Below are 288,358 nucleotides of genomic sequence, written 5' to 3'. Positions count from 1 at the left end.
GTTGAGGGAATGGAAAGGGGCCAGTCCGACGAAAAAAAATCAGGGCTGCAACGGGTAGGGGTTTGGTCGGGTAGCGGGCTCGGGTATTTTTGTCAAGTCGACGGAATAGCGCGAGCTCCAGTGTGGGGAGCAAACCCTTTCGTAATAATTATCGCCAAAGTCGCAACCATTATTTCTAGGGCTCAAACGGTTAGTCCGATTAACTGGTTGCAGACCGGTTACGAAGAATTAACGGATAACCGATAAAGATAACGGTTACGCAGTAACTTTTCAGTCAATTTTTCATGTATCAGGTCGTTGCAAAGTATGCACTTTCGCAGCCTGTCGCACGCGTACGCAATTTCTGGGCTGTCAACTCGGTCATATCTGGTCTCTTCGTGTGAGAGTATGTATGAATGAGCATGCAAGAGAATGTACATGTGTGCGTTGTACTGAATAGGGTACATTTTTTGAATGAGTATAGTCAAATAAACGGTTAAAAAAGAGTCCGCAGGATTGCCATGGCTTATAGGTTATAACCGTTAAACCGACCGTTAGCTTAGCAGTTAACCGTTCGGGGTAAAACCGTGACCGTTTGAGCCCTAATTATTTCGTACTACTATTATAGGTATTCAATAGAAACAGATGCAAAATCCTTTAGATGAGCATGTCACAACAAAGCGTTCTGACATGCGCATCCTCAAAAATAGTCATGATCGGCTCCTCATCAAATGTCAAAATAAGCAATGATGAATGGCTGAAAGACGAAATTCACGAGCTAGGTAACGTGTCACAGAGCTCAGAAATGTATAAATTCAGGGGTATAGTACCAATCAATCTGCCAGAGCTGCGGTAGAAAGATGTGGGATAGGCCAAAAATTGACCAAAAGAGTCTATCCAATTCCAGCATACCTGCCTGCACATCATCACATCAAGAGCCATTTGGCTCGTAGGTGACCTCTTTTTGGCCTCCTTGATGATTACTGATCCTCTTCTTCAATCTTCTTCACTTCCTCTTTGACTTTTCCGTCACTTCCCTCAAGTTCCCAGCTCTTCCTGGTTGTATGTCAATGGTGTTGTGAGGTGCAGCGCAGAAACGCGATGCTATCTGGTTTCAATGTTCAGCCGGATTCTACATTTATTCTCCAAGAGCGTGTTCAATCATGAGCATTATAGGTGAAGCCAAGTCGGAAACCCAGCCTTCCCTGGTGGCCCACTCTCCAAGGATAGGGCAATAAACGTACTATCAGATGTATGATGCATATGCAGGGCGCAGTCATGTTGACTCCATCATACGTGACGATGATGCCACGCGGTTCAGTGCAGCACGGCCACGTCCGTACATTGCCTCGGGCTCAGGCCCGGCGTAGCGTTTCATATGTCTGCTACTGAAATGATCTTGGAAAACATGATCACAGGTTTAAGAGAATCACGTAGCCACCACAGGTCTTCGTATAAATAGGCCGTTGGACATTGACAACTGTGCAAAGCTTCAATAGCGGCCCGGGTGATGAATTCTGCCCATACTAATACAGGCCTGTTGATTTCCCATTTGCAAATGAATTTCTCAGACGTGAATGGACGTCTTCTCACCACACATAGTGAAATACCAAGGCAAATATCACGCTTGGCCTGGTCGCTGATTACGATGGGATGTGGACTGGTACAGCTGACAGCATGCTGATTCGATCACAAATTGCAGAAATTACTCATTATTTTACAAACGAAATCCAGTCATCTATATCTCCCACTCAATGTCTGACGCCGAAAAAAGAGAGAGAGAGACTGAGAGTACGTAGAACTAGTGTTGACATCACTTTAGTACTTACTCAAGTCACATCAAAATCCTTATCAGCGGGCTCCAGGCTGTGGAACGCCTCCAGTGGGTCTGAATGTTCGACAACGTCAACCATTACTTCTTCAAAGAATCGTCATCTACTGTTTACTGCAGTCGCCAAGTACTCGTACCAGTGCGAGTACTGATTACGATGATGCCGTTCACAAGGGAGTAGTAAAATACCTACTCCGCGCCCAGCTCACAATCGATCGATTTGGTTTCTTTTTTTTGTTGCGCGATCGATCGATTTTGCGCGATCGATCGATCGTTGCGCGATCTGTCGATCGGCAGATCGCGCAGCAAAATCGATCGATGTGGCAGATCCATAGATGGCGCACAACATTGCGACCATTTGAACCGTATTGGGAAAACCCAGGTTCGGACCCTCGTTACTCTACGGGTTGGTAGGATTTTTATAATTTCCGTTTTTTGTGTTGTAGAAGTCGTCGTGTTGCCGCCGTAGTATTGTTCACGTTGCTGCCGCTGCAGGGATCACGTCTGGAAAGATTTGTGATGTTATTTTCTTGTCTTCCTCTGTAATTAAATTATTTGTAATTTAGGCCAAGTAAAAAAAAAAGCTAGATGATCGTCCCCGTCCGCCCCAGTTTTTGTCAGCGCCCCAAGAAATATTTTATTTTTTAAATCGTGAGTTTTTGCCGAAATCGTTGGTTTTTTACCGATCGCGGATGCAGGAAACATGTGCACGCGTTTTCCGTGACGAACTTACTTTGTCAAAAGTAAATTGTTGGTAGTTGCTTCGCGATGTCGAAGTTCTTGACTGTGTTCCAGCTTGACGCAGATCTGTAGAGTGAGTTGTTGTCCTCTGTTTCGAATCATCTGGTGCTGTCGAAAAGAAAAAAAAAAGAAAAAAAGAGAAAAAAAACCTTGATGTTGTTGTGTACACTGTGTGCATGAGAGGGTAAAAAGTAAAAAAATAAAAATAAAATCCTCCCGCCCTCCCCGATTTTTCCAAAAAAAAGGACGATCATCTAGGGCATGTTCGATTGTACGAATCCATCAGCCCCGGATCCGGATTCGCCAAATTTGTGCATGTTCGATTGTACGAATCCGGATCCCGGGAGCACGGATTCGGATCCAGTCAACCCACCTCCCAGAGACGGATTCGACGGATTCGACGGATTCATTTCGATAGTACGACTGGTATCTACTCAGAACTCGCAATATGCGTACACTAGGTCAAGAGTTTACCACAACGCGTACAGATACTACGGGATGAGCTGTAACAACACGGTTGCTAAGGCCTTGAAACGGATTATCGGTTGTGCGCATTCGATTGTATCCGTCCGATCGAAGTGATCTGGTCAGCGGGGATCGGGATCCAGTTTCTACAATCGAATGCAGCCCTTTTTTACTCGGCCTTATATTTCTTTTTTTTCTTTCTTTTGTTCTTTTGTTCTTTTTCTTTTTTCTTGTCTTTTTTCAACTTCTGCCCATGGCCGGCGTCCTTCTCTCAGCTCGTCAGCTGTAACAGTCATAGTCATCACCATGACGACTGTTGTGAGAAGGTGCTCGCTGCCGACGAGGTTGGTGATGTCCCGACGAGGCCATGGGTAGGCCTTCACCACGTCGGAACACCCCGTCTGCACGTTGGTGTTGTGGTCTGGGTGTTGATGGACGTTGATGTTGTTGTAATAGTTGTTGTCGTTGTAATTGTCGTTGATTGTTGTTGTTGTTGTTGTTGTTGTTGTTGTTGTTGTTGTTGTTGTTGTTGTTGTTGTTGTTGTTGTTGTTCTCCTTAGTGTTGTTCTCGTTGTTGCTGTTGGTCTTGGTAATACTAATAGTCTTGTTCACGGACCTCATGAATTCCACAAATAAAACAGAGTTATATTTCTTGAATCAGCTTCAGGGTTACTTTTCCTTCAATTATGAATGATTTGTGGAATGTTGCAATTGGTAACATGGAAACATAAGTTCAGTGCAGCTTCCAGTATGTTGTTCAGGTGAGGTACACCGGTTTTTGGCTTCTCCTTCGATACACCAATAACCGCCGTCCTGTCTGTGTGTTTTATAGCTCCGTCCACCTGACAGAAGACTCAGCCCACGCCACGAAGAACGCGATACAACACTAACCCCTTCATCAATAATTAATTAGTAAACAATTTCTCGTTCAACAAAGGATTAATACCGGAGAGCCCAAACCCCCTGGGGGGACGCACAATTAATTAACTACGAGTGAACCCAAGACGTCCAGCGCAACAGCCGAGGTAAGCAATGCTGACTTCCGACATTTGATCCCAAAATGAGAGAAGGACGCCATGGGCAGAAGTTGAAAAAAGACAAGAAAAAAGAAAAAGAACAAAAGAACAAAAGAAAAAAGAAATATAAATTACAAATAATTTAATTACAGAGGAAGACAAGAAAATAACATCACAAATCTTTCCAGACGTGATCCCCTCACGTTGCTGCCGCTGCGCAGCGGCAGCAACGTGAACAATACTACGGCGGCAACACGACGACTTCTACAACACAAAAAACGGAAATTATAAAAATCCTACCAACCCGTATACCGGTAGGTCTACGCGGTCGACGGTCAGTGCATGGGCGCACTCGCACGAGTCGTCAAATACCGACTCCCGGATCCATGGATGAAACAAAAGGGATGCGCTTTTCCTGTCGCGGATATTCGGATCGATTTGAAACAAAAAACTTAGGGTGCGTTCTTAAATCCTCTCGGAAAAGTTGGAGACTCTCCGAAAAGTTCGAGAGCTGTTCTTATATCCTCTCCGACTTTTAGGAGGCTCTCCAAAGCTCTCCAAGCTCTCCAAGCTTCAGAGGTGGTTGAAACTTGGAGATTCCCGCGGTTTGGGATCAGCGCATGCGAACTAGGCTAAAACCCACGTGTTGATCATGAGTGTACGCATTTCCCTTTTCGCATACGCACAGCGCATACTATTTTCGTGGCACTCAAGATCGCGGCCCCTTTGGCGCTTCATTTTGCTTGATATCTGCAAAATATCTCCGAATTCTTCGAGACCCGTTCTTGAAGAATCCCAGTTTCTTCGACTTCTCTTTTCTTCTTCTTCTAGAAGCTAGAGAATTTAAGAACGCACCCTAACTTTCAACAACAACAAAACAGAAAAAAATGTGAGATCGAGATTTCCATTCCACATGCAATATTTTTTTCATTATGACATCAGTTCATTGTGCATAATCGCGATCGATCGATATCGCATGTTCACAAACACAATCATTCTATTGTTGCCTTTTGCATTGTGATTATTTTATAGTTGGGTAAATGGCATGCTTCTGAGACCACTAGCTCTCTTGTCTCGCAGTCAGGTGGCGAATAATAGCAGAAGATACTTCTTTCAGTCTGCGCAACGCCGTTGCCTCCCTGCTCACGAGCGGGTCATGGATTCCAGCCTGACTTCTGCCCAGATCCGCAAGATCTTCGTTGACTTTTTTCTGGAGAAATGTGACCACATTTATGTTCACTCGAGCTCCACCATCCCGCACGATGACCCTACACTATTGTTTGCCAACGCCGGCATGAACCAGGTGAGCTGATCTATCCTAGCCTGTGCGGCTCACTTTATTCTTTTATTTCATGTTTTCTGCATGTGGGCCAGCTTTGATGTCTTTCCATTCCGCTTGGTCAAGCCTCAAGGGGGGTATTTATTATTATTATTATTATTATTATTATTATTTTTGAACGGATTGGGAGAACTTCAAATACAAAGGATCAGTTGGGGAAGTGAACTGCCTGAAAAGAGAAAAAATCGCCAGACCCACCAGGACTCGAACCTGGGACCCTGCTTGTCATGAGCATTGCTCTAACCACTGAGCTATGGGACCAGGCCGAACCTAGAAGGCGCTGACAAGTCTTTCACTCCAAAGGCAGCTCACAACACGTGCCACACATACTGATGGCACTTGGGTCTTTCTCCCTCCCCCAGGGGACCAACCACGGTCAGTTTCTGGACCCTACCAGAAGTGAAAGAAAAGTGATTAATTTTTGAACGGATTGGGAGAACTTCAAATACAAAGGTTCGGGTTCGGCCTGGTCCCATAGCTCAGTGGTTAGAGCAATGCTCATGACCAGCAGGGTCCCAGGTTCGAGTCCTGGTGGGTCTGGCGATTTTTTCTCTTTTCAGGCAGTTCACTTCCCCAACTGATCATTTGTATTATTATTTTTATTATTATTTATTCATATTTTAATAGGGCAGTCCCCACAGACTCAAGGTCTTCTTACGGGTTACCCTAAGAATGAAAGTAATGCATGGCGAAATAGGGATGGCGATGCAGCAGTGCGGATATCAGATGGAGCACTATTCCATCTGTCTGCAGCCAAATAAGAGAGAGAAAACAGACCATAGCGTGAATAAACTCGGGGTAAAACAAGACCATTGGAGGAGGGAAGGCGGGTCCGACATTGCAAGGTGTTAGCTGCTGAAGAGCGAAGTACAAAGAGGTCTCGAAGAAGGGCACTGGTCTGGCCTAGGACGCAACGGAAAACCAACTGAGTACAATTTTAAACTGAAGCGGAGTGATTGTCATTAGTTGGATTAACATCACGTTATTGATATACCGGTACGAATAGTGAATATTACGAAATAGTGGTTGCGACTTCGGCGATGATTTGTTTGAAAAGGGTTTGCTCTCCACATTGGAGCTCGCGCTATTCCGCCAACTTGACTTGACACTTGAATACCCCCGTTTGTACATTCACACAATACTGTAAATATACAAAATTTTGGCGCTGCAAAATTTCGGCACTTCACGATTTTTGACATTTCGGCGGCGATTTATTTTCGGCGTGGGGAAGAGGGCATGGTATAGTGCGACAGATGCTGTGAAAAATTTCATCGGCATTTTAATTTAGGCGTTTTGGGTCGGTGCCGAATATAGCCGAAATTAAATAGCTGCCGAAAATTTGTATATTTACAGTACCCGATGTGCACAGTATCAAATACCTTGTACACGTCTAGGCTGGTGTCGGACTATGGACCATTTAGACTTTTATAAAAGTATCCGAATAATACTTCTTACGGTATTCACTTATCCAGACAGGGGCTGGTCCAAGGTGTTGGAATAAGCGACTCACAGCTGCACTGACTGAATGTGACAGTACATTGTACTACTCTATCCTTTCTCTGGCTTTTATCAGCTGCTGACCTGTGTCCTGTGACTATCCATATCAGGTTGGGATAAACATGCTATTCTAATATGCATAGTTTGTGTGTACCTACACGTATGTGTGCATGTGCGTGCGTGCGTGTGTGTGTGTGTGTGTGTGTGTGTGTGTGTGTGTGTGTGTGTGGACCTGTGTGCTGTTTATGTTGCTGCGCTGTTGCTGTCACAGTTTAAGCCACTTTTCCAGGGCACAGTAGACCCCAAGAGTGATATGGCCAAGTACCGTCGTGTTGTCAACAGTCAAAAGTGCATCCGTGCAGGTGGAAAGCACAATGATTTGGACGACGTTGGAAAGGACACTTACCATCACACTTTCTTTGAAATGCTTGGTAACTGGTCTTTCGGTGACTTCTTCAAGGTTTGTTCTTGCTGGCAGCCATCATGCATGGTACCTAGTCTCCACTGGAGTCAGTGGTCGTCGTGCTGCATCTATATGCTCTCTAAACCACTTTCAAATGCTAAAAGTTATGCTGCTGCAGTGCTTCCCTTCTACATTACAAATACGTTATGTGCGGTAAACGACAGGGAATTAGGAACAAGAAGCTGCTGGGACTCAGCTGCGCGTTTACTCCTGTATTGAACTGCGGAGTGTATGTGAAGGCGAGGAGCTTGATTCTGCGGAGAAGTGTATTCTATTGCTCTCTTGGTCTTGGGCTCATTTTAGCTGCAGGCATTTGTGCAAGTGGCTGCTTGGTTCTCGCCTACATTTTGCTATTATAGTTGTACGAGTATACGTCTTACATTGTTGACCATGTCATTGTTACTATGCCTTCTGCAGAAAGAGGCCATCGAATGGGCCTGGTCCCTACTTGTAGATGTGTACAAACTTCCTAAGGAACGAATGTATGTGACCTACTTTGAAGGTGGCAATGGTGTTCCTGTCGATGATGAAGTGCGTCAGATCTGGCTGGATCTAGGGTGAGGCAATTGGAATGAAGGCGTATCTTTTCAGACTTTTCTAGTGCTGTTTATGATAAGTTTCTGCACCGGTGTAGTGAAAATTTCTAAGCTGGTTTTTGTTTCCAAACACATTCGTACGAGCAGTGGCAACAGAAATAAGCACATACTTCGAGTACAAGCGGGTGTAGAGGTAGTGCGGGTGTAGAGGTAGTGCGGGTGTAGAGGTAGTGCGGGTGTAGAGGTAGTGCGGGTGTAGAGGTAGTGCGGGTGTAGAGGTAGTGCGGGTGTAGAGGTAGTGCGGGTGTAGAGGTAGTGCGGGTGTAGAGGTAGTGCGGGTGTAGAGGTAGTGCGGGTGTAGAGGTAGTGCGGGTGTGCAAAGTTTACTTTACGTACATGTATATAGTACTGTGCTGATTGTGGAGATAATAATAATAGTACAGCACGCATATAGCTCATATGAAAAATCAAATGAGGGTCATGCATCTGTCGACAACGTCGAGCCAGTGCGTTCTGTCTGAGGCAAGTTGCTCCGCTTCCAAAAGAGACATATTGAGAAGTAAAAGGTCATTCCTAATGTTGTCTACCCATCTGGTCACTGGGCGACCTCTGGGCTTCTTTATATCTGTTATATTCATTGCCATGTGAAGGGCTTTGTAGGACACAGCGTCCTTCCCTTCACGAATGACATGTCCAAACCATAATAAGCGCCGGCGTCTACAGACTGCACTTATTGGGCATTGAGCAGTTTTAGCATAAAGAGCATTATTCGAAATTTTATTGGGAAAGATGATTCCAAGTATGTATCTGAGTTTACGGTGGTGCCATACATCAATTTTGCTTTCTAAGGCTTTTGTTAGAGTCCATAGCGCGCAGTTATATAGGAAAACTGGCAAAATGAGACAGTTGAACATGCTTAAGCGGGACTGCTGGGTATGGCGTTTCCATGATACACTGGAAAATGCCCGGTTCGCTGCTATGATACGTGCATCAATGTCCTCCGCTGACCCCAGACGAGAACCCAACAGTTTGACCGACCTCCAGGAGGCATCTGACTTTGTAGCTGTTACAAATTGTGTTTTGCTGATGTTTAGTTTTAAGCTTTTTTTTAGCGAAGATGGGTTCGCATTTCTCTACGGTTGCTTCAGCTGCTGTCCGGCTGTGGTCATGCACTGTTGTATCATCTGCATACAGGGTGAACTTAGTAGGTAGATTGACTTGTTCTGGGCAGGCTTCTCTGATCCTCTGCATTGCACCTTCTGCGTAGACAATATACATAAGGGGTGACAGGGGGTCCCCCTGCACCACTCCAACATTAGTTGGAAATGACTGACTGAGCTGCTTTCCCAGCTTCACGCAAGCAGAGGTTTCGGAGACTAGTTGCTGAATAGTGCTAACATGTGCACCTGCCGAAGCCAGACGATTGTGGAGATGTTATACTATAATTATAGTCTGTAGATTGACTGGCAAGAGCAATACTGTTACAGTGGAGTGAGTGGCTTGTGGTGTCTATCAAGACTTACAGTGGACTGAGTGGCTTGTGGTATCCTGTGGAAGCTAACAATTCCCAGGTACTTATTAGCTTGTCATCTTTTCCTCACTGCGTGCTCAGAAAAAGCTTGTACATGTATTGTGATTGGCCAGGGCCCGAGAGTCTACAAGACCTTTTCCAACACTGTCCGTATGTTTAGCGTTATGAACATGACTGTGTTATAAATAATGGTAGGTGATGTAAGTAAACAAGCCTATCGCTGGCAATATGCTCTTTCTTTGCATAGGCTTCCTGAAGACCGCGTGTTGCCGTTTGGAATGAAGGACAACTTCTGGGAGATGGGTGATACTGGCCCATGTGGTCCATGTACCGAGATTCACTTTGACCGAATTGGTGGTCGCAATGCCGCCCACCTTGTCAACATGGATGATCCCGAGGTTTTAGAAATCTGGAACTTGGTCTTTACACAATTCAACAGGTATAGTCTACTTTCAGCGTCATGGCGTTCTTCACTGTGTTGTGGTAGATTGGGCAACCAGTGAATTGTTCTCTTAGTCGCGTATTGTGCTGCTGCCTGAGTACTGACTGTGGAGATGCTGTGCACATGCGCTGACTGTCTACAGTGTTAGAAAGAGAGTGCTGATTGTGGAGATGCTACACTGCTCTTTGCAGTAGTACGCTGACAACCAACTGTGCATTTCTATTTGTGTTGCAGAGAGGATGATGGCTCGCTGCGGCCGCTGCCAAAGAAGAACTGTGACACTGGTATGGGTCTGGAGCGTATCGCATCCGTTATCCAGGGCAAGATGTCCAACTATGATACAGATCTCTTCATGCCCATCTTCGATGCCGTTCAAAAGGTGAATAGGTTGCTAAGTCAGCTTGAAACTACACTTGGAGATATTGTGTTCTTCTTAGTGTAGGTGTGGGTGTGTGCGTGTGTGAAAATAATCTCGTATCAGAATGACTCAACTGTGCTTGTACAGTGCCAGTGGATTTTACGAGATTCATAGAACTTCAAATGGAGTTCGCCGAGGCTCCTCCAATTATAAGTTTTGGCTGATGCAGTCTACTTGTGATACAGTACACCGTGTTGTCCTGCTGTCCTCCTACCCTGCTGTCCTCCTACCCTGCTGTCCTCCTACCCTGCTGTCCTCCTACCCTGCTGTCCTCCTACCCTGCTGTCCTCCTACCCTGCTGTCCTCCTACCCTGCTGTCCTCCTACCCTGCTGTCCTCCTACCCTGCTGTCCTCCTACCCCGCTGTCCTCCTACCCCGCTGTCCTCCTACCCCGCTGTCCTCCTACCGCGCTGTCCTCCTACCCCGCTGTCCTCCTACCCCGCTGTCCTCCTACCCCGCTGTCCTCCTACCCTGCTGTCCTCCTACCCTGCTGTCCTCCTACCCTGCTGCCCTGGTTGAGTCACATGTCTGCACATCTCATCCAGCAAACAACGGAGTTGTGTTTAACATAAAAATATTGACAGAGTTCAGGAATATTTTCTAGGAGACAAAAATGCAACTGATATACAATGTAAAGGTGATATAAGCAGCAGTATGGGGAGTTACAAGAATAAACACACAAACAATGTAGAAGACTGTAAAGACTCCAATGCACCATCATAATTATATAAAAGGGAAATAGTGGTTAAAACTTTGTGTTAAAAAAACACACCCGTACGAAATGTACATCTCAATCCGAGCCAAATCGTTGGCGTGTCATCACCTATGCGCAAGACATTAACTGTGTACTCTTGGTTGTGTGGATATCACTAGCCATACATCGATTAGGTGCCATTGCGCCAACAGATAATGATGGTGAGATAAGGAGTTCTCTTTGCCAGAACTCTGCAGCTTAGAGAGCATTGTGTGGGCAGGCGTCTATTAACTACCATTTCAGCATGTGTGTTTTGACACCTTTTCTCCACTATATGGAAGTGTTATTCACAAACATTATAGGCAAATAGCATGAACAAGTCTTCTAATCATGCACCATCGTTGTGTAAGCATGAAGAGGTCAATATAGGTGTGAAGTGTACTGTGATAACAATAGACTACAAATGTGCAGTGCTGACAATGTGCTGCTGTCCTGCCTCTCAGTCCAACCATGATTGTGCTCTGTTTCTGCTTACATCGGTTTGGGTTCTTTAGTTCTGTACATTTGTTTTCTCTTGTGATCACAATGCACTTGGCACCTACACATGTATGCTGACCTCCTCACACTTACCCCACTTGCATGATTGATTATAGGCCTTGCACATGCTATTTGTCTGTGATTCTTGTGATCAATACCTTGTATTATACTTGTAGTTTGTGTGTTTATTCTCGCTATTCCCCATACTGCCGCTTATATCACCTTTACATTGTATATCAGTTGTTGTACTGGTTAGTTTCTTTTCTGCCTGCATTCACCTGAAGAGAAGGCATTGAAAGTACTTGTGGACAGTTTCAGAAATATTGCTTGCGAGGTGCCTGGATTTAGTTTTGTTCTTCAGTCTGATTTCAGGAGTGTACTATTTATCATACTTGTTGATGCATGTGTGTGTGTGTGTGTGTGTGTGTGTAACACGTTTGTAGATAACGGGCACACGCCCTTACTCTGGCTTGGTCGGTGAGGCTGACACAGATGGTATTGACATGGCATACCGTGTGCTCGCTGATCATGTGCGTACCCTTGTCATTGCACTAAGTGATGGTGGTCGACCGGATTCTGTTGACAGAGGGTAAGGCATTAGACATTTACCCACGGTTAAATGTATGTCATGTTCAAAAATATTCAGAATGTTTTCCTCTTCTTCTTACCTTTGTGCGAAGAGATTTCAGACGAAGCCGAAAAGTGATGTTTGGTAGGTATTAGTAGTTTCAGACTGATTCGAGTGGTAGGTATTAGTAGTTTCAGACTGATTCGAGGAGTTCTTGGTGTTGTACAAATTGTGCTTGAACCTGTTAGTTCATTGTGTATTTGCACTTTTAAGTTCATTGCCGTGTCTGTTGCGCTTGTGTGTATGTGTGCATGTGGTGTGTCTGCTTTGTGCTCGTGTATGTGTGTGTATGTGGTTTGTCTGCTTTGCATCTGAACATCATCTTTAGGTATGTTCTGCGGCGTATTCTGCGGCGTGGTGTTCGTTACGCCGCAGACAAGTTGAATGCGCCACCTGGCACGTTTGCTAGCCTTGTCCCAATTGTTTGTGAATCACTGGTAAGCTGCTAGCATTGCACCATGTAGAAGACACATGCACACATCTACGTGCTCTTCTTGTTAGTAAGCGTGTGCTTGCTGCTACAGTGTGTGTGTGTGTGTGTGTGTGTGTGTGTGTGTGTGTGTGCGTGCACGTGTGTGTGTGTGTGTGTGCGTGTGTGTGGGATGATGAGCGGGTGCTTGCCGGGCATGTGTCTTATGAGTTGTTTGCTTTCTTCACTCGTACCAGTACATGTACTACAGTCGCGCTCAAAGAAATCCGACTCTTGAGCCGAAAACAGCATCAAGGCTCATGCGGCCCTCGCGCTCCTTGAATGGGTTTTTGGACCGTGCATGATGTAATTGAAATGGAAGCGCGGCGCTGCTTTTGACTAACCGATCAGATTTCTCTAGCCACGACTGTGCCTTGTTTGTTTCTCTGGCTACGACTGTACCTTGTCTATTTTCAAAGATATTTGCCATGGTGATGGAGAACAGCCACCGTTTACTATTATTTCTGTGGCCAGACTGTTGTACTTGTAGAATGATGAAGCTGCAGTACTGTTGTTGGCAGCAGGCTTGATAACCGGTCCTGGGTAGCTGATTTCCTGCTTTCCTCCTCCTCCTACTCCTAGGCTTACCTCTCTGTTTCAAACAAGTTTTAAACTTTGCTTGCAACTTTGAACAGTAATTTTGTGTGTGTTAAAGCAAGACGTGTATTGGTATGGGATCAAGAGTGCACCCACCCCACCAGCTGACACAAGTCACACAACTCCAGTGTCGTGATTTGATCTAGATTTTGGCAGAATTCAAATTCGTAGACTGTGTCATCTTCATGGTGTCATTTGGCACTTTTGGTGCATCATGTACACCCCAAGGTTTCACGCACCTACTGTCTTTTGCCTACTGAGTTCTCTACGAAGTCCCAACGCGCTGACTTACTTCACGGTGTTTTTGAACTTGTTTCCCTTCCAAGAATGCATTGAGCTGTACACTCTAGGAGTAATGTACTCATGATAGAATGCTACTTCGGCTTTCACCATTGCTTGCTTTCCACACGAAGATATTTAGTACCTGTACATTAGACCTGTAGTGTATCGTGTATACCGCCTTACTGTACATTAGACCTGTAGCGTATTGTGTATGCCGCTTAACTGTACATTTCACCTGTAGCGTATGGTCAAGAGTACATGAAAACCAGAGTGTGCAGCTTGGGGCCTTTTCTGCTATGGGTGTCTGTCACGGCGGAATTCCGTGATTACATCATATTTGGCGCAGATCTGAGGGGGGAAATGGCGTAGTGCGTACAACTGAGCTGCAGTTGTGCAGAAAGAGACCTGCTTGAATCCTGCTTGTACGCACTACATCACAAAAATGATGTAATCACGGAATTTCGCCGTGACAGCAACCCATCCGAGCTGCACACTCTGGTTTTCATGTACTCTTGGTATGGTGTATGCCGCCTAACTGTACATTTGACCTGTAGCGTATCGTGTATGCCGCCTAACTGTACATTAGACCTGTAGAGTATCGTGTATGCCGCTTAACTGTACATTTGACCTGTAGCGTATTGTGTATGCCGCCTAACTGTACATTAGACCTGTAGCGTATTGTGTATGCCGCCTAACTGTACATTAGACCTGTAGCGTATGGTGTATGCCGCCTAACTACTCGATGGACAGTGCTGACTGGTATCTCTTTTTCTTCCTCATTGTTTTCTGTATGCAGGGTGAGTTCTTCCCTGAAGTGATGCGTGATCCGCAAACGGTAAGGACTGTGCCTTTGTGCCTTTGATGTCTCTATTGCATGTGTGTCGATGTGTGCCTAACAGTGATGTGTGCTTGGGTGTGTAATGAAAAGTGTAGAAATATTGTAGGCCTTGGACGGCTATCGTTCTGCTCTACCACTGAGGTTTGTGGCGAGGGCTTTTGAGCTGTCCTATAGCAATGGCGTGGCTTAGCACTGTCATGTGTATTTTCCCTACTCGGGCGCTGCTGTAGCATGCTGTGTGTGTGATGCATAACACAGCACACTGCTGTTGTGCCTTTGGATGATGGGATGACTACTTGATTGGTGCTAGGTGCACAACTACCGGCAGTTTCACCCAAACAAGCTGTGCCTCATCGGCTTTGTTCCTGCTGCATGTCAATGCAGCTGTGTGCAATAGACTGTCGTGGCATCTCTAGTGCTTGCCTTGGTTTTGCCTGTCGGTACAATCATATACCGGTTTACTGCTTCCCTATCCGTTGTCTATGCTCAGCCAACTGTTTAATGATTCGTGTCTATGCTCAGTGCGTGTCTTGTCTAGTTCTCTTCACAATGTTAGTTAAAGCTTGCTATCATTTTCAGTGTGGAGTATATAGTTACTTGAAGCGCTGTGTGTGTGTGTGTGTGTGTGTGTCTCTCTCTCTCTATCTGTCTCTCTCTCTCTCTCTCTCTCTCTCTCTCTCTCTCTCTCTCTCTCTCTCTCTCTCTCTCTCTCTCTCTCTCTCTCTCTCTCTCTCTCTCTCTCTCTCTCTCTCTCTCTCTCTCTCTCTCTCTCTCTCTCTCTCTCTCTCTCTCTCTCTCTCTCTCTCTCTCTCTCTCTCTCTCTCTCTCTCTCTCTCTCTCTCTCTCTCTCTCTCTCTGTATCTCTCTGTATCTCTCCTGCTGCTGCTGTTTGGTCCTATGCACTTTTTTCTACCAGATTATGGATATCATTAATGAAGAGGAGACCCAATTCTTGAAGACATTGTCTCATGGCCGTAGAATGTTCAACCGTTCAGTGGCCAGCGTGGATGGTGGAGTGATTCCAGGTGAGTACTAGTCACTATGTGTACACTCATGCTGCAGCTACAGCATACCTTTATCGTCAAGAATTCATGATGTTACCCCAGAGTATGCAACACAACAACATACATGTATCATCAAGAACACATACCATCCTAGAGTGTGCAACTCCGTATTACCCTCACCGCGACTCAATTTCAGAATAATGTCATTTTGCGATGTCATGCACCTGACTACATAACTTGCCTGCATCACGCTTTGTACTCATGCACCAAAATCTGCACCCTCTCGTACCAGGACACCCGGTTTTGCTTGATCCGTTTGAGTACAGACGTGAACTCCGAATAGAGAGGTTCCGGGGTACGATTTTTCGTGCCAAAATCCGCTTTCGAGCAGTGAAGTGTTCCGGAGTACGGAAACAAGTGTTTGCCGGCATTGCTTAGGTTACGATCGCAAGCACGTCATATTCCCGCGCTATGCCTTTTTATTTTGAAAATTTGTACCGAAATCGAAACTTCCCACGGAAAATCGATGTTTCTCGTACCAAATTTGTACGCGAACAAATTTTCTGCACTCGATGACGCGACATCTCCATACGAAGCATGGTACGTATGAAAGCCAGTTCACACGGATTCTCCGTGCCGAAAAATCGTATGAAGCACACCTCGGAAAATCCGTAGCGCCCATATGGATTTTAACATGGAAAATTGTACCCCGGAACCTGTCTAATGTTGGTGCATGAACTTCAGTTCCGTACGAATTTGGCTTCAAACCACAGGGAAAGGCTGATGTTTGATTTTTTCCGCATTGCGCTGATATGGCTGGGTGATGTAATGAATGCAGAACATCGTGTAAGGGGTCGTCCGCAATTATCGAAAGTTTTTTCCAATTCGTAGTAGCTTCAAATTTTTCCTCACCCACCCACCCACCCCCTCAGTCCGTAATAAAATATTATTGATGGACACACAACCCAACACATATGCAACGTCGCCTGTCTGGACATAGTCAATAACAGTCGTCAGCGCCAGCGCTAGACGGAAGGACTTCAAAGGAGTGCATGGAAGACGGTACTCTGGACGAAGGAGACAGTGAAACTCAAAAATAGAAAGTGTCATGATCCCCGGCCCAGGAGCAGCCAAGGAAGCGCGCGCGGGGGCGCAGAAACTGCCAGAACTACAAAAATATTTGTAGTAGACAGTTCGCGCGCAGCCGCGCGTGGAAAACAGGGGCTACACGTAGACGTACACGTGGCACGCGCACGGTCATTTCGGAAGTTTTTCAATCCGTAACTGGCCTTGACCCACCCACCCACTTTCGAAGCTACTACGGATTGGAAAAAACTTTCGATAATTGCGGACGACCCCTAAAACAGTTGACCCGGGTCAATGACAGCCTACTAAGCATGTCTTGAGCATCCACCAGTGCGTAGTGCTTCAAGTATCATGAGCATCCACCAGTGCATAGTGCTTCAAGTATCGTGACATGATACTTGAAGCACTATGCACTGGTATATTGTCCTACTGACATAATAAGTTTGAATTTCCTTGTGGCAAAGTCCAGTGCAGAGAGTGATGTGCACTTGCGCACTCTGTACCGGAGGGGTGCACCCTTGGTGACAGTGACGAGCTATGACTGTGTGCATGCGCACATCCGTGTATACGGGTGCATATTTTGTGTTTGGGGCATGCGTGTGTGTGTGTGTGTGTGTGTGTGTGTGTGTGTGTGTGTGTGTGTGTGGTGTGCATGCTTGCGTGCGTGGGTGTGCATGCGCGCGTGCTTGTGTGTGTGTGTGTGTGTATGCGCACTCTGCACGGTGTATGGGAGTAATTAGGAGCAGCACAGGCATAACACAAGACACATACTAATTTGGATATTGTTGTTGTGCTGATGTTGCAGGTAACGTTGCTTTCCGTCTGTACGATACGTATGGCTTCCCCATTGACTTGACTCGCCTCATGGCCCAAGAAAGAGGTCTTGCCATCGACGAAGAAGGCTTTCAAAAGGCCAAGAAGGATAACCAGGTATGTGGGATGGTACATATACAGTCAGACCTTTGGAGCCCATACATTCAAATATCGACGGTATAGAGTCGATGGACTAAAACGTTCATAACTCACTCGAAACTTGACGGATTTCCACGATCGAATATCTGGGAAGAAGCCGAAGAGCTCAGCTTTCCAATGCATCCATCACCGAAGAGCTACGATGTTGCTTTGAGAGATATCGCGCTCGACATTTCAGTCACGGCAAAAGTCGTACTTTTTTCTCAGTGACTGGCCTTGAGCGAGGGATTTCCCCTTGGATGACATGCTGCATGCTGATTCATCCAGGCACGCTTCCTGCACGTGGCCAGCATCAAGGCCGATTCATACTTCATGTCGCGTACGGGAAAGCCATCGCGCGACCGTCGCGCGATGACTTTCCCGTACGCGAAATAGCTGAGCTCAGATCATCTTTTTCGCGACGCGACGCGTTTCCCGTACGCAAAACGAAGTATGAATCGGCCTTAAAACTAAACAACTCAGCGCAAAAAATGAGCGTTCCACGATGAATGAGAGTGAAATGGCTGGCATCGAGGAAATCTGCTCGTATATCCAGCTCTGTGGACTGTTCAAGGCGCCGTGACGTTGGATATGTGACTGCTGTGGTGTTGAATTTGAACTCTAGTTACTCTGCTCGCGGAGAGCTTTCCAGGAAGCCCAAGATTATGGAAATCCAATAACGAGCACCACTCTTGGGAGTTGTGTACTCTTGGTCTTGCCAACAAAAGTAGCTGATGTGTAGTCACTAGTACCTTGTGTGCAGTCACATTTGAGTACTGCAGTGTAGCTAAATTCCTCAAGTACTATGTGGTCTGCCAAAGCAATTATCATTTAGACCTGTCTCTAACTAATAACGTTACTCCTTTCTCATTCTTCGAAGTATTTGGACAATATTATTTGCTCATGTTGTATTTGGTTAAAGCATGATTCCCAATATCCCACTTGGCGATGCGCGCCATGTGACAGCTGCAAAGAGCTGCAGCCGCGAGACAGGATTCATGATCTCTTTTGGTTTCTGCTCTGCATCTAAATGCAGTGCCTAGTCACAGCCTAGTGAACTGTACTCCATTCATGTACGTCGTCACTTGTCCACTTCGCAAAAGTTGAACTTTTCGACGGTGGCCTTGCTACTGCTTGCGACAGTACACGGTAGGCATTCCCTTGTCGCACGCCGCATGTCGCATTGCAGAAGGTGATATTGCATGGTTTAGTCGAACCGTGCAGTCCTATGCAGTCCCATGGTTTCTTGTAGGGTACAAGTACCTAGACCAGGTGAGAGTGTCGGCACGGAAAGTATGTTTTTAGTCACGTACCTACTGTACATCCCTTTGCCCTGTCTTGAATATGTTCCCAGTCATCTTGGATCTTGTTACTATGGGTAATGGGCTGTCTGTGTGTGGTTGTGCATCTCCAGGAACTGTCCCGTGCCAATCAGAAGGGAGCAGCTGAAGCAGTAGTGTTGGATGTTCATGCTGTTGCAGAGCTTGCACAGTCTGGTATTCAAGCTACAGATGACTCTCTCAAGTATAACTACCGTGGTGATGACAACGGAAACTACAGTATGTACATGTTTGTATGCGGCTGCATGTGTGTGTGTGGGGGTGGGTGGGTGGGTTAGTGCATGTGTGTGCGTGCATGCGTTTGTGTGTATGTGCGTGTGCATGCGTGCGCGCGCGTGTGGTGTGTGTGTGTGGGGGGGGGGGGGGGGTCTTTGCGGACATGTGTGTTGCGCATCAGCATGTTGCAGTGTATTTGACATGCTATTTGTTTTGTGTTGTGTATGGAACACTATGGATGTAGGTATGTAGCCACTAACCAGTAGCTCTCTGATTTGTCTCGACTCGCAGCTTTCGAGGGATGCATCGCTGAAATCAAGGCATTGCGTTGCAACAAGAGCTTTGTTGAGGAGATCACGCCTGGTCAAGAAGCAAGCATTATCCTTGATCAGACCTGCTTCTATGCTGAGCAGGGAGGTCAACAGTTTGATGCTGGATTCAGCACTAAAACAGATGATGAGGTAAGACATTGTGCTGAGAAAATGAGAGATTTGTTCAGACTTTCAGTACTGACACTCAACTGACTCGTGACTACCATCCAAAGCACACACAAAGTCCATTGAACCTTCCACATAGCAAGAAAGTGCCCCTCCCTGCTCATTACATACCTCGTCAGTTGAGCTTGAGTAGGCTAATGGAGTATGTCTTGCAGGAGCACTACAGTATATGTCTCTCAGCAGCCCAAGCAAACTAGGGATACCGACTTATGACAGTGATGCTACATTTCCAGCGTGACCAACACCTTGTGAACTCTAGACAGCACAGCAGCGTGAGTCAGTGTCATCCATGGAGGTCCTGAACATGCATGCTTGAGGACGGTTGGCCATACATTCACAACACCAGTGCTGTCTTGTTACCACTCGATTGTCTGACGGACTGTGTGCATACGCTTTTACTGTATATATATAACTGTTATCCCATGCATGATATTATGTTTTGTGTGTGCGTGTGTGTGTACATGTGTCACGTCTGTGGTGTCTGTCTGCTGACACTTGTTCGCAGGACTGTGAGTTTGTGGTGGCAAACACGCAGGTAGTCAATGGCTATGTGTCACACATTGGCAAGATGGAGGGCACTCTGAAAGTTGGAGACAAAGTTCGACTGGCCATTGATGAGGTGAGTAGGCTTGCCTTGTACAACGTGCCCATTGGGAGTACATTAGTCCGTAGGCGAGGATGTCTTGTTCAACATACCCATGCGGAGTGCATTAGTCCTTACCATCTATTTCAAAAATATAGACGCATGGTGTTTTTGAAATATTTCAAATTTGGTTGGAGCTTTTTGATAATTTTTCTCGGAATATTGCTCGGGTCCTTCCCCCAATTACAGTCTGTATCGGCTATAGAGTGACCGGTTATAAGAATATATCGGCTACAGTGATATTGGTACGAAATATCAAAAGCAAAACATATTTTATCCAGTACAAATATCACTATCACCAATATTATCGGATCTAATGATATATCGGATAGTATGATGGCAACAAAGAATCAAAACATGCGTAACACACTATTATTATTATTATCGGCTATAGTGATAACTTTAAAATACATGTGGCAATAATATCAAAGGCCCTATTTTTTTTACTTTCTTCACGTTGCTTATTTTTATAGTGACACATGTACATGTACATAACAGAATTTTTTATGGAAATGCGGGCACTGGCAACTATGCAGCATGCTCATTTGTCAAAACGCCATGCTGGAAGTATTTCCTTGCCTTTCATGTGTCGATCGAAAAAAACCGATCGTATCGCATAATTATAGTGATGCATCAGTTATAGTGATAAAATCACGGAAATCAAAAGGGTACGCTATAGCCGATACAGACTGTACTGTCATAGATTTAATAAGCGATCGGATAGCAAACGGCCAATTTCGAAATTGTTATGCACAAAGTGATCACAGATTTTATGTGGTATAGATGCTGGCCTAACGGTTTTTTGAAATCACGCGTCTATATTTTGAACGCACTGTAGGTGTGGATGTCTTGTACAACATGCCCATGGGGTTGCATTATTTTAATCTAGACTAAGTAGACCCAGGTGCTCCAAGTCCGGACACAGTGTGTGTGTTTGCCGAGCTGAAACTCACACTAGCAATGATCACTTGCCGGAATCCTGCTCGTGGATGGAAGGTATCTTGTCCAAGTTTGTTTTGAGGCCAGGCTCGATTGAACCAGGCCATCTTTCGATCCGATCTGTTTCTCTGGAGTTCGCTGATTTTTCATATCAAATTTTGGTGTCGCAGAGGGTGCTCTAATACCGTACAGCTCAGAGGTGACTCGAAATACACATATTTTTGCTAATTGCTAACTTGGTATCCCTCGGTTACGACGAAAGTACCGAAGCGATATGTTTGGCATGTGCCTCCACCAGTATTTCTTGCAAAAGCGTAGTTTGTTGCCGAAATGCAAGCTGTTTTAGTCAGCTCTGAGAAGAAGCAGCTGCACTGTGAAAACCGCAGGAAAACAGTGGTGGAGATGCCAGGAGTGTCAACCTTTCTGCAAGGATTGGTGGTTCTCTGTAAATTCTTCTCCTCTGGCCATTCTCAGCTCTAAGCTGGCTCTTGATGATTGAGTGAAGGTCTGTTTGACGCTGTGTCCGTTCGAAATCGGTCTTGGCAAAGTTGATCTTTGCATGAAATGTAACCCAATTTGTATTTCGTATGGACACTCGAAACCCACTCGCGTGGTATGGGACTTATATACCACAGTGAAATATTTGAGTCGAATGCAATAACAGAATATGAAATTATGGGTGTACGGACTTAAGATACCATGTCCGGACTTCGAGCACCTGGGCCTACTCACCACATTCTTCCTTCCTTTTATTCAGTTACACAGGAATATCAGATAATCGATTTTTCGGATGGTTGACGCTCAGGTAGTCAGTATCCTCCTGTACTATACATGTAGTTGATTTCCTACGACACTACATTTCTGTGTATATGATGCGTGTGTGCCTCCTTCACTGCTATCATCTATTCTGCTTCTAGAAACGCCGCCGTCGCCTCATGAACAATCATACTGCAACTCACTTGTTGAACTATGGTCTGCGACAAGTTCTCGGTGATGCCGACCAGAAGGGTAGCTCGGTCGCTCCGGACCGCTTGCGCTTTGACTTCACCGCCAAGGTATGTGCCTTGTCTGTTTTGCCTGTGTGTGCAATGCGTGTGTGTGTGTGTGTGTGTGTGTGTGGTGTAGACCAGGCTAAACATTAGTGGCAGTCGATTCATTAGCCTTGCAAGCTGTTGAATGGTGTAATCCCAGCATAAGTGATTATGTCTGACATGGGACATGGCTTGTTCACTATCATTATGTCTAACATTGCTTGTTCACTATCATCACTTCAGCAATGGGCATGTGTAAGCCATGTAAGCATGTGTCTGTGTGTGTGTGTGTCTGTCTGTCTGTCTGTCTGTCTGTCTGTCTGCGTATGTTGCGTGTGTGTGCGTGTGTGTGTGTGTGTGTCTGCGTATGTTTGTTTGTGTGTGTGTGTGTGTGTCTGTGTGTGTGTGTCTGTCTGCGTATGTTGCGTGTGTGTGTGTCTGTCTGTCTGTCTGCGTATGTTGCGTGTGTGTGTGTGTCTGCGTATGTTTGTGTGTGTGTGTGTGGCTGTCTGTCTGTCTGTCTGCATATGCTTGTGTGTGTGTGTGTGTCTGTCTGTCTGCTGTGTATGTTTTGTGTCTGTCTGCCCATATCAATATTGCCAAGTTGAAAGCAGAATGCTGTGATGATATTTCTAATGTTATCGCCTGCTGTTCCTAGGCAATAGCACTTCTCACACCGTTAACACTTCTCCTCTTTTGATTGGTGTGTATCGTGGGTGTGAATGATTGTTTTCTGCTGAGTAGAAGGCAATGACACCTGATCAGCTGAAACAGTGTGAGAAAATTGTGCAGGAGATGATAGCAACTAAGAAGGGTGTCTTTGCCAAAGAATCCCCTCTGGATCAAGCCAAGGAAATCCAAGGACTGCGCGCCGTATTCGGTGAAGTAAGTTGGGGATGAAATTATCCGGTATCGCATTGCAGTTTGCTATGCAAAATCGATCTACTGCTACTCAAAAATCACCGCGACTAGCAGAAAACTGCGATACATACCTCCATGCCTAGCTTGCGCCGTCAAGTAACATGCATACAGTGCAGTGTAGGTGGCACATGACTATATTCTCAATTTGCGTGTACATATTATATGATGCAAGTAACCACACGTAGGGTGGAAGCTAGCGGGAAATATACACAGACATCTTCTTTGTGCTAATCAAAAATCAAGGATTGCTACACGATTTTGTATAGCAAAAACTGCTATGCAAAAAATAACAGTAAATTCATCCCTGTAAGTCCTTGTGATGTCGTTCACTACGTACAGTCAGACCTCGCTTATCCGGTCCTCGTTTATCCGGATCCCTCGCCATCCGGAAGAAAATCGCTGGTTACCGATGTGCAGCATATGTTATGCATACAACATAACCGGACCTCGCGATCCGCATACCGGTGCATGATTTTGTGTACAAACTGGTTGAAATGTGTACAAAAAAGCTTCGTCGTATCCGGTTGCATGTGCCTTGCAGAAGCTAGAATCAGGGAGTTGTACAGGCAAATGAGGTCCTTGACCTGCTGGGTGCATGTGGACAGCACTCAGTTGCATGCACTTGTCATTTTTCTCGCTTGTTTTGCATACTGTGCACGCTAGTTGCACTGCATAGGACCCGTCTACATGTATGTACGATGCCACTGCTTTTGACATGCCACATGCATATTATATATCCAGTATGTGTGTTCAGTTATCCGGTTCCCTCGCCTATCCGGATATTTTTGTGGAAAACAGATGTGTGCGGTTAAGCGAGGTCTGACTGTATAATGGTATGTTAACCCTTTAAGAGTCAATGTCTGTAGCAACCAATATCACCCCACATGGCCAAATTTCCGATTTCGCTCAAAGTTAGCTCCTTTTATCCCTAGGTGGACCTCATTCACCCACTATGACAGGTTGGTCCAGAAACCCCTCCGTTCTTTAGGTGTTGACCAAAATCAAAAAATCTATAGAAATACGAACTGAAACACCTTCAAACAAGGTACAAGAACAAGGGTTCACTGCTGCTCACAACAACGCAGCGCAGCCAAACCAATTATGTTCGCACACCGATCCAAGTTACCTAGTAATGCTTAGCCATCCAAATTTCGATTGACGATTTGCTGAGTCCCTGTGTCCCTGTAAGGCTGTTCACTATGTACAATGGTATGTTAACCCTTTAGGAGTCGACCACACTTCGAAGTCATCATGAGCGACTCCATTCTCTTCCTCTCGCAGAGACCTTTGTAGGAAGCCCACAATTATGAAGATTAACATTGGTCCTGTGCTGATATGGCATTGCTCCTGTGTTGATATGGCCGTGTGTTGATGACATATCAATGAGAATGGATGTGTCTGCTGTTGTTACTGGTGTGTGTGTGTGTGTGTGTGTGTGTGTGTGTGTGTGTGTGTGTGTGTGTGTGTGTGTGTGTGTGTGTCCCATATGGTGCAGTGGTATGTGCAGCGATTTCCAATCGATAGATTGCGGGTTCGATTCCCGACAATTATGGTCACACACGTCTTTCTTCTCTTCTCAGACTCTTCTCCTGACTTTCCTTTCATTCTCCTGGGTGGTTACCAACAGCCAGTGCATGCCAGAGTATGTGGTGTGATGTGTGTGCGGGAAAAAAATTGAAAAGACCAAAAATAGGGATTCACTGGCCAGAGAAAGTCACTTCAAAAATAGCTGTATGGTGTAGACCAGGCTGAATAGTGACGGTCAATTCTTCAGCCTTGCAAGCTGTTGAATGGTGCAATCCCAGCACAAGTTGCTATGGCTTCTGCCGTAGCATTGCTATCATCGCCTCCGGCGATTGGCGTCAAAGGTCAAGGTGTGTGTGTCCCATATGGTGCAGTGGTATGTGCAGCGATTTCCAATCAATAGGTTGCGAGTTCGATTCCCGACGATTATGGTCACACACGTCTTTCTTCTCTTTCTCAGACTCCTCCTGACTTTTCTTTCATTCTCCTAGGTGGTTACCAACAGCCAGTGCATGCCGGAGTATGTGGTGTGATGTGTGTGCCGGAAAAAAATGAAAAGACCAAAAAATAGGGATTCACTGGCCAGAAAAAGCCACTTCACAGCTGTGTGGTGTAGACCAGGCTGAATAGTGGTGGCCAATTCTTCAGCCTTGCAAGCTGTTGAATGGTGCAATCCCAGCACAAGTTGCTATGGCTTCTGCTGTAGCATCGCAATCATCGCCTCCGGCGATGGGCGTCCAATAGTCCCCAATGGTGTGTGTGTGTGTGTGTGTGTGTGTGTGTGTGTGTGTTTGTGTAGGTGTACCCAAACCCAGTACGAGTTGTATCTGTAGGAATTGAGGTGGAACAGCTACTCAGTGACCCCTCCAGTCCTGCTGGCTCAGTCACATCCATTGAGTTCTGCGGTGGAACGTGAGTATAGAGCACAATGCACTTGTCCTGCTAATATAGGAAAGCATGGGAGTAGCCAGAGCCAGTAGTAGTTGTTTGTCTAAACAGCTGCTAACTGCATGCTGCTGGATCGGGGGGGGGGGCAAGATACATGTCAGGTTGTTTCTGGTGTTGACCCCGTCATTTCTGCAATGTAATCCATGAGGATTAGTTTTCTTCCTATTTTGCTGTCATGGTCAACGGGTCTGTCCACGTTGCTAACTCCAGATGGTCAGGTTCACGTTGACTTACTCCAGATGGTCTAGATTCAATTTTCTGTTGCTGGAGGTTACTATAGATTATGATCCACCACCTCCAGACTCTAGCATTATGATCAACCACCTCCAGACTCTAGCATTGAAGTTTGGGTTTAATTGTATGGCTACTGGGTTTGTTTGGCATCCTACTGTTGTGGACATGGAAATCCAGTCGATCGGGGCCGGCGCCCTCAGCGCGTACAGAACGCTGCGTGCAGGGCACATGTTGATCTGATGCGACTAGTGTGCTGCAGCGCATAAAATGCATGTGTGTACCGCTTATCCACGGCTGCATGACCAGCGCCCTGGGGCCGCTAGAGGTGCGACCGGAATTCCATGTCCACAACAGTATCATTAGCAGCCAACCTACATTTGGTCCATAGCCGGTCCTCTTTATCCTTGTTGTGAACACGTCCTGTGATTGGTATAGGCATCCAGTGTGCTAGTCTCCAAGACACACGACCAATGCATTGCTCCCCCCGCGTTGTTTGTTTCTTCTAGCCATCTACATGGAATTGGGCACATGGATGCGTTTGCCATTGTTACCGAGGAGGCCATTGCCAAGGGTATCCGCCGTATTGTGGCAGTAACCAGCAAGGAGGCCCATGGTGTAAGTACCGCTGTGCTTCATACACACACTGTTTCACACTGTTTTGTGCTTGCGTACCATGTGCATACAATTTAGTGCATAGAGGAACATTGGGGTCCACGTGGGTTGCCTAAGAAAACCCCCATGTGGAATTTGAGATGTGAGTGGATTGTGCTGCAAGGAAACTTTCCTTTGCCCTACGCATCACTATCCACTCAGATCTCAAAGGGGAGGGGGGTTGCTCTTGAAAATTGGTTCCGCAGGAGAGGCATAAAGTCCGCTGCTGGGAAACCACACCAACGAAGCGGAACCTTTGTGCATATGTGACCGGGGGGGGGGGCATGTGGATAAATCTGAAATGTAGCCTATTTAGTTGCTGAAATCGAATGGTTTTGGACCGAGAAGGCTGAGATAAAGCGTTCGTGATGTGTTCATAATTGATGCCGTGAAAGTATACAGATTCGGCAAAACGAAACGCATGAATGAAATGTTTTGAACGTTAAGTCCTGTGGGCACTGAGTCTTTAATATGTTGAGTACTTGAGTAGAAAGAGCAATTGACCATGGACCTGAACCTAGAAGGATCACATGTCCACCAGCAGCATGCATGTCGAACTGCATTGCCGGGATCATCATTTGTAGACCGGATTCTAAACTTGACACATAGTAACAGAACTATTACTTCAATCTCCCAGCCACTTGCCCTCCCTATTCTTCAAATTCTCAGATATATAACGTTATACAAGGAGGACGAAGGAAGCATCTCGGCTTCCTCAGATCAAGACTATTATAGACTCCACCTCGAAGACTCCAAGTAGTGTTTATCGTTAGACCATACTTCCCCTTTAATCAGACTGTATACCAAAGGGTTGTGCATTGGTGCCCTTTAGCTTCGGCCAATCCATGTGCAGAAGTTTAGCTTGTGAAGAGTGGTGCAACCTACAATATACCACTGTGTACCTTTGTATCGGTGTGTGTGTGTGCGTGTGTGCGTGTGTGTGTGTGCGTGCGTGCGTGCGTGCGTGCGTGTGTGTGTGTGCGTGTGTGCGTGTGTGCGTGTGTGTGTGTTGCTTTGTGTGCCTTAGGCAATCAGCCGAGGACAAATGCTGGAAAAGAAGGTGGAGGACTTGTGCGGTGAGATTGCCGGCAAGAAGAACGATCCTGACTTCAACTATCTTGCTTACAGCAAGAAAATCAATGAGTTGAAGGATGTAAGTGGCAGGGTGGTGTGACTGTGGGCCCAGAATGTTGTTAGTACTATTACAGTATGAACAGGATGCATGTGAATTTGTTTGCCAATGTGCCGATGGATGTACCGTAAAGTACCATGAGAGCGCCCCACCAGCTCCTCCCTTCTTTGTGGTTGTGTGTTTGTAGGTGGGCCCTGTACGTAGTTAGTGTTGTGTGTTTGTAGGTGGGCCCTGTACGTAGTTAGTCCTGCCACGTGTACATGTACTACCTTGTACACACATTACATATACAGTACAGTCCATCCGTAGTCAGTTTAACTTTGGAGCGGATACGGGCTTCACACATGAACATGCTAAGTGTGGCCTTAGTACACGAATGTCCTCACATACAAACTGCATGGCACTCTGCCATACGATTTTCCTGTCCCTGTTTGTGAAAATGAAGGTGGGGCAATCGGGAGACAGGACTAACTCTCTCTCTCGGCTGCACATTACGGCATTTGCTATCATACACTTTATGCTGGACTCAACCACGTAGCTGCCCATGGTAACTCCGGACCCGAAAGTGTACGACCCAGAGAGACAGAGACAGAGCGAGAGAGAGAGAGACACAGAGAGAGTGAGAGTGAGGGAGTGAGAGTGAGGCTGTGTTTACACGAGAATTTTCAACCTGGGTTAAAAGTCTGTTCGATGGAAAAATATAGGTGGGTGTTTACATGAAGACAGTTGACCTGGGTCAATTACTGATTTGTCGCCAAAAGTCCTAGAGTCTCGTATGGTCACTTGAATCCTTTCGCTCTTCTTTCATTCTCTTGGATGGCTACCAACAGCCAGTGCATGCCGGAGTATGTGGTGGTGGTGGTGGTGGTGGTGGTGGTGGTGGTGGTGGTGGTGGTGGTGTGTGTGTGTGTGTGTGTGTGTGTGTGTGTGTGTGTATAACTGTGTGTGTAATTGTGTGTGTAACTGTGTGTGTAACTGTGTGTGTAATTGTGTGTGTAACTGTGTGTGTGTATGTGTCTGTAATTGTGTGTGTAACTGTGTGTGTGTGTGTGTGTGTGTGTGTGTGTGTGTGTGTGTGTGTGTGTGTGTGTGTGTAATTGTGTATGTAACTGTGTATGTAACTGTGTGTGTAACTGTGTGTGTGTAATTGTGTGACTGTATGTGTATGTGACTGTGTGTATAACTGTAACTGTGTGTATAACTGTGTGTATAACTGTAACTGTAACTGTGTGACTGTGTGTATAACTGTGTGTATTGCCCTGCATGCAGTTCCTCGATACACATTGCGTTGTGTGCTAATGTGTGTGAATGTGCTGTGTTGTGTAGGCACTCTCCGAGCAGGTCATACAGACATGGTTGAAGGATGAGCTAAGGTCAAAGCTGCAAGTTTCGAAGAAAATCACTGTGGACGCGGAGCGCGCAGTTGCCAAGAAGAATGCTGCCATGGTAAGACTCACAAGCAAATGCTGTAGGACCTGTCCAGATCGTAGTTGCCAATATGTGCTTGCTGGACGGACTAGCCCTAGAGTAGGGTTGACCGAATTGTCCAAGTAGCTGTGTACAGTACAAGAGTCACGGTATTGTGCTCCCGTCATCGTGAAATGAACGTTGTGGGACTGCAGTCGTCTGCCTTTGGCGCTGAGGACCTGGAGAGAGTTGAGTGTTACTTCTACTCAGCAATGAAGCTATCATCAGCTCTCTTTGTTCATGTAATGTTAGATCTCTTTCTTTCTTTTTCCTCTGCTGTGATGACACTGGCTGCTTTTGTCTTGCTGTTCCATGTATGATGTCAGGTTATTGAAGCGATAAAGGAGAAACTCCCGGAGGCCAATGGCAAGCTACTGGTTGTCTTGGTACCATTCACCGGCGACGTAAGTCATTCACTTTCAATGTTTTTGCTATTCTCTATTCACGTGAACAGTGTCTGTGAGGATGATAGGGCATAGCCCGGCATACCTCTGGGTAAAACACGTGAAAATTCGTCTTTTCTTCTTTGTTGGTTTTTTTGTGTGCAAAAGTGTGAGTGATCAGTAGTAATTTACCCGGTACTATGTAGTAAAGTATCCTTGTGACATTGGAAGCAAGCATGGCTTAGCAAGACAGGAGTGGTTCGAGCTAGCCCCTTGTGGATGTGTAGTTGTAGTACTTAGTAGTACTTAGGAGAATTAGGAGAAATCACAGTTGCCTAACCTGGGTATATATATACATGTATGGTCAAAAGTCGATAAATTCCCATAGTGTTCTAATGTGCATCACTTTCTGCATGCCGCTTCTCCAAGAGAAGTTCAAACTGCGCACGTCAGTCGTGCATGAACACAGTGTAGACAGGTGGTGAGTAACTTACACACCCGGGAAGGGTGTGTGTGTGTGTGTGTGTGTGTGTGTGTGTGTGTGTGTGTGTGTGTGTGTGTGTGTGTGTGTGTGTGTACTTCTGCTGTTGTTGCTCAAGTGTTGGCGTTGTCTATTTTCACTTGTTGTTGTTGTTGTTACTTTATTTTACTTCACCAGAATTACAGGCAGTAGAATGCCTTCTCACTAGACCAGGTCTAGTTCTCACAAATGATGAAGAATGTGAATGAACATGATAAAAAAATAGAAAAAGATGAGAAACTTCAATAAGTGAACGCATATGCCTTCTCACCATATCGCATGTGTTCAAACATTCACTATGAACCGCAAGGTCTATCATGTGTGTATGTGTGTGTGTGTGTGTGTGTGTGTGTGTGTGTGTGTGTGTGTGTGTGTGTGTGTGTGTGCATGCGTGTGCATGCGTGCATGTGCATGCGTGCGTGCGTGTTGGTATGTGTGGGTGGCATGTGTGTGTGTGTGTGTGTGTGTGTGTGTGTGTGTGTGTGTGTGTGTGTGTGTGTGTGTGTGTGTGTGTGTGTGTGTGTGTGTGTGTGTGTGTGTGTGTGTGTGTGTGTGTGTGTGTGTTGGCACTGTTACACATGTGCAGGCTGTCAGCGAGGGTGTCAAGTACGCTAGGAAGGATGCTGCTGCTCCCAACACCATGGTGATTGGTGTGAGCGACGGCAATGTCACCTGTAGCTGTTTTGTCAACAAGGTAGGAGTTTGAACATAATAATATTATGCTCAATCAGTGGTGCTGGGTGGTCACTAGAGAACAAACGATTTCTCTTTAGCTAACGAACGAGTGTGTGTGGTAACTATCGAGTGTGTGTGGTAACTATGGAGGAGCTATTGAGTACTCTAACTGTACCTATAAGTAAGAACAAGAGTACTGCTTGAGTACTGCTTGAGTACTGCTTGAGTACTGCTTGAGTACTGCTTGAGTACTGCTTGAGTACTGCTTGACTTGGCACTTGCGCTTGCGCTTTGCACCTAATACTCGTGCATTTACCAGGTATAGTTATATGTACCACTAACGATCTCTTATCGAACACAATCAGTAACGATCGCCCTAGCTCACGAACGAGTTTGTAACGAAGTGCTAACTCTAATGGGTTAACGAGGAGAAATCTTTCGTTAAAATAGAAATCGTTATACAGAAATCGATACAATACTGTTGCTATTGAGCGTTGAGAATGAGTGAGAATCGTTACCTTTGCCTTTGGTATACGTAAACCAGTCAATTCTAGGAAATCGTTATATATGCGCCCCGTTAGAATAATGGCTTTTACAGTAGATCAAAACGAACGCCCCCTAATAAGCAAAAATGAGTATTGGATCCGCCGTAGCCTGACGGAACAAAAAATATTTTTGACATTTCTGACCCCAACTTTTGATAGGAAGACCTTATGCGCCATCCGTAAATACCGATATTTATTTAGAAACGGAAACTAGTCATTTCTCTTCAAACCCCCTCCCTGAGAAACGAACATATACAGGGATGAATTTATCCTGTATCGCATCGCAGTTTGCGATGCAAAATCGATCAACTGCTACTCAAAGGTCACCGTGACTCGCAGAAAACTGCGATATAGACAGACTATCCATGCCTAGCCTGTGCTGTCAAGTAGCATGCATACAGTGCAGTATATGTTGTGCAGGCACTCTCAATCTGCGTGTACATGTATGATTCAGTCGGTTTTTTTGCAAATGGGCTTTCAGGCATCACTCTCAAGAAGGACAATGTGGTAAACACCCAACCTTCAAAGAAAAATGCTAATCAAAATCAAAGACTGCTACACAATTGTGATTTTGTATAGCAGAAACTGCTATGCAAAAATATGACAATAAAATTGAATAAATTCATCCCTGATATACAAGCGGTACCAAGAGTTCATAACCCCCAAGAGTGTGCAACGGGCATAGACCCAGCGCTCGGCGAAATTCCTACATTACGTCATGCGCAGCTTGTCATCCGAGGTAAATTTGGGTTCTTTGCGATTTCTGGAAACTATACCCTGAACCGCTCCTAACTCAAGGCTGTAGTCTCGACTTTTCGAAGCTTTTGTTTTGAAGACATTTCGGACGTACAAGTCGTACTTTCTCAAAAACAAACTCTTTCTCCAAGAATCCATGGACATCGCGACAGGAAGAAGTGAGGACGCTGTTAAAAATATTGCATTGCCGTCGAGGACAATCATTCTGATAGCTGTGCAACTCAGCCGAAAAAAGCTCCTTCGACGTATTCTCTCAAGTTCCTCAACCATTTGAAATCATCTTCGAGGAAAGCACCGGAAATATGCCGATGGCCTGGGGAAGAAATTGTTCTTGAAGAGACTGACTGCACTGTACTGGTGAAAGAAGAAGGCGATGAAGAGTCACCATTGCATCGAAAAAATAAAATAGGTTTGTCTTTAGGATCGTGTGCTTTGTTTTACTTTTGCTTCTTGAGGCTCAGACTCAGACTAGAATCGCAGTTTAGGCAGTTTACCCTGGGGAAGCATCCTGGTTTGACTGTAGATTTTAGAAGAATTCATCGGCGTGACTCATCGCACTGCACCAGAAATGACGCAATGAAGGAATTCCGCCGAGCGGGCTTCCATACAGGGACTGATCAGGAGTTGCACACTCTTGGGGGTTATGAACTCTTGGCGGTACATACAAGTAGTATCGATATTTTTTTCTTTTTTTCTGGACGTGCCCACACATAAAAACTGTGCGTCGATATTTTTCGAGAAACCAACAGGCGCTCAACCCCCTCCCCCCTAAACGACTAGTTTTCGTTTCTAAATAAATATCTATATTTACGGATGGCCCCTAATAGCCAAGAAATATTGTGGGAAACTGAAGGGTTTCAAAGTTTTGAAACCCCTTCAGTTTTCCATAATATGATGTGCAGCACTTTCAGGGTTCACACGACCGTACAAAGCGTCAATAACGGTCATTTGGATTTGACCAGTCAGCGCACGGCAAAACGGGCTGTTTATTGCAATTGTGGGGTGTTTTCTGAGTGGAACTTGGCTGTATTTGTTGGTTTTAGACATTAGGCCATTGTGGATTCGTGTTCAGAAGGTGTGTCTTTGGAGGGTTACTGTCTCGAATTTTTCGATTTGGCCTTCGTTTGGCTGAGATCGGATGGTGAAATCACTCAAACGCGCGAAGGCGTGCGAACAAGTCAAGTGAATGAAGAGAAAATTAGAAATCGGGGACGGTAAACCGATAGAGAATTCCAAGACCTTGAAAATGAGCTATCGATGGTGAAAATCGGCCAAGGAGAACCGCTGTTTTACTTTTTTGAAGAAATCAAGGTCGGCCGTGCGTCGCCGCGCGCACCAACAAAAACTGGCAGCCGTGCGCATATCTGAAAGTGCAACAAGAAAGGACGGAGGAGACAGCAAGCATTCCAAGTGAAGAGTTTACCTTCGTATTGACTCAAGCTAAGGACTCATGCCAGTCAGGGATCATACCAGTCACCTCTCATCATGGTCATGACTAAGGGATTCATTTGTGGCCAGGAAACTCCCCACTCGCAGCGTGAAAGCTTCGAGGCCAAACAGAAAAGAATGTGCCGAGTCGCGATCAGGAAACGCTGAGTTCTACTGACAACATTGGTAGCTAGGCGCGGCAAATTCTTGTAGATGCCAGGACTCCAGTTCACCAGTACCTCACGGACATATCTTGGTCGACACCCACCAGCGGGTTCAGAAAAATGACCAAGATGGCTTGGAGAAAGGACGTCTTCTCCGCGTGTCTTTCCCGACGTCAAACAACAAGATTCGCTTCGGCACTGGCCCTTCGCTGTACAGAGTAGACCAGAGAGTCGTAAAATACCGGTATTTTACGACTAGACTGTACATCGCTGTACATCGATCAGCATGAACTCGGGTGCGTAGCCGCTATGACTGCACAAACTCTGGCCTTGGCGGCATCGCCATGTTTTCAAAATGGAGGTCGACGCTTTTTGAATTTTGTATGGTCGTGGTGAGCCCTGACTTTGTGAGTAGGATTGCTGATTGTTGTGTGATCTGCTGGTTGTAACATGGTGTATTGTGTGTTGTGTTGTGTGTACAGGCTGGTATATCTCAGGGTTTGAAAGCCAGTGAGTGGGTCAATGAACTGCAAGGCACTGTCGGTGGCAAGTGCGGTGGCAGCCCGCAGACTGCCATGATCAATGGTGCTAGTACTAGCGATGCCAATGCTGTCGTGGAGTTGGCCCAACGCTTTGCCGAGCAGAAGCTTACAGCGTAGTATATTGTCACAGCGTGTACTTCTGAATTCTGCCAGCTTCATCATGCACTGGAAGCACTTGCCTGCATGCCTGCCTGCCTGCATGCCTCAGACAAACCATAGCAAGAACAAAACCCGTTCTTCTTCTTTCTCTAATTATTTTTTATTCGTTGCGCAATAATAAATATCCGGGTACCTACAGATCTTGATTGCATAGTGCTGAGGTTCATTTGTACAGTTGTAGCTCGGCGCTATTGCACTATTGTACCATTCTATTATGGTGCAGTGGTACTGCCGTCACCGTCACCGTTGCCACCAGGCTAGCTGCTCTCTAGCTTACTAGCTAATTGTATTCATACAGTCACATGACGTCATACAACAGTAGTGTGCAGGCCCACAACAACTGTCTAACCACTCCCCCTCTAATGCTGCTGCCAATGCTGCCAATGCTGCTGCTGACAAGCCAATGCTGTATTTTTGCTTGTCCTCGTTCTAAACATTATATCTTTGGTTTCACCTCTTTTTGCACACAAGTATTAGCTGCTGGCAATGGCACCTGCCATAGAATACAGTTATGAATCTCCGTGTACTGTGTGTGTCACATTGTGTGTGTGTGTGTGTGTGTGTGTGTGTGTGTGTGTGTGTGTGTGTGTGTGTGTGTGTGTCTGTGTCTGTGTCTGTGTGTGTGTCTGTGTGTGTGTCTGTGTGTGTGTCTGTGTGTGTGTCTGTGTGTGTGTGTGTGTGTGTCTGTGTGTGTGTGTCTGTCTGTGTGTCTGTCTGTCTGTGTGTCTGTCTGTCTGTGTGAATTCATCAGCCTTGCAAGCTGTTGAATGGTATAATCCCAGCACAAGTTGCTATGTCTAACATAGCTGTTCGCTATCATCGCTTCCGCGATGGGCATGTCTGAGGTGTGGGTGTGTGTCCCATATGGTGCAGTGGTATGTGCAGCGATTTCCAATCGATAGGTTGCGGGTTCGATTCCCGACGATTATGGTCACACACGTCTTTCTTCTCTTTCTCAGACTCTTCCTGACTTTTCTTTCATTCTCCTAGGTGGTTACCAACAGCCAGTGCATGCCGGAGTATGTGGTGTGATGTGTGTGCGGGAACAAAATGAAAAGACCAAAAATAGAGATTCACTGGCCAGAAAAAGTCACTTCAAATACAGTGAAATCTCGTTAGGTGTTTGTGTGTAACTGTCTTGACCGTCGTTTGTCCTATTCCGATGTGCTCCCTGTTTTATGTAGACCAGGTGTGCATCGGGGTCGATTCGAATGTCTTCGCCAGTTGTGTGGATTAGGTTATCTGGCGCTACAACGTAGTCTTGATTTACCGTTGTTATGTTTCATTCAGACCTTGTCCGCAATCATTTGTATAAGAGAAAATCTGCGGGTGCACGTCCAGTGCATTTGCAGATTTGCGTGCTTCTTTTGCGACGCGCTCACATTACAGTCAGACCTCCCTTATCCGGTCCTCTTTTACCCGGATCCCTCGCCATCCGGAAGAAAATAGCTGGTTGCAGATTTACAGCATACGTGATGCATCCAATGTAACCGGTGTCCGGTTATCCGGTTCCCTCGCCTATCCGGATATTTTTTTGTGAAGCGAGGTCTGACTGTACATCAGTGGTGTAAGCGAGGTCTGACTGTACATCAGTGGTGTGGTGACCATGTACCTCATAGTCATAGTCATAGTCGCCATTTTTACCCGAGTGTTTTCACTATTGTAGTACACATGCCAGTCACCTTCGAATGGTTCTTTACAATCTGTATCACAATTTGTGGGTTCAGCAATAAAGGATGCGACCAACAGCCAGTGCAGCAGTGCTTGACGGATGGGAGTACATGTATGTGGCGGTGTGGTGTGTTGTGTGTGTTAACTTAAAAAGGGAAAGAATGAAAACATGAAAAGAAAAATACACAAGAGAGAGATTGGAAGCTTTGTTACAACTCTGAGTTTCACGTATTACTACGATCATCAGGCAACTGATGGATCCAAAACGGGCAGCCAGAACATAAGGGGAGCAAGGTGGGAAATTCTGAGGGGTATCATAGGCGACGCGTATCATAGCGCAAGAGTCAAGTGCAGGCGTGAAGTTGCCAAGTCTTCAGACTTGGGGCTATGCAGCAGCAGTTCCGGCTCGAATGATATAGAATAGAGCTGGGGACTTTTAGATGCCAAATCCACATATGCCCACACCATTACACACACATACACCCACACTCTCTCCCTTTTCTCACATACACATACACTCACACGCGCATACACGCCCACACACACATTCTCTAAAAATCTCTCTCCCACACACACACATTCATTCTCTAAATCTCTCTCTCACCCACCCACACATATTCCTTCTCTAAATCTCTCTCACATACACACACGCGCACACACACACGCACACATGCATTCTCTAAATCACACACACACACACACACACACACACACACACACACACACACACACACACACACACACACACAATCATACGCACACCACACACACACACACACACACACACACACACACACACACACACACACACACACACACACACACACACACACACACACACACACACACAAACACACACACACACACACACACACACACACACAAGGCAGCGGGACTACCAGCTCGATTCACGCGACCTTGCGGACAAAGTTACGGAGGTAAAACTTGTTTTCATGACGGCACTTGGACACAAGCTCTGACCTCTTGTTGAGGGAGCGGGTCTTGTCGGCCCAGGCAATCTCTAGCTTCTCGGCCAGACACAGGTTGCAGCACTTCGAGATGTTAGAGTACGGTGCGGCTCTCCTCACAACGGACCACCTGATACTGTACGGTTTGTTTTCATCCTTCAGTCTCCAGATGTGTCTGGACAGTCTCGTTGCGGTCTCATGCTTCTGGTGGCGAATGGTATGTTGATGACCATTGAATCGTGTCTTGAATGTCCCTTCCGTTAATCCAGTGTACTCCTTCATGTCGCTGCCGGTTACATGTGCCCTGTACACAATGCTCGATGTTAGACAGTTGCCTTCCAAGGGGCAATCATTTTTGACACGGCAGTTACAGGTTCTCACATCCTTGGTCTTGTTCTGGTGGTCGCTGCGGGGGACTACGTGACTATTGTTGTGTTGCTTGATGATGGTAGCGACATTTGGCATGCAACTATAACTGAACTTTAGCGTGTTCCGGTTAAATATCTTGTATAATTTGCAACCTTTGTGGAAGTGCTTGCTGACGAGTTGCAGGAATCGCTGACCAATGTTCGTGGACACATTCTTACTGAACGGTGCGTTAAACCAGGTAATATTCCGGTGTCGACTCCTTTGTTTCTTCTTTTTCCCACTCTTCCGGTCCTCCAAGAGCTGGACAGTCTTATTGTACCCGCTGTCTCTGAGCGCATTGTTGTACATTTGAGATGCGTCCTGGAATGTCTCTTGATCCGTTGATATGTCCGTTAGTCGTCGGCTGATGGAAGAGGGCAAGTTCTGGATGATGATTGGTGGGTGGTTGGATTGGTGATGGACGTACAGTGGCCGGTCGCTGGGCTTCCGGTATGGACGGTATTTGCCGGTGTTTAGGTCCAGCGTGATGTCTAGGAAGTCGACGGATTTCAGGTTTGCCTGGATGGTGATTTTTAGTCCTAGGCTGTTGAAAATTTTGGTCATGTCCTTCCTGATCCTGTCAACTTACGGTCCCGATACGTTCCGGAACACTGCTAGCCCATCGTCACGGTACAGTCCAATGTCACTGCCGTTGTACACCTCGGATAGTTTGGCAAGGGCTAGCGTACCGACCAACTCACAGACTTCAGCACCGTCATAGCATCCCATTGTCACGTGGAATACTCCGCTTCCTTTCTTCATCCACTCTTTCCCGAGGCCGAATAGGAGAGATTTCCGTGCGTGGAGGATTGTTTCCTGGTCCTCCGAGGACACCGACGTGAAGTCTCTGGCAAACTGCAATGACGTTAATAATTGGGTAAAGGTATAGTTTAGGGTCCCAAATTATTTTAGTGGGTCAGCATGCTCTACAGAGTCCCAGGCATGCACATTACACATAGCCATAGGCCTTGGCCACAACTGACATCGAATACGATGTGGATGGACAACCACTGGTGTATGCAAAATCACCTTACGATGCGAACGAAGACGGCGCAAAGGACCATGAAAATCGCCAGTGAGTTTGAAGCTCGGTGATGCCGTGCGTGTCTTGATCACCTCCATGGGCAAGGGATGGTGGTGGGTAGAAGTCGATGGCGAGTCTGGCTACGTTCCATCATCATTCCTTGGTACTGAGGATGACCTGCGCGGCGCGGAGGAAGCCTCCTGGCAGAACGACGAATATTTGGACTTCTACCCACCACCATCCCTTGCCCATGGAGGTGTTCAAGACACGCACGGCATCACCGAGCTTCAAACTCAGGCGATTTTCATGGTCCTTTGCGCCGTCTTCGTTCGCATCGTAAGGTGATTTTGCATACACCAGTGGTTGTCCATCCACATCGTATTCGATGTCAGTTGTGGCCAAGGCCTATGGCTATGTGTAATGTGCATGCCTGGGACTCTGTAGAGCATGCTGACCCACTAAAATAATTTGGGACCCTAAACTATACCTTTACCAATAATTGCTCCTCCGAGATCGACGGGTAAAACTCCACGACATCAAAACATACAAAAACGCAGTTTTGCTTTTCCTCCAGCCCCTCGAACCAGTCGATCACGGCGGATGTGCTCTAACAGGCGTTTGTTGGCTGTTGGCGTCGGATATCCTGGACTATCCTTGCCAGTATACTATCGCCTTAGATACCTTTCCAACCTCGCTCTTCGCCGGATTGATGAGGCGGCATGGGAGGTTGTCGTTAAAGCTGTCATTGTGGTCTTTTAGAGTCACGTACGCGTCCTTTTTTTGCCATACAATCCATTCTCTCGTCCAATCCACGCGCATTGGCTATATTCCTAGCCTCCACATTTATGTCATCGTATGTCTCTTCCGGTGCTTGCTTGTAGTTCTTGGTTACATTGTCATGCATCATGCATTTTCTCGTAGCGGTCCTTGTTGACGGCATACATGTTCCTTGTCTTGTCCGCCGCCACGAAGATGTCGCTTGACTCTCGGATGTGAGCGATGTATTTAAAAGTCCCCAGCTCTATTCTATAATCATTCGCGCCGGAACTGCTGCTGCATAGCCCCAAGTCTGAAGACTTGGCAACTTCACGCCTGCACCTGACTCTTGCGCTATGATCATAATATATGAGCCTATGATACGCGTCGCCTATGAATATAATTATTATGATACCCCTCAGAATTTCCCACCTTGCTCCCCCTATGTTCTGGCTGCCCGTTTTGGATCCATCAGTTGCCTGATGATCGTAGTAATACGTGAAACTCAGAGTTGTAACAAAGCTTCCAATCTCTCTCTTGTGTACAAGGCTATGCCCTACATGGGTATTGAGCACTCTTCGGACAGTGAAGCAAACCACTTGACTATGAAAAGAAAAATTGGGATTCCGCTGGCCAGAAAAGCCAGTACTGTGCACATAATAATATGCGCCCTCATCATGTCACATAGCCACAGCATGCTAGCAGCAAAGTACCGGTAAAATAAAGGTTGTGCGTAGATCCAAGAGTACATAACCATGATAACCCCGGGGGTCCGGGGTTATGACATTGCACTCTTAATCTTGATCTTGGTAGATCTAAATAGTTACTTTATTATTAATAATAAAGTAACTTTTTTACTTCACAAGTACGTGGGGGAAACACTGACAAACTAGTATTACTAGTTGTCACGTAGGTCACCATGGCTGGTTAAAATCGCCCGCATCACATGCTTATTGGCACTATGTCATCGTGATTGTGGAATAATAATAATAATAATAAATAAAAGGTCTACACATGTGCAGTAGTCACTATAAATATTATTGTAACGTTGCTGCAGCGTGTAGTACGGCTATCGTTACTTGGGCATATCATTGTCGCCGACGGTTTCAGACAAGGAACAGTTTCAAGTTTGTCAGGATCTAGAAACTATAAAACTAGAATGGCCGCTTTTCAGACTGTGGTGCTAATGCATGGTCAAGTAATAATATGGGTTCTCGCAGCGAGTATAGTCATAGACCCCGTGATGGCTTCTGGGAACGTGGAGCTGACAGTCGGTGGCGTTAGTGCTGAGGTGGCCTTGGAATACCGCTCGTTCACCGCCGATTGGTGCAGACACAATAATCCCAAGGATGGTGATCGCTGGAAGTACGCAGGTATGATGACGCTGGATCTGCAGAATGTAAAGCTAAGGAATTTAGCAAAGGCTTTAACACCGGCTATGTGGCGAGTGGGTGGTAGTCCCGAGGACTCAGTTGTCTACGTGATCGGCAACCCGCCGGAATGTAACACCTCGCAAGCCATCCGGAAGTCCTACAGTTATCCAGGACCGCTATGTTTGACCATGGAGAGGTGGAAAGAAATTCTGGATTTCGTCGACTATACGTCTGTTCGTCTTGTGTTTGGCTTGAACGGGTTGTATCAACGCCATAGCCATGATCAGAATTTCAACTCGACCAATGCGCGGGAATTTCTCCGCTACACGTCTGAGAACTTTCCCAGCTCTGTGTACGCGTTTGAGCTATCCAACGAGGATAACCATGGGCAGGCTGATCCAGACAAACTGGCCGAAGACTTTGGCACTGTCCGCAAATTCATCAATGAATTCTGGCCAGTTGAGAGTGAGCGGCCACTGTTGTTTGGTCCGGATGTTGGAAGATCACGGCATCATCCGAAGTGGCTTCCGAGTTTCCTGACGATAGCTGATCCATACTTGAATGGAACGACCTGTCATTCGTATTGTAATGCATACACTGAAGATCTATGCCAGCATGCTGTTGTAAAGCAGAGTGCGCTGGAGAAGTGTGATGTGAACATTACCTACATTGCCGCGGTGGTGGACACAGTCAGTCCACACCTGCCTGTCCTGGCAGGAGAAGTCGGTCCTCACAGTCATGGCGGTGTCAATGCCTGCACAAACACATTTCCTAATGCATTCTGGTACCTGCAGATGCTGGGATCGCTCTCTCAGAAAGGTGTTGTGGCATTTGCGCGATCCACACTGATTGGTGGTTGGTATGAAATGATACACAAGACTTCTTTCGAGCCGAATCCGGACTATTTTCTAGCATTATTCTGGGGAAGGCTAATGGGCCGGGTTCACCTGAAAACAAACATTGATGGCAATCCATCGTCGGCTGTTCAAGGATTTGCCAGCTGTCAATCATTGACCAGCGCAAGCGGCAATAGCGGCGCTAGCGGTGGCACTGTTGCCGGTGTAACGGTTGCTTTATACAACAATGGGAATTCTATGACGGCTGAAACAGTGATGCTACGTGGCTTGGAATTTGGTGGGTCCGGGTCAGTGCATTGCATTGAAACTCATGTACGTGCATCTGGACCAGATCAGTTTAGTTGGCATGCGGAGATGCTGCAGTCATCAGGCAACTGGACTAAGCTGGCTGTAGGAGCTGATGGTACACCGCTGGAGTATGCTGGCGTGACAATGGAAAAGTCAGCAAGTTTGCTGACAGTCGACATGCGACCAATGTCATACGCGTTTGTTCACTTTCCCACCGCCATATGTCCTTCGCGGCAGACCCGCTGGAACCGGTCCGGTTGATCAGGTTAACACCGCACCACCTTGATCAGGTTAACACCGCACCACCTTGATCAGGTTAACACCGCACCACCTTGATCAGGTTAACACCGCACCACCTTGATCAGGTTAACACCGCACCACCTTGATCAGGTTAACACCGCACCACCTTGTAGCTAGCAACGCATGTTTACTGCTGAGGAGGGCCTGCGTCACCGCCATATCAGTCTACACAAACTGTATGATGGGGACTATGGTACGACCGGACCGTACGACCGGACCAATTGAAAACTGCAGTTGCGGCGGCAGTCCTCAGTCCTGGATGCTCAAACCCCACTGTACTGCTGTATGCTTCTGGTGCTTATTTCGAGCAATCAACTTGAACCAATGATGTGGGATACATCTTAGTATACAAGTACTTGACACTTGGCACTGCAGCCATCATACAAGAGGAGACTACCCCATTGCCAAGCCAGCACACTGGCCCATGTCGCCACACAACCTTTGATCTTAACCTGCACAGTGTACCGCATGCCCGCTACTGCTGCTACTGCTGCTGCACTGCACCGTGAAGAGAACTGCCGCGTCGTCCAGTATCGGAAGACCAGTCAGTCAATTCTTACTGTGGCTGCACACAGCGGCCCAAACCAATATTTGAATGCTGGCATTCAGTGAATGGCTGCCTAATGCATTGCATTCAACAAGTCACCGTGATGCTCAGTTATCAGGTTACATATCTGACAAACTCAAGTTGAACCGGGTACAACACGGGGTACCTGGCTTAACGGGCGGGTTAATACCACAGGGTGCCCTTTGCCAGCAATTGACGTTTTACAAGAACATTGCCACTGCTTGTGCGTGTGATCGTAACGGCAGCGCCTCTTATACTGGCTTTCTGAACAGAGCATTTCTAACAGGAATCGACCTGACCGTGACAAAGGCTATGTGCTACATGAAAGGTGTGCATGGGAGGTAAGCATGGGAGGTAAGCATGGGAGGTAAGCATGCCGAGCATCTACAACATGTAAATGGTCTAGTTGTGATGCGTGACCTCCACACATTCACATGCTGTCACGGGGTCATACAACTACTAGTTCCTTGACCTAATTGATAAGAAGAAGAACCATGCTTGCATACAAGTATTAGTTACTCAAGAATTGAGCTCTACGCATATGTGAGTGAAAATGTTTCATTCATGTCTGTTTTTGGCTAAGACAAATACTTCAGGAACAGTGATGTTGGTTCTCTTCAGATCTTGTTTCATAATGATGTCGGTCCATCTGGTTGGTGGACGTCCGTGTGGCTTTTTAATATCTTCAGTGTTGAAGGCCATTTCCATGGCTTGGCACGACGATGCCTCTGGTCCCTCTCTGATGATATGTCCGAACCAAAGTAGTCGTCGCTGACGGCAGATGTCACTTATCCGTTCAACGGTTGATTGGCCTGGCGATAGAGTGCTCTGTTAGCGATGATACTATTCATAGATGGATAGAATTATTCAGTATGAATTGCAATTTCTTACGCCCCCCCCCCCCCCCCCTTGCCCCTTGTTCATACCAGGGAGTCGTATAGACCCTACGACTCCCGGTCTATACGACTCCCTGGTTCATACGTATAATTACTCCAACAGGACCAACACACATGACGTTCCAAGAAATTAATGTGTTACTTCCTGTGTGCTGTGTGCTGTGTCCTGTGTGCTGTGGGAGGTACTACTGTACTCTGTACTGTAGTACTACTTAGCAGTAGATCTTACTAGTACTACATGTTCCATGTACACAATGACCATGTACATCCAGTGTAGGTGTGAACCGCGGTCAGGACTCAAGGTGGACCATGAAAGCAAGCGGACACGTACTGACGTAGATCTACGTAGACTGTGACCATGGTGACTCTACACTCAGCTAGCTGTTAGTCTGTTACCATGGTCATTTGAAGGTCACACTTTTACTAGCAGGTAGGTGTGACTCTGTGAGCTCTAACACTGGTAACGGTAGATATCTACGCTTGACAACTCCACTCCACAGTGCACTTACTTGGAAGTACACACAGTTCCGATTTTTTCTTTGCTCCGCTCGGATCCAGGCCAGATCTCCGGCACTGACCCCCGGCCGCCCTGTCACTTAGGAAAGCTTTCCTTCCACTTGTCTTTCTGCTTGCTACTCTTGCAGCCGCTGTTGTTTGTGCTTCTGCCGTTCTGGCTTCTGTACCTGGGGCTAGCGAAACTTCAGAGGTTTTCTTGTCTCTGAGCATGACCACTTTCTGTGAGAATGACCAATTTCTGCTCTTTTTCTCCTTCTTGTCTCAAGGCACATGTACCACACGGTAGACGTCCGTAGCCAGTTGCTACCGGCCCGAAGCTGCTCGAAACGTTGTCAGCAATGCGTCCAGTGCGGGTAGGGTCGTAGCTGTCGCATTTGTTCCACCCCTGACCCTGTTATGTACATTGTACTTTGCACTGCGCCAAAACCCGAGCCAAGGACGCGTCGGAACACCTGTCGCTATGCTACTGTGTCAGCGGATTCGTCCATCGGACGGTGGCCAAGGCAGTCTGAGTCCATGAATGCAGAAGTTAGGCGTTACCATGAAGACTAGTTGATGACTGTCACACTCGTGGAAGTCGTCCCCTCCGCCAGAAGCCACTAACCTTACCTATCGGCCAGCGGAAAGTTGCAAGCGAATGAGCAGAATAGCAGACATCGTTCCTAAAAGAATTCTAACCTCTGATGTCCTCCATCCACCATCTTAGCTTCTACTCGCATTGAACACTGTTCGATATCTGTGTGAAGAGTACTGGACAGGATATTAGTAGCAGACAAGACCGACATTGGCGACAAGACGCAAGACACTGGACGGTAGCTATGCACGATATGTGAACCTCTGCTGCTGCTGCTCCGACTCGATAGCATTTTTAGCAATGATTGTGTCTGAACCATGCCATGGTCAGTGAGTGAGGTAAGCAGCTTGTACTGTCTGTAGTCTGTAACAGTCACGGTTACAGTAACACTGTTTTAGTCATACTGTCCCATACACTGTCTCATACACTGTCCCATACACTGTCTCATACACTGTCTCATACACTGTCTCATACACTGTCCCATGCACTGTCCCATGCACTGTCTCGATAGTCAGCCATGGCAGTAAGCAAAAACAATGCAAAAATGACAAATTACAAGAGGCAATAACCTACACAGTACAGGGCGAGGCAAAGAGAAACAAATCTGAATGAAGAATTAGCAGTTATTAGAACACAAGCTTCATGTTGAACTTGAAATCATTTAGTGTACAAGACGATTTCAGTACTGATAGATACAAGGCCAGCCAGAGAGAATAGGCAGCAAAAAACGGAGATCTGGTATAAGCTGATGTTCGGGCTTTAGGCAAAGTGCAGGAATTGCGTGTAGGACAAGTGGGAAGAAACCAGTTATATTTACGCAAGTGTGGCGTGGCTTTGTCGAGACGAATAGAATGAACATAACAATACACAGTTTTCGGTCCGCTTGACTAGAGATGGGGAAGGTGTTAAACATAATCATACAACTCAGCAGAAGGAAAGTATGATGGTTTGCGGGAAAGGACTTTCAGTATCCTCTTATTGTGGACTTCCAGGACTTAGTAGGGATGACCAGGCGGTTGAGCAATAGAGAAAAATGGCGCATGAGCACGTGTCCGCTTATTCAACCATGTTCGATTGGGAATAAGGGCCAAATGCTGCATCGCAGCCTTCTCGGACCAACATCAGTCGACTTGGCGTCCAAAAGACTACAACAGATGTGCCAATTGCGATCATCCGTGCTTTTAAAAGAACGAAATGGCGCTTTTACTTTTAGTGACATTTTGCATACAAATCCCCATCTAGTAGGGCGCTGTCACCCAGTTTCGGTGGAAGTGGCAAGTTCGATTAGGGATAGAGGAGGAAGGGAGCATCTCAGCTTCCTCGGACCAAGACCATTCAACTCGGCACCCCGAAGATTACAACTGGTGAAAAATTGATTTGGAGATAATTTCCTGTCCCCGGGGAAAATTGCAATTCCGCGGCCGCGTTTTTTTCCGCGTTTTTTGCGATTTTTTTAAAGACCGCGTTTCCCGCGATTTTCCCGCGTTTTTTGAACTTTTTTGTTGCACTACACGTACACACAGTGCACTGTTCGGTCAGCAACGTCTCATCGTGGCGGCTTTTTACTCAAATATGACGAGTGCTTACACCAGAGACTTGTAACTGATTGATTTCACTACATACTCACTGAAAATTGCCGCACATCAATATTATTCACCGCATATTTACCGCAAATTATGCCGCGTTTTTCCCGCGTTTTTTGCGATTTTTTCCGCAATTTTCCCCGGGGACTGAATTTCCCCTTTAATTCAGGTAGCTCATGGCGAAATACTTTTTCCGAAAATTCACCTCTTTGACACCTTTTTTTTTTAGCAATGCTAGGGGTGTGCAGAATGAGAATCAATCTATTAGGGTATGTATTTGGGCACTTTGGAGGGATTATGGCCCCTCGAAATAGCCGAAACAAGGCGTTCTCTTCAGAGAAAGAGACAGGTTTGCATTGAGGAAAATATAATGCTTCCAACCTTCATCTGTTGCTTCATGTCATCATGTTAGTAATTCACATAGCATCACGGAACATGTCAGGGTAGATTTATCAGCAAAATACACTGGTTGAAAGTACAGGCTTCTATGTGGGGAGACGAAACTGGTATTCTGAACCCCGATTCAACACTGGCGCCAAAATGCATTGAAATTTAATTTTTTGCAAAATTGGCCCGAAAATGATTTTTTCTTGCTAGTTGCATCGCACTCTATATTCTGGAAATTTCTGTGGCAATTCTGCAAGGAAAACGAGCGTAAAAAGTACTAAAACAGATCGAATTTCCGCAACCCCACCGAAGTTTGTTGTCCCTATAAATTCTGAACCAAAATTACGCAAAATCCTGGTCAAAAAAATGAAAGCTCCAAAATACACTGCAAGTTGATTTTGAAAGTCACGAGCAGGTTGGTTTGGCTGTGAAAATACATCTAAAAGTCTCCAGAAAAAGCAGTTTCTCTCTTTTCTGGAATATTCCGCGGGATTTTCTGAATTCTGCGGACACTACTGAATTTTGCGGAGATTCTACAAGCCGCGGAATTGGAGGTCAAAAACCACTTTGTCCGATTTTGTTCAAACTTTCAGGGTTGAAGCATCATGAGGGCAAGCTGTTAATCCCAACATATGGGTAGTGTGGAATGAATACTTCCCTATATTTGTGGCCTGTGAAAGCCACACCCATGAGTTTGCATTTATGTCGCGAAATGCGAGAAAACCCTACTTTTACAAACAGCTGTTTGCTTTTCATTTGTTTCTGAGGCAGGCTATGAGGCAGGCTTGTACTAAACTATGACACATACATCATTCTAAGTGCATTTCAATTCTTTTTCTGGAATTCAGGACCACTATAATCACACACTGTTGAGGAATCAATTACGAGAGACGATCATTTCTCCGCATATTTCTGTGAATAGTGGGTAAACGAGTCCAATGACCTAACATTATTTTGACATAATTATTATTGTAAATATTATGATACCGTGTGATGCACATGTACTTCGGAGTAAGGATTTGCAGTATTAGCGCAGAATTTACTGTTTTCAGCCGCAGAATTCTGCATGGAATTTCTGAGTATCCTGCCGTGGAATTCACGGGGAACAGTTTAACAGGAATTATCGATCGATTACCGAGTAATTGGTATAATCGTTTCAGCCCCATTTAGTACACAAAGGCTCTCACACCGTGCAGACTTTGTGCACGTTGGCATATATTTCCCTTTCCCTGGCTGTAAAATCAAGGTGGGCGCTCTTGCGGTACTTTATGGTATTGATCATTTCGCAGAACGAAAAACAGGTTTCCCAATCCTCCAAGCCAACACTTCCTTTTTTGGAAAAGGTTCATGATCACGCTAGGTCCCTGGCCTGAGGGAAAAAGACGGTTTTGATCAGGGAGTAGTACAATACCGGTATTTTACTACTCCCTGGTTTTGATACCCAGTAAGCTTGAACCTGCACCCAGGTTTTGCAGAACGATTACGGAGTGAGTGAATCTACATGACTGTATAATCTGATACTTGTACAAATAGTGGAAGTAGAAGCCATTGTTGCTTGCACATGTTCAAAGGTGGTGGAGGACAAAGAAAGAGAAGAAAATGTGATACAGAAAAGAGCAAACAATTACGAAAAAGAAAAAAGAAAGAAAAAAAGACTAGTTTTCTGTGGACAAGATCCTAACAAATATGCCATAATTATGCGGGCATTAACAGGTCATTATGGGCAAATAAATTGACCTTTGATAAATACCCGTACCCACACTCATCATAGTGACCACACCATCAACAGTATCAAATTAAAATAAATTTGCTTTGACTGAATAAAATACCACTGCACTTTCCTCAAAAAAGGAGTACATGTATTCGACTAGCAAAGGGTTTCCCAGCACGATTTCCCACCCACCCTTCTTTATTGACACAATGTCATGCACCCTCCGTGGACTCCAATCCTTTGGGTCATCCCTTTCAATGAATCCGATCAACAAAAATAATAAGGATAGACATCTGTGATATTCAACCACACGTGATCATTGCGAGCACACAAGCTGGCACCAGACAAAGAGATACTAAAAAAGAGATAGATAAACAAGTGTAGTAAAATAGCATTTGCTTTGGAGTTGCTAAATGAATTGAAAGTGTCAACGTAAATTTTCGGCCAGCGTAGTACAGTTAAAAACATCAAGCACTCTACACGGAGGGGAAGTTGAAACATCGTCATCTGCACAGCAGAAGAACCCAATTTAGAATAATGAAGTTACCTTGTGGAAATCTGGTGGCCCGACAGCATTTGGCTACTTACAATAGTTGCAGTGGTTGATGTATGACGACAATGTGTATTATGAACAGAACTATTATTAAGTGGTTGAATGGCAATAGAAATAAAGCCAGCTTCAAGATCTGCTGGTTAAACTAAACGCCTATCATCGCACATTGCGAATGTTTAGAACGAGAATAGCACTAGTAATAAAATATAATGCAGTCATTGCAAAGATGAAGATATAACCTAGCCCAACATCACAGCCATGGCGATAACCTCCAATGCTCACATCTTGCAAACCATGTAATATCAGGCCTCCGATCGGTGTTGCAATCAACTGAGGCAGAACTAACGCCTGCGGTGCAGAGAAAGCAACACAACATACAAGAATATTCTACATAAACCAAATTCTTAGACTATCTGGCAAAGCCAAAAATTGGCTAGCCCTGATTTTAAGACACGCTTCACGGGCGAGAAGGTCTAACATGATTGGAAAATGGCCTAGGTATTTCATTTAAGGACTAAGTATCGTATTTTCTGGAGTATAAGCTGCATCCACATTTTTGCCACAAAAATAGAAAATACAGATATCTACTCTATTTATCATTGTTAATTCGACACAGACTTTCTTAACCCTTTGCGGACCGATGCCGCACATGTGCGTCAAAACGTCATACCCTGATTTCCTGATGCCGCATATGTGCGTCAAGTAAAAGCGCATACTTGTACAGTGCATATACATCACTGTTCAAATTGTCGTAACTCCATTGTTCTTTATCCGATCGCCGCGAATGATGGCTCATTGGAAAGGTGAGAGAATGAGCTTTCCAGTGGTATGTCGTTTGATATAGCGCGGTGCGGAATCACTGAGTATCGAAGAACGAAACGCGGATACGCTTGAAATTGTTTTGAAAATTTGTACGCAGAGCGCTTCAAAGTGCGTCGGAGTGCCTCAAACGGGGACTTTCCCAGTGACTCCTCGCTGTACAGCGCATGCAAAGTAGAGACCAAATGCATCGCTTGAGCTTCATGAATCTGCAGGACTTTGAATCATCGTTCTACGTTGAGTAAAAATTGAGAAACGATAAAAGTTGTGGAGGTGGGTACAGAATCTCGCTCAGGCGCAACAGGGCAGCTCTCAACAGGCTTGAAGGCGATTCTGTTGCTCCTGCTGGGTGTCTAATGGCGATATTCAGAGAGAGGACATCTGTAGCTTTCCAATGAGACCAAAAATAAATAATTACGAAACTGGTGAGTGAAATTAGATAATTTTCAAAAGCATATTGGGACTATTGCGTATGGCAGGGCGGCCGGTGGCAGGAATCAGGGGATCTAGCACCAGGGCGCAAAAGCCTAAGGTTAAAGTGAATTGCTGGTGTTGAGTGCAGCTTATACTCTGCAAAATACGTTATGCCACACATTGCCTTTGGCTTCGCTAGTGATTGGAGACCAGGTACTTGACTTACCTGGTGCCACACAGCCAGGTCTTTAGCCTTGTCGGCTTCACTAGGTAACACATCCATCACCATGGCAAAATCTACTGAAATGAACGAACCCAATCCAATACCTGCATGGACAACACCATCACAAGACCAGCAAGCAAGTAAAGAGTTGCACTACCATCTGCTATGCCCCCAACCCAACTAAACCACACAAACCACTATACTTTGCTCTCTTGGTTTTTGGTCCTTTGAGGTGTTGATGTGGTTGTTGTGTACAACACGAAGTGACAAACTTGAGACCCCCGCGCCACAAAAAACTAAGGCGCGCCACAAAGTTTCGTTTGGCTGTTCAATGAAAGGACGTATGGAAGCAGGGATAAAAACTATCGTGGCTGCCGGCAAAACTCCTAGTATGTAAGAAACGGGGGTGTGACTTTGGTAATTCCAAGGAGAATGTACGCACAGCCATTCCACAACGAAGACGAAACTACAAGCTCAAAAACACTCCGATTTTCAAACAAACGACGCAGGAAAGAAGACGTGGACGCAGTGTTCCCGTCTGGTCTTCAAAACATCTAATTTTACTTCGATAGTGGCTGGTTCAGGGCAAATTCTGGCCCAATTCGACAGCGTCGCACCGCTCATATTCGCCCAAAACACGAGGAAATGTACGGTAGATCCAAATGCGTATGCATTTTGCGTATGGGGACGACTGGCCAGAGTTCATGCACTGCAAACACCCGTGCAAGGCTCAAGCTTTCCAAAAAGCGCAAGATTGCCAATTTCGCCCAAGGGAAACTAAGCTTATCAACAAAATGGGTCGCGGCGTCTCGCGGGGACTGAAAATTTGTCCACTTTGTCAGTCGGATAAGGGTTATGTGAATCAGTGGAACATACATACCCAATAAAGTATAATCTTATGCAAGTCACATACATGTCACATACAACTTACCGAAGATAATGGCCATGGTGACAGCCAGCCAGAAGGTGTTCGTTATGGTCAACACTGATGCACTAAGTGCCATCACAACGGCTACATACACATGCCACCATACACACACAGATATGCAGACAGACACATACACAGACATAGAGATACACAGACGCACCGACACACACATACACACCGACACACACACACAGCGACATCACGACGGCTACAACGCAATGCCTTATTTAGGATACAACTTCTGTGATGTACATGTACTGCAATAGCAGAAATTTTCGGTGGTGTTTTATTTGCGGTAACTTCGGTGTCGACAATTTTTACCTAAAAAAACGCACCGAAATTTTCGGTACTACATGTACACTTACCTGGAAAACGGGTTTACTGAAAATGCCAATTTCGGAGAAAACGGAAAAAATACTCCACCGAAAATTTCTGTTTTTCCAGTAACCTGCGACGTGACCTGGCTGGAGGGTTACATGGATGCAGTATCGTAAAGTATCGCGCGACAAGATGGTGGGGCGCTCTTGCGGTACTTTACGGTATACGTGATTTCCAGTCTTGGACCACTCTGGTAGGCTACAGTGGTCGTGGCCAAATCTCCTGCTCATTGCTCCTGCATGCCACAGAATACAACTTAGAATACAACTTCAGGGAATCCCTTCAGTGGATCTTGAGGTCCAGCTTGAATTGCTTTTACGGGACGTCACCTGGCTGCCTTCGTATAACCAAGGAAAGATATCGCCGGGAGCCATGTGAAGCGATCTGGAATATGCACGAGGGGATTTTGACTAGTATAAGCAAAAGTTGTCTTCTCCCACTGAACACCATGTCTTCCTACTCACCAGCTACAATCACAATAATCTTGCGCCGTTTCAGGTAGTCGGAGAGGATTCCTCCAAGCACAGAGCTACATGAAACAACAACAGCAACAGCAGCAGCAGCAGCAGCAACAGCAGCAGCAACAGCAGCAGCAGCAGCAAGATAATACAAGTACTGTAAAACGGGTAACGTTTGCGACAATACATGACAATACATATTTGCGTTTTACAAATCAATACATGACAATACATATTTGCGTTTCACAAATTGAGACTGGTTTGCGCTGTTTAATGTTTGCAATTGAATACAATGTGGAATACATACAGTCATATTGAATACATACTTCTTTGAACTTTACATGGCGCGAGTTTGCGTTGTTCAAAGTTTGCGATCCGGGGCCTCTCGCAAACATTTTTACGTGGCAATAGTTACCCGTTTTACAGTACTAGTAACAAAGAACAGCAGTAGCAACACAGTTACTCTGTTGGATGGGCACATTACACAAATAGAAATCGGAGCAGGGCAAGTGTCACTATGCCCACCTCCAGTCGACATGGTCCACACAATTCTGACCTTTTAGGTTCCTTAGAACCTTCCATATTATATGATCGTTCTAGCTCAATTTTTTCCCCTGTCATAGTCCTGTTTATCATGTTCAGCATAAGCTAAGTTGTGAATCATGCTTGCATGGTTGACTCCAACGCGTACATGCAAGTAATAATAATAATAATAATAATAATAATAATAATATGACGACTACACCATAGCTCAGTGGTTAGAGCATCGCTGGCTACAAGCGAGGGTCCCTGGTTCAAGTCCTGGTGGTGACAGTCAATTTTTTCTTCAGACTTTTCCCGTTTGTCTCTTTCCCTCAAAACCAGTTAATATTTTATGACTTGGGGCTCCCCGCGTGCTAGTTTGTACGTGAAGTGTGTGGGTACAGTGAGGGCTGCGTCCCACCCGCCTGTGTGGATTCACAGGAAGTGTGAGTTACGAAGTCTGAAGAAAACGTTGAATGGTCTCTGCTTGGATGACGACTACACCATAGCTCAGTGGTTAGAGCATCGCTGGCTACAAGCGAGGGTCCCTGGTTCGAGTCCTGGTGGTGACAGTCAATTTTTTCTTCAGACTTTTCCCGTTAGTCTCTTTCCCTCAAAACCAGATAATAATAATAATAATAATAATTTGAAACTCGGATGTTGAGCCATAAATAAATGTGGAAGAGAAAAAAACATATGGATACGAGTTAAGAGTAACTCTCCAAGTTGGAAGGCTGTCGGTTAGCGCTACGGAGATGTGTTGAAGCTAGGTGTCAGGACGTCGAATGTTTCAGTACTCTGTCAGTTTTGTGCCTAGTTATTGCACTTCTTTTTTTTTTTAGTTATTGCACTTTCTGACTGTATATAGTACCATGTCACAGTGATGGAGAGTTACTCTTAACTCGTATCCATATGTTTTTTTTTCTCTTCCACAATAATAATAATAATAATAATTTGTAAAGGTTTGGGAGAACTTCAAATTCAAAGGATCAGTCGGGGAAGTGAACTGCCTGAAAAGAGAAAAACGCCAGATCCACCAGGACTCGAACCTGGGACCCTGCTTGTCATGAGCAATGCTCTAACCACTGAGCTATGGGACCAGGCTGAACCTAGAAGGCGCTGACAAGTTTTTCACTCCAAAGGCAGCTCACAACACGCGCCACACATACTGATGGCACTTGGGTCTTTTTCCCTCCCCCAGGGGACCAACCACGGTCAGTTTCTGGAAACTACCAGAGGTGAAAGAAAGTGATTAAATTTGTAAAGGTTTGGGAGAACTTCAAATTCAAAGGATCAGTCGGGGAAGTGAACTGCCTGGGGGAGGGAAAAAGACCCAAGTGCCATCAGTATGTGTGGCGCGTGTTGTGAGCTGCCTTTGGAGTGAAAAACTTGTCAGCGCCTTCTAGGTTTAGCCTGGTCCCATAGCTCAGTGGTTAGAGCATTGCTCATGACAAGCAGGGTCCCAGGTTCGAGTCCTGGTGGGTCTGGCGTTTTTTTCTCTTTTCAGGCAGTTCACTTCCCCGACTGATCCTTTGAATAATAATAATAATAATAATAATAATAGAACCTTCCAAGTTCGAAGGCTGTTGGCGTGCGCATTTGAGACGCAATGGAGCTAAAGGTCAGGTGGTTGAATGTCAGTACAACAACAGTCATTATTGTGCTGCTAACTGTGGCACCCTATGACTCATCAATATCACGCAGTTATAATTGCCAGTGAATTTTGTGCAAAAATTACTCGGTTTCCCAAAGCTACAGTGCATGTCTTCATAATTTAAATTATTTAATACCTAAAAATCTGCATTTAATAGTGAAAGAGTAGCTCTGAAACATGTCAGTGTTGAAGTCGACTAAACCTCAGAACACGAACCATACCCCTGGCAAATGCATCCTCACCGGAAACTGATTCAAACTTCAAAAAGGCGGAGGGGGGAGGGATTCAGTACTACTTTCCCCTAACGAGTAATCCATAGCGTAACTAATCATCGTTTCAGCCCTACTTACAAGTGACAGCAGTAGCACACAGCACACATTCTTACCAGATAGCAGCAACAAGTAGCAGCGGTAGCAGAGCAATAGACACTGCTTGCAGGGCCGTGATGCAGCCAGGCAGGTGCACAATATCATCAAACCAATACTCGAGAAATCTAAACAAGACAGGGGAAAAGAAAGTGCCCGACAAAGATAACACCAACAATGACATTGGCAGCGGTGGACACCACCAGCACAATATAACTATAAACACCAGCAGCACCAGCTGCACCATCACCAGCAGCACTGCCATCACCACCACCAGCACCACCAGCAGTACCAGCAGTACCACCAGCAGTACCAGCACCAGCAGCACTGCCATCACCACCAGCAGCACCAGCAGCAGTACCAGCAGCGCCATCACCACCAGCAGCACCAGCAGTACCAGCAGCGCCATCACCAGCACCAGCAGTACCAGCAGCGCCATCACCACCACCAGGAGCAGCACTGGCAGTACCAGCAGCACCACCAGAACCAGCAGTACCAGCAGCACCACCACCGGCACCAGCAGCACCACCACCAGTACCGGCAGCAGCATCGCCACTCACACAGACTGGTACATCACTGCAAACAGCAAACAATCCAATAGGACTACACAGATGCAAAACACACACCATACCCACCCACAAATCAGTAGGCCAAGCAAGAATAAGAAAACTGCTGCGCCAGCCATGTGCCGCATCATCTCCAATATTGGCCCAGTCCCCAATGGTGACCCAGGGCAAGGTTTGTTTGAAATAATAGTATTTAAAATACCTTTACTAAGAGCACAGTCCCTACCAGTAACATGCCACAATTGCAGTATGCAACAGTACACTGGCTGCATGAAAAATGGCAGTGCAGGATGCCAAGTGCATGTATAGGAGGAAGCATGTCGACCTACTAACGTTACACTGTACTTCCGTCTTGGAGCCTAAACATCAGTTTCGACCGTGTCCCTTTGAGTTTAGATTTAAAAAATTCTCAATACGTTTCGTTTTATGCCATAAGGTACTGGAATAAGCTTGCTATCAAAATATGCAAGTAGACTCTCAGCAGCAGCAGCAGTAGCAGTAGCAGTAGCATCAAACCAGACTCTTACCCCATAGTAGTGGCTATGCCCATCTGCATCAAGAATCGTGTCACAAATACCCAGCGGAAGTCATGCTCTGCAAGTAGAAAAAGCAGAGCAGCAGAACGGGGAAAAAGCACAAGGCAGCAACCAAAGTGAGTAATCACAGAAAAAGGTAACACTCAAAGAGAAGTGAAACCCACCAGCTACAGGCAGAGACCTGCTATTACGCTGATGTTGCAATGTTCAAGGCACTCACACTGTACAGATGAGAGAGCCAGTACAACTAGCACTGTCAGTAAGTTGTAACACAAGCAGCAGCAGCAGGATCAATGAGTCGTGTTAAATGAAATCTAGTATCAATAATTGGTTGTCGCTGGCCTCCAAACACGCTATGCCTTGCGGCCTGTTCACCGAGGAAAAGAGGGTCACTTATTCATGACTCATGAGGCAGCATTTCATTAGTGGCTGTGTTCGATTATGCACTTGAATCGATTCATGAATCCATTCGCATGCATTCAAGTCGTTCGATTTTCACGTCATGAGCCCTGGAATCGATTCGGAATCCATTCACCCTATTCACATGGGGTGATGTGAATAGCGCGAACCGATTCGTGAATCGATTCGGGGGCATAATCGAACGCACTCAGTGGGTGGCGCTTGGAAGTCTTCAAACCTGGATAGTGTGGATTTGCCAGCAGGCAGTTCTAGCAATTCCCTGGATAGAGCGGATTTACCAGCAGGTAGTTCTAACAAGTCCCTGGATAGCGTGGATGTGCCAGCAGGCAGTTCTAACAAGTCGATGAATTCTACCTGCACACTAGACGCTCAATTCTCCGAAAAATGCTTTACTTCACATAAATTAGCCAGGTATGTTTACCATACAACTGCCCAGATTGTCACACTTACCAAACAATGGCTTTATGTAGCCGAGAAATATGTCCTTGATATCTAAATCATGCACAGATACAGAGATGCATGCGCACGCACACACACGCGGAAGACAAATGTGAGAAAGGTACACGCTAGCACCAGCATAAGTTGCTTCTATAGCAGTTAGTCATGTATATGTCAGAAGAGAGTGGCGTGCATCAGCAATTTAGATGGGTTTTCCAATATGCATGTAGATAACTTCCGATGTGTCCGGCATCAATGGCTACATACCATACACGCTCTGGTTGTAACTGAAATTACTTGAAGTATTCAACAGGCACACACACACACACACACACACACACACACAAACACATACACACACACACACACAAACACATACACACAAACACACGCACACAGATACACACACACACAAACACACGCACACAGATACACACACACACGGATACACACACACACATACACACAGACACAGACAGACACACACACATACATACACACACATACACACACGCACACACGGGTACATACACACACACACACACACACACGCACACACACACACACATCAGGGATGAATTTATCCTGTATCGCATCGCAGTTTGCGATGCAAAATCGATCTACTGCTACCCAACAGTCACCGTGACTCGCAGAAAATTGCGATACATACAGACTATCCATGCCTGGCTTGCGCTATCAAGTAACATCATACTGTGCAGTGTATGTGGTGCCGGTACTCTGAATCTGCGTGCATATGTATGCTTCAATCGTTTTTTTGCAAATGAACTTTCAGGCATCACTCTCAAGAAGGCCAATATGGTAAACACCCAACCTTCAGAGGAAAATGCTAATCAAAACCAAAGACTGCTACACAATTGTGATTTCGTATAGCAGAAACTGCTATGCAAAAATATGACAGTAAACTCATCCCTGCACATTAACTACAACACACAGCAGCTTGCAGTACGGGGAGTGCTGGCCAGCGGAGGGAGAGGCTACGGAGATTCAGGGTCGGCCGGGTAGACACTGCCGGAGCAGAATCCACGAGAGACTTGTCAACTGCCGGAGCAGGATCTTGGCGGAGCCAAGAGAGTCTGAGACTTGTCGACTGCCGGACAGGATCTTGGCGGAGCCAAAAGAGTCTAGAAACGTCCGAGGGACGACGACCGAGGGCCCTGAGTAGCCGGAAATGAGCGTGGCGAACACCCCATTATTCACTTTGTCAAAGTAAATGAGTGATGAGAAATGGGAGGTGGGAGGGTGAAACACAACGAGCAGACAAGAATGATCCACACACAGTACGGATCGAAATTTATAGCGAGGCGAGCTCTAGGAAGTCACGTCGAGCAAACGTGGAGCAAACGTCGCATGACGCCTACGTTGAGCGCCACATATAAATGCCATGGTGAATGCCACGTCGCATGTCACCCACACGTTGAATGTCACGTTCAATAACACGTAGAGTGTAACGTCACCTAGAGTACCATGAGTGCATGCACAATGTTGTTTGGCCGACACGGTCACATTGACGTGCAGTGCACACGACCGTAGTCAGTAGCAAAGCATGAGCATACAGCAACAGCACTAGCACTATCAAACATAGCAGCGTAGCTTGAGCGGTAGCACGGAAGCTGCGTGCACCCATTAATCTGCTTGATCACCATAATGCTACACACACACACACACACACACACACACACACACACACACACACACACACACACACACACACACACACACACACACACACACACACACACACACACACACACACACACACACACACACACACACACACACACACACACACACACACACACACACACACACACACACACACACACACACACACACACACACACACACACACACACACACACACACACACACACACACACACACACACACACACACACACACACACACACACACACACACACACACACACACACACACACACACACACACACACACACACACACACACACACACACACACACACACACACACACACACACACACACACACACACACACACACACACACACACACACACACACACACACACACACACACACACACACACACACACACACACACAACAGGGTGGTGGTGGTGGCACAGGGCAGAGCAATCATGATAAACATACCAAACACCGGAGTGCCTTTCCTCTTGCATGGCACATCCAGTTCGTCCACACTGAACACCGTTGTCATCACAGCCGTAAAGAAGACAAACGCCACCACACCGTATGTGCCAGCAACATGAAGTTTCTGCACAAGCACACAATCAAGCAGCAGCAGCACAGTAAGTTAGCCACTGCAGACAGAGACAGCACTTATGCACCAAGTCATCATGCACATCCACACCAGCATACATACTAGCAGAGTGGTGTCAAGCAGCGCAAGCCTATTTCCCTCTCTTACACATCGACCAGCACCGACCAGCACACACACAATCCATCACAGATTGGTGTAGTCGCTTCCATAGTGTAATCTCCACTGTATCATGATTCCAGCAAGTAGAAACAACGTACAGTTCTTGACGTGTGCTGCTGCTCAGATCAAACTCTAGCCACTACCCATGTACCCAGCACACGTTGACCATATCACTGCAGCAAACCCCTTTACGATAAGTACATGTAGCTATAGTTGAATTTGTACTACGGACAAAAATATTCTGGTTTTAAAGAAGGAAAGAAGAGGATGGATATACTAGTAGGTGGAAACAATGCTACTAGGATGACAGTGGGGGGGAGGTAGCAGCTTTATGCAGGCAGTCAAACAAAGCAACACAAAAGACATATGTTATGTGTTTGTACTGGGCTTTCTTAGCACTTGAAAAATCCCGACAAGATCATCCTGTATTCCATCAGGAGTACATGAAACCCAGAGTGTGCAGTAGAGTACACGAAACCCAGAGTGTGCACTGTGCAGCTTTTAACTTTTCTGCATGCGTGCCCGTCACGGCGAAATTCCGGGACTACATCATATTTGGCGCAGATCTGAGGCGGGAAGTGGCGTAGTGCGTACAACTGAGCTGCAGTTGTGCAGAAAGAGACCTGCTTGAATCCTGTCCGTATGCATTACATCACTAAAATGATGTAATCCTGGAATTTCACCGTGACAGCAACCGACCAGAGCTACCCACTCTGGGTTTCATGTACTCTTGACTCCACGCACACTCCATGCACACTCCATGCACACTCCATGCACACTCCATGCACACTCCATGCACACTCCATGCACAATTGCGTAACCCCTTACAACATTACTGTGAACAAGAGTATAAGAAGCGATATAAGAATGTGTGTTACCTCGGCAACCACACCCAGAGCTGCACCACCAAGATTGCCAATTAACATCATCAATCCCATGACACCAGAGCTGAAACCTGCACACTCAAAGCACACAGTATGCAATACACACACACACACACACACACACACACACACACACACACACACACACACACACACACACACACACACACACACACACACACACACACACATGGACACAGACACACACATGGACACAGACACACACATGGACACAGACACACACAGACACACACAGACACACAGACACACACACACACACACACACACACACACACACACACACACACACACACACACACACAACAAAGCACTATCAACTGGCACGTAACATAAATCCAGATACATGTACTGGGTAAACAGGTGCATCGACAGCAGTACAAGACAAACTGCTAAACTGCCTCACTTGAAGAACAAGCTGACAATTCTTATAGCGCGTTTGAAAAAACATAGACTTGTCTCCATGAACGTTCTGTACAGATTTCTAATGCACTCCCAAACCTGGATTAGAATGTACACACTGACCAAACTTCAATAGAACACTCACAGTGCAGCACAGGTATGTGCTCTTGACAATACAGTCACTGCCTAAACCCATGAATCTCTTGGTTTATCATCTCAAAGCCTCCAGTCTTTCAGGATCATAATTCATAAGCCATAGACCATGCAGTCAAACTGTAACAACACATTCGGAAACTTACTGACGGAACGCTAACATTGACCAGACAACCACAGGTACAATAACTACAATTGTAGCTCATCGCACAGCATAGCACAGCACAGCACAGCACACACACACACACACAGAGCACGAGAGCAGTGTGTCCTCACCTCGCACAGAGTAGTGGGTGACGTCAGCAATCAATCCATTGTACGTGGTGGCCACCATAGTGTAACCAAACAACAAGACTAAGTAGGACAAGATGAACGTACCTGTACGGTGCCAGGTGCATCACAGTCAGCAAACACAGCAACAGTGTGTCAAATAATCGTACACGACTGAATTCATCATTATGCCACAGTCATACGGGCATATGGGGGGCCTGTGCAGTCATATGGGCTATCTGTCACATTGACAACGATTTTAATCGTTGTCAATGTTAAAACATGCAATGCCCTTCTTGCCCTGACAGGTAAAAACTATTACTTGTAGTTATAGCAATCATGGACTGTGGTAGAAACAATTACAGTCGAGAGATGGTGTGACAGTACGCCAGTAGAATTGTGCAGCAGCTCTGGGTGAAATAACAAATTAAAGTTTCGCGGACTACCCAGTCAGATTGAGTTGTCCACATCTGTAGGAATATCAAGCACAAAGTGGTCAAAGACCGACAATTCCATTCGCTGCATCCATGATTCCCTCGTTGCAGGATTAGAACCTGGCACCCTCTGTTTCTCAGCCACGGCCTATAACTTGTATACATGCATATACCGTACTGTCTTGTGAAAGCCTGTCTAATAGAGAGGTTGCGCATAACAACGTTTTGTGGCGTTCAACGGATCAGGCAACAATGAAAAAGGCTACGGAAACTGGTTGATAGGGAGCTTGCGCAAAAGTGGGAACGTCAATTTGATGGGAGTACGGGAAATACTGAACTAGGTATCGACATCTAGGCATGCACGCGCTCAGTATACGGCAGCACACAGGTGTGACCGTGTCGTACATTACTATGTGGCTGTACAGCGATTGCAACAGAAGTCATTTTCGTTGTTGAGCTCTTTTGATGTTGAAAGTTGACGAACGTCCGTACGTCTTCGGCTGCTCCAGACCGTAACGGTAAAATCTTACAAATGTCCTTGTACGTAGCCTCTCTGCTATAGAAGCCTATTTCGAACACAAGCCAGATTTTCAAGATGAACTGCCGGCACTGGTTTTAGTGTTGACATACATGTACATCACTTAGGTTTAGACGTACCTGGTGCGAATACAAGCCTGATAGGAAAAGAAGCCTTGACGTGGGCTTCTTCGGGAAAAAGCAAGGCTTTCTATGGGATATTACAGAATGATGTGAGATGAACTGGCAGCAGGACAGCAGTGGCACCACTCCACAATGCAGGACAGCAGTGGCACCACTCCACAATGCAGGATAGCAGTGGCACTACTCCACAATGCAGGACAGCAGTGGCACTACTCCACAATGCAGGACAGCAGTGGCACCACTCCACAATGCAGGATAGCAGTGGCACCACTCCACAATGCAGGACAGCAGTGGCACCACTCCACAATGCAGGACAGCAGTGGCACTACTCCACAATGCAGGACAGCAGTGGCACCACTCCACAATGCAGGACAGCAGTGGCACCACTCCACAATGTTTCAGTACATGCCAGGTCTTGCCGCAATGTATGGGGTATAAATACTCAGGCAAGACCAGAAATGTATTGAAGCATCCAATAGCACAAGTTGATGGCAGTAAATATCAAGAAGACAGGTTACACGACGACGTACCTAGTCTACTCGTGTAATCATGAGTCGGCCCCACATCCAGAGTCTTGTTCATGTAACAATTTGGCTTCAGATTGTTCTGTTCTTCGCAGGTCAAGTTTTTTACGCCACGGGCTTTACTGTGAATGCAAAAAGACATCAAAGAAAACACACACACACACGCACATGCAGCACGCACGCACACACATGGCAATTGCTGTTAACAGAGATATGAAGATGCACATCCCATGTACCAGGCGGCAGAGTGTGCGCGTGCGTACGTGCGTGTGTGTGTTCTGTGAAGCACGTCTCAGCGTGGTACAAGTGGTGCTCAGCAGAACGGAACAATCGTAAGAAAGCGAATGTCGCCAAGACAGTAAATGCGATGTGTCGACCTGTCCAACTTGGACTGGGAGATCTCCCTACTGGCAGCCCAACTTGGACTGGGACATCTCCCTACTGGCAGCCCAACTTGGACTGGGACATCTCCCTACTGGCAGCCCAACTTGGACTGGGACATCTCCCTACTGGCAGCCCAACTTGGACTGGGACATCTCCCTACTGGCAGCCCAACTTGGACTGGGACATCTCCCTACCACAGATGAATAGAAGTTGGCAGGTCTGCGGGCATCTCTTGAATGAACAATGAGTACATCAATCAAAAGAGAATCACTTCATTTCCGATGTTTTATCATAGTCTGGGATTTTTTGCTCGTGGTGCACATGCTATTGTACGTGTTGGTGTACGTGTTGGTGTACGTGTTGGTGTACGTGTTGGTGTGTAAGAGCAGGATTATACAGGTACTAAGGTTCACTTACTTGGTTTGAGCAAATCCAGGTGCACTCAACGTTACTCCAATGAGGCATACACTATACAAATGACCACACACATACATTGCATACACACACGCGCACACGCGCACACACACACACACATACACACACACACACATACACACACACACATACACACACACACACACACACACCGGAACAAGAACAGCAGCAACAACAGCAGCACCACGAACAAAGTCAGTGACAGAATTCTGCATAAAGGAAAATTGTGTTGCATGATAAAAAGCTCTTGCAGACAAGCAGTACAACACAGATATGCACACTGGCCCACACACATACACCATACTAGGGCGATTACAATACTGTTTGTGTGTGTGTGTGTGTGTGTGCGCGCGCGGGATATTCCGAAAGAGGGCTCTAATCCCACAAGCATGGTAAGCACGAACAGACAGCTGCATACTCACCAAGTGATGACTGCACCAGCAACCATGAACGGTTTCCGTCGACCATACTTCGATTGAAGACGATCACTGCAAACATTAACATAAGGTAAGTACAATGGTCATCTTCAGGAAATCAAACAATGGTCATCTTCAGGAAATCAAACAATGGTCATCTTCAGGAAATCAAACAATGGTCATCTTCAGGAAATCAAACAATGGTCATCTTCAGGAAATCAAACAATGGTCATCTTCAGGAAATCAAACTCCGGCCCACAAATACCTACTGAGACACGTCTAGTCTGATGATGAGCCACACCCGGAATAGAGTGAAATGAGAAGAGACCGTGTGGGAGATTGAGATAGTATTAAAAACGAGTACAGTATAATATTAACATACAGACGTAACAAGACCACCCATAGAACAAGACCACCCATAGAACAATACAAAAGTGCACACTTTCAAAGTTAGGAACAAAGCACCAGAAAAGTGCTTCTGCATATGGAATCTGATCAAACCTAAGAAGATGAGCTCTCACCTAAAGTAGCCAATCAAGGGTGCTGTAAGCAGAGTCACCACTGCAAAACAAAAGAAGAAGAAAATGGAGGCACATTGCACTCTGCAGTGTCAATGGGACAATTTTAATTTAAAACTCGGAAGACATGGTGTTCTCCATTGCACATCGCACACTGTACAGTGTGCAGTGTACAGTGTACACTCAGTGACTGTACACTGCACAGTGTACAGTGAAGAGGGGACGGCTCGATACCGGGACGCTTTGACAGCCAAATTTGTATAGACCCAAACCGATCATCAGCGTTGATTTTTCACTCGAAATATGTTTGTGGAAGGAAACTGGCATGTTGAAGTTTGCTCTGGGGCCAGAGTCAATCGAACTGAGCCACTCCTTTGTGTTGACCCATTGCCTCCAAGTTGCCCAATTTTTCGCTTCAAAAAAGTTCAAATCAGAGGTGGCTCCAAACCGGACACGTTTCAGAGTGCACGTCAAATTCACTCTGGGTCTGAAATTAGGTAATTGCTATCGCTCCACGACGGCCAGTACAGAGTAACAATAACCCTTGTGTGTGCTTCCATTAGTTTTGATTGGTATGCGGTGCCTTATTGGCGAGAGGCGTGTTTACCTGCGACAAGAAGTTGATTTTTCGAAAGTCGTAAAACTCAAGTCGCAGTGCGAAGCAACACGTCAAAAACTCACCTGCTTGATATGGCGCTTCTGGTCATCGCAGAGCCATGAAATTTTGGCTCGGAGGATAACACATCGTAGTCTCACTGTGACATATGTTTTCTAATCGAAATACCAAGAGAGAAAGTGAATATTGAGTCCGTTCCGGTTTGCAACCTGTGTCCTATTTGAAACCGTCCCCTCTACACTGTACACTGCACAGTGCACATCGCACACTGCACACTGTACACTGTACACTGAACACTGCACACTGCACATCGCACATCGCACACTGCACATCGCCAAGAGTACATAACCCCAAGAGTGTGCAACTGCCTGCACAACCTCTATGCTGTGCTGCGACGGCAGAACTTCACATCACGTGACATGGTTCAAAAGGTTATGCTGGCAAACAGTGCAAAGTGACCACAAGAGAGTTGTACCCAAAGCTGGGCTGCGTACAACCCAGTATCTATCATGCACTAGAGTGCACGGGTTCATCACGTGATGTGAAGTTCTGCCGTCGCAGACCCCATAGCTGGAGTTGCACACTCTTGGGGTTATGTACTCTTGACATCGCACACTGCACACTGCACAGTGTACACTACATGTTGCATAATGATGTACACCAGGACGTTGCAGCGTACAGGGAGACCACATAGGCGACTGTAAAAGTTACACTACACAATGTGCGTTTTGCTTCCGGGCTGCCCGTTCCAGTCGGGGGGGCTGCCCGTTCCAGTCAGCTTTGGAGCAGGGTGACTTATGCACGTTGTCCAAGGAGGTTGAATATGCTTTCTTTGCAGCAAAAAGTTCGCTATAATAATATTATTGTCACTGTGCTAGTGCTGCAATTGCCTGGTATTTCTTGCCAGTATGATGCCAGCAGAGACAACACAACAAAGTGCACACAGCAGAGTGCACACTGCATATCACAACAGAGCAGTGTCAAAGCTGAAACTCTATATCCAAAAGAAGGAAACACAAGCAAACTGCAAATTTGAATAAAACAACTTACGTGAGCCTGCTGCTGCTACAATGGACAGGGTTTTGGCTTTACGTTTACTGCCGACAAGATACTGTACTTGTGAGGGAACAACTGTCATAACAGCAGCAGCAGCAGCAGCAGCAGCAGCAGCAGCAAGTACACGCCCACACACAAACATGCCCATGCCCACGCACACACACGCGCACACACACACACGCACACACACACACACACACACACACACACACACACACACACACACACTCACAGATACACACACACACACACTCACAGATACACACACACACACACACACACACACACACACACACACACACACAGCAAGCATGCAGGAAACAATCAGTTTCAGTGGGATCATGAGATAGTGCATTACACCAGTCAACATTTAGGATTATCCCGTCAATACAAGCAATAGCATATCACTAGTACAGGATATACATGTTCACTAGTACAGGATATACATGTACTGGTGAATACAGAAAGTACATGATCACTGGAACAGAGAAAACACAACACTGTGATCACTGCAAGCCAGAACACTGGCACTCACCTGCTACAGCTAGCACTAGAAATGACATCATCATTCCGGACCATGCAACGTTCAACAAGACAAGTCTGGCAAGAGAGACAAGAAGAAACAAGCAAGCAGGAAAACCAGTGGTACTTGTAGTGCATAGTGTGTAACATATGGACATCCTGTACCTGCACACATACACCATCCTGCACACATACAACACCATCATGCACACATACAACACCATCATGCAGAGCTTGAATTACTACTACCAAGAGCACATAACCTCAAGTGTGTGCAACTCCTCATCTCCGAGGTACGGGTGCCCTGTGCAGCGCGCTGCATGCCTGCATTACCTAGTGAAATGACAATGCAGGTGCTTGGATTTGACTTTTCCTGCAGTTTAGCCTCAAGGATGTCACGTGCAATATGGTAAGTTCAAAGGCAATGCCTGTGCGCGACACATCACATACAAAAGCATCCGAATTCTCCGAGGAAAGCGGTTTCGGAAGCAGGAAACCGTAGCAGATCAATAATAGGGAGGTTTCGCTCTACGTAATTACGTATGAAAATCCGTATGTCGTACACGCCAGGGAGCGAGGGCAACTTTCATACGTAAATCTCTCTACGGATTTCTGTAGGAAAGCTCTTTCCTATGTTGGGTCATCCGTAGGACTTTTTGAAATATTTTTTGGCATTTTCCGCATTTGTCCATGACGACGTTCAAGCCGCGCGAAACACAAGGTACACACACACCGTACACCACGTGCAAAATAAAACGGAAAACGCGGTTTCAGTTCATGGTGCATGCGGTAGGCGCATGCAGCCAACGCGTCTCCAAAGCAACAAGGCATGTTTAGCAGTCGTGGAGAAATCGCGTAGAGCGAAACCCAACAGCTCTGATTTTTACGTATGAAAATTTCGTGCAGTTCCTGCGTTATTTTCATACGTAATTCCGTAGAGCGAAACCTCCCTATTGATGCAATAGCCCGCAGTTCGTGGCTACGTAATGCAGGCCGCACGCCGCACTAGACCCCTTATGTAGAGTTGCATACTCTTAGGGTTACGTACTCTTGCTAGTACATAAAGCAGTGAAGCCACACACACACACACGCACACACACACGCACGCACACACACACACGCACGCAGAACAAACATTACTTCATTGTACACATACCTTCCTTTGGATAAGATAGGAACTTCACATATACGAGCAGGCTCGTCGTCATCCGTTTTCCTATAAAACAATATCCAAGTACCAACACATTGAACAGAAGCACAGAGAGATAACCAATACACACTAACTTACTACTTCACTCTCATTTCAAAAAGAACTTCTACAGCAGAGTTTCAACCTTGGAGATAGATCCTACTAGCAAGAGAACATACTGAAGAGAGTGCATTGCCTACCATAAGCTGCAATGAGCTCGCCAACGGCCGAGTGATTGTATACTAGCTGCATTGTCATTGTTTTGGCAGAAGCATGATCAAGGGCATAAGCCTTTCCAGTTTCCACTCTTTGTCATGTAGGAACGGTAGTAGTTGATCCCGTGCAGGACACATAGATCTACTACTTTCATCTCGCTTCAGTTATTCTGCTTTGATAGCCACCTCAGCCCTAGCTACGGCATACAAGTTCTTTGCATGTCCGATCTCTGGCTACGCATGATAGCATCAGTTAAGCCAAATGGCCACGATAGACTGTCATAAAATATTCCGGTACAGACTCGCCCAGTGACACTCTTGGCCATGTACGCTGTACACTCGCTGCTACATGTACCAAGAATTCATAAACCAGAGTGTACAACTCAATCAGTGGCGGGGAAAAAGCGTAATTCATCATCGAGGTACTAGTATGGCGAATGGATGTCACAGATCACATGCAGTGCAATAGCATCATCACAGATCTTATGCCGTGCAATAGCATCATCACAGACCGTATGGCGTGCAATAGCACCATCACAGATCGCACCTTCCATGACATCAAGAAATGACGTAAATGACAAATTCCGTTGACCAGAGCCCATATGCAGAGCTGCGCACTCTAGCTTTCTGCCTACTACTGAGAGTAAGGAACGTTTCAGCGTTGACAACAGACGATGGGTTTCTGTCACGACTCCACTCCAGCATTACACAACTTCACATGATGTACCCGGCTCTAGGCATGTATTCAATATGAGAGGTCCACCTCATGCAATGCCGCTTTCTGTGCAGTCAACTGGATTACAGCATTGGATTTCTTGACTGGCTGGCTGGATATACTACAGAGTAGTAGCAGGGTTCTAGCCAAAGGGGGTAGGGGGAACTGGATTACAGCATCGGATTTCTTGACTGGCTGGCTGGATATACTACAGAGTAGTAGCAGGGTTCTAGCCAAAGGGGGGGGGGGGGGGGGGGGGGGAGGGCGCAGCCCCCCCCCCCCCTCTTATTTTCCGATTTTTGTGTTTTCCATGCAATTCAACGAAAATGCAGTCGAAAGTCACTATTAGATGGTTCATAAAGGCACATTTGTCTGGGGCAAAGTCGGGGATTCACCCCATACGTTGCATTTAGTGTGGCAAGACAATATTGGAAAGTGGAAAAATGGGGTATGTGGTAACTGTTTCCCATGCCCCCCCCCCCCCCTACTATTTAGACCTGGCTAGAACCGTGAGTAGCATGTGAAAATAAAAGCATGAGAAGAAAGAGTGCTGGGTGGTGTAGAATACTTACGATGGCGAGAAAGCCGGCTCTCCTTCAGATCCACTGTCCGTTCCAACAGCTGCATAGCGCATTTCTATAGCTGGATACAAGATAACACCACCATAACCAAGCCCATTCATGCATACTCAAGAAAACTTGTTGAGTATTGAGACACAGTACCGGTATGTGTTAGACACAGCACTACATGTAGACCTGATGAGTGCACTCTGCAAGAAGACATATTCACTTGACTTCTACTGTTTTTACAACAACGGCCAGGCAACGCAGGGTGGTAAAAGTACCCTCTATAGAGACATCGCATGGAAGAGGTAATTCATTTCCCCGTACCTGTAGTGAAATGCACACAGCTGCAAATCTGAACAGTGCAGTAGCCAGTACTGGCAGTAGTGCAGTAGCCAGCAGTGCAGTAGCCAGTAGTGCAGTAGTGCAGCAGCCAGTAGTGCAGTAGCCAGCAATGCAGTAGCCAGTAGTGCAGTGGCCAGCAGTGCAGTAGCCTACAGTAATGCAGTAGCCAGTAGTGCAGTAGCCTATAGTAGTGCATCATGTTCAAAGGCATGTCTATCATACGAATGTACAGTAATGTACAGTAGTACAGTAGTTCATACAGATGAGAGGAAATAAGCACTTACAATCTACTTTGCTGTAGCCTGCGGCTTGCCTGCACACATAGAACACAAAGCAAACAGCTGAGCAATTCAAACATAATCTTCAGCATTGGGTTCCTCCCAGTTCACAAAGTGCCTATCTGAGGACAAGAACTCAGAAAATGACACATTACCAATGTGATCTAATAGTTTTGAAAATCACATTATACAACATTGCAATCATATTCGGCGTGAACCCATTCCATAAAATAAACCCAATTCTCAAAACATCGCACATACATGGTTGGACTACTTTGAGACGGTCACTAAGGCACATGTAGAAAGGAAGTATGGGCTAAAATCAAATTTCAGAATCTGAGATCATCTGCATGCCGAGTTGAATAGACTTAGGGGCCTATTATATGTGCAACTCCAGTCCGGGCTGGAGCGAGCGGGCCAGCCCGCCAAGAGTGTTTACATGTGCACGGCCGGGCTGGTTGCCAGCCCACAGTGAGTTTATATGCGCTGAGCACACACCAGCCCGTTGTGAGTATGCAACGAACACACCACGACTGTAGTGTGCTGCCCCGGGCTGAAACGCAGGGCTGCAAGCCATACTCATGTTATAAACCTAAAAACTTTTTTCTCGCACAATGTATTCTTCTGCTGATTTCTTTTCGCGCTATGGCACATGCTTGGTGTGTTGTGTCACCTCATTTCTTTTCCTGTTTTTCACATTTTCAGTTGTCCATATCAAAGTATTTTGCAAGTAGTTCCCCTTGGCCTTCCATCGTAAAATACAATCATGCATGTCGACAAATAAACAGTGCCCACGGCACGTCCTTGTTGCTGTGCAAAAAGTAGGGGTGAAACAATTATACCGAATACTCGGAATACTCGCTCGGTTTTTTCAATAATAATCGTACTCGTAATAAATCAGAGTACTCGTTCATACATGGTACATGCAGTTACCACAGAAATCTGCAGTTTCAGAGCAGCAGTCGGCAGATATTGATGTGCAGACTATGTGGTGAACATTTGTTCATGAGTAGAGAGAGCCCAAATGACCCACCAACCAATATACCCGAGAAATATGACTGCCACTCGGTTCAATCAGGGTTGTATCATGCGATTTTAAGGCCCTTGGTGTGCAATTTTTAGGAGATGAAGAATACTCGAATACTCGAATATTTGATCGGAGAAGATCAGATTACTCGAACTCGGGATCTCAGTGCTAACTTTCACCCCTAGCAAAAAGCACCATAGATTTTCAAGACAATGTCGGGAATCCTCTTTATAACTTCCCTCAAAAGGTGAAGTACCTATTTTGTAGTATGAACGCAGTGTCGACAACATAATAATACAACTCTGGCCCGGGCTAGTCTGTTTATTTGTGCTTTTTCTGGCCCGCTTAGCCGGGATCCCGGGTGCCTCGAGGCGGGATCCCGCCTCGCTGGGCCAGCCCGCTTGACATGTAAATGCACAACATGTTTTGTGTGGATTTGTGTACAACCCCGAGATCCCGTTGCAGGCGGGCTGGCCCGCCTGTTGACCAGCCCGGGCTGGAGCTGCACATATAATCACCCCCCTAGTCTAAGAAGCATAAGACTAATCGATCCTCTGATATTCCTTCTAATAAAGTCTGAATGAAAGAATCAAGGAATGAATTCTCGCCGCATTGCAGTGCTGCATTATCACTATTCGCCAGATTTGCTAGACGATAGAACGCCTAGCAAAGCTAGGGTTCAGCACCCTTTCGCAAAATACACACACGCGTACGCGAGCGTGTGTTCGATGTGTGAGCGTACGGGGGGGGGGGGGGGGGGGGGGGGGGGGTAACCAAGTTGTTCGCTTTATAATAGACCACTGGGTGACTGAGTACGCGGCCACGTGATCACATGTGAGTGGCCGAGAGGTGTAGGTCACTTGTCATAAGCTGCTCATGTTGCCCACTCCGCTCTGTGCATTTGCTACACGTACTTGCACAGAGGGTATGCACTGTAGGTCGGCATCACGTGTAATGTGTTTGTACTTTGTAGTGACATGATTCATGGCCTTAGTATCTTGTACATTCACTATACCATCATACAACATACATGTCCTGTACATTCCCTATACCATCATACAACATACATATCCTGTACATTCACTATACCATCATACAACATACATATCCTGTACATTCACTATACCATCATACAACATACATATCCTGTACATTCCCTATACATGTACCACCATACAACATACATATACTGGAGAGACACAGCGGCAGCTCTATGACCAAGCATGGTACAAGTAACATTTTCAGAATGGAGCTTCCGGAGAGTGCTGAATCCAATGGCCATGGTGTGAGTCAGAGAGTGAGTGCTCACTGATGGGACAAAAGCATTCCGCAATCAAATGGCCTCCGGCATCGGTCGTTTTACAGCGGGTGGGGCACTTCTTATGTCATCCTTGGAATACGGCATGTTCTATTACGGCTTCATCGTAACCTCCCCGGGCCAATTGCAATTGACTCAGTGCCCAGAGACTAGTAGTCACTACAGGTTACGCAGTTTTGTTTTGCCTTGTTTCGTTTCCGACCATACTTCCCCCATAACAAACTTCACAAACTGTGTGCAGACTGACCAAACACAAAGCCTGCGTGACAAAGCCCAAAGTCTGTTTCAGTTCAAAACTCGGTACAACAGTAACGTCTTACACTCATCAGCTGCGGGAGCTGAAGCAGTACTATATTGTCAGGGGTGTCGGACACGCTACGGTCACTATGACATTGACTGCACCAAATCTCGTTGTTGGTACCCTTTGTTTAATAATAATGAACCAAGATCATCTTTAGCTACAAATATTGATTCTTCGGAGGAGGGCCCCGGAATGACACGTACAATAAAGGCTGGCCGTATCATCCTGGAGTACTTTGCGGCGACCCTGATTGTGCATTTGAAGCGAACTGAGCGAGTTGCTCAAGAGAGCGCCCGCTACACCTGGGCGTAGAGCCTGGTATAATCTTCTCCATATTCAGAACCAAAATATACATGTATACAGTAGTGTCATGCAGCCAGTTGTTTGAGAAGGCACTCAAACTAAGAGCTGCAAAGGGACATGTTCACCACTCAAAGTCGTGGCTAGAAACCACGATGAAGGTCCAAGACAGGCCTCTCTCTATAAAATTAGATTAGCACAAACTGAAAATGCCTAGTTCATGCTCACATACATTGGAAAGGTGCTACAACACAGAAGACAGTGTTTATGTGCTCCAAACGAACTTATCGACAGGACACAAAGCAATCACAACACTTCCGAAATAATGATAGGTTTCTGCCCCCGACGAAGAATGAAAAGAACAAGACCAATGGACCCAACCAAACCCATTATAAAGGACAATACTAGTAACAAAATGTATAGCAAGCTAAGCTAGTATTATTATTGAATACTTACGGGCTTGATCTAAGAAGAGAAGCCATCCTCCGTGTTCAAAATTCAAAGTCAAAGAGCTGATTGCAAAAATGGTAAGATGGAGATCAACAACCGGCTACATCTCCTCGGACATTTGGAATAAGTATTGGCACAATGTTATCCTCCAGCTTCTATTTTCAAGAAAGAGGAGCTACAAAAGAGTCCTCTGGCCCGAAGTTACTACCCGGGGTACCCGAGTCTGAAATAATTGTGAAAGCTCGTTTCGATCGCGTTTCTCTCTCGTTCTTCTGCACAGACTGAAAACCACTTGAATAAACTCTGAACTGGTGAGTTCGATTTTCTCACATGATTGTACATTAATGCATTGCATTGACCAGGTGACGTCACGTACTAGCTAGCTAGCTGAGATCATGTATCACGTGATGTACATGTGTGTACGTGAAAACATCAACATATTAGATAATTATTATAATTATTATGATTACGTCATGCTAATGCAGAAACCAATGGCAACCTTCTTGCGCTTTTGTTTTTCTTGTGCTCGCTCCAGTCCAGATTCTGATTGGTAATACTAATAGTTCGGTTGATCATTGATCCTCCAGTCAAGAAATGATAATAATTATTGTCTCTGTCAACAGTTTGTACTCGCAATCACTAATATTAGAATTGTAGCGCAATCAGGAGAGATTGACCTCTTTAGATGATATTTTTACACGAATAATGGACATCATACCTGGGAAAGTTATCGTCCTGCTAGGTCTGGCTGGCCTAGCGCATACGGCATTCTCCGTCGTTCAACGTAATGTCTACTTGTTCCTTTTGACTGAATATCTATTTAGGGGGTTGTACATTTATTGAGACAAGCGTTATGTATGCAACCTCTTCCTTGCCATTGAATGTACAGATCGCACGTATTTGAAGATTACAGAGCAAGGTTTCACTGGCATACCTGCTGATGTAAGACTGTGTCATGTACCTGGAATTTCTTTTCTAGATTTAAAAAACGTCCTCTTACCTTGCTTAATAACCTGTCAAAATAATTGCGTGTACATGTAATATCTTATCAGAGCAACAGTTAACTAGTTACTAGTACCTGCTGCAATGTTTGCTTTTACATGAATTTTGCGGAATACAAACGGTTTTGTCAACTCGTCCGTCGTCAGCATGTCTGCCTCTGCATACGGCGGATCAACAATATTAGTTGTGTCTTGCAGCAAGTCAACTTGTCCCTTTCGGATGCAGCTTCCAAGGCAGTTAACAAAGAGACTCGTCTAGTCCTGATAGACGAATGCATGAACCTCAAAGATTCTCTATGGCTGCATATGACTTTTTGAACTGTTCATGAACTCCGACGCTGTTATGTACACATGTATAACTTCTCAATCTCCCAAACAGTCTCTTCACTGCCAATAACTGACTTACATTTTACCAAATGTGCTAGCCTGGCCTATTCATCATCAGGGTGAAAAACTAAAAGAACTGACCGAGCAAAAGCTACTTATGGAAGTATGGTGACAAGCAAACAGACACTGTCACAGTGAATATTCAGGTGTGAATATGGGAGTTTGAGGTGTGGGAAATAAATAATTGGTATAGGCAATGTATTTATCATCAGTAGGGTGTGTGTATGGGGGGGGGGGGGGGGGGGTGGGGGTGCCATGGCCTCGTTAGTCTTATTGTGTAGACTGTACATGTGCAAGTCTGTCTCCATGACTGTACATGCCTGATCTATATAGTAGACTACATGTGCAAGTCTGTCTCCATGACTGTACATGCCTGATCTATATATCGCCTACACTTACTACTCCTCAGCTCCCATGTTCACACTTGGATGTTGTCTTCACAGCGTTTGTTTTCCTGATGATTGGCCAGGCCAGAAAGCTTGGTGAAGTGCAAGTCAGTTATTCGAGAGCGCTTGGGAGATTGAGAAGTTACACTTACGATTGACTACAAATGCGCTCTACGTATGTTTAAAAAGAATACTGGCCAGTGAAATGTGACCTCGTGAGTAAAACAGCACCAGACTCTACCCAGCCCTGACGCCACTGCGTGCCAGTACTAGTAGTAATTGGAATGGACATGTCATGTGATTTTGGCAGGCCACTGCTTGTCTCACGAATAAATCCTACAGTATAACTAACTGCGCAGTGTGGCCTGTTCAGAACAAGAGCCGACCAGAACTAACTGAAAGAAACTATTTTCAGTCGCTGTGGTACTGTGCAAGGAAGGAAAACAAAGGTGCACAGTTGAGCCTTGAAAGAAGGAAATCTGTGGCTGCAGACTTCGGGCTTTTCTAACCATGATTGTTTCCACGTGCACATGTGCTACTACTTCAAGTAGCAATCTCCCCAGGCAGACAGGTACATCCGCTTTTTCCGGTATTTTGTTCTTCAGAGGACATCTCTATTATGGAATTGTCCAAGGGTGTGTCAAGCTTGCTCTGGTAGGATAGAACGCTGCTTGACCTTGTACATTATGACATTTTGAATCTTCACATCGGCCGTTTGACTGATTTTCCGCTTTCTACATGTATGTTGTCTGTGTTGTTGATTTTGCTTCCAGATTACTCTTCAGTGTATCTTGTCTCTTCTGCTGTGCCTGTATGGTGTGGTGAAGTCAACGGGCAAGTTCAGTGAGATCCATGCCACAGCTCAACTAGCCACCAGGTTAGCTACCTGCTTGCCCAGTGCTGCTCCTCACGCTACTTGTAGTCTACCCTATAGCAGTCAAGTAGTCTGTCGCTTGCTTTGGAATCCAAAGCAACTACATTTGTAATCAAAACGATAGTTTGGGCTAACAGCCTAAAAGCCTGCCAATTGTTGTTCAGTTTATTCCTGTTTGGTGCTGCTTGTCGTGTGGCACCAGGGTAGTGTGGCTTGGGCAAAACTAAATACCGAGTACATGTACGTATGTGTACAGGGCCTGCTCTAGACATTCAACACAGCCCGGTCAGAGTGTACCTGGCGCATGCAGGCCAGCCGGGTCAGATCATTCGGCAGAAAAACAACCCAAAAGCCTGCTCAAAACTTGCAACTGTGTCAAAAGCTATAGCCAAAGTTACGCTTTTGACTGCCTGCCCTCCTGACTTCCTGCTCGCCGCTGGCCAGATCGCGCTCGAACCAGTTGGCCCCAGTTGACCCAAGCTGAGTTTCTGTCGCTTGTAGACTGTAGTGTGTACGGTTGCGCTAGATTTGCAACACATGGGGTCCGTGAGTCGTAAAATACCGGTATTTTAGGAATCCATTGTCAGTTTGAGACATTTTTCAGCCGGGCGCGTGACCCGTCTGACCCGGCTCTCCAGCAGGCCCTGGTGTACCGCTATAGCAGTATAGGGTGATAACGTTGTGTCATGACAGGATAGTACTAGACTCGCTGATCTTCTACACCACTGTTGTTAGGGCTGTGTTCCCCACCGAGTAATACTAATAGAGAGGTTTAGCGCAACGAAAAAAAAATTCATTGATTTTTCGTTGTTCTCTCGAGCTGGGTACGAGTAACGAAACTTGCAACAAAAAGTGGTACGAAGTTTCCGTAAAAATGCCCAAACAACGAAGATTACTTTTCGTTGATTTGTGGATTTGAGTTGTGTTTTTTTTCCTACTCGGTACTCTGATTCAATCACCATTGTGTGTTTTCAACTCCTCCGGAGTTCGCCACGGCTTCTCCAACTCCAACTGTAATTTTGTCTGCATTGTAGTTGAGAAGAAGTTTTGGCTCCTTGCTTTCATTTCCCTTTCGTTTCGGCAAGTGCATTCCAGTGTGTGTCCGTGTATGTCTCCCTGTTGATCTTGGACTAAACCTGAACGCCATTCATGCTACCCACTCCGTCTGGTCGCTCCACATCGACCAATCCTAAGAAGATCTTGTTTGATTCGCAGAGAGAGAGAGAGAGAGAGAGAGAGAGAGAGAGAGAGAGAGAGAGAGAGAGAGAGAGAGAGAGAGAGAGAGAGAGAGAGAGAGAGAGAGAGAGAGAGAGGGGGGATCTTGTCTTTGCGTCAAGTAAGGAGCGTGGGGAAATCTATTGTTCATGCGGCATCTAACGTTGCATGTATTCCGAGGACGTCGTGCAGCTGCTTTCCTTCCAGCGCTCGAGATTTGAGAGGGAAGGTGTCGCAGATCATCTAGACCTATGTGTCGGAGATCAACGCCAAGCGAAGGAAGCCCGCCAGCGATGAGGAAGGTACAGAGATACATGTAGATGCTTCGCTGACAGAGCTCTCCTGTTTCAAGTGTTTGAGGAACGAAAAGCAGGAGCCCGTTACGACGAAAAGCCAACATGTGACTGAAGGGAACAGGAAAGCTGGTGCTTTGAGAGAAGACACCTAAAAACCCTGTAGCAGAAGAGAGCCCTTTCCTATAAAATGCTAACGCCAGATGCAGAACCTGAACCGAAGAAGAAGCTTCTTGATTTTTGGAAACTTCGGCCTAGCGGCTCACGATCGCCATATTTTCCGTGGAAACAACGAACAGCTCAGTGACTCTGCAGATCTGCTTGCTGAACACAAAACAAACGAAATTTCATTGGCAATTTTTCGTCACGATCATAACGAGAAAAAAAAACTAACGAAATTTCGTTGTGCTAAGGGGTCGTCGCAAAAGTTTTTTGTCGTCCCTGAAACGAACATGATTCATTTGGGGGGGGGGAGGGGGTGCGAGCCAAAAACGCAAGTCGACCGACACTGTACATATGTCATGTACATGCATGCGATTTTCGTCGTCCAGCATAGCAAGCTGTGTTCGTTTCAGAGGGAGGGGAGGGGGTCCAAGTACGAAATGAACGATGTTCGTTTCAGGGACGACAGAAAACTTTTGCGACGACCCCTAAACCTCTCTATTGTCTAATTGTAAAAAGTCCTATGGGCAGTGCTGTGAACCCTAGTCCTATGGGCAGTGCTGTGGGCAGTGCTGTATGGGCAGTCCTATGGGCAGTGCTGTGAACCCTAGAACAGCTAGAAATTCCCACTCCATTCTCTCTTATATAATATATTATCGCCTTCTTAGTATTTGACCCCACTAATTTCCCTGATACCTAAGCGGTCAAATATATCGCGTATTTGACTGCTTAGTCAAATACACAATATATTTGACTCCTTAGGTGCCGTCCGGGGTTACCGATTGTTTTTACAAAACGAAAAGTTTTTGTATTTTTCAGCCCCCACCCACCCACCCACCCACCTTTTCTGCAGGTAAAACGAATTCCAATAAAATAATTTATTGATGTCAATTTTCGACATCCAGAAGTAACTGGGCATTCTCAATCAGCATTCAATAATTATTTTCAAAACGAAACTCCATCAAACCCACCCACCCACAAACGAAAACATTTCGTTTTGAAAATATTATTGGTAACCTTGGACGGCCCCTTAGAATTTCTTGGACTTTGAAATTTTCTCTCCAACTTGGAAAAAGAAATTTTTGAAGAAAGCAGTAATACACAAGATGGGAGGATATGTCATATATGGAGAGAAACTATTGCGTGGAGAACACGATAAATAGATTATAGACCTCCTAACCGGTCTATAATCTATACATATTACTGTAAAACATGTAATTTTAGGTGCATTAAAATTTCGGTGGCAGGAACCTGCCAGGTTTCAGGTGTAATATAGAATTAGTTGACCATACAGTGCATACTCTAGTGCCTTTTAGGTTTAATTTAAATTTAGGTGCCTGGTTTCTCTACCGAAATCACCGAAATTAAAGTTACACCGAAAATTACTTCCTCCGCGTCATTAAAATTGTCGCTTCGCACATCGCAATATTTGTGACTTGGCTCGTCTTAGTCAGACTGTCGGAATTGCTGTTTTCTGTGTTCGAACACTGGTGTGACCCTTCCTGCGCAATGTCTACTTGTCACTGAAGCCGTTGTGGTCTCGGACCTTGTCGGAGCTCTCTTCTGCACCAAGCAAATTCTTCCCGCTCCGCACTATTCCGCCCCAGAGCGCATTTCGTTTTCTGGAGTTCGTGTCGTCCCACATCGTTCGCGTGGGCATTTGCCAAGACTGCAAGCTCGGGTATAAGAATCCTGGTATCTCTCCTGAATACGAACTGCTGAAGTTGACGATGGGAAGAACAAAGTGGTCTCAAATACCTAAAAATCGCTAATCTTGGCGCATTTTGCTGCGAAGGTAGCAGGTCTGAAAACACCGACAAAATCAGCGAAGCGCTTACAAGGAAAGAAGGTGCGGAACTGCTTACCCTATCTCGCTGGAAGGTCGTTACAGTGTACTTGAAAAATGCTAGCTTGCCTTCATCGCCTGCCACCTGGAGGCATGGATCGCTTGAAAACGAAGTTTCTTGACCTGAATTTGAACGCGCGTCTTGTTCAGCGTATTGTTGAGTGCTGAAGGGTCTGCCTGAAACTCTGATGAAGACGTCGTCGACCTTAGCTGCAAGTGCAGCGAAGCGGGGGGAGGGGGGGGGGGCACAAACTATTGCTTGGTCCGTCGACAATGCTCTGCCTCAATTTCTAGCTGATTTCTTTGTCCTTCGAGTGGACAAAATAATTTCGAAAAATCGCTCCGGGAAGCGACAATTTTAACGACACGGAGGAAGTATATGTTTTACAGTATATTACAGCAAGGTGTGGCACAGATGTAAAGTCTCAGAATAACATTAACGCGCCACTGCTGCTTTTGTTCTTCCGTCTTCCTTCGTCTTCTCTCGTTTGCCTCCTTTCAATATAGATCTTTCGACAGCATCTCCAATCGGCCATCTTTCCATATCTTCCAGCACCGTGGCCAAGCACTCCACAGCAGTCATGATGTGGATGTCGTCTCTCTAGACTCGCGGACAGCCAGCTAGTAGATATGCTGTGTTCTTAGGATGTTTGCGATGGCTACTCTTTTTCATACATGAAAACGCTTAGTACAGGACAGGACCTGTACTTAAAGTGATAAGTAAGCTCTAGGGTATATGTGTGTCACAGAACAGATGCTCCAGCAGGTCATTCACGCGTACAGTCACGAAATACAAGCAGATTTTATTCTACAATCCACCCTTTGTAGGTACAATGTTGTGTTGTGTAGTGTGGTCATGGTCACGGTTAGACTACCAGCAAACCTTCACCCTCATCTCTAGTACATCCTACATTGACTCGGCTTGTGTTCTGTACAGGCATCGTGCAGTAGGTGCAGGGCAGAAGCATTCTTGTAATCTTGAAATTTATTACATTTTCTGATTCAAGGACAAATCACAAAAGCACTGCTTCCTGCCTGTTTGTGTATTTATCAATTCCAGAAAATTGTCTTAAGTGTTTTTCAAACAACTATTGGCTTTCAAGTTGTCATGTTTTCTGTTGACCTTGAAGCACAGCAGCCCCTCTCCGGCTATTGTTTTGCTTATTCTTCAGCCTGGTGATGGCATCGGCTTTTCTATTCTGTTGGCTTGGCTGGCCTTTAAGTGTGAACTTCGTCCAAGGATCGATTACTATACAGGTCGAGAATGTGTGCTCCTGCTGCAACCAATGCTCCAACCATCATGGCAATGGTGTGCTTTCCTACACTATCCAATCTACAGTTTGAACTTTCAACTCATTTGTGATTTTATGGTCACGATCGAAGTCCAGCTAGTCCATATGCTGCATGCCTGCATTCACCAATCAACTCTCACATCACCATCAATATCAAACCCCGTGTTCTAGTTGACCTGTGACGCCAGTACTGTACTCACACGTTTGCGTTGTTTTCCCGCCACGTACAGAGCAGAGCAGGCCCTCGCTTCTAGAAATCATCTGGAGTCGTTTGGTCCAAGGCAAGGTGAAGACTTCTAGCAGTAGTGGCCTTTCTCCACCCCCATGGGCCATGCATGTGTTCTAAGTTGTAACTACTTCGTACAATAATAGGGCCTTTCTCCACCCCCATGCACGTGTTCTAACTAGGGCCTTTCCCCACTCCCATGCATGTGTTCTAACTAGGGACTTTCCCCACCCCATGCATAGGGCCGTTCTCCACCCCCATGCATGTGTTCTAACTAGGGACTTGCCCCACCCCCATGCATGTATAGTCCATTTCAAAACTATAGACGCGTACCTTGTAGGCAAAAACCGTTATGCCAGCATCTATACCACATAAAATCTGTGATCACTTTGTGCATAAATTTTTCCAAACTGGGCGTCTGTTATCCAGTCGTTTAGAAACTATATGAGAGTAATTATGGAGCGGACCTGAGCAATATTCCGAAAACTATTCTCAAAAAGTTCCAGCCAAATTTGAAAAAAACCCTACGCGTCTATAGTTTTGAAATGGACTGTAGGGTGATGTCACGGTGCTGACTACTGTTGTGGACATTGAAATCGGCTGAGAAGTCAAGCGGCCACAGGCACAGGGCGCTGTCCTTGCAGCCGCTGTGAGCACTGCTGGTCCATGTTTACAGTGTGTATGTGAACTACAGTGCAGTTTCAATTGCTATTTTGCATGCACCCCCCCCCCCCCCACCCTATGTGAACTACAGTGCAGTTTCAATTGCTATTTTGCATGCACCCCCCCCCCCCCCACCCTATGTGAACTACAGTGCAGTTTCAATTGCTATTTTGCATGCCCCCCCCCCCCCCCCCCCCCCGGAGCGCTTAGACTGTAATTGTGCCCTCCAAGGTCAAAGCCACTCTTCAAAGTTACTTAGACCGTGGAGAATTCTGTACACAAGTAGACAATGCACTGAGCACTGTGTGCAGCTACTTTGTATCGCCGAATTGTAGATCTAGCAGCAGGATTGGTAATGGCGCGTAATGTACAAGCAGCCTTTCATGTTTTGAAACTTCAAGAATTGTATTGCATAACAGGGTAACTGGTACATGCATACTTGAATCATTAAACTACTCCCTTCCATACACTGCAGTGTTGCTTATTTCATTCAACTTTTAAAAAAGTGTCCAGCTTTTGTAAGATTCTATCACAGCGTATAGCTACCAAAGCGTCACGGCGGCTGCTGAATAGTTGTCCATTGGAGACAGCCAGTTAACACACATGCACACGCACACACACACACACACACACACACACACACACACACACACACACACACACACACACACACATCACCACATGTGTAATAACCTTGGGCCTTGGTCATCCTGATCACCGGACTGGCCTATAGCTGTCGTCCATCGCCTGCAGACCCCATTACAGCTTTTCATACTCTGTCGAGGAACCACCTCCGACACCTTTTACTTTCTGAACTCCGAACATAGCTCCATCCTGTACATGGCCATTCATGCAACAACACACAACAGCAAGAGGAAACAATATCACTTTTAATCTGCTTCAATACTACATGTGTGGCCTTGTAATCAGGACATTACAAGTATAGTGATAACGCTATGGGGTGAAAACCAGTGGCTATTAAAAAATAGTAACGTTTTCACTTTCGCGTTGCCACCGGCTATACAATTGTGTCGGGGAACACAACCAGCTTAGGAAGTTTCGCTTGTGCGAGGCCACCATCATGCCAGAGTAGCAGCGGCGAGGGTGAGGTGGTAAGTCTGACAACCCAGTCGCAATCTACTCGTAAATCTCTCCCTGTGTCTGTGAACTGCTGTGCATAGAGTCAGGAGAGTGCCCACGCCCACTCCCATTCTAAATCATAAAAATCGACCTATGGTACACTGTACACGTACCTCTTGAGTCTTGTGAACTCTACCTTACCTTGATCAAGCCTGGGAGGCCAATCCAGAACGTGTAGTTTGGGATTATTTCTTTGCCGGTCTTGTCAAACTTGAAATGTTGAATCATGATCCCGGCCACTATGTACACTACAAGGATAGATATGCCACTGCATTTGATAGTGTAGCACACAACATGTGCACAGACATACATGTACACACACGCACACACTCACACGCGCGCGCACACACAAACACACACACGCATACACAAGGTTTAACTTGCATCTAATCCCGTATTGGACTATCCCACCCAGGTACAGCATGACCTTCTCACTCTCACTTGTACTGTTCTATTCCTTCTCTTTAGCCCTTATTCCCTGTGCTGATCCTCCCCATCTATTCACTCCCATGTACAACAATCACATGTACCGTAACATCCTGCCAGAGTGCCCCTACCTCCGCCACCCTTCCATCGGGTCCAGGTGGGGAGGGGGCGGATGGGCGAGTCCTAATTGCCGCATCCGGTACTACATGGAAAAGTGTTCACCCTATGAAAACAGTGCGTGCGTCTCGTACATCGACCAAAGGTCAAGAGCAGGGAGTCGTGCAGATCCATCAAAACCCTGGGTTTGTGCGACCCCTGGTCAAGAGGGTGTGAGCTGCGTACATTTCCAACCGGGTCGAGCACGCGTCTGCAGTGCGGTACGGCATCACACTTCACAGAGTCATACGAGGATGCTCACTTCCTTGACAAGCAGTCAGGGAGGGGCGCATGGGAGAGACGGAGCACTCTGGCGGGATTTTACGGTACTCGTAATTGGGCATGAACCTGTTTGGATATGCGAATTTGAACAACAACAACATCTTATTGGTCCGAGTCGCCATCGTGAGAATAAAAAACAACAACAACAACAACAACAACATATGGTGAGAACCAGGGAGTCGTAAAATACCATTTTTTACGACTCCCTGGTGAGAACACACCCGGTACCCATACACAGTTCCTGAAACGTATGCCACCACAGGCACCAGTACATCGGTACACCGGTACACCAGTTTTATTTTATTTTTATTTTTATTTTTTTACTGGGAACACAGCCCTACTGGTATACCGGTACACCAGTATGGTGTTGTGAATAAAACCGTTCTCAAGTAAGTACACGGGTGCACCAGTACACGTGTACAAGTGTTGCAATGCTGCAATGCTGCAACAATGCTGCAACGCTGCAATGCTGCAATGCTGCAATGCTGCAATGCTGTAGAATGAGACAAATCGGATTTGCTTTTATGTAGAATAGCGGCAGCAACTTTGGTGACACACCAAAGAAAGGGCGGCTGCTCCCAACATGGAGACTCGTACGTTTCTGCTGACTGACCTGACACTTGGTGTACCTTTTTAACTAACGAACGGGCAATTTTCTTAACGGGCGGATTAACAGGTACGCTTTAGCAGCTGTGTTTTAATTTTTGCGCAATTTTCATAAAAACCATGATAGTAAGTTATCTGTTCTCAGGTTGCATTTTGATATCACATTGTGATTCGCCAATTGATTTGAGTCTGATAGTTGCGGAGGTACATGTAGATCTACTAGGTGCGAAAATGCAACAGCAATGCAGACATGCAGCTTGGAGTTGTAAATAATTGACTCTAGCCTGGAATGCACGATCCCAGCAGTGTTGTTCCGTACTGACTTGATCACCGAAATCCAAACGGGTACATTTTACTAACGGTACCTGAGATTAACGGGCGGGTACCCGGGTACCCGGAACACCCCTTTGATCCCTAGTATTTCGTGACAAAAAAAACTGACAAAAAAACTGACAAAAAAACTGGGACTGGGTGCGGCTTATAACAATGTTACTTATACTGCGGAAAATACGCTAAGCCAAATTTCCCGGCTGCCAACCCCATAACAGTTCCTCAAAGACGACATTCCCGGTTGCCAACCCCATAACAGCTCCTTAAAGACGACATCCCCGGCTGCCCCATAACAGTTCTTCAAAGACGACATTCCCGGTTGCCAACCCCATAACAGTTCTTCAAAGATGACATAACTTACAGTATTTGCTGAAGTATAGTGCACACTTTAGATGTGCTATTTCAGACCCCAAATCACAGGTGTGCACTATGCTCTGAATATGAGAATTAGGGCTCAAACGGTTAGTCCGATTAACCGATTGCAGACCGGTTACGAAGAATTAACGGTTAACCGATAAAGATAACAGTTACGCAGTAACTTTTCAGTCAATTTTTCAAGTATCAGGTCGTTGCAAAGTGTGCACTTTCGCAGGCTGTCGCACACGTACGCAATTTCTGGGCTGTCAACTCGGTCATATCTGGTCTCTTGGCCAATTGGTGTGAGAGTATGTATGAATGAGCATGCAAGAGAATGTACATGTGTGCGTCGTACTGAATAGGGTACATTTTTTTGAATGAGTGTACTTGTAGTCAAATATACGGTTAAAAAAGAGTCCGCAGGATTGCCGTGGCTTATAGGTTATAACTAGGGCTCAAACGGTCACGGTTTTACCCCTAACGGTTAACTGCTAAGCTAACGGTCGGTTTAACGGTTATAACCTATAAGCCACGGCAATCCTGCGGACTCTTTTTTAACTGTATATTTGACTATACTCATTCAAAAAACGTACCCTTTTCAGTACACCGCACACATGTACATTCTCTTGCATGCTCATTCATACATACTCTCACACCAAGAGACCAGATATGACCAAGTTGACAGCCCAGAAATTGCGTACGCGTGCGACAGCCTGCGAAAATGCATACTTTGCAACGACCTGATACTTGAAAAATTGACTGAAAAGTTACTGCGTAACCGTTACCTTCATCGGTTAACCGTTAATTCTTCCTAACCGGTCTGCAACCGGTTAATCGGACTAACCGTTTGAGCCCTAGTTATAACCGTTAAACCGACCGTTAGCTTAGCAGTTAACCGTTAGGGGTAAAACCGTGACCGTTTGAGCCCTAATGAGAATGCATGGACTTCGAAAAGAAGTGCAATGCATCAAACTGTTGCGAAGTTTGCCACCTCTGACCCGGTGCAAGCCATATGCATGCATTTGTAGTGTCCAAATGCATGACGGGTTGGGTATGAGGCCCCATAGGTAGCACATGCATTATACAAATGTTTCGTCAATGATCGCACTATAACACTGTCTTTATAATTGGCAATTTTCTCAAACCTAGGCTGTGCATTACAATACAATCTGGATATACCCTGAATTGCCAAAATGCTGGTCAAATAAGACGTGGAGCATTATATTCAGGTGCTAGGTGCGTGTTATACTCCGCCAAATACGGTACCTTCCAGCTTGGAAGGGTTACACTTCATTATTTTACTGTTTCTGCCAGCAACGGTGCATGACTTACAAGATAACCATGTACCATCCAGGCGTGAGGCCGACACTGCTACCATTATTTCCTCCTCCACCTCCACCATCAGCCGACTTGGGACAAGCACCGGGTCCTGTCATTTCAAAGACCTGAAACAACAACAACAATAACACCAACAACAAGCAGCAGCATGAGCAGCATCAGCATCAATAAATGACAACACCGACAACGTTGGGTGGTTAGTGAGACACACTGCGTGTGCTGAGAAGAGTGCTGGTGTGTGTGTGTGTGTGTGTGTGTGTGTGTGTGTGTGTGTGTGTGTGTGTGTGTGTGTGTGTGTGTGTGTGTGTGTGTGTGTGTGTGTGTGTGTGTGTGTGTGTGTGTGTGTGTGTGTGAGTGATACAATTTGGCATATGTGGCGGCTTGGTCTGTCCATAGGTCAAAACGGCTGTTAGTGGCCATGCACCGTATCAGTATAAAACTACTTTGTAACCAATGCTGATGGTGTTATGCTGTGGCTCTATTATCATGCTCGGGGGGGGGGGGGGGGGGGGGGGCAGCTAGTTCGGTTGATGGGTGTACTTAGGCTAGATTGTGCCTGAAGTACAAGACTAGTACAAGTGTGTGCGTGTGTGTGTGCGTGCGTGCGTGCGTGTGGTGTGTTTGTGTGTGTGCCAGCTAGTTCGGTTGGTGGGTACATTAGTATGCCTGATTGTGTTGGGTCTGTTGCCAACGGGCTCGGCTACTTGAAGGTGTAATGTTGTACCTGCCACCTTTGTTGGTTCCAGGGTTCATAAACTTTCTGTTTGAAGTATACATACCTGTTAACCATGGACTACTTCTGGCTAGATTAACTCTTGTGTAATCAATGGTGCTAGTGAAGCTTATATCAGATCCACTCTGATTTAGCCACCCACACTAGTAGCTAGTATTACCTTCACTGGGGGCAGGGGTAACTGCAGTTGGATCCCAGGACGGATACCCTGATGCCATCAATCCTTTTTCTGCACCTTGTCCTCACCCACTTACTGAGGTGTGGTGAGCCCATAAGTGGGATCATTTTCAAGTCCACCCAGAGTTTTGGGGATTTCAGGGGGTGTCGGCCGTTGGGCGGTTCAATAGCCAATTGAGTCATCTTTCCAAGATTCCTTTTGAGTCTCCCTCCCCTCTCCCGGGGAGACCCACGTGACCAGTTTTGGCAGTGAGCAACAAGTACAAGTGTGTGTGTGTATGTGAGTGTGTGTGTGTGTGCGCGTGCGCGTGTGTGTGTGTGTGATGCAGTTTGGCACAGTGGCTTGGTCTGTCTAAAGGTCGTGACGGCTGTTAGTGGTCGTACACATAATTATCATACTACAGGCCCGTAGCAGCCCATTCTGGAAGGTCTGGCAACATCCAACTATACATAGACTATGAATGAATTCTCAAAACGATATAACAGTGAACATGGCAACATCAGGAGTGAAGGTCACTTCAAGTATCTTAAGTCGGTGATGATCGGCATCACAGTGCGAGTTACCGTACCAGTAAAGGCTTTGCTTACGTATGTATGTTGGATCTCCTGGTCTCCTGCTGCAGAAAATATCGTCTCTCCCATGCCTTCGTTGCAATTGAGGTAGACTTTCAGGATCCTAGGAGACAACAGTACATGCCACATACCCGTGAGACTTCTCACCGTCATACCGGCACCGTCACAATGTGACATACGTACACTACTGTACAGTACATGCACATGTGCTAGGTCTCGGGTCGTTGAATGTCACAGTAACATGTCAGTTGTGTGCCCTGTTATCGCACTTTCTGACTGCTTATTATCTTGTTACAATCCTGATGCTGTAGACAGCAAGCTGTTTCGGCCATAAAGGCCTCATCAGTACAGCTACGAGCTAAATAGGCCGAGTTACCAGCCATGGTGCAAAGGAGGCACCACAGACATTAAGGTAGCTCGTCGCTCTAGCGCCAGAGTGCTCAAACTACAAAAAGTAGCGGGCATTGCGCGATGCAGCAGCACTAGAGCAGCCTACTGAGAGTGCTCAACAAGGCGAAAGCCGAGGAGCGTGATACGTGAGGATACGTGATTTGTTACAATCCTGGATAGTTGCTTTATAACTCGTTTCCATGTGATTTCTTCTATGTAATTCAATTTAATACCCCGCCAATATTGTCAAAGCCAGGCTGGAGAGGTCAGCTATGCCAAACCATAGCACTCACTTGAAAGATCGCACCCTGTTGATACCGATACAATATAGTCAGAATTGCAGAACTTTTCAACTCACTCAGGCAAACCAATAAAGACTCACAGAAGTGCAACAATTCTATTCTGCTTGCTTGTCTCACTCAAGGACAAGTACAATCGACTGAAAGTCAGCTGAAAGTCAGCTGAAAGTCAGCTGAAAGTCAGCTGAAAGTCAGCTGAAAGTCAGCCGAAAGTCAGTTCATTTTCGTAAGTATACGTGTACAACACTCGTTCATTTGCTGGTTTTCGGTATCCATTAGGGGCCATCCGGCCGATCATTTTCACGGAACAAAAAGGTCAAGTTATGACTCCTCCCCCCCCCTCCCTTGAACGAAATACCTATTATATTATAATAATTACTGGACATCTCAGGATCTACATTGTAGAATGGAATAATATTTCGGCTTTCTATATATTAGAAACTCTCCTCAGTCGACCCACCCATAAACAAAAGGTTCTTGGAAAACGGCCAGAGAGCATAAAGCCCACTTGTCACACATATTGCTAATTTCACAATTCACCTCATGACCTGGATTCAGCCCCGGGCACCCTACCAGTTCTCTGGTGCCCACTAACTACAGTCCGTATTGCCTATAAGGTTGGCGACTATAGTAATATACCGGATATAGTGATCAATTTCTCAAATTCATTTTCATTTGCCATAACTAAGTATACACAGTTATCGAGTATAGTAATAATTGTCTATAGTAATATATCGCCTATAGTGATCAAATTCATATTTCAAAAGACCTTTATTACATTATTTTTGCATCGGTTATAGTGATTGATGTAAAATCAAGCGATGTCAGAGGAGAACAGGGTGTTACTTCTTCGTGAAGAACTTGTCCAGTGAGTGTTGTTTGATGAGTTTTGCTCGTACAAGTTGCCAAAATATGCCTCCATCATGAGGAAAGGCGGATTTTGTGTGTCAGGAGCTACAGCCACTGCAGCTACATGACATTGTACATGTATGTAGTGCGTATGTGCACGGCGCGCTGAGTCGTTTGGCACCCCACTCGCATACATTGTATGCAGTATCGGTCATAGTAATATAATATTATCGCTTATAGTGATAAAATGCTCCAAATCAAACAGCAACGCTATAGCTATATATATGCGATACTGACTGTACATGTACTGAGTGAAATAGCACACTGCTGAAAGTGTGTAGCAGACATTCTCACATTCTGACATTGTGATCTTGTAGGGACTGGACCCTTCACTCCGCTACACTGGACCGCCGGAAGCAGTTTTCGATTAGTCCGGTAGTGTCGTGGCCGTCATTTGTCCGGTAGTGTCATGGCCGTTCATACTTTCAACTCTGCATGATATGACGGGTGCACATGACCGAGGGTGCACATGACCGAGGGTGCACATGACCGAGGGTGCACAGGACCTCGCTGGCTCCACAGTAGGAAACATGTGTTGGTCGCAGACAAGTTGGTCTGGTAATTACCTGACCAACCGAACCGGTTCCGGCAGGCCTGTCGTCTAACAAGTATCCACTGCACTGGAAAAGCAGGCCGGCTTCTTTTTTCAAATAGACGATATACGATATCGGAGGAGCAATCCTGCTTGCTCTCATCATCGGTCAGAGCAATCCTGCTTGCTCTCATCATCGGTCCATAGACCATAGCACTGATGTACCTACTCGGCACACTGCACAGGCATGCACTCATAGTGGAAAGCACCGCCGCCAGTACATGTACTACACAGAGGGTGACAAGCATACAGTCTGCACCAGACCCTCATTGCCTGCAACATCACCCTTATGAGCTATGAGCTATAAGCCATGGCTAGTCACGGCCAGTGCCACTCACCGGAATGCAATCGAGTCTGTGTTTTGTGATTGGATGAAAACACGGTTTCCCTCACTGATGAAGCGATTGGATTGCAGGGTGCCAAGTCCGCTGAATATATTATTCCATAGCTGGCAGGCCTGTGAACAGCAGCGTGAATCAGTGTCATACCAGGAGTACATACAGCAGCCATACTAGCAGTACACTTAGCAGCCACACTAGCAGTACGCTTAGCACCTATTCCAATTAAATAATTTTATTAGGCCCCCATTACCTGCACTCTCTGGCCTGAATGTGATAAACAGGCTGAAAGCGCTACTGCTGCTGCTGCTGCTTACCCTGCTCATTGCCTACATTGTACTTCACTGCCGACATGGAGAATATGAGCTGTGCAGCCATGCAGGTCCCCTACACAAAGATACAATGTGTGCAATGCGGATCATAGTAGTCTGTGATCCGCATTGCACACCCAAGAAAGACCCCCCCCCCCCCACACACACACCTCTCTCTCTCTCTCTCTCTCTCTCTCTCTCTCTCTCTCTCTCTCTCTCTCTCTCTCTCTCTCTCTCTCTCCCACCCACCCACCCACCAATACACTAACATGCATACAAGCCGGCAACATGTATGCATACGATCACCGATGCTTACAATGACATCCTCGCATCCACCGGATGATGGTATGGTAGCACTTGCGCAAGGATTGAACCAGTAAAGATTCTGGTCATTGCCGCGTACCTCGGTGTATCTACACGGCAGAACACACAAGAATGACATACATTGCACATGCATTGTGTCAAGCACTGCAAACCACTCCGAGGACAGGGCATGCTGCAATACACATGTTTATCACTGATGAGCCGCAAACTGCATCTGTACAAGGCTGCTGCGACATCCCACCAGAAAAGGACTCTACTGCTCAGTGCAGTAGACATAGTACAACAAACTAATTTCAGTACAATCAAAACAGAGCAGCCGCAGGCAATACACAGGCTGCCGAGTGCAGCCACAGTGATGAATGCGGCTTTGCTGTGTTCATGTCCGGCAAGGCCTTTGCTGTGTTCATGTCCGGCACGGCCTTTACTGTGTTCATGTCCGGCAAGGCCTTTGCTGTGTTCATGTCCGGCAAGGCCTTTGCTGTGTTCATGTCCGGCAAGGCCTTTCAGTGCTGTGTTCATGTCCGGCAAGGCCTTTGCTGTGTTCATGTCCGGCAAGGCCTTTGCTGTGTTCATGTCCGGCAAGGCCTTTGCTGTGTTCATGTCCGGCAAGGCCTTTGCTGTGTTCATGTCCGGCATGTCCGGCAAGGCCTTTGCTGTGTTCATGTCCGGCAAGGCCTTTGCTGTGTTCATGTCCGGCAAGGCCTTTGCTTGCCCAGCGCATCATAAGAGGTTACGGATGGGAGCAAACCCATTACTAATATAATTGGTCAGGGTGACAGTAATACGTGCTTGCAAGCACATCCACCTAGACTACATGTTACAGCGACATGTCTGAATCGTGATACGTTTTAAAAGCACTTTTAAGTTTTAAGTCACCCACTCGCCATAAATCACACGCTTTTAAAAGTTTTACAATCTGGACTGTCCGACAGCATGTACTAGTAAGGAATAGGTATACACTATTTGTATTCTGTAAGTCATGCAAATCCGGCGTTTCTCCTCAACATCGGGTGCCTGAGTGACCTATCGATAGTAGCCTGTACTGCCAGTACTGGTTACGACCATGACACAGATAGGTGAAGCCGCTTTTGTGTGACTTGTCCAGTGGTCACAAGCAGGCATAGTGTACATGCATGTGGTGATCACAATCACGGATCACTCGTACCAACTGTTAGTATCCGCATGACTGCTGCGGTGGTCAGCACTATACTACTACCTAGTAACAGTACTGCCTAGTAGCAGTACTGCCTAGTAATAGGTAGTTAGTACTGATACAGATAGGTAACGTTAGTGCTGATATGACAACCGCAGCAGTCATGTGACCGGGATACTAACAGTTATAATTATAATACAGTTCTGAGCAGGGAAATTCAACCTCATGAATAAAACAGCACCACAGTTGATTATGTGTGTTGCTTGCAGGGGGGGGGGGGGGGGGGGCATAGCGCCCAGTACTATTATATTCAAGAGGTCGAATTTCTCCGGCCAGGACCGACGTCTGGTTACTACGTGTACAGTCAGTGCTGTTCAATGAAATCCAGTCCCAGTGTCGTGTGCGAAGCAGTTCAAGCAATGGTGTAGGCCAGGTGCTGTGCAGTCAAGCAATGGTGTAGGCCAGGTCACGCTGTGCAGTCAAGCAATGGTGTAGGCCAGGTCACGCTGTGCAGTCCTCACCCTGCAAACACTAGGTTGTGTAAGGCTGCACATGTTCGCCATGCCAGATTCAGTCATTGATATAATTATACTTTTTTCTAGAATACGAAAGGCATGCTAAGCCATTACATTTCAGCTGGCTGGGCTGGGAACAATTCTGACTGGCATTTTCATTTTGATAACTCCGGGTGTGGGGGGGGGGGGGGGGCAGCTGCCATGAGATTTACCGAAATGTTCCGTCTCCATTGCTCAGGTCACCGAGGTCGTATGTCATTTTCTTGCCGGTAGCAACATCCGTGTAGACACAGGAGCACTTAGTGGGAGTGGACTCGCACTGGCCTGGAAACTGTGCATGGCCCTCTTGCACTAGGTAACAGAGTGCCACGCTGAGACTGAACCATGCCAGGAGTGACGGACGAAGAGCAGCTCCATCCATTTTTCACCGTGGACTGGTTACCAGCCTGTGGCGGTTCAACGTCCAGCAACACCGCAGAACTCTCCCCTCACTGCCTCAGTCGCAGATAACCCACCACAGACAAGCCTTGCGCAAGTCATACACAAACTCTCCCCAAAGAGCGGCAGTGGTATGGACTATGGTGGTGGGCACCCGGTGCTCGAGAGATGCCCGGTTACAACAGACAGCCACGGTGTAGATCTCAGCACGGAGTCCAGAAGAAACACTCCACTCCACTCCACTCGTACCTCAGTTTACAACTGATGCATCGATGATTACTGAAGTAGTTAGTTAGTCTTGACTTTAGAGTTTAGACTTTAGTCTAGTAGTAGTATTACTAGTTACTACGGTACCGGTATTAGTATTCTCTGTCTATAATAGTTTAGAGACGAAAGTAATACTGGACACTACTCTACTACAAGTAGTCACGTACTACGTAGCCGTCTAGAGACTAGAGTCAGTGAGTTAGTCACAACTAACTAAAAGTATTAGTTAACTTTGTAAAAGAAGTAGCTACTGTACTTCGCCTAGTACTAGTACTACATGTAGCAGTGGTCGCTGTCCAGTCCAGTCTTCTTGTTGCCTTGGACGAGGACTGAATCACGCGACAGAATGCACGATAATGATGATGACCGGATTCAGCCTTTCAGGACGTCATCAGACCAGGTTCACGACCGTCAGGCTCTGAAGGACCTGATCATTGCATGCCCTTGCCTTTGTTGCCAGGCTTTGGGAGTTTGGGCCGCATGCCTTTTACCCAATGCTGTACAGCCTGTAGACCATGCCCATACTCATAGTCATACTAGACAGCAAGCTGTTTCGGCCATAAAGGCCTCATCAGTACAGCTAGTAGTAGTAGTACTAGTACTGTACGGCCGAGCCACCACTGTACCGCTACCAGCCATGGTGCAAAGGAAGGCGGCACCTTCAAGTCCAGGGAGTCGTAAAATGTTACATGTACCTGGTTACGACTCCCTGGCCCTGACTGTCTGTCCTTGTCATCAGTGCATTGGCATCCGAAAATGATTTTTTTACCTACAAAAATACTTGTACTACTAGTACTACGAGTACTAGTGTAGTATACTGTTACAGTATGTACTATGACATTGTACAAATGAATGTATGTCGCGCGCCGTGCATGATCTTCACGTAGCGGGCGTGCTGCAGCAGCAGCTGCAGCTGCTACATACATGTATTATGTGCGGCGCTTGCGTTACCTGGTTACCAGGGCTACGGACCTACTCCTACAGACTCTATCTAGACTGTGCTCGGTAACGCGCGCATCTGTCGCAAACGTCTTCTGACTTTGTTTTGCCTAGCGATCGATCGCGCGAGGACGTGCAGGCGAGAACTGTTTGTGAGAAAGCCAGGGCCATCCCCGGCGGCGCATGTCGTGCAACTAATTACTTCTGTCTTGTTTGATCTAGAAAACGATCGTCAGTGGCTTGGCCCAGAGTTGAAGAGTAAATTTGGAAACACGTGTGTGTCGTCGGAGAATGTCTGTGGTCGTTTGTGTCTAGTCTAAAAATATCACCGTTTGATCTGAGTTGCTCACACCCCGTGTGGCGTCCGTGCTGAGAAAGCCATGCCAAAGTTAGAAGAGATACCGGTAGCGGTGGAGAGGGATCCGTCCAGACGTCGCCACTACACTCCACTGGAGGTTGCTGAGCATAACCAGGAGAGTGATATGTGGGTCACATATCTTGGCAGGGTGTATGATCTAACAGCGCTATGCGAGGAATATAAAGGTACTTGTACGGGTACATATTACCACAACCAGTACTCAGTGTAGTCATGTCCGTCTGTGGCGTGCCGTCACTATCACCATCAAGGGAACAGCCCAGTTGAAGATTTCTGAGTACAAACGTGCATCACTGTACACAGCCCTCAGCCCTCAGCAGGCTACATTACGACATGACATTGAGTCATTGTACTTCGGCACAGAATGCTGGATGGAAGCACGGCCCTTGAGTCTATACTCCATCTATTAATAATACAGTGGTCCCTCTATAATCCGGCACCATTTGTGCCACGAAAATCTGCTGGATTAGGGAGGGTGCTGGATTAACAAATCTGATTTACTGCTGCAATGTGCATGAAGAGGACATTTTGGCTACTGAAAATTGTGCTGGTTTATCGAGGGTGCTGAATTATAAAGTGCCGGATTAGAGAGGGACGACTGTAGTATTACCGTAAAGTACCGTTGATCCGCCCCCTCTCTAATTCCCGCCCCCTGTCGATTTTCTCCTTGTGAAGCGACTTCGGCGTATACAACGAAATACGATGTTGAACCGACGCATGCACTGCTGTACACAATACTTGCCAATCCAGGATCAAAATGTTCACAATCCAGCACATCGAGTCTGATCCTCTACGTTGTTGTACATCCATCGTACTGCACTTGACAGCCTTGATCTAATTCCTGGGAAGCGACATGGCGTGGGGGAGGATCAACGGTACTTTACGGTATGTGCAGGGAGCCGTAACCATGGTAGCATGGAGAAAGCAGTGGTGTATGTCTGGCTATTACCAGAGCACCCATTTCAGTCACCCCACTGGCCTGAGGCTGAGGGAGGCTGAGGCTGTGCCGGGCAGTCACAGTATCACTATCATTGTATGCACTGCATAGCCTCCTGGCTGGTCTGGACCGCGTCACAATTGCTTGTGTTCAACAGGTCAACAGGCTTGGATCATTACCAGGGTTGTATATAGACCATACATACAGGGATCACGTTCGGAGTTATAGTAGCGTTGGGGTACTGTGGTCTTGTGTGAATTCCCTGGATGCTACAACTCCCTGTCTTGTGTGAATTCCCTGGATGCTACAACTCCCTGTCTTGTGTGAATTCCCTGGATGCTACAACTCCCTGTCTTGTGTGAATTCCCTGGATGCTACAACTCCCTGTCTTGTGTGAATTCCCTGGATGCTACAACTCCCAGTCTTGTGTGAATTCCCTGGATGCTACAACTCCCAGTCTTGTGTGAATTCCCTGGATGCTACAACTCCCAGTCTTGTGTGAATTCCCTGGATGCTACAACTCCCAGTCTTGTGTGAATTCCCTGGATGCTACAACTCCCAGTGATGTTCACATGGATGGTGGATGTAGGCAGTCATCACATGAGGTCAGGGGGGGGGGGGGGGGAAGGGAATAACAAAATATAGGAGACAATCTCAGTTTCGCCCTCTACTCTCCTCAGACTGTTTGAGAAAGAAAGGGAAAACTGGTGTGAAACAATTGTGCGCATGGTATGGAACTACTGAAGTATTAATATTATGAGCTGCGTAATAATATTATGAGCTGCGTAATAATATTATGAGCTGCGTAATGTTACCAAGTGTTGTATGAGTGTACAGTAGACCCTAGAATGATGCGTATCGCCATGCACAATAGACTAATGAATTTACTACAGCGCCGCAAGACTATCACTGCACGACTATCATAAGTGGGTTGCTGCAGGACAGAGTCGTCTAGTATTATAAGGTTGCTGCTAATCAGTGTCCCTCTGAGCTCAGCTGCACACCCGGGTGTTCTGTGATTTGTGTGCAGCTACTTAGTATAGCGTGTGTGTGTGTGTGTGTGTGTGTGTGTGTGTGTGTGTGTGTGTGTGTGTGTGTGTGTGTGTGTGTGTGTGTGTGTGTGTAAGCTACTGGCTGTAAAGTGTGCAGCTAGCACTGCCGCTTATCCATGATGTGGCCAGTATACACTGAGTACACCGAGCTGTACAAAGAAACAAACAGTAACAGGGAAGACTCAGTGGTAACAGGGAAGACTCAGCGGTAACAGGGAAGACTCAGCGGTAACAGGGAAGACTCAGTGGTAACAGGGAAGACTCACTAAGTAACAGGGAAGACTCAGTGGTAACAGGGAAGACTCAGTGGTAACAGGGAAGACTCGGTGGTAACAGGGAAGACTCAGTGGTAACAGGGAAGACTCACTAAGTAACAGGGAAGACTCAGTGGTAACAGGGAAGACTCAGTGGTAACAGGGAAGACTCGGTGGTAACAGGGAAGACTCAGTGGTAACAGGGAAGACTCAGTGGTAACAGGGAAGACTCAGTGGTAACAGGGAAGACTCAGCGGTAACAGGGAAGACTCAGCGGTAACAGGGAAGACTCAGCGGTAACAGGGAAGACTCAGTGGTAACAGGGAAGACTCGGTGGTAACAGGGAAGACTCAGTGGTAACAGGGAAGACTCAGCGGTAACAGGGAAGACTCGGTGGTAACAGGGAAGACTCGGTGGTAACAGGGAAGACTCGGTGGTAACAGGGAAGACTCAGTGGTAACAGGGAAGACTCGGTGGTAAAAGGGAAGACTCGGTGGTAACAGGGAAGACTCGGTGGTAACAGGGAAGACTCGGTGGTAACAGGGAAGACTCGGTGGTAACAGGGAAGACTCGGTGGTAACAGGGAAGACTCGGTGGTAACAGGGAAGACTCGGTGGTAACAGGGAAGACTCGGTGGTAACAGGGAAGACTCAGTGGTAACAGGGAAGACTCAGTGGTAACAGGGAAGACTCAGCGGTAACAGGGAAGACTCAGCGGTAACAGGGAAGACTCAGCGGTAACAGGGAAGACTCAGCGGTAACAGGGAAGACTCAGCGGTAACAGGGAAGACTCGGCGGTAACAGGGAAGACTCGGCGGTAACAGGGAAGACTCGGCGGTAACAGGGAAGACTCGGCGGTAACAGGGAAGACTCAGTGGTAACAGGGAAGACTCACTAAGTAACAGGGAAGACTCAGTGGTAACAGGGAAGACTCAGTGGTAACAGGGAAGACTCGGTGGTAACAGGGAAGACTCAGTGGTAACAGGGAAGACTCACTAAGTAACAGGGAAGACTCAGTGGTAACAGGGAAGACTCAGTGGTAACAGGGAAGACTCGGTGGTAACAGGGAAGACTCAGTGGTAACAGGGAAGACTCAGTGGTAACAGGGAAGACTCAGTGGTAACAGGGAAGACTCAGCGGTAACAGGGAAGACTCGGTGGTAACAGGGAAGACTCGGTGGTAACAGGGAAGACTCGGTGGTAACAGGGAAGACTCAGTGGTAACAGGGAAGACTCGGTGGTAACAGGGAAGACTCGGTGGTAACAGGGAAGACTCGGTGGTAACAGGGAAGACTCGGTGGTAACAGGGAAGACTCGGTGGTAACAGGGAAGACTCGGTGGTAACAGGGAAGACTCGGTGGTAACAGGGAAGACTCGGTGGTAACAGGGAAGACTCAGTGGTAACAGGGAAGACTCAGTGGTAACAGGGAAGACTCAGCGGTAACAGGGAAGACTCAGCGGTAACAGGGAAGACTCAGCGGTAACAGGGAAGACTCGGCGGTAACAGGGAAGACTCGGCGGTAACAGGGAAGACTCGGCGGTAACAGGGAAGACTCGGCGGTAACAGGGAAGACTCGGCGGTAACAGGGAAGACTCGGTGGTAACAGGGAAGACTCGGTGGTAACAGGGAAGACTCGGTGGTAACAGGGAAGACTCGGTGGTAACAGGGAAGACTCGGTGGTAACAGGGAAGACTCAGCGGTAACAGGGAAGACTCAGCGGTAACAGGGAAGACTCAGCGGTAACAGGGAAGACTCAGCGGTAACCGGGAAGACTCAGCGGTAACAGGGAAGACTCAGCGGTAACAGGGAAGACTCGGTGGTAACAGGGAAGACTCGGTGGTAACAGGGAAGACTCGGTGGTAACAGGGAAGACTCAGTGGTAACAGGGAAGACTCAGTGGTAACAGGGAAGACTCAGTGGTAACAGGGAAGACTCAGTGGTAACAGGGAAGCCGATGATCCTTTCAAGAAAACTTGGTATGTTTTCAAACCGAAAATCTGCGGGTGTACTTCAAGTATTAGACTGATAATGCTCAGCAACGTTTGACTGATAATGCTCAGCAACGTTTGACTGATAATGCTCAACAACGTTTGACTGATAATGCTCAACAACGTTTGACTGATAATGCTCGGCAACGTTTGACTGATAATGCTCAGCAACGTTTGACTGATAATGCTCCATGGAACTTGAGCGGCCGGCTTTGCGTCTTCCGATTTGAACTGCAGGTAGCGACCTGATCAAGCCCATTGTGCAAGCTGCAGGTACGGACATTACCCACTGGTTTGACAAGAGCACATTGGATGTAAGTGAGTCACCATGATGTCACAGTGTGACTACTACTGTGGCATGCCGCGGTCACAGAGCAATACAATAGTGCCGCCCCGATGTCAGTACACATGTACATAGTTCCCAGTCACTGCAGTACACATGACACACACCCATCCTTTTGGAAACATGTATACTCCTATACTCCTAGTGACTGTGATCTGTTATCAGTGAGGGAGAGCTATACTGGGAAGTGGCTACAATGTAACATCTTTCTGGCGTATTTGACTTATAAAAGCTATACTGTTCTTGTCATGTTTGTTTACCATTAGTGGTCTGAGAACCACTGTGACCGTCTCTGGTGAGCAGCATGTGAGCCTGCGCGGCACAGCACCGTGCGAGTGGACATCGATCAACAATCTTTACCTCCTCTTCATTGCAGCATGACCACTTGTTGGTTGTCCGACTGATTAGTCATTGTGTACATGTGTACGTACGTGTGTTGTCAGATACGGAGGCGGATTGATGAGGAAACGGGCTGCTCAATGTACCACACGCCGATGGGACGCTTTGTCCATGTGCCTCCACGGTTTCCATCATCGAGCTGGAAGACGAACTTTGGCACACCGTGGTGGAAGAACCACAAATACTGTATCGGCATTTTGTCATCGCGAGTTCGACATATCAGGCTGGTGAATACCCTAACCTCTCAAGAACACTGCATTAAGGTATGAATAATGATTGCACATGGACTATTATCATCTCACAGGGGAGGGGAGGGGAGGGGTGGGGGACACACACAGGGGAGGGGAGGGGAGGGGTGGGGGACACACACAGGGAAGGGGAGGGGTGGGGGACACACACAGGGGAGGGGAGGGGTGGGGACACACACAGGGGAGGGGAGGGAGTGGGGTAGAGGTGTATGTTAGGAGTACCGTAAAATCCCGCCACTCGGAGCGCCCCTACCTCCGCGACCCTTCGAGTAGGTCCAGGTGGAGAGAGCGGATGGGCGAGTCCTACTTGCCACATTCAGTACTACATGAAAAAGTACCCCTACGAAAACTATGCGTGCGTCTCGTACACAGACCAAAGGTCAAGAGCAGGGAGTCTTACAGACCCATCAAAACGCAAGGTTTGTGCGATCCCTGGTCAAGGGGGTGGGAACTGTTGCGTACATTTCCAACCAGGCTGAGCACGCGTCTGCAGTACAGTACGGCATCACACTTCACAGACTGGTCATACGAGGATACACTGTACACTGTAGTTTCTCTTTGCGGTTGCAAGTGCCGAATTGGGCCAGCGCCATACATGCCAGGCTTTTTCTGTAGGGTTCATATTTGGTTATAGCATGCTTGCAATGGTGTTGTTGCTGTCTTTCCTTGAAAGACCGGTTGGTGAAGGACAGCCTGAATTATTTATTAACTTGAATTGTGTCTCCCTCATAGTCCTGAGCAGAGTCAAGCTACATCAACCATAGCTCTTGCTGTGTGTTGAACACTGAAGTACAGTGCTGGCAACTGAAATCCGACCCCTTAGCGGTGCAGCCGCATGTAGCGGTCTCTGTTTCGTACTTTTACCATCCCGTGTCGGGTCTTTGTGCGATGTGAGCGCACCGCTCAGGGGTCGGATTTCAGTTGACGGCACTGTACATTTTGGCCAGGGTACACAGCACAGTGAAAACTCAGCTACAAAAGATTACACTGGACCTACCCCATGAAGCCATGTCCAATTTTACTACAGGCTGTGCATCTTCTTCCCTTCCAACACAGGTTTGCGAAGAGGAGACAATCAATGAGATTCTGCTTCGCTATCTGGTCATCAACCAGCATGCAAACAGCTACACATGGAAGTTTGAGGGCAGGAATTTGGACATGGAGCAGACTTTGCAAGAGAATGGTATACCAAATCAAAATGCGGAGTTCTTTCGGCTAGGAATGGACGAAGAACACTGGAGACCGGCAATTCTACTCTATTTCAATGATGATCTATCGGAAATGTAACCAAACAAGGACTATTGGACCGTGCCCTGACTACTAGCTAAAACAGTTGCTCCGCTCCTCTCTATGGATGCACAACACGCAGTCTGAATACTATCAGAATTTCCCAGTCTGGACTAAGCCATCATGATGTTTTGGTCATGTCATCATGTCATTATCGGCTAGCTCACCGCCAAGCAGCCTGACTGCCTCCTGACTCAGCACAAACGGCATATCAGGCGCTGATATCCGAGCCGTGATGATGCGCAATGTACAAAGTGCAACTGACTACGGTGGCATAGGTGGACAGTCAAGACTGGTCGGTGGCTATAGGTCTGTTGCCACATGGAATGCAGCGGCAGAAGCGGTGGTGGTGACAGCAACTGTTGAAGGATTGTGACATCATGCCGGCGAGACGTCATGCCAGTTCCCCGCCATCCATACATGCTGCACGTTTTGAGCATTTCAAAATTCTTTTATTGACCTGGCGGTTTCCCAGCATCCACTACACGAAAGAACTAACGCTGGTGCTATCTCAGATTATGGTCTAGTTGCACTTTTTTAAAACATAAATAGAAATCACTCAGAAACCTTGCATAGTACATGTAGTGGAGAGCAGGAATTAGCAAATACAGCAAATACAGCAAATACAGCAAATACAGCAAATACAGCAAATACAGCAAATACAGCCTACCGGAGATACCTGCAGTGGTGATGTATTGAGAAATGAAGTCAGCCAGCATGTGACCGTGTGTTTCATGAGTAATCTACTAATCGCAGCTTTTTATACGCCGCCACTGGCATATGGTTTCATTTCTAAAAAGCTTAGTCCCTCTTCCACGTCTTGCGTAGATTAGCACAATGTCATGTAACACCGGCGTTCTGTCTGGCTTGTCTATCATTCAGAAGTCTAATCTCGGCTACGTAATTATACCATTGGCCCATGTCTCTTGTACTGCCACAAACACACAAATGATGAAGTGTGGGTGTGAGTATGTGTGTGTGAGTGTGTGTGTGTGTGTGTGTGTGTGTGTGTGTGTGTGTGTGTGTGTGTGTGTGTGTGTGTGTGTGTGTGTGTGTGTGTGTGTGCCAGCTAGTTCGGTTGGTGGGTACACTTATGCTTGATTGTGTTGGGTCTGTTGCCAACGGGCTCGGCTGCTTGAAGGTGTAATGTTGTACCTGCCCCCTTTGTTGGTTCCAGGGTTCATATACTTTCTACTTGAAGTGTACATACCTGTTAGCCATGGACTGCTTCTGGCTAGATTAACTCTTGTGTAATCAATGGTGCTAGTGAAGCTTATCAGATCCACTCTGATTCAGCCACCCACACTAGTAGCAAGTATTACCTTCACTGGGGGCAGGGGTAACTGCAGTTGGATCCCTGGACGGATACCCTGATGCCGTCAATCCTTTTTTCTGCACCTTGTCCTCACCCACTTACTGAGGTGTGGTGAGCCCATAAGTGGGATCATTTTCAAGTCCACCCAGAGTTTTGGGGATTTCAGGGGGTGTCGGCCGTTGGGCGGTTCAATAGCCAATTGAGTCATCTTTCCAAGATTCCTTTTGAGTCTCTCTCCCCTCTCCCGGGGAGACCCACGTGACCAGTTTTGGCAGTGAGCAACAAGTGCGTGTGGGTGTGTGGGTGTACGTGTGTGTGTGTGTGTGTATGTGTGTGTGTGTGTGTGTATGTGTGTGTGTGTGTGTGTGTATGTGTGTGTGTGTATATGTGTGTGTGTGTGTATGTGTGTGTGTGTGTGTATGTGTATATGTGTGTGTATGTGTATATGTGTGTGTGTGTGTGTGTGTATGTGTGTGTGTGTGTATATGTGTGTGTGTGTGTGTGTGTGTGCGTGTGCGTGTGCGTGTGTGTGTGTGTGTGTGCGTGTGCGTGTGCGTGTGCGTGTGCGTGTGTGTGTGTGTGTGTATGTGTGTGTGTGTGTGTGTGTGTGTGTGTGTGTGTGTGTGTGTGTGTGTGTGTGTGTGTGTGTGTGTGCAGGGCCATTGATGGACACCTACTAGTATTCAATTCCGCAGCAGCGGATTGGCATTGCACCTTTAATTAACTGTTACTTTAGCAATCCACCCACCCGAGATGAAAGATTCCGCCTACTTGCGTGAGTCCATCGCACTGGTCGCAGCTCAGTTCTAAGATAGGAATTCAACACTCGAGTACATTATCAAGAGTGTGCGGCTCCTATCTTGAACTGCGATGGACTCGTCCAGGGTGGAATTTTTTCTGCGTCACTCTTTGGGAGAAGTATGATCAAGTACATACATCTTTCTGCGCTTGTTATGAGGATTTTAAAAGTGTCACATCATCAGGTGCAGGATGCGTGGAACTACTGTCTATTATTCTGCTTGCCGTCGCTGCAATGTACAAGTTCTTTGCACTTTCGATCTCTGGCAACGCATGATGGCATCGGTGAGCCCGCAAATGGCTGCGAAAGACGGATGTCTTTAAAAAAAATTGATTGCTGGAAGCTAAAAGTTCTTTGAGTTGCACACTCTTGGTTACCATGGTTACTCCCGGGTCTTTACTGTACTAGTAGCTAGGCGGTGCTGGCTATAGGCTAGCGCACCGCTTTCAAGCGCTGTCTGCAATTTTATCAATATATCCAATGCATTGCTACAAGAGATAATACGTACATAAATGTCATTGAATGCATACGTGACCGGTGCGCGACCACATCCGGCATATGTTCATGTGTATAGATGTGAATGGCCACTTTACCTGCTGCACAAGTAGTACTGTGGACCTGTTGACAGTCATGCCTTTCAGACACACCGGCCGTACGTAATAACCATAGATGCCGGTGGCTTACACTTCATGATTGTGTAGCCACTCTGGACCGGCTGCACGGACATGAACAGGAAGGGAGGAAGTGCTTGCCGCCTAGTGCATGTACTAGCACTATAGCCGTTGTTATTGTATTGTGTAATGTACATGATTGTATGTTTTGATTGTGCTACACCATCTGCACAATATCCGATATATCACTGCAATAGATTATTGCCACTTTATTGGTAAAGAAAGTGTCGCAACATCTTTCTTCGTAATAGATCATTGGTTATAACTTATATAATATATTTTGATTTGATAGCCGATGTCCGGTATATCTGTACATACATGTACATGACATTGTAGGGTAAACCAGAGTGTGCAGCTCTGCTGCATAAAACCGACCCCACCGCGATTTTGTTTGCAGCAATGTGCAACAGAAGTGGGTGATATGGTAAAATGACCACGTGAACCGGCCTGGTCGATGCAGCAAAGGTGAGTCAAATTTCGCTGTGGGATCAATCAAAGAATAATATTACTACTTGTGCCCCACCGCTTTCCAAGTTCCATTTATATGTCTCCGTTAAACTTAAAAAAGTCAATCCTTTATTAAAACGGGTAGTCGACTTACAAGCAAGGTATAACCGCTATTGCACAATATTGATCATCATAGATATTGAACCGGTAAATCGAAGCCCCAAGCGAAACATGTCTAATGCTGCGTTCGTGTTGTCTATTTGGGTGGACTGAGTAGAGAAGAGCAGATGTTGGAAAAAGAAAAGACGTTAGATGGTAACGTTAGTTTACGAATGCAGATCTATCCATTTCGATCTGAGAACGTCGATTTTACAGTATGATGTGCCGTTTTGAATATTTGGGGTAATGCTAGCATTCAATGATGGCTGGCATTATACTGAGTCCCTTTTGTCCAGGTGGCATAATGCTGGCATTATAACACCATTTCGCATGCAAAATTGGCATTACAAGCGTAATTGCCGGTCGACAACGGTGTCATGCATGAAGCTGGCTAGGTCCAGTTCCGAAAATCGTGCATCTGAACCCGTCCGGCTTCGTCCGGAGACTTGACGTTACAAATCAACCTTCTTAGTGGATTGTTTCAGACATGCTCATTGCTGTTTAAGTTTTTCTTCTTCTACGCTTTGGCCTTGATCCAAGACGGCCTTCTTAAATCGACTTTTCCAACTTTCAAACTGGCATTATGGAGTAGTGTGAGCATTATAAGTGGCATGATATCCTCATATTATGAGCATTGCCTTTAGCATTATCGCAGCAACTTGATAACTAGCATTACCCGCCCATGCCTAGCTCTCATGGTCACACCAAGGGTACATAACCCCTGGCCCTCAGGGGGGTTCTTTATTGTGTACCCTTGGTCACACACACATACAGAAATACCGTCACTACCTCTACCAACCTACATACTTCTACCAACGTTCAAGAGTTACTCAGTATTACTTCGAAGTATAATCGGGCTTATATACTCTTGCTTCTACCAGTAGTTCTACTGCCCTCAAACCTGGTAGAGGAAAGTAGGATCTACCGTTTGGGGTAGCCGAAAAAATGTTGGTTTGCGTTGCGCAAACCGTAGTTAACCAGCACGCTACGGGCCGCCCCCCCCCCCCCCCAGGGGAATATTCCCGCTAGCTGACTTTAGGTGACCTTACGCACTCCGCCGTGCCGCCGCAGTCGACTTGCGCAAGCACGCACTCTTGCGGAGTTCCGCATTCGAGTCGCACTCGCGCACGACAGCCCGTACGAGCCACCCTTCGCCTGGCGGATGCATCCGTAGACGGCTCATCTACTGCCGGCTGGTGTAATTTTTGGCCAGTTGTCTGTTTTGCTGTGAGAGCTCGCCACGCAATTTTGTTTCCCACCCTCCCACACCTACCGGACGGAGGGGAGGCACGGGCTCGGCCGATGGGCACGAAATCCGCATGGTGCACATCCAGCGGCTGCCGCAGACAATACAATTAATATACTTGTGGGTACTACCAAGAGTACATAACCCCCCAGAGTGTGCAACTCCCACATACCCTGTTGTCCCGACAGAATTTCAAGTTGACGTCATTATTTATGACGCAATGCTCCTTGCAGCAGTGATTTACAACATGTGTACGGGTGTCAACGCATCACACGTTTTTCTTTGCAATAATTTGTACAGGATCGATCGGCTTCGGTCAACCACAGGTTCCGGATTCGTCTGATAACCCGTGTACAGTGCGCATTGCATCATCAAAATGACGTCAACTTGAAATTCTGTCGGGACAGCACCCATAGTGGAGTTGCACACTCTGGGGGGTTATGTACTCTTGGTACTACCGAGTACTTAGGGGTCATGCAGTTGCCATAGCAATGTACTGGTACACCCAGCCCTTTATGATTGTAAAATGTTACATGACCCCATGGGTCGTCTTTCAAAGGCTCTTTCATAGCCGATAGATGGCGTTATTTGTTCCTTTCATACTATGTTTCAGATGGGCGGGCTTAGACAGCCCAGTCCGATCATTTCACTGTTATAAACTAACTTATATGTCAATATGTGCCATGTCAGATCAAACCGTTACTTTACTTCTGAAGAATGCTGCAGGACATGACGTCAAAATCAGTGAACTTTATTTTTGTCAAGTCAGTAAAAAAGTCAAGAAAAGGAACGAACAGGAACAAAAAATTTGAAATGAACACCCGATATTGACAATGTCAGGGTGATTTCATTTTCAGTTCAAAGTAACTTAGTTTAGTAATGGCTAATGCTACCTATCCGTTCTTATGAAGTGAATATTAGCTGCAAAGACAAGTAGATTTCTTACCTTGGAGGCTGCTGCGAATTCTTGACTGGCTACATGATGCTGCGGACCGTGGTAAGTAGGTGGCCCACGCTGACAAAGATGATATCGTTCGTTTCTCATCCAAGCAGCCTCCTTTTCTTCTGCTTCGACAGGTGCAACGTTGTGCGTCTGTAGTGCCACCCAATAGAACTTATGTAAGTTGGCGTACTCTAGTAAGGAGCCCAAGTGTCTGATGTCCACTGGAAATCGACATCACCACCGAAATCCATGACTTCATGGAATGATGAGTGATGTCAAAGTGCTGTAATTTGAATTTTCTTGACGCAGACGTATTCCTTGAGAAAAAGTGAAATGCTCAAAGTGGCGAAGGTGGATCATTTGATCTGTTCTTGTAGCTGAGCTCTGACGCATTTTTTATTTGGGCTTGACAGTCATAAGCCCAAGGTCATAGCCCTGGGCTGAGTGTGCCAGGCACCAAGAGCACCATCGAATTCTATGTTTTGTAGCTGCAGGCACTAGCAAAGAAGACATATCAATATCCACTGAACACTGTCAATAGTATCAAACCAAGATAACCTCGGTTGACAGCGCGCATGGCCATGGGAACGCAACTTTGTGAAACAACAGCAGACTTTTTTGCCAGTCTGAGTAGCCGTAGCCAAACTCACTGTGGTTATGTATGTGTGCGTGTGTATGTGTACGTGTGCGTGTGTATCTGTGTGTGTGTACGTGTGCGTGTGTATCTGTGTGTGTGTACGTGTGTGTGCGTGTGTATGTGTGTGTTGTTGGTACCTGTTCACAGGCACTATGTTCTGCAGCAGCACCAGTCAGTAGTCTGCCAGCACGGGCCCCAGCAAGCCAACCATTGGTGGTTAGCAACACTGTCAATATTCAGCATCGCTTCATGACAATCAATCAGAAGCTGAAATTCAAAGACCCTCTCAAACAGCCGAAGATGCGTGACGAGGATAAGAAAAAGCCGCAGTATAAGGGTGTGGTGATCAAGCCACTCATCATCAACCCAAAGAAGCCGAACTCTGGAAACCGAAAAGCAGTGCGTGTACGTCTGCCAGCTATCAACAAGGAGGTGATTGCGTACATTCCGGGCATTGGTCACTCCCTGGCTGAACATCAAATTGTTCTAGTACAGCATGGGAAAGTCCCAGACTGTCCTGGTATCCGGTTTATCTGTATCCGTGGCAAGCATGACCTAAAACATGTTGAGAAGAAGAAGTAATGATGAACCACACAACACAACCACTACTGCTACTGCTACTGATGCTGTTGTTGCAGAGAATAAAACTGTGCTTATCTCTGCTGATAATTCCCAATCATTTGCCATTGCGCTAGTCATAGAATTCAATATTTTACAAGCATTTTAAAAATATTCGTCAGTTTGACGCAAAATATCCAGTAAAAAAATGTGTAACTCCCGTGACGTTGTTTAGGGCTATGTGCCAATGTAAGCCGTTTTGTGCATAGCATGGGTTTGTAAATGATGTTCTAGTTTTATGCTGAGTGGGGAGGGGTGACAACTACATAACTATCATAAATGCCAATCATTAAAAAATGATCTCAACGCAGGGAAGCTTGCCGTAGCTAGCAACAGCACTCGCGTATCATAAATAAAAAATCATTTTAAAAGAATTGAGAATTAAAGAACAGAGCCTAGAAATAGTGAAACCTAAGAAATGTGAGAATGAGTCCAGCATGGGGACATGTTATTAACACGAGTAGTACAGCCGGTGGTGATAGGTGACTGTCACCGCTCTAGTTAGCACTGAGCTGTAGAAGCGTAGTTTCGGTACATCTTATTCATCTGCTCCAAGAAGATGAAGGTCAAGACTGTGTGGGGACCGAGCCTCGCATAATACGGCGTGAAACCCTTCCACAAGCTTAAGACGCCTTCACTTCGGATTGTCTTGCTCAGCACATCCTAGTGAGAGGAAAGACAAAGCATCATAAGCACAGCCATACATAAAGTTACACAGTTCATTATTACAAGTGCAGTACATCTACTTCAAAGTACCGGATTTTACCGGTTGTAAGTCGACCCCGGTTATAGGTCGACCCCCGTATCCGGAGGTCTCAATTCTGCGTTTTAAAGTTTTCACCCAAAGAAGCACTACTAACCACTCCCTGCTACTAACACAACAACAAATCATGTAAACATTCCTTATTGGAGGGTATAACATCCCAATCCTTGAAAAAGGCCAATAACTGGCAAAAATGGTGCACTTGTCTGTCCCTCCAGAAACTTGCGGAGACATTTCGGAAATATCGCGGGAAAAGTTGCGAGGTAAAATGCCACAAATTGCGGGGAATATTGCGGATTTTTCAAATATTGCGGGATTATTGTGGTAAAATTGCGGAAATTGCGGCCGATTTTGGTACTTGTACTCTAGTTGTGTACGATGTACGAGTCAGCATAAATCATGCATGACAAAACAGAACTAAACGTGTGCTGCGCTGACTGTGTTCAACTCCCTGACAGGAGCTTGCAAGATAGCTTTCCTCCATTCTCGGACAACACCGGACGCGAGCCATTTTGCGACTTGTCAGCCGCTGATTTGCCCAGAAACTTCTCCATTCTGGTGTCGATCTCACAAGTAAACTACTGACAAGCTTGAAGAACTAAACAACATCGAAGAAAGACTCAAATATCGCGGTTGCTTTTCGAAATATCGTGGTGCTTTTCAAGTATCAAGGACAGTTTTCTACAATAACGCGGATGATTTTTCAAATATCGCGGATATCACGGACTTTTGTTCAAACCGCGGAAAACAATGCGGCCGCGGAATCGCAAGTTCCTGGAGGGACAGACTTGTGCATGCAGTGCAGGTCATTTTTTGCATGATACTGATAGTTCCCGGTTATAAGTCGACCCCCACCCTTTCTCCTATTTTTAGTCGTAAAAGGTCGTATTACAACCGGAAGATTACGGTACATGTAATAATTGATTGAGAAACGAGTTCGAGTTTGCAGAGTGAATGGGAAGAGAGCGGTCTGCTCTGAAAACCTTGTTTTTCCTATGTAATTCACAGTTCATGATAAACACATCCACAGTTGCGCTCAGTGAAATCCGACCCAAAATGCACATTTGGCGCTCTCTACTTGCACGGCCTTTGACGGCCTGGAAGTGGCACGAATGCCGCTGGACGTACAAAGGTACAAATACAATGATGCAAAGGGAACTGATCCAGGGTGCCAGCTTTGCACTTCTGGTCAGATTTTCACCGAGCGCAACTGTACACGTATTATGGAAAGTGCAAGCATGCCTCCAAATTCACTTCGCATACATGTACATTTGCACAGACCACAACAAAGTCTTCAACTAGTAGTATGATGTACTAAAGTGAAAAGAGCAAGCTTGGCAACTCCTGAATGCTGAATACTATTAAAAAAAGTTTCGGCCGGTCTCAGATGAAGACAATTTGCTAGTTTCAAGCTTGATCATCTGCGGCTTTCCTAAAAGACGCGAAACCGGGATATCCCCAAATCTCACCCATCTCGCTCAGCTCACGCAACCGTCGCAGCTGGCTGATTGCAGAAGTGCTCAACTTTCGTGATACGGCATGTGATGCAATTTGGACCTTCTTTGCAGCAAATAATCAGGCATGGTGGTGGCCTGGCACAAGCGAAACCTCCCAAGCTGGATGTGTTTCTCAACACAATTGTAAGCCGGTGGCAACGCAAATGGGCGAACTTTATTATACTTTTTGCAGCACCGTTGCACGGTTCAAGAGTTGCTTGTAGATTTGTTGTACAAGTTGTATCTGGCTACGTAAATACCATGGTGACCTATGCCCTCGCATTGACCTTTGAGGCACATCAGCAAGGCGTCGTCGCATTGCTGGCTTCTTCCGCGAATGGTATTTCTCGAGTTTGCATCGCAAAATGCTTCTGTGAATCGCTTTACATACAGTCATAGCCTAACGCTGCAGTATTAGGATCTATGATCAATTTGGCGCGCACTTTACTAGTACTGTGGCCGGCCGATGGGCATGAGTTATGAAGCAAGTCATTTTTTTACATCAAACACGGAAATTTGTTGGTTTACTGTGCCACAAAGTACAGACACAGTGCATGCACGTGTGTGTGTGTGTGTGTGTGTGTGTGGTGCGTGCGTGTGCGTGGAGGGGGGGGTGGGGGGGGGGGGGTGTGAGGGGATCTACAGTACTTTACAGTACATGCAGTAATAGAGGCACTCCTCAAAATACTTGGCTTGAATTATTAGACGAGGATGGAGTATTTGTTTAAAAGTACATGTAGTGAAATGAACGTAATCATGCAGCAGCAGAATCTAGACCATTGGAACACATATCACTGGGTACAGAGACCTGCTTTCCTAGCACTCCACACGACACAACTAAGTCAAAGATTTCTTCAACTTTCTTCCATTGCACTCACAATTCCACCGCTGTATTCTGGTTTGCCGTCGATGACCTTCATATTCTGAATTCTAAAAGAACAAAAGCACACAGCAGGGTGAAGCATACCATCAATACTTATTAGACATGGCACAGAAGAGGTGTAACGTTGTGTGTGTGTGTGTGTGTGTGTGTATGTACATGTCCAAAGCGCCCTACTGTGGCTGAACGCCAACAATTCAAGTTTCACTGCCAAGTTTGCCACAAACGACGGTTCCGGAGGCGGCAAGATCTGGAACGCCACTTGGAGCATTGCCTTCCTCCCCCCCCCCCCCCCTAACCTCTCTGACAGTACCTCCCATCTGGGAGCGGCGTGGCCAATCCTGGCAGCTGTCAATAGTAGTAGTAGTAGTAGTAGTAGTGTGTACATGTGTGTGTGTGTGCCCCCCCCCCCCCCTTGTGCCTGTGGCGAAGCCCCTCATCTGTGGCACTTGTGCGCGCGGTTTTCGTCGGCCGCAGGATATTGCGAGGCACAAGTGTAACGCTGTTCGCGCGGCCCGCGCGCGCTGAGTATGGCGTTCCCCGCCCGGTGGACAACACGTCTACTGGTCTGCCCCGTATGGGGCCACATAGCCAGTCATGGCAGTGGAAGAAGGGGAGGGGGAGGGTGTGTGTGTGTGTGTATGTGTGTATGTATGTGTGTGTGGTGTGTGGTGTGTGGTGTGTGTGTGTGTGTGTGTGCGCGCGTGTGTGTCCGCGTGTGTGTGAGAGAGAGCGAGAGAGAGAGAGAGAGAGAGAGCGAGAGAGAGAGAGAGAGAGAGCGAGAGAGAGAGAGAGAGAGAGAGAGAGAGAGAGAGAGAGAGAGCGAGAGAGGTTTACGGTCAGTGGTGGAGATGCTGAGGTTGGCTGAGGCATGTCGGATGCATGGAGATTGCCGAAGTTCATCTTGTTTGGTGAGCTGTAGAAGACTCGCCCTCGCCACGGACAACGCAAGCGCTGGTGTGACAACGTGTCTACATGATCTCCGAGAACAGCACATCACTGACTGGTACAGCCTGGCCGAGGACCGCCATGACTGGAGACTGGCCTCTAACACATTACAGCTGCTGCCTAAGCCTATGTCTCGGGACTGCATTTGCCACGGTGCCTGAGAGTTCTCGCAGCACCTTACTCGCCATTCCATGTTCTGTTCTCCGTGATTGGAACACTGGCACTGGCAAGCACACCCTAGGTCATCATGTGTGTTATTCAAACTGATAGAAACGTCTTTGCAATACTAATATCAGGTACATATTTCTGTATTGCAAAGACGTTTCTATCAGCTCGAAAAAGACACAACTAAATTTTTAAAGGGGAAGTTCACCCTACAATGAAAACTTCACAACCTGTAGCGAAAAATGCACTGATTCCAATGGTGAAGGTCCCAGGTTGATCGGAGCAGCCGTTCCCGAGTTATACCAGCTTGAAATTTGCACTAAATTTGGTGACGTCATGCTAACTTGCCCAGACAAGACCGGATTTATGACGTCAGAGAGATAGACTTTGTATGGGAGTAGATGGGGAAATTTCAGTATTTTGGCTCTCCATTGTCCCAAAGAAGTCGGATCTTTTTCAAACTTCGGTATGGGACATATAGCACCCTACCAGTATCCCGACTGGAAAATTCTAGTATGAAGTTCAATGTTGCAGAGAAACAAGAAAGAAATTGGTTTTGCACCTTGCATTGCACCTTCACCATTGGAATCAGTGCATTTTACGCTACAAGTTGTGAACTTCCCCCTTAAACTGAAATGTTTTTTCTCACTTTAACGCGCCTGTGCGATGCGAGTTTATTTGCCAGAGTCTTTGAGTTTAACCAGGTCTAGTGGAGGTCAGTTTTATGCTTCCTGTATGCTGTTTGCACACTTCATCTGTGATTGTGTCCGATTGTGAAGTTTGGTACACATATTGCTTTGCCTATAAGAGCAAGTATTACCTTCACTGGGGGCAGGGGTACCTTGCAGTTGGATCCCGGGACGGATACCCTGATACCGTCAATCCTTTTCTGCACCTTGTCCTCACCCACTTACTGAGGTGTGGTGAGCCCATAAGTGGGATCATTTCAAGTCCACCCTAGTTTGGGGATTTCAGGGGGTGTCGGTCGTTGGGTGGTTCAATAGCCAATTGAGTCATCTTTCCAAGATTCCTTTCGAGTCTCTCTTCCCCTCTCCCGGGGAGACCCACGTGACCAGTTTTGGCAGTGAGCAAGTACAAGTGTGTGTGTGTGTGTGTTCCAACCTGTTGGAAGGCTACCTTCTTGCCAAAGCATTTGGAAGTTTGGACTAGTTTCGGCTCCACAATCCAGTGTGTCATTACTATAATAGCTTTCATGGCCGAGGTTGTTGGTATGTCTGTTGGCCCTGGGTTCCCAGTACTCAGTAGCCAAGGCTGGTTGGTAAAGTAACTCCAATTTCACTTCAAGGTACCAGTGCATCTAGTGTCTGCTTCTACCAAAGCAGCGTGCTGTCTATACTGGTTACCCCAGCAAGTGTAGGGTGTGCATAGGTAACTGTCTTGGCCGTTTTATGCCGATGTACTCCGTGTGGTGTAGACCAGGTGTGCATTGGTGGTCGATTCACATGGCTTCGCCAGTTGTGTGGATTAAACAGTTATCTGGTGCAAGTCTTGATATGTCTCATTCAGATCTTGTTCGCTATCGTTGCTATAAGAGAAAATCTGTGGGTGCACATCCAGTGCATTTGCAGATTTGCGTGCTTCTCTTGCGACGGGCGTATACATGGTACATGGTGTGTGTGTGTGTGTGTATGGTGTGTGCGTGTGTGTATGTGTGTGAGTTTGAATTCCACACTTTCTCAAAAAGTAACAACTTACTGCAGACATTGAATTCCTATAAATCTTATAATAGAACTCACCTCGTTTTAGCGATATCTACAGGCATTGATGCACAAGTTGTCACAAATCCACTGATCATACTAGCACCGAAATGACAAAATATATTATCTTGGAAGTAGCCTTGAGTTGGAAGCGAGAAACACACACAGACACACACACACCACACACACACACACACACACACACGTGCACGCGCACACACACGCGCACACACCAAGTACCGAATGATGATGGTGACGATGATGGGATTCTTCCAAATAGGAACAGGTTACAGGCAATGGGTAAGGAATAAGAGCAAACCAGGCTGGAGTTGTTGATCCTACATTCTTGGGGTGTGCGCACGAGATCACTGAACCAACATAGCAGCTACTGAGTACTGTAGAGTGTAGGTCTAGGAAGACCTGCATGTAGAGTATGAGTATAGATTTAGGAATAGCTACATGCAGTGGCTGTGATGCCAAACTCACCTGTTCCAAGCAGGAACTGTTTGGACTGCGAGTAAGAAGCAAGCTGCGCAGCGTTGACGACCATAGCCCGTGCCATGGTGGGACCGCAGCCCTATCAGCCAGTCAGTCAGTCAGTCAGTCAGCCAGTCAGTCAGCCAGTCAGCCAGCCGGGCAGCCAGTCAGTCAGTCATCCAGCCGGGCAGCCAGGAACAACACAAGAACAACATGTACATGTACACAAGCTATGTCAAGCAATGTACATGGACGCTTAGCACTCTCCTGGAACATCAGTTGCATACACTCGCTATGATTGTTGCTATGGAATGATGATGGAAAATGGCAACCGAATTGCGTTCCAGGAACAAGTTTGCCAAATTGTGTATGCTATGAAGGAGATGGCTTCATAAGACAAAAAAAACACATCGGTGTCTGAAAAGTTGAACCGGAAATGTCCTGATCAACTGTACTGCTGGTTTCTTCGGACATGCTTAGTCAACACCACGTATCACTGGCAGAGTCAAGGAAATTGAATGCAGCCGCACTCAGCATAGATGAATGATGTCCCAATTTATCCAAATAGCTCCATGAATCATCTCACGTAGAACTTCAAGAAATCAAAGCATGATATTACAGAAGTTTCTCGTTGCATCCAATTTGTACAAAAACATGACAATGAACAAATCACATAACGTTATATGTACAATCAGCAGATAGAGTCACGATTAATGAAAAGCAGCCACAAATACATTGTTTACTCCTCACCCTCCACAGAGTGAATAGACCTTCCTCTCTGGTGATGCGTGCTAACGCATTAAACACACTGGTATAGCCCCTTCTCTGCTCCGGTGGCAGCCTGAATCAGCAGTCAGCAATCAGACAGCAATCAGATAGCCGCACAGACAGCCGCACACACACACACACACACACACACACACGCACACACACACACACACACAGAAGGAACATGCAACATGCACACATACATGCAGCGCAGCCTGTCTAAGCCGACTGCAGTGCTCACATACCGGTAATTCCAGACAGTAAAACCTGTAAGTACAGGTAATGACCAACAAGACACGCGACCAACCTGCCACTACCGACAACTACGCCAGACATGGACGCTCTCACATTCACTGTACAAGCCACCATACAAAAGACGGGAGGGGTGTGTTAGCCGCACTTTAAAACGCATAAAATTCAAAAGGCTTAGGGTGCGTTCTTAAATTCTCTAGCTTCTAGGAGAAGAAGTCGAAGAAACTGGGATTCTTCAAGAACGGGTCTTGAAGAATTCGGAGATATTTTGCAAATGTCAAGCAAAATGAAGCGCCAAAGGGGCCGCGATCTTGAGTGCCACGAATATAGTATGCGCTGTGCGTATGCGAAAAGGGAAATCCGTACACTCATGATCAACACGTGGCTTTTAGCCTAGTTCGCATGCGCTGATCCCAAACCGCGGGAATCTCCAAGTTTCAACCACCTCTGAAGCTTGGAGAGCTTTGGAGAGCCTCCTAAAATTCGGAGAGGATATAAGAACAGCTCTCGAACTTTTCGGAGAGTCTCCAACCTTCCTGACAGGATTTAAGAACGCACCCTTAGTCTCCGAATGCTGGATGCGAATCGACCTGCGCGCCATGCGTGTAATGCATGTACGGTGTCATTCGACTACTTTTCATGTAGCACAATCCATCATTCCAACAGCACGAAGCTTGTACATGTTGTCAGTTTAGAATGAAGGACGAACTAGGAAACTTTTGCTAGAACTTCAGTCGCGCTTCTCAACTGTAAAAAAATGTTAAAAACCATTTGCAACGTCTCGTATGTACTGGCATATACTCTGAATGTCAACAAAAATACGAATCTTGGGCCCGAAAGGGGGGGGGGGGGGGTGCTTAGACCCCGATGCAGCTATTACCCCAGAAAATACGGTACACTGCTATCACCACGCACACACACACGTGCACGCACACACACCCTAGTAACAATTGCTGCTCACCTGCCGTCAGAGGTCATGCGAATCAACGAGATCTCCGCTGGTGTACCAACGAAGGCACCAGTTGCGCCTGCAACCATTCCTGAAAATATGGCATGCAAACAATGTGCATGGTCAGAATAGAGATCACCAGTATTGGCAGTAAGAACATGCAGCAGAATGATGCCACAGAGCACAAACACAACCCATCAAATCGTTGCTAAACTACATATCCACGAAAATCACAATGCCAAACATTACAATGAGTACACACACAAACATTACAATGAGTACACACTAGGGGTGAAACGATTAGTTCGAATATTCGAGTATTCGTTTGAAAATCTCAAACGAGCGAGTATTCGAAATTTTGCACTCGATCGTTTTTTTTTTTTTTTTTTTTTTTTTAGTACTGGCCTTTTATTTTTCAAAAACTTCTGTTGTACTGCTCATCGACTGGTATGCATGCCTTATTCGTGCCTTTTAGTCAGTATTTTATGACTTGGACGATGCGATCACCACGGCAAGTAACGTTATTTTGTTTTGAGATAATGAAAGTACTGGTGAAAATCATTACTTTACACTCTGTACAAGACGTTGGCGACTTTTGTTCTATGTTCACAGATAATTTCTTCCGAATTGCTCGAGAACTCACAAATCTAGCGCTTTTGAATTTCGATAAAATACTCGAAATAATCGGATACTCGATCGAATATAATGAATGAGTGATCGATTGGTCAAAATAGATACTCGTTTCACCCCTAGTACACACACAAATGAGTAAATGTAGTGTACGTACTAGTATACCACTACAAGTACTGGTGCTCACAACACAGCTACATTCTGCTCAAACTTCTTCACAAGGTACAATGTACACACATGTACATGTAAAGCCAGAAAGAAATGGTCGAAGGCAACCTGTGTGTGTGTGTGTGTGTGTGTGTGTGTGTGTGTGTGTGTGTGTGTGTGTGTGTGTGTGTGTGTGTGTGTGTAAGTGGGTGAGGACAAGGTGCAGAAAAAGGATTGACGGCATCAGGGTATCCGTCCCGGGATCCAACTGCAGGTACCCCTGCCCCCAGTGAAGGTAATACTTGGTACTAGTGTGGGTGGCTAAATCAGAGTGGATCTGATAAAAGCTTCACTAGCACCATTGATTACACAAGAGTTGAGCCCATAAGTGGGATCATTTCAAGTCCACCCTAGTTTGGGGATTTCAGGGGGTGTCGGCCGTTGGGTGGTTCAATGGCCAATTGAGTCATCTTTCCAAGATTCCTTTTGAGTCTCTCTCCCCTCTCCCGGGGAGACCCACGTGACCAATTTTGGCAGTGAGCAAGTACAAGTACAAGTGTGTGTGTGTGTGCGTGTGTGTGCGTGTGTGTGCACGCGTGCGAGAGAGAGAGAGAGAGAGAGAGAGAGAGCGTGCACGTGCGTGTGTATGTGTGTACGTGTGTATGTGTTTGTGTGTGTGTATGTGTGCCAGCTAGTCCGGTTGGTGGGTACACATACGCCAGATAGTGTTGGGTCTGTTGCCAACAGGCTCGGCTGATTGAAGGTGTATTGTTGTATCTGCCACCTTCGTTGGTTTCAGGGTTCATATACTTTCTATCCGAAGTTAACATACCTATTGACAATGGACTGCTTCTGCTAGTGAAGCTTATATCAGATCCACTCTGATTTAGCCACCCACACTAGTAGCAAGTATTACCTTCACTGGGGGCAGGGCTAACCGCAGTTGGATCCCGGGATGGATACCCTGATGCCGTCAATCCTTTTTCTGCACCTTGCCCCTCGCCCACTAAAACCTAGTTCACAGTCGACGGGGCGCGACGTAAGGATCGACGGGAAGCGACGGGACAGTCTGACGGCGTCCAATGTGAACACCTGGAACGGGAACGCAACCGTACTGCCGTACGGATCGGGAAGCGACGGGAAGAGTTGGATCGATCCAACTTTTCATACCGTAGACGGGCGTAAACGGGGACGCAAGCGTACAAAACAGCTGCATTTTGAGTGTGAACAGGAGACGGCGTCGTGCGCCGACTACTCCCGATTCGCACTTGGAAATGTTTAGCATTTCGAACACTGCGCTTCCCATGATAATTCGCAGAATGGCTAACACGACTCGAGTTGCATTTTAGCAAGATAAGGTCTGATGTCACTTATGGTATTTAGGGATAGTTCAGGAGCGTGACAGAAAAACTGTTTTATCATTTCCTAAGTTAGAGCTATTATTAGAATGGCACACCTTTCGAAGCTACTTTTTTGGCGTTTATGAAAAACTGGTATTGTGAACTTGATTCCGCTTCATTCAAGGAAATAAGTGAAAATAGTCCCGAAAAACAAGAAATACCAAAAGTCACCCTGTCACGGGCCGTGCCTTATGACTGGCGCCGTTCGCTGTTCAACAACTGCAGCATGTCGTGTCGTATGAATCGTACAAGATTTTACAGCCCACCCCAGCCTTCCCGACAAGCCCTTACGTCCCGTACCGTCAGCGTTCTGTCGATTGTGAACTAGGCTTAACTGAGGTGTGGTGAGCCCGTAAGTGGGCTCATTTGCAAGTCCACCCTAGTTTGGGGATTTCAGGGGGTGTCGGCCGTTGGCCGGTTCAATAGCCAATTGAGTCCTCTTTCCAAGATTCCTTTTGAGTTCCTCTCTCCCCTCTCCCGGGGAGACCCACGTGACCAGTTTTGGCAGTGAGCAATTACAGTACAGTACAGTACAGTACAGTACAGTGTGTGTGTGTGTGTGTGTGTGTGTGGTGTGCAGAAAGTGTACATGGCATGCTGGCAGGGGGAATCAACAAGGCTGAAATCATGTGATCCATGGATGCAGGAAATCACAGGTGTTGGAACTTGGAAGCGACATGGTAGTTGCGTATAGGTATTATGTGATAGATGTGCAACCGCTCCATATCAGTACACATACCTATAGAGGCTTTTGTTGCAAAATTGGGTGGTGACCCATCTTGACTGTAGAACAGATACACACCATGCACATACCATGTACATACACATACACATACATGTACACAGCACACACACGCACAAGCACATGCACACACAGTTCACAGCATACACAGTTACATAAAAGCAAGGGGGATCCTGTATTGACCGGACAATTTTTCATGCACCAAAGTGCTGTGGAACGAATGAGCATCCCTGGATCAATCGGAATCCGGTCATATCAGGACAGTTTCCTCTGCACCAAGGGCGTCCGGTTAGGGCAGGCTTTGCTGTATATCACTATTATGTACAGTCATTTGCCGGTTTGGGCAGCCAGAATTCGTTAAAAACGTGCACTTTGAAAAGTGCGGGCAGGACAAGCCAATACATGCCAAAACAGCGCAGCAATGAAGGCATGCATCAGAGCCGGTATTGCCTACGCTCTTAGCTTTACAACGCTCTGATCCGCGATGGGTAGCGGTTGGCTGTTCTCATGACAACTCCCTTGTGACATGCAGTGCAGCATACGCTACATACGCCTACACTGTGCGGATGCATGCACTATCGCCATAGGTTCGATGAGTGCAGTTTACCGTAAACATTCCGAATAAAGGAGCTGGCTGAGCCAGTATCCTTGGCTGCAAAAATGAAAATAGGGTGACATTTGTACACTGCGTCGCGTCACATGACTTTCCGAAGTAGACTGAAAAGGGCTACGCTCCGCCCCTGACGTCTCTAATCTCAACTATACTGTATGATGGATACACAGTGACACTCAGCGCCATATCTCACAGCACAGTCTCACTAGTGCTTTCAAAGAAACAACAAGCAAAGGCACATGGATCACTGGGCAGGGACAACAAAGGCAAGCCACACCAGCCCACTCGCCCACTCACCCTGAGGTCAGATCGAATAGGGTGGAGTATATACCTAGACGTGTCGTTGTGTAAGTGGCCTGTCTGAAGAGACCGGCACTCAACCTGTCACAGCCAACAAACAAACAAACAACAACAACAACAACAGCCACAGCAAAATCATGTGCTATGACAATTTTCCCTTCATGGGACCGCCAAAGCAGTACGTCTTATGCAGGCCGCACTCAATCTGAGGACAGAACTGTTTCGTCCTTTGTGGACTCCTCAGCTCAGCACAAAGAAAATGAACCTGATAGCAATGAAACATCCAAAGCCAGATTTAAACCAGGTCCGAATGTACCTTGCCAGAGTGCTCAAACTGACAAGTAAGTGAGCTGTGCATAGTGCAATCAGCAAAGGCATTACCATGATGTATGTTTTACCCCAAGTCCTCGGAATAGTACACTTTTGTATGTGCTCTAGCCTCTTATGGAGGAGAAATCAGTGCCATAAGATGCGTACATAATCCAGGCAAGAACGTAGCAATGCCTGTTCATACTGGCAAATTAAAATAAAATATACCAAACAACCAACATAATAGCCAGGTGTACTGTTGTGGACATTGAATCCGTTGAGATGTCAAGCGGCCACGGGGCGCTGGCTTTGCAGCCGTGAGCACTGCTGGTCCATTTCTGCAATGTGAACTACAGTGTGTGTACACGCTAAGGCAGTAAGCGCGCTGGCCCCGGCCATTCCACCGGATTTCAATGTCCACAACAGTTCATCTTATCCGAATCCGTACTAAACGATTTTCACTGTACAGTAAACCTCCCCAGATCCGGGTGTCCCTAATCCAGGCATGTCTGTCTACTGGGCACCTTTCTGACCCACCTACAGTCACAAAATTGGCTTTTTGATGAAAAACGGCCCCAAAAACTATTGATCGGCAAAAAAATCACTTGCTTGCATGCAGTAAGTATGCAAGTTGTGAGTTGCAGGCAGTGCTCGGTCCCAGCCTGCCCAGATCGGTGGGAGTTTCACTGTAGTCGTGGTAGTGGTCAACAAAGGGCTGCTTGACAGGCATTGGGCGCTTTCGATTACACGTTTACACAATTCTGGAACTGTTTTTTAAAATTCTGGAATGACCAGAATGAGCGGATTCCGGCCTTGTAAACGAACGACTGGAATTCACAACGCATTTTATTCATGTCATGTCACAAACAAAATTGATGAATCGTAAAAAAGAGATCACGTACACCCTCGCGCGCACGTGGACCCAGCATCGCGCACACGCCGGCCAGGGAGGCTCTTCGCGCGCTTGAGTCATGACCAGACCGGTAACACACCGACCGTGCAATTCTGGCGCCAGAATTAGAGAAATTCCGCCCTCTCTTCAGAATTGATGTATTTGACGGAATTGAATAAAATCAATTCTAACTACGGAATTTGTCACTTTTGTGTAATCGAACTGTGCATCAACAATAACTAATTCTAGAATGGACCGAAATGCGTGTAATCGAAGCGCCCAATTGAAAGATTAAGCTTGCTCAGTGCTGGACACTGGCAGGCAACAACACACAGATTCTGATGTGAAGCTGATTGGACTTCAGAACAGAGTACTAACATACACATATACATGTACATGGAGACAAAGCAATCCTTTCCATGTGCAGAGTAAGCACGGTGTTTCAATGGAGAAGACCATGGGCCAGACGTAGAGTGAGAAGCCGCATTGGGAAATAACGTGTAGAGTGAATAGTGATCCGTTAGGCCTATCCAGCCAACCAATTGCAGGGTTTGGGAGAAAGGAAGCGGGCTTTACACCCAGTAAGCCATGCGAAACCACCCAGAAACTGGCCATGGCAAATGTCCCATCACAGACACTTTGTCCCATGACAACGTGTAGCACACCTACAGGGAAAGAAAGTCAGACTGCAAGTCGGACTGTAAGTCAGACTGCAAGTCAGACTGCAAGTCAGACTGCAAGTCAGACTGTAAGTCAGAGTGCTGGACAAACTGCTGGACAGCAGGAAAAGATTGACTGCTGCTGCTACATACCCTGTGTACATTCCACGTAGGCCTTCCTTCTGGAAGATCTTTAAGACAGCATGAAAACTAGTCTTGTGCTCACGGACCTTTCCACCTTCACCTGCAATTAGCACCACACACACACACACACACACACACACACACACACACACACACACACACACACACACGCGCGCGCACACACACGCGCACACATACATACACACACAGAGCTAAAAACACTGTAGCATACTCTATGTAGTACCGTAAAATTCCGTAAATAAGCCCACTCTAAATAACGCCCATGTCCGATAATAAGCCCAGTTTTAGGCGGTGTACACTTCAAGTTCGTTTTAGCGCCCATGCCCGAAATAAGCCCAGGGCGTAAAGTGGACTCAAAATGACCAGCGCGTGAGCGTGCGTTCGCGTACAAACTGTAGAACAGTTGTAGATCGAGTGCGTGCCATCCAACTGCACGCAGCACAGTGCAGAACTCAACACTGTTAAGGCGCGCGAGGACAGGGATGTTCCGTTGGAATGTAGCAAACTGCCAAAAAATGTAGCAAAACATGTCGCGCTTACCTGTACGTAGTGGCTCGTAGTGGTGCGTGAGGAGGAAGCGCTTCCCTCCGTTTTGACTCCTGGCGGCTTTTTGTTTTCACATTTCAGTAGTGGTCTTGAGTGCCAGGTAGAAGTTTCAGCAATGGCGAATTCTCAGAGGAAGTCTCATACCAGAGAATTCAAAATCGAAGTTATAGAGTGGCTGAAGAAAAACGGGAACAATGTCTCAGCTACGGCACGAAAATTCAGTGTCGCTAACAAAAGAGTCCGCGAGTGGAGGGCAAACGAGAAACAGATCCGAGAAATGGGCAGAGAAGCTAGAGCTTCTGGTCGTGGCCGGACTGCCTTCTTTCCGCTGATGGAAGAGCATCTTCATAAAGACTTTTTAGCATTGCGACGTGAAGGGAAGAAAGTTCGCCGTTGGTGGTTCGAGAACCGTGGCAAGCAGCTGATAAAGGAACACTACCCAACTGCCGACAACTTCCAGTTCTCCGATCACTGGTTCCGACGTTTTCGGCTCCGCTACAAGATCAGTCTGAGAGTCGAGACTCATGTGTCCCAGAAGTGCCCATCGTCGCTCCAGTCTGTAATTTGTAAATTTCACTCAGAGCTCCATGATGTTCGGCAGGGTGGCAAATTCGCTTTGGGCGACATCGCCAATATGGATCAGACACCTCTGCCCTTCGTGCTGAACGATGGAAAGACCTACGACGAAACCGGTAGTAGTGAGATCTGGTGTGCTAGTGCTGCTTCTGGACTTGATAAGCGACAGTGCACTGTTCAGCTGACTGCTTTCGCGGACGGTGTCGCTCGCGTGCGCCCTCTAGTAATTTTCCGAGGTCAGGGCAAGCGAATTGCCAAGAAGGAGAGCGATGCCTGGGACAGTCGGGTGAAGGTGATGTTCCAGCCAAATGCTTGGTGTGACGAGGAGATCATGAAAGCCTGGATCGACAGTGAGTGGGGGAACGTGTTCACCAACAAGCCGACGCCAGGCTCCACCGGCAAGATTCTGGTCCTGGACATGCACCGCGCCCAGCAAACTGATGCTGTGAAAGCTGCGTTGAAGCGGCACAAGACAACGCTGGTGTCAATTCCCGGTGGGTGCACCAGCCGCATCCAGCCGCTGGACGTCAGCTTGAACAAGCCCTTCAAAACCGCCGTCCATGCTCAGGTTTGACAAGCACATGTTTGAGAACCTGCAGCTGTACACGGACGGTGGTATCAGTGCGTCAGAGCGTAGGGTCCTCATGACAAAGTGGATAGCGACCGCCTGGCATGACGTGTGTACCAAGAAGGAGATGGTGGTGCGGTCGTTTAAGAAGTGTGGCCTGTCCCTGAAGCTGGACGGCTCCGAAGATGACCACCTGAATGTCGAGGGGCTCCCTGAGTACAGATACAGAGTGGCGGTAGAGGCTGGCACGGAGGATGAGGACACTACCGAGTTTGATGTCGCTGCGGAGAGTGACCCTGAGTTCCATGCTCCTGCTGATGTGGAGGAAGACGTCACTACTGATGCTGTTGCTGCTGAAGCTGTTGCTGTTGAAACTGTCGCTACTGATCATGCAGACGACCAACCTGCAATTGTCATGCTTGATTGAGACATTCTGTTTGCTACCGGTACGAAATTTGCGTTTGTCATCAAGTGCTCTGCCTTACCGCTTCCTTCTGTTAATTCTTCTGCTTTCTTCGGTTGATCTGTTGATTCTTGTGTCATGTAGTTTGTTGCCTTACCTGCTCATAATTCTTCCAGCAGTATCATGACGTTTTGCCGCCTGACTATCATCTGCCTGCTTTAATTTCAGTGTCATCTAGTTTTCTGCCTTACCTGCTTCAGCGTCACGACGTTTTCAGCCATGCCGGTGCCTGTTGTGCCTTGTACTTACCATAGCAAGTGGTTTACCTATCAAATCTGTAATTTATCGCTACATTCTTGGTTACGACCAAATTTCCAGCTGTGGTTTGATGTACCTGTACCGCGCTCAGTGTGAATGATGGCTCACTGAAACTAGTGGGTTGCTGATAGATTGATCTTCTGCAGATTGCGTCCGAAATAACGCCCATGCCCTAAAATAAGCCCATGCCCAAATATAGTAATATACGCCCGGTTTTTGACGCTCTGCAAAGTATACGCCCGGGGCTTATTAACGGAATTTTACGGTAGTCTTCTACCTCTAAGAACAACTGCTAATAGAATCGTAAATCTGAAACGCAATGAGATCCATGGCTCAGGTTCCAAATTCCTATTTCAATCCTTCGTATTTAAGCTGCAATTCTTCATCACAGTAATAGGTTATTGGTTTCTCACTACATCCAATAGATGAATGCAGTAGGTGTATTACCCACGAGGCAAGGCAATACCATAGCAGAGAACAACAATGCTGCTCTCAAACAATTCAGCGTACACATTAAGCAATGCTTGAGGGTGGCGCCGAAGACACCATGCACAAGACAAGTCACAAGAGTGCTTTGACCATATATCACCAAAAATGCCCCCACCATCTAGAGTGTGACATGGGTGAATGAATCTACTATCATTAGTGATATTCAGCTGCTTATTGCTGCATTGACAGATGGGCAGAGTGGGGAGAGAGAGAGAGAGAGATTATGTGTGTGTGTGTGTGTGTGTGTGTGTGTGTGTGTGTGTGTATGTGCGTGCATGTGTGTGTGTGTGTGTGTGTGTGTGTGTGTGTGTGTGTGTATGTGTGTGTGTATGTGTGTGTGTATGTGTGTGTGTGGGCGACCAACACCATTGCCTAACAGATTCCCAGTTTGCTGACGACTCTTGCCTATTCGCTACGACTCGGTCTGGAGCGGGGGCAGCATTGTGCTGTCTTCACGAGGTGGCGTCGGGATTCAGCTTGACCGTCAGCGCAACGAAGACTCAGTTTGTAGTTGTTGGCCCCAACATCACGCCTACTGACCGCGCTCCCCTCCAACTTGGTCAGCCGGAGGTGGAATGCGTACCGCAATTCAAGTACCTCGGTTCTATAGTAGTGGACAACGGTTGCCGTTCGTCCCGGGACATCGCCGCAAGGATTGCCCAAGCCTCCGGGCCTGCGGTGCTCTTCGGAAGTCTGTATTCTCCAATCCACATCTGATGATGCACACCAAGCGGTGCGTATCCAATGCTTGCATTCTGTCCCTGCTGTTGTATGGCTCTGAGTGCTGGACGCCCTTCAACATGACCTGCAGCAGCGCTCAACCTTCAGCATGAGGTGCATCCGATCCATCATCGGGGTCTCTCGAAGCCGGATGTGGGACGAACACATCACCAACGAAGAGCTGCTGGTGCGCTGGGGAGACTCTGAGACGATTAAAAACAAGATTGCACATCGGCGGTTGGAGTGGTTGGGGCATGTGGCGCGGATGCCGGACAACCGCATCCCGAAACAGGTGCTGTTTGGCTCCTTCTTGCAGCGTCGCCCGGCACATGGCCCACACCGCAGGTGGAAGGACTGTGCTGTCCGGGATCTACGTGCCCGTGGTGTGGAGGCATCATGGTATGATGTTGCATGTGAGTCTCACGCGGAGTGGCGCAGCACCTACCAAGAGCCTGACAATGCGCCTGAGCCTCCGCCCCGAGTGGTATGTACGGTATGCGGACGGGATTTTGCACGGAAAGGAGGCATGGCTCGGCATAAGTGTCTGGAGAAGCGTGCGCGGCCTGTGTCTGAGCAGCGGGCGCCAGTCAGTGCGAGCGGTGTGGGCGGTGGCTGAGAAGCTACGGTGGCTTGGTCCGGCATGTGTGTGCCTCGACGGTGGATGCCACAGTGCCACCTGGAGCTACCGGAACGTCGGCACCGGCGGAGGGATGTTGTGCCGCGCATTGTGACAGGTGTGGTCGCTGCTTTCACGGTGGCCGGGGACGGGGCAGGCATCGCTGTTCAAAGGTGGCCCATAGACCAACAGCAGAGGAGTGTCAACCTTCCAGCACGTGTGCATGAGCGGATGCGACTACCCGTGCACCTGGAGGGTCATCGGGCGTCGTGCCCTCTCTCTCTCTTCTCAAGTTTCCCAGTGATGGGATCACGTGACCCTTTTGCGGCAGTGACTCTACAGGACAGGTGTGTGTGTGTGTGTGTGTGTGTGTGTGTGTGTGTGTGTGTGTGTGTGTGTGTGTGTGTGTGTGTGTGTGTCAGAGGTCTAGCCAGGATTTTATGCCAGCCGGCCAACGTTCTAGTGAAAATGCATCGTTCTGGGGGCACAGCCCCCAGACCCCCGCCATCAGTCACATATCAACACAGACACACACACACCACTACAAATCTTTCATTGCAGCTTGCATCTCCTTTCGCTTCGTCCAATTATGGACATTCATCAGGCAGTTGTGACAATGTGATCATAGGTGAATTAACAAAATATGAATGATGCCGATGGTCATGTGTTCCGAAATGCAGCATGCACAAGACCCAGCCTAGCCATGAATGGCCCACGATATGACAGTCCAGAGTCTGTAGCTGTCAGTGTCACAGCCGTGTACCAAGTGCATTTGAGCGTGAGTGAAGAGCTAGCCAGTGCTACGTACTGTACATACCTATGCCTACGGATATGGGTTGTACTCCACCATCTTGACTCAAGTGCTAGTGCAGTGCACTACAGTCTACATGCGTGACCTCAAGAATCTACGCAAGTACAGTGCACTAGTGCAGTGCCAGTTCAGTGGAAGTTTTCGCTGCCGCCGTGCTGGTCGTTCTGTTTCCACGATTATTGGGACATTGTAGTGGCAGAAACTGGACCTATTTTCGACAGCTGACAGTGGTCGACTCTTACCTTGGCGGAGGATAGTGGGCTTGGTGACATGATTGAAAAGAAAAATGATCCCGAACACAGCATGCTACAAATACTTGTACTTGTAGAAACTGAAAATCTCTCTAAATCTCAATTGTTTGCCAGCCAGCCAAAATAACCCTTGGAGCTGTCTCAGCCGGCAGGTCGCCCTCCCAGCCGGCATTCTGCCGGCTGAGCCGGCTAGGTCGCTGGTGTGTGTGTGTGTGTGTGTGTGTGTGTGAGTGAGAGAGGGAGAGGGGGAGAGAGAGAGAGAGAGAGAGAGAGAGAGAAAAAGAGAGAGAGAGTTCCAGGACCTCCCCCCCCCCCCCCCCCAATGTATTTATAAATATAAAACCACTCGCAAGTGCCCATAACAGATAAGCGCCCCTCCAAGCCAATCTACCTATGTATCCGTATTGCGAATGCTTTTTCATCAGTCCCAATAACACGCATGATGACCTTGGTAAAAACTAAAAACAAAGCATGGCGAGGACCTTTTTTTCTAACAGCAGTGATCATCATCCGAGCTTCACATTGTCAATTGGAGGCCATCCACATATCCAGACGCCATCCGAAGGTTAACAATGATCCTGGTTGGAGGCTACTTGACAATTCACAATTCACAATGTGACACTTTGATAATGATCACGGTTACTGTTGCCACTGACCTGTCCTGTTGTCACCAAGTATTTGTTCACGCCATTGTTACTAGTATACAGTTCAGCACAATGTTGTAGCGTAGGTGCAGTTTAGTGACAGAATTTCATCTGTTTGTCATAGTCCCATCACTCCTCACACCTCGTTTCCAGGCATGTTGTTTTTTTCTTCTTCTGTTTTCTGTTTTTGCACACGTGTTATTGTGAGTGCGAGCACGTGTGAGTGTGAATGTGTATCTGTGTTTGTGTTTGGGCGTGTTCATGCGCGTGTGTGTGCCTGTGCCTTAAGGATGGTATATTCTTATCACGAATGGTGTAGCTTCAGTCCACCTTGTGTAGCATGATTATAGGATATAGGTCCACCTCACTTGTTTTTTCTCCTCAATCCCGATGATGGCTCCTCGTCAAAAAATTGATTGAGAAATTAGTAAGTAATTTGCAGTGAAGACTGAAGAGACCACTTGATTTAAGGATGGAGTGTGTATGGTTTTCAGTATAACAGGGGCGTGCTCGGCCCCCCAACTAGGGGGGTGCACGGGAGCCGAGGGGAGCCACCGCCGGCAATTTTCTGCAATTTGTTTGCAACCTTTCTTGAATTTTAGAGCATATTTGCATACATTACAATTGCAATTACCCAGATTGAAATTTTGGGGGGGGGGGGTGCACGTGCCCATCGCCGAGCACGCGCCTGAGTATAATTACCACGTCTAAAATCCAGGAACACTGAAGACTGACATATGCGCCCCCCCAAGTACTCACCGCTCATCTGCATTCGGTTCTTCACCAAGTCCAGGGGTTGTACGAACACTGTAGCAGCCATTCTAATAAATATAAGGGCATAAGCAGAATAACAGAACTGATCATCACCTGCGAATGTAGCCAGCGTGAAACGAAGACAAAGAAAAGTTTGGTTTTGCTGTGAAGTGACACACATGTGCTCTGTCTTACCCAGCTGTGCCGCCAAACAAAAACTTTATGCCCTTTGGAGTGGGCGCTTGTTTCGGACTAGAAGCCATGCCACAAGCAATATTAGTACACAGCCCCACCAACTCAAATATCCTCACGAAAAATTGGCTCAAGAAATGCCAATCAAGAAAGTAATTTTCAAATCAACAACTCGAACTCAGAAAGCCCAAAGCGCGACATGCACGCGGCAAAACTCGTTGATAGGCTAGCACATGACCAGATGACTACGTAGATCTACGTATACGTGTACGTAGATGTGTAGAGTCGTAGATCTACGGGTTGCCACGCGATATGCATGCTGCATGGCGTGCATATTATGCATATCCTGTGCACGCTTTTCTTTGCATGCGCATGCATGCATATTCGATATTCATGATGCATGCGCATGCAAAGAAAAGCGTGCGCAGGATATGCACGTGCGCGTGCACGCGCTTGGCGGACGCGGGGCCGGCCCCGGCCCGGGCGTTCATAATGCTGATTACCGGTATAATCAAGAGTACATAACCCCCCGGGCGGGGGGTTATGTACTCTTGGTGTAATGCTTCAACAAGGGCCATTGCTCTTGGTTTGGGTCAAATGGGGAGAGAGGCTATAATATCCAATCTGCCGCTGAAGCCACCGCAATAGTTTTCACCAGCTCCACCACCTTTTGCCACTTCAAGACCCATCTACAAGAGAGGTGACAAGTCCATTGCTAGCAACTACAGCAGTACAGGCCGATATCACTGTTGCCCCAGATGGCTAAGCTTCTGGAGACACTGGTACATGAACAACTCATGGACCACATCTACACTGCTCCGAATGCGACACCACTACTCCCTCCGGAGCAATTTGCGTATCGGAAACACCACTCCTGTGAAGACCTACTGGCGTGTGTAGTGAATGACTGGCACACATCCCTTGATCAGGGACACTTTGTTGTTGCCGCATTCCTGGACATGTCCAAGGCATTTGACTCGGTAAACCATAGCATGCTCCTACAAGAATTGACAGACATTGGCGTGGGAGGTACAGCTTTGCACTGGTTCCTTACATACCTACAGAACCGGGAACAGCGCGTCGTCACGAAGACAGCTCAGGGGGACACATATGCAGGAAACAGAGGTGTGCCGCAAGGCTCTGTCCTTGGGCCCTCTTTATTCAATTTATCAGTTCGTAATCTTCCCTCGGCAACGAAGCACTGCAAGGCACGGCAATATGCAGATGATGTTTCCCTCTACAAAGCTGGCAAGGACCTGAACCAAATCACACTCGACCTCGCTGAGGATATCAGGGGCGTACATAGGGCGGTTCCCGGGATGCCCGGGAACCAGTAAAAAGAATTCGATGTGGGTACGGAGAATGTTTTGACCCAGGCCCAGCGTGCAGCGCATGCATGCCTAGCCTAGGGCTAGGTGACTGCAGTCCGCCTGGCGGTTCGAGAAGGGTGACAGGTGTAAAAGTGCTGCTGAGCCTGGGGCATTTTTGTGACACAGCGTAGATCTACTGAACTGACTAGGTGCAACAAAGTCTCTACATACGAGTTACATCGATTCTTCGATCTCAGAGTCATTTCCTTTGCAGTTTGTTTCGACAAAGTTGGTTACGTTTTTGACGATGCTTTCGCTTTGTGGGAAAAAAAATGAAGAGTCGACATCCAGAGGGCCAGCGCTCTATTCAGACCTATTTTGAGCAGGAGGCAAAGCGTGTAGCCAGTGTGAGAAAGGTCAAGCGATAGATGAGATTGCGGACGCACCTGACTTGCAAGTGGAGTCTGCAACGAGCAGCACAGAGGACGGAATCGTCGGCGAAGCTGTAGAGCGACCGTTGTTGGAAGCTGCTGGATCATCCAAGACTTACTTCAGTGACATAGGAGTGTGTTGGAAAGGATATTCTGAAAGTGTACTTCCACAGTGGAATCCTTGATTCCCCGAAATTTGCCGGACATGGAAAAGATTGCCATCATGGACAATCATTGTGTGCCACTGAAGGCGAAGGATTTCGTTTCCTGTGCGTGTCCAGCCGGATAAACAGCGCCGCTTTCAACTATCCTGGTTGGAGGAGTTTCCCTTGGTAGTCTTTTGACCGGCGTGCCATGGTGGCTTCTGCTTGCCCTGTGTAATGTTTGCTCCAGATGATTCGAAGCTTAGGCAGCTTTACCGCAGTCCTCTCGAGAATATAACCCGACTCAAGACTGCATGAAATCGTCCTGCTGAACAAAACATCCATAAAAATGCCTTGGCAAAAGCTCAGTCTTTTGAAATCAAATATGCGTAGCAGTGACATTATCCATCAATTTATGCAGAAACTATGTCGGATGCGTATAAGAGCACTAGCAATTGTGTGGAATGTTGGTTGATCAGTTGGCATGGGAACCACTCCTGGAGGCGAGCGGTGTACGCCCCTGGATATTACCATTGTTCGTGATTTCCTGGCTGCACGAGGTCTCTGCCTCAATCCTGACAAGACTCAGTTCATAATCTTCAGGTCGAAGTTCACACCTTTGACCCCTGACGTCAGCCTTCAACTGAACAACACCTCAATTGCCCCTTTGCCTGAAGTGAAGTACCTTGGCATCGTTTTGGATGAACACCTTACTTTCGGTGCCCACATCGCCCACCTTGAGCGCAAGATTGGAAACAAGATCGCCGTGTTCAGGAAGATACGACACCAACTCACGGAGCACGCCAAGAAAACATTCTACATATCGTCCATCCAATCAGTTCTCGAGTACGGGTCGAATGCGTTTGCTCACTGCCTTCGTGAGGGTCAATATGAGCGCCTGGTTCGCTTGAGTAGACGTGCCTTGCGCACGGTGTTCAATCTCACTCGCTTCAACAGCATCAGTGCACTACAAAAACGCAACCATTTACTCCCACTCGCCGCTCGGTATCAGCTCAGACTTTTTGTTCTTATTTTCCGTTCACTGAATGATCTCGCAAGCCCCCTACTCTCTAGTTGTTTTTCGTTGCGCAGTGCATCGTCACATACAAACTCCTGTACACGCTCTCAAGTTTCTGCAGCCCTTACTCTTCCCCCTGCTTCAAATCGGTATGGTCTTTTTTCTCTTAGTTTTCTAGGCTCAGATCGTTGGAACTCTTTACCTGCTGACATTCGCCTATGCACATCTGTTTCTCGCTTCCGTAACCTTGTATTGGCACATTTAGGGTACCCTGTAAGAAGGCCTTAGGCCTGTGGGGATTGCCCTATCAAAAATTTAATAATAATAATAATAATAATAAAGACATAATGGATTCTCCAGTGGCTGTTCTCTATCATGCAGTTTGACGCAGGGCTATGCGTATTCATCTTGATGTGCACCGCCTTATTGTAGGCCCCATGACCCATGTACCCCGTATAACGTGGCGAACTTGAGAGTGAGGGACAGCAAGGGGCTTACAACTGTAGTGATGCTTATAAGGATGGGCAAAATCGTTGGACGGGACGGAACAGAACTACCAGAGACTGCTTTCCAGTCACAGCCTCAGCCAAAAATACGATGTGCTCTACTGACTCATACTCATAGTCATACCAAGACGGCAAGAGTACATCATGTGCTCTTGGTCATATATCATACTCATACTGACTGACTGCACTGAGTCATAGCAAGAGATCAACACCGCTTGCTCAGTTGCTGGGTGCGAACTAGGTTCGGTTTGGGGTTTCCCCGATTTCATGGAGAGTTCGCTTCTAGAACATCGTGGTGATCAAGACTCAAGTCAAGAGTGTACATGTAGTAGAACTCGTACAAGACTTGGCTGGTCCACCGACTGTCATCAGTCAGTGCAGTACTAGATTCTATGACTCTACATAATTATACGTAGTAGCAAGAGTACATAACCCCCCTCGGGGGCGGTTATGTACTCTTGGTAGTAGCTATGTAGTGTCATGTACATGACTCACTGTACGAAAGTGTCTATTTTTCCGATTGATTATCGTTGGTAAAATCCTCAATAGAGAGAAGTAGGGTGGACACACCCATTCCCACAGCACTGCAAAACCAAACCGATTCCTTTTATGTACAACGTTTCGGCAAAATTGCCATCGTCAGGTACGAACTACGAAATGAAACAATGATGCCATGTCAGCCAAAAAGAAGCAGTTTTATGCAAAAGTCCTACCGCCAAAACAGCATAATCCCGCATATATTAACGCCAGCACCAAAACATATCGTAAGAACAAATCCTACCGCCAAACACAGCATGATCTGGCGCAATACGAATGACAGGTACAGCGAGTTGAGCTTCAAAGGTGTAGGTGAGATAATCACCACCGGAACCAAAGCATATTGTCAGATTCCGAGTCATTTTCACTTTCCTAACACCTGTACATGTATTGCACACCTACAGTGTATGTCTTACACTTCGTGCATGCATACTGCAAGACGGGCATGGCAGTGAGGGAAGCTTCCCAAGTGTACCGTATTTTTCTGGGTTGTAAGTCGACCTTTTACGACTAAAAATAGAAGGAGAAAGGGTGGGGGTCGACTTACAACCGGGATTCGACTTATAACCGGGAACTATCAGAATCTTACAAAAAATGACCTGCCCTGCATGCATGAGTGAGTGCACCATGTGTACACATGTTTGCCAGTTTATTGGCCTTTTTCAAGGATTGGGACGTTATACCCTCCAATAAGGAATGTTTACATGATTTGTTGATGTGTTAGTAGCAGGGAGTGGTTGGTAGTGCTTCGTTGGGTGAAAACGTTAAAACGCAGAATTGAGACCTCCGGATACGGGGGTCGACCTATAACTGGGGTCGACTTACAACCGGTAAAATACGGTAAGTGTTCGTATTCAGGGATGACGGCTCTGTGGCTATTCCATTATAATGATTGTCCAATTCAGTTATTATGAAGGAAACAGTTGATATCATCCAAATAATTATTTGTTTCTCCTACAATAGTTCCCATCCGGTGCCGGTGTTAACGTGGGGCCTAGTGTCGCGGATCTCGATGGCTTCACGTAGTTTGCGGCGGGCTCTATCTGGCTCCCTGGCAACAACGGCAACTGCAGAGAACGCACTCTGACCGCATACCAAATTGCAATCTGGGTGGTTCGTACGGAAATGGTCTCCCCATGGCTTGTCTCTTGTCTGCCTTCTCGCCTCACCATTACCGGTATGTTCCTCGAGCCGTTTCTCAAGGAAGCAACCAGTCTCGCCGACATTCTGTTCAGGACATTCCTTGCACTTAATCTCATATACTACATTCTTCTGCATGAGACATTCTCTCCACCTGACATGCAGGTCAAGCACGGACCCTTTGGTCGACCTCTTTTCCTTGGCTGTAGTGGGTCCTGCCTTTGACGCACATCGGTCGAGTCAAGGCGGAACGACACAGTGTACGCCTCAAGCTACCGGTATGCTCATACACAAGTCTCACAGGGATGTTGTATTTTCAGATGGCTTTATGAGCAGCATGATGTGACAGTTACTTGACCAGACTTGTAAGGCAGTTTCAGGAACGCACAGCATGGATTTGCTCTTCAAGAACGAGTCGACGGCGCTTTGGCTTGCTGGATACTGAGCGTGCTTCTTCTATCATTCTACATGGGTTATTGTTTAGTCGAAGTTGTTCATAAATCATTTGTTCACTTTCTGCACGCATGCGGGGATTTGATGAAAGTCTCTGCGCCCTGAGGAATTGGGAAGATGCGACAGCCAACTACATGTGAAAGGGAACAGCCGATGCGTAATCTATAGTGACCTGCTACTGCATAGCTTCTGGTACAGCTTGTGTTCGATATGACCAGATTCATTGATCGATATTGTCACATCTATGTAGTTGATCAAACCACTCACCTCGCTTGTCTCAAAGGTGAATTTGATTTTTCGGATGTGCAGAGTTGAAGAGTTGGATGAATCGAACAAGTTCTTCCATATGACCAGCACATCGTCAATGTAGCCTTCCCTATCAAAATAATAAATTCTACTACTACTACTACTACTAGCGCTTGTATCCACATGAGCGGCGCGAGCGGCGACATCTGCAGAAGCCGGGCCTCCAACGTGTGCATGAACAGGATGGCAAATGGCGGTGCCAAGTTGTTGCCCATAGCTACTCCGCCAACTTGGTGATACACTTGGTTTCCAAACCGAAAATAGTTGTGGCTTAGTACGAACAAGAGGAGACTTCGCACCTCACTCACCGACAGGCCAAACATGTTGATTAGCGGAGAATGTTGTTGCAGCACGTCTCCCACTGCCTCAACACCCTCGCGAATAGGAATGCTGGGGTAGAGTCCCACGACATCCATCGTTACTATTATAACACCCTCTGCCTCTGGGGCGTTCCTACCATGTACCAGGGCATTGTTGGCAGATATGGCCGATGGCTTCAGTCGTGTTGGCCAGGTGCGCTGGGACAAACTGAATTTAATAGCTGCTGGAGAATGCGTTCCGATGGAAACGCCGGTGACAGGGCTGTCACATGCCGATACGACAGGCCGTAATGGCAGCTTCTGCTTGTGGTCCTTGGGCAACCCGTACCACTCAGGAAAGTTAGTTACTTGGCGCATTTGGGAAGAATAGATTCCAATAGCTTGCTATCCATGCTCTGAGTCTTACATTCTGCGTGTAGAACGTTCTCGACCATCTTCTCATACAGTCATAGGGATTAGGGTAAGGGTAAGGTCGGCTTTTTCGTACATAGTCATAGATGTGTCCGATAGGAGGATGTCCTCGGCTTTTTTCCAAATACTAGCCTATACAGTACTCGTACAGCTCTTGTTTCATGGCAACCAGTTTCTTTGACTAGGCCGTAGGTTTGATATCTGATGCAGTGATGTGATGGCTTGATGTCGGAATCAGCACGGAGCTCGGAGCATGCTACTGCTAGGTCGAACACAAAAACTAATTACAGTAGATCTACGAGGCGTACTTGAAAAAAGACACTCCGGTAAAATTCTCGTATGAGTATGACCAAGAGTCCATAACCCAGTTATGGACTCTTGGTATGACTATGAGTATGACTCTGAGAAACATTATCAGAATAGCGAGATTCAACCCTCATATCTCAGTTCTGTCTGGGACCAAGCCACTCGTTTCAGATAGTTTCCACCCAAGATTGACTTGGAGTCGTAGAGGTATCCCCTTCGCACCAGCTGCATCCTTCTCTTCAACTGTACGACATTTGAATTTTTCTGCCGATACGATGACCTCCCCTGCCACTACACCCGAGGAAGTGCTGGATTTCTGGTTTTCCCTAGCTCCTGAGGAGCACTATAAGACTAATCCGGAGTTGGATGAGAAAATTCGTGCGAAGTTTAGCCAGTTACACGAGCAGGCATGTGCTGGACAACTCAACTCCTGGAAAGATGGTGCTGAATCATGCCTGGCACTGACAATTGTTCTGGATCAGTTTTCCAGAAATATGTTCCGTGGTACAGGCGATATGTATGGCAATGATGTGTCAGCGTTGGCCATAGCCAAGCATGCAGTGGACAAGGACTATCACAAGTGTCTCCCATTCTCCCGTGCGGGTTTCTTTTTCTTACCGTTCATGCATAGTGAGGAGTTGAATGATCAGCACCAGTGCGTGCAGCTCTACCGTGATGTGTGCGATTCAGAAGGAACACCATCTGCGGCTTCATTTGGATTGGAGTACGCCATAAAGCACAGGGACATTGTCGAGCGCTTTGGCAAATTTCCACATCGCAATGCGCTGCTGGGCCGCGAGTCGACGTCAGAGGAAGTGGAGTTTCTCACTCAGCCTGGATCGTCCTTCTGAACAGTGGTCAGTGATCAGCACTGATAGAAATACACCAATATGCCATGTGATCATGACATCATCATGATGTCGATGCAAACGGCCAACATATATTGCCGGTATGAAGAAAGTATGAAATGACCTACGGTGGGAAGAGCTTAGCTGCTATGTGTTTGGATATTAAACACTGCATCTATTCAAGAACCACCATGTCGGGACACTTTAACACCAGCGTATTCTAATGCACCTCGAGATCAGGGGAAGTTGTCATAACTTGTTCTTATTCAACTGAAGGACCTGAAGGAGAAGTGGAATTCCAACATTCTACCATCAGCTAGCTGCCTGCAGATCCAGTACCATCATATAGTATAATATGATAGTATTTAGGAGATTGAGCAATCTATGCTTTCTCTGTGCAATCTTTATCATAATATTTCTTCTTTGTTGTCTGATGATTGGTTTTTACCATTAAACTCTTGAGTAACAATGAGCCCTATTTAAGTACCGCTAGCATATCCGTGCTCAAGGACTTGTGAAGCACATTCATGAGGCCACTATTAACTCCTCAGCAATGGCGTTAATGTTGTGCATTGCAATTGTAGGCTAGGCTAGTTGATTGCCACCTTGCTTCTGGTGCGGCATGGCATGGGTCTAATGACGCTCAACTGTAGTACTGTCTGCATCAATAGACAGCTTTAATAGGTATTATTTCAAATTACTCTTCTAGTGCTCTTACTTAGTGTTACATGTTCTGTGTTAACTTCTGAACAGAAGTAAGGTGTGTGTGTGTGCATGTGTATGTACCATATGGTGCAGTGGCATGTGCAGCGATTTCCAATCGAGAGGTTGCGGGTTTGATTCTCGACCATTATGGTCACACACGTCTTTCTTCTCTCTCTCAGACTCATCCTGACTTTTCTTTCATTCTCCTGGGTGGCTACCAACAGCCAGTGCGTGCCAGAGTATGTGGTGTGACGTGCGTGCGGGGAAAAACAAACAGCAAGAAGTAGGGATTCACTGGCCAGAAAAAGCCACTTCTAAATTCCTACTTCTAATAGCTGTGTGGTGTAGATCAGGCTGAATACTAGTAGTGGCTGTTAATTCTTCAGCCTTGTAAGCTGTTGAAATAGAATAGTGCAATCCCAGCACAAGTTAGTATGGCTTCTTTCTGCGTTAGCATCACTATCATCGCCTCCAGCCATGTGTCACGAGTGTGTGTGTGTGTGTGTGTGTATTCCATCAACCTCCAGACTTGTAAATTGTTACTTTAATAGCGTCAAAGGTGTGTGTGTGTGTGTGCAGGCGCGTGCTCGGCGATGGGCACGTGCACCCCCCAAAAATTTTCAATCTGGGTAATTGCAATTGTAATGTATGCAAATATGCTCTAAAATTCAAGAAAGGTTGCAAACAAATTGCAGAAAATTGCCGGGGGGGGCTCCCCTCGGCTCCCGTGCACCCCCCTAGTTGGGGGGGGGGGGGGCGAGCACGCCCCTGGTGTGTGTGTGTGTGTGTATGTGTGTGTGTATTCCATCGACCTCAAGACGTATCATTATTATCAAGAGTAGATATCTACTCTTGTTGTTATTCATGAATCATGATTTTATTTAAAAAAAATTGAACATTGAAGTTGTTGTTGTAGTGACTACACAGTCACCAGCCCCATTACCACTCGGATGTCTCGTTTAGACTAAGAACCATGAAACTAAGGGCGCGTTCTTAAATCCTCTCGGAAAAGTTGGAGACTCTCCGAAAAGCTCGAGAGCTGTTCTTATATCCTCTCCGACTTTTAGGAGGCTCTCCAAACATTATCCATTTAAAATAATGAATAATAATGTTCTTCTGGACACACAAATGGCTTATGTATACATTGACAAACAGCTTCTAACACTTTGAACGTCAACTTCTAACCATGACGGGCACGGCACAGCACGGAAAACATGAAGCAGAACACACCTTACAACAATCAGCACTACAAGATATACTCACGGTGACCATAAAGTATATAAACTGATGACTTCCTGAAGTACAAAACACAGGGTTTTTAATATTCGGCCAGTTTTGCACCGAAATTTGCTAGTCCCGGGTTTTAGCGGGTCCCCTTCCATGTATATGTTTCGACACGCATAACGACCCAAAAGCCAGCAAAAATACGCACTAAAAATGCGTCGTTTCATGCGTACACGGGCCAGTTGTGAGCACAGCTTTAGCCTTAGACGGTCTACGCACCAGTACAATGTCACGTGGCCACAGAAAAGTCCCTCCGATTTAGCACACTCCTTAAAGCAGAGCACAAAGTTGAATATTACTCTTTCATGATACCCCATCAAGTCCCGACAAGGCATGGTACTGACATAAAACATGATTCAAGTTGTTTTACCCGTATGGATGCGCAGGGGTTATACATGTAGGAGGCTGTCACTGATCGATCGTTCAATCAACTAGCCATTCAACAATGATCAGTAGTTTTTTTCCGCATTGAGCATTGGTGAGCCAGTCGTATCCTTGAATAGAGAAAGGTCTTTTAGTCGTAACTCATAACATGTTCATCCTTCCTCTAATACATGATTGGTTTTGCATCCATGAAATTTTACGAAGTTTGACCAAGCCAAATTTTCACCGCAAATATGCTTGCTGGGCGGGTAATGATTATGCTTTGAGGCTCGACGGCTACTAATCTGTTCTATTCTCTAGCTTCTCCAATTGAATTCCTTTCTTCACGTTTATCATCCTCCGGAAAACTCCCCAACAAAGTATCCTGATGACTTATGTTTGGAGAAGCCTTCAAACAAGATATGAATGATTCAGGATACAGGTCATGTGCACTAATCCATGACACGCAGTTCTGGCAAGTTGGTGATGGTTGGTTGACAGGAGCAAGCCGCTGTGACTGTGCACACACAAGATCATGAACTGAGTGTATTACCGTTTAAGTTAAATGCACTACTAACTGATATGAAGAGAAGCAACTACACTGTACCGTGCTACACTGTACCGTGCTACACTGTACCGTGCTACACTGTACCGTGCTACACTGTACCGTGCTACACTGTACCGTGCTACACTGTACCGTGCTACACTGTACCGTGCTACACTGTACCGTGCTACACTGTACCGTGCTACACTGTACCGTGCTACACTGTACCGTGCTACACTGTACCGTGCTACACTGTACCGTGCTACACTGTACCGTGCTACACTGTACCGTGCTACACTGTACCGTGCTACACTGTACCGTGCTACACTGTACCGTGCTACACTGTACCGTGACAGTGTGCAAGACTGCTGGAGTACTCGATCTCGGCCGCTGCATGTACCGGCCGCGGTATGGCGGTATGTGCATAACTCAACACCACGCAGCAGCAGCAGCAGCAGCAGCAGCAGCAGCAAATAGTATGTAAGCAAACGCACCGGCTCAGCTGCTCGCGGGCTTGTCGGCATTGATTGGCAAGAAGTCAACGGTATAGTGGACAAGCTCCATTTGCCAGCCATTGCGTGGGTTCTTGGCATACTCTACGTCGGTCTTGCGGCGATACATGTGATGCTCACTGGTGTGTTTCACGTTCGCCATGTCGCCACACATTGCCTCTGCGGAAATGTCTCTCGCTTCGTAATCGGGGATCACGTCATAGATGAGGCGCTTGGGGCGTGTTCGATCTGAGGCAAATGTGTTGATCCAAAGTCTGAAGTCGTCCGTGGAGATGTTGCCTGTGCACTGCTGTAGCACCACCACATCAGCTTCCTGCAGGGCAGCACGTGTATCATCAGACATCTGGTGACGAAAATCTTGCACTACACCCTGGTCTATGATGTTCATGCGTTTGCTGTACTCCAGCGCCAGCGGTGCAAAGTCCAGGCCAATAATCTTGTATCTTTTGTTGATCAGCGTTTTCTCTCTCTGCTCGTCGGTCAGCGCTTTGTCAGCCTTCCAGAACTCACATGATCGTGCGAAATCCCAGCCATACATGCACGCTAGCGACGTGCTACCGAACAGTGCAGCGCAGTCGAGCAGGGTGCTACAGTATTCCGGCATGGCAGGAATCCTGGGAGAGTACCCTCTCTCAGTGCCCACCTGGATATAGAGCTCAGGATCCGGAGAAGAATACGCATCGTAGAACGGCGTTGGCGTCTCGATAGCGTTGCTAGAGGAAGTATCCACGTCTTTTGGCTTAAAATTTACGCCCGGCGCGCTGCCGTTTGTGTCAGTGGCGGAAGACATACTGGCAGCAAAACAGAACACCGGCAGCGCTTTCTCAGTCCGAACTGACTGTGAATGGAGGACGAACAGTACCACAGCAGGACTAACACAGTTTGGAGGTCGAGGAAGTATTTTTCTGGCGAGAAATGCCCGGCAACCCAGCGGCGGAGGCCAGCCGGCCAGATTAGTCACAAGTGCGTTGCACGTGTTATTATACTTGTGGCCACTGCAGGCCGGTCGACAATGCAAATAATGGTACCATGGTGTAGATCTACGTCCTCGCGCTCGCGGCCTCCTGTCCTGACTCGAAAGCACCTATTTATTTGGTGGTGTCACCCCTGGTCACTGGAGCTGTGCGCGTGCCGCACGTGAGGTCAATCAGTACAATGATGGATCGCCTGTGCACGGGCACGTGAGTTCAATCAGTAAAAAAACGGTGGCGGTAGATCTACCAGATCTGCAGAGTCAGTAGACCTGGTACTGCACTGGTAGACGTTTAGTCTACTGCTCATCCCGGCCCGGCAGACATCATCTTCCTACCAGTTTTGCCTGCATAATAATAATAATCATGGTGGGGGCAAGGCAAGCGTGGCGAGCAGGGGGAGTCGTATAAACCAACTCCCTGGTACATGGTGGCAAGACAGTTGAAGACACTGACTGAGCCTCTTTCGCTGTCCTGAGCTATTTCCATGATTTCTGCGTGTCTGCTATGATTACCGCAAATCTACTGCCTACAATTACAAATAGGCTTCGTTTGCCTGTGCACGACATAATATTTTAATACAATCATGATGATTGTAGAGTGGTCTACCATACAGTACAAGTGCATGTACCATGAGTAGATCTACCGGTACCGGTACACTGTGATCAGGTGATGAGGAGTCTTGAGGACGGGAGGTTACATGCATTTGTAGAGTCGGATGATCGATGCCGTCGATGGGAGCCCCCATAACTTAAGGGCCATATCCCCATGGCCTCCATTTCAGAGCCATCCCTTTGCCCAACGGGCCCTGTTGTCAAGGTGTCAAAGACGCATGTCATTCGACAATGACTAGATCATGATGCAGGGCAAACTGGTCCGAATATTGTATAAAATCTTACTTCGGAAGGACATAGTTATTGTAGTTGAGTGGCGAATACTGTTTCAGTTGCTGCTGGATATTGCTGGGCAGAGCGCATTCAGTCTAGCTCAGTTACCCTGGGTGGGAGTATGCGTGGAAATCGTCGAAGCCGAAGTTTGACACCGGGAAGGGGTCGAAAGATCCTCGCCAGCATCGCACTTCTTACCTTCATACTGTCGTGCAGCTTGTTGGGAGCGTATCTGAACCACGTGCGCGGCGATGGCGATTATATACAGCACGACGACGATTACTGGTACCATCACATCTTCAGTAGAATAGCTGTAGCGGTACCAACTGCTGTGATCATGGTAAGTGGCATCATACATTACATGTACATTCGCAGACAATCACAAGATCATCCACCAGTAGTAGTAGTCCATTACGTGTAGTGCACTCCAGTCTCCATTCAGAGAAAAAGATGCGCCTTGGGTTTCTCGACTAGCTTTAGATTGCGTTTGGTTTGCACCACGTTGCCATGATATCTTAGTAAGTTTCGCATGACGCTGGGCTTCAAATTTGTTGATGAAATCGCGAAGTTTATCAACCGTCCATTGCCACAGTGGGTTGGTCAAAGACCATGATTGAGATGCCGCACGGAGAGGTACCGGCTTCAAGTCCTGCCTGGGAGCGGGTTTCCAGCCGTGCTGCTACCCACAGTCAACTGGGAACTTGTGGCCATGCACAAGGGGTACATGGATGCAGCTAATGGGGTCGTTTTCGGCACTTGTGCCAGTGGTTGTGAGACTTATCCACTCACCCCCACCGTTAGGCGCTGCATCTGCCGCTAGGGTTTACCAGGTGTTAGAGGCCATCGTGAGTTCCCTTTGGGAACGGACACGATAATTTACTTTTACTTATTGCCACAGTATACGTGTACATTGTAGTCGATACAAAGTTTTTATTTCAATCAGCAAAATGTGAGGACAACAACACTACAAATTACAATAAACAAAGAACTCAACGCATTCAAATGCATTCAAATGTAATCAGGGCTTGTAACCAGGGCTTGTAACCAGGGCTTGTAACCAGGGCTTGTAACCAGGGCTTGTAACCAGGGCTTGTTGTTGTGACAGTGACTACTACCAAGAGTACATGTACTCTTGCTACTACACATTGTACAAACATCGTGTACATTGCAGTAGTACTCTGTAAACTACACTGCTGCTAATGGCTGCACACTCACACACACACACACACACACACACACACACACACACACACACACACACACACACACACACACACACACACACACACACACACCACACACACACACACCACACACACACACACACACCACACACACACACACACACACACACACACACACACACACCACACACACACACACACACACCACACACACACACACACCACACACACACACACGTACACACACACACACACACACACACACCACACACACACACACCACACACACACACACACCACACACACACACACACGTACACACACACACACACACACACACACACACACACACACACACACACACACACACCATGTACCATGTACCATGTATACGCCCGTCGCAAGAGAAGCACGCAAATCTGCAAATGCACTGGATGTGCACCCACAGATTTTCTCTTATAGCAACGATAGCGAACAAGATCTGAATGAGACAGATCAAGACTTGCACCAGATAACTGTCTAATCCACACAACTGGTGAACTTCCATGTGAATCGACCACCAATGCACACCTGGTCTACACCACACGGAGTACATCGGCATAAAACGGCCAAGACAGTTACCTATGCACACCCTACACTTGCTGGGGTAACCAGTATAGACAGCACGCTGCTTTGATAGAAGCAGACACTAGATGCATTGGTACCTTGAAGTGAAATTGGAGTTACTTTACCAACCAGCCTCGGCTACTGAGTACTGGGAACCCAGAGCCAACAGACATACCAACAACCTCAGCCATGAAAGCTATAATTATTATAGTAACGACACACTGGATTGTGGAACCGAAACTAGTCCAACTTCCAAATGCTTTGGCAAGAAGGTAGCCTTCCAACAGGTTGACACACCCACACACACACACACTCACACACACACACACACAGTCACACCCACACACTTGTACTTGTACTTGTTGCTCACTGCCAAAACTGGTCACGTGGGTCTCCCCGGGAGAGGGGAGAGAGACTCAAAAGGAATCTTGGAAAGATGATTCAACTGGCTATTGAACCGCCCAACGGCCGACACCCCCTGAAATCCCCAAAGTCACACACACACACACACACACACACACACACACACACACACACACACACACACGCGCGCGCGCGCGCGCCACACTGTAGGGCTGGGGACAGCTGGACAGAGGAAAGGACTCTTGAAAGATTTGTTTCAATCAGTGAAAGATTATGATGCAGTTGCAGCAGCTGAGCTGCCAGTTGAGGTATGGAATGGGTGACTCAGATACCATGCATGCTGTGAATGGGTATCAGATACAGTGCATGTTACAGCTCACTCCTCATGTGCCTTAGTTGCCCCGAGAATTTTTGCATGCCCGAGGCTTTTAAATTGAGGCTGATTGTGACAGTCTGAGTGCCATTGCGTAATAGCATGTAGTCATGTAGTCCACTCTAGGTCCGTTTTCGGCTAACTAACTGAGGCCATCACGTGACCAAGTCACTAGCGTCTGCCCTTCACTGATGTCTTGTTGCATGCTACAAGTACTTCGAGGTACTAGTATCTGCCCTTCAATGATGTCTTCTTAAAAGTAAAAATTACTAGTAGCTACTAGTCCTCATGTCATGGTCTGCCTTTCACTGATGTCTTGTTGCAGGCAATCTGCGCGGGAAGCTGGAAGCCTCTTCCCATCGTGGCAGCCTTGACGACCTGCAGTCTTTTCATTGGCTGGGGATGCTACTACAATGTGGCATTTGACAAGACAGGATACCCCGCGTAAGCCTCTCTCATCGGTCGCCCTACAGTATTGTTGGGTGCTAAAGAACTGGGCGGTCTGCCTCCTAGCCCTCCTAGCCTAGGCCGTTGTTACTTTCATGTATTACAGTCAGTCTATGGGTAGTTGAGTCACCGTGCTTGGTAGTATGCTGTGCTTGGTTAAATACCAGCCTGTTCACTCTTCCGCACTCCGTTCTTCAGTAGCCTGACAGTGCTCACTACTGCATACTAGCATTGCACACCCAGCGGTGCATGATCGCGTGTATGTGTGTATGTGTGTATGTCACATTGTGCAGGTACATGTACAACTGAACTGTCACGTGTGGCTAGTATGCTCTGAATCACTGAGCCTAACAACTGAACACTTCAAGCACTGCAGTTATGCGTGTACAAAGTACCAAGTGCCAACCCAGACCCTCCCTCCGCTTATCCATCTATTACTTGTCAAGTCAACACAATGCAACTAGTTAACTGCATTCAACGAAAAGTGTCCACTTCAACAGTCCTGCCTTAGATGTTTATCTGCTCAGTGACCTGGGAGGCGGGGGGGGGGGGGGGGGAGGGGGAAGGGACCACATGGCTTGCAGGGTTCTAGCCAGGTCAAAATAGTAGGGGGTGGGGGGGGGGGGTGGGCATGGGAAACAGTTACCCTATATCCCATTTTTCCACTTTCCAATATTGTCTTGCCACGCCAAATGCAACGTATGGGGCGAATCCCTGACTTCAACCCCAGACAAAATGTGCCTTATGAACCATCTATGCATGAAAAACACGAAAGTCGGAAAATGAGTAGGGGGGCGGCAATTTTTCACAGGGGGGGCGCGCAAAGAGAGTAGGGGGGGGGGGGGGGCGCTGCGCCCCCCCCCCCCTACCCCCTTTGGCTAGAACCCTGGCTTGTAGACTCGTTCACTTACAAGTCAAGCACACCTACATGTACGAGTACTAATGCCGCACATGTATATCAACAACTGACTGGTATGTGATTTGCTCATGCACACCCAAGAACGTATAGGCTAAACCTCTGTGAGCCTGGTACTTCCAATTACACTCCTAATCGTAATTCCGTATAACAGTTTCCTGTATACTGCAATGTTTCTATTTGGGAGAATCCCATCCGGGCTGTTCGTTGGCATCTCTGGTGCCCTTCGGCGCGAGCGAGATCAATGTGCACCATCTTTCCAACTCAGTATGCAATGGTATGAAGTGGATCACGTATCCCAAAGGGTATTCGTCTTCAGAGACACAATTGGCCCCGGCAAGCGAACATCCCCGAGTATGATTGCCCCATCCGGCTTCAACGGTGTCTTTGTGTCAATCTGCTTGTTCTCTTCACAGGCGATCCGGTGTGTTTGACTGGCTCATTGGACGCCAGGAGCAGGACTGGTCCACTGGTAGGATATTTGCACACAACTTTGCTGGCATGGCACTGCGTGGCCTTGCCTGGACTGCACCGCAAGGCTACATACTTTTCCATCTAGGCTATGGCTGGCAACACGCCGTAAGTGGTGCACTGATGAGCACTGTCTATGCACTGGGTTATGTCATGCCCTCGGCTGGTCACATGACCAAGGGTACAAACTGGAGCGAGTACATCTGGGGTTACTGGATATGGGCGGTTGGAATTTCTGCATCGCTGGCTAGTCTCATGGAGCAACTCAAGGAGAAGTATCACAAGGGTCCCAGTAAACAGACAAGCTCGTATCTGTCAGTGTACATTATGAACCGAAGCCTAGCTATCCTATTTGAAGTGTGGTGTGCAGCGCTAAGCCTGGTCTTCATTTGTTCCACAATCTGGTATTCATTCGTACAGCAGAAAGATGTTCGGAACAAGGGCCAGACCTTCTTTGGCATGTTTACAGTTTCGACGTCAATGTTTGTGGCACAGATGTTGGTGTATGCATCAATTTGGCTGACACGGCAAAAAGATATTGATTTGACATATGAATTGCGCACTGTGGCAATTCTGTGCCGAAGTCCACTGATCCTGCGCAACCGGGTATACTTCTCAACGCGCCGCTTCATACGCAGTGTGGCTGCGGCATCCAGAGACCGGGATGCAGTAGGCGGCAGTGATGCAGGTGCACCGTACAGCAATGGCATATCAAGAGGCACATCACCAAATGCTGAGCAACACCGAACTCTGCCATTTGAGTCCAGCGCGGTTAGTTCTAGCAGCCGCCCGGCTCCTGCGGAGACTTTCGAAGCTGATGATTCTGACTCTAGTGAAGGCGGTGAAATAGACTGGGATGAAGCATTTTCAACAGACACAGCCGGGTCGCCACATGTTCAGTACATCATCCAGGTTGTACCGTACAAGGTCTGGTTACTCGCTGATGAGTTCCTGTTTACCTCGCTACCAGCAGTGCTTAGTCTTGTACTTGGTGTGATCTCCTTGCTGGCATGTCTCATAACTGGGTCTCTTGTCATTGTGGCTGCTTTCTGGAATCTTACAGCACCGAGGTTCCTGGACGTCTGTGAATGTTCCCAATAGCATACAAGACAGCCTAGCAATATATTCTTGAGCACTTTGTTTGGTTGAGAAAACTGATGTTGCGATATGTTTCACAACAAAGAGAGATCATTGGAAAATTATTATTCAACTCCGAGTTTCACGTGTGCACAATCATCAGGCAGTAGCGGACCCTGCTTGCTCACATCGCGATACATGCACACGTTCATGTATTGACAATGTTATGGTGTGCTGTGTGCTGTGTGTGTGTGTGCGCGCGCGCGCTTGTGTGTGTACACATGTGTGTGTGTGTGTGTGTGTGTGTGTGTGTGTGTGTGTGTGTGTGTGTGTGTGTGTGTGTGTGTGTGTGTGTGTGTGTGTGTACTGTGCATATGTCACTGTTAGATTATATTCATGCACCGCTCGTTTTTTCTTGATCCTTGACCGATGTTGACCTTCAATTTTTTTACTCAAGCTTACCGCTCTCACATCAGCGTTTCCAAGTTGAATGACCATACTTGTACTTGAAAAGCCTCTTGTACGGGCAAAGCAAATGACCATACTTATACTTGTACTTTTACTTATGCATTCGGTGTTTTGTGATGGTTTTGTGTGTCCTGAAGAGTGCATCTACTATTACTGCCATTGCACTTTCCAATGACAATGTTCATATCTTAGCCCCATGCCCGATTACAGTATTTCGTAGGAGCAGTATTATTTTCACACACACAGGCATAATACTCCCCAAGTCAGATTCTCTTGAACTTGTTCTCTTAGTTCCCACGCTGTTCAATGAACAATGTTGTATTGACCAAGCCATGATTCACTGGTCTTGAGTCTTGTCTGATCTGCTGGGACTCCCAGCGCAAAGAACAGTGAAGAGATCTTGCTACACGATCACCTCATCACTCAGAAAAGCCGACATTTTTCACAGACAAGCAGTGTTCTGGCACAGTTGGGGGGGGGGTCACTCCGAGAAAAGTCGCAGATTTCATCAGTGCTCCTGCTCTCCACACCCGGCACATGTCTCTTATCATCTGTCCCTGCCCTACCCTACCCGGCACACTTCTTGGTCATCCGTTCTAGGTTGTTTGCTTTTCTTGTCTGTCAAATGGCGGTGAATACATAGTGTACATAGTGTACATAGTGTACATGCCGAAAATCATAATAATACTACTGTACTATGCTCTATTCACTACCTGATCATGTACTGCTGCAAACCAAGCAGTTCAACACTGATGGACTGATGGACTGATGGACTGATGCTTGGTTTGCAGCTACATGATGTGTGGGATCACAAGTCTATTGAGGTATCCATGGATAGTCAATATACAATCGGCGTAAAAAAATCCGGTGAATGCTGCACATGGTAGTCGACCACCATGTGCAGCATTGGTCTGATTTTTGGCGACGATTGTAATACGGCACTGGCTACAGTTGACTCCATTTACATGTATAACGATTAACGAACTCGCATTATAGCGAACTCGCATTATAACGAACTCGCATTATAGCGAACTCGCATTATAACGAACTCGCATTATAACGAACTCGCATTATAGCGAACTCGCATTATAGCGAACTCGCATTATAGCGAACTCGCATTATAGCGAACTCGCATTATAACGAACTCGCATTATAACGAACTCGCATTATAACGAACTCGCATTATAACGAACTCGCATTATAGCGAACTCGCATTATAACGAACTCGCATTATAACGAACTCGCATTATAACGAACTCGCATTATAACGAACTCACATTATAACGAACTCGCATTATAACGAATTTCGTGATGCAGTGAACCAGTGTTCATGTCCGGAGTCCCTGTTTGAACCCATAATTATAAAATTGACCCGGCTTTACAGCGAACAGTTTTCGTTTATTTCCAACCATAATCGTAGGTCCGCATGCAAACCAAGTGCAAGTGCACTCATACTGTCAATGGCTACATTTATAAAGAACTTCCTGCACGTGATATCAGGAGTCAACTGTGTAATCTTAGCTATGTAGTACTAGCCGGCCATGCAGGGAGTAGATCTACTACTCCCTAGCAGCAGCCAGTATAAATAATGATAATTATAAAAATAAAAGCGGAGTCAGAATGACACAAGGTCAAGGATTGTACATGTACCTCGTATACGCGTACCGGCCAATAGCACCCGTCATGTATTGTTGGTAATTCATTGCATCGGACATCACGATGAGCGACGACCACAAAGCGATCCTGTAACGCTTGACCCGCTGAAGGCATCATTTTGGTAGCAGAAATCGAAGACAAATAAACTGGGATCGTTTAGTGGTGACTCGGGCAGCTGAGGCGGCAAGATGAGGAGAGGAGCAGTGGGTTCGAGTATTGGACATCTCAGCCAACATAGACATGGGACCAACCAGCGCTTGGAACATTTGCGTAAAGTCACCTGTACGTTAGCACTAGTTGTGGGCATTGCTTGCATCAGTGCTGTCGGTGGCTACTTGAACCGGGCTCGCGGTGGAGCGGTCACGCCCGTTGGTGGGTACTGGTCTCGCCATATCCTAGCCAGGGCCATGGTGGGACTACCGACAGGAGCTATCGTGGTAAGCAACTAGCAATCCTGTAACAGTACTATTATTACTTTGTGTAGGGAGAAACGTGCGCAATGCCCGATGTCGCAATGATTCACCTCAAAATTAATGACAATGAATGACATGGAACCAGGGAGTCGTCAAATATTTGATGACTCCCTGCATGGAACCATGCACCCCAGGAAAAAAAACATGTAGGGGGGGGGGGGGGGACAAACAGTTCACCCATTTTTCCATTTTCATTCATTTTTTCCATTCATTTTTCCACCCAGATTGCCTTGTACAATATAATAAATTGTCTGAAGTTGTCACACAAAATGCAACGTACGGGCACAAGCACCCGGCCGGTACGATCGATTTGTGGCTGCATTTTCCTTTTGTGAACTGAAAAAACACGAAAATTGGAAATGAGTTGAGTGGTGCGCTATCAGAGTACGGGGGGGGGGGGGGGGGGGGGGGGGGAGGAGAATTATTGACTGTACATGTTTTGAAAACCGTGATCACAGGCTGCTGAAAAAATCTACTTGCACGTGTCCAGTCAAAAAGTTGTATGGCAGAAAGGCCGTGTGCCAGAGTCAAGGCAGCAGATGGAGGAAATGCAGATGGGGCTAAACAACGGTCCGGAAGCAGAGCCCAGCTATAGGTTACATCACTGCATTTGTACATGTGTACGACCAGTAGCACTCACACCACTTGCAGGGTGTCAGAGGCCGTGCAAATACAGGGCACCAAATACATGTATGCACCTTGGATCGGGCTTCACCTAGCACAGCTGTAGATAGGCAAATCTTACACTTCACTTTAACATGATAAAATGATGCGTGCGCTTGTGTGTAGTACAAAACCGTCGAGACGCCACTGGAGTCTTTGGAGGCATGCTGAATGTATATCAGTGCATTCTGCAAGAACTGCTGCCATGTTTTCTGTCCAGGGCCTGTTTGCACTCAGCTGGCGGCCATTTCCTGTTGTTGCCACGGTCACTTCAGTCAGCTTGATCATTGGCTGGGGATGCTACTTTGATGTCACCACACAGGAACATGGCTGGTCATCGTAAGTACAGTACATACATATACGTGTGATGCTACTTGAATAATGAATGCCATGATAAGGCCAAGGGGGGGGGGGGGGGGGGGGCAGAATGCGTATAAGCCCCTGAGAGTGTGCAACTCTGCATGTGGGTCACTGGTGGAGAAACCTCACATCGCGTGGTGCACAACTGCTGGAAGCGCACTTTATAGTGCATAGTGTATACCCTGCACAATACCCTGTACAGTACCCTGTACAATACCCTGTACAATACCCTGTACAATACCCTGCACAATACCCTGCACAATACCCTGTACAATACCCTGTACAATACCCTGTACAAAACCCTGCACAATACCCTGTACAATACCCTGCACAATACCCTGTACAATACCCTGTACAATACCCTGTACAATACCCTGCACAATACCCTGTACAATACCCTGCACAATACCCTGCACAATACCCTGCACAATACCCTGTACAATACCCTGTACAATACCCTGTACAATACCCTGCACAATACCCTGCACAATACCCTGCACAATACCCTGTACAATACCCTGTACAACACCCTGTACAATACCCTGCACAATACCCTGTACAATACCCTGCACAATACCCTGTACAATACCCTGTACAATACCCTGTACAATACCCTGCACAATACCCTGTACAATACCCTGCACAATACCCTGTACAATACCCTGCACAATACCCTGTACAATACCCTGTACAATACCCTGTACAATACCCTGCACAATACCCTGTACAATACCCTGTACAATACCCTGCACAATACCCTGTACAATACCCTGTACAATACCCTGTACAATACCCTGTACAATACCCTGCACAATACCCTGTACAATACCCTGCACAATACCCTGCACAATACCCTGCACAATACCCTGTACAATACCCTGTACAATACCCTGTACAATACCCTGCACAATACCCTGCACAATACCCTGTACAATACCCTGTACAATACCCTGTACAATACCCTGTACAATACCCTGCACAATACCCTGTACAATACCCTGCACAATACCCTGTACAATACCCTGCACAATACCCTGTACAATACCCTGTACAATACCCTGCACAATACCCTGTACAATACCCTGTACAATACCCTGCACAATACCCTGTACAATACCCTGCACAATACCCTGTACAATACCCTGTACAATACCCTGTACAATACCCTGCACAATACCCTGTACAATACCCTGTACAATACCCTGCACAATACCCTGTACAATACCCTGCACAATACCCTGTACAATACCCTGTACAATACCCTGTACAATACCCTGTACAATACCCTGTACAATACCCTGTACAATACCCTGCACAATACCCTGTACAATACCCTGCACAATACCCTGTACAATACCCTGCACAATACCCTGTACAATACCCTGTACAATACCCTGCACACTACCCTGCACAATACCCTGCACAATACCCTGTACAATACCCTGTACAATACCCTGTACAATACCCTGCACAATACCCTGCACAATACCCTGCACAATACCCTGCACAATACCCTGCACAATACCCTGTACAATACCCTGTACAATACCCTGTACAATACCCTGTACAATACCCTGTACAATACCCTGTACAATACCCTGCACACTACCCTGCACAATACCCTGCACAATACCCTGTACAATACCCTGCACAATACCCTGTACAATACCCTGTACAATACCCTGTACAATACCCTGTACAATACCCTGCACACTACCCTGCACAATACCCTGCACAATACCCTGTACAATACCCTGCACAATACCCTGTACAATACCCTGTACAATACCCTGTACAATACCCTGCACAATACCCTGCACAATACCCTGCACAATACCCTGCACAATACCCTGCACAATACCCTGCACAATACCCTGTACAATACCCTGTACAATACCCTGTACAATACCCTGCACAATACCCTGTACAATACCCTGCACAATACCCTGTACAATACCCTGTACAATACCCTGTACAATACCCTGCACAATACCCTGTACAATACCCTGTACAATACCCTGCACAATACCCTGCACAATACCCTGTACAATACCCTGTACAATACCCTGCACAATACCCTGTACAATACCCTGCACAATACCCTGTACAATACCCTGCACAATACCCTGCACAATACCCTGTACAATACCCTGCACAATACCCTGTACAATACCCTGTACAATACCCTGTACAATACCCTGCACAATACCCTGCACAATACCCTGTACAATACCCTGTACAATACCCTGCACAATACCCTGTACAATACCCTGTACAATACCCTGTACAATACCCTGCACAATACCCTGCACAATACCCTGCACACTACCCTGTACACTACCCTGTACAATACCCTGTACAATACCCTGCACAATACCCTGTACAATACCCTGCACAATACCCTGCACAATACCCTGTACAATACCCTGTACAATACCCTGCACAATACCCTGTACAATACCCTGTACAATACCCTGTACAATACCCTGCACAATACCCTGTACAATACCCTGTACAATACCCTGCACAATACCCTGTACAATACCCTGTACAATACCCTGTACAATACCCTGTACAATACCCTGCACAATACCCTGCACAATACCCTGCACAATACCCTGTACAATACCCTGTACAATACCCTGCACAATACCCTGTACAATACCCTGTACAATACCATGCACAATACCCTGTACAATACCCTGCACAATACCCTGTACAATACCCTGTACAATACCCTGTACAATACCCTGCACAATACCCTGTACAATACCCTGTACAATACCCTGTACAATACCCTGCACAATACCCTGCACAATACCCTGTACAATACCCTGCACAATACCCTGCACAATACCCTGCACAATACCCTGCACACTACCCTGTACACTACCCTGTACAATACCCTGTACAATACCCTGTACAATACCCTGTACAATACCCTGTACAATACCCTGCACAATACCCTGCACAATACCCTGTACAATACCATGCACAATGCAGGTCAGCAGGTGTGTAGCCCAGATCTACCAGTGATCGTGGCTTCTCAACGGAATGTGCTCTCGTTACTACTCAAAGGCTGGTGAATCTAATAACCCATACCTTAGTCAGGTGCTCGTGACAGCTGCTGCATGTGAATGCGTAGAGACGGCTCTGAAGTGCGTCCTGTGACATGTGTTTTCGCTATTGACGTAGCACACGTAACTCATGCGGAGTTGGATACTCTTGGGAGCTGATGCAAACGCGATTTGTTGACAAGAGAAACGCTCAAACTTGTTCAGAATGGATGTCAGAATCTGTACTGACAGTACACATGTACAAAATTAATGTCGCCAAGTGTGCTGTATGTCCTAAACTACTGCTGCATGTCTTTCACGCCTCCAGAGAATCATCTTTATCCGGTCCGAAACCATTTCGACGTGAGCTGCAGGTAACTCAAGTTGTTTTTCGACGCGTGAGCCAAATAACGCGAGCTGAACTTTCGCGTTACGTCAGAAATAACGTGCATCTTAACCTCTCTACAAATTACCATGTAACAATGCACTGTGATTCACCCATTCATTCTGGTGCACTATCTGTGTTGATTCTTGCATGATTGCTGTCCAGACGTCAAGGCATCTTTGATTGGCTAATCGGACGTGAGGAGGAAGGCTGGCCACAGTACCGCGTCTTCTACCATAACTATGCTGGCATGGCATTGCGTGGACTGGCATGGACATCACCGCAAGGCTATATCCTCTATCACATGGGCTACGGCTGGCAGTTCTCGGTCACTGGCTGTCTGATGAGTGCGCCGTACAGCTTTGGCTGGTACATGCACAGTTATAGCTGGATGGCACGTGGACAGCCATGGTGTGAGACCGTGTGGGGTTACTACATCTGGGTGGTGATGATCACAGTTGCCATGGCAGGATTGCTAGAGAGATTGCGGGAGAACTCCAGGACGGGCCACACACGCCATGTGCCATACTACCTCTCATCATATATCAGTAACTGGTGGCTGGCGGTATTGTTTGAGGTGTGGACGGCAGCCATCACAGTCATATTCCTCGGCTCACTTGTCTTCTATTCCATGGTGCAGCAACTGGATGTCAAGAACAAAGCACAGACTTTCTTCGGTATGTACTTTGTCACCATGGTTCAGCTCGCTGCACAAGTGGTCATCTACACGGCCATTTGGCTCACAAAACGGAAGGACATTGACTTGACATATGACCTGCGTGGTGTAGCCATACTCTGTCAGAGTCCGCTCATTATGCGCAATAAGGTTCAGTTCTCGCCAAGCAGATTTCGTAGTCGCCAGCTTTCGGAGAGCACCACTGACCACCAGTTTCAGCCCTACCAGCATGGCTTGGCAGTTGACGAACAGCTTGCAAAGAGGACTGCTGCTGGCAATGCAAGCAGTGAGCACAATCGTCTACTCGGATCTCTACAACACAGCAGCGGTGGGCCGGGAGGTAGTGGAGAAGATGACTCACAGGATGACATAACTACTTCAAGTGATTCAGAGTCTGATGAGGTGGTAGACTGGTCAATGATTTTATCACAACCCAGCTCCAATGTTCTCATTCAGTTACGGAAGTTGCCATATCGTGTGTGGTTAGTGGCGGAGACCAATATCTACACGTCTTTTCCAGCCATGCTACGGCTTCTGCTGGGTGCTCTGGCATTGCTTGGCTGTCTTCTAGCATTCTACATCACCACTAGTGCAATGCTGTGGAATCTGCATGCACCACGCTACCTACATGTATGCAACTGCACTCAATAGAGTCAATAGGGACATGTACCTGCCGCTCAGCATACACACAACATTACTCAGTCTCTCTGAAGGTACTGTTGTCCCGACAAGACTGCAGAAGACATTACGATCAGTTTGTAACACAGCAGAAGCAGGACAGCCGCACTGAGATGAGCAAAGACTCACTGATGGTTACACTGATGGTTACACAGCATCTGCTAGTATCAACAGTGTACATAAGCCAAAGTGTGCCACTCAATCAGTGGAGGGGAGAGCGTTCAAACTTACACAGGACAATAGTGAACTGCCTGTCCGTGTTCCAAGGCAGCAGGGCTAGGAAGGTTGGGCTACTACTCCCTGCATGGCAGCAGCCATTGTTATACACAGGCTGAGCATGCACTTGCCTAGTTACTACTTGGAAGTACAGTACTTGGAAGTATGATCATAGACTGAAGGAATCAAGTGGGCACAGTCTCAACCACACATCACCTGTATATGGGAGCAGAATGTGAATTTACGTCGGTTATGCACAACTCCCTCCAAGTCCTGTAGTACATATGTACAATCTAATGTAATGTACATGTGCTGGGATTTTCTTGGCCTGTTGGATTCTTTACGAGCTATAGCGTTCCATCGCAACTCGTGTGCGGCAGACAACACGCTGTACACTGTACTCATAGAAATCAATACGACTTAGTTCTCTCTCCCGATGATTTAACGTTAGGGAATATCTCCCTTTTCTGTTGCAAACTCGTAAAGCACTCCAATTTTAGTCTATATTGCTGATAAGTTTGCATGGAGTGATTGTGACAGTATGTACATATTGAGTAGCAACAGTCTCTCAGGTTTAGACTTGTTGCACTAACAGGTAAAGTAGGTGAAAAAGCAAGTGGCAAAGGGGCTTGAGTGTACTTGTATGGGCACTACAGAAACTGGCGATCGCAAAGCAGAGTCACCGTTGACTTGTGAAAGTGCTCAAGGCAAGAGGAGCCTGCGACACAAGTTCATTATGGCGGGAAATGTGTGCTGTTGTTACTCAGAGTTTCATGGCAATATGGCCAGCCACAAGCGCAGGCTGGTGGTCATGTTTGTTCATTAAAAAATATATAAACTCCAATGTGTGTCAATGCGATTTTCACCCACTTCCTCGTACCCACAACATGGCCATGCGCAATTTTGAAACTTGGTGTACGGTACTGTACACCATGCTACACAGGTATCAAGTACAAAAGCATTTTTCTCAGGAAAAACAATTTGACACTTTTCAGGTTTCACCTTTAGCCCAGTATTTTGTTCATCATGGCTGATATCATTATCAAATCGTCGGCATGAGTGCAGGCTTGTATGAAAAAATCACCTGGATAAGATGTCCACTCACCATAGCAACTGTGCTCTTGGTGAATATGACCCAATACCATGTATTAGGTTTATACAACTCCATAATGCGACGCCAGAGTGAACATACAAACTAGCCATGCAATGTAGGAAGCAAATTGTGCTTACTGGGGCATGCTGCTTGAAGGTTCTTGAGCAGATGTAGAGCGAGCAAGAGAGGTCAGTGACAGGTCAGTGACGTGTCAGTGACAATGGTAATCCAAAGGGAAGTCCAATGGGTAGGATACATGCAAGAATCACAGTTTCTTCACTGTGTGTGGAAAACAGCAAGCTTGCCACCAGAGAAGATAAAGAAGGAAAATAGAACTCAACAGTGATCTTCACTTCAACCAATCAAGTCGGCAAAAAAAGTCCGCAACAGGGGGTCACACGACCACACTGTGGAAGTTGCCGCACACACTCTTGCCAGCAGCAGCAGCGGCTGTGCACCCAACACTATGCCCTGTACAAGGCGGTGGCGGAGGTGGCACAGTAGAGTGCACCCATACATGTATGAATGAAGGAACAAAGAAGAAGAATGGCCAGCCATTTTCTTTCCCACACTATGACTTTGTTTTGGTCTACCGAAAACCATGTTCCTGTGCTGCTGTGGCACTGCACTTGCCGCTACTTGTACTCACAACAATGTACAGTCTGTATCGGCTATAGAGTGACCGGATATAAGAATATATCGGCTATAGTGATAACTTTAAAATACATGGAGCAATAATATCAAAGGCCCTATTTTTTTACTTTCTTTTCACGTTGCTTATTTTATAGTGATACATGTACATGTACTTAACAGAATTTTTTTATGGAAATGCGGGCACTGTCAACTATGCAGCATGCTCATTTGTCAAAACGCCATGCTGGAAGTATTTCCTTGCCTTTCATGTGTCGATCGAAAAAAATCGATCGTATCGCATATAGTGATGCATTGGTTATAATGATAAAATCGAGGAAATCAAAAGGGTACACTATAGCCGATACAGACTGTACAAGATACCTCTGCTGCTGCTGCTGCTGCTGCTGCTGGTGGTCACTCCATGTACAGACTCTGAAAACCACGTTCCCATGTCGCCATGGCGCTGCTCTTGTCCAGCTTTGTCAAAGGTTAGTGTACATCTGTGTCTGCTGCCTTGGACAACGGTGGCCACTCCATGTGCAGACTGGCATGCTGCGACTGTGGAAGCCATGCCTTGTATTCGGCCAGCAAAACTGAACAAACAAAGGGGATGAATACATGCGAGCGTGCGCGCACACACATACACATACACATGCACACACGCATGCACACCCACACCCACACACATACACACACACACACACACACACACACACACACACACACATACACACACACACACACACACATACACACACATGCACGTTCCCACACGTGCGTATACTGATGTGAGTGAAAAGAACATAAATTATGAAGGAGAGCATCGATGTGTAGTAGTGCGGAGGATGAGAAGCCATCCACTGCCTGCGAGTGATGCATTAGTACTGAATGGGGAAGTAGGTACACAGCAACAGCAACAGCAACATCTACTATTGCACATGTTAGAGAGCAGCTTACACTTAGGCTTGGACTTCCAGATATTGATGATGGATGCTCGGTCACATGCCCCAGCAGTCACTAATGCATCCAGCAGATTCTTTATCCACACGTGGCACCTTCATCACAGAACATACATACACACACAGTGAAGAGAGAGAGAGAGAGAGAGAGAGACAGAGTGAGAGAGAGAGAGAGAGAGAGAGAGAGAGAGAGAGAGAGAGAGAGAGCGAGAGAGAGAGAGTGAGGGAGAGAGAGAGAGAGGGGAGAACACAGTGAGATTATTGATATATAAAAGGGGTTCCTACTGTGGGGAGGGGGAGGCGCAGCGTCCTCCTACTCTGATTCAGCCCCCCCCCCCCCCCCAGTGAAAAAGTGGCGCCCCTACTCATTTGTAGATTTTCGTGTTTTTTCATGCCACTCAACGAAAATACAGTCCGATAGTTACTCTAGAGGGTTCATAAAGGCACATTTGTCCGGGGCACGGTTGTTCAGCCGCGGCCATCTAATAACATGGCGGCGATTTTACTGATAAATCGCAAATTTGTACTTTACACGTTCGATTTATGAAATTGGCGTGGTTTCAGGTGGATCCTTTCGAATCAAGTAGGTGATCTTAGGTAAATCGAGGTTTGGGAGTCCCTACCGAACGTGAAGTGCATGCAGGAAAGATAAGTAAAATATTGCAACAGGACGAGATGGAGGGCGAAGAAGAACCGACTTGAAAAGAGCCGGAGAGTCACTGATTATTGACATGACCACGGAATGAAGAGAAGGATCGCGATGGCTGCCGCTTTCCTCGATGCCTTAGCTGCGGCGACTGAGTGGCCTGGACCCGGGCAGCGTTCTTGTTAGGTGCTGCGTGAAAATTGCTTCGAATTGTTTCATGGGCGCAGGAATCTGCCAGAACGCTTCTCCAGAGAGTTGAATTCCGCATGGATGCTCTCTTAGCCTTGCTCAGCGAGCAAACCAAGGCCAACACGAAGTCGGATCATAGCTGGCACGGCGTGCATCTCTAAAGGTGCAGCTATTAGGGGTGACGTGCCATTTGTTTCTCTTCACGATCTTGTCTCGTACGAGCTCATGAAATGTTCGACGTTTCATGTTGCTGCTGAGCTTTGCTGAGTCCTCAGAGTACAATGGAACTGAAGAAGCAGTGCAAGTCTGAGTGAGCTACCTGATAATGAAGACAAAGGGAATAAGCAGGAGTCAGCAACTGCCTGTCATCTGAAATTCTCAGTCCAGTCACACAATGTCACTCCTGCTTAGTTTGGTTGCACATAACCTCCGAATTGTGGCCAATGACAACTCGCTCATAGCCTTGCCGAGCTACGTAGCTGAGCTGGCTTTTGGTTGTTGTGGCCTTTTGCTCGGCTGCTTCCTCGTTAGCTATGTCTTGCTGCAGTTTGGCATGTAGCATGACCCATGCCATACCTGCCTGCTGCCCTTGGATGCATCAGACGCTTCACTGATCAAGCTCTTATTAGCTGGCAGACCTCTGCCAGCACTGATCCATCCTAGATCCAGGAATAAATCCCCAGGTCTAGATGCAACACTGGCACAAGTTAGCCCAGTGCAAGGTCGTTTCCACAAGGAGTCTGACACAGGACCCAACGCAGTCCTGTACTGAACTTTAAACAGTGCCTTTCTCCAATGTTGAGTTACTGTCATGCACTACGTATGTGCTCATTTCCCTGTTCTTATTGCTGTGCATTTGTTGTGCATTGATGCTTTGAAACGGTAATGGCACATTGCTATCCATGTTATGCACGCGCGAGCGCATGTGTGTGTGTGTGTGTGTGTGTGTGTGTGTGCACAGCCACGGCTATGAGTGCAGAAGAAAGCCTCTCTTGCTGTGACTCCATCTTACGTGCATGTGTGTGTGTGTGTGTGTGTGTGTGTGTGTGTGTGTGTGTGTGTGTGTGTGTGTGTGTGTGTGTGTGTGTGTGTGTGTGTGCGCACACATGCACTCACATGTGTGTGTGTGTGTGTGTGTGTGTGTCCCCTCTCCGTCTCCGTGTGTCCCATATGGTGCAGTGGTATGTGCAGCGATTTCCAATCGATAGATTGCGGGTTCGATTCCCGACGATTATGGTCACACACGTCTTTCTTCTCTTTCTCAGACTCTTCCTGACTTTTCTTTCATTCTCCTGGGTGGTTACCAACAGCCAGTGCATGCCGGAGTATGTGGTGTGATGTGTGTGCGGGAAAAAAAAAAAAAAAAAAAATGAAAAATGAAAAAGACCAAAAAAGGGATTCACTGGCCAGAAAATGTCACTCCAAATAGCTGTATGGTGTAGACCAGGCTGAATAGTGACGGTCAATTCTTCAGCCTTGCAAGCTGTTGAATGGTGTAATCCCAGCACAAGTTGCTATGGCTTCTGCCGTAGCATTGCTATCATCGCCTCCGGCGATGGGCGTCAAAGGTCAAGGTCAAGGTGTCCCCTCTCCCGGGGAGACTCACGTGACCAGTTTTGGCAGTGAGCAAGTACAAGTGTGTGTGTGTGTGTGTGTGTGTGTGTGTGTGTGTGTGTGTGTGTGTGTGTGTGTGTGTGTGTGTGTGTGTGTGTGTGTGTGTGTGTGTGTGTGTGTGTGTGTGTGTGTGTGTGTGTGTGTGTGTGTGTGTGTGTGTGTGTGTGTGTGTGTGTGTGTGTGTGTGTGTGTGTGTGTGTGTGTGTGTGTGTGTGTGTGTGTGTGTGTGTGTGCAGCCACGGCTATGAGTGCAGAAGAAATCCTCTCTTGCTTTTGCATGACCGTTATGTCTGTGTTGTCTGACTAGAATTACTCACAGATTATCTCCCTGCTCTGATAATGTTCTCTTCCAACTGTTACAATCATATGACTTGTCGCAGTGCCGGTCCTGTTGTTACAGCTGTGACAGCTGGTGCAGTCGGTGTGAATGATGAAGAAACTTGGCGAACAGTTGCAGTGATGGTTGATGTGGAAGCAAACTAAATTACTTGCTAGTGCAAGACTTTGGCAGTTTGGCTGAGTGGCACAATGTCAGCTCTGCTCAAATTTTGGCCATCTCTCCGTTTCGGAGACGCTTTGGTTGCGTAGCGTTTTCATGTGAATGCACGCACGCGTGCGCGCGCACGAGAGGGAGTGTGTGTGTGCAACCCATACTACTGGCTCAGCACAGCCACAACCCTCTCATCCCCTGCAAGTTCGCTCGAGTGGATTCGTACAAAATCTGCACATTGAATGTAAAGTCAGTTTGGATGCACATACATATACATTGTATTGTATACATCATGCATGGTCAACATCAATTTTCACTTTTTTCAGGGCCTGCAATATTGTTTTCTGAAGTTTGAGACGGTGTACTTGGTTGTCTGAGTCCGGCTGGCTATTTCCTGGCCACCAACTCCACACCTTGACAGTAAAATGGCACGACGCTCGTCCATGAGTGAATATTGTCTGTTCCAATAACACAAAAAGCTCGGAAATGGGTGACGAGTGACTTTCGTTTCCGCGGAGTAACTTGGAACGAATTTCAATTTTTTGGGCAGACGAAGGATGCCTGCACCCGTAAAAACTCACCAACAACCCACCAAAACTCCACGACGGATGATAAATCAGCAACAACCTATTCATGTACATCGCATCCTCGCTTCGATCGCCAACCAGCAAACACATCGTGTAGCGCAGGACGAGGATGGAGGAGACGGGTGGAAAAGGCATCAAAACGTTCCTTGATGATTGCCCGTTTCGGAAAACCGATTTCCTCAGACTAACAGCAGCGAAGTAAGTCAGGAAGGCCTTGATTCGTATCAATTTTGGTCCAACTTTTTGATAATTGGGATACGAGAAATTCAAAAATTTGAAAATATGTGACGTAACGGCCGCCATATTTAGATTGCCAGCGCTAGGATCACTTGAACAGCCGTGGGGGTGAGGCCGAGGGTTCGCCCTGTACGTCGCATTTCAAATGGCAAGACAATTAATTTTCGTAAAATGGAAATATGGGTTATGGGGTAACTGTTCCCCCCCCCCCCCTCCCCCACTACTGTAAGACATGCATATATAACGAGGAAGCAAATCTAACGTTTTAACGGATGACATTTCTTCGTTATAATAAGATCCGTTGAAGCCGTACTACTTCATATATGCTGTGTGTGGATATGGCAGAATACTGCAAGATCGTTAACATATCTTCTCGTTAACCTATGAATTTTGGACAATCGTTAAATTTGCGACTCGTTCTAATAACATGTCTTACAGTATTTGACCTGGCTAGAACCCTCTGTAGTATTATTATGCCATAAGGTCCTATATACGAAGTCCTAGTGCAAATTAACGTGGCACAGTAACTATACATGAACAATCAGAGCAGCAGCAGCAGCAGCAGCAGCAGCAGCAGCAGCAGCAGCAGCAGCAGCAGCAGCAGCAGCAGCAGCAGCAGCAGCAGCAGCAGCAGCAGCAGCACATACTGTAGTGCCTATTTTTTTAAGCAAGCCGTGACACAGAAGCATGATTCGAATAAAAGCCGCTTTCTGCAAAATATACGTACAGATACTTGCAGAGTAGCGTGGCAGTAAGCACTGCACAGTGTAGACTGATCATGTTGACGTAGAAGCATGTTTTTGAATAGAAGCATGGTTTGAACCCCGGCTTATACGGGCGGAAGAACCTGCTTTTATACGCGACATTACGGTACACTCATACGCTGTGCGCACTGCTGCACTTCTGCACTGCTGCACTGCTGCACTGCTGCACTGCTGCACTGCTGAACTTCTGCACTGATTGCCTACAGTGTTACTGCCTGTGTATGCCGGTGATCACCAGTCACACCAGGATTACCAGGATTCCGCTTGGGGAGGGGACTGGTAAAAAATATATTTTTTACTGTACAAGAAGTTGTGGATTCATGCACTGGGCCCCAGCGACACAAGACCACTATATTACAGTCAGACCTCGCTTATCCGGTCCTCGTTTATCCGGATCCCTCGCCATCCGGAAGAAAATAGCTGGTTACAAATGTACAGCATATGCCATGCTTACATACAGTATGTGTGTTCGATTATCCGGTTCCCTCGCCTATCCGGATATTTTTGTGGAAAACGGATGTGTGCGGTTATGCGAGGTCTGACTGTACATAAATAGAATAGAGATGTGTCAGCAAAACTGGTCTCACCTGTAGCCCCAGGGACGCAGGATTGTAGACGGCTTGTACATCAGCGCACCAGAAAACTTGGCAAGCGCTTTCACCACCTACATCACGATGAAGACAGCATGTGGACACACTAATGGTAAAGGTACTACAAAGAAGCAACGACGTACAGACAAGACGTTATGGTTATGTGCAAATGGTGTACTAACACAGAGCAGTCAAAAGCTGAAAAAATTGGTCATCTTGTCATACGATTGGTTACATTGATGTTTGTCAAAGCACAGGAATGATGGGAGCAGAGAGAAAGGAGATGTGATACAACCAGCACCTACCAGGCCATCCAGAAGGAACTTTGCAAACCACATGTACTTCTGCTGACCATCCGGCATGGCCAACGCCTGTGCTGCAATAGGCCATGAGTACGGACCTGGCAACACAACAACACAACACAACACAACAACACACAAATGTCATGCCCATCAACGAACATACCAGACGAAATGCAAGCAGCAAAGGAGAGTACAGTTGTCTGCAATAATGAGGCATGATGACGATTAAGCCTGGACTCAAAGCTACGGGGAGAAGCAGCGAGTACTCTAGGGTTGCAGCTACAACTGGCTCACTGACCAGGTCACTGCCCTGGTTGAGAAAAAAAAGACTCAGTCCGGTACAAAGTGACCCAGTTTCAATTAACACACACGTGCATATTCAACAGATTGTAACTCGGTCAATTTTCAATCCAAACCAACCATCGAGCTACCTAAGAGGTAGTGACGAGGCTCAGCTGTTCAATCAAACTACATCGAGCCCGAGCAAACTACAATAAAGTTGTAGTGAACTGTGATTTATTTACACCTTTTCACTTTTGGTGCTGGTTGAATTTCATCCATCTGCACAAAAGAGATTTCCTGACTCAACTAGACTCTCGCTGTGTCTGTGCGAGCACACACGAGTGTGTGTCTGTCTATGTTATGTGCGTGCATGCGAGCGCATGTGTGTGTGTGTGTGTGTGTGTGTGTGTGTGTGTGTGTGTGTGTGTGTGTGTGTGTGTGTGTGTGTGCATGTGTTGTTTTGCGCTCCTTGGGAGTAGGTTACACTTTCTGAGCTCCGTTTTCTGGCTTTCGCTAAGGTTTTCTGCCTACCCAGGGCGACTCTGGCTATGCAAGAGTCGACCCTGGAGCACCCTCGTGCACTGCCAAAGTAGTGCAGAATGATTGGAACGCGGAATCGCGATGTAGCCGTTCAGGACACATTATTTCAATATTGTCACTGCTGCGTCGGCCGTGGTCCAACACTCGCAGTAGAGTAGCTGTCCCTCGAGTGCTGAATGTCATCGAAGCTCAAAGATAGCAGTGGTGGGCATAGCGGATTGGTTTGCAGAGTGCTGGAACGAGTTGTTTATGGTGGAGTGGACGAGCGAGTGCGAAGAGGAAGGTCGCAATGGCGGAATGGTGGAAATTGAAACGCTTCAGTCTTTCGTCGTCATGAATACACGGGTCAAGCGTCGTGGAAGTCTGTCGGATTTGCGAGGCAATGCCCTGCCGCTTACATCTTCAACGTGGAAGAACTGCCAGTGGAGTCATGGTGGGATTTCGGATGCCCACACTCCTTTTGCTTGGTGGATTCTTTCATGGATAGTTTTTTTGTGACGTGAAATTTTGGCAGTGTTTTTTTCCTGTTCTTTTTCAGTCGTTGTCACTGTCAGGTTGTTACAGTGCAGCAGTCATCCGTTCTACTCCATTGTTCCATCTGTTTTGCCAGTTCTGCTAGCTGATTCCCTTTATTTGCCACTGCTCCTCATACTCATAGTGCCCATGCTTGGGTGGAGGGCGGCGAGACCTGCTTGGGTGGCCGTGTCATAGTATTAGTAGTGTGCATGTGCATGCGCGCGCGCGTGTGTGTGTGTGTGTGCGCGTGTGCGTGTGTGTATGTATGTGTGTGTATATGAATGTATGTATGTATGTGATGGTGTGTGTGTGTGTGTGTGTGTGTGTGTGTGTGTGTGTGTGTGTGTGTGTGTCCTCAGGCAGTGTTGGTGACGGTTTGAACTTTTTTTAGCTCTCGTCCTAAGGCAGTCTTTCCCCAAAGTCCTTTCCTCAGGGGCAACTCTGGACTTCCAGGGTTGCTTGTTCGATGTAAGCCAGTTGAAGACCAGTATGGGTATGAGTGAGGAAGAGCGGAAGTTGGTGAGTGTAACAGGGCACCGTACCGAAGTGCTCTTGGTGGTCAGCTGCAATCGTGTCAGCACGCCATAACCAATGAAGACACTAGGCAGCCCATCAAGTCAGCAATTGTTGATGCTGCCCAAGTTACCATCCTCCGCGGGAATGTCGACGCCAGCCGGATTGGTTTGCAGACAGCGCAACTATTCTGGAACCCAAGCTGCTGCAACATCGAGACTGCGCCTATGCCCGGTGGCTTCAATCTACTGATCCCTCGGACCTTTCAGCTTTTCGCAAGGCACATAGTGCAGCACATGCTGCAGTTAGAATGGCAAAGCGTGTTTGGTTGAAGAGAAAGGCAGATATTGCACAGTCTGGCAAGTTTAGCGGGGAGCGTGTCTGGTCAGCCATCCGGGACATCCAGTGTTGCTGCAATGGCCTGTGGCCCCGCGTTCTATGCGCAGAATTGATGGAACCCTGTGTATGTGATGGAACCCTGTGTATGTGATGGAACCCTGTGTATGTCAGTGGAACCCTGTGTATGTGATGGAACCCTGTGTATGTGATGGAACCCTGTGTATGTGATGGAACCCTGTGTATGTGATGGAACCCTGTGTATGTGATGGAACCCTGTGTATGTGATGGAACCCTGTGTATGTGATGGAACCCTGTGTATGTCAGTGGAACCCTGTGTATGTGATGGAACCCTGTGTATGTGATGGAACCCTGTGTATGTGATGGAACCCTGTGTATGTGATGGAACCCTGTGTATGTGATGGAACCCTGTGTATGTGATGGAACCCTGTGTATGTGATGGAACCCTGTGTATGTGTATGTCAGTGGAAGAGCGTGCTTGTTGGCAGCAACACTTCACCCATGTTCTGAATGGCATCAGTTTATTCGATGCTTTTGTCTTCCAGCAGTTGTCCTGCCGGGAGGTTGACAACAGCCTGTCAGGCCCTCCAACAGCCGTGGAGATTTAGTGCACTTTGCATCGTCTTGCCACTGGGATGTCAGGTGGTTGGTTCATCTCACATCGTCACTGAGCTGTTAAAGCATGGCTTTTCTGTTCTTCGGCCACACCTGCATGAACTCTTCTCCGCATGCTAGTCAGCGTCATCTGTGCCTCAGGAGTGGAAAGATGCTGTGCTCGTCCCTATTCCCAAAAAAGGTGACTTGAGCAAGTGTGATAACTGGGGGGGGGGGGGGGGGGGGGAATAGCCCTATTGGAGGTCATCGGGAAGCTTCTCGCACGTGTTGTTCAGGACCGGCTGCAACCTCTTGCTGAGGCACATCTCCCTGAAAGCCCGTGTGGTTTTCGGTGCGGGCGATCCTGCACAGATGCCATCTTTTGCGTGCGGCAGGTAGCCGAGAAGGCATTCGAGCATCGCTGTAAGGCCTTTCTTGCTTTCATCGATCTCCGCAAGGCGTACGACTCAGTACCACGTGCTGCACTGTTGCTGGCTCTTGAGGTGTATGGTGTGCCTGGGTCACTCATCCAGCTGATTGACGGTTTCCATGCAGGCTGCTGTTCGGGTTGATGGTGGTACGTCTGGGAGCATCTCGGTTGAGAATGGTTTGCAGCAAGGGTGTGTTATGGCCCCACTGTTGTTTAATCTGTATTTGGGGGGGGGGGGGAGGGGGAAAGAGACAGGGGAGCTGTTCCGTTGATCTTACCGAACGTAGCTGTGCGATGACAGTGCACTTGACCGCTATTGGCGTCAAATGTTGGTTCTGGCATTTCGAGTGGCTCTGAGAGCTGGCAGTGGTGGGCTGCATAGATAGGCAGCCAGTCACCATCCACTGCAACCACACCTGCACGTACACACAAACACACACACACACACACACAAACAAACACAAGCGTCTAGCTATTGTAGTGGATGGGTAGTAGTTAGTTAGAGTTCACAACTTGACATAAGCACTCCGAGTGTGCAACTGCACATCCCTTTCTGCTTGTTGGGAGTTGCCGCAGCAAAACACAAACTTTGTACGTCAACAGTACAGTTACAACACTACTAGGTTCAATCTGACCCAAAGTGACCCAAAGTGAAAAGCTGGCACCTTGCACCAGTTCCCAGTACATCACCGTATTTGTACATGTGTGTACGTAAAGCAGCATTCATTCCACTTACAGGGCGTCAAGGATCATGCAAGTCCACAGCACCAACTATGCACTTAGGATTGGATTTCACCTTGCGCAACTGCACTTCACCATGTACATAGTGAGCAAATAAGCTCCCAAGTGTGTGCAACTTCGCATATGGGGTCTCCGACGGCAAAAACTCACATCACGTGTCTCAGGTACGTTTCGTTCAAGTACAAACAACAAAACAAAGGACAGCGTGCGCAATCCGGATATCTGCCATGATCGTGCTGGGGAGTTGCATAAGCGGAGTGATGTTCTGTCAGGGAGTGCTATTTTTATTACTCCGCTGCTCGCTAAAATGGGCTAGAACCGCTGATTGAGTGCCCTCCTGTGAAAAGTGGTACCCCTACTCATTTGTCGATTTTGGTGTTCTTTCATGCCAATCAACGAAATGCAGTCGATAGTCGGTAACAGTGGGTTCAAAAAGGCACACTTGTCTAGGGTGAAGTTGGACGTCCCCCCCCCCCCCCCCCCCTCTCCCCGTACGCTGCATTTTCCATGGCAGGACAATTTCGGAAAATGGAAAATAGGCTACGGAGTAAATTTCCCCTCCCCCCCCCCCCCCCCCCCCACTATTTTGACCCGGCTAGAACCCTGATGTCAGCACTGAGAGCACTGTTTTCAAATTGCAACTTACACTGCATGAATGACTTAGTAGTTTCCACGACCTCGCGAAAGACCACAAATTCAGGAAGCATCTTCTGGTACTTGAGTGCACAGGCAGAATTCATGTACACAGGTTCCTCCATAATGCAAGACTGGAAAACACACACAAACACACATGTACGCACACACGCACGTAGGCACGCACACATATATACATGAAGAGTGTGTAACAGATAACAGATGTATGCTATGACTACTAACATAACCAGTCCAAACCCACAAGAAGTTAATTTCTTATCAGCAGAAATCCTACATGCGGATGCCCGATAATGGTAGTTGTCATAATACACTTTGTCGTACGTATGTGGTTTCTAAGTTTTTAAGAAAATACAATTTGTTTGCACTTTCAAGTCCTCACAAGTACAGGAATGCACAATTATTCCCGTAGCTATGCAGACGCTAGCCAGGGTCCACACAGCTTTAATTTGGTGTTTGTTTGTGTGTTTGTTTGTTTGTGTCACGCCTGGCGCTATCCCGTATCTGTCCCGTACTGTACCGTACCAGCAAAGACAGCTGGCCACAATTTGTTTGTTTGTTTGTGCCATCGACATGCCTGGTGCTATCCCGTACCTGTCCCGTACCATCAAGAGTACGGTACCAACAAGAGAATGAGTATATATGCGAAGTGTATCGGGGGAATGCATTCAGTGCAGTAACATTTTGTGTGGATTTGTGTGCGAGGCCGAGATCCCACTAGCAGGCTGGCTGGGCCGCCTGTCGACCAGCCCAGGAATCGCATGTAGGCCGATAGCATAATAATGATAACGTTTATACAGTCATGTAGATGTATAGCAGGGAGTCATATTATGTAAACGACTCCCTGCTGTATGGGGAGATTTCCTGGAAAGAAATACGAAGTAGGGAGACGAGTAAATGCAATCAGAATGGATGTTAGTTGCCGTCAGTATAATAATAAGAAGAAGATAAACTTCCGTGATCGGCAGAGTCAGCGCCGGTCCCAGGAAACGTCAGGACAGACATCCCGTCGACTCCAGAACGCCCGTGATCGGCAGAGTCAGCGCCGGTCCCATAGCTATGCAGAAGACGTTACTTCAGTATCTCATTGAAACGTTTTTGCAATACAATGATGTAGCTAATCAAAGGAAAAAGCATTTCCATCACATGATCAGTTCTAACAACATGCACGAGGAGCTAGGCAACAAAACATAGCGCAGGGCCCTGAGCTTCCAAGCTCTCCCGTTGCGCAGCACGTAAGTGTTGACTGTGCTGCATTGAATCAGCACCTACCCGCCAAGGGGCAACAATGAGCCAAATTACGAGTGAATATCATCCAAGGCCTGCGGGAATTGATTTGTGTTGCACAACCTTGTTCTAGCCAAGTGTGCACGTGACCAGGAACCGAGTTGATTCTTGCTGTTCTACAGACTACAGCTGTGGCAAGTGATGTGTGCACCGATACACACTTCCAGCACTGCACACCCGTTTTGATTATCTTGTGTACTGATGAAAGAACACACACACTCGTACGTGCGAGTGCGCGAGCACACGCAAACCATACACACACACACACACACACACACCCACACACCCACACACCCACACACCCACACACCCACACACCCACACACCCACACACCCACACACCCACACACCCACACACCCACACACCCACACACCCACACACCACCACCACCACCACCACCACCACCACCACCACCACCACCACCACCACCACCACCACCACCACCACCACCACCACCACCACCACCACCACCACCACCACCACCACCACCACCACCACCACCACCACCACCACCACCACCACCACCACCACCACCACCACCACCACCACCACCACCACCACCACCACCACCACCACCACCACCACCACCACCACCACCACCACCACCACCACCACCACCACCACCACCACCACCACCACCACCACCACCACCACCACCACCACCACCACCACCACCACCACCACCACCACCACCACACACGTACACACACACACATATACCTGGTATGCATAGCGGAGCCTTTTCTTGTCAGTCAGTGGCATGTCACTCGTGTCGATTTTCCTGTGTAAGACAAGAATAACGTTAGACGCAACAAACAACAACGGAGTTCGCAATGGCAAAAGAGAGCCAAATCGCACCTCTAGCAATACATGTATAAAAGAGAGGTTCTGAGGTTCTGTTTTCTGATGATCGCTCAATGCGTGAAACTCGAAGTAAAAACACTTTTTTCTCTTATTCTTGTTGCACCACATGCATATGTATATGCTAGGGTTCAGGGGTTTCAATCAAGCTACTTCTGAAGTAGAACCATTTGTGATTACCAACTCATAAGTACACACACACACATCCCAGATCATATTAGTGATAATTCCAAAACCTTTCCCTCTTTGGAATTATCACTAAGGCTGTGTTTACATGAAGCGTTTCAAACCGGGTCAGATTTCAACCCGCCATGTGAATGGCGCGTTTACATGACGCATTGCGCTTGACCCGGGTTGAAATTTCGCCCCGGGTTGATTTCAACCCGGGTCAAGAAAATCGTACAAACGTACTTCTGTGCGTATCTCGCGCCCGTACAAACGTACTTCTGTGCGTATCTCGCGCCAGGTTTGAACAGCACTGCAGATGCAAATTCCGGCCGAACGGATTCACGTGACCATACAGGACTGTAGAAGTGGACTTTTGGTGGCATATCAGTATTTGGGTCAACTGTCTTCATGTAAACGCTCACCTCTTTTGTCTATCGTACAGGCTTTCAACCCGGGCTGAACTCGACCCGGGTTGAAATTTCTCATGTAAACACAGCCTAATATCCATGAACCTTCCAAGGTGGAAGGCAATTGGTTAGCGCTATCGAGCAGTGCTCAAACTCACTTTCTGAGTTTCATGTCATGGAATGTCTCAGTACTCCTTGTCAGTTTGGTGCTGCTAAATTGTGCACGTCTGACTCTAACGCATAACTTGTACCCCACTGTTTTCCAAGCTTTCAAATTAATACTGGAAATGCTGCTACCCTTGCATTTTCTCATACCTGGCAACGTGATCGCAGAGGCCACTCAGCATCAATTGCCTCAGAAACTTGACCTAACGGATGGCAAAGCACACAAAGCACACATACACATACATACACACCATGATTGCCAACACCAGTAGTACAGGTGGAATCCTGATAATTCGAACCTCAAAATGCCAGGAAAAAAACTTCTAATTATCCGGACATTCTAATTATCCAAACATGAACCCACAACACAATATGTATGTCAAAATGCTCTCATGGTCACGCAGAGTTGCGCTATGGACCTTAGACACAGATTTCACGGATACTGAACTGACCGGCACAGCCTGCTCATGCAAACTGAACTGACCAGTACAATGTACAGTGAACTTCGAATTTCAGTTTGCTAACTTCGAATTATCAGCACAAATCCCACACATTTTCTATGTAAGTGGAATCTGTGGGACTTCTAATAAACCATACATATCCAGTTCCAGGTTCGAATTATCAGAAATGTTTATGTGGGACTCGTATTGATAGAAATCGGTCCTGGAAAAACTTCTAATTAAGCGGTATGTTCGAATTAAGCCATATTCGAATTATCAGGATTCCACCTGTACTGTGACGTAAGCACCACTGAACGCAGCCGGGTAAAAAGGATGCACGTAAGTGCTAAGTTCAGAAGGCAAAATGCACGCAGACCCATCAATCTGCTAGTACAGAGGTTTTCTGCGGATTTGAAGTACCGTAATAGGGCTTGAAAGTGATGACGTCAAAAACGGCCAGGGAGTAGTAAGTTCACATCAGATTTCTATTTTGGATCCACTAAGGTGTGACTTTGCTATTGCCTCAGTGTGTGGGTGCATAGCAACCCACGCATGTCGTATGCAGGTGTGACTTTTTCTTCGCCACCAGTTGTCACCCCACCCCCATTAGCCAACCCAATCAATTTCACTGGCTATATCACCGTGCTGTGAGTAAGACCGCTTGAAATGTGCTTGGATCCATATAAAAACTGGATCCAAGTGGATCCAGCTTTTGAATTTTTGAAATTGTTGCTATGCTGTGACGTAGCACTTTCAAGCCCTATTGGCTCGAGTACACATACAACTGTAACACATTGGTTTTTAGCAGCTACAAATCAGAGCTGACACTCAATGAAAAACCAACACAAACCCAATACAAATGTTGCAGATGACAGCGGTGACAGGCAGCACAGCACGTGCAAAGAGGCGCTACAGTGAGTGGTCAAACATCTGATGAGAGTGAAAGAGACATCCAGGGGGGGGTACCGTTGGTCGTTTCTACGTCTTTGTACTGACCTGCAATGCCGATGGAGGTGGAAGATTCGGATCAAGAACAACTGCATTAGACACACGCCTGCTACTGACTGAACAATTACAAACATGCACACCCACCCACACACGTACACACACACACACATACATGCGCATGCAAACAAATATACACACACGCACACACACACACAATCATGAATAACTTTTGTGGTCTCGCGTCACATAGGGATACCATAGTCAGGTGAGGATGGTGTCCAAGAAGGTTAATTAAATGCACAGCGTACAGCTGTTGAACAAAGCCTATCACACAACCGTCATCCCACAGACTCGAACTGACTCGAACTGACACCTCGCCATGATAAGCTCCTGGGAAAGAGTAAGGATTCATATTTTATTGAAGCAATATGGACGCATGAGAATCCACTGTTAAGGAAGAAACCACTCCACTCACTGATCGTCGAGAGTTGCTTGCGAAGCTTGCGCACTTCCAGGACGGCTTTGCGACGAATGCCATTGGCTTCACAGAACTCGTTGCTACAACCAGCGGCTTCCGCTGCCAAAACAGCCTTCATCAGTACTAACACATCACCTAACAAGCCAAGTGTGCTCTGCAGTGGGCAACAAAGGACATGAACAATAGTAAGCAGCAGCAGCAACAGAGTTATTATCATTCCTTTGTGTGTTCAATAAAACACCTTTTAGTGGTAGCAGATGATGTAGGTGCGGCTCGTCTAGGACGGACATTCTAGCAGTAGAGTCTGGTACATGGACACGTGCGTGAGTGATATGTAAACTGCACACAAGTACCGTATTTTCTGACACTGGGGCCGGTCTTTTATTACCGCCTGTCTGAAATGGGCGCCACATCAGTTCAGGGGTTTTGTGTCGATTTTTTCAAATTGGGTGAATATTGGGCTCGCAAACTACTAAAATGCCTCGGCCAGTATTACTGAAAATACGGTATAAACAAGTAGCATAATCCAATGTTGCAAACACTACAAATGTGAGAATAGCAGCAGCACAACTAGCCCAGCTACTTACTGGCGACCCCCATTTGGAGACGAGAGCTTTAGCAAACTGCTCACGGGACTTCTCCCTTTCCTTGTCCTCTTCTTCATCCTTGCTGCCAGGTGATGGCATGACCAAGATATCCTGTGTCAATGTCCAATACAAGCACATTCACATCAATGAATACGCATACACACACACACGGACACACACATGCATGTGCACCCCCCCCCCCCCCCCCACACACACACGGACACACAAACACACATGCACACAAACACACATATACACACACAAATACACCTACATGAATACACAAACACACATGCACACATACACACACATACACGCACGCATACAGCCGCATACACACACACACACACACACACACACGCGCGCACGCACACACACGCATACACACGCAGCATCACACAAACACACCGTCATAATCTCACACCTCACCTCACACATGCCCATCGCTGAAGCGATGATAGTGAACACGCTACTTCGAAGTACGTTAGACATAGCAACTTGTGCTGGGATAACACCATTCAGCAGTTTACAAGGCCGCCACCATTTTTAGCAAGGTCTACACCACACAGCTGATTGAAGTGGCTAGCGAATCCCTATTTTTCATTCTTCATTTTTCGTGTGACGTTACAAAGTGACGTAGTGCGCCTGGCATAGCCAGGGTCCACGAGTGAGCTGCTAGCTCATGGCATAGCCAGGGTCCACGAGTGAGCTGCTAGCTCATGGCCCTCGATATGCGTGTTCTCTACCTAGGTCATCATACGAGTATCAACTCTAACTTATAGAAACGCCATTGCAATACAATTACATGTATCTTCACAGGGGTGGAGGCAGCAGGAAAACAGGATATTTTTATAGAGAAAGTATTACGCGTGGAGCTTGCCTACCTAAAAGAAAAGCTGCACACGACTATCGATACTACAGGTAGACTCCCTCTAATTTGAATACGGTATAATTCGAACATTCAGTGCAATTCAAACTTTTGGTTGTACCAATCTTCTGCAAGTCACTTCATGTCAAATTCGAATGCATAATTCGAATTACGAAAGTGCGCACGCTGGATAATTCGAGTTCATACAGAAGAGCAGTTTACAGTACAGTGACTATGTCCTTCGAACGTTTATTTTTGAAGTGAGAGGGAGTTGTTATACCTGTAATTCGAAGTTCATTCCTTTCTCCTTCTCTAGCCAAGAGTAGCTCAAACACCGATCCCTGATGCGCTCCAGGATCTAAAATAGCGTTCAAGAAACCCACTTTCTCTCGAAATTTGATTCAAGCCCGTGCGAGGCAAAGTGCAAAGATTTGATTGGAGACGACTTCTTCCAGGTGGCTGACTTAGTCCATTCGCGGATCTCAGTGGCCTTTCTTGCCGCACCAGATTGTGCGCCGTGATGTTGGCGAACAACAACACTGGAAGTCGTAAACATTGTCTATGCCTATGCTCCACTTCCGTTCTTCAGAACGACGTGCTGCTGTCTCACGGCCTTTCATGCCGCGGATTAGGAGGCACTGTTCTTTTCCTTTGAAATTGTTTCAGGACAGCTGAAGTGACTGACATCTTCTTCACTAGAAGATTAAGACAATTTCAAATGACTTTGTGTTGATCCAGTGTTTTGATGAAATGAACCGGTCTGTTGTACATGACCACGTACAATGTTTCGTTGATGCATATAAAATGCAAAAATAATCAGCATGCGATTTCAGGCATTTTGACATATATATCAGTACATGGGGCTGCATTTGGATAATTCGAAGTTCCGGATAATTCGAAGTTGGGGCTTGGCAATTCGAGGTGCGAATCAAAGGGAGTCTACCCGTAGCACTCACCTGAACAGAGAGGATTGCAACCATAGCGATGACATACGGCAATACACCCTTGCGGTCACGCACAGTCAGCATCTTACTGAAGCGTGGCGATACTGGATAGGCGGCCATGCACTGGCCCATCGGAGTGATGCCGCTTGCAACACCCTTACCTACACCAGCAGATGGCAATACAGCACATGTACATGTTAATGATGTAATCCTGCTTTAGGGGCCATCCGGCATTATCGACCATTTTCACAGAATAAAAAAGTTTAGTCATGACCCTCCGAAACCCACCCCCTAAACGAGAAATATATCGACTTGAAAGGAAGAATGGAGTAATGTTTCAGCTGCCCTTACCCCATGTCCTACAGACTTGTTAGTGAAAGTCCAATGCAATCATGATTGTGTAGTTTCAAACAAAGAGAGTAGGTACCATGTTTCCCAGAATATAAGCAACAAAATCTTTCACAATCGAGTGTGACCTATTCCTCAAGTGACCACACTGAAAACTACTGTATAAGCAGAACATGTCGTCGGTCAATAATTTCGTCCAACTCCAAAGAAAGGGAGTTCGTCCGGTTGTAAATTTCGGCCATGGATCACAAGAGTGTATTGAAAAGATGGACAAATCAATATTAGTCCGGCATTTAATTTAGTCCAACAGCTCGTTGGACGAAAAAGACGAAATTAAATTCCAGACGAATATTTCTGCTTGTACAGTATAAGGCATAGACCCAAACAAGGGGTGCGATTGATATTCAATACGATTAGTGTACTACAGTGTTGCTCTCAATGAAATCCAGTCCCGTCACTCCAGTACGGGCCGGGGGTTGCGCGGCCCTACATGTAGACCTGCGAACTGATGCAAGGCGCAGACTTGAGTGATGCGACTGGATTTCATTGAGCAGCATTGTAGTAGTTACTGTAAGAGTTTTAACCCTTTGAGCACGACGCTACCTGAACGCCGCCCCACATCAACACCTGCAAACCCTTTGAGCACGACGCTACCTGAATGCCGCCCCACGTCAACACCTGCAAACCCTTTGAGCATGACGCTACCTGAACGCCGCCCCACGTCAACACCTGCAAACCCTTTGAGCACGACGCTACCTGAACGCCGCCCCACGTCAACACCTGCAAACCCTTTGAGCACGACGCTACCTGAATGCCGCCCCACGTCAACACCTGCAAACCCTTTGAGCACGACGCTACCTGAACGCCGCCCCACGTCAACACCTGCAAAAATCGCATTTTTCCTATGAAAGTAGTAGCTATTCAAGGATCGATAACTTTACCTTCCCTTGGACGAATTCCACGATCTTGAGCTTCCTGCAAAGGTCTTGAAGCGAGGAACAAACTAGTTCCCAGCCCAGCTCGGAGCGACACCAAAAGCCCATGCTACAGTCTGGCAAACTTCACGCACGCGCTCGACAGACTTGAGCACGGCCAGGAGATCAAATCCTCAGCTGCCATTTCACTCTCCTTGCTTGTATCGAGCTCAAATTTGTTGAGGACTCCCAGATCTGCTGCCATCATTTGAATCTAGTTTCCATGGCAGCAGATAGCGCAAAAATGATCGAAAATGGAAAATACGCGTTCTGCAGAGTACGCAAAAAAAATCTATTTGAATTTGCCGTGTCGAGTCGCATACCTCAACAACCCGGGGTTGTGTCGCTTCGGCGATTGTTTCTATCGCAAGCTGAGAGTTTTCTCTTGCAGATACATGTTTCGATCGTGAGAATCGGCCAAGAATTGAGTTACGATAGTTTGAACTCACGCGGTTCATGCAAATCGCGTTTGTACGCTATGTACACTCACGACGTAATACGTCACGCGTGGGAGCAGTGACACTGCATACCTGCCAAGTATCCAGATTTTTTCGGGATTATCCCGCAATTTTGGATGAACTCCCGCGATCCCGAAATTCCTGTCGATTATCCCGAAATTCACTGTACAAGAAACAAGCTTGATACTGTACTTGGAGCACTTCAAATGACTTGTCACAGGCCAGTAATTGTCCTTATTGATCCCGGACCGCCATAGCCTGCAGCACCAGTGGATCTCCCAGTGCTCCTTCCATGAGCAGTCTATGAAAAACCTCCGTTTTTGAGTCTTGAACATGTGTAAGTGTGATCCGATGATCACCATCAATCATCTATTATCGAAATGTTGGTGCCATCAAAAGTTGAAACCGGATTTTTTGGTAAAAATATGACATATCCCGAAAAACCAAGGCAAATCCCGGGATTTTGCCATGGCGATCCAGAAAAAGCACTCTCAGTACTTGGCAGGTATGACACTGTACGTGACGTAATAATACGTCATGCGTGCTCAAAGGGTTAAACATCTCTAACAGCCTAGTAGTAAAAGGGCACAAAGTTGAGCGTTTTCACTAGAAAATTCATCGTTAGCTCAAGAAACGATACTCGTCCGCTATTCCTCCTCTCCTCTGCACTAGAAAAATTAAAAAGGTGTGTGTGTGTGTGTGCGTGCGTGCGCGCGTGTGTGTGTGTGTGTGCGTGCGCGTGTGTGTGCGCGCGCGCGGGTATGTGTGCGTGTGTGTGTGTGTGTGTGTGATGGCAGAGCCGTTGAACCTCGAGCAAGAGGGAAAACTTTGCAACTTGTTAAACGTTAGAGTCGGCACACTTTCAGTAAATGCAAGCCATCATGCATCTTGGCTCAGAACAACAAAGTTACAATTATACTCCAGCTGCACCAATGTTCATCAGGGTTCTAGCCAAAGGGGGGTAGGGGGGCGCAGCGCTCCCCTACTATTTTGACCTGGCTAGAACCCTGGTTCATCATCTACTCATAAACATCAACTACTTCAATTCCACTGTCAGCAGTGAAAGTGGGCTACCAACAGTCTGGAGAATGAAAATCTGAATGCAATCAAAAGACCCACCATCTTGCAACTTCTTCAACTCCAGAGCACCAAGTGAAATCAGCAATTGCTCAGCAGCCTGCATGCAACATAGGGAATACAACCAAAAGAGATCGAATAGTACCAGTTGACAAGTTAGAAGGTTGACATCAATCAGGAGTAGTCCGGGATCCCGATCTCGAAATCGAAAAGTTGGGTACCACTTCGTAGGGAGCACAAAAACTCTTCACCAACCCTTTAAGTGCCTAACAGTGAGTATGTCTGAAGTTGTCGGACATCGCGAAGCTGTGTCATACCCTCAGGAGAAGGGAATATATCCGACGACAAATCGACAATTTCATGAAGAAGATATCGTAATATTTTTGGCTCACTGGGCGAAAAATCACGAATGCAACCATTGAGAGAAAAGAGAGCGCGCGCAAAAATGTGAAACACAGCTGACTAGAAAAGGAAGAAGAAAACGATGCCACAATTCAAAAACTTTTCAAAAGGCGATGCTCGGCGGGGATTTCTTTGAAGGAATTACTTGCTTCTATGTAACGTCCTGGTTTTTCGTTCGTCACTGTCCTTTCCGACATTAGTTCAGGTCATTCAGCTCCAGATAGGTCTCTGCCGTGTGCCTTCCTCTTTCCATTTCCCTTGATGGTAGTGTCATAAAACATCGCTTGATTATAATAATTATAGTTCATAGTTCATTCATGATTATTTTGTTCTTTCAACGAGTGTGGCCTTGTCGCTTGGCCACGTACATCAGGCAGCATGGAAAGCTCCGGTGGCGATGATGATGACAATGCGACAGCTGTTCCTGGTGCTGTGCCACTCGCCAAGACTACTCTCAATATTGTTACTCTGGGGAACACCACCGCCATCACGTGGGAGGACTGTTTGTGCCACACCTGTGCGCCCAGTGACCCTGGATGTAAGGTCGCCTTTACACAAACCAGCTGGGAAACAATGATCTGCGCGTCATCTGTGCGGCAAGATGCCACATGGAGGCTTGTCAGCAGCCATGATGGACCTCCGAAAGGCTGGTACCTTCGCCATTGCTATCGCGACTACACGCATGCCAAAACCATTGCGAGGTTGAGAGCTGACAGGTGTGAGCAGGAGGATGGTGGCACAGGTAGCCATAGCAGCTCCAACCCTGCCGAACCAGTGCCCGTGATCGGTAGAAGACTGACAAGGAGTAGTGTCGACAAGGTACTTGCGGATACTTGCCTTTTCTGCCAGCGCCAGCGGAAACGCAGGAGGCGAAAGGCAGACGAGTACCTCACCCAGTGCAGCACCTTCGAGGCAGGTGAGAATATTCTGGAAGCAGCCTATCGGTGCAAGGATCTGCCGTTAAAGAGTCGTGTCCTTATTGCCTTGGAGAGTGGTGGACCCGACTGCATTGCTGGGGAAGTGAAGTACCACTTTACTTGTTACCGTGACTTTGTTCGGGATAGCCGCAAGTCATGTGAACCCCAGCCATCGCCTTACCAACTCATGTTCCAGGAGCTGGCGTCAGAGATGTCCGAACAACTCGCTAATGACAGGAAAGTGGCAGCACTCTCAATGCACGACTTGAGGAACAGATACGTGCACCTAGAGAGGAAACGGGCAAAACCAAGACTTAGTCTATCTTTTGTACCCAATATATGTCCAAATGTGGTTCTTATCCATATGATGAAGAAAATGCTTATTATCCTCCTTCCAGGAGGCTTCTTTGGGCCAAAAACCAATTTTTTTAAACCATTTTGTCGCCGAAAATCAAGAAATTGTACACTCACTAAATGCACCAGAATACCTCTTATATGCCTGGTGACTCTACCTACAGTCCATTCAGAAAAAGATGGACTTCTAGCTTTTGGCCATAAATGGGTCAAACGTTGAGTTGTTTTAGAATTTTTTTCTGCAATCCCCTATGGAATCCTTTTCCAATTATGTTTCTGAAGTCTATTTCTCCAAAAAGCAAGCCATAGCAAGAATAGGATTTCGGCCAGGTTTTGCCTCAAGAGCACTGAATTGGGAAAAATCATCAAAATCCAGGCCGTTTGACCCTGCCTGCAACAGTGCATTGTACGGTTCGAACCCCAGTTCGGGTACTGTATAAGCAGAAATATTCGTCTGGAATTTAATTTCGTCTTTTTCGTCCAAGGAGCTTTTGGACTAAATTAAATGTAGGACGAATATCGATTTGTCCAGCGTTTCTATACCCTCTTATGATCTATGGACGAAATTTTCAACCGGATGAACTCCTTTTCTTTGGAGTTGGACGAAATTATTGACCGACGAAATTTTCTGCCTCTACAGTACCCTTTTTGGACCCTTTTTCAAATTTCAAATTTCACAGCACTGCACTGTGCACATGTGTACGATAAAATCTTGAAAAATCGTATAATACGGGAGCTCGCCAGAGCCAGGGCCCATCTTTTTTGTGAAAGGACTGTAAAAACTATACCAAATCGAAGAGGAGACATCACTCCACCATTCTATGACTCAATGCACAACAAATAGAATACAGTGTAGGTTCAATTCGTTGCCAACACGATCACAAATTGTTCAGTTATTGATTCCATCTCAGCCTCCTGGCCTATGTCATTGGAATGGCTGATGAACTAACTCCAGCTGAACTCACTCCAGCTGTTAGGCCCTCTTCAGACTAGGTACAAAACAGCCTATAAGTCACGTTTACATAGAAGTTTCCAAGACAACTACTGTCGTGGACATGGAAATTCGGTCGCATGTCTAGCGGCCCCAGGGCGCTGGGCATGCAGCCGTGGGAAAGCAGTACACGCTACAGCGCGCTGATCGCTTTGCGCTTCGGCCTCAACACCAATTACATTGACAATCTTCGGTCTGGCAGGACTTCACGGCTGGATCAGTGCACACTGTATGCAACGTTCTGTACGTGCTGAGGGCGCCGGCCCCGGTCAATCGACTGCATTTCCAGGTCCACGACATTACAATCATTTGGCGGGAAGCCTAAAAAGCTACCCAGTCCTTTCAGGCAGGGTGCGAACCCTTGTACAAGGCAACTTTCCTGCATTTATCGTACTTTCACCAGGCAGTCGTACAAACTACTTTGTATGACTGCCGCTGCTTTCACACATCCCAGGCCCCTTGCGCGATTGCGTAGGGTCAAAGGTTACCTGTGTGTTGCATGTAAAATGTGTAGTCTGCATGCAGGCGTGGAAAAATGCTGCCTTTTAGGTTTTATGTGATTTTGTACTGTATGTTCTATGTACGTTAGTACTAATGTACGTAGTCTGTAGAGGGCTTAAGCCACTACTGCGTGCTACGCATGCCCATCCTCAAAGACAAAAGACAAAAAATAATATTTTCCCAAACAAAGAAACACGTCAAATTGCCTCACTGAGCAGTTACAATTGTAGGTGTGTGCATAGGAGCTCAATGACCTGACGCACCAGCAACAAAGCAAGCTTCAAAACAGCTAAAGAAAGTGTCTGCTCCGAACGCCGGAGCTCGCGCTTCCTGCCGACTGGCTTGACACTTGACTGACTCCAGACTGTGTCCGGACCACACGAGAAACCCGTCGAACCTTCCACTCGGCAAACCTGCAAGAAAGCACCGCTCCCTGCTCTAAACACTTTCTTCAGTAATCACCGCCGATGTCACAATATCTTTCAAAACAGCTGCTTGGAAAACAAGAATTTACCTTGATGCTGTCGGCTGGCGGCGGTGTTGGGAATGGAAAGTTCTCCACCTTCACAATGTGCATATTCTGCAGAGAAAGGCAGCAGCATGACCAGCAACATTAATGAGGATGGTAGTGGATGGTTCTAACCAACACATCTATAGTGGAAGCCTGGTAGTACGCGTCAGGGAATGGGGCACGGGATATATTCATTATTGTAGGCAGGGATAGCCTCACGAGAGTCAATCCCAGCTCATCTATAAATCCGATACTAGTATGTCAAATGACTCAAAATCAAGAATCGAGTATGAATATAAAGCGTCCTGTGATAAGCATCATACCACACGCCTCCACAGCAATATGGTGTACAGTCACAACTTGACTAGCACCTCAGTTCCTCAGGTATACCGCATCACACGGCGTATATCGTAATATCATTACGCAGCGCAAGGTGTATACCATACCGCGATGTAAGGTGTCTACTGTACAGAGAGGTGTATAGTGTACACCGTACCAAACAAAGGAAGACTGGCATGGACTTGCTTACCTTGAGCTGCAAGTACAGATCATCCACTGGACGATGGATTATTTCTGGCGGTGAGAACTTTTCAAATTCATTGCCATATACTGCCGATGAAAAAAGCCTAAAAATCAACAACAAGAAAAAACACGGGTGGAGAGCCAAGGGTTAATTTATATTATAAGAAGAAATGAGGACCAAGGAACTACAAGTTAAATGGCCACCAACACCTTCCCATCCTATGTAATTTCTAACTTAGAACCTTCCAAGCTGGAAGGCTGTTGAAGTGCGCACCCAAGACGTGCTAGAGCTGATTGCCAGTTAGGTGTAGAACGTCAGTACCGTTGATCAGTGTCGTGCAATGTCATCGCATGAGCTGATTGTAAAGTAACTGGTGGTGTTAGGGGCCGTCCGGCATTATCGATAATTTTCACGGAACGAAAAAGTTTAGTTATGACCCTCCCCCACCCACCCACCTTCTTCAACGAAAAATATATTGACTCGACAGCTAGAATGGATTGATGTTTCAGCTATCAATAATTTTCAAAACGAAACTTTCCTCAACCCACCCACCCATAAACGAAACGTTTTCTCTTTGTGAAAAAGATCGATAATTAGGCGAGACCAAAACAAATAGAGATTCCCGGGCCCTCCCGCACCAAAATCGAGCCAAAGCCATTTATTTTTATTTTTTAGCAGTTCATATACATGCACAGAACTGATCATGTGAGTAGATCTGTGACGTGGGGTCACATAAACCCGGGCTTGTACGACTCCCTGATGTACAGATCAGGGCAATAGTTGGCCGAAATACAGAAAAATTGAACGGGTAAATCGCGTACCTGTTTTCTGTAAAAAAAAGAATAAAAATTACCGGAAAATACTGTAAAAAATGTTCAGCATGGCGTGCATATACATACATTGGAAAAAATTAAAAATTTCACATGGGTCCTGCCCGGGAATCTCGATTTTATTTTGGTCTCGCCTTACGGATGGCCCCTTAGTGGACATTGCTTTTCGGCTGTTTCCTTTTCATGTATATAATCTTCTCCTTCTTTTACCATGGTTGGCTATCACCCACATCTTCCCGTTTTGGCTGCCATCGGAAGCCATAAGATGTTGAATAAATAAAATAAATAAAATTATAGCGTAACTTGTGTTTCCTTGGTCCTCTGTTCTTCTCATAAAACAAACAAGTAAAGAAAGACCAAATTGATGGAGCCTGACCATGGAGCAACACATACCAGTGTGTTGTCTATACTGGTTACTCCAGCAAGTGTAGGGTGTGTGCATAGGTAACTGTCTTGGCCGTGTTATTCCGATCTACTCCGTGTGTTGTAAACCAGGTGTGCATTGGTGGTCGATTCACATGGCTTTGCCAGATGTGTGGATCAGGCAATTATCTGGCGCTAGTCTTGATCTGTTTCATTCAGATCTTGTCGGCCATCGTTGCAATATGATAAAATCTGTGGGCATACATCCAGTGCATAATGCAGATTTGCACGCTTCTCTTGTGACGGGTGCACAGGGCACATGGTGTGCGTGTGCGCATGTGCATGTCATTCTGTATTTCACAAAAGAATAAAATGTATCCATGCAGCCCACCTACTTACCTATAACAATGTCCAGGACCGGTACGACCAGCACGACCAGCGCGTTGGTTAGCAGAAGCGGCCGATGTCCACCCAACTCTGTACAAGTCATGCGAAGAAAAGCAGCAAGACAAGTCAGCAGAACAGGACTACTACATATTTATAGTATATAACAACAGCACATCATGTACTACGAAGTGCTAGTACTCGTACTCCTTGCTTAGCCTGTCCTCCTTTACCCACTTGCCACGACAATTGCTGGAACAGTGATTGGGGCTGCAGATGTGCAACACATGAGAATGATGCGATAGAGCGTAACTGACAGTGAACTACAGTATTTTTTTCTGTTTTCTGCTTCCCTTGCCTGTGCCAATTGTATTCTTGTGAAAAATGAACATTTCGTATTGTGTTCGTAGGCTCTAATGCAGCTATTTGACATGTGACTCATAAGGGCCCGGCCACACGTGCACAGGGGTTCTACTTCAATGGCGAGGTTAAGCAGCAGCAAGTCGTGTGCCTCTCCAGCGCAACCATGTGTGCATGGTCACACATACAGACAGGACAAGCTCCAACTTTGGGTAGAACTATGAGAGAGAGAGAGAAGTGGACTGCGGTGCATACAGTACAGTAAACCAATGTAGACAATGAATATCTTCTATGCATTTTATGGCATGCACATCAAACGCATACACAGTTGTCGTAACGAGTCCGTTTACACACAGAAGAACATAGTTTTTTTTTCTGTTGAAGCGGAACCGCAAAAGCAATGGTATTGCTCCCAAACCTTTGGAGGCAGCGGAATTGAATTTTTGCCGAAGCAGTAGTTCCTCACTCTGTAGTTGCCATATTTCCCGCTCCTGTGGTGCCGCCACTCCCGAATGCAAGTGTAACTGGTCTGTCTCCCTCTCACACACAAACTCTCTCTCTCTCTCTCTCTCTCTCTCTCTCTCTCTCTCTCTCTCTCTCTCTCTCTTTCCCTCTCTCTCTCTTTTCTTTCATTCTCTAATCTCTCTTTGTGACTTTCCAGCTTTCGACTTTCTCTGTCTCTCTCGAACAGTCTCCTCATTGGGAATACTTTACACTTCACTGTGAAATATGAAATCAAGAACCTGCAGCAAAGAGACCGTTCCACTGCAGCTACTGCTCTTGGCTTATGCTGCAACTAGACGAACAATGTCCATGAACACTGACCACAATTGGAATCTGGTACCCGGTACATCTACAAGTAGATCATCAAGCCTGCATCGGCCAACATTGTTTTTGCTCCCCCCCCCCCCCCCCCCACCCTGCATCACTGTCCATGAGTTGGCAAGTAACTGCGTACATAAATAAGCAGTGCACTCAATCTCTGGACAGCTAGCTGCTTCGCCCATGTCAGGTCTCATCAGCGAAGCTAAGACGGTGACTGGCCGAACTGATCACAATCAAGCCTAGTCAACAACAAAGCTTCTAAAAAACGGCCGCTCAAAGCATCAAACTATCAGAGTGCAGTAGATGTGCAATGTAGAGTGCCAGCCTGTACCTGAATGTTGAGACACCTGTTACATTGTCAAAGTAGCGACGTTTCACCTGACCAAACAAAAGCAGAACACACACACACACACACACACACACACACACACACACACACACACACGCACACACAGAGGAAAAGTCTGGTTGGAAATACAAGTCAAATTCTTCAGTATTAAAAGCCAGTGACAAGATTCTTCTCCAAGGAGTACAGTCATAATCCACTTGTGCTTGACATGAAACTGATCAAACTAGGCATGGGCTAATAAGGACTGCATCTACAAATGGGACCTATGGTAAGTTCGATGTCTCCAGCCAGCCAGCCAGCCAGCCAGCCAGCCAGCCAGCCAGCCAGCCAGCCAGCCAGCCAGCCAGCCAGCCAGCCATGATAGCCAGCCAGCCATGATAGCCAGCCCTGTCATTGATTCATTAGAATCATCTCACCTTGCCAGTATCCACAATGTATTTGACGTTGGGAATGGTAAGCGAAGTTTCGGCTACATTCGTAGCAACAACGCAAAGCCTCACACCGTCTGGCGGGGGAGCAAACACCTGGCAGCAACAACAGGAAAAGCAAGATCGTCCATCCAATCACTGATCCAAAAACAATGAGCAACAACAGGAAAAGCAAGACCATCCAATCACTGATCCAAAGGAAATGTATAAGTATGTTACTGTATGGGCTGTACGTGATGCGAATAAGCAGTTGTGCTATAGCGCTACTCTCTGTTCATATTGATAAGCATGTTCAAGTATGTACAATGTAGGTATACAGTGGAGATTGGGCATAACGACACTCCTACAGGAGAAAACAAAATGTCGCTATATTCGAGCTGTCACTAAACCCGATCTTCACATTTAGTATGCAATACGTATATCAGAATGACAGAAACGCATTGCAGATATGTATGTGCATAATATAATGCATATGGATTTCAGATGTGTACATGTACATACATGTGTCTTGCATGCATAGTCCAAGCCAAACGTCATGCATAGCAACTACACCGCTGCACTGCGGCTACAATGTGCAATGACCAGCACGCGTGGAGTGACCTAGACGGGCCAGAGGTCCAGGCATGTGACACAGACATGTCCCATGCATGCCACTCCGCCTGATACAAGAGGAAAGCCGTTAAATTCGATGCATTTCAGGTCTTCGGGCACCAAAAAAGCGTCAGTAAATTCGCTCTGTCGACTCGCTATTTTCGAGGTCGTTATACCCGATCTATAATGTACAGAAAGGACTTGCTAAACGACTTGGGCAACAGAAATTTGTCGCTAAACTCGATTTGTTGTTACATCCAAGGTCGTTATATCCAATCTCCACTGTATTACACTATTATCATGTGTCTCTCTTGGCAAGTATCAGGTAGGCTATAGCCAAGATCACACATTTCTGAAGAGAATAAATCAAGAGGAATAGTGAGACATTCAATCACTTACTTGTGCTTGCCGTTCAGGTGCTAACAGTGCGTACAGGGGCAGCACTTTCATAGGTAAACTCTGGTCATGCGCTCTTCTCTCAATCTGACACATCAGAAGCAGCAGCACACAGAATAGCCATTGATGAACTGAAAGAGATGCACATGATGTTCTGTAAGGGGTTGTGGCAAACGTTTTCCGTCGCCCCTGACACACAACATCATTCATTTGTTATCTGGGGGGGGGGGGGGGGGGGGGGAGGGTGTGTGTGAGAGGAATTCACAAGTCGACCCCAGTACCAGTGTACTGCTCGCATAGCACTGCACCAACACAGCGTACGACCACACCAGCCTCACAGCATGGACAATGCATGCCTATCTACACCTGCTGCACTGTACGCATGTCATATCTTGCAGTTACACCGGGAACATTAGGGGAGGTTTATAGTACAATGGTACACATTTATGCAGTAGTGCATGTAGATACGCAAGTCCAGACAGTGAATGCCATAAGCGTAGTCTTCACACTTTGTTGGCGTACCAGGGGCATGCACGCTACTCGCAACTGCGCAAGGATTTGTTTTAGCTCAGCATCACTTGTACGTAAAAATCCATGGTCTGCATTTCAGTTGCCACCACGGTAGAAACATTTAGTTGTCGCATATAAAACTACATGTACCGTACTGCAACTACCGTAAAGTACCGTTGATCCGCCCCCCACGCCATGTCGCTTCCCAGCTGGGTTTTCGGGAGGGGGCGGGAAATAGATCAAGGCTGTCAAGTGCAGTACGATGTACAACAACGATTACGTAGAAGTTCAGACTCGATGTCCTGGATTGTGCACATTTCATCCTGGATTGGCAAGTATTGTGTACAGCAGTGCATGCGTCGGTTCAACATACTTGGTCCGGCTCATCGCAATTGTCGCTTATCTTTCGCCACTAAGAACAGGAGTTTTTTTACCGCTCTATAAAATTTCCAACAGGCATAGTAAGGAAGCATGATACATGAATACTCTCCGCCACAAGAACAAAATTTCAGCAATGGAATCAGGTGAAGCGAGTCGAAGAAAGGAAGCAAGGTAAGCAAAATGCACGAAATAAATCAGCGAAGGAGCGCGTTCTTGCACTCACACTAGTAATACAGGTTCACTCTGCATCTCTTGAGCCGCGCCGTTACATGAGCTGACATTTGCTGGTGTCTAGCTGCTGGCGTAGACTGGTAGAGTATCTCTTGCGTTCTCAGCCTGTCGTATGGCAGCAATGGGAAAGGAACAGTTGTGGCTGTCACTTCGGTGCTTGAAGGAACTGTGGGCAGTGTGACCTGTGTGTCACCACAGTGTGTGTCAACAAAGCCTTCGAATGAGGCATACAGGCCTCTCGAGACAGGTGTCATACGCTCCACTGGATACGCCGCCGGCCACGACTCTTGTAATGCGGCTGCTAGGTCCACCATTAGAAGGAACAACCAACACGTCGGCCGGGCGCATCGCATCAAAACACCTTTCTTCTTCAGCATCACCATGATGACGCTCATACTCCTCTGCCGTGCACGCGTGCCTGTCACGCTCTCCAGGCCAGGATGTCAGTTTCCCCTGCTACAGTTCCCGTCTTCGGGTCGCTGCGCTTGGCTTTTGGCAACACAGACAGTGAATGGCCAGATTCCCACTTCCCAAAAAAGACGAATACATCGCGATTCAAAGCGCTAGTCGCGATCATTTTTTCTTTGGTGCCTCCTTTGATCTTGCCATCACGACCTCCCAAGCAAAAGTAAGTTAGATATCGTGATTGGACTGGGTTTTACCTGTCAAAAAGTGCGTGGGGGATAAGCGACAATTGCGATAAGCCGGACCAAGTAGTATTTTCGTTGTATACGCCGAAGTCGCTTCACAGGTAGAAAATCGACAGGGGGCGGGAATTAGAGAGGGGGCGGATCAACGGTACTTTACGGTACATGTACCGCATTTTCCAGAGCATAAGCCACACTGGAGTAAAAGCCGCATCCAGATTTTTTTTGTCACGAAATACAGATAGCTACCCCATTTACCACCGTTAATTTGACCATCGTAGCACAAGCAGCACAGACTTTTTTGGGTGACACCTGCGACTTGCGACACCTGCGACGAGCTGCGACAGCGACACACGGTTCACAATCTTTCTTCATGTTTGCGACATCCTTGTGCACTAGTAGTACTATGCACGTGCACTGCACATGCACCCAGGGTCGAAACTGTACTCCATTTGTGTATGTCGCGTGTCGCATGTCGCAAAAGTTGAACTTTCTTCAACTTCTGCGACAGGTGACTTGCGACAGCTCGCGACAGGCATTTCTTGTCGCAACTGTCACAAATCGCGTGTCGCGTCGCAGAAAGTTGTATTGTGAATCGGCCTTAATACTCCGGAAAATACGGTACCCATCTAAGGACAGTCTCTAATGTGTGACATCACACACACCGTTACAGCATTTTTTTTAAATGTAATGTGCTATATACGCTTTCAAAGTATATAAAACAAAAGATGCAGCATCCCACACCAATGTGTAGACAAAAGCAAACAAACAGGATGAGATACACTACTGTCAGTGCTAGCCAGTACTGGCCAACACTGGCCAGTGCTAGCCAGTACTGGCCAGCGAAACCCGATGATCACAGGTACCGCACTTTTAGTGCACACAGAGTCAAACAACCATTGGCATCCAGCAGATATGTAACCCAACTCAGGACACACAGCCGCCATGCAACACTATGTGTGGTGCCGGTTCTCAAGCGAGTGGTCCGGATTCACTGGCCAGCGCTGTAGCATGCTAGTAATGGCCACAATGCACAATGCACAATGCACAATGCACAATGCACACACACACACACACACACACACACACACTCACACACACACACACAACTCACCGCCATAAAATCGTCATCTTCATTGTCGCTGCAGGCACTGCTGCTCCCGCCATCACTATCATCACTGTCTTGGTTGTTCTCGAAACCTTCATCACCAATCTCACCATCAACATCATGACTGTCAAAAGTCGGCTCACAAGGAACACTGTGCACAGGCATGAAGATACACACACACACACACACGCACATGTGTACTTCCTCACTGCCATAAACTGGTCACGTGGGTCTCCCCGGGAGAGGAGAGGAGAGGGAGAGAGAGAGAGAGAGAGAGAGACTGAAAGAAATGTCGAGAAGATTACTTATTTTAGGCTGTATGCATTCAAACCGCGGTGAAAAGTCTGCGGGGACACTTTTTTTTGTTGCGCCCACATGCAGTAATTATTTGTACTGTAGAAGTATTGCTGTGGGTGGGAAATTTTAGATTGTTGCCTTTGTAGCTGCAAGGTCCTTCTGCATCGCCTTGTTTCTGCCAGTTTTATAGTCTCAGAAAGGATGCCGGGTCATGCCAGCTGCATTGTACTATTCTGCCCCAACAGGAAAGATCGATGCAAGTGGGGTTTGGTTGAGAGTGCCGAAAAGAGAGCTGGACGAAAGTTCTACGTAAAGAGAAGATTGTGCCAGTTAACTTTAGATAGGAAAGGCTGCGACAACTGCGATCCAGTTTGTAAATCCTTGTCGTTCCATCGCCTCCCGGCCGACTCGGATCTGAGGAAGAAATGGCTGCAGGTGATACCAAGGGCGAACGTGCAGCCAACGCCAAATTCATACGTTTGTGGCGTACACTTTGTCACTGGTAGTCGATCCAGCTCTGACGATGTGCCATGCCAAGTTTATGATCACCCTGTGGTGCATCGGCGCACAACGATGCGTGCTGCTATGGTTGCTGCTGGTCCTGCTGACATTGTGTCCTCCGAGTCGGAGATTGAGCTAGAGCTAGGTAATGACGATGTTTTGGAAGCTGTAGATGTACCTGACGTAGATGCAGTTCGTCAAGCTGAGCTTGAGCAACGACTGCAGGATGTCTGACATGATCATGCCTATGAAAATCCAGTGCAGCGCCTGGAGAGAGAATCGTGTACAGAGAGAGGAGGTATCACGACTCAGTAAGCTGCTGGAGCAGGACAAGAACTTGCATGCACAGTGCAAAGAGAAACTTGAAAAACTGACGTTCTCGTGTCGGAAGCTGCACTCAAACCCGCAGTCGTTCAAGTTTTTCACAGGCCTGACACCAGAATCGTTTGACGACATTCTAGTCCTGCTAGGTTCATCTGCTGAGAACATGAGCTATAATCCGAAGGCTGACGTAGAACACCTTGGGAGACAGACAACGTATTCTACGCGCAGCCTGTCTGTCCAGGATGAGCTGTTGATGGTTGTGATGAAATGTCGGCACTTCCCGCAGTCTGACCTTGCTGCGCGGTTTGGCATATCCCAGTCAACGGTATCAAGAATATTTACTGCTTGGGTTCGCCTAATGTTCCATTCATTCAAGGAAGTGAACATCTGGCCATCCCGACGTCTCGTTGACGAATATATGCCAACCGAGTTCCGAGAAAATACCGGTCAACGTGTGTTGTCATTGATGCCACTGAGTTTCATATCGAGAAACCAGCAAATCCGGATGTTCAAGCATCTACGTGGAGTAACTACGAGAACACCAACACCCTGAAGCTCTTGCTTGGTGTTACTCCGAATGGTTCACCTTGCTTTCTTTCCGACTTGTACGGGGGTCGGATATCCGATAAAGAAATTGTAAAGCGCTCCGGACTGCTAGGAAAACTGGAACCTGGCGACTCCATCATGGCTGATCGAGGATTCGACATTGGTCGACTGATGCCTCCCAATACCAGCCTCAATATTCCTCCTTTCCTGGAGAGCCGTGACCAGTTCGAGGAAGAAGAAGTGGTCCTTACGCGTCGCATTGCGAGCCTAAGGATCCATGTTGAGCGCGCCATTGAGCGCATCAAAAACTTTCGAATTACTCATTTCATTCCCGCTTCCCTGTGTGAGCTGGCTGAGCCCATTGTGTATATCTGTACATTTCTAACACTCTTCCAAGCGCCGTTGGTTCCGCCACCTGGCAGTGTGCAGCAGGCTCAAGAGCTGACCGAAGAAATAAGGAACATAATACACTGGGCAAAAAAATCAAAACCATCTGAAACGTTTTGGAGAGAAAATAATGATTTACCGCTTCAGGACATCGGCTTTCTTTCCGCTACGGCCTATTGGCTATTGAACCGCCCAATAGCTGACACCCCTCAATCCCTCTCCTCTACGCGATAACTATTTCTGCAAGTATTCGTTTTATAAATGGGAAAGATCGAGTAATACAGTCGTCCCTCTCTAATCCGGCACCTTTTGCTACGGCATTTTCTGCTGGATTAACGAGGGTGCTGGATTAAGAAATCCTGCCCTCTGACCCGGCCCTACCCAATTACATGCATGTATCATACGTCAAAACGCAGGGTTTTTCCGTGTCGACCCCAGTATTTGGTGCACGCCTTTATATTCTCAACTTTTCTCCAGGAATATACACAGTGATAAAGTAAAACAGAGAACATGTTCACATGTATAGGTACTCTTGCACACACACGCACAGTCGATTTACGACTAGTAGTAGTAGTAGTAGTAGTAGCAGTGCTAGATTGCTGAATGTTTTGGAAGCTGTATACATCCACACAAGTAGTAGTAGTAGTAGAATTTATTATTTTACTTGGGAACTCCCAACAGGCGTTGCCTTTTTACTGGGAACCCTAGGACTGCCGGATTATGAAATCAAACTACGTGCAGTTTGAGCGATTCGTTTCAAAAAGTCACTGCCGGAGGCGGAATTCAAGTGCCGGATTAAGATGCAGGAATTGAACGAAAAAAATCGGTTTCATCAGAAAGTGCGCCGGTTGGCAAGGGTTCCGGATAAACAAGTGCCGGATTAGAGAGGGACGACTGTACAAACAAGACACAGCCAGTACTCACTCATCAAGGTTGATCCTCCTGCGTTGCGTTTCAGGCTGCAATGGATTACCTAGCAGGGAATACATGTATTTAAAAGAAGAAGACGTTTTACGCTAATAGCAACAAGGCAGGGGCCATAATAATAAATGACCATGTATATCTGCCACCCTGGTATCACAGGCATGGTGGCGACCTGGGACGAGCGAAACTTCCTAAGCTGGTTGTGTTTCTCAACGCAATTGTAGCCGGTGCCCGGTGGTAGTGCGAATGTGCAAACTTTACTTTATGTATATTCAGTAAAAAGTTATGCTAATAGCAACGAGCCAAGGGACAGGCCAGTCTTCACGATAATGGTGTACACATGTATGGGCGTGCTGCTGCTGCTACTGCTGCTGCATTGTCACAGTGGGGTGAGGTAAGACTACCTGGTAACTGTTTGCATGTGTACCATACTGCACACCTCTTGACCTCTTGTCAGAGTTGAGCATCTAGCCTGATGTCACAGACACAGCATCCAGCATGCACACTGTACCAACAGACTGGCCCCCGGCCCGGCCTGGGTTCTCTTTGTGCAACAGCGTGAAGACCGTGGAGAGATCTCTCATCTGCACCGCCCCACAATCACACCACCCCACAATTACACAGCCCCACAAACACACCGCCCCACAAACACACCATGAAAAAAGGGGTTGACGTGACAAGCAGGTGATCTGGCAGCAAATTGCTTGACATGATCATAGAATGAAAAAATATCTATCCATTAGCAGGAGATGAGGAAGGTGCTGTGCACCAATTTGAACTTTTGTAGAATGCCCATTGCTAGAATAGTACAGATAAGTTGCACACTTGCACACTACGACTCACCAGCACTGCTACTGGCTTTACTAGCGGCAGGAAAGGTCCGTCGAAGACTTGAACACATCCAGTTGATCTCTTGTTGTCCAGTGACAAACACAAGAATACCACCTTCCGGCAGCTCCCGGTGAATCTTACACACCTAAACACGTGCACGCACACACATATACACACACGCGCGCACACACACACACGCGCGCGCGCACACACGCGTACACACATGCGCGCACACGCAAGCGCACGCACACGCAAGCGCACGCACACGCAAGCGCACGCACACGCAAGCGCACGCACACGCAAGCGCACGCACATACACACACACACACCAACGTGCTTGCATATGATAAGAAAATAAGCAAATAGAATGAGAACCTGAGTACAAGAGTGTTGTGGGCATTAAAGAACATAGACAAATGACATCACTGTACTTTTCCTCACAAGAAGAGTGTAAGGGAAAGCAATATGCAACAGTCTAACAGAGCAACACAGGATATCCCGAAACAAACACTTGCCACTAGACTAGCAGTTGACTTCCATGTCTCACCTTTTTCACTGCTTCCTGCATGTATTGATCATCATTAGGAGTGCGTTTCGTGAAATGGACAGTGACAGGAAACTGTCGGGAACCGACCTGAGACAGAACACGTAAACATACACGTATACACATGTACACGCACGCACGCACGCACGCACGCACGCACACACACACGCACACACACATGCAAACATGTAGACCAGTGATAACACCCACTCTCTCCAAATCAGCCGGTGTTTCCACTGCGCCTTGAGATGTTGCAATAGATAGAATAAATACATGAATAATTATAGAAATGGGAATGGGATAAACTTCAAGGTAAACAGTTAGGCCCTCATCAGACTACGTACATAGAAAATCCAGTACAAAATCACATAAAACCTAAAAGGCAACATTTTTCCATGCCTGCTTTCAGACTACACATTTTACATGCAATATACAGGCAACCTTTTGACCCTACGAAATTGCGCAAGGGGCCTGGGATGTGTGAAAGCAGCGGACAGTCGTACCCGGGTACAAAGTTCGTACAACTGCCTGGTGAAAGTACGATAAATGCAGGAAAGTTGCCTTGTACAAGGGTTGGCACCCTGCCTGAAAGGATTGGGCAGCTTTTTAGGTTTCCCGCCAGGTTCTTGTTGTTGTCCTGGAAACTTCTATGTAAATGTGACTTATAGGCTGTTTTGTACCTAGTCTGAAGAGGGCCTTAGGGGAAGTGAACTGCCTGAAAAGAGATAAAATGCCAACCTCACCAGGACTCGAACCTGAGACCTTGCTTGTCATGAGCAATGCTCTAACCAACTGAGCTATGGGACCAGGCCAAACTTAGAAGGCGCAAGTGGTGGGGAATTATATTAGCTGCATTTTGAAATACATATCGTGTAATGAGATCCATATATGGTTGCGTGGTACAGGCCTCTGACTAAAGACCACCTGCCACTAACGACTGCTTTTTCTGTCCCCAAGGGGTGGTCGGTAGTTACAGGTGTTTACTCTACTCAATCTGCGGACAGCATGCTGTTTCGTTCTTTTTGAACTCATCAGCGCAGCACAGAGAAAATGAGGCCGAACCTGATAGCAATGGAAATAAAAATTTCCAATCAGGCCCGAACGTACCTTGCCAGAGTGCTCAAACTGACAAGTCAGTGAGCTCTGCATAACGCAAACAGCAAAGGCACTACCCCACGCGTGTTTACTCTACTATATGCACAACTCACTCAACAACATATGAACAGAGCGCGATCAATCGTTGTTTGGTTAATTTGTGAATTATTTACACATACACTTGTAAACTAGTGTGAGAGCACGCAACCCAACAAAGCTGCATTTCATGTACGTGTTCAACCCAACAAAGCTGCATTTCATGAACGTGTTCAACCCAACAAAGCTGCATTTCATGTATGTGTTCAACCCAACAAAGCTGCATTTCATGTACGTGTTCAACCCAACAAAGCTGCATTTCATGTACGTGTTCAACCCAACAAAGCTGCATTTCATGTACGTGTTCAACCCAACAAAGCTGCATTTCATGTACGTGTTCAACCCAACAAAGCTGCATTTCATGTACGTGTTCAACCCAACAAAGCTGCATTTCATGTACGTGTTCAACCCAACAAAGCTGCATTTCATGTATGTGTTCAACCCAACAAAGCTGCATTTCATGTATGTGTTCAACCCAACAAAGCTGCATTTCATGTATGTGTTCAACCCAACAAAGCTGCATTTCATGTATGTGTTCAACCCAACAAAGCTGCATTTCATGTATGTGTTCAACCCAACAAAGCTGCATTTCATGTACGTGTTCAACCCAACAAAGCTGCATTTCATGTACGTGTTCGCAAAGACCAGTGACAACCTATCAGATGATGCTTTGTGCATCGGCGCAAAAGACTGTAGCCTCAACACAAATTGTCTCTTTTCTTCTTCTAAGCATGGCTAGTTTTTTTTCTCTCGACTTCATCCACAAAAGATATGGATCGTGTTTAGCTGATCACGGCTCGAATTATAATACCTCATATACTACAAGACGATACCTTAATGACAGGCGGTGGGGTGGGGAACAGATGACGGTTCTCAGTGAAATCTTCCACACGTAATGTAGCAGACATGATGATGAGTTTGAGAGGATTGCCGCGCTTGGTTCTGAGCGGTACAATGCGAGACAGGAGTCCTAGCAGGATGTCGGTGTAAACAGAGCGTTCGTGAGCCTCATCAACGATCACGGCTGAGTAGTTGGTAAGAAGAAAGTCCTGTTCCAAGACAAACGAAAAGATAAAATCCTGTTCAGGAAGAGTTGCATGTAACCTGTACCATAGTGAACAGTTACAGTAAAGCCTGCCTAACCGGACACCCTTCGTGCAGCGGAAACTGTGCTCATATGACAGGACTCTGCTTGATCCACTGCACTTTGGTGCATGAAACTTTGTCCAGTCAATACGGGATTCCCCTTAGTACATGGTTCAGCAAACACAGGTTTTACTGTAGTTCTATACAGAACTCAGCAATGCATACCAGAAATTGATTTCTTATTTGTGACAGGACTCAAGGTGGACGCGGCACGGCAAAGTATCCAAAGAAGATCATCAGCAAACCTGAAATGACTGATGCGGTACAACAACAAAAAAAGGCTGTGGTGGTTCCACAGCAGTGCAAGATCAACAATTGAATTCACGCTCCAATGGCCAACCCTGGCATAGCATTTGAGAAGACTTTCTGTTCTATTTTATAGTAGCAGTACCACTGTAACTGCATCTGTACTACTATAATGGTACTTGGTCCGCCCAGTTAAAATTGGAGCTTATCTTCACACTTGTCTCAGGAAAGAAATACGAATATTTGAAGCAAGCCACGATCACAAAGCACTATATACATGATTATTTACATGTCAGTAAGCAACTCAGTCGAAAATTCAAGCAAGTTACACATCCTCCTTGCCACTATCGTCGCTGGAGGAAGAGCTCAAAACGGATGATCCGGACAGCTGCTGCACCGGTCGTTTCATAGCTTGTTCCACTTCTCCTCGTCTCGAATCACGCTCAAAGGCAGTGCGTGCCTGTCACCTTCCCATCAGAAGCTGAGTGAGACTGCACGCATGTTGACTGTAAGTGTTATCCCCGTTCGTCGCAATAATGCGTCTTTGTTTGAGACAAAAAGGCAACGCCAATGTCCTTTTTTCAAATCGCCTCTTGCGCTTGTCGTACTTGCTGATCAGCACCCGTACCCACGCGAGCCGCTGGTGCTTGTAGATCTACATGCAGCGCAGTGTTAGCTTCCGCTTGATGTAGCACCTGTGCGTACTGCACCTACAACGCCGTGCATCAGGCTTTTCGGCTAGTTTCCTGAAAGTCCTTTGCACGAGTGTTTCTCTCAGGACTTGGTGTTTTCTTTGATTAGCTCCTTTGCCCTGTCCTCTGTGAGCTTCAAAGTGTGTCCACCGGATTGGTCTCACTTACTGGAGATATCGACATGAGCTGCAGTTTCTTCGTCAGCGATTTGCTGGTGATAGCCCTTCACTAGGCGCTGTACTGTGCAAGCACTGAAATTCAAGCTCGCGAAGCGCTTTTTCAGCTTTTCTATACCTCCCCGGGGTAAACAATCATTGCCATCAGACAGCTGGAAGTAGACAGAAACTGTATTCTCCATCGCTCTGAAATGCGAACATCCAGACCTATTTTACGGACTCGAGCGGAGGTTGCAGTGTTTTCTTGCGCTGACGGAAGTGTTCGTCGGCGGCAGCTCCGTCAAAAAGACTCTAACGAACCGGTCGCAACTTCTGTGATGGTTTGTGCTGCCATGTCGTCGGATGCAATGGTCAATGGTTATGTTCGGATGGTGAATCGGTGGTTCCATGCCGTGTGGCACAGGCAGAACACCAAAAAACCAAGTGAGAAGATAAGCGCCAATTTTAACTTGGCGGACCAAGTAGTTAAACCGTATGCTTGTGCTCTTCAGCCGACATAGGGTTGGCCGGGATTGGGCCACCGCTGATGCCTCCCTGCTCTAACTCAGCTTAGCATTACGTGAACCAAGCCTAAGAGATGGACACCTGCAGGTTGCCAAGTCAGTGAATATGCTGCACGCCGTCACACCGATTCTGCAGACATGAGATGAGATGGATGCTAGCGCCATCGTCACCTTTCTGCTTTTCAACACAGCAGGATTGACCCATCATCCTCTGAACACTTAGCAACAGCCGAGTCTGAACCTTGTCTGAAGCAGCACACAACACCATGCTGACTTTCAATCTCTGCTTCTGCCGGTCACAGGTGTCTGCACCACTGAGGACTATGCATCTTCGGATGATGCCACTTGCTTGACCACACTCAATGACTTTGTCTGTGAAGCGATTCACATCCCTACTAAAGAGGACGAAGTGATCTTTGCCAGTAAGGGTGCAGAATCTGACTCCAAGTGGCACCCATAGGACAAAGACCAAAGCAATGTCCTTGAGGTTGTTCACTGTACCATTGAGCTATTACTACTCACCGGCATCAATGATGATTGTACCAAACACATGCCGAATTTTAGTTAGGAAAATGTGAGAAGATAGGCCCGATTTTCAGACAAGTGTTGATGATATGAAAGAGGATACAAGAAACTTGGATGGTTGCTTACATTCTCAATTTCCTTCAGGAGCACACCATCAGTCATGAATTTGATCTCAGTGTCATCTGCAAATCACACCGCAAAGATACGCATGGGCACACATGCACACACCATACACAAGCAACACACAAACATAAGCCAACATAAGCCTAAGAGGTGACCATCACAACGATCTGTGAGTCACTCAATGTCAGCCTAGGTTCAGCAAAACGGCACTACTATCAATCAATAGTAGACAAAGAGTGTAAAGGAACATGATTACACAACTGCAAACTGCTGTCCATGCCAGCTGCTGGGACAGCAGAGTTTCACAAAATGTGACATGGTTAAATCAGCTATGCAACATGACCACCAGAGAGGTGTGGCCAAACCAGGTCCTGATGGTGCTGCTACTAGTTACAACAGAGAATTGACATACAACTTTTTTTCAAGGCCGCACCCATTCTGCTACCTTGCCCGTCAAGGACAGCGTCACAATCATGTTCAGAATCCTCGGATTCGTTCAGATAGGTTTATGGGAGGGCAGTAGTGTTCCTCTCCATAGCTGTTTTGACCTATCCAAAGGATGTGTGTGTGTGTGTGTGTGTGTGTGTGTGTGTGTGTGTGTGTGTGTGTGTGTGTGTGCAGCGGCTGAAGTAGAGTATTGAATGAAGTGCACTGTGTAAGGAGCTTGGCATGACAAGCAAACCGATTGCTGGCTTGTAAATCCATGACCGCTAATGGGCTTTTGTTTATTGGGAGACAGCAGCAGATGTGCTTGAGCAGAAGCTGATTATTTCAACCCAACAAAGCACAACCCATGCTGTCCAACATCTACGACGGTTTCCCTGCCACATTCCGACCCTAAGTCTCACATGTCGCACATACATTCCGTGTGTGTATTCATCATTATTCATGAAGTCGGAGAACTCTGTAGTGCAGAGCAGTACAGAATTATTTGTATGCAAGTTCGGCCGTGCTCTGCTTCTGCTCTGCACTTGTGTACAAATAACCCTCAGTTCATAGAGAGTGGCGGCACCTTCTCTCCAAGAGCTTTCCAACAAGCCCAAGTAGTTAGTTGGTAAAATCGGCGCACTATCTAGGTTTTTGAAAGAATATTTTGCTCACATTTACAGTAGGGTTCATTCCAGCCCTACCAAAACACACGTCGCAAGCAACACTTCATTTCCACAGAAGATCTCTTTTTCCTTTCCATCCAGCTGCACTGCGACCCGGCCACGCTGTCACGTATACTGTAGTGTCGCGTATAAAAGCATGACCTGTATAAAGCATCACTCGAATAGAAGCCGATTTTCCAAAGCGTGCCATGACACAGAAGCATGATTTGAATAGAAGCACATGTACTTGCACACTACATGTGTGACAATGTACACTGTACAGTATAGGCTGAAGAATTTGACGTAGAAGCATATTTTGAATACAAGCATAACTTGAATAGAAGCACGGTTTGAACCACGGCTTATACGGCCGTAAGCACCTGCTTTTATACGCGACATTACAGTAAGCCACATACTACATGATCGTCACTAAGCAAAATGTGCCCATAATCTGATGCCCTATTTTCAAAGGCATCCCCAAGAACTCACCGGTAACAGTGCCTTCGTAACGAATTTGATATGATACCTCCCTGCAGACAAATTTAATTAACACACACACACACACACACACACACACACACACAAATACGCACAAACACGCCCACACAGACACGCACATGTACACATGTACACACATACCACACAATGTACACATGAACAAACCCAGGAGAGCAGGCAGTGACAATTCTGGTGATACAAAACCAGCTGGTAGTGTGCCAATCAGTAATGATTGGATCAGCAAGAAGGGTATAGGTTAGCATGCAGCATGCATCACTCATCCAGTCACCATGCACATGAGGAGATATTCGATGAGTGGGAAGGATGTATCAAATAATCAAAAGATGCAACCTGCACAAGCTGCACAACTTACTTGTCAGTAAGGCTCATCTCTTCAGCAACACGCCGTGCCATACTAACAGCAGCTACACGACGTGGCTCAGTCACACCTATCCGACATGCTTTCCTGAACAATAGCAACAATAGCAGCAACAATAGCAGCAACAGCAACAGCACAAACACAAACACCAACACCAACACCAACACCAACCACCAGCCACCAGCCACCAGCCACCAGCCACCAGCCACCAGCCACCAGCCACCAGCCACCAGCCACCAGCCACCAGCCACCAGCCACCAGCCAACAACAACAACAACAACAACAACAACAACAACAACAACAACAACAGCAGAATACCATACATCAGTTGGGAAAAGCATATCAGCTTCACCACACCACATAAGTATGGCTGGACGTCAAATAGCCAAGCAGATAGAAAACGAGAGTACGTTGTAAGCTTTACTCACTGCCACTACCGTAAAGTACCGCCAGAGCGCCCCGTCTCGCGAGAGCGCCCCACCTTGATTTTACAGCCAGAGAAAGGAAAATCGTATGGCAGAGTGCAACGAAGTGTGTACGATGTGAGAATCATAGTGTACTAAGGTCACACTTGGCAGGTTTTTGTGTGGAGCTTGTGTCCTCTTGAAGGTACGGATTGACTGCAAAACGTGCAATATGTGTACAAGGTTCATGTCGTATGACCTACAGACAGCAGACCACCTCCACAATACGACCACGAAAGGATGAGATGGTGGGGCGCTCTGGCGGTACTTTACGGTACTAGTATCCTAGCTAGTCTCCGAAGAAGAATATGAAGAAAAAGAAGAAGAAAAGCAATTGGAGCCTGGCTTCAGCAGGTGTGTGACATCACAATGCGGCACTGCTCACATCTGGGAACAGCTTGGAGATACAGCGCCCAGGACATGGCTTCGTCCTACATCAATACGTGGCCACCTTCAGCCTTTAGGTAAAGTGCGGAAATAAACCTTGGGAATTCTCAGCTAAGCACTTGATAGGTGTGTCCATAGAAACTACTACGCACCAGCACCAGCACCAGCACTAGCTTCACGAGCTATTGAAAAAAAACATACTCCGAAGTAAGGCGAGACCAAAAAAATAGAGATTCTCAGGCCCTCCCGCACCAAAATCGAGCCCAAGCCATTTTTTGGAGGTCATATACATGTACAGTACTGATCGTGTGAGTAGATCTGTGACGTGGAGTCACACAAACCCGGGCTTGTACGACTCCCCGATTTACAGATCAGGGCAATTGTTGGCCGAAATACAGAAAAATTGAACGGATAAACCGCGTACCTGTTTTCTGTAAAAAAATGAATAAAAATTATCGGAAAATACTGTAAAAAAAAGTTCAGCATGGCATGCATACATACATTGGAAAAAAAATAAAAAAATAAAAAATTCGCCCGCCCGCACCAATTTCACATGGGTCCTGCCCGGGAATCTTGATTATTTTGGTCTCGCCTAAACATATAATTTTAGATTTGAACTACTGCACACAGCCGCACCAAGTCCTTGACTATACAAAAAATAAAAAATAATATCCCTGAAAATTTGGAAAGAACTTGAAGTTTTCGGAGAGATTTCGAGAGGTTTTAATTGTAATTTTGTGTAGCCAAGGACATGGTGCGGCTGTGTGTGTTAGCAGTTCAAATCATGACAAGGCTACAAAGGAGTTACGCCATCATAATTACTGTAAGACCAGATAGTTTTAATTATTTAACGTCAATTAAAGTTAACCCTTTATGGACGGATTACTAGCACAGTATGCACCAGAATTACAAAATGTCAGTACAATTTTCAACTTTTCCATGTCATAACTCTGGTGTCCTTCACTTGATTTTCACAATCAAGGGCTCATTGGAAAGCTCTTGGCGAGAGCAACACCAGGGTACCAATCTCCATTATCCAGGCGCCACAAATCATGCGCAGTAACACAGCAAAGTCGTCTCCAAGCCTGATATGCAAGCAAATACGTCCCATCAACGCCATTCCACTCTCCTTCATCGCAGAACGCTCAAATCTGTTTGAGACTATTCAAACTTCAGCCGGCTACGTCATTATCATGTGCTCAGTCGCTCAAAGAGCACACGAAAAGGGATTTTCCCCCAAAATGGCGAAATGATCGATCAAAAATTTGAATTTGCCGAGGTAAGAATACGGCGTGCGATATCTCTGGCGTCCGACATCGTAACTCTTCGGCGATTGTTGCATTGGACAGCTTGGAGTTTCCGCTACCACGTAGACCCTTCGATTGTGGAATTTGCTCAAGAAACGATGGAGTTACGAAGATTTTACCGCCTGCAGACTTTCGATCTTATTAGATCGAAACTCGTACAGTCCGTCCACAAAGGGTTAACGATCTCCGGATTTTGTGGGTTAGCCAGGTGAAATTCTAACGAATTCAGTCTCAAAACCGGCAAATGACTGTACAGGTACATATCGTTTTTAAACGACTTCAAATGTTAAAGGGGAAGTTAAGCCTAAAAACAAAACTAAAGTTCACCAGTTGTAGTCTTCGGGGTGCCGAGTCGAATGGTCTTGGTCCGAGGAAGCTGAGACGCTCCATTCCTCCTATATTGCCAATCGAACTCGCGCACTTCCACCGAAACTGGGTGACTGCGCCCTACTAGATGGGGATTTGTATGCAAAATGTCACTAAAAGCGCCATTTCGTTCTTATAAAAGCCCGGAGGACCGCGATTGGCCCATATGTTGTAGTCTTTTGGACGCTGAGTCGACTGGTTTTGGTCCGAGAATGCTGTGATGCAGCATTCCTCCTTTATTCCCAATCGAACATAGTTGAACAAGCGGTCACGTGCTCCTGCATGCCCAAGTCACCTGGTCACCGCGCCAGCAAGCGACAACTTTCACACCAAGGTTCAACTCGAGTGACAGGAGTGCGCCCAAAAAAAGTCAAACAGGCTGTAAGTTGTACCCTGCAGGCGCTAGGCTAGGCACGGTGACCAGGTAACTGGTGTACGCAGGAGCACGTGACCGCTTGTTCAACCATGTTCGATTGGGAATAAAGGAGGAACGCTGCATAGTAGCATTCTCGGACCAAAACCAGTCGACTCAGCGTCCAAAAGACTACAACATATGGGCCAATTGCGGTCATCCGTGCTTTTATAAGAACGAAATGGCGCTTTTAGTGACATTTTGCATACAAATCCCCATCTAGTAGGGCACAGTCACCCAGTTTCGGTGGAAGTGCGCGATTTCGATTGGGAATAAAGGCGAAATGGAGCGTCTCAGCTTCCTCAGACCAAGACCATTCGACTCGGCTACCCGAAGACTACAACTGGTGAAAATTTGATTTTAGGCTTACCTTCCCCTTTAACGAATTAAATGTTCGTTCACATTACTGGTCTTACAGTAACCCTTTTGCGTCCATATGATCAAAAATCGACAACTATCCGTCGATGACTTTTTAAACAGACTGCGATTCGCTCATTTTATATCCTAATTGGTGTCAAAAGAAGCACAAAAGACCCACATTTGATGTGCAAAACCGGATGGTCGTATCGTGCTCCAAAGAAAAGTTATAAGCCTCTGAAGCACGTCTGTGTTTGCGACGCGTACGAAACAGAGTTTCCAATGGTGAAACTTTGGAAATCAGTATGCTTTCCTCTTAGAACTTGACATCAAGGTTTCCCAAATGGTACACCTACAATATGTCAGCCTGCAAGTGCACACTTGGGACTATGAATACCTCCAAAAGGATTAGCCATGTGTCGGATTGAAAATATGAATTGAAGGTGGATTTTCGCTTCTCTTACCAAATCAAGACTAGATTCTCGTCCTAGAGTACTCCTCAGAAATCTCCTAATTCGCACAAGGGAAATCAAAGTTATGACGAAATGGGACACGGTCCGTCGCTCGAACCGTGAATTGGCCAGGTTTAGTGGACGCAAAAGGGTTAAAAACGTAATTTTAGGTGTATTAAACCCAATAAAATTTCGGTGACAGAGACCTGCCAGGTTTCCGGTGTAACGTAGAATTAGGTCACCTGCATTCCCTTCACACATAGTGCATGCTCTAGTGCCTTTTAGGTGTAATCTAAATTTAGGTGCCTGGTTTCTTTACCGAAATCACCGAAATTGAAGTTACACCGAAAATAACGTGTTTTACAGTATTGCATGTTGCAGTTGATCTTTACCGTCACTACACACCACCCTCAGTGAACTCTGGTTCTACCTAAATAACTCATCGTTTCGAAGAGCAACCTGGGGGTTACATGAATACAGCCACTACATGTAACTTCACTAGCAGCGCAAACTTGACCTGTTAAGTATAGCTTTCACGCTCTATCCGTCGAACCTTGAAGTTGAACTTCCAACCTTCGTGCTCTGAGTGACCGATTCCTGTGATCTTAACAATGGCGCCCAACATTTGCAAAGAACCTACGACCCTGAGATCCTCGTCTTCTACCGCCCCGGCAATCGTCTCGTCTTCAGTCTTCGTCTCGTCTAACTCTAGTGACCGATTCGTGTGATCGTTACATTGGCGCCCAACGTGGGGCTCGAACCCACGACCCTGAGATTAAGAGTCTCATGCTCTACCGACTGAGTGTACAATTACAACTACATGCATGCAGGCCAGCCAGAAAAGGTACGGGAGGAGGTACCTAACACTTCTAATCCATGTCTTGTCCACTAGAGGAAGGGAACTTGTCACGATCAAAGAATCGGGCCATACGGGTATAGAGCACAGCACACCCTTGCGGGGGCAGAGATTGTAAGACTTCGACTGCTTGATAAGCAGCTCTCCTACATGTCTTCTTCCCCTTTTTTTTCTTTCGCTTGTTTGAGTTTGTTTGCTTGTTCGAGTTGGTGTCCTTTTGGTGCAGTATCACCAAATTACAATCTGTCCCAATTCCCGCCATGGACAACTTCACCAAAGCTATGCAGGAGTTGGTAGATAAGCAGGCAGAGAGCGCCAAAGAGCCCGGTAATCAGCGAACTCAAGTACCAGAAGATACGAGACTGGCTTTCCGGACTGGTGGGTGGGGACGCCCACTTTAAGCACTGGGTGAAGAAAAGACAGTTCAGTTTTCTGGACCTCCTTGCCCTGGGATTGAGTAATGTTTTGGTGGTACCCAATCCGCAGAGTACCCTGCCGTACACTTCGCAGTAACTGCGAGTGGTACACGCTGGAAACGTTGTTCGGGTAGTCTCAACTATCCATGGTGACGACCTGCAGCACGCTGGGTACAAGCAAGTAATGGACCGCATCCAGCGATCATACTTCGGAATCACAAGGACATTCGTACAGGAGTTTTGCTCCAAATGCGGTACACTCCGCAAACGCTGTGCGGGTTGTCTCGACTATCCATGGTGACGACCTTCAGCACGCTGGGTACAAGCAAGTAATGGACCGCATCCAGCGATCGTACTTCGGAATCAAAAGGACATTCGTACAGGAGTTTTGCTCCAAAGGCGGTACACTCCGCAAACGTTGTGCGGGTTGTCTCGACTATCCATGGTGACGACCTGCAGCACGCTGGGTACAAGCAAGTAATGGACCGCATCCAGCGATCGTACTTCGGAATCACAAGGACATTCGTACAGGAGTTTTGCTCCAAAGGCGGTACACTCCGCAAACGTTGTGCGGGTTGTCTCAACTATCCATGGTGACGACCTTCAGCACGCTGGGTACAAGCAAGTAATGGACCGCATCCAGCGATCGTACTTCGGAATCAAAAGGACATTCGTACAGGAGTTTTGCTCCAAAGGCGGTACACTCCGCAAACGTTGTGCGGGTTGTCTCGACTATCCATGGTGACGACCTGCAGCACGCTGGGTACAAGCAAGTAAAGGACCGCATCCAGCGATCGTACTTCGGAATCACAAGGACATTCGTACAGGAGTTTTGCTCCAAAGGCGGTACACTCCGCAAACGTTGTGCGGGTTGTCTCGACTATCCATGGTGACGACCTGCAGCACGCTGGGTACAAGCAAGTAAAGGACCGCATCCAGCGATCGTACTTCGGAATCAAAAGGACATTCGTACAGGAGTTTTGCTCCAAAGGCGGTACACTCCGCAAACGTTGTGCGGGTTGTCTCGACTATCCATGGTGATGACCTTCAGCACCCGAGATATAAACAAGTCATGGACCGCATCCAGCGATCGTACTTCGGAATCACAAGGACATTTGTACAGCTGAGTTTTACTCCAAATGCCCTGTACATGTATGTCAGCTAAGCCAGCCACACAGCCACACTGCCACACTGCCACACTGCCACACAGCCACACAGCCACACAGCCACACTGGCACACAGCCACACAGCCACACAGCCACACAGGCACACAGCCACACTGGCACACAGCCACACAGCCACACAGCCACACTGGCACACAGCCACACAGCCACACAGCCACACTGGCACACTGGCACACAGCCACACAGCCACACTGGCACACAGGCACACAGGCACACAGGCACACAGCCACACAGCCACACAGCCACACTGGCACACAGCCACACTGGCACACAGCCACACAGCCACACTGGCAGACAAAGCCACCGCTCAGGCCAATTGTCCAGCGGGACTTTCTTAAGAGGGTTCAAGTTGACCTGATCGATATGTGCCACTCACCCGATGGCGAGTATAACTGTATCGGTCATTTCATGGAACATTTCAGCAAGTTCCCCGTTCTCTTCCATCTAAAGCAGAAGGCGGCAGAAGGATGTGTCCGTCCTACTCGAGGAGCGGGTACTGGCCTACTTTGGCCCACCACGCATCTTCCACTCAGACAAAGGCCGAGAATGCGAGAATGTGTTAATCAGCTGGTGAGGGCAATGTTTACTAAGTGGTTTGGCGACACCGTCTTCTTCGCGAATGGGGGACGGGGGACGGGGGGCAAGGCATCCACAGTCGCAAGGATCGGTGGAGCGTGGCAACCACCAGGTTGAAATGAAGATAACTAATCTGGACTGGATTGGTTTACCATTGATTATGCATGTCATCACGCTGTGACGTGAATCTTTCAGCGAGTGGGAAACAAAGCATGTGCAGCTAGCTGTAGTTCTATGCTAATCCGTAATAGGCTGTTCTCCTTTGTGTGCCGTGTTGGCTTGGTCTGACTTTGCATTGCGTGCTTTTTTGGTTGTGTTGCGTTTTGGAAGGAAGAGAAACGAAAACTAGTCTGCCTTTGTGAGAATCTGAGAAATCAGTGTGTATACGCAAGAACATAGCGATGAAGGTAGATGCCAAGATCGGTGTGGACCAGGAGCAGGGTTGCTACCCGTGAGCACTGCCCCCGCAGCATGCTTTCCAACAAGGGAACCGCGTGGAAATTGGCATGGACACTTAACCCTTATCCGTCCGACCAGTCAAAAATCTACGACTATCCGTCGATCAGTAAATCCATCATATCTCAGTCATTTCTTGACCAAATTCCACTATCGAAGGGTCTATCGCCATTAGAAAACACCAGGCTATCGTCTCGAACAATCGCCGAAGAGCTACGACACTCCCTTGCAACGATATCGTCTGCCGAATGTAAAATCACGGCAATTGCGATTTTTCTGCGATCGGGAACATTTCAAAGTCAGATTTTTTCTTTTTTGCATGACAGTTACGTCACCAAGCACATGCTCATGACGTAAAAACCAAATAATGTTCTGTACACAAAAATTCAAAGTCCAGCGATGGAGGAGAGTGAAATGGCGAGACAATTTGGATTCTGCCCGCAGATCTGGAGCTGGGGCAAGTTTGGCAAGTGGCGGCGCTTGACTTGTGGCTTTATAGATGTTGAATGTGGGCTCTGTGCATTCGTCGCGGAAGGACCTTTCCAGGAAGCGCAAGATCATGGAATTCGGCCAATGGAGACTAAAGTTATGATAATTTGAAGGTAAAATATGTCGTGAAATTGCAATTTTGGCCTGCGCAGCGATTTTGTCGGATGGATAAGGGTTAAGATTAGCTATGTCCAGTTACATACATGCCATGTTTTCGGCAATTCTGGCCGAGGCACTTAGCAGTTTGCGAGCCCTAAAAATTCACCCAATTTGAAAAAAGAAAGGACCAATAAGTTACGAGTTATGACTAACAGTCCACCAAGGTAACGAGATATTATACAGATGGTCCGATGTCCGGTGGTCTTGCTAGTCTCGTCATCATCACCCTGTAACGTTCGACATTCTTTGTTGTCGAGGGACATAGCTAGTGCACATCTTCGTGGCGCATCCCTTCCCCTCATTGGAACCTTTCCGCACCTGAGCCTTCCAAGCCGGAAGGTTGTCGGTTTGCGCTTTGTAGATGTGTTGGAGCAAGGTGTCAGGTTGTTGAATGTCTCAATGTCCCTGTCAGTGTTGTGCCTTGTCGCACTATCTGACTGTATAATATCTCATTACCTTGGCGGACTGTTTATAATAGTCATAATTCGTAACTTGTTGGTCCTTTCTTTTTACTACTGGTTCAACATAGGAGTTTCAATTTTTTTTAAATCCACACAAGCCCAAAAATGAGGAGGCGCTTATTTCAGACAGGCGGTAACAAAACAAAAATAAGATACATACCGTATTTTCCGAGTACAATGTATAAGCCACACTGGAGTATAAGCCCCTCCCCCCATTTTTGCCACAAAATACAGACATCTACCCTATTTATCACCGTTGATTTAATCACCGGAGTATAAGCCGCATCCCCCTTTTTCAGGTGAATTTAGAGTGTTCAAAGTGCGGCTTATAATACCCGGGAAACTACGGTACCTACATGCACCTACATGCATGCCTTGCTCTACTGTAAGTCTACAAATGTTCGGCCTCCCAGAGCTAAAACACATTTCGGCTGCAACAAATTTTCGGCTTGTACTGCTGCTGCCTGTATACACTGTCACACTGAACCTTGAGAAACAAATTTTCGTCCAAATTGATCAGGCCGAAAATAGCTGAAAATAAATATGCGCCAAAAATGTGTTGACTTACAGTATCTTGTTTAAATGGACTTACCTGCCATTCCGTGCTCTGGTGTAGCCAGCTTCATAGAGGAACTGTGGTACCTGTGTTGTCTTTCCACTGCCGGTCTCACCAGCAATGATAACAATCTGATTTTCATTGATTGCCTCCATGATTACCTGCTCCTCGCCTAATATGGGCAACTTGAGACGAGCGGCCTGGTATGACAACCATGACGACGACAACGACAACAACAACAACAACAACAGCAACAACAGCAATAACAGCAACAGCAACAGCAGCAACAGCAACAGCAACAACAGCAACAACGATGACAACACAGAGCAAGAGGCTTCAGTACTTGCGAGAAGTCGAGTAAACGGATTTAGATATCAAAAGGAAATGACCATAAACACACAATATGCATGGGGAAATTACACAGTGTGTGTGTGTGTGTGTGTGTGTGTGTGTGTGTGTGTGTGTGTGTGTGTGTGTGTGTGTGTGTGTGTGTGTGTGTGTGTGTGTGTGTGTGTGTGTGTGTGTGTGTGTGTGTGTGTGTGTGTGTGTGTGTGTGTGTGTATGTTCTTCAGCCTTGCAAGCTGTTGAATGGTGCAATCCCAGCACAAGCTGCTATGGCTTCTGCTGTAGCATCGCTATCATCGCCTGTGGCGATGGGCGTCCAATGGTCCAATGGTGTGTGTGTGTGTATGTGTGTGTACATGGTGTGTATGTGTGTGTACATGGTGTGTGTGTGTGTGTGTGTGTGTGTGTGTGTGTGTGTGTGTGTGTGTGTGTGTGTGTGTGTGTGTGTGTGTGTGTGTATGTGTGTGTGTGTGTGTGGTGTGTGTGTGGTGTGTGTGTGTGTGTGCGCGTGCATGCGCGTGCATTCGTGTGCATGGGCATACATGTACATGAATGGGCATTTTGAAGCCACCCATGACAAACAAGAGCAAATTACTAGTGTGTGTACCTGTATTGCAGGATCTCTCTGTATTGGCACATACACAGAAGGCTGAGATTTCACAGACGATGATGATGGAGGTGCTGATGTCATCTTGCTCGGTGACTTGCTCGTGCACTCTGCCTCGTCGGGCTTACTGGGCTTGACGGGGGACTCGCACAGGCCCTCTGCCTTGTCAGACTTGCTGAGTGACTTGCTCATGCACTCGGTCTCATCGGGCTTGCTGGGTGATGTTGTTTTCGACTCCGTCCTATCAGATTCACATTCACTGTGTTCATCTTCGGATGTTGAGGATGGAGAATCTAAATCCTCTTCAGACTCATCATCGTCCGAGCTGGACACTGGCAATGCATAGCCATAGCTTTTCTTTGTTCTTTTTTTGTTAAGGTTTCGCTTGCGCTTGCGCCCGAGCGGCTTTGCAGGAGGAGTGGGCGAACTAGATGTCAGCTGATCCCTGCAGAAAAGTAGAAAAATCATGATTGTACAATTTGTAGTGACATGTTCCTGGCCAAAACATCAGTAGGATGTAAAATACACACGGACACGGGCACAGACACAGACAGACACTTACAGACAGACAGGGAGACACACAGACAGGCAGGCAGGCAGACAGATATACAGACACACAAACACATGCACTTCTTCACTGCCAAGAACTGGCCACACGTGTCCTCCCCAGAAGAGGGCTCTGAGTAAATCACACACATGCACACACATGCACGTGTACACACATAACAGGTATTAGTGTGTGTGTGTGTGTGGGGGGGGGGGGGACACTGTACACGCATACAGTCCTGGCTATAGAAATCAGACCAGGGAGCGGTGTGTTGTGAAATCAGACCAGGGAGCGGTGTGTTGTGGAATCAGACCAGGGAGCGGTGTGTTGTGGAACTACTTCGAAGTGCTAATTTCCGGCAACACTTACACGTTGGTTACTGCAGTTGTTATTCCTAACTTGGATGTTGGCTGCAACAACTGCATCTCATTAGCAGTGATTCTGTGTTTCTCCAAGCTCTCCAGCAATGCTGACCGCTGCAGCAATCAAACAAAGATAGTGTGCACAGTCCACTAAGCACAAGGATTAAAAATACATGGTCTCCCCAAGACTAAAAGGCGAGAGCTAGAGTGCAAGTTAGCTGCCTCTGGTTGGCGGCAGATGTGTGACCTTCTTTCACGCCAGAAGGAAGCAGACACTAAAAACTAGGTGGTTGAATTGAGCACAAATATGTTAGGAGGCATGCCAGCCTGATGCTCTATACTGAGTGCTTCAGCGCCGAGAATTTTCAATTTACCACATCAAAGATCAGCTGCCTGGAAAGCTGAGAACGACCGAGCTACAAGCTAACACTACAAGGTGCTATTTTAGGACCTTTAACTTGCAGCCTAGATTGCAGCCAGGTGAAATAATATGCAATACAGTCAAACCTGGTTAGGACGAACTTCAAGGGACCGAACAAGTTTGTTCGTCTTATCCGGAGTTCTTCTTATCCAGATCTGACAAAAATATTGATATGCATATCATATGGATTGTGTTTATGTGAAGGTGCATGCTGTGGCACGTGTAAAGCATTTTTCCGAACATAACCCAACAACTGGTAAGTACAATGTGCAATGAATTCATGACAGCATATCCTCTGCCTTGTAACATGTTTTGCCAGTACAAGAGGCCTCGACTATCGGAAAAACTACAGCCAGTGTACCCACGGGGACCGAAAGTTCGTACTTCACGCTGATTTTGTTCAAATCACACTTGAAATTAGTTCGTCTTCACGAAAGTTCGCCATACAGACTTCATCCTAAACGAATAATTTTGACTTGATATGATGCCTGGCCAACCATAGGATTGGCCCTAGTTCGTACTAAAGGAAAGTTCGCCTTATCAGTGTTCGTCCTAACGAGGTTTGACTGTACCTCATATTGAGCATACATTTAGTCCCGATCAGCAAATTTTCACAATTTTGAGCTTCCACGCATAAAACAAGATGAACTCAAATCCATACCACATCAGCTGGTCTCCAAAGATGGATACAAGAGCAAATTTTCTCTAACAGCAATTTGAAATATCACTCTCCCTCATACAGGGCAGATCTCAAAGTGCTTGGGCTAGGTTTCTCTATATGCTGCCCATGAGATCAAAGCATGCTAGAATGACTCAGCATGCCAAGAGAGGAAAGACTCACTCTAACTCAGTCACAAGGATTTTTCAACTTTTACAGTAACTGAAATGTGGAGCAGGATATCGCTGCAATGCTACAAAGTTGCACAAAGCTGAGCTCTTCGGCTTCTTCCTAAGTACAGGGACAATTGTATAATTCTTCCAGAATTGAGTAATTTGATTTTCGTTTACGTTATCTTTCACACGCATGGTACCTTGTGAGAAGGACTCGTCATTTATCGACCGAAGGCAGTCAGACGGTAGCAAAAGTGCTACAAGTAATTGTTATGAAATCAAAATAACGCACAACGGGGATAAATTAAAAAGCCAACACCATACCTACCTTTGACTTCTTTTCTTTCTCCTCTAAAAGCTTTGCACCTCTTCTCCTCTGCTTTTGCGATAATTTCTGTTTCCGGGATCCATCCAAACCGGTCTGTGCAAGAACACAGGAAAATTCAGACCCATAGTCATGTACATGTATGCTGCCATAAAAAGTACATGTAGTGTGTTGGTGTTGGTGTGTGTGTGTGTGTGTGTGTGTGTGTGTGTGTGTGTGTGTGTGTGTGTGTGTGTGTGTGTGTGTGCGTGTGTGTTGGTGTGTGTGTTTGTGTGTGTGTGTGTGTGTGTGTGTGTGTGTGTGTGTGTGTGTGTGTGTGTCCAGCGCTGTGGTGTTTGCTCCAGAAGTTTGGTGTTCCCCCAAGGATGCTCAGTATCATCAAGTCCTTGCATGAGTCGATGGAGGTGAAGGTCCGCATCGAGGGCGGTGTCACTGCTGCCATTAACGTCAACAACGGTCTGCGTCAGGGTTGTACTTTGGCACCCGTCTTATTTAACTTGTATTTCTCTGCAGTCGTTGGGTATTGGCGCTCCATGTGCCCGGACGCTGGTGTTGAGCTGCACTACCGAGTTGGCCGAAAGTTGGTTGGAGACCGCACTGCCAAGTCCCGCCTGCAACGTGATGTCGTCACAGAGTCCCAGTTTGCGGACGATGCTGCAGTGTATGCCACCACTAAGCCGATTTTTGATCGGTGCACGGAATTGTTCATTTCGTGTGCGGCGCGGTGGGGCCTCACGGTCAGTCTATCGAAGACCAAATGCATGACTGTCAATTCGCCCATGAATGAGCCGGTGTCTCTTGGTGAGAGCACCATCGAGGCCGTTGACAGTTTTACGTACCTTGGCAGCGTCATCCATCGGGACGGGCAGTCTTCGCATGATGTGCAGTCCCGTCTCGCCAAGGCTTCGCGTGTGTTCGGCAGACTCCGTGTCCCAGTGTTTGAGAATCGGTCGTTATCTCTCCGCTGTCGGCGCCGCGTGTACATCGCCCTTGTGCTGACGACCCTCCTGTACGGAGCAGAGACGTGGACGCCGAAGGCACCGGACCTGCGCTCTCTCAACACCTTTCATCACCAGTGTGTTCGCATCATCGTTGGCGTATCCAGGCGGGACCAGTGGGACAACCACGTCACCTCGGTTACCATGGCCCGAACCCTCGGGACTGTGACGTCGCGGACATCATCCGGGAATATCGACTGCGTTGGCTTGGCCATGTTGGCCGGATGAACGACGACCGCATGCCGAAGCGAGTTTTGTTTGGGGAGCTCCCTGCAACACGCCCTCGCCATGGTCCACGCAAGCGGTGGCGTGACGTCATCGTGGATGATCTCCGCTCCATCAGCCCCCCTGTGCCTTCTGACTGTTGGTTTGATGCTGCCCAGGATCGCTCTGCCTGGAGGCAGATCGCTCATCGTCGTCCTCCCGCCCGTGCTCCTCCTGATCCTGACTCTGGCTTCCGCTGCGCATGTGGAAAGGTCTGCCGTCGTCCCGGGGACCTCAAGCGCCACGCTCCGTACTGCAAAGCTAGCGGATAATAGTCCCTTCGCTATCATTGCCATCGGCAATGGGCACGTTCAAGGTTTCAAGGTGTGTGTGTGTGTGTGTGTGTGCGGAATCCTGGCGACCTCTCGTTGTGTGTTTACCGGACGCCGTCCCTAATCTTCACGGATGCCGTGGGACGGCGTTCTCAACAGTTGAAGAGAGTGAGTGAGAGAGAGAGAGAGTGAGTGAGAGAAAGTGAGATAGGTAGATAGGTACTGTAAGACCAGATATTTTAACGTCAATTAAAGTTAACGATTTCCGGATTTTCGTGGGTTAGCGAGGTAAAATTCTAACGAATTCTGTCTCAAAAGCGGCAAATGACTGTACATGTACATATCGTTTTGCACATAACGACTTCAAATGTTAACGATGATATGTCTACAGTTAGCAAGAAGACATTTATTATAAAACAAATCTGAAGAGAAGGAAAACACAACTGAAGAGGCAAAGCAAATGAAGCACGGAAGTATCTCCCAAGCCAAGCAAGCATGCCGTTATGGTGCGAGGTCATACAACTGTGGTACAAATCTAGTACGGGAGTACATGAGCTACAGGTCAAATATGGCATGGGGGAATCCATATACAGCACGCCCCTTCGCGATAAATGCTGAGAAAACAAATCCAGTATTATCTATCAAATCCAAACAAAACTAGAAAAGAATAAGTATGGCAAGCAACGGCCTATAGCACACGGCGGAACAGACATAGCATGCCACACAAGGATACAGAAAGATACGATATAAGAACAATCCTCAAGAACATGTACACGATGTGTCCAGAACAAATCAATACGACTGTTCACGGGTGGAGGAAATGTTCAAACGAGAGGGTGGTTGGTGTGCTCGTGTGCTGCGACGCAGAGGGGGAGGCGTAGCAGGAGCAACGGCAACAGACGGCTGTGGTGAAACACATGGTGCTGGTGACGGCACGGGCGGAGAGAACGGACGAAGAAAACGGCGATTTCTCCAATAAACTCGACCACTAGCCAACTTGACGAAATAGTCACGGTGCTGCCCAATGGCCACAATCACGCCACGGGTTGTCCAACGCTTCGTCTTCGGATCCTGGACGTCCACAGGAGTGCCGATACGGAGAACGGGAAGAGAGCGGTGGGTGGGAGTACTGGCGGAAACAGGTGTCGAGGGTGGTGACTGTTCTTCACGCTCACTAGCGACGGTCGACCACGAGGAATCAAACTGCGTCCACTCAGCAATGACGAAAGACCGAAGTGGATGCCCGAGAAGATGCTCAGCTGGGCTCTTGCCAGACGGACCGGGCGTATTCCGCCACTCCAGTAGACCACGACGAAATGCATCTGTGTCGAGATTGCCATTTGACGAGGTCTTGAGCAGCAAGCGCTTCATAGCTTTCACTGCGGCTTCCGCATGTCCATTACTCTGGGGATAATGTGGGGAAGAGGATACGCGTTGCACTTGCCAACGGCTACAGAAGTCGGCAAACTTCTTCGATGCAAACTGGGGGCCACCGTCGGTGCACAGTACAGCAGGCACACCCAGATCGGATCGTGTGATGACGTGGTCCTGCCGGTTCGAACAACGCACGGCCAACCAGTCAGACGGTCGACATAAACAAGAAACTCATAGCCTTGGCAAGAGAACAGATCAGCGGACACAAACTCGAACGGCAGAGTAGGATGACGGTCATTCATCGGTGGTTCGGCTGACTGCGACGACTGGAATTCTCGACAAGCGGAACAGGCACGGACAAGGGTGTCTATGTCGGCGGTGAGACCAGGCCAGTACACGAGCTGTCGGGCGCGAGCCTTCGTGCGGACGAGACCTTGATGCGAGGCATGAAGGTTAGCAAGAACGCGTTGACGCATAGCCAAGGGAACTAGAATGCGTTGGCCTTTCATGACGATGCCCTGGTCCACTGACAGGTGTTCACGTCCATTCCAGAAGGGTTGTAGTGGAGCATCCAAATCACGCTGACGAGCGGGAAAATCATGCAGAACGCACTGGACAAGAGACTGATAGACAGGATCAGCTGAGGCGGCTGCTCGAAGTTCAGCAAACTTCAGGTTGGGGTGAGGACCATCATCACGGAGCATGCACACACGGATGCTGCGGCAATGAAGAGCCGGGGCTTCGCCGAATTCATCATTGGAAGACGGGATGCCGACGGGATTGCGAGACAGCGCATCAGCAAACGCGTGATCGGAGCCTTTTCGCCAGGAAGCGTGCACTTGAAACGACTGCAGCTTCAGGCGAAGACGGAGAAGGCGAGGATTCTCGATCTGATCTAGAGAATACGCGTTGATAATCGGGATCAACGGACGGTGATCGGTGATCAGTGATCAGATCAAATAGGGTGCCGGATAAGTACAACTTGCACTTGTGCACAGCCCAAACGACGGCGAGCATCTCAAGCTCAACAACAGCATAGCGAGATTCGGCGTCAGAGAGGTAGCGGGAACCACACTGGATGATTCGCCACTTATCGTCCTGCTTCTGCCATAGAACGAAGCCGAGACCACGTAGTGCAGAGGCATCAGTCTCCAGACGGAGGTCATGTCCATGCTGGTAGAAGGCCAGGATAGGAGGAGACAGCAGAGTAGACTTGGTCTTCTCAAACGCAACAGTGTGATTGGCATCCCAGACAAATTCACGGGTCGTCTTCAACAGACCACGAAGCGGAGTGGTGCAGGCGGCGAGGTGTGGTGAGAACTCGCTACACTGGTTCACCAGGCCAAGAAACGAACGCAAATCAGTGCGGTTCGCAGGAATGTCAAAATCGCGAATAGCCGCTGCCTTGTCATCGTCAACAACCCAACCGTCTGGACTGACAATGTAGCCGCAGAAATGGATGTGACGTGACGCAAAGGTGAATTTGGACGGGCTCAGAGTAATGCCATGCTGTCGAGCACACAGCAAGATGTCACGGACATGGGTGACATGGGAGGCAAAGTCGTCATCATAGGCCAGGCAATCATCTACTTGGCAAAATTCGGGATTGCATCGAACGCAGCATCAGTGCGGCAGTTGAAAACATCCCCAGCGGAAATCAGGCCTTGAGGGTTGCGTAGGAAACGATACCTGCCGTATGGGGTGATGAATGTGGTCATTGGACATGCCTGCTCACTCAGTGGGATTTGCCAGTATCCGTGCCTTGCGTCAAGCTTGGTGAGGAACTGTGCCGATCCAATACCAGAAACCACATCGCGAGCAGTGCGAACAGGGTGGGCTGGTCTCAGGACTTGGTCCTTCAGTCGTTTGAAATCGACGGTGAGGCGTTTCTCGGAGGTACCTTTCTTGTCGACGAGCACAATTGGGTGACACCATTCACTAGGCTCACTGACAGGCTCGATTATGCCATCGACAACCATTGTGTCCAGTTGTGACTTGACCTGGTCACGAAACGCGTAAGGAATCGGGCGTGCGGTATGGACACATGACGGCTTAGCATCTGGCTGAAGTTGGATGTCCATCGGAGGACCTGCCATCGCCTTCAAGCCAGTGTCGGAAAACACGTCCGAAAACTCCTGCAGTAGCTCATCGCGAACACGAGCGATATCAGCAGAGCTAGGATTGACAACAGGCTTTGATACAGCACAGACCTTAGGTGGTGCGGCAGCATTAGCAGCAGGGTGCTGTGCAGGCCAATCTGACGGGAGGATCTGGAGTGCACTCAAGGACGAACGTGATAGAAGAGCATCGTCCAGACCCTTGTACACATGGATTACGGTGCTGTGTTGTACTTCGCCAACCTGAAGTGAAGCACGAATACTGCCGACGTTCTGCAATTGCTCCCCAGATGCCGCTAGGACGCACTCTGCAGACCCTGTGATTTGAAAATAGGTGGCGAGTGATCTATCGCTCTCCTCGCCTGTGTCAGGCGAGCTGTAGGAGAGTGATCCAAAAATTCTCACTCCAACAACACAGCACATTATTGATATCATTTTTTTAGAGAAAAAATTCTGGATGCTTTCTGAATTTCCACCATTGTCTTGAAAGATGACAGCGGTTGGCCGTGAACTGCCATTAAATATGCAGTGTGGAAGAGCTTTTCGTATGCGTCCTCCGCTTGGACTAGAATAACTGTGTGGATGCGTGGCTGCTGAGGCGCTTGTGTTGCCTTGCTCCCTGATGCAGACGTCGACGATGATTTGTCGGTGTCACCCAATAGCTTCGCATGGCTCACTCCGATGCTATGCGCCTACATGACAACAAGCGAAGAAAACAAGGAGAATGGTCGCGAGTCCGATCGACTTTACTTTCGACATTGAATTGACCACTTACCTGTCCAGACAAATGTCGAGTGACAGCGTGCTTCGTCATGTAGTCCGATCCCTCCACAAACCTCAACGCATCGACCTTCGCTTGACCTCTCAGCCATAGAGTCGCTCCGGATAACGTCAGAATACTTCGCACACGACTTGCACCACACTTTCACGACCAGCTCTTTACCTTCCTTCTTTGCCGAGTTGAAGCCTATGTCCTCATCTACTTTCCAGCTGAGGAAAGTGGACAACTGCACACTGTTCCCTTTCGACATTTCTACTGCTAGCAGCAGCAGGAGATCATCAGCAAGGGATCATGTCGCAAGGAAAGAAAACAACTGGTATGATCAACTCCAGTTGACCAATTGGCCTTTTATTCTAAGAGTAAGAGGACGAAAGCGCCATTTGGGTGCATTTACTTGCAACGCATGCACTAGCAGAACTACCAGAACTACTAGTCTATGTCAGACTGCGGTCTATCTTGCTACTCGGACCCGCCAGGCGCTAGTTCAGAGGGTTGTACGGACCCCTGCGCTGCATGCAGGGGTCCGTAAAACCCGTTGAACTGGAGTGTTTCATGAGTGGTGGTAGATCTACGCGGCACAGCTCTGACTAGTTCAAGCCGCAATCATTCATCCAGACGTGTGAAATGCCCCGAGGTCATGCCAGGCTAGCTGGGCGCCATGCCAGTGCAGTGCCTGTGTCACACTCACAGTGTACGTGCAGTGAACTTGCCTACTCAGTGCTGTGCATGTCACTACACATATGACTAACTCACTGTCTAGTCTGTTTCATAACAGCGCGAGCGGGCACAGTTCCGGCCTGCGCACGGATCGATGAGTGCACTTGACACCATACACTCGTACTAGTCATAGTACAGTAGTAGTTGCGCTGCACTCCGAAAAGCGTACATGCAGCCAAAAATAGTTTCAGGCGCGCGACAAAAAGTGCACCTTCCAAGAAAATAAGGCGCGCGATGGCGCGCGAGAGCGATCGCTCGCCTCAAATCACAGGGTCTGACTCTGGGTCATGGTCGAGGTTCTCGGGGAACCCGCCAAGCAGTTCGAGATGATGCTCGCCAATGGCATCGACGTCACTGCCAGTATCAGGGACCCAGGGTAGCGTGACTGCCTCAGCCTCAGTGGCTAAACGGGTGGACACACGCACAGTAGGCTGCGCAGCAAGACGAGTACGCTGCAACTTCAGTTGGCCCACATGCTTCACGTTCCGGTCCGATTGTGACGACGACCTACACATAGCGAGAAAGTGACCAGTCTTGCCACAGCCATTACATTTCTTGCCGCTGGCAGGGCAACTAGACTTTGTGTGCGGGCTCCGGCCGCAATTGGGGCACTTCTTGTGTGTGTCGCTTCCTGACGAGGGAGCGGATGCAGATGGCAATACAGGTGCAGACATCTTGCTGCCAGGCTGTCCCTGTCGGGATTGTTGCTTACTGCGTTGGTACGCGGACCGCCGCACAGCATTGAGCTGGCTGGTGGACGGGATACTGCTGCTCGTCATGGTAGCCGCTTCCTCCGCCCGGCAAATTGTGACTGCATCGTTCAGGGTCAAATCCTTGGCAGACAATAACTTGTGCCGGGTAGCATCGTCACTAACTCCAATGACAATCCCGTCACGCAGGGTGTCAGCACGCACACGTGTCAGGCTTGTGCGACAGGTACTACATGTGTGTGCTGAACATTGTGAGCACAAAACGTCCGGAAAATCACAGCTAGTGTGCAATTCTTCCAACGACGTGTAAAAAGAATCGAAAGACTCGCCTTTCGATTGACACCTATCGTAAAATGCGATACGATCCAGGAGTGGGTTGCGCTGCCGTCGCAAATATTCCTTGACTGCAGAAATCACATCGTCCGTATCGGGATTCGGTGGAGTCACGATAATACCCTCGCGGAGAAATCTGCGTAGCTCCTCATCTAGAGCTTGCCGCAGCGAGGACAATCTGGTCTCACTGCTCTGGGCTGACAGGTGCTGGCAGTCATAATAGTCTCGCTTCTTTCAAATTCGTTAACTTGTTAGAATTAAATGTTCGTTAACATTACATGTACTGGTCTTACAGTAGATAGAGAGATAGAGAGAGGAGAGAGATGATGCGAGGCGGCAGAGGACAAAGCACAATGTGGACAGTTTGGGTTTTCGATTTTGCGCTGCTAATAACTACATTCTGCTGTTGGAGTCCAATTGCCAAGTTATAATTACTGTTCCGATTTTCTGTGCAATGCTGCGAAGTGAACAAACGTGCAGTGCTCACTTCATGAAGTAGGCAATGCTGCGGGCATAGGGATTCAAAGTGATATGTGACAAATAAAATACTACTTTTTTCTACGAGCACTTCTTTGTTGATGGTCATCGATGAGGCTCTAGCTTTAAACTATTTTTCCGACGCAGCTCGCTGTTGTAGCTGCTTTTCTGTGAGTGCATCAACAATTCGGCGTTCATTCACAGTTCAAAATATCCTGCGCATTCCATGATTGGAGGGTGCAGCGGGCGCGTGATCTTTCCCAAAAATCTCAACTAGCAAATACTGCGCACTGGAAATGTTTCAACTTTGTACAGGAAAAGTCGCGAGAGTTTGATGGAATCATTAAGTATGCCTAGATCATGAGTTTGACTCCCTGCTGAACTTCCGGCTGCCACCTGAGTCCAAATTTTTTTCGACCACACTGTAAACAACATTTTGTTTAGACTGAAATTTAAATGTACCATGCAAGAAAACTCACACCAAACAATACAAAATAGAGATGTATCAGAAATATACCTTTTTCTTTCCTTTGTCTGCAAGTTTTTGCTGTCGTTTCTGCTGCTTCTGGGAGAGATGTCGCTGCTTCCCTCCACTGGACCCACTTTGGGAATAGCCCACATCTGAGAAATTTCAAAGAAATGAAGGTACATTGCAAAGCCCCAGTTACGTGCAAAGTAAACACAATACAAAACTTGAATAAACATACAAAACAGCTAAAGAATTAAGGAAATATATACATTTGTGGATTGTCAAAATTAATGGGAATCAAATAAAATTTCAAAACAAAACATTATCAGTGAACCCAACGCAAAAGAGCAAAACAAAAAATTATAATACTATTACCAATGGGAACACCAAAATCCAGAGAAAGCACGAAAACAGCAAATAATGTATGATGGACAAAGAACTCTGAACGTCACGTCAATACGAGGAGAACACGATGTCTGAAAAATATGTAACAAGGGGAGACTCTTCCACTACCCGAAGGCACATTGCCAGTTTGTGTCCCTCAAATAAGATTCAAATAACATTTTATAGAAAAGAAAAAGGACCAAGGGGCTACAAGTTTCGCTATAATGTCCACTAACACCGCCAGTTACTAAACAATCAGCCTTTTTTTCTTTTCTATAAATTTATCCTTGGCTCTCCATCCGAGTTCAAAATAATAAGATTTTAAAACATTCTTGAATACTTACCGTCAATATCTGCCATAATTTCCTGTTCTCATGTCCTGTCTAGTAAACGCCATAAACACTCAGCAAGACACAGGATAATACCTTGCCCAACTCCCTCGTCGACAACAAAACTCAAAGAAGTAAAAGAAGTGACTTCGATTGCTACTCGAACAGAATCCAAAAAAATTGGTTTATGATTCTGAATGAACGAAGCACATCAAAAAGTATTCATATTTTTTACGCGAAGAGCTACAAAAAACACTTTGTGCACGTGCAAGCATGATATGACGTGTACGTGTCAAGAGTCCAGTTATGGACTCTTGCCTTGGCAGTACCATGACTCATGAGTACTGTGTTCCGCTCCTGGATCCTTCAAACCAGGGAGTAGTAATGGTACTACTCCCTTGGGCTAGGCCCTGCTTCAAACCAGGGAGCAGTAGTACAGTACCGTAGATCTATGGTATTGTACTACTCCCTGCTTCAAACTGCGAAGACATACCGCGTACCTTTACATCACTGACACTGCAAGTGACTGCATGCACTGGTCACAAAGCTTTTGACGTTTTGTGCATGTTTTTAGTTCAACTTTCAAGTGATTCCAGTGATTTGATGCATGCAGTTGGTTTTCCTTTTCAAAACACGTTATCAAGTTGTTGCCTTTGGCTAGGCTTTGGTCCTAAAGTAAGTTTAGAAGTTTTTAGATAGATCATCAAGCTGGAAGTTTTGTGCGTGCACCGCTGTGACTTACTAGTACGCTGAATCTCTCCTGGCCTGGTTCAAGTTAGTTACTTGATCGACTGACTGCAATTTTGTAGCGACACATGGTGATAAATTTGGCAAGTGCAGAACAAAGACCAGAAGACAACAGAAGCAGATAAACTTCTTTTGCCAGTCACCTTGACAAGACCGTTTCCAAGTTATTCTTCCTATGTGTGCACTAGGAGAGCTTTGTCAACAAGGGTTATGGCTGACAATGATGGTAAGGTAACTCTTATAAAGGACATTAGACCTGGGCTGAAAAACCTGACTTGCATTTTCATAATTCTTGAAATCGGCGAGGCCACACAGACGAAGGACGGCAACAAAGTGCGCACGGCCTGGGTGGCGGACGGTACTGGGTCAATAAATTTTTCGGTGTGGGATGCGTTCGGTGAGAGTATTCGACCAGGCTACATCTGCCGTCTACAGCGCTGCTATGCATCTTTGTTCAAGAGATCAATGACGTTATATGCTGGTCGAAATGGTGTCCTGGAGAAGGTTGGTGAATTCTGTATGCTATATTCTGAAGTTCCAAACATGAGCAGTTTATCAATGGATAACGAGGAGTTTGGCATGGCCAGCAGCCGTGGTGGGCCGGGCAGTGTAAAATCCAGTGGTGCTATGGGAGGTGAAGGTAAGCATGACCATCGCCGTGGCAACGGAAATGCTGCTGCCAATGCTACCGGCCAGTTTGCTGGTAGCGTTGGACTTCGCGGTGGACATAACAGTGGTGGTCGGTCGTCTCCAGCCAGGGGATACTCAACACCTGAGTCTCCAGCCAGGGGATATTCAACACCTGAGTCGAATAGTCCACGTGGTGTTGCTGCTGCCACTGACCCTCGTCACATGTCCCCTCTTCAAGGAAATATTTACAATTCACAAGCTGTGGGTGCAAGTGCCGCCACTGCTGCTGCTGGTGGTGGCACGTCCCTGAGCCCGTCTCAAGCACACAAGCCAGGTAGCAATGCCGCAGGTCGGCACAGTGAAGACTTGTCGACGCTAGGCCCACGCAGCTCCAAGAACACGGCTGTGGCCAATGGTGGTGGTCCTGGTCTGGGGCCCCGTGTACAACGACATCATCCATACGGACGTGCTGCTGGTCATGTGCGCAATAGCTTTAGCAATCATGAAAGATACGCACGGCCACTGTCACCACCACCGCCACAGAGTCGCTACTAGTGTTGCTGTTGATTTTGATTGCCATTGCGGCCACGGATTATTTATATTTTCTCGTGTCTAGGGTGTGTATGTGTGTCTAGTGCTATATGCTTGAAAAGAATTTCCCAGTAATTTTATCATGTTGATCATGAACTTAAAACTGATGCTGTCTTGAACTATCCACACACTTCATTTTGGTGGCGGCGGTGGTGATGTCATCACCACCATTGTTTATACCCATTGTAACTTTTTTTTCAGTTTTATACTGGGCATATGCTCTATAAACCCAACCCGGTTATCTTAGTTTTTATCAGTGTACTTTAATAGTTCTGCTTTCTTTTTTTTATTTCTCATTGTACTTGTGAACTGCTGCTGCTCTACGTTCTGAAGGAGTGCGACATGAGTGGTTGGAGCCACGGGTAGTGACAATAAGGATGCCTGGTGTCCACTGCCCAGAGCTATGCTGACAACTCATGGCACTCTCTTCGCAAGCCGTTCAGAGAAAGAGACTACTTGTCAGGTCTTATCTCTTTTATTTTATTTATCTCTTTTCTTTAGCGTACTTGTAGTGTTTGCACATGCGACGTGTGTGTCGGGGGGGGGGGGGGGGGGTATGTGTTTATCTCGTTGCTAGGTCGAGTTATGTCCACATCGCCTGGCGATGAAGGAACCATGCGTGCTGTGAGTACGGTGCACTCAACTCTACTCCTTGTTGAGATATACTAGGTCCACTTGCAGCACGTCCCTTCTTCATGCAGCTGATATGTGTCCCGTCCGTGCATAGCAGGAGTGTGCACTCGCTGTGCTGCTTGTGACAACGCAAGTTAGGAGTACAAGCAAGCCTTTGCGGCTACCATGGCCCGCTATAGTACTACCATATCTTCAGATGCATTGACACAAGAATCCACCTCAACCATCACACGGCATTTCAAAGGGTTTCTAGGTATGTTTCCTGTGACGACCAACAGCATTGTCTCCACGTTGATTACAGTGTTGTCGGGTGCAGAAGAAGGGACAGGCTAGAATTTCACCAAGTACAGCATATCAATGTATACACTGTGACTCAACTGTGCATAGACCACAGTACACGAAAACAAGAACGCCCCAGGCTACGAGGTTTGCCCCCCAGTTCTCCGGAACCCGACAGTACTGAATTCATATTCCTTTATTGTTCCAGTTTATAGAGATTAGCAGAAATATGCAGCAGCCAATGAACCCAGGACGTGCAGGAACCTATCAATTTCCTACTTGGACAAAATACAAGTCTTGACGTACAAATACTACACGTGTAAAGGACAAGTAGAGAAGATTAAGTACATGTATGCGGCTGCGACATCTACCATGCGTACCCTTCAGTATGCATAAAACTGTGATAGAAAATGGGAGATGACAAAGTTAGAGAAGGGATGGAAGCAGACCTTCATAGAGACCCACTGGAGGTTTTGGTTATTATGGCTCTCGCCCCTGACACGTCTACAGCGGAGCTACAAGGTTCTTTATAAGGGCGCGTTTGGTTGGTACGAACTAGAACAGGATTCACCAGAACAGCGCGTTTGGTTGGGACTGCACCTGTTCTGGGTCGCCCAGAACATGTTCTGCTTGCTCCGGCCTCGAGGCCAGAGCAGACCGAGCAGTTTCACTTTTTCACAGTGAAACCTGGCGGGAACATCGATTTTGGTCCCAAATTATTGGGACTCGTTGTACCGTACAAAGTGACCATGGTGACCCACACACATTTTTGAAGGATGCACCCAGTTTGGCACATTTTTCCACAAAAATGTGCTCTGTTTCTGGAGTACCGTTTGGTTGGCATGAGGCTGCTCCATGTGCACCAGCTGTTCGATCCTGTTCTAGATCGTACCAACCAAACGCACCCTAAGACTTAGTTATGATACTCAATGCACGGGCGCCAATGTACGTGTGTACAATCTCTAATAAAATAATTTAATAGATCTTCAAATAAATCCTACTTTGTGAATTCCACACAACAAGCAATGACAAAGCTCAAAATAGAAGTGGGCATTATGTTCGTGATATTGAATGTGTTCCATGAGACCGCCTCGTCCATTTTATATAATTATTATAATGGCGAAATGCACGAACATGAATGTGTCCTTGAGAATTTAAAACAGAACCGGGGTATACGTGATCCACATCACTCTAGCTGTAGTCTGTGGACCTCTGCATAGAAGAGCACCACTCACCTAGGTTCAACTGACATTACAGCAGAGAAGTCTGTGGAACGTGGACTTTGACATTTATTTTTGGTCTCTGCCACAAGTTGTGCACGTACACTGAACGATCATTACCATGATAACCTGAGCCTGATGGCTTATGGCCTCGTGTATGCAGAAGGCAGTATCTGGAAGAAAGCAACAACCGCTGTAATCTCAATTTAGAGAGCATCGCCGTTTGTACTGGCACCTTCAGCCTTCTTCTTGCTGTCATGCAGATAGAATCGCCACGACAGGAAGAAGGTACAGAACGATAACAATTTGCAGACCATGGTGGCACCAAACATGGCATTGCTCATGTGTGCGTTATCATATTCCCAGCAATTACCCTCGTTACAGCAGTTGAGTTGCCACAGGCTACAGCCCTTGTCCAGTAGAAACCCATAAAACACAGGTCCCGGGACATTGCCTAGAAGTCGCAAGATGATCCACTGGACACCAGTTGCTAGTGTGCGTCGATCTGCAGGTACAGATCTACAGCACAGGGAGCATGCATTGGCATGCACACACACCACACACACACACACACACCATACAGCACTATAATGTGGGCCTTCCTAGAAGAGTGAGGCGTGGAGAACCATGCAAATTCTCCAAGTGGAAGAAATCTTCATACAAGTTTGAAGCCATCCAAAGGGCAACATTGCTGCATGCTCCAACCATGGGTGCATGTTCCGATATGCCAGTACATGTACTAATCGACCAGCAGCAATGACAACAAGATGGGAACAGGAATGATAACCTGGTAACCACAGTACGCTGCTATGCGTCTCGGAATGACCACAACCTCAAATACGTACGTAAGGTAAAGAGACAAGATGGTTGTCTGTAGAGCATGGGCAGTGGCTGACAATCACACACATGTACATAGCTGTACAACATTTACAGGTGACTAAAATTCACGTGTGCACTACTTGGTGGGAATAGGTACAGTCAACTCCACGTTCACTAGTCGTGAAATTTCACGATACACAGATTTACCCTGTGTACCCTGTGTAACGAACTGTTCTCATTTTCTACAGACGGAATCTCATACTTGAAGTAGTAACTTTGCATGTACAAGTACAATGCACAGGCAGTCATATAGTCTTGTGCATGTACAGGCTGCTGTACAGTCTTGTGCATGTACAGGCTGCTGTACAGTCTTGTGCATTGTACAGGCTGCTGTACAGACTTGTGCATGTACAGGCTGCTGTACAGACTTGTGTATGCATTGACATTGTACATGTACTACAATGCTATGATGTTGCCTGCACATTGGTGTTCGCTTCCTCAGGAGTTGGCTAATAGGTACGGGAATTGTAATGAAAACAACGACCATACTGTGCTGTATGCAAGGGACTCAGCACCCTGTGCCACCTCGACTACATTGCAGTACGAAGTTGCTAAAAACCAATACAATGTTCAATCCCGGCTGCACAGGTACTAGTACCTAGTTTGAAGCAGAGAACTACAGTCAAACCTCTTTAGGACGAACATCAAGGGACCGATGATATTTGTTCGCAATAACGGGAGTTCTTCATATCCATATGTTTTACCCACTGAATACGCAGGGTTTCATCCAATACAGCTATGAATACTAGTTCTTCTTAGGCAAACATGTGTCTTATCAGTGTTCTTCCTAACGAGGTTTCACTGTAATTCAATTAGAGTAGGCCGGTACTCACTGAAGCACAACTTGAATAGCTGGTACATTGTTCATGAAGGTGGTGAACATCAGACCGATGACCAGCACCATGAAGAGGGGCAGAAGACCACAGGACGACTTGCAGATACCCACCGTAGCTGTAGCGTTCCACACAGAGTAGTTCGATTCAACTTGGTTAGCAGCAATGCAGCTGCAGTTTAGGTATGTCTGTGGGTGACGTGGACGAACAGGACAGACAGACAGAAGGAGTTGACCATGATCACAAAGACAGGCAGCTGTTGCCTAAACAATTCACTTCAGGTTCTGATCTCATAGGTGATTTCTTACTTGTATCAACTATTAGTATTGCCACTTTCAAATGTACTTTGAAGTAGACTATAAGCAGAGTATCTTTAGCAGTAATTGTGTTCATGGTGTTAGGAGGACGAAACCATACTGAATGCAAACCACTCAAAGCCATACGAAATGACGAAGCGACGACACAAAGTGACACGAACTTCAATGATGCAAAATGACACTTATTTGTCCACTCACTATCTCCAAGAGTACATGTAGTATGATGGTGTAAAGCAGTTTGGGTGTTTGGGTGCCGGCAAGGTACGTGACACATAACAAAGGACAGGGTTCCAAACCAAAACCGAGTCTGAGACTGTCCTGCAGTGATGGGCTGTGTCAACAGAGGGCCCACAAACCAGACTGTCCAGCAATGCGCCTGGGAATACTTTACTTCACGAGGCATGCTGTGGGGTGTTCTCTGCCTTGCCACCTGACTCCTGAGCCTCTGTCCTTCATCATGTGCTTACAGCAGACAGGACACCCAGGAGTAGAAAGATGTGAATAGACTTCAAAGTCAAGCAACACAACCGACACCAGTGCGGGTATTGCATGTGCTCTCACTCACACACACCAGTGGCATGTGTTCTCAGTCACACATACACATACGTACACGGAGTTTCGGTCTCTGCTCACCCGGTCATTCTTTTTGCCCGACGTGGCATTACGGAAGGCCTGGCAGCCAGCGAGACACGGCGTTGGATAGGTGAAGCCATCGTTACCACACACTGGATCATAACGCTCAGACACACAGCCACAGCTACTCACGCAGCTATGCGTGTAGTTCAAATCGCAGCGATTCGCGCCAGACACCGAGCTGTAAAGAAGATAAATAACCATGAATATCATGAATATCACCACCCAGGCACCAAGCAATAACTAAGGTGCTGCTGGCAACTGAAATCCGACCCCTGGAACTCACCACTCACACTGCAAACACCCAGCACGGGATTGTAACTCAATCGGGAATAGAGACCGCTAGAATCCATGCTGCACTCTAGCACGAAAATCAGGGATTGGACTTCAGTCAGTGCCAGCACTGTACTTCCAAGTCCGAAATGGCGGCCCTGCGGCAGTGCGCGGCTACACACCCTACTTCGAATAAACATGCACCGAATTCTAGCCCTCCCCACTTACACAGACCTATGCATATAAACACACACCACCGCCACCACCGCCACCACTGACACCACCGTGCACACCAGTGCGCATTCCCAGGCACACAAACACATCTGTATTTTCACTGGTCTGCCCGTTACTCTGTTAGCCGAGCTGTCTGTCTCTCTGCCTTCTGCTCCTACATGTATGCCTGGAAGCCGGCCTCTTATGCGAGCATTCATACAAGACTCCGAGCTTTCTTACTGTCTTACTGGTGGCAGCTGCTTTTCATGGCACTCGATGATCCACCGGCCTCTGAAATAGTTCTCTCCTAAATGTTTGCCCCTCGGTATCAGAGCTCTCATTGTCCATCTCGGACCAGATTCCACCTACCCCTTCCACATTATCTAATATGTTCTGCTTTTAAGTCCCGTCGTGCTTCTTGGTACCTTCATTCGCTTCCTTGTTATTGAGCACCTCTGCTCGTTTGGTCACTGCGAAATAAAATCAACAACAACACCATTATCTACAATACCAGCATCAAGAGCCCATACCCCCCCCCCCCCCCCCCCCCAGAGTATGGAGCTGTGCACATGGGGTCTGGCACAGAACCAGAAACAGCCGGGGAATCAGCTGTGATATACCACCATTATAGATCTGCTACAGTTTCCAGATAATACAGAATGCACTTTTCTTGGAGATTTTGTGTGCGATTCATCACGGGCAGGCATTGCCTTTGGATCTACCGAATTATTGTACCGCAGCATCAATTGTTACACCTAAACCGGATAGGAAAATTCCAATCAGTCCACTGGTCTGGATCGTCATTTCACTGCATAGTTGAACTGAGGCAGCGCAACGCGCAGAGCACCAATAACTCGAGATCGGAGCTGTGCTCTCTTGTGGCATGGGGGCACCGGGGGGGGGGGATGGTCTCTTGCCTGCATTTTATACGCTTTACGTAAAAGGAACAGAGAGGATGATGGAGATAATTAGGCTGTTATGAACTCATCACAGCATGACTCACCCTCCTGGATAGGGAAGTGTGGCGCCCATGATAGAAGGTGATTTACATCGCACCAGGAAGGCAAACACAAAGAAGATGGCGATGAAAGCGATTCCGGCCGTGTACTTGGCTAATCGGGCGCCTTGCACCTTGCGATGCTTCATTAGCCAACTGCTGAATAAAATACCACCGGCAACACCAACAACACTACCAATACCAGTGAGGGCGGATGCCATGGATGAAGTGACGCCAAACTGGGATTCAAAATACTTGGTGATGAAGGGAACCAGGCCAGATACCTAAAGACAGTACATCGGTACATAAAGCAAGTGCATAGAGTTGTATCAGGACCGGCCGCTATCAGCATGCATATTGTACACAAGGCGGGCACTGAGCTGTGACAGAAAGACGCCGCAGAGAGTGACCGGGCCAGGCCAGGCCAGGCATTGCTACTCAAAAAGCTGCTACTGCACTACACATAGCAGCACAACTGGCCAATGAATTCCAGAATTAGAGAATTAGAGGATAGCGATGAGCACTGCATCGTCATGCGAACTGTGATCGCAGTGGTAAGTGGGCCTTGCAGCCCTCTACTCCAGCCAAGACACCACTTGCACGGTACTGCCGCATGATGTGCTATCTATCACTAGTAAAACAAATAGCTACTGTAAGATATCTGATGATGTACTTCAAAGTATGATAGGTGCGGATGTGTCTGGAACCTCCAAAATCCTTTACTTGTATAAAAAAAAGAATATCCTTTCGTTAGCATACGAACTTTCGTTACTCGTCTAACAAAACACGTTTACAGCATGCAGCCTAGTGCAAGCTCCCTGGAGTACACCAAGAGATAGGAGGAACAGTCAAAGTCAAAGCCAGGAGCGAGCAAATATTCGTGAACGGCAGTTCTCGACACCCAGCAGTTTCATATCCACAAACTTATACACATACCCCCCCCCCCCCCCCACACACACACACACACACAATAATATAGCTAGAGAAGGACAGCTGATCATACTCACTGCAAAGGCTTCTGTTGTAGAGCCAATTGTGTTGGTGAGTAGAACCGGTGTTAGGAGCAAAGCAAAGACCAATTTCAACATCACCACCACCTCGTGAAGTGCACGCTTTACACGGGCAGCAAGACCAGAGCCTTGTGCACCATCAATGGCAAGACGACCAAACTCTGGGTGACCTGAGCCAGTTGATTTTCCTGTTCCCACCTGTTTCTTGCGCTTCTCCTCCATGATCCAGGCAGTGCCAGGAAGCTGGCGCGGGTACAACAGCAGTGGAATACTGACCACAATCATTGCGAACCCTGAGACAATATAGCCTGCCCACCAGCGACCAACAAAATTGGGGTCATCCGAATCGGGGTGATTCGTAACACCAACGTCAACATATTGAGAAAGGAACACAGAACCGAGGAGAAAGCCAAATGCAGGCCCGAGCGCTGCAAACACGTAGAAGAGGCCGATATAGTAGTGAACAACTTTCGGATTGGCGATCTCATCAAGGTAGGCAACGCCAACAGTGTAGAGAGGCAATGCTCCGAAACCAATAATCATTTGTCCAATAATCAACAAAGCATATGCACCGGGTACACCTTCGTCACACACTGACGTATACGTCGTGTGGTTGACATCAGCAGCACATGATTCAAAGTCCAGGACATGATCAGCAACGAACTTGCCTCCAATGAACTGTCATAAACACACGCAGAAAAAGCAGATATTGTACCCCTAAAACACACACACACAACAACAACAACATATGCAAAGATGCGCAAATGCAAGTGTATGTACATGTGACCATGATGTGCACGCATGCACGCACACACACACACACACACACACACACACACACACACACACACACACACACACACAAACACACAAACACACACACACACACTGCTTGCCTCCTACATGTACCACATGCTGATATGCAACATGCTGTGTCACGGTATACGTGTTACCATGGTTACAGATGTAATCTATCACTTACACTGCAACACACAGCGTATGCACTTCTTGAGTACAGAGCCGTGACTCATATTGCCGCATGGCCCCACATAGCAAGAGAGGTAAATTGCATGCCGATATACAGCACGCCAGCAGCAATAGCATGCGGCATGTACATGTAAGCCGAGGCTGAGCTACTGACTAATAATACCCTGCCTACTGTGCTGCACCATTTGCCACAAGACGTGCACCTGATAACCAGTGTTGTTGGCTGAGTTTGCGTACCTGCGGCAAGGTAAAGACAAGTGCACCGATACCGAGCAAGAAGCAGCCAATGCCAAGCCAGCGAGGCTTGTGCGCGCGCTCCCCAAAGTAGCTGACAGGCAGGACAAAGATAGCAGCAGAAATGTCGTATGCTCCAGATATGAGACCTGAACGCTGGCTGGGCAGGCGGAATCGTTTCTCAATTGTGGGTATCACAACACCATTCATGCCTGAGGTGATCAATAGTCATGATAGTGGCAGGAGGAAAAAAACAGTGATATTATCAACAGCATGGCAAATTGATGATGAGGTATTTCCAGAATACAAACCGTGAATGTTCTTGCCGAAACCCATGACTACTTGCCCCAGTGTTAACTTGTTCTCAAAAATGTAGGTCCGAGGAGGCAGCAACATAGAGCTACGGCTCCTGAGATGCTTGAGTGCACGGCCCCTAAATCAATGCTTGAGTGCACGGCCCCTAAATCAATGCTTGAGTGCATGGCCCCTAAATCAATGCTTGAGTGCACGGCCCCTAAATCAATGCTTGAGTGCACGGCCCCTAAACCCTAAATCAATGCACACAGTAAAACCTGCTGCTGCCGGCCTAACCGGACGACGCCCTTGCCTTGGTGCAGCGGAAACTGTACTGATATGTTTTGATCCAGGGATGTACGTTAGATCCACAGCACTTTGAATGTCTTTGATGCATGAACATTTGTCCGGTCAATACAGGATTCCGCTTGGTACAGGGTCCGGCAAACACAGGATTTACGGCACTTGCTTTAGGGAAATCTTCGTACTACTGTCGTGGACATGGAAATCCAGTGGATTGACGGGGGCCGGCGCCCTCAGCCCCCAGCCCTCAGCCCCGGCGCCCCGGCGCCCTCAGCCCCGGCGCCCTCAGCCCGTACAGAACAGTGCACAGTCATGTTGTTGATCTGATGCGACCAACGCGTTGCAGCGCATATTACGCATGTGTGTACTGCTTACCCACGGCTGCATGGCCAGCGCCCTGGGGCCGCTAGACGTGCGACCGGATTTCCATGTCCACGATAGTAGCAGCAGGTAGGACTACCGTATTTTCCACTGCACTGGAGTATAAGCCACACCCAGATTATTTGTCACGAAATACAGACATCTACCCCGTTTATCACAGTTAATTTGATCAGTGTAGTACAAGCCGCACCCCTTTTTCAAATCAGTGAGTACTAAAGCACTGTCTTGCTGGTTTGAACACCTTGAAAGGGGAAAAATGAGGATTTCGGAAGACGTATTTTGAAGTAATCGTTAGGTCACAGAATTACTACCGGGTACCCTATATGCTATCTGGCGGGCCACTATTGCCACTATTGCCACTATTGCCACTATTGCCACTATTGCCACTATTGGGCCGGGCTGCAACAGGTCGGAGTTTGATCGGGCAATGGCCCATAATGGGTTCGGGTATTTTTATCCGGGTAGCACGGGTACCCTCTCGGGTATTTTTTGACATAGTTTGTAAAGTGAGTGTGCACTTGCTCTACGTAGAAAGTGTACAGACAGCATGTAGCCGTGCTTTTCACAAAACGCCGTACTCCGACTACTCGATCGGGTCCTCAGGCGCAAGCTGCTACCCGATTACGCGATCTAAGTACGCCGATTATTACGGCCACGGGCAGCATGGGTACCCTACTACCCGATGACACCCCTAGATCTCGGCTACCTGGCCTACCTGTTTGACCACTACACAAAATCACATGGTCTTGGTGTGAATGGAATATGGTACTAACGCTAGTACACCGTTCAGGCGCGTGCCCCGTATGGGTTCCTGGGTGCCCGGAACCCCCCTTTTTTCGCTCAAAATGCACGATTTTGCTAACTTTTGGAATTTTTTCCCGGAACCCCCCCCCCCCTTGAAAGGCACCGGCGCACACGCCTGCCGTTCCCCAATAGAAAGCAACCATGATTTTGCAGTCAAATAGTGCATGCGTATTTCTGGCTAGTCTCGGTGATGGCATCACCGAAAAGCACTATCACGTGCAAGTTCGATTGAGAAAATTTGACAAACGATGCATTGCAGCCGCCGTGGACCAAGACTACTTGACTTAGCACCCCGGATGCTACGGACCTGGTACTTCATGGAATTTTTGGTTGGCGAGAGGGGCGGAAGAGGACAAGATAGTGTCCGTGGACTCTGGCAAATTTACGGGAGCTCCTCAGTATGCAGAGGAAATGTTTTAAAAGTGTGAAAATAATGTTCTATTGTTCTAACAATTTCCTATGTTGTCCCAAGTTTTAATCTCATTACAATTTCAACTTTTACACTAATTGTCCTAACAACCACAACACAACCATGTCCACATGATCAGGGTCATGGGCACCAGCAAAGGCGCATGCATGCATGCAACACACGCGGGCGCGCGCACATACACACACACACACACGAGAGGACCCGCATACGCGCACGCACATGTCATAAGCGCAGGCAATCACGTAACACGCGTACATCAGGTACATAATCGTCATTGCCTGCACACACATCGCTACACTCCCTACAGTACCGCTGGCGTGTGCACGTCACCGCGCTCCTACTTACCGCTAACGGTCAAGCCCTGAAATAGAACGTAGAGACAGAGGAAGAACAAGAACCATCGCGGCGTGTTGAAAAATTGCAGCCAATTCGGGTTGCACCAACAAGCCCCACACCGTCCCTCTTTGCTTCTCTCGGTCTCCGAGGTGGTACTGGTGCTTCTCTGCGAGCTCGTGTCAGAATCCTTGGCACTCGGCTTTGAATCTCCTTCCACGAAAGACGTGGTCGCGTCAGCTGGCTTCTCCGGGTCACTGTTCGTGACGGTGTCCATCTTTTTCAGCAGCAGCGGGAATTTTGGATTTACGTACTTGGACTTTTTGAAGAAGTAAGTAATCACAATGTAGTTTGGCTTTCAAAGACGATGCGGGTAGATCTACACTCGCGCGGTGGACATAATCACGCCTTCAACTGCAACAACGTCTGGCGGAAACTGGAAAGCTGTATTTAGACCGACCTGCATATTATACTGAGCAGTCCGCAGCAGTATGGAGTTTGTAGACCTGGTGTCCCCACGCAAAGATCAATAATCAAGTCAAGAACATCTGTGTCACGATGCTTTTAGGCACTCTACTCGTGCAGCATTTCCGCAGTATAGGTAACCTATCCTTTCTTATTCTGGCTGTTTTCCTCTACGAGAGTGCGCTAGCGACTGAACGAAGCCATAGAGCTAGACTGTCGACGTCCGAGCTAAGAAGTAAGACTAAAAGAGGATAAAACATTTACATGCATTATGTACAGTCCGATGCACGGTAAAGATGCAAACTGTCTTTGTAAAGACATCAGAGCAGCAATGACAGCATGATTAGTGGGTGGTGCGTTTGGAGGTCGCGTGCCCATCGAGGAAGTCTTCACTGTTTATGTCAGTCATAGATCATGCAGGTCTAGCGTCTACTGATATCAGTACTACTACTAGTACTACAGACTCAGTCAGTAGATCTACAACAAGTTAGTTACATGGACATCACGGACATGGTGCGCGCGCAGTCTACCGCCAACTTACTTACAATAAGTACAGGTTCCTGCACGAGTATGAGGGCAGTACCGCGGAATCCTGCCCGCGCCGCGATAGCGGCAAGGGCTGGATGAGCAGCGGTGCTGACCGAGTATGAGTGACTGGAACGTGTTTCCCGTATGCACCCAAGCCAAGGAGATCACTCACAATCTTTGACGTTTGAGTTTACATGAACCATTCTGTGACTTGACTCGAGTCCTGTATGGCTGTATGAGGCTGTGTCAGTGTGAGCTGAGTGAGAGTGACTTCGACAACCGGACACGGACTACAGACTCAGTACACGACTTTTGCATGTACTTTCAGACCACAGAAGCTTGTCATTGAAATGGTAGACTCATGAGTGGATTCTGTCCACTGCCCGTCGTCAAGTGACGACGGGCAGTGGATTCTGTCCACTGCCCGTCGTCAAGTGACGACGGGCAGTGGATTCCGTCCACTGCCCGTCGTCACTTGACGACGGGCAGTGGAACTAGTTCCATCACCATTCATCAGGCAGGATCGCGCTTTCCAGCCCGCGTAATTTGATCTGTCATTGGTCGACTCCAAGGCGACAGTCATGTGACATACGGGAAACTCTTTATCTCCACCAAAATGCCTAAATGGACAAACAGCGCTTGCTGATCTGGTACCATACATGTCCAGATACCGGTGCCAAAATCTACTGGCTGTCGCAGTCATGTAAACTGCAGTGTAGCTCGTAGATTTTTTGGCAGGCTGACATCTACATTGTACCTGTATGTGACTATGATTAGTATGAATGATTGCACATGACTGAAGTTTACTGTCACGCAAATTTAAATAATTTAAAATTGTCAGGAATCTGCCAGGTTTCAGGTCACGGTAATGTAGAATTAGGTAACCAGCATTCCCTTCACCTACAGACTCCAGTGTCTTCTCTACTACAGACAGTGCTGGTAACTGAAATCCGAACCCCTTGGCGGGGCGGGGCGCCGCCAAGGGGGTCGGATTTCAGTTGCCAGCACTGTAGTTCTAGGTGTAATCTAAATTTAGTTCTAGGTTCTGTACGGAAATTAACGAAATAATATAATTTAAAAGTTGCATCGAAAACAAGGTGTTATAATTATAGTGTGCCATTCGTACTCCGTGTATACATGTCATGCATATTTTCCCTCGTGCTAATACACTCATGAAAGTATTCGGCAATAAACCCCTCGTACAAATGTACTCATCGTGCAGTCATGGTACTCGGACATGTACCACAGACATTTTAAAGACAACTCGTTGCTCCAGCGCCAGAGTGCTCAAACTACGAAAAGTAGCGAGCGAAGCGTAATGCAGCAGCACTAAAGCAGCCTACCGAGAGCGCTCAACAAGACAAAATTAATGTCAAGGAGCGAGATACCCAATGCTGCAGACAGCAAGCTGTTTCGGCCATAAATGCCTCATCAGTACAGCCTACAAGCTTTAAGTAAGCCGAGTTGCCAGCCATTGTGCAAAGGTGGCACCACAGACATTGTGCAAAGGTGGCATCACAGACATTGTGCAAAGGTGGCACCACAGACATTGTGCAAAGGTGGCATCACAGACATTGTGCAAAGGTGGCATCACAGACATTGTGCAAAGGTGGCATCACAGACATTGTGCAAAGGTGGCATCACAGACATTGCCGGTGCAAAGGTGGCATCACAGACATTGTGCAAAGGTGGCATCACAGACATTGTGCAAAGGTGGCACCACAGACATTGTGCAAAGGTGGCATCACAGACATTGTGCAAAGGTGGCATCACAGACATTGTGCAAAGGTGGCATCACAGACATTGTGCAAAGGTGGCATCACAGACATTGTGCAAAGGTGGCATCACAGACATTGTGCAAAGGTGGCATCACAGACATTGTGCAAAGGTGGCATCACAGACATTGTGCAAAGGTGGCATCACAGACATTGTGCAAAGGTGGCATCACAGACATTGTGCAAAGGTGGCATCACAGACATTGTGCAAAGGTGGCACCACAGACATTGTGCAAAGGTGGCACCACAGACATTGTGCAAAGGTGGCACCACAGACATTGTGCAAAGGTGGCATCACAGACATTGTGCAAAGGTGGCATCACAGACATTGTGCAAAGGTGGCATCACAGACATTGTGCAAAGGTGGCATCACAGACATTGTGCAAAGGTGGCATCACAGACATTGTGCAAAGGTGGCATCACAGACATTGTGCAAAGGTGGCATCACAGACATTGTGCAAAGGTGGCATCACAGACATTGTGCAAAGGTGGCATCACAGACATTGTGCAAAGGTGGCATCACAGACATTGTGCAAAGGTGGCATCACAGACATTGTGCAAAGGTGGCATCACAGACATTGTGCAAAGGTGGCATCACAGACATTGTGCAAAGGTGGCATCACAGACATTGTGCAAAGGTGGCATCACAGACATTGTGCAAAGGTGGCATCACAGACATTGTGCAAAGGTGGCATCACAGACATTGTGCAAAGGTGGCATCACAGACATTGTGCAAAGGTGGCATCACAGACATTGTGCAAAGGTGGCATCACAGACATTGTGCAAAGGTGGCATCACAGACATTGTGCAAAGGTGGCATCACAGACATTGTGCAAAGGTGGCACCACAGACATTGTGCAAAGGTGGCATCACAGACATTGTGCAAAGGTGGCATCACAGACATTGTGCAAAGGTGGCATCACAGACATTGTGCAAAGGTGGCATCACAGACATTGTGCAAAGGTGGCATCACAGACATTGTGCAAAGGTGGCACCACAGACATTGTGCAAAGGTGGCACCACAGACATTGTGCAAAGGTGGCACCACAGACATTGTGCAAAGGTGGCATCACAGACATTGTGCAAAGGTGGCATCACAGACATTGTGCAAAGGTGGCATCACAGACATTGTGCAAAGGTGGCATCACAGACATTGTGCAAAGGTGGCATCACAGACATTGTGCAAAGGTGGCATCACAGACATTGTGCAAAGGTGGCATCACAGACATTGTGCAAAGGTGGCATCACAGACATTGTGCAAAGGTGGCATCACAGACATTGTGCAAAGGTGGCATCACAGACATTGTGCAAAGGTGGCATCACAGACATTGTGCAAAGGTGGCATCACAGACATTGTGCAAAGGTGGCATCACAGACATTGTGCAAAGGTGGCATCACAGACATTGTGCAAAGGTGGCATCACAGACATTGTGCAAAGGTGGCATCACAGACATTGTGCAAAGGTGGCATCACAGACATTGTGCAAAGGTGGCATCACAGACATTGTGCAAAGGTGGCATCACAGACATTGTGCAAAGGTGGCATCACAGACATTGTGCAAAGGTGGCATCACAGACATTGTGCAAAGGTGGCACCACAGACATTGTGCAAAGGTGGCACCACAGACATTGTGCAAAGGTGGCATCACAGACATTGTGCAAAGGTGGCATCACAGACATTGTGCAAAGGTGGCATCACAGACATTGTGCAAAGGTGGCATCACAGACATTGTGCAAAGGTGGCATCACAGACATTGTGCAAAGGTGGCATCACAGACATTGTGCAAAGGTGGCATCACAGACATTGTGCAAAGGTGGCATCACAGACATTGTGCAAAGGTGGCATCACAGACATTGTGCAAAGGTGGCATCACAGACATTGTGCAAAGGTGGCATCACAGACATTGTGCAAAGGTGGCATCACAGACATTGTGCAAAGGTGGCATCACAGACATTGTGCAAAGGTGGCATCACAGACATTGTGCAAAGGTGGCATCACAGACATTGTGCAAAGGTGGCATCACAGACATTGCCGGTGCAAAGGTGGCATCACAGACATTGTGCAAAGGTGGCATCACAGACATTGTGCAAAGGTGGCATCACAGACATTGTGCAAAGGTGGCATCACAGACATTGTGCAAAGGTGGCATCACAGACATTGTGCAAAGGTGGCATCACAGACATTGTGCAAAGGTGGCACCACAGACATTGTGCAAAGGTGGCACCACAGACATTGTGCAAAGGTGGCATCACAGACATTGTGCAAAGGTGGCATCACAGACATTGTGCAAAGGTGGCATCACAGACATTGTGCAAAGGTGGCATCACAGACATTGTGCAAAGGTGGCATCACAGACATTGTGCAAAGGTGGCATCACAGACATTGTGCAAAGGTGGCATCACAGACATTGTGCAAAGGTGGCATCACAGACATTGTGCAAAGGTGGCATCACAGACATTGTGCAAAGGTGGCATCACAGACATTGTGCAAAGGTGGCATCACAGACATTGTGCAAAGGTGGCATCACAGACATTGTGCAAAGGTGGCATCACAGACATTGTGCAAAGGTGGCATCACAGACATTGTGCAAAGGTGGCATCACAGACATTGTGCAAAGGTGGCATCACAGACATTGTGCAAAGGTGGCATCACAGACATTGTGCAAAGGTGGCATCACAGACATTGTGCAAAGGTGGCATCACAGACATTGTGCAAAGGTGGCATCACAGACATTGTGCAAAGGTGGCATCACAGACATTGTGCAAAGGTGGCATCACAGACATTGTGCAAAGGTGGCATCACAGACATTGTGCAAAGGTGGCATCACAGACATTGTGCAAAGGTGGCATCACAGACATTGTGCAAAGGTGACATCACAGCCATTGTGCAAAGGTGACATCACAGCCATTGTGCAAAGGTGACATCACAGACATTGTGCAAAGGTGGCATCACAGACATTGTGCAAAGGTGGCATCACAGACATTGTGCAAAGGTGGCATCACAGACATTGTGCAAAGGTGACATCACAGACATTGTGCAAAGGTGACATCACAGACATTGTGCAAAGGTGACATCACAGCCATTGTGCAAAGGTGACATCACAGCCATTGTGCAAAGGTGACATCACAGACATTGTGCAAAGGTGGCATCACAGACATTTTAAAGACAGTTTGTTAGTAATCCATACCGGGCAATCATCTGTAGTCATGGTAGTCATGGTAGTCATGGTAGTCATGGTAGTACCCCGCAGTCTCAGATCAGCTACTCATGCTGCCGCACGATGAGACACGATGAGACACGATGAGAGTGCTGCAACTGTTACCATGGTTACATTCAGTACATCAAGTACGCTATCTCCTACTTCAGTACATGTACTTTAAGTACATCGTACGGTATCTCCTACATGTACATCACTGTGATAATATTAAAAAGGGAAAATCTCATAGCGGCGGCACACAGCTGAGGTAGTAGTACAGTAGTCAGTAGGGCAATGATAAATTGATATTGTAAGAACCTGAGAACGGCCCCAGATTCACAAAGCCATGAAATGAGAACCAAGGAGTCGTAACTTGAATGCTTTTTACGACTACTTGAGCTGATGGGAACCCGGCAAAAGAAAAAGACAACCCAAATTAGGCAATGAACAGAGCACTCAATTCCGAAGAGTAAAAGTGAACACACCAGCTTACCCAAAGACACATATAGACTTGTTTACCCCGGCAAGCGCTCTACTGATATGCCGAAAGGCAAAGTCACCGCCAGCTCCATCCATCCGAGTCAACACAGGCGGCGGCAGTACGTTAAAAAAGAGCCCCCCCCCCCCCAACCAAGCGGTGGATGTAAGAGGGCCTGCAGCTCCTAATTTACCTAGAATACTAAGCTACTTCGAAGTTGGTGTAGTGTGTTTCCTTTGTACCTTTTCTGTCACTATAACTATATTGCAACTGCTGTAGTCTCACCTTTAATATTTGTATCACTTCTTTTATCACACCTTGCTGGGTGTTGTAGTTTCTCAACTTATTACTTATTACTTTTATAGTTATGGTCTCCTGACTCGTAATTTTTATCATTCCCTGTAGTACTTCAACAAGAAGGGAACGAAAACGTTCCTGAATACGAATAATTGTGGCTGGTGGTGCGCGATAACTTTGACTGCATGTGCATAGTACACATTAGATTAAAGACTAAATTGCCTCCATCCTTCCTTTGAAATACTAAAAGTCTTCTTACAATTACACTGCACATGTATTATGTATATGGCTAATTCAGTATAATAATAATTATGTACATGTCGGCATGTAATACTGCTTGTAATAATGGCGTGTCAAGTGACAATATAGGGAAACAGTCAGACCTCGCATAACCACACACAAACGTTTTCCACAAAATATCCGGATAGGCGAGGGAACCGGATAATCGAACACACATACTGTATGTATGCATGGTATATGCTGTAAATTGATAACCAACGATTTTCTTCCGGATGGCGAGGGATCCGGATAAAAGAGGACCGGATAAGCGAGGTCTGACTGTAGCTGAATGGGGCTTTAGTCGGCATACCAGTTACCTGCCAGGTCAACCCTATTCATGTAAACACCTATCTCTTTCTCCAATAGACCTTTAGCCTGGGTTGAACTCAACTGGGTTCAAAATTCTCATGTAAACTCACAGCCCAACAGACAGAACTCGATCCTCCAAAACACGACCACAGATCGAGGGGTGCAGGTGGTCGGGCACTCTTGCCGTACTCCATGATAATGGCATTGCCCGTGTGTACACTTGCAGGCGGGATGGCCATCATACTACCCAATGTTTAGTCTATCAGACTATATTGTACTTGCTGGGTGCGGTATGCCCGCCATACTACTAGTACAGTAGTAGTTCAGTACTGGTGATCCATGTTTACTGTTTAGTCTACATTGTCATTGTACTTGCTTGTTTTGCTTGTTCGCCTGCCGCTGCTGCTGCCGTTGACGTTGATATGGAGAGTATTGAAGCGGGAACTTCACAGCTGATGCCGTACAAGATGAAAGCAGGTACAGCCGCGTGAGGACATACATCGATACGGAAACAGAGAGGAAGAAAATGGAAGATCAGGCAGGCACACACGCACATGTACCAGTACACCCCCCCCCCCCCCCCACACACACACACTTGTACTTGCTCACTACCAAAACTGGTCACATGGATCTCCCGGGGAGAGGGGAAAGAGACTCAAAAGGAATCTTAGAAAGATGACTCAATTGGCTATTGAACCGCACAACGGCCGATACCTCCTGAAATTCCCAAACTCTGGGTGGACTTGGAAATGATCCCACTTACATGTATGGGCTCACCACACCTCAGTAAGTGGGTGAGGACAAGGTGCAGAAACAGGATTGACGGCATCAGGGTATCCGTCGCGGGATCCAACTGCAGATACCCCTGCCCCCAGCGAAGGTAATACTTGCTACTAGTGTGGTTGGCTGAATCAGAGTGGATCTGATAAAAGCTTCACTAGCACCATTGATTACACAAGAGTAAATATAGCCAGAAACAGTCCATGGTTAACAGGTATGTATACACCACACACACACACACACACACACACACACACACACACACACACACACACACACACACACACACACACACACACACACACACACACATACATACACACACACACGGACACACACACACTGTACTTGTTCACTGCCATAAACTGGCCACGTGGGTCTCCCCTTGGGAGAGGGGAGAAAGATTTAGAAGAACTTTTGGAAAGATTACTCAATTGGCTATTGAGCCGGCCATGTATGTTGAAGGACTCGGCAAGGTGCAGCAGGGTTTACCGAGTCTCACGGCTGATGGCTGATGAGACGATTCTGCGCGAGAGCATATATTTACCATGGTACTGACAATGCACCAGGTTGCTGAACTGACAGGAAGTTATGCTGCAGCTTGTATCCAGACATACTCACCAACTGAGATGGGGGCGGTGGCAAGCATTGCACGCAGTGTACAACCAGCTTAGACAGCGGTGGTGGCACATCATCAAGGACACACGATCTCCACATTGGTGGGTCCTGGGCTGTTGTGAAGCATGCAGTGACCAAGCAACGTAGGTCATGACTCATGACGGACTCGGTCTTTGAGCCACAGGTGCAGACCTTCTGATGGACAAACCCTGAGGAACAATCCAAACAGCAACTGCTCACTTGTAGGTTGCCTTGTATCCGTTATCCCCACTGTCACACTGCAGGGGCTGTCATGGACACTCGGTGATCGGACACAGTCAGTCACTGGGGCTGTGTTTACATCAGAATCTTGAACCCAGGTCAAGTTCAACCCAGGTTCAAGTCCGTACAGTTGAAAAAAACTAAATAGAGAAGAAGACAAGAAGGTTTACAAGTTATCCTCAGTTGTCCCAAATTAACATTAGCAAGATGTAGGTGGGTCAGTACAAGCAACTGTTAGCACAGGACTGACAAGTGGTACAGACATTCAACGACCTGACACTATCAGCTCCGGATAGCTTGTAAACCGTTGGTCGTCTCTAATTAATATGAATCATTGGCACTCCACCAGGGCTGAAAAAGAAGAAGGTGGGTGACTATTTCGGCGGGAAATTTGCATGTGCAATGCCGCGCAATCCTGGCGAGAAATACACATGTGCGATAGTTTCTTGATTTTCAACCCAGGTCAAGCGCAATGCATCATGCCAACGCTCTAGTCAACCTGAGCTCATGACGGGTTGGAACTCAACAAACTCAATCCGAGTTGAAAACTCTCATGTAAACACAGCCTGAGTGATAACAGCACTTGGCCGGCATTATCATAATGTAGAATGTGAGATGTGAGATGTGAGATGATGGGTATGTTGTGAAACGTGTCTGTGTTACACCTAGACATGCACGGTAAAAACCAGCCTAGCTGTTGAGGTAAGTTTAATCGAAAATAAATAAATTCCTGCAGTATAAAAAATATGAATAAACGACATGGATATAAACAATATTTATAAAGCAATAAATAAAACTAACTCTGCCGTCACCGCCATGCATCAACAAAGTCAAATGTTTTCCAGGATCGATTTTCATGTTACTATCGTCAGTGTAATATCGTGACTGAAGTGAAGGCAAGCCAAACAAAAAACAGTGATTAAGTATGCATTCCAAAATGTGATAAAACTTACAAGCAAGCAACACAAATGGTAGGTGGCACAAAAGAGCCTTCACAGTTTTCAGATTCTCGTTGTCTCACCCTCTTTTGTGCCACCTACCTACCATTTGTGTTGCTTGCCGGTAAGTTTTATCACATTTGGAATGCATACTTCTTCATTGTTTTTGCTTGGCTTGCCTTCACTTCAGTCACAATATTCCACTCACGATAGTGGCACGAAAATCTATCCTGGAAAGCATTTGACTTCGTTGATGCATGGTGATGATGGCGGAGTCAGTTTTATTTATTGCTTTAGTATGAAAAATAGACATATCAAATCCAATTTCAGGGAAAGAAAAGGGAGATAGAAAGCCAATATAAAAATAGTACTCGAATAGAGAGGGAAAGGCCATGAAGACAAAACGAGTCCGTTGATAGCTTCTGGACTGAAGAGAATTCTACAAGACGTAATAGTGTTGAGTAGCTCCGACACCGGAGTGAAAACGATTTCCTTCACGTACTTCAATCACTCGTGCTTCCAAATGTACTTTTCTGGTTTTTCGCATGGCCAAGCCAGTTTTTGTCTCTAACAAAGAGGCGCCATGACAGGAAGAAGGCGCCAAACGATAAGACTTTGCAGCCCATGCTGGCCGCAAACATGGAATTGCTCATGTGTACGTTATCATATTCCCAGCAATTACCCTCCGTACAACAGTTCAGGTGCCACAGCCGACATCCCTTGTCCAGCAAGTAGCCATAGAATACCGGCCCTGGTACATTACCAATAATGCGTATAATCAGCCACTGGACACCCGTTGCTAGTGTGCGCCGATCTGCAGGTACACATCTACAGCACAAAGGACACACAAGGACTCGGGATGAGTAGATACGTCTGGAATGTGCAAATAATGTACAGTGCCACCTGGCTTTCCTAACCCTTCCATCATCCCAACCTACCCCTAATCCTTCCATCATCCCAACCTTAACTCTCCAATCACTTCAACCTTATCACCCCTGATTCTTGGATGATCCAGGCACGTTGTGATCATCCAAACAAGGAGCACACATACACAGTTCAGTACCGGGCACACAGAGAGAAACGATTTCACTCTCGAGTTCTATCAATAGTACATATTAGCTCGGAGAGTGCAGTGTGTGGACTTTTAACTGCCTGCACAATCTCTATCCAGAGCAGTGATGGCAAATTTCACATTCATGAATCATGACCTAATATGGCACAATAGGTAATGCAAGAAAGCTAGCAGCGCAAATGACCAGTAACAACTGGTAGACAGACCCCCCCCCCCCCCCCTCCCCAAACAGGTCATGATGACCGAGACTACAAGTAGCCACAGTTCTTCGGCACCTGACAGTACCAGGGAGTACCGTAAAAGTCCGTAAATAAGTACCTGCCCGAAAGAAATACCCCCTTCATTCTTTTGGCTCTGTCTGTTGAAGTCAAGTCAAGCCCGATAAACATACTGCCCGAAATAAGTACCGGTACGGTGCGCACATGCAGCACGTAGCATGTACATCTACATGAAAATGACTTTTCCACTACACACAAGTCAGGTCCGAAAGTTAGTTCGTGCCTGAAAGTCAGTACCCACCCGAAAGTTAGTACGGGTGTGGTCACTAAATTCGAAAGTAAATACGTACTTATTTACGGACTTTTACGGTACTGCAGTATAGCATACATGTACTTCAAGTACATACTACTCCCTGACATTAGCCGGCACTGTATGGTTCTAGTGAACAGAAGAAACCTGGCTGGATTCATCCCAAAGCCGGCTCTTGGTATGTTCAGCTGTTCAACCACTCCAGCAAATACGGTAAGTCAGAGACAGAGAGTGTGCATTCGCAGTAGTACGAGGAATAGCAGAACAAACACCCCCGGTATGTGGTTACCATGGCTACTTACTGCAGCATGACTTCTATGGACGGTACATTGTTCATGAACGTGAAGAACATGAGACCAGAGAGCAGTACAACAAACAATGGCAACCGGCTACACGAGATCTTGCACGTGCCCAGTGACGCTGTGCCGTTCACTGCCGAGTATCCACCTCCTCCGCCAGTGCTGCTATCCAGGTTAAGTGCAATGCAGCTGCAATTCACGTAAGTCTGCCACAGAAAACAAGACAGGCAGGAAGCAATTTTAAAATGCAAAGAGAATGCAATAGGGCATGTCATTGTTTTGGAAATTGCCACCCTCATTTTCTCAACGCCGCAGCATGTACATGGTGTGTGATGATTGGAAAGTTGGAAGCCTGCTAGTAGTACAGACTGTGCCTATAATAAAGAATAAGCTGTAAAGGGAAGCCGTTAAATCATTACTTCAAAGCAATTTTGACCTCAGGCGTAGTATGCCATGTATGGCATAATTTAGTACACGGATATGAGAAGAATATGCTTTTGCAGAAACACTCTTCCCCATAACACCACATCCACGTGGCCACGCATGCACGCACACACCAAACCCAACATACTTGGCTATTTTCGCCAGTGTTTCACGAAATTGTCCGTTTAGGCGAGAGCAAAAAAATAGAGATTCCCGGGCGATCCCGCACCGAAATCGAGCCAAAGCCAATTTTTTTTTTTTTGGAAAAGTTCATACATGTACAGTACTGATCGTGTGAGTAGATCTGTGACGTGGAGTCACACAAACCCGAGCTTGTACGACTCCCAGATGTACAGATCAGGGCCATCGTTGGCCGAAATATAGAAAAATTGAACGGGTAAACCGCGTACCTGTTGTCTGTAAAAAAATTGAATAAAAATTACCGGAAAATGCGGTAACAAAAGTTCAACATGGCATGCACACATATAGTCATGTACATACACAGGTAGAAAAAAACTTAAACAGCAGTGAGGAAGCTTCCACTGACAATCCACTGAGAAGGTTGGTTTGCAATGTCAAGTCTCCGGACGAAGCCGGACGGGTTCAGATGCACGATTTTCGGAACTGGACCTAGCCAGCTTCATGCATGACACCGTTGTCGACCGGCTATTATGCTTGTAATGCCAATTTTGCATGCGAAATGGTGTTATTGCCCCCAGCATTATGCCACCTGGAAAAAAAGGACTACATGTATAATGCCAGCCATAATGCTAGCATTACCCGCCCATGCCTATACACGGGAAAAAATAAAAAATAAAATTCGCCCGCCCGCACCAATTTCACATGGGTCCTGCCCGGGAATCTCGATTTTATTTTGGTCTCGCCTTAGCTGTAAAAGTCTACATTTGTGTATTTACATGGATAAAAAGAAGGGTAAAATGTTACGGGATATAGCTCAGTGGTTAGAGCATTGCTGGCCTCAAGGAAAGGTCCCTGGTTCGTGTCCTGGTAGTGACAGTCAATTTTTCTTCAGTCTCGTCCCGTTTGCAGCTTTCCACCAAACCAGTGAATATTAAAGTAATATTTGTCGGGATTGGGATTTAGGGGCTCACTACATGCAGGGATTGCTTTCTCCAACATCGCCGCACCCCGGCACCCCATGCACGACTAGACGGGGATCAACGCATTTAACCCATACCAGTATGCAGTACATGTACACGTAGTCTGCTACAGGCAGTACAGCCTGTAAGTCGTGCAGTATCTACATCTACAAGTATGGTATACAGTGGTCCCTCTATAATCCGGCACCATTTGTGCCACGAAAATCTGCTGGATTAGGGAGGGTGCTGGATTAACAAATCTGATTTACTGCTGCAATGTACATGAAGAGGACATTTTGGCTACTGAAAATTGTGCTGGTTTATCGAGGGTGCTGGATTATAAAGTGCCGGATTAGAGAGGGACGACTGTATAAGTACATGTAACAACACGAGTGGCCCAGTGTTGCGTCGAGCTATGTCCCATCCACCCCACCTTACAGTACAGTAGGGTTTGAAGTGCAGTCGGCACTCGAGTGGGATTTTACGGTACTGCACGCTATGAGATATTGGCGGACATATAGTCTGGTCGGTCATGCCACCAGCAAACACAGAACAAAACAGCAAGCAAGAACAGCAGCTCCAGCATACACCAAATAGAACACATACTACTGCTGTGCACATTGAAATCCGGTGAAAAGTCAAGCGGCCACAGGGTGCTGGCCTTGCAGCCGTGAGTATGCATACAGTACACATTCATACGTGAGTATGCATACAGTACACATTCATACGTGAGTATGCATACAGTACACATTCATACGTGAGTATGCATACAGTACACATTCATACGTGAGTATGCATACAGTACACATTCATACGTGAGTATGCATACAGTACACATTCACACGTGAGTATGCATACAGTACACATTCATACGTGAGTATGCATACAGTACACATTCATACGTGAGTATGCATACAGTACACATTCATACGTGAGTATGCATACAGTACACATTCATACGTGAGTATGCATACAGTACACATTCATACGTGAGTATGCATACAGTACACATTCATACGTGAGTATGCATACAGTACACATTCACACGTGAGTATGCATACAGTACACATTCATACGTGAGTATGCATACAGTACACATTCATACGTGAGTATGCATACAGTACACATTCATACGTGAGTATGCATACAGTACACATTCACACGTGAGTATGCATACAGTACACATTCATACGTGAGTATGCATACAGTACACATTCATACGTGAGTATGCATACAGTACACATTCATACAAGCAGCGGTGTGCTTGTGAACTAGAGTGTGTGTATACGCACTAAGGCACTAAGGCACTAAGGCAGTAAGGGCTCCGGCCTTGGTCATTCCACCGGATTTCAATGCCCAGAACAGTAGTTCGTACTCACCCTCTCACTCGTTTTGCCCGACGTGGCATTACGGAAGGCCTGGCAGCCAGCGAGACACGGTGTTGGATAGGTGAAGCCATCGTTACCACACACTGGATCATAGCGCTCAGACACACAGCCACAGCTACTCACGCAGCTATGCGTGTAGTTCAAATTGCAGCGATTCGCACCAGACACCGAGCTGTAGAAAAAATGTGGGCATTGAGTTTCAGAACCAACGGCTAATATTAATTTTTTTACTTTTACAATTATCGATTTATATACTGCTTGCAAGTGGAAACTGGAAAGACTTCCAGCCATGCTGCAACCCACCCCTGGCCTGGCATAAAGGTGACATGGATATAGAGCATGGGACTTTCAGCCTTATAATGTAGATCATTTTACAATGGGTCTAATCCCCCCCCCCACACACACACACACACACCGCTGTAGGAGCTGCATGTATGCATCGACCCTTGAGGGTGGCGGTGTTCCCATGGGTATGTCTTGAGGGCGGGGGTGTTGCAATAGATGTGTCTTGAGGGCGGGGGTGTTGCAATAGATGTGTCTTGAGGGTATTGGTGTTCCCATGGGCATGTCTTGAGGGCGGGGTGTTGCAATAGATGTGTCTTGAGTGTAGTGGTGTTCCAATGGATGTGTCTTGAGGGTAGTGATGTTGCAATACATGTGTCTTGAGGGTATTGGTGTTGCAATAGATGTGTCTTGACTTGAGGGTAGTGGTGTTCCAATAGATGTGTCTTGACTTGAGGGTAGTGGTGTTCCAATGGATGTGTCTTAAGGGTATTGGTGTTCCAATGGATGAGTTTTGAGGGTAGTGGTGTTCCAATGGATGTGTCTTGAGGGTAGTGGTGTTCCAATGGATGTGTCTTGAGGGTAGTGGTGCTGCAATAGACGTGTCTTGAGGGTAGTGGTGTTCCAATGGATGTGTCTTGAGGGTAGTGGTGTTCCAATGGATGTGTCTTGAGGGTATTGGTGTTCCAATGGATGTGTCTTGAGGGTAGTGGTGTTCCAATGGATGTGTCTTGAGGGTAGTGGTGTTCCAATGGATGTGTCTTGAGTGTAGTGGTGTTCCAATGGATGTGTCTTGAGTGTAGTGGTGTTCCAATGGATGTGTCTTGAGGGTAGTGGTGTTCCAATGGATGTGTCTTGAGGGTAGTGGTGTTCCAATGGATGTGTCTTGAGGGTAGTGGTGTTCCAATGGATGTGTCTTGAGGGTAGTGGTGTTCCAATGGATGTGTCTTGAGGGTAGTGGTGTTCCAATGGATGTGTCTTGAGTGTAGTGGTGTTCCAATGGATGTGTCTTGAGTGTAGTGGTGTTCCAATGGATGTGTCTTGAGGGTAGTAGTGTTCCAATAGATGTGTCTTGAGGGTAGTGGTGTTCCAATGGATGTGTCTTGAGGGTAGTGGTGTTCCAATGGATGTGTCTTGAGGGTAGTCAGGGGCGTACGCCGCTCGCCTCCAGGAGTGGTTCCCATGCCAACTGATGAACCAACATTCCACACAATTGAAGTGCTGTTTTTCGTATCCCACGGAGTTTCTGCATATTCTCCTCAGACTGGGTGAAATTAACGTCCACAAGCTGCTGGACGATGTCATTGCTATGCATTTTTGATTTTAAAAGACTGAACTTTTCCCCGTTTTATGGATGTTTTGTTCAGTATGACGATTGCATGCAGTCTGGAAAGCTGCCTAAGTTTCGAATCATCTGGAGCAAACATCACATAGGGCAAGCAGAAGCCACCATTGCACGCCGGTCAAAAGACTACCCAGGGTAATTCCTCTAACAAGGATAGTTGAAAGTGGCGCTGTTTGCCATCCATCTGGACCCGCAGAGGAAATGAAATCCTTCGCTTTCGGTGGCGCACAATGATTATCGATGACGGAAATCTTTTTCGTGTCCGGCAAGTGTCGGGGACTGGATTCCACTGTGGACGTCGATTTTCAGAATATCCCTTCCAACATATATCCCTTCCAACACACTCCCATGTCACTGAAGTAAGTTTTGGATGATCGGCAGCTTCCAACAACGGTCGCTCTACAGCTTCGCCGACGATTTCTTCCTCAGCGCTGCTCGTTGCATGCAGCCTTCGCTTGCAAGTCAGGTGCTTCTGCATTCTCATCTATCTCTTGACCTTCGCCACTAGCACTGGCTACACGCTTTGCCTGCTGCTCAAAATAGCCCTGAATAGAGCACTGGCCCTCTGGATGTCGACGCTTCGTTTTTCTTTTCCACAAAGCGAAAGCATCGTCCAAAACACGACGAACTTTGTCAAAACAAACTGCAAAGGAAAATTCGACTCTGAGATCGAGGAATCCGGCGATGTAGAGACTTTATTGAACCCAGTTCAGTACGCTGTGTCCCAGCACCGCTTTCACACCTGGGCTAGTCACCGTCCTCGGACCGTCAGGCGCTAGGCATGCACTGCACAGCTGCATGCACTTGCACTGCGAGCGCAGGGCTTGAAAAGGCTGGGCTGGATCAAAAGAAATTCCGTACCAATATCGAATTTGTTTTCACTGGTTCCCGGGCATCCCGGGAACCGCCCTATGTACGCCCCTGGTAGTGGTGTTGCAATGGATGTGTCTTGAGGGTAGTGGTGTTCCAATGGATGTGTCTTGAGGGTAGTGGTGTTCCAATGGATGTGTCTTGAGGGTAGTGGTGTTCCAATGGATGTGTCTTGAGGGTAGTGGTGTTCCAATGGATGTGTCTTGAGTGTAGTGGTGTTCCAATGGATGTGTCTTGAGGGTAGTGGTGTTCCAATGGATGTGTCTTGAGGGTAGTGGTGTTCCAATGGATGTATCTTGAGGGTAGTGGTGTTCCAATGGATGTGTCTTGAGGGTAGTGGTGTTGCAATAGATGTGTCTTGAGGGTAGTGGTGTTCCAATGGATGTGTCTTGAGGGTATTGGTGTTCCAATGGATGTGTCTCGAGCGTAGTAGTGTTCCAATGGATGTGTCTTGAGGGTAGTGGTGTTCCAATGGATGTGTCCTGAGAGTAGTGGTGTTCCAATGGATGTGTCTTGAGGGTAGTGGTGTTCCAATGGATGTGTCTTGAGGGTAGTGGTGTTCCAATGGATGTTTCTTGAGGGTATTGGTGTTCCAATAGATGTGTCTTGAGGGTAGTGGTGTTCCAATGGATGTGTCTTGAGGGTAGTGGTGTTCCAATGGATGTGTCTTGAGGGTAGTGGTGTTGCAATAGATGTGTCTTGAGGGTAGTGGTGTTCCAATGGATGTGTCTTGAGGGTATTGGTGTTCCAATGGATGTGTCTCGAGCGTAGTAGTGTTCCAATGGATGTGTCTTGAGGGTAGTGGTGTTCCAATGGATGTGTCTTGAGAGTAGTGGTGTTCCAATGGATGTGTCTTGAGGGTAGTGGTGTTCCAATGGATGTGTCTTGAGGGTAGTGGTGTTCCAATGGATGTGTCTTGAGGGTAGTGGTGTTCCAATAGATGTGTCTTGAGGGTAGTGGTGTTCCAATGGATGTGTCTTGAGGGTAGTGGTGTTCCAATGGATGTTTCTTGAAGGTATTGGTGTTCCAATAGATGTGTCTTGAGGGTAGTGGTGTTCCAATGGATGTGTCTTGAGGGTAGTGGTGTTCCAATGGATGTGTCTTGAGGGTAGTGGTGTTGCAATAGATGTGTCTTGAGGGTAGTGGTGTTCCAATGGATGTGTCTTGAGGGTATTGGTGTTCCAATGGATGTGTCTCGAGCGTAGTAGTGTTCCAATGGATGTGTCTTGAGGGTAGTTGTGTTCCAATGGATGTGTCTTGAGAGTAGTGGTGTTCCAATGGATGTGTCTTGAGGGTAGTGGTGTTCCAATGGATGTGTCTTGAGGGTAGTGGTGTTGCAATAGATGTGTCTTGAGGGTAGTGGTGTTCCAATGGATGTGTCTTGAGGGTATTGGTGTTCCAATGGATGTGTCTCGAGCGTAGTAGTGTTCCAATGGATGTGTCTTGAGGGTAGTGGTGTTCCAATGGATGTGTCTTGAGAGTAGTGGTGTTCCAATGGATGTGTCTTGAGGGTAGTGGTGTTCCAATGGATGTGTCTTGAGGGTAGTGGTGTTCCAATGGATGTGTCTTGAGGGTAGTGGTGTTCCAATGGATGTGTCTTGAGGGTAGTGGTGTTCCAATAGATGTGTCTTGAGGGTAGTGGTGTTCCAATGGATGTGTCTTGAGGGTAGTGGTGTTCCAATAGATGTGTCAACAACAGTCAGGCAGATCGACTCTAATGTAAACCCCAAAATACAATACAGTATGGGCTTGATGCATTACAGTATTAAACACAGTATTAAACACAGCATTAAACACAGCATAGCAAGTTCTTAGAGCGGAATGCGCAGCAGACAGCTACATAATCCCCAAGACCTTGCACGTGTAGTACAATTAGCATGTTACTCACTTTCCTGGATAGGGTCGAGTCACACCCACGATTGGAACCGAATCACATCGCACAAGGAAGGCAGGCACAAAGAAAACGGCGACCAGCGCAATTCCTGCCGTGTACTTCGCCAGACGCGGCCCGGTCACTTTGCGATATTTCATGAGCCAGCTGCTGAACAAGATACCCCCTGCTGCACCAACAACACTGGCAGCACCAGTCAGAGCCGACGCTGTGGATGCTGTGACGCCAAACTGCGAAGTAAAGTACTTTGTGATGAATGGAATGATCCCAGACACCTAAGCATAGTATGAACATAATAATACACATGCACACACACACACACACACACACACACACACACACACACGCGCACACACGCGCACACACACACACACATATACGGCATTTTCAGCAACCTCAGTAAATGGGTAGTTGTACATGCACATACGTCACCAATAGTCAAACAAAGTTGTACATTACATGTATAGAGATCTGGGAAGGAGAGGGGGGGGGGGGGTGTTATGGTGGTCCTAGAACTATGAGCACTGTGTGCATACATGCATGTATGCACACATGTAGCACAAGTAAAGAAAGACAAGCACTGTAAACCACCCAATATTCACATCACTAAATCTTCGCGATCTCTCAGAACCAGCGAGTTTACGATGGCAAATGTTCGCGGAGCACTGTGGCCACACATATACACAAACTGTTGAAGTTTGATTTCACGATGGTTAATATTTGCGTTATGCTCTTCTCGCAAAATTAGCAAACATTAATACGTCGCAAACATTAGGCAGTTTCTAGTAGATACAGTACTTACGGCAAAACTCTCTGTTGAATCACCCAGTGTATTGGTGAGCAGGACGGGTGACAGGACAAGCGCAGTGATTGCTTTCAACATCACCCACATCTCGCCAATTAGATAGTTGACTTGCGCAACAAATCCAGTCTCCTTAGTGTCATTGGCGCGCGTCCGGCCAAACTCCGGATGACCAGAGCCGGATGACTTGCCGGTACCTAACTGCGTCTTCCTTTTCTCTTCCATAATCCAAGCCGTATTAGGTAGCTGCTGTGGATACATGAGCAATGGTAGGCTGAGTACAGTCAAAGCGATCCAAGCCAGTACATAACCTGCCCACCATCGACCGACAAAGTTTGGGTCATCTGGATCAGGATGATCCGTAACGCTAAGGTCAACGTACTGTGACAGAAACACGGAGCCGAGCAGATAGCCGATAGCTGGCCCTATTGCAGCAAACGTGTAGAAGATGCCAATGAAGTAATGCACTGTGTCAGGACCGGCTATCTCATCCAGGAATGTAATGCCGACAGTATAGAGTGGCAGTACACCCACGCCAATCAGACACTGTCCCAACACAAGCAGAGTGTATGCAGCCGGCACACCTGTACTGCACTCTGACGCGTACAGGCTATGATTGACGCCAGCAGCACAGGACTCCATGTCCTGAACATGATCGGCAACATACTTGCCACCAATGAACTGTCAGCAGGTAAACCAAAAGTGTACGCATACACACACACACACACACACACACACACACACACACACACGCACACACACACACACACACAAATACCAACATATACACATAGTATACGTCAAATGTTGTGCTAATGTGATGACCCTGCGTACACAGTAGTGCTCGTACAATGTACAATCATGTATACCCAGTGCAGTACTACATGCACAGTCCATTCAGAAAAAGATGAGCGCTGGTTCTGGAGAGCTCCCGTATTTGGCGATTTTGTGGTACACTGTGCAGTGCCGCAGGATTCGAAACTTGAAAAAGGGGCCAAAAAAGGTGCCTCAACTGGGGTTAGCCGGTTCGAACCGCAAATGTACTGTTATGCAAGTGGAGTGCACGGCCTGGATTTTCATAGTTTTTCCCCAAGTCAGTGCTTTGGGGGTAAAACCTGGCCGAAATCCTATTCTTGTTATGGCTTGCTCTTTGGAGAAATGGACTTCAAAAACACAATTGGAACAGCATTCCATGGGGGATTGCCAAAATTATTGTGACGAAAACTCAAAATTTGACCCGTTTATGGGCAAAAGCTAAGATATCATCTTTTTCTGAATGGACTGTAGCGCTAACTACGTACCAGAAGCCCGATACAAAGTGTGGCGTGATAAACTGCAGTTTTCTACACATATCTCTAACATAGAAGTCATCTATTATTAGTCACAGCAATATAATTAATTATCACACTACTCAATACCACCAGATACTGACAAATAACTGCTCTCCTGCAAACACGTGCACACCATATTGAAATCTGACGATGGCAATTTGCCGAAACGTCATTGAAACTGACACTGAGTTGTGATTTGCAGTGCTGAGGGAAAGGGCATGTGTGCTCAAAATTTCTCATGGAGTACATCTACATAAACTATTAAACAGTATTACGTATAAGTAAAGACTACATCAGTACATGTACCGTGACTAGCGACTAGATCAGTACATGTACCGTGACTAGCGACTAGATCAGTACATGTACCGTGACTAGCGACTAGATCAGTACATGTACCGTGACTAGCGACTAGATCAGTACATGTACCGTGACTAGCGACTAGATCAGTACATGTACCGTGACTAGCGACTAGATCAGTACATGTACCGTGACTAGCGACTAGATCAGTACATGTACCGTGACTAGCGACTAGATCAGTACATGTACCGTGACTAGCGACTAGATCAGTACATGTACCGTGACTAGCGACTAGATCAGTACATGTACCGTGACTAGCGACTAGCCTCCCAACACTACCAACCATTTTGACCGCAATGGGCACTCTCACATTCACAATGCACTGTGACTAGCGACTACCTGCTGAACGCGACCAGCAACCACCTTTTCGTGTCCCAATGTCGATTTTGACCCGCAACTAGGGGCCGCGAGGTAGGAAACAAACGGTTGTGCAAAGCTCCTTCTTCGAACAATCTGGCCCCAGTGGGTGGTCGCTAGTTACAGGGTTTACTTACGGATATATAAGAACCAAGTTATTGAGAGGAAGAACTGGTGATGCAATGCACAGAGCTAGCACAGTCTACTCTCGATAAATCGCACCCTCGATCTTGGAGACAAATATGCGCGAGTGTGTGACCTAAAAGTGTGTGACTACAGTCCATTTCAAAACTATAGACGCGGCGTACCTAGGCAAAAACCGTTATGCCAGCATCTATACCACATAAAATCTGTGATCACTTTGTGCATAATTTTTTCCAAATTGGGCGTCTGTTATCCAATCCTTTAGAAACTATATGAGAGTAATTGTGGAGCAATCCTGAGCAATATTCCGAAAACTATTCTCAAAAAGTTCCAGCCAAATTTGAAATATTTCAAAAACCCTACGCGTCTATAGTTTTGAAATGCACTGTAATCGCGACTACACTGTGAAGGTAAGATACTGCTAGTCAGGGAGTCGGTATTTTACGACTCCCTGCTGCTAGTCTTCTCTCAAGAGTATGTACATGTACTGACTATAGAGCTTCTATCTAGTCCAACAAAAAGCAGCGGATTAGAGGCAGTGCAAACATCACAGCATGCAGGTTGTGCAAACATCACAGCATACCTGAGGCAGGGCAAACATCATAGCACCTATTCCCTGCAGCAGGCAACCAATGCCGAGCCAACGCGGCTTATGCGCACGCTCTCCAAAATAGCTGACAGGCAGGATGAAGAGCGCAACACCGATTTCGTAAGCGCTGGTTATGAAGCCTGAGCGTTCACTTGACAACTGATATCGCTTTTCCACAGTTGGTATAACAACACCGTTCATACCTGTAATCAGACAAGAGACAAGAGAGCGTCAGCAAGCAAGAAAGGATCATTGCTTTAGCACACACATATCCACAGACATGCATTGTGAAACACAGCTCCACTACCCCTGCCGCCGTCGCACCAAACAACGCCCGCACACTCAAAGCATTCATCTAGCGCGGGTGGGAAGTAGCAAGAGTAAGATTACATGAAACCCAGAGTGTGCAGCTTCTGACTGTATCTGCACGGCTGTCTGTCTCGGCGAACTTCCAGAATTACATCAAAGTTGGTACAGACGCGTGATGGGAAGTGGCGTAGTGCGTACAACTGAGCTGCACTTGTGCAGCAGGTGACCGGCTTGAATCCTGCTTGTATACACTACACACACACACACACACACACACACACACACACACACACACACACACACACACACACACACACACACACACACACACACACACACACACACACACACACACACACACACACACACACACACACACACACACACTACATCATGACGTAATTCCGGAATTTCGTTGTGATAGCAACCCATCCGAGCTGCGCACTCTGGGCATCATGTACTGTGATCTTGGAAGTACTGAGGCAGAAGGAAAATATTGTACGCCAAAGGAAAGCTTGGGAGTTTGAGGAGTCTGCTCATACTAGTGGACTGGTTCATGAAGTACACCCATCCAGCCAATGTTACGTCACTTCATCAACATCTACTGAAGCATCCAGTGAATTGTCGAAAGACTACGATTGTCGTCCTGTAAGGTACAGTACCGGTTCTCTGTCCACTTGACTGGTCCTAGTACGTACATTCAGGAACAACATTACAGCCTGTGGCCGTGTGACCAGCCTCCAACACCATGGTTCATCACTCCTTCCTTCTTCTCTACCCCCTGACAGACTTTCCCAGGAGCATACAAGTGGCTGTATCATGTAACAGGCGGACCACAGAGATCCACTTCCTCCTCACTTCTTTTTTTGGAATAAATTTGGGAAACAGCAAGTATTGCATTCTCATCTCAGCCGCTTCTTTGGTTGGGCACACAGTCAAGTACATACCAGTAGTTGGTTGGGCACACAGTCAAGTACATACCAGTAGTTGTACATACCAGTAGTTGTACATACCAGTAGTTGTAGATATTCTGCCTGCTGAGCTCATTGCTCTATGGTTGGACCGAAGCCACCCTTTAATATAGGCAACATACTACCCAGCCCTTACTTTAATATAGGCAACATACTACCCAGCCCTTACTTTAAATGGAAACAAGGAAAATGGTGGGGCACAAGTTATGCGTTAGAGTCCACCAAATAATCCAGGTTTCGAACAGTCAGACGTGCACAAGGTAGCACCAGACTGACAAGGAGTACTGAGACATTCCATGGCAAGGACGTGAGCTTGAGCACTGCTCGATAGTGCTAACCAACGGCCTTCCAACTGTCTTGGAAGGTTCATGGATATTACTAATAGTAGTGCACTGCTTTCCTTGTTTCCATTTCATATTTCCTTGTTTCCATTTCATATTTCCTTGGCTCGCCATCTGAGTACTTACTTTATCTGTTCTAGTTATACCTGTGCACTCAATTTTGGGACAGCTAGCTGTTTTGACCCGTGTTAGGTGTCATCAGCGGAGCTCAGAGTTACTGGCTGTTTTGACCCGTGTTAGGTGTCATCAGCGGAGCTCAGAGTTACTGGCTGTTTTGACCCGTGTTAGGTGTCATCAGCGGAGCTCAGAGTTACTGGCTGTTTTGACCCGTGTTAGGTGTCATCAGCGGAGCTCAGAGTTACTGGCTGTTTTGACCCGTGTTAGGTGTCATCAGCGGAGCTCAGAGTTACTGGCTGTTTTGACCCGTGTTAGGTGTCATCAGCGGAGCTCAGAGTTACTGGCTGTTTTGACCCGTGTTAGGTGTCATCAGCGGAGCTCAGAGTTACTGGCTGTTTTGACCCGTGTTAGGTGTCATCAGCGGAGCTCAGAGTTACTGGCTGTTTTGACCCGTGTTAGGTGTCATCAGCGGAGCTCAGAGTTACTGGCTGTTTTGACCCGTGTTAGGTGTCATCAGCGGAGCTCAGAGTTACTGGCTGTTTTGACCCGTGTTAGGTGTCATCAGCGGAGCTCAGAGTTACTGGCTGTTTTGACCCGTGTTAGGTGTCATCAGCGGAGCTCAGAGTTACTGGCTGTTTTGACCCGTGTTAGGTGTCATCAGCGGAGCTCAGAGTTACTGGCTGTTTTGACCCGTGTTAGGTGTCATCAGCGGAGCTCAGAGTTACTGGCTGTTTTGACCCGTGTTAGGTGTCATCAGCGGAGCTCAGAGTTACTGGCTGTTTTGACCCGTGTTAGGTGTCATCGGCGGAGCTCAGAGTTACTGGCTGAACCAATTACAACGAAGTCTACAGTACTGTCAGTCTACAGTACTCAGTACTGCCGGGCGCCGAAGAACGGAGTGCTGAAGAACGACAGGCTAGGATTTCACAAAGCACAGCAGACCAATGTATACATGGTGACTCAACTGCGCTTAGACTGTAAATTACTGTAATACATGAAAATACGAACGGTCTAGGTTACACTGTGGAGGCTGACCCCGCAGTTCTACTCTAGGTTACACTGTGGAGGCTGACCCCGCAGTTCGCAGTTCTTCAGCGACCGACAGTACTGTAGTGAACAACAATGCATTTATAAACCGACTTTCTCATACGCAGCCTATTAACACAGGGTGCAAATAATGTGTACGGGCTTGTCGCATGATATGAAGTTCGGCCGCGGAGGACCCCATAGACCAGAGTTGCACACTATTGGGGGTTATGTACTCTTGGTTGTACCAAGAGTACATAACCAAGAGTGTGCGACTCCTACCTCGAGCTGTGATTGGTTCACGCACGGCGGAATTCTTTTATTGTGTTATTCCTGTCATGTGTGCTCACCAATTCTCGTTGTGCTTGTTATATCATCCGTATCATGCCTGTCATGATTGTCTGAAGCTATTGTCTGTGTTGTGGTTGACTTCACTCTTTAGTACTATTGACTGGCCTTTCGTACAATACCTATTGATGTCTAGAGACATACTGTCTAGCCTTCCCCTCGTGCGCTTATTGATACACTATCCAGCTGTCCAGTGGCTCTCCTTCTACCGCTCTCTATCTCGCTATACTCTTCTTCACACTCTATAAGTTCGTGTCTTCTTTACAATAAAATCAGTTCAGTGACTGACGAGTTCGAGATCACAACATGGTGTCAGAAGCGGCTTGATTACGAATCCAGCCGAGTAGCTTGCAATGTAGTCCTCAAACTGTACTCCTCTTTACCTGTTTTAGCCCTCTCACTCAGGCTCTCTCTAGCAATTCTGGCTCATTGCAGAAACCGTCCGTCTGCCTCATTGCAGAAACCGTCCGTCTGGCTCATTGCAGAAACCGTCCGTCTGCCTCTAAGCAGAATCCGTCCGTCTGCCATCCGTCCGTCTGCCTCTAAGCAGCCTCCCTGCCTCCGCGTTCCTACCGGTCGCAGCTCCTCGTGTAAGTCTCATTGCAGCTCCTGCATAGTCCTCAGACGACGTCGATGACCTCCTCGTTCGAGAACAACTGATCGTGGCCCTCCCGGCCGATGCCCAAGTCTTCCTCCTCCGTCAAGCGCCTCAGACCGCTACCACAACTGTCGAGCAGGCCGAAACTTACCTGCGAACGGAGAGGACAGAGGTGGCGCTCCGCAAGTCTCTCCCGGGTTCACCGCCCCTCGCAAACGCGGCGGAAACCTCAGACAACTCGTCGTACTGTTCGACCTCCGACATCGTTGCCTCAGTGTAGTAACGATCCATCGAGTCTGTGGTGGTGCAGCTCACCCTCGGCGTGATTGCCCAGCTACAGACAAAGACTCGCAAGAAACTAGGTCACTTCCGCGTGTGTCAACGTGCAACAGCGCCACCGTGACACAAGTCAGAAATCCGTGGGTTGTGTTACTGTAAGTACCACCACAGCACCAAACAGTCATGCTGTCCGTGAGTGCGATGCTGACATGGACTGTCCATTCTTAGGGTAACTCCACGTACTTTCTACTCGTATTCTGTACTCGTAGAGTCGCACTCTGATCTCTGCGTCTTGCTCTTTGTGCTCACACTCCTTCCACATAACGCATGGTTGCGCTCTTTCTCTGCTGGCTCTAGTATCAAATGCTCCAGTTCTATTTGGCCTCTTTGCCCTCTGTTTTCACTCTTTGCTTGAAAGGGGAGATGTTATATCATCCGTATCATGCCTGTCATGATTGTCTGAAGCTATTGTCTGTGTTGTGGTTGACTTCACTCTTTAGTACTATTGACTGGCCTTTCGTACAATACCTATTAAAATGTCTAGAGACATACTGTCTAGCCTTCCCCTCGTGCGCTTATTGATACACTATCCAGCTGTCCAGTGGCTCTCCTTCTACCGCTCTCTATCTCGCTATACTCTTCTTCACACTCTATAAGTTCGTGTCTTCTTTACAATAAAATCAGTTCAGTGACTGACGAGTTCGAGATCTTTGGCAGAAGTATGATCAAGTGTGTATGCTTTCCCGCTCTTGTTTTCTAGATACAGTGGGAGTTCATCAGGTTCAAGACACATCGATCTATCGTCCGTTGTTCTGCTTTGGCTACCGTAGCTGTGATGTACAAATTCTTTGTACTTTGACCTCTGGCTATGCATGATAGCATCAGTGAGCCAAACAGCCACGAAAGACTGTCACAAAGAATTCCGCCGTGGGTTTGGGGGTCGTCGAGTTGCACACTCTTGGTTCAAGTTGGTTGTAGCAATGACGAATACCCCTTGCAGAATGACCGCATAACTCTAAAGTGTGAAAAACTTTCCCTGCGTGCAAAATTTGGGTTTAGAATTTTTTTACCGATTCATGGTGAGAAATTTTCGCGATTTTATCCCTGCAGTTGGATTACAACTTGTCCACAATCAATGCATAGAGTTGTTTGCGACAATTTCATTTCATGTCATTATACTTGATTGATTTTCCAAAGGCAAATAGATGTCTATAACGGGAATCACAAGGGATAAAATACGTGAAAATGGAAATTCGCAAATGTGTCACCGTGATGGTCACAAAAATAACAAATTAGATCTCTAGCAAAGTTTCCCTTTACAATACGGTAAAACACCGTTTTCGCCAGCACAATTTTTGAGCATATGAGGGGTTTGTGCATACTACTCTAAGCAGACGGCAGGGTAGGGTTTTCACCCGCCACTTTGCTTCTTTCTCTGTTACCGGCTTGCCTTGCGTCACCACATAACTCTGTCTCTCTTTCTCTTTCCATCACCTTGGTTTCCGTAATCTTGAATTTGCACTACAGTTTCGCTCACTGAAATCCGACCCAAAGTGCAAAACTGGTGCTCTAGCCTCTAGACTACTGTAGCGGACATGGAAATCCAGTCGATTGACCGGGCCCGGCGCCCTCAGCGCGTAGAGAACGCTGCGTGCAGTGCACATGTTGATCCGATGCGACCAGCGGGCTGCAGCGCATAAATGCATGTGTGTACCGCATGGCCACGGCTGCATGACCAGCGCAATGGGGCCGCTAGACGTGCGACCGGATTTCCATGTCCACGACAGTACTTCCGATTACATCACTGTACTTGTACATCATGTGTACGTCAAGCCGCATTCGTACCACTTTCAGGGCGTCAGGGGCAGTGCAAGCTGAGGCAGATGTGCACTTTGTGTGGGATTTCAGTGATCACAACTGTACATGTACTAGCACAGTAGTGTAGTTCTGAACATAACATGAGAGACCCCTTGATAGGCTCCTAGGCTCCTGCAGCCAAAACCAATCAATCAGGTGAGATAACAATGTGTGTGTGTGTGTGTGTGTGTGTGTGTGTGTGTGTGTGTGTGTGTGTGTGTGTGTGTGTGGGTGGGTGGGTGGGTGGGTGGGTGCGTGCGTGCGTGCGTGCGTGTGTGCTGTGTGGTGTATACCAGGCTAAAATTAGTGGCGGTCAATTCATCAGCCTTGCAAGCTGTTGAATGGTGTAATCCCAGCACTAGTTGCTATGTCTAACATAGCTGTTCGCTATCATTGCTTCTGCGATGGGCAGGTCTGAGGTGAGGTGAGGTGTGTGTGTGTGTGTGTGTGTGCACGTTCACGTGGTTGTTTGTGTGTGTGTGTATGCACACACTTGTTTGCATCCGTGTGTGTGCACGCGAGTGTGTACGTGTGTGCGTGAGCATGTGTGTGTACACGTGGGTGCGCCCGTGCATGTGTGTGTGTGTGTGTGTGTGTGTGTGTGTGTGTGTGTGTGTGTGTGTGTGCGTGCAAGTGGGTGCATCCGTGCACATGTGTGTGTGTGTGTGTGTGTGTGTGTGTGTGTGTGTGTGTGTATGTGTGTGAGTGTGTGTGTGTGTATGTATGTGTGTGTGTGTGTGTGTGTGTGTGTGTGTGTGTGTGTGTGTGTGTGTGTGTGTGTGTGTGTGTGTGTGTGTGTGTGTGTGTGTGTGTGTGTGTGTGTGTGTGCGTGTGCGTGAGTGCACTCAAAAGCTCACCGCTAACAGTCATACTCTGGCACATCACGAAGAGGCATAGGAAGAACAAGAACCATTTCGGAGTATTGAAGAGCTGCAGCCAGCTTGGAGTAAAGCAAGATGGGCCAAACTTTCCACCTTCACTGGTCTTATCCACTGTCGAGGCAAGTATGCTAGACGAAGGTGTAGACATCTTGGGATAGTCCAATAGGTTTTGATCAGCCACAAGGCTCGCCGTGGGACCATCTCGTTTTTCAGGGACATTTAACTCCATACCCTGGTCAGCGAGTTTTGTCCGAGCGCCCGTCATACACACCCACACCAACTGGATTTTCTTCCCACAAAAATACCACGGGTGTCTAGATATGGGTGGATGTCAGCGGTAACCACCAAGTGGTTGAAGACTGACGGAGGTTGACACTTCACCGAAAATGGTCTTTCCATACGGAAGCTTGTTACATGTTTACATGTTGTAGGTATTTCTCTCACTGATTCAAAAAATCGATTCAAATGCTAGCAAGATCAAAGAGTCCGTGGCCGTGGACTCTGGAATCTGTCTGGATGCGAGTCCAAGGGTGCGTTCTTAAATCCTCTCGGAAAAGTTGGAGACTCTCCGAAAAGTTCGAGAGCTGTTCTAATATCCTCTCCGACTTTTAGGAGGCTCTCCAAAGCTCTCCAAGCTCTCCAAGCTTCAGAGGTGGTTGAAACTTGGAGATTCCCGCGGCTTGGGATCAGCGCATGCGAACTACGACTAAAAGCCACGTGTTCATCATGAGTGTACGCATTTCCCTTTTCGCATACGCACATACATTCATCACTCGAGATCGCGGCCCCTTTGACGCTTCATTTTGCTTGACATGTGCAAAATATCTCCGAATTCTTCGAGACCCGTTCTTGAGTAATCCCAGTTTCTTCGACTTCTCTTTTCTTCTTCTTCTAGAAGCTAGAGAATATAAGAACGCACCCCAAGCCAGGCACGCGTGCTCCGTATACATGGTATCTCTTAGCCTGTCACCAGGAAACCCTATATATAGGGTTTGACATAACGCTACACATAAAGACCCTATATATAGGGTTAGGACCCCTAAAGAAAGGGTTTGATCAGTCCTCACAACTGGGCACACAATACACACAGTTTCACTTGTTTTTTTTTGATATTTTCACTGCATTGCCATTGATGTTAGCAGGAGCGCTGCCTACGGCAATGGCGGGAGCGGCAGCTGCGACAGCCGCTGTTGATGCTTCGCCTTCTTCTTCAGGAGCATCCGACGCTGCTGGAACATCGATATCATCATCCTGAGTCGACACCAGGTCGCCAGGAACATTCTCATCGCCCGAGTTCGTCTCCACTAACTCAAGTTGCTCTTCCTCCATCGTGAAAAATCAAACCCTAGATATAGGGTCTAGAAAATGTTACGACAGCGCTGCACTAAAACTAACCGTACTCGAAGAAAACAGCAACAAAATGATCACGGTCTTCAGCAAGAGAACCGTACGTACATTCTACGTATGTAGGCCCAGGCGCCTAGTTGCCATAGCAGCCAAGTGGGCTCTCAAGAGAGCTCAAGATAGAACGCGCGGCTGAAAACCCTATATATAGGGTTTGACAGGCTAAGAGATACGCGCGCAGATATCTACAGTCCATTCATAAAAAGATGGGCTCTGGCTCTGGCGAGCTCCCGTATTTGGCGATTTTTCGTGATTTCATCGTACACAGTGCAGTGCTGCGAAATTTGAAATTTGAAAAAGGGTCCAAAAAGGGTACATGTACCTGAACTGGGGTTCGAACCGCACAATGCACGTTTGCAGGCGGGGTCAAACGGCCTGGATTTTTATGGTTTTTCCCAATTCAGTGCTGTTGGGGCAAAACCTGGCCGAAATTCTATTCTTGTTATGGCTTGCTTTTTGGACAAAAAAACTTCAGAAGCAGGGAGTCGTCAAATATATATGGTATTTGACGACTCCCTGATTGGAAGAGGATTCCATAGGGGATTGCAGAAAAAAATTCTAAAAAAACTCAAAGTTTGACCCATTTATGGCCAAAAGCTAGCAGAGAAGTCCATCTTTTTCTGAATGGACTGTACGCATAATGAGTTTTTGATGTACATAATGATTATGTACCAATGTACGTCGTATACGTAGCCTCGGCCTCGTAGGTTTGTAGTATTAAAATAAATAAATAAAAAAAAGTTTTGGCCAATCTAGAGTTGAAAACAAACGATTGTAATGATCATACATGTATCAGGGATATGACTCCCTCCCTGGTAACAAGAGTACTCTTGCTGGTACATGTAATGATATGATTGCGTGAAGAGATCTTGAAAACCAACAGAGAGAAAATACTGATAACGAGCGAGACGAACTCAGACATAAAGAGCAAGAACAAGAATCTAACTGACATTTTTATAACGAACGCCATTATCTCGAATTAGTTGAAAGGGAAAACGTGTTCCCATGTAGAGTCTACTACCATGACTACCGGTACAGCCGGGTACCGGCAAGAGTACATGAACTTAAACACTGTAAACTATTAGTATTACTTGTTTTTTGTTTTGTTTTTTTTTCAGTAGTAAAAGCCTCTTTAAAGCTTTTACGGGCGAACAAAACACAATTTGCCATGGCGCGCGCGGCGGAGGATTGAAAACAAATCAATGATGTACTTGGTAGATCTACCGGGTATCATGAGGATTTTGAAAGTCTGTAGTAGTGTAGATTATATCTACGGTTGAGAAAAGGCGAGGAGTAGTAAAATACCGGTATTTTACTACTCCCTGATTTCAACCGCCCTAAGCTGCTAGGCCTGGCGGGTTGAAATAATTTCATGCATGTTGTGTTCATCAATCATGCATGGTCGCAGTATATACTCGTATCTACCGTATATACTACCGTACTGGCAATAATAATGGTCGCAGTGAGGCCATGAAGCGTTACATTGGCCCATGTTTACCGCACGCAGGGCGTTACATGCAAAGTCGCACAGGAGCCGTTACACAGGTTTCTATATTGCCGCAGTCCTTTTTTTGCTATTGCCGCATCACTTTTTTGCTATTGCCGCATCATTTTTTTGCTATTGCCGCATCATTTTTTGCAAACTGCAATGAAAAGATCGCCGCACCCCGCCGGACGCGCATTACGAACGCAACGAAAATTTGTCGCACTAGCCTGGTCGCGCGTTACGCCGCACCCCCCTGCGTTACGCGTTACGCGGCAACAATATATTATATTGCCAGTACGGTAGTACAGCCCCCCCCCCCCGAATTTGGGTTGCCTTTTTGCTTTGGTTCTTAATTCATGGTGTCACGCGATTCATTGATTGGTGTTGTGAATAGCACCGTTCTCAAGAATCTTACGACTCTCTGGTCCAGACTCGAGAATCCTCTACAGTACATGTAGTGGCCAGGGAGTAGTACAATACCATTGGTATTGTACTACTCCCTGGCAGTGGCTCTACACCGAACCCCCTCCCCCCCCCCCCCCCCGCCCTTCACGACTCGGTGCACGCACACCACTGCAAACCGGGCACGAGTTGCGAGCTTCATCACGATATCAGTTCATGTGGTGCAAAGAACTATGAAAACGAGGATCTGAAGAGCCAGGTGCAGGGTCTCCTACATTAAAATTTGTGTAATTTGATGGGTGTCTTACTGAAGTTGTGACTGAACAGTGAACAATCCTTGAAAGCTAACAGCGCAGACAGATGACTAAGAACAGTGAACAATCCTTGAAAGCTAACAGCGCAGACAGATGACTAAGAACAGTGAACAATCCTTGAAAGCTAACAGCGCAGACAGATGACTAAGAACAGTGAACAATCCTTGAAAGCTAACAGCGCAGACAGATGACTAAGAACAGTGAACAATCCTTGAAAGCTAACAGCGCAGACAGATGACTAAGAACAGTGAACAATCCTTGAAAGCTAACAGCGCAGACAGATGACTAAGAACAGTGAACAATCCTTGAAAGCTAACAGCGCAGACAGATGACTAAGAACAGTGAACAATCCTTGAAAGCTAACAGCGCAGACAGATGACTAAGAACAGTGAACAATCCTTGAAAGCTAACAGCGCAGACAGATGACTAAGAACAGAAAACCGTTGCAAACAAGCACATGCACCGCATACACATGATTACAATGTGATGTACAGTCCATTCATTTGAAACTGGCAGTAAAAAAACTGTTGCAAGTCCCCCAAGTACAAATCATAGAAAGAGCTAAACAAGAACAAAATAATGTGCTCACCCTCCTAAAGGATCACCGTGAGCCGGTAGACAAAAACAACAACAACAATGCAGTGGAATTATGGGCAAAGGTGTTCTGCAAGTGGTTTGAAATGCCTCAAAATGAGAACAGTGTACTAGAGTAAAAAAAGAGACCAGGAAGCTGGTCCACTAGATATATGGCCAGTGCGTCAAACTAAACGTGCATCAACCACATCATCATTGTCCATGTCCAAGTCAGCTGGACTTTCACTCAAATCAATCTTGTCACCATCAAACACTAATGTGACGTTCGCAGGAGCATTGCCCGACTTCTCGCAATACAGCGCCAATAGATCAGCGAGCCGCTGACTTTTGCCGATGCAAAGAACATAAGACTTGGCCTTGTCTTGAACTTTCAGTGAGATCATGTTGCGCTCCCGAGTGCCATCCTGCACGATGGTGTCCTCGCTGCTAACACTACAGTCTACAGTGCAACAAGACACAACACTCAGTCAACAGTACAACAAGACACAACACTCAGTCAACAGTACAACAAGACCCAGAACACTACTGTTAGCAAGCAAACAACATGAGAATCGCATTTTACTTGCTTTGGCAGATAAACAGAGAATCTCATCATACATGGCATGCACCTATTAATTTTGTGTTCAAGCCCTGAAAACTACCACCAGGAACAGGGCATAATGGCTGCTAGTCCAGCAAAGAATTACTTTAGACAAGAAGCCAGCTATTATAAATAATGCTATACCGTACCAGCGTACACGGCTGACGCGTACTAGTAACTTGTTTGCTAATAGACCACTTACACAACGTGCAAACACATCCAAGCGTGCGACTGGAAACGATACGATAAAAGTGAGTTTGCAAGTTGTATGAATGGGGTTTTTATGTCGTGTGAATGGCATATACATGTATACGGATCAGCAGCTAAACTGTAAAACAGATGGGTATCCAGATCACCCATAGTATTTCTTTGGAGAAATAAATGCAATCAATCTAGGATACTCGTTTGACTGTTTGTTTTTTTCCACCTGGCAAACTGGCGAGTCACTGAGCAAGTCAAAGTGCTATCTACCACCACAGACTTGAGAAAGCATACCTAATATGTCTGTTAGCAGGACACCGGCTTGCTGTAATGTATGTTCCGGTGACAGGGTGTCATCCCCCTTCCACAGTGTAACGAGATGTGGCGCTAGGCTATGGTTCTGAGCAAACTGATTCACCAACTCTGCCACACGTGCAGTCTGCAAATCACAGAAGAAACAACACAGACAGACACACATTCAAGGTCCAGCCCGCCCAACGATGTAACAGCACAACATTGAGGTCTTCCCAGAGTGCTTAGCATAGCCAGTCTCTGGATTAAGTTCAATTACACTGCTACAAAGGCAAAGGTACCAAGCAAAGTAAGCCAGACATCAAAGCAGGTACTATCCCGAATTCATAAAACAAGAGAAAACTGCAATATCTCTTGCCGGATTCTGGGCATAGCTTTACTTCTAATCACCTATTTTTCACAATCTTGGGCATACTGGAAAGCTCTCCGCAAGCAAAGTAGACGAAACTCCCAGTGGCGGATCCAGGGGGGGGGGGGGGGGGGGGGAAGGGCCAGGGGGCCTGCCCCCCCCTTTGAAAATTTCGACCTTGGTCTAGGATTACAGTAGACTGTAGAATGAGCGCTCGAAATGACTTGGCGTGTCAAGTGGGTCACGCGTGCTGGGTACTTATACACGTGTCCGGTGTCACGCACTAGCGCTATATACATGTAGCTATAGCCAGCGCGCTGTGTACAACTACTGTACGCACTGCCACCTGAGGACACAGCCGCACTTCAATCAAACATGTGAAAAACGTGCCAAAAATGCAGGGCCTGGTACAAAGTGCAGCTAGTGCAGCGATCATGTTGGACTGAAGTCCTGCACGGTGCACGGTGCTGTCGACTTCGTCCTTCCTTTTTCTTTTTACTTGTCAGAAACTAAACGCTCTCTCTACTTCGCTTGTAGCCAACGGGTTACCTTCAGATATGCGATGAAGAGGAAAGGGTATGACATCAGGTCATTCTTCAGTGCACCGGTAGATCAGAGGGCTCGCGTTGAAGAGCCGTCCAAAGGTCCGTCGCAGCCACTGCCGAGTGGAAATGTTCCTGCACTTGTGACATTACCCGAACCCGCTCCTGAATGTGAAGTCATTTCAAGTCATTCCTCCTGTGACAGTTCTCTGCCTGGATCTCCGGTTTCGCACGCCAAGCCCACTGAGAGTAGCACCGTTCCAGCGACGGAAAGATCTCAGCCATAACATACAAATACCTGCTAGTAGAGTAGTGTCGCCCTAATGCCTGAGTTACACCACAGCTTGACAACACTTCCAGTGCAGTTTGAAAATGTCGTGAGAATGGAATACAGCAGCCCTTCACAACTTCAGGACTTTGTTGTTGTTGTCGTTTTGTTTTGTTTGGGGGGGGGGGGGGGGGACGGATACCTTGGGCCCCCTCTTCAGCCAAATCCTGGATCCGCCACTGACTCCATCTGAGCACTGCAGACAACGCTGCGAGCAAATTCTCTCTTTGTCAGCCATCCCACTGTTCCTCATTGCGAGAATTTCATTTTTTTCCTCTGGCTTTTTATTATGTTGCCCGCGCACTCCCAGCATGCTGGGAAGAATCAGCATGCTAGTCAAGGGGAAATCCGTTACTCAAGGTCAGTCACTGAGAAAAGATCAGATTTTGCCGCAATATACCCAGAATGCTACGTCACAGTGCTTTTAAAAGCGATTATTGCAATCGAAAGCTGAGCTCTTTGGCTTCTTCATAGGTACTGTAATTTCATAAATTTTCGGTGTACTTTTATTTTCGGTACTTTCGGTGCATCTGTTTCACACCTAAATTTTCAATACACCGAACAAATACTAACACACATAATCCAATAGGGGACTGCTTCTCTGTACCGAAAATTTCTGTTCACCTAATCAGGCCTTTTGCCCTCATACCGAAAATATTGAGCACCGAAAATTTCTGAAATTAGAGTACTTTAATTGTGGAATTGCACCAAGATTAGAATGAGGTATGAATGTTTGAGTGCATGTATATCCATCGTCAGCTAGCGGTCTATATTCAGATGCACAGACACTAAAGGGCTAAAGCTGGCTCGCTAGTATACATAGTATCGCAAATGCAGAGGCTTCCTTGAAGGGAGGTTGTACAGTGTACTGCACGTGATCTGTTGTAGAGCAGTGCACACAGTGAGACATGCCCAGGCGTATAAGGTTGAAGAATGCACCACTATCTCACCCACCTTCTTCAGACTGATCCTATTCACGACGCCCTTATGCCGAATCTTGACCAACAAGTCATTCTCCACCACAGGAACAGCAGTGGGTATCATAGTGTCCGGAAGAACTTCGCCTACAACTGGTGCTGAGCGGCGCAATGCACCTAATGTATCGTTGAGATTCCTAGCCAAGCACAGAGCGGATAAATAGAATGGAAACTATTATAAAGACAACCAGCCACAGCCAACACATTCATAGCACAAGCCAACAAACAGACAAGCAGACAGAAAACTCGCACCATAGCAATTCCACACAATTGAGGAAAGTGGAACTCGTCGCTGATATCACCTTTGATGAGTTGTGGAGGCTGCGATCTGCGGCTGCAGATTTGCATTGCACAAGCAATGCCTGTGAGGCCGTGACAACAATCTTTATCATGCAATGACATCAAAGACGACGTAAATGACTAATGGCGCTTTCGGACCTTATGTGGTAAAGTTGAACACTCGGGTTTGTATACTCTTGATAAGTAAGGAAAATGATGAGTAAGGAAAATAAGTACATGTACCGTATTTCTAAGGTCACAGCTGTACACACTTCCATGAAAACAAACAGGCCCAAACACTCCACATTAGTTAGAACTTTTCATACAAAAAGATACCAACAGGAAAAACATAGTTTGCCTCCAAGATGGAACTCTGAGCTATAGACCTTATGCAATACACGTCACAGGCTGCAATCTCCATAGTAACGGTGCCCCGCTGAGCTCATCATGAGGGCCTGAGTGGCAAAAAACTTCATGAGAAATGTTTCTACTGTTCAGGGGCACACTTTAGCGATGAATGCGGCCAGTACCGAGATTTAGAAATTTTTGAACTTGAGAAGCAGCTGCTGATCTGATTATTATTATGAGGGAGGAGGCATTTTTTGTTTCGTTGTGGAAGAGTCATTCCTTCTGCAGTTTTGCTAGTACGATGGTCAAAAGTTGTTGTGCTGTTGGCTGCAGTAACCGGTCTAAGGTTGGTTCGGTTGTCAGTTTCTACCGCTTTCCGGCAGACCCTGTGAAACAGAAGAAGTGGACTGTAGCTGTTCGTCGTGACAAGTGGTCACCAAATCAAAACACTTGGCTGTGCTCTGCACATTTTGTTGGTGGAAAGAAGAGTGATGACCCTCTCTCTCTCCAGATTATTTGCCGTCAGTTTTTTCATTTGTACAGAGTCCTGTGAAACGGAAACAGAAGGAGCAACTAGAAGCGTACGAGCGGAGATCGAAGCGTGTACGGCCAGGCCCGGTGTTCGATACCGGTGCAGATACGCCTCCACCGAGCGTGGTGAGTTCGTACTACACTGTATACTAGCAAGAGTAGATAAACAAGAGTGTGCAACTGCCTGCACAACCTCTATGCTGTGCTGCGACGGCAGAACTTCACATCACGTGACATGGTTCAAAAGGTTATGCTGGCAAACAGTGCAAAGTGACCACAAGAGAGTTGTACCCAAAGCTGGGCTGCGTACAACCCAGTATCTATCATGCACTAGAGTGCACGGGTTCATCACGTGATGTGAAGTTCTGCCGTCGCAGACCCCATAGCTGGAGTTGCACACTCTTGTTTATCTACTCTTGATACTAGTCTAATGGAACTGCAAGTCTGTTTGCCGACAAGGCTGTCGAGATTCAAATCTGTATCCTCACGATGGCCTGTACTGTGGCCAATAAGAGAGTAGAGTGATTAAGGAGGTTGTTGTTTCAAATCTTTATTCTCACGATGGCCTGTGTGTAGATTGCTGACACTATTGTGGAGATCCCTGTGGAGAGCAGCGATGATACTCCTCCACCGAGCGTGGTGAGTACTAATGCAACTGCAAATTTGCCGACAAGGCTGTCGAAATTCAAATCTTTATCCTCACGATGGCCTGTACTGTGGCTAATAAGAGATAATAGAATGAGATTTACATCACATGGAGGGTTTGGAATGCTTGAGTTATTTTTGTTGTTATTGTTGTTGTTTTGTAGATTGCTGACAAACCTGTGGAGATCCCTGTGGAGAGCAGCGATAGGACCGACTCAGCTAGTCCAGACACCGGTAGTAAATGCTGTCATCACGAGTCAGAATTCGATAATTTGAAATGTGAGAACTTGCTGCTGAGAGAGGAGGTGAAGAAATTAAGGGCCCAAAACTCAACTCTCCGTGGTGGAGCAGCACTTTCTGAGAACGATCTGATATGACGACAAGGTGAAGCTCTACACCGGATTGCCAACGTACGCTGTGCTCATCACTGTTTTTGAGTTTGTTTCCAGCGACGTTGAGCGTCACCACCGCTCGGCAACCTCATTGTTCACGCAGTTCTTGATGACGCTAATGAAGCTCCGCCTGAACGTAAATGATTCTGACCTTGGGTATCGTTTTGGTGTGGCCCAGAGTACCGTGTCGAGGTATGTGCTGAAGTGGGTGAACATTATGTATGTGCGTATGGAGCCACTTGTAAGATGGCCAGATCCGGGTGATCTAGGCAAGACAATGCCGCCAGAGTTCGCCAAGAATTTCAAGAAGTGTGTGTGTGCATCATCGACTGCTTCGAAGTATTCTGCCAGCGTCCCTCTGATCTGATGGTGAGAGCGCAGTCATACTCACATTATAAATCGCACAACACGATCAAGTTCCTCATTGCCATTACACCGCAAGGTGTAATATCGTTCATCTCACAAGCCTGGGGTGGGAGGACATCGGATAAGCACATCACCGAGAATTGTGGCTTTCTGGAGAAACTCCTCCCGGGTGACCAGGTACTGGCAGATAGGGGCTTCACTGTACAAGACAGCGTAGGTCTGTACTGTGCTGAGCTTGTGATCCCACCATTCACGAGAGGGAAGAGCCAGTTGTCTCGAATTGAAATTGACAAAGCGAGACAGCTCTCCTGAGTCCGGATTCATGTTGAGCGTGTGATTGGTGTGCTACGCAACAAGTATACACTGTTGCAATCCACATTGCCGATCAACCTCCTCATGCGTGACAGCGGTGATCCAAACATTGCTGTCATTGACAAGATTGCCACTGTGTGCTGCGCGTTGTGCAATTGCTGTGAGTCAGTCGTGCCTTTGGCTTAGCAGGGATGTATCCTTAGCTCTGAGACAAAGCCAGAGCTGGATGTGTATAGTAGTGCTTGCTCCATCTCCAGACAGCTAGCTGTTTCGACCCCGTGAGGGCTCATCATACTAACCTTTTTGCATCAAACTTCATGTCAAAGTCCTTCATAAAATCCCCATCTCTCTCTCTCTCTTTCTAATTTTGCATGCTTCACCCTTCACCCTTCACTTCCTTTCTTGGTCTTTCAGTGATGGCTTGGACAATTCACTTGTCCAGGCGATAAGGCAGTCTCTCTCTCTCTCTCTCTCTCTCTCTCTCTCTCTCTCTCTCTCTCTCTCTCTCTCTCTCTCTCTCTCTCTCTCTCTCTCTTATCTTTGCATGCTTTACCCTGACTCACATGTACTATTTCTTTCCTTTATTGGTCATGCAGTGATAGCTTGGACAATTCATTCGTCCAGGCAATAATGCAGCCTCTCTCTCGCTCTCTTTGAGAATGCGTGAGTATGCGGTAGAGTACGCATATGAGACCAGAAGTGTGCACATGCGTACATGCCAGAAGTGGGTGCTGTAACGGAACGCGACTCCAACTGCACAACGACCCAACCCCAACCAGGCACAACCACAGCCAATCCAGTGGAATACAGGGATACAGATAATAATTATAGCATTACCAAATTATAGTACAACGAACGTTGCAGTCCAAGAGAAATCTGAAGAAGATCGAAAGGAACTCGCGAACTACTACCTCGAGCCCGGAACATTTGCATCTCTGGAACTAACTCAGGTCCACGTGCTCATGCACGAGGTCACAGGAAACATGCATAAGACAGTTGGACAAAGCAGCAAGTACTATGGCTGTACTAAAGAAATAAAGACGTCATATGTAGAACCAGCAGCAGAATGATCCGCACATAGCACGTACAGTAGCATACAGCTCGCAAGCATCAGCATGACTCATGAGTCAGACACACAGCTAAGCATGCACACGCTAACTCTTGATGCAAGACACAAAGGCCAAGGGAACAAGCACCAATGCAATACAACAGAAACATGTAAGCACACCAACATGGTGAAGATAGCTAACCCAATGCTAAATAAATAACATTGTCATAAAGCCATAGTTCCAGTTCAGTGCACAGCACCATAAATAAGTACATCACAATGTGATATGAAAATAACTCTGTGTTACCCCGGCTCGGCATGAGCAATATTATTCAAGATGCAGGGTTAACGTTCTTGGGTGCTTTCTTGGCATCCTTCTCGGCCTTCCTTGTTTTGCGGCAAGTGGGGCAGTACCATTTGCGCTTCGGTATTCCCTTCATCCGCAAGCAGACGACATGGAATGTCTCGACAGGGCACTCAACACTACCACACGTCACCGTCTCTGAATCTTTCACTTGGTTGCAGAAGCAATGCCCAGTCTGAGGCACGTGCTGGCCTGCATGTTCACTTGATGCTGCATGTCCTGCGGCGATTTCAAAGCCTTTGCTGAAGAACTTGCCAACTAACTCTGGCAGCACAGCCAGTTTGAAAAAGTCAGAGACTTTAGAAATGGCACCAGAAATGAAATCAGTATCCGGCAAGATGCGAGAAATGACAAGATCCGTATGAGAATACACAATGAAATCGCAATACGCAGCTTGGCACAGAAACATTTGAGCCTGCACTTGATAATAGTATGCATGATCTTTCTTCAAAAAGAAAGAACCATCAGCATTTCGACCAAGGCAGAAGCCCGACTTCTCGGTTGCATCGTCGAAGGAACTGTTACAGCAGCTGTAGGGACACTTAACCTCCACTACACCGTTGCCACAGCAAGCACAAGACACAACACCATCTGGGCTGGCACCAAGGTAAGGATAGTCGCTACGGACCACAAGACCACTGTCACAAAGCTGAAATGCCTTATGCTTCTTGATCACATGTACCTTGTAGGCATCCCTGGCAATTTGCTCATGTTCACATCCACACGTTGTTGCTTTGGATGTAAACTTCATACTCTGTGGGTAGCAAATTGCCTTCACCAGTGATACAGAAGGTTGATGGGCGTCACTGTGGGAAGCGGCTTTAAACTTTGAGGCAGTGATGCGACCCGCACGGCACATAAACCACAAGTCTGACTTTGCTTGCTCGCGCGTTGCTCGTTTCATTGCCATGCACTCATCTGGTGTCACAGAAATTGTCGAGAACACTGCATCACATCGGTCAAGCAAGTCACTGTAATTGGCTGAGACCATCGACTCCTCATACAAGTTGGACAGTGGTGCAGGAATATCAGATGGTAGCTTTGAAACATAAACATATGCATCTGCGTAACTTGGCACGATGGACAGCAGGGCTGGCATTGCCACCTCGGACAATTTGCTGTAAAATCCATCCAGTTCTGACGTTGTTGGTGCACTGGCCGAAATAACAGGAGGAGATGTTGGGCTGGGTAAAGCAGCAGACGACTTGGATGTCTTTGACTTCTTGCTGGGGGAGGTGAAATCCATATAAGCTATTCTCTTGTAGTCAACTGACTTTATGGACGGTGGCAACCACACACATCCCTTTGATGTGCAGGCGTTGTCAGACACAAATTTAGTGTGCGATTCCAAGGCAAACAATAAAGCAGCGATGTGGGCGCATGCTTCACCCAGCCCCGCTTTGCAGGTGCAGTGGGCGCAAATAATAGTGCCATTGTGTTCTGCAGCTATCCACGGTGTGAGAGGGTCGCTGCTGACTGACTGGGAGTGTCTCACCTTTGCTTTCACAACTCTCTTTTCATGATCCGATGTCGCCTCGTACGCACTCACATCTCCCAGCCACCCTGCCACCAAGAACTTGTGACCGTCGAGACTTTTATATGCCTTCAGTTCTTCCTTCGTTACCGGGCTAGGGGCTGTAATTAAGTAATTGTACAAGTCCGGATATTCGACTAGAGGCAGCAAGTCTGACAAATGATCGCCTTGATGGCCACTGATGCAGTACGGGTCTTTCGCTCCCTTCGCGATCAAATTTAGCTTTTCGTCGTACCTTTTCTTTGCAGCCTCATCCAACTTCTTGTACTCTGATGAAAACTCCACTACCTCGCTTTGCTCGCCATCCATTACTAACTGCTGCCTTCTTCTTCTCGTCTTGAATCTCTTCCGCCCAAACTCAGTGGTTTGACCGTTTGTACTTTCAAACTCAAAACTCTCAGCTGCTCTCTTTTGCCACTCAGTGACTCTGCAGCCCCCTTGGCCGCGCGATCCGTGACGTCATTGGATATGGTCTATACCCCAGTGTGGCTCTGAGCTATACCCCAGTGTGGCTCTGAGCTATACCCCAGTGTGGCTCTGAGCTATACCCCAGTGTGGCTCTGAGCTATACCCCAGTGTGGCTCTGAGCTATACCCCAGTGTGGCTCTGAGCTATACCCCAGTGTGGCTCTGAGCTATACCCCAGTGTGGCTCTGAGCTATACCCCAGTGTGGCTCTGAGCTATACAGGCTATAAGGTACTATACTGTGCAGTTCGGTTTGTCTTCCAAAAGCCAGGCGTACAATGCGGCTGCTGAATACATTTCATTCAAGAAACCATTGAAATAATTTTATTGTGAGCTTATGAATGACACTGACAAAGTGAAATCTACATAGTTAGACTTGCCATCCATAGCAATGGTAAGCAGTACTTGCCATCCATAGCAATGGTAAGCAGTACTTGCCATCCATAGCAATGGTAAGCAGTACTTGCCATCCATAGCAATGGTAAGCAGTACTTGCCATCCATAGCAATGGTAAGCAGTACTTGCCATCCATAGCAATGGTAAGCAGTACTTGCCATCCATAGCAATGGTAAGCAGTACTTGCCATCCATAGCAATGGTAAGCAGTACTTGCCATCCATAGCAGTGGTAAGCAGTACTTGCCATCCATAGCAATGGTAAGCAGTACTTGCCATCCATAGCAATGGTAAGCAGTACTTGCCATCCATAGCAATGGTAAGCAGTACTTGCCATCCATAGCAATGGTAAGCAGTACTTGCCATCCATAGCAGTGGTAAGCAGTACTTGCCATCCATAGCAGTGGTAAGCAGTACTTGCCATCCATAGCAATGGTAAGCAGTACTTCAGTATGACGTACACAACTTGCAATGACTTGCTACTGTAAGTACTAGTTAACGCATTCGCCGGAGTATAGTGTGTACTTTAGATGTACTATTTCAGGCCCCAAATCGCAGGTACGCACTATGCTCCGAATACGAAAAAAGCATGTACATCGAAATGTAGTGAAATGCATCAAATTGTTGCAAAATTTGCCACCTCACACCCTGCGCAAGCTATATGTGTGCATGTCTACTGCCAGCTACACTGCTAATGGCAATGCATGATCAGCACGAGACCCCATCGGTAGCACATGCACTATACAAACGTATTCATTGATAATTTTGTGATAAATTCTGACAATGGTCCGCACTATACTACTGTCTTAATGATCGATGATGCTGTCAAATCTAGGCTGCGTATTAAGCCCGATTCACAATACAACTTTCTGCGACGCGACACGCGATTTGCGACAGTTGCGACAAGAAACTGCCTGTCGCGAGCTGTCGCAGAAGTTGAAGAAAGTTCAACTTTTGCGACATGCGACACGCGACATACACAAATGGTGTACAGTTTCGACCCTGGGTGCACGTGCAGTGGACATGCATAGTACTACTTGTGCATGAGGATGTCGCAAACATGAAGAATATTGTGAACCGTGTGTCGCTGTCGCAGCTCGGCGCATGTGTCGCTTGTCGCGTCGCAGAAAGTTGTATTGTGAATCGGCCTTTATACTCCGGATATATGTAGGACTCAGTAGCCCAGCAATCCTCTATATGTGGTTATTGCTCTATATATGGTCAAATTGTACAAAGGTCGCTATACATGGTCACTCTATAGGTGGTCATATGCAATGTGTCTTGTCTATATATGGGCACAATAACATTGCAGACAGCACACACATGCACCTGTAGGAGTTGCATTTCCAGCTACTACACACCCCATGGCCACTCTAGATGTGGTCAATTGCTAACTGAAATCGTACTAGTACATTGTATGTGGTCACAACTCAGAACATAATTATAATCATTGCTGCGTGGGGTAACGATACACACACATACACACACACGCCCGCACGCACGGACACACACACACACAATGTACCTCTCCTCGACGTGAACATTCTCAGTCGCATTAACGTGCTCCGCAATTTCCCCCTCACCCCACTTGGGTTCTGTGCTTTGACCAAACACACTGTAGTTATTTCCTAAAAGGAAATCCAAAATGACTCCGCATTTCTATCTTTAGTTTTGAAGCACTTCGTATGGACTTTCCAACTCTAATAACCTGCGCTTCTTCTTCCACCTTCAAACTACATTATACGAACAGATCAACCTAAAATATTATAGCAAAATATAGCAGGGGATAATAGAATAACTGCTTCAATTTCACAAGCTACAAGTAAAGCAAGCTCAGACAACAAGAAAGAAAATCAGTCAAACTGTAAACAACAACAAATCAAAAAGACTGCGGCTTTCATGACGTTCATACCAGCGAGCCCTATGTAGGGATCATAGGTTCATACTGCAGCACCATCTGTGACATTGTCTTGGCGATGGCAACAAGAAAGAAAATCAGTGGAACTGAAAACAACAACAAATCAAAAAGCCTGCGCATTTTATGGTGACCGAGTTCATACCAGGGAGCCCTATATATATATGGCCTATGTAGGAGGCAGGGATCCCTGGTTCATACTGCAGCACCATCTGTGAAAGCAAGGCTTCATTGTATTCCATCTGTGGCCATGTACAGCGGTGCACCATGTCGCCTGTACACTGTACAGAGATATAGTGACCATAGTGACCATATATAGAGCTGTGACCATATATAGAGACGTGACCATATACTGAGTGTAACATATACCTTGAATTGCCAAAGCGTTGCTCAAAAAAGAGGGGTGCGCATTACACTCAGGTACACGTTATACTCTGGCAAATACGGTAATTGCAGGAGCATTCACTCCGAAGCTTTCGATCGTCCAAATTCTACACACATGTCTCCAAGTCTACTTGAGTAACACAACATCCCAAGCAACAGAGGCAGTCCCCTGACTGCAACTCAACCATGATGTTTGACTGGGTGTTGACATAACATTATGCTATTTTAAAGGCAGTTCTTCATTCAACACATGGATCGCTCTTTCGGTGAGCCTGAAACGTGTGGAACATGTTTCCCCATCAAGTAAGACCAATCGCCTGAATAAACTTGTAGTCCTGAGGATTATCCTCCAGAACATGAAGCAGAAGAGCTAGCTCATCATCATCATCATCATCATCATCATCATCATCATCATCATCATCATCATCATCATCATCACCTCTTTCTGGTGAGAGGTTTCCTCTTCGGTCAACGAACCGCCGAGAGGATGCGCGCCTGGACATAGCCGCTCGAGGGTTTTGGACCCGTGGGGAGGAAGCTTTTTTTGATGTAAGGGTATTTTGCCCAGATGCTCCTTCCTACGGGTCCAGAACCCTTCCTGCATTGTACCAGCAGCACGAGCGGCGTAAGTGGAACGAATATGGGCCAAGAGTCACAAATGTAGAAAGAGCCGCTTTCACACCTCTCGTGTTCTCTGTGCATGGTGGTTGTGGGAGGCTGTGCAATGTGTTCCTCAAGAGACTGTGCCAGATGCAGGCCGAGTCATCGGGATCTCACTATTCCCAGGTCATTGGTTTACTCCGCTGTCGGCTGTCTTTTGCTTTGCTGCGTGCTGCTGTGTTGTGCATACGTGGGGCTCGGTCACGGTACCACCATCCGGCGAGATGTTTTCATGATGTCTCGATTGCCGTGGCCGAGTCAGGTCTAGTTTGTTAAGTATCGTGCTGTGTCCTGACTGTGCATGTGGGATTGGTATGGCGCTTACCCTTTTGTTGCTGTTTTGTTGCTTTCATGCCTTTAAGCATGTAATTGTGTTCAATTGTTGTATTTCATGGAAAAACGATCTTTGCGTTGGATTCATTTAAACTATTATTTGTGTAGGGTTCCACTCCTTCATCTTGGGAAATTGTGTTTTGTTTGCCCAAAGAAGTGGCTTCATCATCATCATCATCATCATCATCATTCAAATCAGTGAAATCACCATCATCAAAGGTGAGGAGAAGAAACAACAAGTCATTATTTTTTCTTCTCCATTACGCATTTGATTTCCTTCGAACCTCTTCAATCGATCAAGGATATCAATCAAGCATGTACTTCCGTTTTTTCGGCATTTGCAATTTGATTGCAAAATTCGTACTGCTAAACCTCTCTATTTCTTCTTTTGTGGTGGTTACTTAAAATTAGTCCACCACATAAAGAAGGTGATATACCCCAACTCCTCTTGTGTATGCATGCCGTGCTGAAGAGAATGCATGATACCCCCATGTTTGGTTGTTCTGTATTACCGAGTTAAATGACTCTGAGATACGGGCACCGTTCGGTCACCGTGGCGTATGGATCACGCCTCACAAAAAGGTTCTACTGTACACGTACTGACTAGGATGTGCAATTTCATCGGGGAGTCGGGGAATGACCAGCTACACACTGCACTGGCGAGAGCAACGCACTCCCTGCTTCTATAACAGTACTACATGCATTGAATGGATGCATTTACCTCATTGCACAAGAGTGTGTGGACGCCGACCTGGCATATGCCGCGGAATCAAACTCAGGGGGTGGTGTTGGTGAACGCCGTTCCGTCCTAATGCAAGCACACGCAAATACTGAAACCAGTTAATACGATCTGACAATAACTGAAAGCAGTACACCAGATAGAAAAACAAACATTGACTAGTGGAACACCGCCGAGAAGCGCAAACAGCTTCAGTTAGGGCAAACAACCCAATAGCAGACACCCTTAGCAAAAAACGTTACTAGTATTTGTGTCAGTATTACCGTAAGGGAAAAATACCGAGATTTGGGTTGGACCTTTAGCAAGATGCACGCTATATTTAGTCTCTGCTGTCGCCGCCATGAGAATACAGTGAAACCTGTCTAAGGCGACCCCTCAAGGTCAAGGGACGAGAAAAAGTGGTCGCCGTGGCCAGGTGGTCTTCTTATCCAGGTTCAGTGGGTCACGTGACCATATCCACATGTGATACATTTTTGATCAGTGCATCACAGTGCACACACCTATGCTACTCTAGCACGACTCATGTGCCTGGGATCCTCAGACCTGTCAAATGTCGTGCATGTACCATGTACATCTACACTTCCTGCACTGATGTGTAGATCTACCATGCCTGGTGCACCATGCAATGCATACATTTACATGACTACCACTGTGCAAAGTGGGGCCGTGGGTGGGTGGTCGTCGGTCGCGTTGAGCGAGTGGTCGCCTTACCCGAGGTGTTTTGAATGTGAATGCGTCCGTGACAAGGAAAAGTGGTCGTCATGGTCGAGTGGTCGCCATTACAGGTTTTATTGTAGCTTATATTTCGTGCGGTACAACCATTTATGGCTCCATATACATGATATACGCGATAGGCGGTGAAATGGGTACGCACTACGCAATATTCGGCCAAAAACGTACCGTCTGTCAAAACGATAAATCAGCCCCCATAACGGTTTTATGCTGCAGCGTCACCGCTATGTGGGTGATCAAGGTACGAGTACCGTAAAAAAATAGCGTTACTGTTGTTTGCTAAGAGTGTCTACTAGCGATGTTCTGCTCTACATTACGTGAACACTCTTTGCGTTCCCGCAACGTATAAGAAATCACATGGAATGTGAACTGGGAATTTCCCAGTACAAACTTGGCAGCTTTCTCGTCAATTTGAAGATACACACCAGGTCCATGCAAATTTTCTTTGCGTGTGGCACAACGTAGAGAACCTCATCTCCGCGTAGAAATCTGGACCCCAAATCTGCGAAGCTGTAGACCCCATACGGAATGAATGGGATTTGCTGCTCGCCAATACCACCGTGGGCAAGAACGTTTAAAACAATTAAGACTGACTGCAAATGAAACCACAAGCATACATGCATCACATACATTCGGCCAAGCAGAGTGCTCCTCTGACATAATTTCGAACATACTGCTTAATTTAGAAGTTCCACCCGGACCGATTTCGAAAGATCCTGGTCCCACATCTCTCCGACAAAGCGCTCTACTTTAAAGTAGAGATATTTCTATTTGAACATGTGAGACTCGGGGGGGGGGGGGGGGGGGGGGGTGACGTCATACAGCCGCACCACACCCCCTGCTACATCAGCTCGTGCAGGTAGGTCAAAAAGAGGGTCGTGAAGGCAATAGAACCATGCTATTTCAACTGATTTGGTGACTGAAAATAGGCAAGATGAGCTATCCTAAAGATAGTATCTCCATGTGGGAGTGAGGAAGGACCCATGTCTGACCTTCATGTGAGATTTTCATTTTTCACCGGACTGCCCCTTTGGTTAGAAGTCCCACGAAATCCTCTTACCGTATTTCCCCGGGGTATTAACAGCATCGGGGTCTAAGCTGCACCCCGCCTTTTTCGTGCCCAAAATTCGTATTGTTGTTGACATTCGGCGTGTAAGCCGCATGTCAGACATTTTTGGCCATTCAAAAGGGTATCGGCACATACAAGATGTTATCAACAGTTGAGAAGCATGACCGAAGTTCTAGCAAAAGTTGCCTAGCTTGTCCTTCACTCAGAATTGATATGTAGAACACGTAGAAGCGTTGTGCTAGTGCAATGATGAATTGCAGTGCATGAAAAGTAGTCGCATTACACCATACATGCATTGTACGCTTGGAGTGCTGTAGCGCTGGTCGATTCGCATCCAGCATTCGGAGTCTAAGGGCATGTTCGTTTGGTAGGATCGGGATCCCGATCCACCGGATCCACTGGATTCGCACCCTTTCGATTGGTCGAACCTGGATCCGGATCCTTCGGATTTGGATCCGGTCAACACACCTCTGGGAGCAGGGTTGACCGGATCCAACGTATCCAAATGTGACCTTTGTGCGTATATGGCGGGTAAAAATCATTTTTGTACACATTGTGATACGCACACGTGGATGGAGATAGAGCTTGTTGACTTTTTGTACGACGGAGGCGATGAGTACGACGTTCACCCTTTTGGGGTGATTTGTGAGCGCCATTGTCAACATGGCAACAGTCAAGGTCCAATGTAAAGTGTTCAGTTGAATCTGAAGGATCCGATGGATCTGAGATCTGGATCCTGATCCCGATCCTTACCAATCGAACATGCCCGCAATCACAGGGCCGATTTTTGAGTTATTTACGCGCTTCGAAGTGTGGCTAACGCACCGGAAAATATGGTACATAGGAAATGTGTGGGATTCCTGCTGATAATTCGAAGTTGGCAAGGCGCAAAGCTAAATTTAATGCACACTGTACTGGCTAGGTCAGTGTCCGTGAAATCGGTCTCCATGATGCATAGTGCAACTCTGCGTGGCAATGAGAGCATTTGATATACGCTATCCCCGGGGAAAATCGCGAAAGAAAAGCCCAAAATTCGTGGCACAACTTGCAGTCAATATTGGCACAATTTGCGGCAAAATTGCGGGGAATTTGCGACCATTTTTGGTGAACTTGCAAGTGGATTTGCCAATCGACCGGTTTGCCTGCCAGAAAACTACTACTGCTACTCACATGTACAGACTCGGGAGAGAGAAGACCTCCTTCATGTGATGCAGGCACAGTCTTTCGATGTTTTTATGCATAAAAACTTCAAAAACAACGGAAAATTTGCAGAAATCGCGGATTTAAAAATAACCGTCAAAATCGTAGAAAAATTCGCATCCGCGAAATTGCGATTTTCCCCAGGGACAGCATACAGTAATACAACTAACCTTGGGCTTAGGTTTATACAGGCGGAATAAAAATTGAACCCAAAACGAGGCGAAGCCGAGATTTGTGTGATAGGTTATACAGGTCCTCCCTCGTTATAACGAGTCCGGTTAGTACATAACCCCGTTAGTAAATAGAAATCTGAAATCCCCTGGCGAAACGTGGTCTATGCAACTGTTGACAGGTCCGGTTACAACATAATTCATTAGTACATAAAATTCGTTATAACGACCCTTTCCCAGGTCCCTGGCGTGCCAAACCCTCAGTATAAGATAATATTGATCATGCAGGACCAAGACCAAAACACATAGGATAAAGCAGAACGGCACAACGTATTATTATCTATGTATTCGTAGATATGTACGATCTTTTTCATCCAAGGAAGAGCTATGTTGGAGATTTTCAATTATCTTATAACGAGTTGAAGCGTCGCTCATTTATGTTGTATCGAGGGGAGCCCAGGCAAATGCAAATTACTGCCTATTTCACCTTTAGATGCAAGTCCTGTTACAAGATAACTATTTTGATGGCCCAGAGATTATCTACTAATGAGGGAGGACCTGTATTCCACGTATAAACCTAAGGGTAGTCTGTAGTACATTTATTCCCGTACCTATGCGAAAGACGTTACTTTAGTAGCGTCTAGCGCCAAGAGTACATAACCCCCCCCCCAGAAGGTGCACCTCCGATCCAGCTCTGCAGAGGGTCTTGGTCGAGCGGAATCGGATCTTCTGATGTCATGCGTACACTCCACACCAGCGTAAGGCCGATCTCGAGGCAGGGCACCATTGTTTTTGATCCGAGAGTACCCGCTACTCCCCGGGTTCCCCTCAGATGTGTACAGTATGATGACGCAAAGATCCGATTCCGCTCGACCAAGACCCTATGCAGAGCTGGATCAGGCGTTGCACACTCTGGGGGGTTATGTACTCTTGCTGGCGCTAGCCACAGTCCACAGCACTTTACTTCGGTATGTGTTGGTGTGTTTGGTGGGGGCCGTCATCACGTGACGCGCCATGCCTGGCGCGCTATCCCACACATGTCCCGTACCATATCGTCAAAGACAGCTGACCACCATATTCACATAGGGCTTTCAACGGCAGGATCATAACGTGAAGCAACTTGGTAGAATGTGTATGTATGCAAAGTGTATCGAGGGAATGCAAGAAGGGCGATAGTGCGGGTTCGAATCCCATGTTATGTCTGCGTGGAAAGATCAAAAAGAGGAAATAAACTAGGACCCTAGCGTAATATACATACTTGGTAGAATGTACCTGTCAGGGAGTTTGAGTTTTGAGTTATGTACATGTATGACTGTATCTGTCTTTATGGGCTTAAGTTTCTTTTTCCAACCAGAAAAAGGAACGAGAGGGTTTGAAAACCCAGAGTCCTTACTATGCTTTGTTTTTACCTAGCCAGGTCATCATACAAGAATACGTCCCGATAGTCGTATTGCAAAGACGTTTCTATCATTTCGAATAACTCGCATGACCTAGGTAAAAACAAACCATAGCGAGGGTTCTGGGCTTTCAAGCCCTCACGTACCAGCCTCCATTCAGCTCCTAAGAAAGGAGTTTACATTCGGATTTATATTCATAAACTTGAACTCTCTGTGGAGTTCAATGGGAGTTTGTCTGAAAGGGTGGCATAAAAGGATGGTAAAACTGTGTGTATAATGTGTTGTGGGTACATGTTTGGACAATTAGAATGTCCGGATGATTAGAGAGTATTTCGCCATTTTGATTTGGGGTTCGATTTATCAGGATTTCACCTGTATTGATTTGGGGTTCGATTTATCAGGATTTCACCTGTATTGATTTCGTAGCCAAGAATGTTGTGTACGGTGTGATTTCTACATGGGATGACTAGGATCGATTAGCATCTCACCTCATATGAGTATCCCGCTTCGATGACGAGGCAATGCCAGTAACCTCCTCCTCGTCCTCTACTACACTTTGGTATGGAGCAAACGCAGTATCATCATCGGTAAGTGCAGTGATGCTGAACTTTGCCTTTTTTCTACTTCCATGGGCATAATATTCTCTGTGTTCATGCTCTTCTTCTAGAGGTCGAATTCCGTCCATTTCCTTTAGTCTCCGTAAAGCATCCTCAGTAGACGAGGCAGCAGAAGAATGTACACCACTAAATAGAGCAGTTTGGTAACCAGATGAAGAGACATCGCCTTTTTGTTG

At 46.9% G+C, this 288,358-nt stretch overlaps 16 protein-coding genes and 1 long non-coding RNA gene across 17 annotated transcripts in view; 10 read left to right on the top strand and 7 right to left on the bottom strand.

Annotated features, from left to right (window-relative positions):
* The first annotated feature begins 5,023 nt into the window (after positions 1–5,023).
* On the top strand, positions 5,024–34,585 carry LOC135823261 (alanine--tRNA ligase, cytoplasmic-like). The gene is made up of 22 exons (XM_065336114.1): positions 5,024–5,335; positions 7,140–7,328; positions 7,749–7,888; positions 9,646–9,837; positions 10,075–10,219; positions 11,933–12,078; positions 12,446–12,554; positions 14,262–14,300; positions 15,220–15,328; positions 17,199–17,323; positions 18,759–18,903; positions 19,192–19,361; positions 19,903–20,016; positions 21,897–22,034; positions 22,755–22,895; positions 25,255–25,367; positions 26,144–26,252; positions 27,316–27,441; positions 28,747–28,866; positions 29,214–29,291; positions 30,377–30,484; positions 33,841–34,585. The coding sequence occupies exons 1-22, from the start codon at positions 5,078–5,080 to the stop codon at positions 34,015–34,017; spliced, it is 2,991 nt and encodes a 996-aa protein (XP_065192186.1). The 5' UTR covers positions 5,024–5,077; the 3' UTR covers positions 34,018–34,585.
* Positions 34,586–39,895: 5,310 nt separating this feature from the next.
* LOC135823251 (uncharacterized) lies at positions 39,896–43,182 on the top strand. Its single transcript, XM_065336103.1, has one exon. It carries the CDS (start codon positions 40,046–40,048, stop codon positions 41,663–41,665), a length of 1,620 nt encoding a protein of 539 aa, XP_065192175.1. The 5' UTR covers positions 39,896–40,045; the 3' UTR covers positions 41,666–43,182.
* A 4,534-nt stretch (positions 43,183–47,716) lies between these two features.
* LOC135823233 (uncharacterized) lies at positions 47,717–72,958 on the bottom strand. The gene is made up of 20 exons (XM_065336084.1): positions 72,651–72,958; positions 69,255–69,283; positions 68,635–68,704; positions 67,100–67,159; positions 65,957–66,021; positions 65,416–65,496; positions 63,753–63,792; positions 63,238–63,303; positions 62,798–62,848; positions 62,003–62,118; positions 60,385–60,486; positions 59,530–59,606; positions 58,363–58,486; positions 56,226–56,267; positions 55,347–55,413; positions 54,274–54,381; positions 51,719–51,783; positions 50,880–50,960; positions 49,952–50,052; positions 47,717–48,840 (listed from the first exon to the last, which is right to left on the bottom strand). The coding sequence occupies exons 1-20, from the start codon at positions 72,674–72,676 to the stop codon at positions 48,649–48,651; spliced, it is 1,563 nt and encodes a 520-aa protein (XP_065192156.1). The 5' UTR covers positions 72,677–72,958; the 3' UTR covers positions 47,717–48,648.
* Positions 72,959–73,183: 225 nt separating this feature from the next.
* On the top strand, positions 73,184–80,295 carry LOC135823241 (ER membrane protein complex subunit 5-like). The gene is made up of 4 exons (XM_065336093.1): positions 73,184–73,428; positions 73,534–73,586; positions 75,192–75,295; positions 79,316–80,295. Exons 1-4 carry the CDS (start codon positions 73,350–73,352, stop codon positions 79,431–79,433), a joined length of 354 nt encoding a protein of 117 aa, XP_065192165.1. The 5' UTR covers positions 73,184–73,349; the 3' UTR covers positions 79,434–80,295.
* Positions 80,296–81,233: 938 nt separating this feature from the next.
* On the bottom strand, positions 81,234–92,895 carry LOC135823225 (cation-dependent mannose-6-phosphate receptor-like). Its single transcript, XM_065336075.1, has 7 exons — positions 92,151–92,895; positions 90,263–90,359; positions 89,636–89,754; positions 87,123–87,210; positions 85,619–85,731; positions 82,271–82,397; positions 81,234–81,823 (listed from the first exon to the last, which is right to left on the bottom strand). The coding sequence occupies exons 1-7, from the start codon at positions 92,357–92,359 to the stop codon at positions 81,749–81,751; spliced, it is 828 nt and encodes a 275-aa protein (XP_065192147.1). The 5' UTR covers positions 92,360–92,895; the 3' UTR covers positions 81,234–81,748.
* Positions 92,896–93,673: 778 nt separating this feature from the next.
* LOC135823269 (cytochrome b5 domain-containing protein 1-like) lies at positions 93,674–101,374 on the top strand. Its single transcript, XM_065336127.1, has 4 exons — positions 93,674–94,125; positions 98,426–98,502; positions 98,975–99,193; positions 100,235–101,374. Exons 1-4 carry the CDS (start codon positions 93,963–93,965, stop codon positions 100,463–100,465), a joined length of 690 nt encoding a protein of 229 aa, XP_065192199.1. The 5' UTR covers positions 93,674–93,962; the 3' UTR covers positions 100,466–101,374.
* Positions 101,375–105,913: 4,539 nt separating this feature from the next.
* LOC135823216 (uncharacterized) lies at positions 105,914–107,465 on the top strand. Its single transcript, XM_065336065.1, has 3 exons — positions 105,914–106,099; positions 106,180–106,221; positions 106,830–107,465. The coding sequence occupies exons 1-3, from the start codon at positions 106,082–106,084 to the stop codon at positions 107,262–107,264; spliced, it is 495 nt and encodes a 164-aa protein (XP_065192137.1). The 5' UTR covers positions 105,914–106,081; the 3' UTR covers positions 107,265–107,465.
* LOC135823205 (mitochondrial 2-oxoglutarate/malate carrier protein-like) lies at positions 107,310–128,653 on the bottom strand. The gene is made up of 11 exons (XM_065336053.1): positions 128,464–128,653; positions 128,275–128,336; positions 121,562–121,652; positions 119,546–119,629; positions 118,633–118,676; positions 115,729–115,807; positions 114,498–114,588; positions 113,757–113,847; positions 113,310–113,409; positions 110,438–110,489; positions 107,310–107,963 (listed from the first exon to the last, which is right to left on the bottom strand). The coding sequence occupies exons 1-11, from the start codon at positions 128,529–128,531 to the stop codon at positions 107,802–107,804; spliced, it is 924 nt and encodes a 307-aa protein (XP_065192125.1). The 5' UTR covers positions 128,532–128,653; the 3' UTR covers positions 107,310–107,801.
* Positions 128,654–135,404: 6,751 nt separating this feature from the next.
* On the top strand, positions 135,405–136,944 carry LOC135823196 (uncharacterized). Its single transcript, XM_065336043.1, has one exon. The coding sequence runs from the start codon at positions 135,419–135,421 to the stop codon at positions 136,190–136,192; it is 774 nt and encodes a 257-aa protein (XP_065192115.1). The 5' UTR covers positions 135,405–135,418; the 3' UTR covers positions 136,193–136,944.
* A 4,352-nt stretch (positions 136,945–141,296) lies between these two features.
* On the top strand, positions 141,297–147,689 carry LOC135823184 (uncharacterized). The gene is made up of 3 exons (XM_065336032.1): positions 141,297–141,795; positions 144,307–144,425; positions 145,761–147,689. The coding sequence occupies exons 1-3, from the start codon at positions 141,577–141,579 to the stop codon at positions 146,914–146,916; spliced, it is 1,494 nt and encodes a 497-aa protein (XP_065192104.1). The 5' UTR covers positions 141,297–141,576; the 3' UTR covers positions 146,917–147,689.
* A 1,281-nt stretch (positions 147,690–148,970) lies between these two features.
* On the top strand, positions 148,971–156,150 carry LOC135823176 (uncharacterized). Its single transcript, XM_065336023.1, has 3 exons — positions 148,971–149,453; positions 150,373–150,491; positions 154,119–156,150. The coding sequence occupies exons 1-3, from the start codon at positions 149,205–149,207 to the stop codon at positions 155,278–155,280; spliced, it is 1,530 nt and encodes a 509-aa protein (XP_065192095.1). The 5' UTR covers positions 148,971–149,204; the 3' UTR covers positions 155,281–156,150.
* A 494-nt stretch (positions 156,151–156,644) lies between these two features.
* LOC135823166 (probable ATP-dependent RNA helicase DHX37) lies at positions 156,645–222,533 on the bottom strand. The gene is made up of 33 exons (XM_065336011.1): positions 222,365–222,533; positions 221,685–221,788; positions 213,128–213,220; positions 211,555–211,661; positions 210,639–211,083; positions 209,723–209,886; positions 200,783–200,875; positions 200,401–200,441; positions 198,824–198,879; positions 196,243–196,458; positions 194,222–194,308; positions 193,687–193,819; positions 192,844–192,892; positions 189,871–190,015; positions 186,991–187,074; positions 185,989–186,096; positions 185,555–185,601; positions 184,054–184,131; positions 182,468–182,564; positions 181,942–182,007; positions 178,305–178,362; positions 175,418–175,566; positions 173,594–173,704; positions 173,004–173,160; positions 172,577–172,644; positions 171,291–171,343; positions 170,260–170,320; positions 168,247–168,367; positions 167,138–167,275; positions 163,631–163,725; positions 163,323–163,399; positions 158,207–158,304; positions 156,645–157,842 (listed from the first exon to the last, which is right to left on the bottom strand). The coding sequence occupies exons 1-33, from the start codon at positions 222,378–222,380 to the stop codon at positions 157,739–157,741; spliced, it is 3,519 nt and encodes a 1,172-aa protein (XP_065192083.1). The 5' UTR covers positions 222,381–222,533; the 3' UTR covers positions 156,645–157,738.
* A 455-nt stretch (positions 222,534–222,988) lies between these two features.
* LOC135823155 (SOSS complex subunit B1-A-like) lies at positions 222,989–224,818 on the top strand. The gene is made up of 2 exons (XM_065335999.1): positions 222,989–223,868; positions 223,899–224,818. Exons 1-2 carry the CDS (start codon positions 223,307–223,309, stop codon positions 224,279–224,281), a joined length of 945 nt encoding a protein of 314 aa, XP_065192071.1. The 5' UTR covers positions 222,989–223,306; the 3' UTR covers positions 224,282–224,818.
* A 592-nt stretch (positions 224,819–225,410) lies between these two features.
* On the bottom strand, positions 225,411–236,081 carry LOC135823146 (solute carrier organic anion transporter family member 4A1-like). Its single transcript, XM_065335988.1, has 7 exons — positions 235,383–236,081; positions 232,829–233,037; positions 231,602–232,282; positions 230,601–230,878; positions 229,112–229,292; positions 228,162–228,349; positions 225,411–226,968 (listed from the first exon to the last, which is right to left on the bottom strand). The coding sequence occupies exons 1-7, from the start codon at positions 235,645–235,647 to the stop codon at positions 226,656–226,658; spliced, it is 2,115 nt and encodes a 704-aa protein (XP_065192060.1). The 5' UTR covers positions 235,648–236,081; the 3' UTR covers positions 225,411–226,655.
* Positions 236,082–244,907: 8,826 nt separating this feature from the next.
* Positions 244,908–265,203, bottom strand: LOC135823135 (solute carrier organic anion transporter family member 4A1-like). Its single transcript, XM_065335979.1, has 7 exons — positions 264,776–265,203; positions 258,067–258,275; positions 255,295–255,975; positions 254,490–254,767; positions 250,096–250,276; positions 247,197–247,399; positions 244,908–246,122 (listed from the first exon to the last, which is right to left on the bottom strand). The coding sequence occupies exons 1-7, from the start codon at positions 265,062–265,064 to the stop codon at positions 245,798–245,800; spliced, it is 2,166 nt and encodes a 721-aa protein (XP_065192051.1). The 5' UTR covers positions 265,065–265,203; the 3' UTR covers positions 244,908–245,797.
* Positions 265,204–268,425: 3,222 nt separating this feature from the next.
* LOC135823117 (NFATC2-interacting protein-like) overlaps positions 268,426–288,358 on the bottom strand; it is a 20,334-nt gene continuing 401 nt past the window's right edge. Inside the window, exons 1-5 of the mRNA XM_065335963.1 lie at positions 288,054–288,358; positions 282,980–283,066; positions 272,266–272,425; positions 270,075–270,219; positions 268,426–269,438 (exon numbers count right to left, since the gene is read on the bottom strand). The exon at positions 288,054–288,358 is cut by the window's right edge and continues 401 nt beyond it. Coding sequence (XP_065192035.1) covers positions 269,164–269,438; positions 270,075–270,219; positions 272,266–272,425; positions 282,980–283,066; positions 288,054–288,358 — 972 coding nt within the window. The 3' untranslated portion in view covers positions 268,426–269,163. The remainder of the gene's footprint in view (positions 269,439–270,074; positions 270,220–272,265; positions 272,426–282,979; positions 283,067–288,053) is intronic.
* Positions 273,438–274,411, top strand: LOC135823127 (uncharacterized). Its single transcript, XR_010554614.1, has 3 exons — positions 273,438–273,572; positions 274,023–274,085; positions 274,256–274,411. It is a non-coding gene; the product is annotated as an uncharacterized LOC135823127 (long non-coding RNA).

Source organism: Sycon ciliatum, chromosome 1, assembly GCF_964019385.1.
Source record: "Sycon ciliatum chromosome 1, ocSycCili1.1, whole genome shotgun sequence".
In the NCBI taxonomy this organism is placed as follows: Eukaryota; Metazoa; Porifera; class Calcarea; order Leucosolenida; family Sycettidae; genus Sycon; species Sycon ciliatum.
This window is presented reverse-complemented; position numbering and strand designations above follow the sequence as displayed.

Excerpts from the sequence above, each read along its gene's own strand:
- LOC135823261 (XM_065336114.1), top strand. The coding sequence starts at position 5,078 with ATGCTTCTGAGACCACTAGCTCTCTTGTCTCGCAGTCAGGTGGCGAAT. Across the intron at positions 7,329-7,748 it reads CTTTCGGTGACTTCTTCAAG|AAAGAGGCCATCGAATGGGC; the intron begins GTTTGTTCTTGC and ends TGCCTTCTGCAG. Across the intron at positions 20,017-21,896 it reads TTCGACTGGCCATTGATGAG|AAACGCCGCCGTCGCCTCAT; the intron begins GTGAGTAGGCTT and ends TTCTGCTTCTAG.
- LOC135823251 (XM_065336103.1), top strand. The coding sequence starts at position 40,046 with ATGGCCGCTTTTCAGACTGTGGTGCTAATGCATGGTCAAGTAATAATA.
- LOC135823233 (XM_065336084.1), bottom strand. The coding sequence starts at position 72,676 with ATGGCTTCTCTTCTTAGATCAAGCCC. Across the intron at positions 58,487-59,529 it reads CTCTGGGTGTGGTTGCCGAG|AAACTTCATGTTGCTGGCAC; the intron begins GTAACACACATT and ends GTGCTTGTGCAG. Across the intron at positions 55,414-56,225 it reads CTACATAAAGCCATTGTTTG|AGCATGACTTCCGCTGGGTA; the intron begins GTAAGTGTGACA and ends TTCTACTTGCAG.
- LOC135823241 (XM_065336093.1), top strand. The coding sequence starts at position 73,350 with ATGGACATCATACCTGGGAAAGTTATCGTCCTGCTAGGTCTGGCTGGC. Across the intron at positions 73,429-73,533 it reads GGCATTCTCCGTCGTTCAAC|ATCGCACGTATTTGAAGATT; the intron begins GTAATGTCTACT and ends TTGAATGTACAG. Across the intron at positions 73,587-75,191 it reads TCACTGGCATACCTGCTGAT|ATTACTCTTCAGTGTATCTT; the intron begins GTAAGACTGTGT and ends TTTTGCTTCCAG.
- LOC135823225 (XM_065336075.1), bottom strand. The coding sequence starts at position 92,359 with ATGGATGGAGCTGCTCTTCGTCCGTCACTCCTGGCATGGTTCAGTCTC. Across the intron at positions 87,211-89,635 it reads ACAGACTCGATTGCATTCCG|GATCCTGAAAGTCTACCTCA; the intron begins GTGAGTGGCACT and ends GTTGTCTCCTAG. Across the intron at positions 81,824-82,270 it reads GCCTCCCAGGCTTGATCAAG|GATGGAGCTATGTTCGGAGT; the intron begins GTAAGGTAGAGT and ends GGCCATGTACAG.
- LOC135823269 (XM_065336127.1), top strand. The coding sequence starts at position 93,963 with ATGCCAAAGTTAGAAGAGATACCGGTAGCGGTGGAGAGGGATCCGTCC. Across the intron at positions 94,126-98,425 it reads GCTATGCGAGGAATATAAAG|GTAGCGACCTGATCAAGCCC; the intron begins GTACTTGTACGG and ends TTTGAACTGCAG. Across the intron at positions 99,194-100,234 it reads CTCAAGAACACTGCATTAAG|GTTTGCGAAGAGGAGACAAT; the intron begins GTATGAATAATG and ends CTTCCAACACAG.
- LOC135823216 (XM_065336065.1), top strand. Across the intron at positions 106,222-106,829 it reads TGCCACCCAATAGAACTTAT|GCACTATGTTCTGCAGCAGC; the intron begins GTAAGTTGGCGT and ends ACCTGTTCACAG.
- LOC135823205 (XM_065336053.1), bottom strand. The coding sequence starts at position 128,531 with ATGGCTTCTAGTCCGAAACAAGCGCCCACTCCAAAGGGCATAAAGTTT. Across the intron at positions 119,630-121,561 it reads CTACGTGGAATGTACACAGG|GTTGAGTGCCGGTCTCTTCA; the intron begins GTATGTAGCAGC and ends TGGCTGTGACAG. Across the intron at positions 113,410-113,756 it reads ACAGTTCCTGCTTGGAACAG|GCTACTTCCAAGATAATATA; the intron begins GTGAGTTTGGCA and ends TTCCAACTCAAG.
- LOC135823196 (XM_065336043.1), top strand. The coding sequence starts at position 135,419 with ATGACTATGAGTATGACTCTGAGAAACATTATCAGAATAGCGAGATTC.
- LOC135823184 (XM_065336032.1), top strand. The coding sequence starts at position 141,577 with ATGCGTGGAAATCGTCGAAGCCGAAGTTTGACACCGGGAAGGGGTCGA. Across the intron at positions 141,796-144,306 it reads TACCAACTGCTGTGATCATG|GCAATCTGCGCGGGAAGCTG; the intron begins GTAAGTGGCATC and ends GTCTTGTTGCAG. Across the intron at positions 144,426-145,760 it reads GACAAGACAGGATACCCCGC|GCGATCCGGTGTGTTTGACT; the intron begins GTAAGCCTCTCT and ends TTCTCTTCACAG.
- LOC135823176 (XM_065336023.1), top strand. The coding sequence starts at position 149,205 with ATGAGGAGAGGAGCAGTGGGTTCGAGTATTGGACATCTCAGCCAACAT. Across the intron at positions 149,454-150,372 it reads TACCGACAGGAGCTATCGTG|GGCCTGTTTGCACTCAGCTG; the intron begins GTAAGCAACTAG and ends TTTTCTGTCCAG. Across the intron at positions 150,492-154,118 it reads CAGGAACATGGCTGGTCATC|ACGTCAAGGCATCTTTGATT; the intron begins GTAAGTACAGTA and ends ATTGCTGTCCAG.
- LOC135823166 (XM_065336011.1), bottom strand. Across the intron at positions 213,221-221,684 it reads CAGACAAAGGAAAGAAAAAG|ACCGGTTTGGATGGATCCCG; the intron begins GTATATTTCTGA and ends GTTCTTGCACAG. Across the intron at positions 209,887-210,638 it reads AGAGAGATCCTGCAATACAG|GCCGCTCGTCTCAAGTTGCC; the intron begins GTACACACACTA and ends TTGTCATACCAG.
- LOC135823155 (XM_065335999.1), top strand. The coding sequence starts at position 223,307 with ATGGCTGACAATGATGGTAAGGTAACTCTTATAAAGGACATTAGACCT. Across the intron at positions 223,869-223,898 it reads AGCCAGGGGATACTCAACAC|CTGAGTCGAATAGTCCACGT; the intron begins CTGAGTCTCCAG and ends GATATTCAACAC.
- LOC135823146 (XM_065335988.1), bottom strand. The coding sequence starts at position 235,647 with ATGGACACCGTCACGAACAGTGACCCGGAGAAGCCAGCTGACGCGACC. Across the intron at positions 230,879-231,601 it reads CTACAACAGAAGCCTTTGCA|GTATCTGGCCTGGTTCCCTT; the intron begins GTGAGTATGATC and ends TACTGTCTTTAG. Across the intron at positions 229,293-230,600 it reads ACACTTCCCTATCCAGGAGG|CTCGGTGTCTGGCGCGAATC; the intron begins GTGAGTCATGCT and ends TCTTCTTTACAG.
- LOC135823135 (XM_065335979.1), bottom strand. The coding sequence starts at position 265,064 with ATGACGGGCGCTCGGACAAAACTCGCTGACCAGGGTATGGAGTTAAAT. Across the intron at positions 250,277-254,489 it reads ACTCGACCCTATCCAGGAAA|CTCGGTGTCTGGTGCGAATC; the intron begins GTGAGTAACATG and ends TTTTTTCTACAG. Across the intron at positions 246,123-247,196 it reads TCCATAGAAGTCATGCTGCA|ATGTGTACCTGCAGATCGGC; the intron begins GTAAGTAGCCAT and ends TTTGTGCTGTAG.